Source organism: Cyprinus carpio, chromosome A13 (assembly GCF_018340385.1).
Source record: "Cyprinus carpio isolate SPL01 chromosome A13, ASM1834038v1, whole genome shotgun sequence".
Classification (NCBI taxonomy): Eukaryota; Metazoa; Chordata; class Actinopteri; order Cypriniformes; family Cyprinidae; genus Cyprinus; species Cyprinus carpio.
In genome coordinates, this window is record NC_056584.1 from 9,059,844 (window position 1) to 9,328,565 (window position 268,722).

Sequence of the window (268,722 nt, forward strand, 5' to 3'; positions counted from 1 at the left end):
GAGACAAATCTGTGCTTCAAACCAAATCTGAAGCTTTTCGGTGAAGAAAAAGTTAAATTTACCCTGTGTTTGGTGAGAAGGTTGTGTCAAAGGTCAACTTCAGTCCCTTTGTAATCTGAAAAAGTGATAAAGAGCATTTTTATTCATGCTCAAACACCTGCACTTTGATTCATCATCATTAAGTGATAGAAAACACATTCAGACCTGGTCTTCAATGGTGATCTCTGTGCCCAGGGTGTTGTCAGTATTCCACTTCTCTGTGAAGGTCAGCCCATACTCAGACCTCTTGTATTTGGTTTCCAGGCTGCCCACCACTTTGCTGGTGTCCGTGTTGGAGGAACCAGAAGTCTTGAATTCCTATAGCGATATTAAAAAGAAATATTTCAGATCATAGTGACATATTCATGGAGCAGGTGTATTGTTTTAAGCATTTAGTACCAAAATAAGAAACAGGTTAGAGGTATACTTTTTTCCTCTCTTCTAGCTTGCTTCCTAATCTAGCTTTGTACATTACAAATATTTTTGGCTCTTTGACAAATTGCTTTTTGTCGCTTCAGATAAAACCATCTAAAAAAAATGCATAAATATAAATGTATTTGCACTGTACATGGAACTGGCTTATGCATTTTCAATCACAAACACATTTAATGAAAAGTCTCACCACTCCACTGGCTGATTTTGTCTTGACATCGAGCTTCACCATACCGAATCCTTTCAGAAAACAAAACAAAGGAAACTATTATAACCTTAACTGACAACTAATGGTGATTTTTCACATGATGTAGTGGATTATTAGATACATTACCATATCCTTTGTTGAAGATGTCCTTGGCAGACTTGCCAAGATCAGCATATGTTGGGGGAATTGCCATTTTATCTATTTAAAAAATAATAATCATTAGTGGGTCAGACTCAGAAGAACATCATAACTAATAGAGCTGTGCAGAAGCAGACCAACACATTCACACAGTTACAACTGATCTGAGCCATTTGAAATAAAGTGGTGGGACGTTTTGGGTGGTCTATGGTATCTCTAGCTTTCCATGGTTATTAATCGTAGTGAGCCAGTGTCATATCAGTTTGATAAATGACCTAGCCTGAATGCAGCTGCTCTGCTCCAGCTAATCTGAATTGACAGCAGGCCACTCCTAACTGAGTCACCCAGTTAGGAAGTGACGCACTGACTCACTCCACACTAATCTACAAGTGTGGAGCATGCGCACAAGTCAGCATGAAAAGAAATTATAGGAATAAAACTGAAAAAGCCTGGGGAAGGTGTGGAGGCAAGGGGCGGAGATGCTTAAAAGAAAAAATATCTATGGCATCTTTAGGGTAAGGTCTGCATAATGTGTTTGCAGTTAATTGTGTACAACATCCAGGAACTGTACAGTGTCAAGGCTGATTTCATCATGGAATTTCCAATCACAATAAGAGACCAATCACAATGCATTATACAATAATGGAAAAAAGTCAACCAATCAGAACGCAAAATTATGAAGATATCATGTTACATGAATTCTGAATATTCTACCCCCAGTAAAAAGGTGGACACACTAGACTTTAAGCACTCAATTATTTGGACACAGCAAAGGTTGTGATATGACATCATGCTCGGTGGCGTCTTTTAAAAAATTAAAAATAATAAATCCAAAATGTAAAAATTTACAAAATCCCCACTCTGTTCTCCAAAGTTCAAGTTTGTTTGTCGTGCTTGTGTTTCCAGTCTTGTGCATTTGCATGCATATGGAAATGAAGTACAGTAAATGGAATGAAAAGTGTAATGTGACATGCGAGATTTCCACATTTTAATATTACATTTCTCAAATGAATTAATTTATAAATAAATAAATAACATAGACCATACCCTTAGTGTTAGACTTTTGAATGGTTCTTAAAGAGATAGTTCTCCTTCAGTTGCTGGTCCCCACTGACATCCATACTATAGTATGGGAGAAAAAATAAATAAAAAATCCTATTCAAGTCAGTGGGGACCAGCAACTGAAGGTGAACTATCCCTTTAAAAAGAACAGGGGGAAAAGTAAAACCAGCCTAAGACTGTTTGCTGGTCTTAACTGGTTTAGCCTGGTCTAGCTGGTCTCCTAGCGAGTCCGAGCTTAAGAAAGAAGCCATCAACCAACCTGAGCAGACTGGAAGACCAGCAAACCAGACTGATTTAAACCAGTCAGCAGGGGAATAAAAATAAATAAATCTAACCAGAATGTTGGAGGAATATCAATATAATAATGCCCTGCAAACACTGTAAATAATGCTCAGACAACAAATATTAGGAAATATACTAAAACTACATTTCCAAAAAGAGGGAATAGGCTATAACTTACTCTAAATACAATATAAAGCTCACTGTGACCTTTATCATACAGGGCAGTAAAAGAAATGTCTGGACCTGTAGGCATGACAGGCGTTTCCATGTCTCTCTTCTCAAGAAGAACTACATCAGCGCTGCTTATGAAATACTCCTACACCATAGAAACAACTCCTTACTAGTTCTTTATTTCTATGAAAGAAAAATGTATCCTCTTGTGCAAGAACCTTACAGATTTACAGTAAAATCAGCTCAATTAATAGACGGGTCTGAGAACTGATTTGTTATAAAGGGCAAAGTAAGGACAAGGCTAATTGCGGATCTCCTTCCTCATTTTCAGTAGCCACAGGAAACCCGCATGGCGCTGGCGCACACGCCGATGACTTGAGACGAAACCAGAAAGAAGTAAAGCACGAACTGTGGTTAAAACACAGAAATAAGAGCACTAAAATGATCAGCGCGGCACGGGTCAGGCGGCTCCAGCACTCGTGTCAGCTTGCGGGGAGCCCAGCACGGAGCCGGGGATCTGTCAAATAAAGCCACGCGACAGAGGAGGCTGGAGAGCCGCTGACTCGTGCTCATGTCGCGCTGTGACTGTGACCTCAGGCCGCGGGCTGCTGCGTCTCTCTGGCTGTGACATTACAGCAGGCCGAGAGTCCCAGCTCTGGGTGATTCAGCTAACGCGCTAGCACTAGATAGAAACCATGCGATTTGACAGCTCCAAAGCTGAAATGCCCGCGGTATGTGATTTCTGCGTCGCTCACTGACTTACCTGTTAAAAGGAGGAGCGTGAGGTTATTCAGAAGCGACTGCTGAACTTATTCCCAGCGCTGAGCCAATGTGCAGGGTCCGGCCAGTTGGAGGGCGAACTGAAGGAGACAGTAATGTTACACACCCGTGCCGACAACCTCCTGCTCAAGGACCCCAGGCTGCCCCATCGGTGCCTGATGGAAAATGCTTACAGCCAAGTGCTTCGAGCTTTATCTCACATTCTTTCCTCCATTGACGTTGCCAATTGGATGGATTTTATTAGAGATGAAATGGTATAAAAATATCTTATAACGATTAAAGTGACCAAAATGATCACGTAGAACAGTCTTTTTAGGGTATTGTTAAAATGTGCTGGCTGGAAATGTTCAAAAAGTACTGACACATAAATCGTTTCACTAAGTTTTATATTTAAAAACAACAAACACAAATTTTAAATTATTAATATAATATAATAAATATAATTCAATATAAATGAATAATAATATTACATAATAATAACCATGTTTATTATTATTTTTATTATTATTATTATTATCATTATTATACATTATCATTATATTATTATTATTATTATTATTATTATTAGTGCACAACATTAAGGGAAGACTCACGCTTTTATCAAAGGAATTAATATTTTGATTGAGCTTTTATTATATATTTTCGATTTTCATTTTAATTTTAGCTCTGAATAATTGTGTTGTGATTTTTCATGTTTTTATATATATATTTTTTTACTTATCTTTTATTTATTTCTGTTTTAGTAATTATAGATCTTCGACTTTAACTTATATTTATAATTTTTTTGTTTTTCTTTAAACATAAAATTCATAAATTTAATTTTAAAATAATTAACATTTTTATTTAATAAAATCGAATTTAAATTTATTTTTATTTCAGCTTTATTTCAATTAGCAAAAAAAAAAAGGTTTATGTTTTAGTCAGCACTGCTTCCTGTTTTTCATTTCAATGTAAGCGAAAAATAAAGTGTGCTTTGTTTAAAATTAAACGATTGTTGAACTTCATGGAGTTATATTTCTGAAGCTATTAACATCTAATCAAAATAAAGAACAAGTGGTTATTTATCTGCAGAAATCACAGAGCGTTCTTTGTGTGTCCAGAGAGTTTGAGCGCCTTTCATGTCACTTCCAGCTGAAGTTGGAGTGCAGTCCTCGGTGACTCGTGAGCGTGAGCGATGCATTAATGCCTCTCGGGGCTGATAAAGCACCTCTGAAGTTGTTCATGTAAAAAAAAGCAGATTGTTCCATTCCTTACGCTGTGATGTTTCAAAAGTTTTGCTAAATCTAGCGATTTAAAACCTTTTAGGGGTCCAAGCACAATAGTGAAATCTATTGTTTTTTCCAGTTATGCAATTTTGCTCTAAAAGTGTCTGGAGTCAGAGACCATAGGCCTCTAGATCTCCCCCTTGAATATTTGCGTTCTAACTCTGTAACCATAAGGCCAAATTATGTTTCTCAGCTGTATCCTTGAATCACGCCCTCTACAAGAATGCATACATTCCATTCAATAACCCTAGGACATTTTTATGCTATTTTCAACTTTTGTACAATTTTTCATTGGCTTTTGGTTTGCAATTGTTTTGCAAAGATCATCATGACCAAAGGTTATCAAAGATTGGTTCATCAAACAAGTGTTGTGAAGATGTCAGTCACTGTGTTCCCAATTTTGACTATCTGACCAATATCTGCTCCATGCAGTGTCCAAAAATATATCAGTGTTTGACAGATATATCAGTAACTGGCATATAATGAATTCAAATGTTCATATCATGATAATTGTTTACTCTTTTTTTTTTAGTTTATATAAAGTATAAAACTTAAGTGTTTCATTTTGTATGTGTTAATCTTTTAATATTATAAAAAAATAACCTAAAATACAATACACAATAAAAATTATAAACATGTAATGTTTCAAACAGAAACTGTGTTTAGCATTAGGGCCCCACAGGGGACCTAGTGAAACTGGAAGTAGAGCTAGCCTGCAGGGTGAGGGAAGTAGGGGGCGCTCTAGATCATCACTACAATTTTATTTATTTATTTATTGCTCCCCTAATGTTCCTTCAGGTTTGACCTTCAGCAATGTACCTTATTTAAAAAGGAAAGTTTTGAGTGCTGCTTCTTCTTCTCCTGCCTTAAATTGGTGCAAAAGACCGTAAATCATGGAGACCACACTTGTCAGGATGGTCCCATATGTCCCAAAGAAAGGTGAAAATATCTTTATTTCAGAGGTGAAAATATCTTTACCATAATATATTGGTGTTCATTTAAAATACAGATGCACTTTTACAGTATTTTAAGTTAATATATAGTACAATATCTCATAAACATGCATGTATTTAGTGTTGTAATCACTGCAGATGATTTGGGAAGACACATTAAAAAAAATCCTCAGCAGGAAGGACAGACACATCTCTGCAATGACCTTGAGAGCTGAGGTCAGACCCATCAATCATGCCAGCATGTGCTTCTGGGAAAGGCTTCCTCCACATAGGTTTTCTATATAAATAACCATTTTTACTAGTACACCTTCATAAAGCACTAATCGGTTTGTTGGCTTCATATATTGGTAACATTCAATCAAATGCTTAGAAAAGTCTCTTCAGTCGTTGTACACATTTTGGCCAGGTCTTTCTCGGAAAAGAGATCTTAATCTCTAGAGAGTAACCTGGTAAAACAAGGGTATAATAACAATATCAGAGTCAAGCTGCTTTTAGGTCAGTGCAGTGGAGGTTGACTGTAAGTCAGTTCTCAGGGGCCATTTTATTCTGTGTAATGACCTTCCTCTCTTCTCTTCTTGTGTTGAGGGACCATTTGAGAGTTTGACAGTGTGACGCATGTTTGTGTAGATATTTCACAATAAGATTTATTTGAAAATATTTGAGTCATCATGTATGTGGGTCTTAAATTCATTGGTTTCTGTGTCCTACCAAGGGGGGAGCGCAAGCTAAAGGCAAAGACATGGAGCTAATGGGATTACATATGGAAGCCGCTTGACCCCTATGACCCCATTTTTCTCCCTCTCGCTCTATGGCTCATGCACAGTGCATGAGGATTTAATGCTTTACATTTGTCCAGTTTCTTAAATGGCTGGTAATAAAATAGCATTTGACACTGTGATGATAATCAACTTAAATTAGCATAAGTTAATTAAATTATAAAATGTGTCACCCTGGAAGGTTCACATGAGAAGCTGAAACTCATAAATAAACGGCGTAGTTCGACTCTGGATAATTTAAGATTTCTTTTATTGCTCCACTCAGACTCCCCTTAAAAACACAGCACAAATGTAGTCACTCATATCTCAGAGAAGAAACTAAAATCAACCAGATAAAGGTGGTAATACTGAGAGGGGGAACGTGAGACAGAGATAAAATACAAACATGTAGATTACAGCCTTTTCAGTTTCACAGAACCAGCATTTATCCACTGAGAAAGCCACAATGTGAAATGCTTGATCAACTCCACTGATGTCATCTGTTTGACACAGTGTTTATTAAAGGCCTTGATACACATAAATGACCAAATGAGAATATCATTTAACTTTCCTATGGGAAATAATTCGTTCAACATATCCAGGCAGTTTTAATCACCCATTAATCACCCGTTATTACAGTAATTTCTAAAAACAAACATCTGATACAACACAGGCTGCTGAAAATAACTTCTACGTTTCCTTTATTTGGTTGTTTTTTTGTGCTCAAAAATGCTAAGAGAAACTATTTACTACTAGAGAAAAAGTACAAGAAACAAGAGGGAGATGCAAGAAACAGTCATGTTATCCATGTTCAAGCCAATTCAGTAGTAATGCACTGCAGTTTGATGAATGGAACACATCTATGACAAACACTATTACTGCACTTTAAAACACATCCATCAAAATATGATGAAGTGCAGTGCTAAAACAGAGATTCTGGAAAATGTGTATGTGTTTAAGTGTTTCCACCACTAGATAGTAAAAGGAGCCAGCTCCCATTGTTTTACAAATATGCAATCAAAGAAACCAAACTTGGGAAATGTATATATTGAATCTTAATTACTGCTATAAAACTGATCAAATGTATCATATCATTAGGCAATGGGAATTTAAACTGAGCTGGTAAGGATTTACATGCATATGAGGCCTGGCAAACCACATAACCAGTGGAGTAGTTTTATTCCATGTACCTCCAACAAAACATGGCTTCATTTGGATGATCTCAGAGCTGACAGGGTTGCATTAATGCATTGTTGTAGTGCATACATTGTGGCGTTATCCAAATAATTAGTTTGGTCGCACATAGACAGAGTCAACGTTAGAACTCAAGTTGAGTTTCAAAAAGAAACAGACTTGATAAGGAATACAAAAGCTACTCAATTAGCAAACTGAACATTTAGCATATTTTATTGGTCAAATGGCACAAAGCCAGTCAGAAGAGGTTAAAAAATGATGAATGTGCATTGTCTGTGCAGAAGCTCTAGATGGCAGAAGCATCCTGTACCTTTTGGAAATATCAGAGCATGAAAAATATTCATTAACAATAGAGTTTATATAAGAAGCACATCACTGCTGGGGATGTTAATCAAAGTCGAATGAAGGCCAAAACTAACATGGCTATTTTACATCATTTAAAGCCATTGAAATGCTGAACAATATTCCCAAATAATAACAAACCTGAAATTACAACCCATGGGAAATTTGCTATGATTGTTTTCAAAATCGAAGCAAACAAACAGAACGGGGTCCTGCTAACTAGTTCAAGTCATCAATTCATCGTTGCTAAAACCTTATTTAAGCCTTTTCTGTTATTCAAGTGGTTTAAAATCAACTCCGAAGAAATGCCAGATCTTTGATAATCCATTTGATAAAAGAACAGGAAAAGGAGATGAACCAGAAAACTTGGATTTAGGATAGAACTTGCACGTTTTCTGCAGGGTAAAATTCATAATAGGGTAAGATAAATCTCTTTCACACACAGAAGTCATGACTGATTCGTTGCAAAGCTTGCATGATGCTACACTGAAGTTAATTTCACTCAGGGAGAAATTTGAATTCTTTACATTCATAACATACACTTTAAGGCCTGATTTACTAAAGACTTTCACTAATGCACTGAAGCCTTCAGCAAATGCAAAAATCAGCAGCATAGCCGGTGACTAGTCACCGTATGGGATCACTTTTGCACATGCTAAGAACTGTAGCATCACACTTTAGTAAATCTAGCCCTTTATAGGATAAATATTGTAATTAGATGATCCAGATTATTTAGTAATCAGCTGATATAAAATAAAGCCTAGGTCATGTCAGTTACACAAAGAATAAATTCAGAATTTACTCAGTCATAATAGATTTCTAAAAGAAGTGGAATGAAACATGACAGTACATAAATGTTCCCTCGTCGCTCCTTTCAGATTCCTTTTTTGTTCCTTCTGAGGGGGTCTGTGGAGATACAAATGCACCTATAAAATGTGAGATCAAGTTTGTTTTAATGTCTTATCCATGTAGAAAGGGAATGAATATATTAAAACAGGGCTCTTTAGAACAGGGAAATAAAAAGTGCTTATATGCATCGCCTCCATCAGAACCAGCGCAGACACGTCCACACAGACACAGCTCGAACGGTGGATTTCAATTATTGTACGACAGCAGTACAATGGCAGTAGTTAGATGTCGGTAGGTTGATTTAAATTTTTGTGCGACATTTTTACAGTCAACAACTCACAGGAACAGTTTGGACAAACGAACAAAGAAAAAATAACATCTAAACAACAAAACGAGTCTCAGTCTCAGACAGTCCTCGTGCTCAGTGCTGTGTGGCATCGCCATTTGTCCCGGAGCATGCGACGCCCCAGCCGGTCCTCTAGAGTTGGGGTATATGTGGACCAAGCGATTACACGTGCAAGATCTCCATACTGTAGTCCTCTGTCTCTGTGTACTGGGAAGAGTTTGTGTCCGACTGCGCCGGCCCGAGTGCCTCTGGCAGGTGACCTGAATCAGGTGTGTTGGGAATTACGGAGACATGCAAAGTATGCAAAGTGATGCGGGTATGACCACTGAGTTAAAATACATAATCCAAGTTTGGCTCCAGAAGTGAAGGCTTATCAAAAACGTTCTTTTTACAGGTCTCTGGGCGGTTCTGCACATATATTACTCTGTTGTAGGCCTTGAGTCTCCTCCACAACTGCATGTAGACCTTGCATTGCACGTACATGAACACCAGTCCGCCAGTGAAGCCTATGGCCACCACCACCAGTTTGGTCCAAAAAGGCCATTCCAGTATCCCTGTATGATAAACGAAAAGGAGAAAGTACATCGCTGTAAGTATCACACACATTAGAAGTTCTTATTTCCCATTGTAACAGGAGCATCTATTTACAATCCAGGATCAAATATAGGGGTCAATGACAAACCAAATGTTCATAGTAAATAAAAGTACAAAATTCTTAGAAGTTCTTAGAAATGGGCTCTTTGTATTCATGCTGGTTTTATATGACTTCAAAAAAACTTTAAAAATGCCTCATATGTCATTGACCCATATGCAGTAATCCTAAAGCAAGACTGCAGTAATACACTGCCTTGCAGCAATATTACATAAACTCTATATGCATACAAAGTGATTCTGAAATACAACAAGATCTAAAATATACATCAAGCACAACACAGGAGCAGGGATGCAAAGACAGGCGACTGGAGTCCTGATATCCCACGCAAGCTTCTAAAGAGTCAGTAATGGACACAGGGCTATGCTTCAGAATGCAAATACAGCATTTTCACCCTTGACCATTTGACTAAAATCATTTGAAACGGCTGAGAAAGCGAGGCCAGCAGCAAAGAAATTTCAGGTGTGTCTCTGTCCATCTTCATTGGAAATAAATTCAGCCAACCTTTGCATTGCTTACAGATGCTTTTCTATTTGGAACAGAGCATTTTGAAATGTCAGAAAAGATCAAGAGTGAGGGAATTGCCATGTGCTATGTCTCTAAATGCTACTGTCTGTTCAAGCACAAGGCCTTGGACATGGAATACTCTACTGCTTTCGGAGGCTCCGTAAGTCAGGCCGGGGTGCAGCTTTAGTCCACCTGACATCATTATCAAAGGCACAGGGCAGAGAATGAGGTTAGTGCTGCACATACAGGACAGTCTTTTGCAAGCCTATTTTATACTCTTTTTAAAATCTTTCTTATGATAGAAGTGGCCTTTTCAATCAATATCTTGCTTATTACAATCAACCTAATTATATACAAAGGAAGAAGTGGCCTTTTCAATCAATATCTTGCTTATTACAATCAACCTAATTATATACAATCTTATTACAATCAACCTAATTATATACAAAGGACCGGTCAGGAGAGCAGTTCGATACAGATTTATGTCAGTTGTGATTTCGATAAAAACACGCCACAGTCCATAAATATTTAAAATGCAGCGCTTGCCTCTTTGTTCCACACGTCACCTTCACAGTTGCTTTCTCTTTAATCTTTTGAGCCTGAATATATCCAGAGCATAGATTTAAGAAAAAAGTCAGGCTATGATAAGTGGCCATCAAGCCTGAAATTGCCTTTGTCCAGCACATTCACAATCAACAATAAGGGGCAGCTGGGCACACTGCATTCAGAGCGCGTTCTGGCTGTGAAGCATTATTGCCTTTATTCACGTTGCAACAGTCATGCTAGAGACAGCTGATGCAGCCAGGGGAGGAAGAGAGGGACCTTCAAAAAATTCATTACAGTTAGGAGAAAGAGTTAGGAGGAAAGAATGGTAAATGTAAAAGCGTTTACCTGGTATTCTCCCCGCTGCATGGTTAAAAAGAGTTTGTTACTATTTAACTATTGGCAAAAGATGAAGCCACTGAAGGGGTGGGGGTGGGGGGGTGTGCAGGGGTGCAGCAGGGTGGAAACCATATCTTAAGATGTAAGATATAAGCTGCTGGAACGATCTGATGCTTATGAATGGTGAGATATGAGGAATGGACACATGAAGACATTCAGGTATGTGTACATGCATTGCGCTTGACAGGCCTCTGACTCCGCTCAAGCCTTACCATGTAAGATGAAGAAAAGTCAATGGTGTAACCATGGTAACAGTGATCAAAGATCTCCTTCAAAGCTACTGTTCTTGTACAATGAGGTCAGTGTGAATGGGCCCTTAATGTTAGGAGCAAATCAGTAAAGTGCCTGCTGTCAGACGCCCATCAGCTTACGGGTAGAGGTCAGTGTTAAAACTCATCTAGAGTGCGGTAAAAGGAACAGTGTGTTTTACTCAAGCACACACACACTTGCACCCCAGCTCAAATCCTTTAAATAAAATCCATTGCTGTCATATTCTCCGAAACATATCCGGTTCTCTGTGCTCCACAGCTCCCTAATGGTATCGATTAGATGGAGTTTGAGAGATGATCTGTGAGTAAAATCAACTCTACCATTAGCGTACTAGTACCGCATAGTTTAAGACCCATTTACACCAAGGACGATAAAGTTGTAACAATCATTTGAATATATATTGTGACGTCCAGGGTTGCCAGGTCTGTGAAGCAAAACCAGCCAACTGCTATTCAAAACTAGCCCAAAATTAGCCTAATTGTGTTTTTTCCCAAAGGGTCCCCTTTGTCGAAATTGTGTTGACAACACTGCTCCATTACTTTCAGAATTATTTTTTTTCCAGCTGATGAACATTAAAAACACTGAGCTTGATCATTTAAAGTCGCAGATGACAAAACTGCAGCACACTCTTATAGTAAACAGATGTGGATGGTAATATTGTTATTGTTACAATTATCTTTCATGGTGTGAACAGCCTTTATTCTGGCTAAGAACCACTAACTTGGTATGCTGTTATATTTACCTTTGTACAAACGGCGAAAGGCAGTCATCTCAATAGGAGTTGGTATGATTAAGAATTTTGTGCAAGGGATGTATGGGGTGAAAAATGTGCCTAAGAGGAAATGAATTCAGTTTTGTTGAATTTTTAACATGCTTTTCACTTTGTTGACCAATATAGAGCTGACTGGTTTAGAAGTGAGAAAGCAGTGCCTTTATAAATCACTATATTATTGACAATAGCCAATGGACCTTCTTTACCTGTGAAACATTGCTAATGTGACCACACCTTTAGACAGGACAAGACCATCTGACTGACATGTAAAGCGACTAGCTGCTGCTAAGGATGTTACACACAAATGTTGGGCTGTCAATGAAAGTCTGTCAGCATAGCTTTTGCTGTGTTTTCCTAGTCTGACCCCCATTAGCAGGTTGTTAAAAACAGCAGAATAGCCCACTGGTAAGAGAGATCACTTTAATTGACAGTTCAGCTTGGTGAACCAGTGCACGAGAAGAAAAACAAAGTGACTAAATCAAGCAAACAACAAAGTTAAAAAAGACTTTATATAACGCAGTTCTAGCGTTTCTGGTTTCCCTTTTTGAGTGGCGAATAATGACCAATGCCATCTGCTGGTATAGAGAGTTATTTCCTCTCATGCAGACGCACATGTATGTACGAGTTGGCTCTAGTTTCTGCATTGTGCTCAAGCGCAACTTTTTGGTCTAGATAAGGAGATGCGAGAAGACACCACAGTCGGGTGTTTTATTGCCACAAGTTCCTTGAAGTCATTCTGGTGTGTCTGGGCCTTTAGGAGTCATTAAATCTGAGACTGTATCACAAAGGACGAACACAGAAAATCAGAAATCTAGTTAACCTGCTACTAAGTGCATATTATTTCATGCCCAAATGCACTTTATTTTCAGAGTATATACCAAAGAAGTGTGCTTGATGGTGCTGATGTATAGTATAAAAATTATATCCTAACATAATACATCTGCCATCTTGACATTGTCTTGTGACCCATGTTATTTGAACAATGACATACAATAAGTAATTTAGCTACTTTAAACTTCAGTAGATCTGTACAATACCCATAATTTTTAACATTATTAACACATTTAATGTGTTGCTCTTTGCAGTTCTATACAGTGGGGAAGTACACATCAGAAGTTGCGTAATGTCAGCCAATTAAATTATAGCTTTCCAGTTGTGTGTGTAATATGTATCTGTGAAAGAACTGTGGTCGGACTGAGCATGTCGTCTGAAGATGAGACTATGAACGTTCCAACTCTCACATCTTAAAATGAGACACCCATATTCATTTACCTATATCTCCAAAGAAAAGTTCCAGAAAGAATCCATCTGTGTGGAGGTAATGAATACATCAAGATATGCATCGCTGAGTACAACAAACAGCTGTCAGTCAGAGGAATGTGATCGTTCCATAAGCAACATTAAAATCCAGGGGGAATGTGAGGATTGCTGGATGGTACGGAGGGGGATGGGGCTGGAGGGAAGCAGGCAGCCGGTGCTGGATGAGGAAGAGCTGGAGGTAGTGCTGAACTGGCTGGGGAAGGAAAGGGAAGGAAAGGGCAGGGCTAACCTTGTTTGATCTCCTCTGCTGTGCGGTCAATGAGGACGTAGAGGGACCAGACGACACATGTGATGGCGATGACGTGAAAAGTGACCGAGCACATGATCTTCCTCCTCTCGCTGGCGGTCATCTGAAGCTTCTCCCACTGCACACACAGATATTAGAAAGACATACAGAAATTATTCCCAACATATCTGATCGTTAATTGTTGTTGTAAAAGACTTTGATGACTACAATCAATATAATAGTCAACATACTTCAGAGTGCAGTACAAACAAAATCGGTGACCTGGCCTTTCTGCTTAGTAAATATTTCATGTGTCTAATCTCTTTTAGCCGTTCAGTACAGGTCTCTCTATCGAGCTATGACTCAGAATTCACATCAAGCTACCTTTTTTCCCAGAATAACATTATATTGACAAAGAATAATCCATTAATCTGTGTTTATTTACACTATGTACACATTTAATCCAATAAAAAAGCCATACTGCCTGATTAAAAGCCTGTTTAAATGCATAGTTCAACCAAAAATGAATATCCTGTCATCATTTATTCACCCTTATGTCATTTCAAACCCAACTTTCTTTCTTCTATGAAGATAGGTTGAAGAATGTTGGTAACTAAACAGTTTTGGTGACCATTGACTTTTATTTTATGGGAAAATAACCTATGTTCTACAGAAAAAGAAAAAAACCCTCTATGTTCTACGGGAAAAAAAGTAAGTCATACAGGTTTAGAATAAAGAGAGGGTGAATGAATTAGGAAAAAAAATTCTTGAACTATCCCTCATTACTGTATTCAGTTTTCTTAGACAAACAACTTTTTTTCTTTAAAGATATTTTGAAGAACATTGGTAAACACAATTACGGTGACCATTAACTTTCATTTAATTTTCATTGTATGGAGAGAAAAAAAAAAGAAAAACTATTACTATGTTCTACAAAAGAATGAAAGTCATACAGATTTGGAACATCATGAGGGTTGACTATTTGACTATTTCAGCAACATATATGCTAATAGTTGTATAAAATCAAAAAGATTAGCATTCATTATTTTTAGATAAACATTTTCAGCAGATTAGGATGTACCAAAAAGCTCAGTGTCTGTCAAAATGGCACCCGTGGTTTACTCTTTTACTGAGTCTGATGTGGAAGAACTTGATTGGCCATTTGGCCTACACAAACTCAGACCTGAACACCACCGACTGTGAGCCTCCCTGATACTCTTGCATCTAAATGTGAATAAACAATTGCACACATGTTCCAAAATCCAGCAGAATATCTTACCAGAAGACTGCAATCTATTATAATAGCAAAGGGAGGGAAAAACTCTCGGAATGCCTATGGTTTGGAAATGAAATGCTGAAGCCCATATGGGTGTGGTGTACGGGTGTACATATACTTTTGGCCTAGTAACGAAAAATTCAATGGAAGTCAATGAAAAATTATTATATAATCCTGTCAGTTGGATGAATAGATTATATTACCATTTTTCTCTGTCTACACAAAGACATACAATCTCTCTCAAAAAAAAAATGATACAAAACATAAGAGAGAGACACTTTTAAAAGAACAGACAGCATGTTGACAAAGGACATGCCTTTAAAGTCAAAACTTTCAAAACAGAAAATAGCTGAAATGTTCAACATTCCTTATTTCTGTAGACATGAAACCTCAGCTATTTTGGTTTTGAATAATTTATCAGATGGCGGCTCAATAATATGTTCTGAGACAAAAAGAAAACACTTCACCTGATGCACAAACCCAGGGAAAACTAAATGGGACACGAGGAACACTTTACATGTACATGGTGTTTTGAGGATTAAGGGAGGACAAATGTAGTTATTTAACAATCACCAATTGAAAAAAAAAAACCCACATCAGTCAAATACTAATCCGAATTTTTTGTTCCCCTTCAGTGTCTATGGGTGTCATTCAAATTTAATTTTAGATGAGATTTGATCTGCACTCTTTTTTTGGAAGGATGCTGACGTTGACATGCTGTGCTCATTTGTTAACACGAGTTACACCTGGCAACACAATCAAATTCATAACCTATTCAACAGAACAATTACTCAATTATCAATTTACAGCCAGTGATAAAACACAAACTGCGAATGAATCCAACCAGCAGAGTGTACTTGTTAACAGTCAGTCTGTCATGTCACACCGACCGGTTTTGCATCTCAGTTCATCTGAAGTATCTTGCAGACACCTGGAAATTTCTCTCTCTCTCTCTCTGAGGAAGTCTGCTCAAGCACAGTCTCTTTGGTGACATAAAGGCTGTCCTAGATATGCCCTATTTTAAACCCCATTTGAGACACACAGTAACAGAAATTTAATTAAAAGAGGAAGCAGTGGACAAAGACTAAACACTGAAGTGGCTGGACTTTCATCTTTATGTCACTCAAAAATTATTCATTATAACAATTAATTATCAAAACCTCCTGCAGGCTTTATGGACTAACTTGTTTTGAATGATCTCAAAAGGACAGGTTGCTCCCCATCTACACTGATCAACTATTGTATCTGCATATAAAATAACATGAAGGACAGTGCCCTTAAAAACCCTCACCTGTGGTAAAATGAATGTCACTCACAGCCTCTTGTGGCTTATAACGTCATTATACATTCCCATGAGTGCCGTTACTAAACAGTAATATGATTAATAATATTCTAATATTCTATTATTAACTTTTTAATAATAACCAGAATAAACAATTCTTCCATCAAGTATCCTAATACAGTTCCTGTTTACGGTTGCCAAACATCAACAGCTGTTCATTTTTGCAATAGGAATTTAATAGTATTCTTCAAGATTTCCAGCCTTGAGACAAATCTGCTACAAACTGAACTTTAGTGTCAAAACCGAAAGAGTATTTTAAGATGAAACATAACTTATTAAGGTCATATAATAAGTTAATTAAAAAAGAGTTATATATATATAAATATATATATATAGCATATATATATATATATATATATATATATATATATATATATATATATATATATATATATATATATATATATATATATATATATATATATATATATATATACACACACACACACACACACACACACACTATTTAATATATACATGCCTATTTTTTAATTTTTTTTTTATTAAAAGCTTACTGACTTGTATCTCATCCATGCTAGACATGTCTTGAAAGGTTTATATACACTATATATATATATATACACTATATTTCAATCCAATATGAATTCACAGTCATAAATGTCTGTTTTATAAGGGCAGGTTTTAACACTTTACTGAAGGCTTTTTCTTGTGTGGTTTTTAAAGATGTGCAGTATGAGCAGGTAAACCTCAACATTTTTCCATCTGAATGTGTGTACATGTTTGTAACGTTACCTTACGAAGTGGCTTGAGCTTGGTCTCCATGATGAAGTCGTACTTGCAGAGCTCGCAGCAGCGTGTGTCTGAACTCTTGATCCACTGCTGCAGGCAGGCCTGATGGACAAACCGCAAACTCCCAGTGCAGTGACAGGGTGTTATCAGCAGACTCTCATCATCCCCCTCACAGTGACAAATCCTAACGTTTATTTACAGAGAGAGAGAGAAAGGGAGAAACACTCGGTCATCCTCCTAAAACCACTGCAAAGCAACACGAACAACCACACACTTATATTACTGCAATCCTATAATACTGTTCATCTCATAATGCAGCTGTAACCACAACTGATTCTTAATATTTGCTGTAAGGTTTTTCAAGTTTTGAATAAGCCATGATTTAAAAAAAAAAAAAAAAAAAAATAGAAAATAAAGTGGACACTATAAACATAAACAGGCTAAAACAAGCCAATAGTTGGGACAGAAACATGCAGTTTCTTGGAAAGTATTTCAGTGCAGAAACATCAACAGAACCTACAGAAGCGTTAAACTTTAAATCACACAAGCGGGAGGAAACGGAAAAGCTGTTTGTTAGTGGAAGGCTGGCTGGATTTGTGAAGAGTGTCCAGAGGGAGATAAGAGACAGAGACAGAGACAGAGCAGGCTCTAAGATGAAGGCTCAATTTATTTTCCATGTAATCTCATTGCTAAGAAACAAATGAGATGTTTTTAAGATCTGAGTTGCATTTTTTCTTCACTTCTCTCTCTACCACTCGTGGGTATTTATGCATATGAATTTAATTTCTGACTCAGCCAGTGTTTTATGAGCTTAGAGGTCATCTGGGAAAGCAACACGTACAAACAACTGTGTGACAAATGTCAACATTCATATTATGAAGATGTCAGCGCCATTGTTCCGCTGAAGCAAGCGGCGGTTCAAAGTGAATCACAGATGAGGTCACATCTTCAGAGAACACCACACATGACTGGTAATCTGGGAGAGACATTATTTCAAAATAGAGATCAACTGACTTTTAATGGCCAAGGCCAAATATAATATTAATATAATAACTCAAAAACAAAACATACTGTAGGACAACCGGTTTGGAGAAAATATGGATGGATAAATTGAAAACAAAACAGGTTCCTGCATCCCCTATATAGGTCAAGTGGTTTGGAGAAAAGATGGATAGATAAATAAAAAAAATTAATTGTAAAGAAAAATTTCACCTGAATTAACACTAATACATTTTTTATGACAGCAGCCAATAAGATGCAATTAGACACAAACAAAACTGTGGAAAATAAATAATCTTTTACAGAATGCAAATTATTGAGTATATAATGCACATTTTTCTGTTTTCAAAATAATTGTTGCATTATTCATTAACATGGCTGCTGGTGGATTTGAAACAAATACAAAGGGGAACTGCATTTCTGTGCTTGCAGAACTCAAAGTGCAGTGTAACTGTCATGGGTTGATTCCCAGGAAACATAATATGATAAAATGCACACTTTGAATGCTGCAAGTCGCTCGAAATAAAACCATCTGCCAAATGTGTAAAATTTAAAGTCTTCAGAGACAAGAGATTTGACTGTGACTTCATTAAAGATTCCAAGCATTTCAAACAGCAGCACTTTCCAGAGGAATAGTACGAGGAAAAAACTATAGTTAGACAACCATAAATGTAATCCTTGATGTTTATACTTACTGGCAGAACAACATCATATGACAAATGGCATTATGGTCACAGCACATGGTTTAGCCACTGTAATGGATGTACCAATCATATTCTCCACGATATAGGCCCTTTAAATGTTAACTAGCTGCCGGGGCACAAATGAGAGGGAAGATTGCTTCCGTGTCAGTGTCCAGAGGAGGCTTTTCAGACTGAATGACCAGGATAATGACTATTTTCAGACACGCATGATCCAGTCAGGGCTCTACAAGATCAGAGCAAGAAACAACACAGAGAAAGAGAAAAACAAAGCCTGTCACATCTCCATCATCTTACACATGGCTTTACAGCCCGTCTGAGCAGAGTGTGTAATAACGTCCATGAGAGCTTTATGGGACATCGCTTTAATGGACTCTTTTTGTTTATGATCACTCATATTTTTCTTGACAAAGGCAAGATTAATTTCCTTCTCTCACTTCCTTTCTATTTTAATCAGAATACATTAAGACAATCACATAATGCTACATTATATTAAATTAAAATAGAAACACTCAATCCAACTGCCACATTTAAGACTTTCTATCCAGCCTTTCCACAAGGTTTCACAACTGCTGTTCTAGAACAGTCAGATGATTTCATTAGACAAGCATTCACTCTTTATAGCACTGTATTAAAGTAAATCCACTGGCAGATATCATAATTTTGGTTTTATTAGACAAGCATTCACTCTTTATAGCACTTTTTTTAATTTATATGCACCATTCATGTATTTTCACAAAAATTTAAATACATGAAAAAATGGCGCATCATTGCTTCATTGAAAATTTTGGGTACAAATGATGAATTGTATTAGATTTCTAAATTAACTTAAGACATTAACAAATAAAACATACCAATTAGCACAGGTAGCATAGTTAATCTCTGATTATCATCCAGACCTACTGGAATTTAAAGGTCTTAATACGTTTAATAAGTTTTCACTGTTGCTTGAGAATGTTCTCTTTTAAATATAACTGCGGATGTGACTGAGCACATAATAATGAGCAGACAGAAACATATGAATAATTCCTATAGTATTCCATGAATAGATCCCTCATAAACTAAATATTCAGATGCAGTTAAAACATTAAATGGACCAGTACATCTAATGGTCCCCCCACATAGAAATGTGTCCTTGCCATGGGTCACACCTCAAGACACCTGAGCATGCTTTGTGACAGATCTCCAAGCCTCGGTTTTTCAGCTCTGGTTTAAACCAATAAGTCTTGCTGGCTGATCTCTAAATGTCAGCTATTTTAAGAGCACATGTATTTTCACAGCACTGCGTGAGAGTGGCAATACATGTGGGAAGAAACCTCCTCTCACCCTTAAGACATAAACAAATAACAAAACAGAAATCTAGTGAAGCTCAGGTAAAGTGTTAGTGTTAAGCACTGACTTTAGCTTACAGATAAGCAGATCTTCTCAAAAAGCTTGTTGGATGTAGTCACTTTCCAAACAAACATAAGCTGCATCCGAATATGAATGCTTCCCTACTATACAGTTGGCAAAAAACAGTATGAAAAAAAGAAGAAAAAAAAGAATAGTATCTCTGAATTCATTGTATTCATACTACAGTAGGCAAAAAGTACCCAGATGGATTACTACTTCCAGCAAGATTCTGAATTGTGCATCCAAAGGACACTTTATCACCCCACGAGGCCACATGAGATAATTTGTGAATGGCAGTGAAGTGACACAACTGATGCTGGTAGGTCACATGACAATGACAACATGACGAGTACATCTGGATTACATTCATACTACACATATTCACATTATATAGAACACAATTTTTTAGCTGTCCCCCTGGATTACATTCATACTACACATATTATGTCCGACAAGCCATTGCATTCTCAAGCCACACATCATGTTCTCACGCAGTGAAAAATACATCGCGAAGCAAAAAGGACACTGACAACGTGCTGACAGACAAGACAGAGGAGGTTACTTTTGGTATGAAACAAAGTCTCAGCTTTCTAATTTCATCTTTTTTTTTTTAAGAAATTCAAACAATAAATACCACTTTGTTGCTCTTTAATGTGTTGTGACAGATCGCTGTTGCACCTCAGCTCAAGTGGCACGTTAAAACTTAGAAGCTACCTCAAGTATCGACTGGATCTCTCCAAGGAAATCTGCTTGGACTGTCCATGACAGTGCTGCAATACAATACGCATCACATCCCACACAGAAGGTTGAACACTTTCTCTTCCACACCGTGGATCTTTAACATTCATAACTCCACTCATATACGAACCTCATTATCAACCACCATTAGAAGAGAACTAGAAACCATTGCCGCACTAGCAGGCCTCTAACAGGAAGGATAAACAGGGACTGATAGGAAATGAATATCCAGGTGTGTGCTGTGGTGGGACTATGAGGATGAATCACTCTAGAGGTGGAGCCCATGGGTGAGCAGGAGTGAGTAAGTCCCACCAACCTGCAGCAGTCCCCCGATAGGGAGAAGGGTGACAGTGGCACGTTTTTCTCTGACAGTGGAGAGCGGCATTGATCCAGGTCGCTGTCCTCCTCAAGGGAGCAAAGAGGAGCCCGCAAGCCCTTCAGCTTCCAGCGGGACGAGACCTCCTCGAACACCTCGTCATCTCCCATCTCCTCCATACAGCAAGACTCACTGACGTCCAGCATGGTGCTGGATGACTTGGCGATGTGGAGCCTTGAAGCGTAGCTTCCCATTTCAGATGCCTGCAGACTTCCTGCAGTGGACGAACGGGTGAACGGGAAGATGAGGCGCAGGAAGTTGGAGCTTCTTTGAAGGTCTGACTGGGGAGGAGCAGGGGGAGCCAGGCAGTGCTCAGGCCCTGGGTTAGAGATGTATTTATAGTTGTTAAGGAAGGATGGAGGCTGGAAAGCAAACGGAGGATGAGAGTTGGCTTTAACATTGAGGGCTTTGATGTGGCCGTCTTGCAGGAGTTCTTCCTTCTCCGCTCCCAGCTCCCCATCCGAACACGTGCGGTCTATAAAGTGAAGACCGTTGCATAGGCTGTCCATCTTTTCTCCCACGTCATTCAGTGACTTTGAGAACTTGAGACTGCCTCCGTCTGGTTTCAATTTGACTGACGGTTTGAGTAGGGAGAGCCATTCTGTGCCAAACAAGGTCCTATTTTTGGGTTTGGTGGGGGAGTCCAGGCAGAGCGTGGTCATGGTGACACCCTGAGACACTGAACTTTTACCATTAGAGTTCAACAGCACTACAGTGGCCTGTAAGGGCCTTTGTGAGCCCAGGTCCTGAGCGAGGTCATTAGAACTGTATATGAGAGTAAAGGAGAGGAATGGGACAGAAAGACAGGTACAGAAAGAGAGATGGGAAGAGAGAAAACAGACATAAAGAGACATGCAACATGCATTAGAGAACAAATGGAGAAAGATTACAAAAGACAGGTGGGAGGAACCGAGAGGAAGGTTGGAAAACAAAATGCCAGAATCAAGATGGATGGCAGTGTTGGCCCATTGATGTTTCGACAGTTCTGGCTCTCTCTGGATCTTTTGCTCTCTTTCAGGACATGACCATACTGGAGGAGCACACAGAGGCTTCAGGCTTGAGGTGGGGCAAACCTACCTGCATATATCCTGGTTCGAGGGTGTCACTGAAGTCCTGTGGAAACTGCAGGGTGCGTTCACAGAGGTCGGACTTCCAGCCTGTATGCAAAACAGAGACCATAGCAGCAAATTAGAAACATTAACTGAATGAGTATTTCTTGATGGAAATCCCAGTCCTTGCAAGGCATCAAAATGATTTACATAAATGTAGCTTATTGTTTTGGGTTCTACATGAATTAAATGCATTACAGCCACTTAGCCATTGTCACGACACTCAGCACATCTTTTTATATATGTGACTATACAGGACTGTTCAAAAGTTTTGAGTCAGTTAGACTCAAAGTTAGTGTTGTGAGTTGGTGGGAATTTTTAAAAAAATAAATCAATACTTTTATTTAGAAAGTATGCATTCAGTTGATCAAAGGTGACAGTAAAGGTATTTATAATGTTACAAAGATTTCTATTTCAAATAAATGCTGTCTACTCATTAAAGAATCCTAAAAAATATATCATGGTTTTATACAAAAATAATGTACTGAAAGATCATGTGACGCTAAAGATTGGGTTAGAGTGATTTCTGAAGGATCGTGTGACTCTGAAGTAATGGTTTGTGTTTTTTAATATTTTATATTGGAAAACAGTTATTTCTGGGGGATGGAGTGGAGGGGGGGGGGGTTCTCAAATAAATGCAGTCTTGTTAAGCATGAGTGACTTTAAAAACATTTTTTAAAAATCTTGCAGACCCCAAATGTTTGAATGGTATATGTGGTGTATGGTCAAATTTACTGTATGCAAGACCAGTTATGACCAATTATGAAAACACATCTCAGAAAGAAGACACATCACTGCTGTCAGTTAATATAATATTTTAAAAACTTTAATCTTAAAATGTAAATTTTAAACACACAAATTTTAATTTTAATTTAAATACACACACACAAACACTATTACCTGGGCTTTTGAATCAAAGCAGCATGGATCACATGCACAATATTTGATTCCAACATTTATGTCCCAGACTAATTTCCTATCGATTCTATCTGTAACAAACAGAGAATTTATAGCCCAGGGCCTGACAGGGATCAATATAGGATAGAGTGTCCAGAACTGCCCTCTACAAAAACATACACACTAACACACAAGCTGACACGCACAGTCAAACAAATTCACATCTTTGATGAATATTGTTCCAAGAAACTATTAGGAAATAATAGCGTTTTCAGGCATGAGAAGTGTGGAAGTAATATGCCTTACATTAGCACATCAATTCAGACTCAGCCATAACTTCATATGATTCACACTCACATTTATGCACACACTTTTCTGTTTATGTTACTTGGGAACTGAAGATGTGAACATTTTCAAACATTTAATGACACTTTGCACAAATGGGGAAACATTTTGATTGTCTATCTCAGGAGATCAAAACGTTTTTATTTTGTATTCATTATTTATGCATATTTTGTAACCCCATTACCAAATGATTTTACTTCTTAGGTGTTACTTCATATTTATACATTCTATATACATAAATACTAGGTAAATGTATATAGTATCTAATAGTAATTTAAATCACATACACTCAGGATTTGTGCTTCACATGCTTTACCGATAGTGTAAAGTGTTTGTGTGTGTGTTGTGCAGTCGAGTTGTGACAACAGTAAAAACACGATTAACTGTGAGTCACTCCGGCTCCTTGCAGACCCAGTCAGCAAGATAAGGTATATATATTCAAGTCTGACAGGGTGCATGTTTGTGAAGACTCCCTCTGAGATGTGATATACACACACAGCCATGTGTGAGTAAACAAAAACCATTCAAACCCTTGACAAAACCACATACCGACTGCTGAAAATTGGACAGAGATGAGGCACAGAGTCTTACACGTGTCAACACATGAGCAAAAATGCTAGTAATGGAAAAACAATCCTGTGGTTATGGAATTTGCCTCTAATACATTGCAGTGTGTAAATTCAATTTATCTGTTGGTAAATTTGTGCACATTCAAAAAAAATAAAAAAAAAGGAAAAACTTGTTTGTGGAGGCAAGCAGTTCGTCTCTCAGACAAACTATGGGAGTTATTTAGAGATAACAGAAAATCATTTATTCTCTATCACGAACCTGGCACTGACATTAACTCTAACCTGTGAAACAAGTGCTTCTGAAACCAGAACAGAAATTTATAAACACAGCTGTCACTGTATGTGGTTCTAGTGAAGATGTTGACAGCATGGTTTAAAGCCCAGTTCACACTGACAGCAATTTTGTCACATGAGGTTGCCAGATTGGACTCAACTTTGAGTTTCTAGACATGCCCACACAGGGTCGGCAATAGTTGCTGTCACTCATTTCAATGGGTGTGTAAAGTTGAATCAGAGCTAAATTGAATGGGCAGCAATTCAAGAAATCTCTAGCTTCTTTCCCACATAATTTTGAGATTTCAAATGTTTTTTGTGGTCAGCACAGGAGAAACATCAGAAGTGCATGCATGCGGTTTAGAGGGAAAATTATTGGCATATAACACATGGTGCTAACTTCCACTAGACTCAAATCAAACCGATAGACAGTCCCAACCTAAACTCACACTACTGGTTGAGCCATTGTTAGTACGTTGGACTGGTTGGGATGCACAAAACAAATAAGCAATGAGCAATGTTTTGATAGCACCAGCCATGCACAATGTTTACATACGAATAGCTTACTATGAATTTGTAAAAGTCACTGCACAGTGAACTGAGAAAATACAATAGCAATCAAAAAAAAATTTTTTTGAAGACAATTTTTTTCAGGAAAGATACATTCAAATTATCAAAACTGACAGTAAAGACAAAAAAAAAAAAGTTTAATAAACGTTTCTATTTCAAATACATGCTTTTGAACTTTCAAGTAATCAAAAGATAATAAGCAGCACAACTGTTTTCAACATAACAATAATAAATGTTTCTTGAGCAATTCAGCATATTAGAATGATTTCTGAAGGATCATGTGACACTGAAGACTGGAGTAATGATACTGAAAATACAGCTTTGCCATCAAAGGAATAAATGACATTTAAAAAAAATAAATAAATGTTATATTTCTCAATATTAGTGTTTTTACTGTATTTTTGATCAAATTAATGCAGTCTTGCGTGTTGACAATAAGAGATATCTTAAAAAAAAAATCCCATAATCTCAAACCTTTGAACAGTAGTGTATTTTGACATTATATATAAAAAAAAATAACATGAATCACCTTTAAGTCCTTCTGAAAGAGCCATCACCTGAGACTGCCAAACCTCAAAGTAAATGTTTGTGACTTGAGTTCTGTTATCAGAGAACAGACTCTAAATCTACTCAGCAAGCCTTCATAAGCCCTTCCTGTCCCTTCTTTCTCCACAAAGCTACTGTATAGTCTGTGTGTGTGCCATCTGCCTCCAGAGGGCTAAATTGCTCCCAGTGATGGGTGTTATTCTGGGAGACCCTCCTCTCTTCATGGTTCCATTCATCACACACACACACAGAGTACAGTGACCTAGCATCTTGGGCCAAGATTACATGCTCTAAAACCTTCACTCAGCACCCAACACAAGCACAAGTGCGCAAAAGGCCAGAAAATTGTGGTTAATACACAAACTAAATAGTTTTAAGTCATCACCCGGCACCCTGGTCGAGAACCGCTAGTGTAAAATGTAGTGAACTAACTTGAAGTCATTTATAAAACATGGTACTGCTGCATGTATTGTGAATTAGAACATTACAGTATATCAGTAACTTGCTAACAAACAGGCCTAATGAAAACCTAATGGCAATAAAGGTTAATTCAGGTTAATGTGTATGAGGAAATAAATTATTACACATTTTGGGTTTTATTTTAATGGCATTATTGCTTAAGTGATAAAACCCCAGTGTGACGCAGTCAGTAAGAATATATGTTTCATAATGAGGTGGATTTGACTGGCGTGTGATCTTTTGGACTGAGTCTAAAAAGCAATCAAAAGGAAAGTAGGAAGAAGTTGTATACAGAAACAGAATGAAAGGCAGCACTAAATACAAAAGCATTTAAACAGACTGTTCAACCTGAACCAATTTTATGGAAGCATATTAACTCCGCAGCTAATTGTTTGTACATTATCATTTGCACAATTTGAGGCGTCTACTGAATGATTATGGAAATTAATGCAAATGCTGCCATATGAAAGGTCTGTCAATCACATGTGACATTTGATGTGATGAGGCAGAGGGGCTCAAAACAGATGTTCTCCAATGAACCAAAGACAGTCTACCCTCTTCAAGATCATACTTTTGATTTTCCTCTTTAAGACCATACTTTAACTGAGTACAATTGATCTGCAAGTCACACAGTCCCCATCTGCTATTGGTCAGGCAACAGATTAAGCCAATGTTGCATAATTGGACATGAACTACACTGGTTTTCATTATATGGACAAAAAAGAAAAAAATATATATATAAAAATATTTTTTTCCCCCTTGATTTAACTATTCCTTTAAAGGTGCAGATATGAGCCCCACCAGGAGGTTTCTGGGTAATAACAACACTGACATGGATCAGTTGAGTGTGTTGTTTTGTTTGATTGCTTAATGTGAGGCTGAAATGACAGAGCTGACAGGAACACCCCATGGACCTCTATTAGGACCCTTAGGGTTTCTCAGCAGTCAAAACCTCGTCATGCAGCAGGAGTGCGTGTCGGACACTGAACTGATAACAACTGTAATGGGACCTCTCATGTTATTTATCCTGTCTGAGACAAATGAGCTCTGGAATGTTGAGACGTTTCTTTCGGCTGGGGATGAACAACGATCATCCTGATGCTCCCTGGTGCATGCAAACAGTCAGTTGAACGTGCTACAGTACATGAGGCTCTGACAATAAATGAAGACAAACTTTAGACTCCTAAAAGCACTAAAGCTCTAAATTATGAGGGAAAAAAGTCATTTGTTTTTCTTAATTTTTAAATTATAAAACTTTTAAATTATAAAAGTTCTGTACAAACTCCATCTAACCTCATATAAACTTCAAAAGGTGATCTAAGGTAAGCATCATTTGAACTCTGCCACTGTTTGCAGATGGCATTATGTTATCTACCATATTTACAGTGTGCAAAATAAGGACTCAAACTAGACCACACATTCAAACCAAATGTGAAAACAGCCTTAAAGTGCTCAAGGCTCTAACATGAACCCAAAGTCTTCAATAGCTGAATGTCTTGAACTAAACCGGTGAAGCGTTTCTCAGAGCAGGTGACCCTGACATCTATTAATTCATGTAAAGAGTTTATCTGTTAAGAGGCTCAATGTTACGCAGAAGTGCAGCAAATCTCCACTAAGAGGAAGAGATCCATGTTAAAGTGAAAGTGCCTGACAGACCTGATCCCAACATGAACTCAATGGCTAACATAGTGCTATGTGTCTTTAAATAGTCAAATCAATATGAATGTTGGTTAGGAGTTATTTGAATAGGGTGAGAACAAATCTGTTTGCTTGGAATAGTCCAATAGTTAGTTGGAATCCAAGTTCAAAGGGGGTTTTATTTCATATAAAAAGAAATAAATCAACAAAAAGGAAGAGCATTTACATCAAGGCCAAAACATACATAAATACACTATGTGAATATACAAAGCTATTGAAGCTCGATTACATTCATCAATGCATTTTATAAAAAGCGTCTAATTATGAAACAAATAAAGTTTCAGCTGTAAAGTAAAAATACAACATTATTCAGCTCAATTTAGTTCAATGTTAATTAGGGCTGCCCTCAACTAAAGATTTTTCTGATCGACTAGTAGTCATTCATATTAAGCATTAGTCGACTAATCGCACGTTTATTAATAAACCATTTCAATCATGCTAATGAGCCTTTAATTGCCTACATAGCCTAATAATCTCAAAAGTACATGCATAAAGCTTGCCACATCGCACCAGCAGAAGTATTGATGAGCCTGCATGCATGTTTCATACGGATGACATCATCTGAGAATATTCGTTTTTTCAGATTTGAATTGTTTCATTTGAAAGTAGACATTTCACTCTCTATAGATATATTTTACATTTCTGTAAGGCAAGAATACGCAGAGTTTCTCTGTCAAGTTCACAGAGGACGAGACGGCAGAAAGCGAATCCTGTTTGCTTTCATTATTTTACAAAAGCGCAATGTTTTGTTGCTATTGTGAGTGCACACAAATAAACGTAAAGGCTATACAGATTCAAAAGATGTATTACTCCTATCTATATGACCAAAATGATGGCGTATTTTAAGATCCATCTGTCATGCAGTGAGTGCGCTACTGTTCAGCTTCCACACTCACAAACACTTGAATGGCGCACATTTTTCTATGTAAACATTGGATTGAGTGCCCATGTAAAGTTGCTAGTACTTACATATTTCAGATGATAAGCCATTTGAGGTCAATGAATGATAGGCGAGCGTTTGAATGTGCTGTATTACCACAAAATACAGTCATTAACAATCTGTCCTTCAATGACTGCGTGACCTCACCACTTCCTGTGGATTTTTTTTTCTAAGCGACTAATAAAATTTTGGCCGATCAATCCTCTTCTCGTCGACTAAAGGTTAGTCCACCACAAACTGATAATATTACTAAATATTAAGTGTCTTGTATTATCTTTGATTACCAACTTTATTAGTTAAGCTAGTTTTTGCAGTTGTATAGAAGTACTTAAAGTAAGCTTTCAGTAATTTTCTACTTATTTTATTAATTTATTTTTTGCTGATCCAAAAAATTATCTGATCCATGATTTAAAATTCGGAATATGATCGAATTGTGAGTTTTGTGATCCATTGCACCATTAAAGTGCAGATGCATCTAGCTACCTAATGACGCTTTAGCATAGACATTTAAGGGTAACCATCAGCCCATTTACCACAGAGGTTTGTTACAGCAACAGAATATTAATGCAAGAACTCATTAAGTATACAGCAGATGAGCACTTGCGAGCATTTATGTCTCATTTGGGTAAGTGCATACAATATGTTTCAAGCCCATGGCACATGGTGTTCATTAAATGTCAGACAGATAAATTGATATAAACAGATAAACTAAATAACTAAATAAACAGGTGTCCTTTAAACATGGACATGAGAGTTCAAGATTGGATAATAAACAGACAAAGTACAAAGCTTCCTTGACCTGAAAAATAAATAACTAGTGGAAAAGAGTCTACATAAGCATAAAATGAGCCCTGCTGCATTTTTTCTTGCTTCTAGGTCAGACAAAATGTCCTTCCCATCTCCTTTGCATCACGCAAATAAATATATTTCAGTCTAAAAAAAAAAAGTCTTGCTTAGAAATCCTGATGGAATAAATTCAGGAGAGAATGAAAGTATTTGCAGACAGCAGGTGCAGACCCCCTAGAAAGCTAAGCCACTCTCTCACTCTCAGTAGAAGAGAAAAAGGAAAAGGATTTTCATACCTTTGAAATGTTGCTGGACCTGCTTGCAGAATGACCAAGCGGTTTCTCATTCTGTGGAAGAGAGAAAAAGGCAGAACAAGTTTTAGAACAGTGCTTAGCATTCATTTCAATAGAAACTAAGAGAACAAGTAAAGTCGCATGGAACTGAATGCTTTTTAATAACTCTGTGAACTTCAGAATCCTTCAAAGGAAATACAGCTACACAGAAAGGAAATTATACATTTTTTGTCATTTAACCACATGACTAAGTTAATTAATGGCCTTTATGCTCAATACTTCTTGGCTGCTTAATTCCACCCTTAAGCATCTTAAGGGTCTTTTTTTCTACTGTGATAATATTTATAGGTCAGTTGTGACTGGAATGTAAGAGGGCTGCTATATTTCACAGCTGGTTCTATTCTGAGACACCAATTTATTCAACTCCAATATAAAAAAAAAAAAAGTAATGTAGTGTAAAGCAAAGGTAATGTAAAGTGAAGCAAATTAAAATACTTGAAGAAGGGCAGTGAAAGGCTTGTAATAGTGACAGACTGATTAAATGGTCGATTAACAGAAGATGTAGGCCTAGTTCTTCTGCAAGAGATCCTCAACAGCTTTGTCAATGGATAGTAAGCAATTTTGGTTTTCAGATTGTGTTAATATTAAATAAAATACTGATCAATCAATGAACAATTTTTGCTGCTAATGAACTGTACAGTATATACTACTTATATCAGGAAACCCTTCTCTCTAGATATCAGCATTTGCTATTCAAAAATCATCAGTTGGGCTCTTGTATTTCCCTGGTACATCCCTTCTTCAGGTGGCTAAATTGTGGTTAGACTCACATAATGACTGAAAAACCCTTCTTTCTTCAGGACACTTAACAATGGCTATTCAAGTACATATGGTCATCATTTTCCATCTTTGGTGTATTTACTCTTTTCTTGGTGGAAGACATCAGTTAAAAGTAGATTGAAAGTTCAAAATGGTAAGACTGTCTAGAAAAAGAGGCTCATTGAAACAGACTGGCTGACTGAATACATGCAAACACAAAAATCAAACAAACCTGAAATCTGGATATATATAAAATCAGGAATAAGAAGTTTTTATACTTTTAACATTGTTACGTTGTTTTATAACAAATATCTATCTTTTATAACACACACACACACACACACACACTCTCTTTTTCTCTATGTAAGGACAAATCAAATATATATAATAATTAATGCAATTAATGCATCAAATTAATGCATCCTTGCTTCATGAAAGTTGAAAATTAAAAAAATACTTTTCCAAAAAAAAATATATATATATGATTCCAAACTTTTGAATGGTAGTGTACATATGCATTTTATTCTATATGCAGTTTTGATAATTTAAAAAAGCATACCATAAAGTAAAAAAATGTAAATTAAAATAAAAAATTGCTTATTTTTTAATGCAAAATATAATTTCTTATTTTTCAAAAAAAATGTGTTGTTTTTTTGAGGCCCAATATGATTCTATTGTGTTCTTGAGAGGCTTCAAGAGAGTCACCCTAACAACCTTGCATCATTTATAATGCAAAAAAAAGCACAACCTCAAAACAACCAGCAGCATTACATGTAGAACAGAAGAAAACTAGCACACGCTCATTTAGCATTTGCAGTCCTGTGTGAATTATGAGGCAGAAACGGTACTAATATCAGTGCTTGCCAGAGAAAAGCTCTGCAACAAAGAGCCCTTTGGCACAATGTGCCATGATTAGCAAGTGGGTGAGTGTGTGAGAGCTCATTGTTTTTCCTCTGAACTGAACTGTAATGGTGAGGACCCAATATGTGTGAGAGCATGTGCAGCAACAGAAGGACATACTCTGTATCTTTAATCACTCCTGTGCTTTTTACTCATTTCTCTAGCCCTGCGCTGTTACCATGGAGATGGCAGTGAAGGGGACCGAGTGCTCATTACCGTCTTTCTGTTATTAAAGGATTAGTTCACTTCCAGAATAAAAAAATTCCTGATAATTTACTCACCCCCATGTCATCCAAGATGTTCATGTCTTTCTTTCTTCAGTCGAAAGGAAAACATTCCATGATTTTTCTCCATATTGTGAGAAGTGAGAAGATCCAAATTGCAGTTTCAGTGCAGCTTTAGGTAATGTGAAGTCGAGTTAGTGCAAGACAAGCATTGTGGTTAAAAAGTATATAAATAATTTTTTTTAGAAAATGACTGATTGTTTGGCTAGATGAGACCCTTATTCCTCAGCTGGGATCGTGTAGAGCCCTTCGAAGCCTCATTGAAACAGGTTTCAATTTGGACCCGTCGAGTTCCATTGAAGTCCACTATATGGAGAAAAACCCTGGAATGCTTTCCTCAAAAAGCTTCTTTTCTTTTTAACTAAAGAAAGACATGAACATCTTGGATGACATAGGGTTAAGAAAATTATCAGGAAATTTTTATTCTGGAAGGGAATTTCATACATGCTACACATCAAAACAGTTCATCTAGTCATCTTTCCATATTACTGCACACACTCAAGGTGATGGGTCATTTTCAGCCAAGTAAAAAGTTAAAATGAGTCACTCTATAGAGCACACATGATTAGCTGGTCATTTAAAATTAAGCAACATCATAAATAACAAAAGATTTTAATGCAATTTCTATTTGGTCATTGAGTTTTCAAAAGTCTCATGAAATTAGTTTCATGATCCTTCCTTGTCTTATGAAAACAAAAATTCTATAGAAAAACATATATATATATATATATATATATATCACCGATAACTATATATATAATATATATATATATATAGATATATGTAAGAGAGAGAGAGAGAGAGAGAGAGATGAGAGCAGGAGAGAGAGAGAGGGAGAGCGGAGAGAGGAGAGAGAGAGAGAGAGAGAAAATGAAATATATCACCGAACTGGTGAACCATCCTAGCTATGACAATGTAAGCAGTCTATTTCTTTATTAATCATTTTAAAGGCTATATTCATGGCAAACTCAAAAAAAGAAGAAAACAAAAAGATTTAAAATAGTATTAATAGCAATACTTCAATAAATTGTATACAATAATTTATCAAAAATTATTTTATATATTTTTTAAAACTCTTATTTGGTAAAAATTCTAATATTTTCTCAAGGAGAACAAAATACAAAAAAAAAAAAAAATGTCAATTAATGTACTTTGAGTAAACTGTTTCCTTTACAATCAAGGAAGACTTATGTAAGTGTTATGAGTAAGGTCAAAGTTCATCAAGGAGACATCAACTTATCTCTCCTCCTGCAGGCCACACGTGTTTGTCTCTTATCGCTCACTGTGACATCATGCTGTCAAACCTCACACTAGGTGACCTGGTTCTGCCCACAGTACATCACTCTTAAATCATGCTCTGGAATATGACTGTTGTTCACATACATGCCAGGCATTTAAAAATGAAGATGCTTCAAAGGAAAAAGCGGTTTCAAAATGTTCATCATGATTACATTTAAAGGGTGCAGGGTTTCATGCGCCATACACAAGAAAAACATTTGAAGAACATATAACCTCACTCTACAGATACAGTTTATGAGAAATGACACAATGTGAGATTCATTTTAAAGTAATAGTTTGACGCCAGTGATGACTGATAATTTGAGAACTAATGATGTTTGATGTCACTGACGTCAAACCTGATGAGGTGCATCTAACGACATCATATTTGATTTAGATTTTTTTGTATTTTAAATAAGTCTCTTGCTCACCAAGGCAGCAGTTATTTGATAACAGATAAAATGTGTTAAATAGTTGTTTATTTTAATATATTTAAAAATGTAATTTTTCCCGTGATGCAAAGTTGAATTTTCAGCAGTCGTCAGTGTCATATGATGGTCAACTGTCCGTTCCTTATTATTCAACTAATTAGTGCTGTTTTGTTCTGTTTTTGTTGTTTCCCTGTACAAGACAGAACATGGCAGCACATGATAAAAAAAAAAAAAAAAAAAAAAACTTTTTGTTGATCTGGCAAAAAATGGTCAGCTTAAAGTGTACGTGGCTGAATGATTACAAGTACTCCAGGTGTGTGAAACGGCAAACGGCAACAGCAGAAATGACGTGCTAATACATTGTTGTTATGAATCTACAGGCTTCATCAAGTGTGTGGGCAGATCCAGAATAATGAGCCAGACTCCTAGGTTGCCATGAGTGCACAGAGAATATAATGAGATGACAAATGCATGCCTGGTGCCTAAATTTAATATGACAGGGACGATTAGAGGAGAAAACAGCATCGTGAAGTTTGAGGTTTATACTAATCACTCATTGTGGTCAAATAATGTGCCCCCCTCTATCTCAATGAGTGCAAAAAAAAAAAAAGAGTGTGTGGGAACAGAGAACATGGTAGCAGTCTTTGTGGCTTCTGTCTGCTTCGAACAGGCTGTAAACTTCCTGAATAAATGGTTCCTCTTTCAGGTCTCAGACTACACTGAATCAATTCAGTTTGGAACCTTCCTTTTCCATTTAGTCTCATGCTTGTATCATATGAGCTGTAGAAACCAGTCATTCACGGTCTCTTCCTCTCGGGAAAGATTTTTAGTCTTTTACCTGGGAATGCAGGATGTTTCTGCCTCAGTTGATACAACCAAGCATTTTTTTCCTTTTTTAGTTTGTCTTTTTGGTATTTTATAATTACTTTGTTTAGCGAACTTTTGACAAAGTCTGGTCCATTTGATTAATCTTTTAAACTGTCCAGGGTTTGGAAGATGCGCCATGACCCACATGTAAAGCAATAAAACTTGAAGTTATAGGAGTCAGCAGTACACATAATTTTTATTGCCAATAAATCTCTCACAATGTGAGAATCATTTAAAGGAAAGTTTGACGCCAGTGATGACTTATAATTTGAGGACTAATGAAATGATGAAACTGTGTGCATCTAACGACACCATATTTGATTTAGATTTTTTTTGTAGTTCTTGCTCACCAAGGCAGCAGTTATTTGATAACATGTGTTAAATATAATGTTTATGTTAATATATTTTAAAATGTAATTTTTGTGTTGGAATTTTCAGACAGTCATCACTGTCATATGATGGTACAGAGTCCTTATTATTCAACTAAATTAGTGCTGAATTTTGTTGTTTTTTGTTTGTTTCCCTGTACAAGACAAGAACATGGCAGCACAGACACAAAAAAAAAAAAAAAAACCTTTTGTTGATCTGGCAAAAAATGGTCAGCTTAAAGTGTATTTGGCTGAATGATTACAAGTACTCCAGGTGTGTGAAACGGCAAAACGACAACAGCAGAAATGACGTGTTTGTTGTTTATGAATCTACAGGCTTTCATCAAGTGTGTGGGCAGATCCAGAATAATGGTCCGGACTCCTAGGGTGCCTATGAGTGCACAGAATAATGAATGACAAAATGCATGCTATGCCTTGTGCCCCTAAATTTATATGACAGGGACGATTAGAGGAGAAAACAGCATCTGAAGTTTGAGGTTTATACTAATCACTCCTTGTGGTCAAATAATGTGCCCCCCTCTATCACAATGAGTGCAAAAAAAAAAAAAAAAAAAAAGTGTGTGGGAACAGAGACATGGTAGCAGTTTCTGTCGCTTCGAACAGGCTGGGTTCTTCCTCTCAGGTAATACTGATCAAAATTTCTATTTAGTCCTCATGCTTGTATCATATGAGCTGTAAACCATCATCAGTCTTTTACCTGGGAATGCAGGATGTTTCTGCCTCAGTTGATACAACCAAGCATTTACTTTAGTATCTCTTTGCCATATTGGACACTTCTCAAATTCTTGTTTAGCGAGACTTTTGACAAAGTCTGGTCCATTTCGCAGCTTAATCTTGCCCTCAAATTCTTGTTTAGCGAGACTTTTCCACTTAGACTGGAAGAGACAGAAGAAAGAGACTGACCCACATGTAAAGCAATAAACTGTTACATGAGGGAGCAGTTACATAATTTTATTTGCCATTTTTCTCTGCCATAAACTACTTAAAAATTCTTGAAAGCTTAAATGGAAACTTTGGCAAATCTAGAGAATAGTTCTGCTTGGTTCAATGTAAGTATAGAAACTTGTAAACAAAAAGTGTTACAATACTTCTTCTTAAGACTGGTCAGGAATCACAATATTAATAACAAATCTTTTATTTCATGCACGGTTTTAATAGTTTATTTTGGTTTTAGTACAACTTTTGTACTATTTTTGGGGTTAGCCAAATATGTAATATATATATATGTGTGGTCAGGTTTTATATTTTTTTTAGTTTTTTATTTTATTTTTTTTTTTTGTATTTTTTTTTTTTTTATGTTTGTTAGAATTAATGAATAGAATTAAATAAAAAATTGTTTAAAATACTAATAAAAACTACACTGGCATCTCAATGATACTAAAATAACATTTCTTGGCATCAACAAATCTGAAAACCCTAATCACAGCCAATATACTGGAATAGGTGACGTCAGGCCGCTCTTGTCGATTTTGAGTGCAGTCAGCATCAGATGGTCTGTGAACGGTCTGTGGGTGTTTTGTGGGCGTACTGTCCGAGGCCACGCTGCTCATAATGATCCTGAACCCATTTAATTTGGAAACTTTCCTGAATCTGAGATACATGTCTATCACTATATCCTAATCAGACAAGATTCCACAAATTAAGATATTTTTGATGAAATCCAAGAGCTTTCTTGCTCTTTATTTTAAGACAGGAAGGGAACTACCAGAAAGACAGTTGCATTGCTGTCTATGCAGGGTCAGAAATCTCTCTGATTTCATCAAAAATATCTTAATTTGTGTTCCTAAGATGAATGAAGGTCTTATGGGTTTGGAATGACATGAGGGTGAGTAATTAATGATAGAATTTTCCTTTTTGGTGAACTAACCCTTTAACATGGAAGAAGAGAGCATGCATGGTTAGGTGAAAAAAAAAATTCAGCGATGTGACATCATGATTTGCACAAAGTCACACTTTGGTAAAGCCTTGTTGAGTGCATCCAGTATCTGGGCAGTCTCTGAGGAGAGGGTGAGTCTATGACTGGTGCATGGAGAAGATTGAATTATACTTCTGGGTGAGCAGAGGTTGTTATCAGAGCTGAGTGAGAGGAGACCTGTGACAGATGGCCATCTACACTGCCTCAGCTGACTGCTCTCTTCCTCCATCTCCCAGATTCACTATCTGCATGTCTCACTGCAACGCAACGACCACAGTCAGGAGAAACAGGAGGAAAATAGGATGAATGTTAGATCATTGCTATAACCTCACCATCATTTTCTTTTCTATTTTTATCTCTTTTTCTCCCTCTTCATTTCCTGTCAGTTCATGTTTGACTGGCCTTAATGACACAAAACAATTATCAGGACATGAACTTACTTCCCATAAGCAAAACAAGAAATGGCACTGTTCCTCAAAGCATTACAGTCAAAGGATGTGAACATGGTTTAGCTATGTATTTACGGAGCAAAAATAGATAGCATCTGTAGCAGCATCACAAATTAACCAGTAGAAAAGCTTTTTACTGAAAGTGAAATACATACATAAAAACATTATGTACCGACTATAAGTCAATCAATTACATTTTATATATTATTTATATATTATATATATTTTTTTTATAAAAATAAATCCAAAAATTTTAAATACATTTTAAAATATATTCAAATAGAAAAAAATTATACTACTTCACAATATTACTGTTTTTATAGAATTTTTGATAATTTTACTGTTTTAATTTAAATAAATGGTGAGCATAAGCGGTGTCTTACAAAAATATAACAAAATCTTAATTATTCGAAACTATTGACTGCCAGTGTATGTTTATACACACAGAGTCACAGTCAGTAAAGTATATTTTTTTATTTATATGTAAAATTCTAGTTATAAAAACAAAGGAAATATTATATAACTTAAAATTTAGTGACTATATATACAAAACAGAAAGACAAAGATAATACAGAGATAATTAAAGATAATACAACAGGCAGGTAATAAGCAAAATTCAGACCTAAGTTAACAATTGCAACCCATAAATGACCCTTTTAAATTATTTTTTAAAAAGCTTCAACTTTGGCAATTAAGCCATCAGGTGCAAAAGTGATAACACTGTCTGACAGGATGAAGCATCATAAAAACTAGATTACATTTGTTGAAGAAAATATGAGTGGATCTTGCCTGTGCAAAACTTGGCACCACATTGCTTTTGGGTGTTTGCCAGAGAATTGAAATGAGGTTGCTAGGGTGTTTGGAACGGTTGCTAGTTTAGTGGTCACTTCAAAAAAGTAACAATAGACCTCTTCTCAAAAATAAGTATACAAACTGTGCAGGTATTCACCAAGGGAAATAAGTGCAAAATAATAATGAACTCTGGCCGATCTTGAAGACCTTACACCTTCCCATCTTGCTCTACTCTGAAAATGTAACAGTTTGCACAGCATAAGTATTCATATTGTTGATGTGACAGATGTTTTGTGTCTGCCCACTTCTAAAAGGGACATTGCTGTTAATGCATTTAAGGTAGCTACTCGTTTCTTAAGAGCAAAACAGCTCGGAATTTACAGAAATGATCTGCGCTAAGATTATTGGCTCTTATTACTAAGGGTGTTATATGAGTGTAAACAGAGAGAGAAGCAAATTAAAAAGAAGACAGTGAAAAGCAAGCAACAGAATTAAATCAGCAGAACAAACATCACGATCTGAAGAAAGGGTGAAATGTAGTCTGAATATCGGGCTGATGAAATTGCACCTTTCACATTTAGTTATAGATATTTCCTTTCAGGAGAAAATAATCAAGCGACCAACACGTCATATTTCATATCATTGCTTCCTGCAAGGCAGCAACATCCTCCAGCACAACAAAATTAAGCCATGCACAGTAACCAGATACAAGAGAGATAGATGCTCTTATCATGAAGGCAACAATGAGTCCAGAAAGAAGGGCAGAGAGCAAAACCGCATTAAAGACCATGAAATAGTTTAACACAATTTTCTTTCCTGTGTTGACGTAAATCCCACTGAAACAGGAAGTTGAAATGGGACATTCATGTACATCACAGCAGGGTCGTAACCATCATACATACATCCTATATTATAATTAGTTAAGGCCAAATGTCCTCCCAATACTTGATATCACTTCATTATGCACTGCTCTGCTCATAGTTGGATGACAGAAAGATACGTTTAAAAAAAGACGACCAATTATGTAAAAAGGCAGGCTTTACTGTTTGCAAGAGACTAACATGAAATACAGCAAAACACTTCAGTTTTCATGGTGAAAAAGTGCAAAGATGGACAATAGCTAAACATTTAATCACAGTTTTTAATCACAGAAATATTAAACAATCACCACCAAAAACCACTCATGCAAACTACTCAACTTTTTGTTTAATTTAGCTGTTTTGAATTGAAAATATAATCTTGTTTGCTAATTATGTGATTAATACGGGCTAATTAACTGAATGTGACGATGAAAGAATCCAAGAGCTGTTTTAAGCATATTAAGCATGCGATTAAGAGTGAATGTGTTTTTTCTGTTTTTATTCTCTATAATATAATTAAATTCTTTATTTATTATTATTATACATAATAAAAGCCAATTGAAAGAAAACTGTATATGCAGATCAAATGAGTCATGGACATTTTTGGTCAATTTTACTTGAAAATTTAGAATATGTACAGTATATCATATACAAGTTTATTTTGTCAACATTCAGGAGAACACAGCATAAAAATAGCTTTAAAGCTAAAATGCACAAAATTCTTGTTTTCATGAGGCAGCTGGGACAGTCCAGTTTAGAGTCCCCAAACCCACAGGCCTTATTTGATAACCCTCAGCACAAACTAAAAGACCCTCAAGCCCCAAGTTACAAAATCTGCGTGAAAGCTCTAGTAGAAAGACTCTATCAAGGTTGTGTAGTGCACTGGATTTCATCATTTGAATCAGAATACACAGTGCACATCGAAACTGCTTGTTTATCCAACAGATCAGAGCGATTGCGAAAAATAGCAGTAGTGAGAGTCAAACAAGAAATTTTCAAATCCTGTCATGTCACGCGGAAGTAAAGCATGCTGGGATCATCCACTTCTGCAATGAATTTCATGCAATAATTAACTTGACATCAACAAGTGATTAGCTTTGCGGATCTCACCCCATTCAAACGTATAATTTACACTAATCAAAAGCTTTAATCTCAAACAAGTTACACAGTATAATCTATGCTCTCTGAAATGGCACACGTGTGAGCACAAATAGGATTCATTTACAACTTAAATAACATGAAAATGTGTAATAGTGAGTAATGTGATTAGGAAAGACTGAAATAGCCTGCAATGATTTTCATGGTAAGAGAAACTGGGAATGTAAGCCTATCTTGCAGGAAATGTCCATAGAAGCATTTTCCTGTTTGAGCTCATGATTTTTAAACAGTGGTGGCTTGAATGCGAAAATCAAAAAAGCTGCACACAGGCAGAGAGCGATTCATACTCTAGGTAATGGCAACAATTATGGGTCTCTTTACAGTTGAGAGCTGCAGTTTACCCATCTGACCTGTCAAACAAACCCCCAGCTCTCTGAGGCCCATGAACTGGAGATCACATGATCACATCAGCCCAGCTGACCGAAGGCCAAGCACCGGAGCACTATCTCTACTGAATCACAGGAAACTGACCTTTCTCAACAACTGAAATGGGGAACAGGGTTGTACTTTATGTCCACTTATTTGTTTCACTTAATCAAGTTCAACCACATGCTATACACACATATATTTTGTGTGTGTGTGTCCACTTATGTGTGTGTGGTGTGCAAGGATGCATTAAACTGATTAAAAAGGATTATATATATATATATATATATATATATATATATATATATATATATATATATATATATATATATATATATATATATATATATATATATACACACATACTACACACACACACACACACACACACATTTTCTGCAACAAACAAATTATATATAAATATATACACACTCTAATAAACATTTTTGTAAAAAAAAAAGAATAAAATATATTTTTTTTAATTTCTATTAATTTCATGAGTATCATTATCATTAAGAATAAGATTTTTTTTTTTTATTTGAAAATGTACTGAAACTTGCCCTTCCCCAACTGCAGGTATCACAATGTTTGCTTTAAATGCTATACACTCTTCAAAAATAAGAGTATGGTTCTTTATTGGCATTGATGTTTCCAATAAGACCCTCCATGGAATCTTTCAAATGCACAAAAGAAACTTTATAGTGGAAAAAGGTTCTTCACATTTTTAAAATGTTTTTCACATGAAGAAATCTTTATTTTTAAGAGTGTAGAATGATCAGTCAAATTGGTTATAGTAATACTGAAAGCAATAGGAATTCTGAACATTACATTTCCAAGAGACTGAGCAAGTGAGGACAAAGTGAAGGTAAGACAGCACAAGTGAGTAAAATCGAAAATCCATACATGATACATCCAAACATAACAGACCACAACTCCTCCAGCATTTTGCACATCCGCAATAAAGTCACCTGCACATTAACTGACATCCGGTCATTGTTCTAATCTCAAAACGACACTACATTCCTATAGCAAAACAGTTTTAGTTGGTGTGTTTCAGATTTTTTTTATTTATTTATTTTTTGGTCTGATGCAGGATTCAAAGCCACTCCTAATTAACTCAGGCCAGTCAAGACTAATTAGTTTGCTGACACTGGGACCTCTGTGTTCCCCAGTGACCCTCCGGACTGTTCCCTCATGTCTAAATGCAAATGAGAGGTCATTCATAGATGATAAACAATCCGTTACAGCCTCTGAAACCCCATGAAGATGTAGTGCATAATTATATACACCAGAATGACACTGGAAATGCACAAAGCATAATCAGACATACAAGCAAACAAGCTACTGTGCAAATATTTATGATGATGATGATAATGATATGTGTGGTTTGTGTGCATAAATGCCATCACTGTGCATTTGCTGCATCTCAGCTCAACTGAAGGAGAGAGTTCACCTAAAAGTCAAAAAGCTGTCATTATTTATTTACTCTTATGCCATTCTAAATCTGTAAGCTATACTACTGATCACAAAACAAGATTTATTGAAGAATCTTAACTTTTATCAATTCAAAGTTCATAATTTCCACACCTATCAAGCTCCAAACATGACAAAAACAACATAAAAAGAGATAATAAACTGTAAACTGTGTGCTATATTACATAATTTAAGCCTTATTAACTCATAATATCTCCGATTAGAACCATAATACACACTTATGACCACTATAAAAGCATGGGGTAAGTAATATACAGTATATTTAAAAATTAATAGTTTTATTCAGGATGCATTAAATTGATTAAACATGACAGTAAAGACATTTCTAATGTTGCTAAAGATGTCTATTTCAAATAAATGCTGTTCTTTTGAACTTTTATTTATCAAAGAACCCCGAGAAAAAAATATATACAATGGTTTCCACAAAAATATTAAGGAGCACACCTGTTTTCAACACTGACAATAAGAATTAGAAAAATTAGAATGATTTCTCAAGGATCATGTGATACTGATAATTTTGCCATTACAGGAATAAATTACATTTAAAAAAAAATATCACCATGTCTGAACTGTTGAATAGTAGTTTGAACACAGTTATACAATATTCCAAGTCATACAAGCAAAATATGAGCAAAATTTAAGCCATTATTCACTGATAATATTCCCCTCCAGAGATGTATATTTAGATTAAAACTCACCAGTCATTTAATGCTAAATGTACACATGAAAAATTTCTTATATGCTTATACTGTATTTTTTAAATGCTTGTATTATCATCAAACTCAAACCCCTTTTGAACCCTGCACAATGATGTTGACATTTGAAGACATTGCAGGTCATCCCAAACTAACATATTTTGCTAAGTGAAGTGATCCACAGATCTACCTGCTCTGTGTGTAGGAAGCAGTGAGCACGACATATGGCCCGTGTGAATCGGACGGCAGATTGCTAAAGAAGAGAAACAGCATGGCAGTAATGGGGATAATCTGTAACATACAGCAGATCCCTCAGGCCTTTCAGTCACTTCTCCCTAAATCACTGAGTCATCCCTAATCAGACTCTATCTGCCTGTCTGTCTCTCTGGTCTGGAGAAAAGACGACCGTATCGTTTTGTTTGACACAGGCACACTTCATGTGTTCGCTAATGACTTCCTCTCTCCAACAGGTTATATCAAACAAGTGGATTTCACACAAAGCTTTCGATTTTGTGTGTCTGTCAATGATGTGATTTGCTCGTGCACCACCGCAGTCACTGGGATGTTTTGGTCCGAGCAACCGAGACGTCTAATGCAGAGTAAACGGTGTAATGATGAACTAAGTCTCATGATGTGGCAGTATATTAACAGACAGTATTTAACAGCCCATTATTGAGATTTAATGACACATAATGGCTTTGAGAGACAGTATAATCACTGAACTAATGTAGCCGTCACTGCAAACAGACATAAAGCAGTGGGACACAAGTGGGTCGCAGGTCTGTTAGTAGATAGCATTGCTGAACGCAAATCATAAATTACAAAATCGGCAAAAAAGAGGAAAATGTATTTCCATATCTTTTGTTGTTAATATCCAAACACTATAGTATTTTGTTGCAAATTCTTCTTGAAGCCAAATTAAGCAGATGTCATTACAGACAGGCTGGGTGATATTCTTGAAAAACATACAAACATAGAATAAAACTATAATATAACCCAGAAATTAGGTTTAACTTGCAACAGGAACAAACATGGTCTGTTTCGACCACAATGTGTTTTATACAGAGAGTTATTGACTGTCGAAAGCATGAAACTAGGGTGCACAATATTGGTTAAGTGGACAATATTCTATATATATATTGGATATATGTTGTCTGATTTTGGATATTTGAATGTTTATGCTCATTTCACCCATTTTAGATTACCATTGCCATCATCTAATGTTTACTTAATGATAATCTTTAAAACACTAATAATTTAATAACACCATCAAATCTCCACTGAATATCCATTTTTTTATACTGTACATTATAATGCTGTGATGCCTAAATACACTTGTAACATTTAAAACGACTGAATGTTTTATTTTTAATTCAGACAAAACGGTGTAGAATTTAAAATTTATCATTTATTGGCCATTAGACGAAAACAAATATCGGCTTATCGGTCAGAATAATATATATGAAAACATCAAAATTCAGGAGATGTCTAGAAAAATTGTCAAATTCAGCATATGACATGTTAGTATTTTTGCATACTGTTAGGTTCATAGCAATATTAATACATTCTGATTCAAAATTTAAGGATAATTTTGTATGATAAATAATTTTGGCACTGTATTTCGTCACCACTTAAGGCCCAATATAAAATACAGGTCAAATCTAGATGCCTGGTTTGTAAGCTTGTAAAAACAACAAAACTACACACCAGTTCACATCAGAAACTACATTATTGGAGTATTTACTAGCACATTGTGAGTGAAAACTGATTCAAAGTAAACTTTTCACAATTTTTTTTCAGTGTACATAACTGTTGAGTTTGTTAGAATGTCTGCTACCCCAAAAAATAGTGTAAATGCAATTACAGTCCTTATATTATGGCACAAAACTAAAAATAATATATTTGTGTGATCACTCCATCCGGTCAGTCAGTATAACTTGACACAGGCAAAAAAATTCTACAGTAATCCTGTCTCGCTCCAAATATAAAAGCCCTCACCTGAGCACACATCCACAGTGAGAAACAGACAGCAGAAAGGGGGGTCATTCAGGAAACACAACCAGGGAACAGAAAGCACATAAAAGCACAATAAATATCGGCATTGTTGGTTTAAGAAAAAAAGCTCTCTGCTCACAGCTGATGCTGAAACTGTCGCACTAGAGCACAGAAACTGCCTCATCTCCATAACACAACAACAGGCCTCACAATAGCAACCATGGAGACGGCAATCTCACAGCTCTCCTTTCACATGAGCACAATGACACACGCAAACACACAGAGCCTCAGCCGTAGCAGTCTGACAAACAGCAACCCTCTACATTGCGAGTAAATCACTCCCATATGCGACTAAATGTCTAATATTAGCTAATGGCTAATAAATTCTCAGATTTTACTCGCCAGTGTGTGATTTGGAGGATAAGTATTAGTTTAGCACAGATATATTTTCACTCGCCGAACACTTTGACTGAGCGCTTCAGAGTTTCACTCTCCGTCAAGCGACCTGAGATTAGTGATGGGTCGTTCTTGAATGATTCGTTCATTTTGAATGAATCTTTAATGTGACTCAGGACGAACGAATCGTTTTAGGGAGTGATTCGTTCAGTCGTGCATGCGCAACTTCCTATGGGCTCTGTACTGAAATTAGTTCACCTGTTTCGAGTCTTCGGGTTTTTCCGAGTCATTCGTTCATCACGTGACAGCACCATAAGCTTTCCCTATGCAGTCTGAGCCGGAAAGAGACTTAATAATAATAATAACCAACTCTTAATTACCTTTGTTACCAAATTCAGTGTTATGGAAAAGAACCATTGTGACAGAAATTCACACATTTACAGTATATACTGTAAGAAATAAAAAGCTACAATTTGAGACCAGAAACGCATTACGTAACTGTAAAAGTAAATAATAATTATAATAACTATGCACCCGTTTGAAAGGAAATTAATTTCTCTATCCAGTGCTGTCACATCACGTGACAAAAGATCGAACGACTCGAAAGACTCTATAGATGAACTAATCAATTCTCTTTCCAGCTCAGATTGCATTGGTTAAGTTTATGGAGCCGTCACGTGATGAATAAACGACTCAAACCCGAAGACTTCTCAGATAAGGGGTGAGGTGAGCTAATCATAGGCTAAAGACAAAGGTAAATAATGAATTAATCTTTTCTGTTTTATAGCATTATAGTTTTGTATTGTTTGTAGTGTGATCAACGTTTGCGTAAGTAGTAGATGTGTTAGGGAAGTAACACGTAACATTTTAATTACATTTTGCTAAAATTAATGAAATGACTAAAATGAATGAAATGACTTTAAAAAAAAGATTTGTTAATTTTGCTGAATGAGACTCAAAGGTCAAAGTCTGTAAAATGATCCGAACTTCCCATCACTACCTGTGACATTCTTCAGTTCATCTCAATGGATGTGCAGCACACCCGTATTTCGCGTACCGTAAACTCTAGTGTGAAGGCGCACGACTCTTCGTCGCTTTGGTGAGAGCGAGAGAGTCTTACATACATGCAGAATTGACGCTCTACATGTAAAAGATATTCTTTGTTGTATTTTTCTGTCAAAATTCCTTTGGATTTTTTCAGCTTTTAAGAACTGACGGATTTTCTGGTAGTGGGCGGAACTAATGCGCAAACGCCAATCTCATTGGCTGGTGCTCACCTTTTATCATCCCTGTTTTGATTTCATCGATTCAGTTTGAGCGAACGCACACAACCTTATTAATATTCATGCATCCAGCAGCTCATTAATCCTTAGTGCATTTTATACTGTTCTTATTAGTAGAATTAGTATTATTATTATTATCATCATCATCTTATCAGTATAATTGTTCGGTTTTACATTGTTTTTTTTTTTTTGTTTTTTTTACATAAACACTGAATGACCAAAAAAGCACCACCACCAGCCCTAAATTCAGTTAAAACGTCTATGCATTCATACATGGTTACCAAATTTTAATTCTAATTACTAAAGTTCTACCATTAAATAATACTTGATTATCATAATATCATATTATAATGCTGATGTTAAGCGTGTACTTTCAGATATTTAAAAAGCTGTGCCATTTTACAAACATATACAGTATTATAAAGTGTGTGTGTGTGTGTGTGTGTATATATATATATATATATATATATATATATATATATATATATATATATATTTATATATTATATATATATATATTAGTACATCAGTCTGGCGAGTAAACTAAAAAATTTACTAGCTAATGCCGATTCAATTGCCAAGGTGTCCGTAGAGGTTTGCAGAGAAAAGACAACACCAAAACATCACAGCATTTGTACCTGAATCTTCATTTTCCAACAGGAATGCATTGGTGAATCCTTTAGGAGAAGGTTGTCCCCTCTGTTACACACACATACAAACAAAGCCTTGCTGAAGAGGTTACATTTCCCTTGTGTAAATCCTGTGGGAGAGGTAAGGCTGATAAACACGGAAGTGGTGCGGAGCAGGATGCAACAGAGGAAGATCCAACTGTCCTACATCCACATTTCTTTTACAACAGACAGAGGCAGATGCACGGAGAGAATGAGAGGTACTAGCCCGGGCTTGCTCTCTCAGCCGGTAAGCCCCAAAACCAGCTACTTCCTCCAGCTGACTCCAATCAGCAGGAACAACCCAATGCCTCATGCATTATTCATGAGGGGGTGGAGTCGAGTGTGCTCTTTGGCCGTCTGTGTTTCACATCCCCACCCCCATGCTCCTAAACCACAGTCCCTCCCCCTCCAAACTGTAATTTGTCCCTGCGCTCAGTTAATGTGCACCCTGCCTTCCTTTCTCATTCTTTGGTGGATTCAGTTCATTGGCTATAATGTATTTAAGACTGAACGCTCCCACAGAATAGGTCAAGAACGTCAGATGCTCAGTCACAGCATTTATTCAAATTTATCCAAAAACACTGATTAAAGAGGCTTGCTTACAACAAAGCACCAGAGAGCTAGACAGAGAAAAACAAAGTCAAAGACAGACTGTAGAGCGGCTGGGGTCATAAGGGCGGCACGTCAGGGAGTACAAATTGCAGAATCAAAAGTGTAGCTGAAATATTGCTGAAACCAAGGACATTTAGGATTTACATCACATTAGGACATATAATTTTTCTTTGATTTACAGGTGCATCTCAATAAATTAGAATGTCGTGGAAAAGTTCATTTATTTCAGTAATTCAACTCAAATTGTGAAAACTCGTGTGGTCAATGCACACAGACTGAATTAGTTTTCTCTGGTTTTTTTTTAATTGTGATGATTTTGGCTCACAATTTATCAAAAACCCACCAATTCAAGCAATTAGAATACTTCATAAAATAATTGTTGCCTTTCTGGAAAGTATGTTTATTACTATACATGTACTCAATACTTGGTAGGGACTCCTTTTGCTTTAATTACTGCCTCAATTCGGCGTGGCATGGAGGTGATCAGTTTGGTGGCACTGCTGAGGTGTTGAACCCCTTTTCTTTGACAGTGGCTTCAGCTCATTTTTTGTCTCTTGTTTCTCATTTTCCTCTTGTACCCCATACCCTCCTATTGGGTCAGGTCTGGTGGTTTGCTGGCCAGTCAAGCACATCAACACCATGGTCATTTAACCAACTTTTGGTGCTTTTGGCAGTGTGGGCTGGTGCCAAATCCTGCTGGAAAATTAAATCAGCATTCTTCAAAAAGCTGGTCATGCAGAAGGAAGCATGAAGTGCCTCCAAAATTTCCTGGTAAACGGGTGCAGTGACTGTTTTCAAGGAACCAACAAAAGCAGATGACATTGCACACCAAATAATCACAGAATGTGGAAACTTAACACCTTCATGATTTGGCTATGAGCTTCTCTCCACCCTTCCTCCAGCTCTAGACTTTGGAACAAAAACTTGCTCTCATCTGAAAAGAGGATTTGGACCACTGGCAAGTCCAGTTCCTCTTTCTCCTTCAGGTAAAACGCCTCTGACCTGTCTGTGGTTCAGGATGTGGGTTTAACAAGAGGAATGACAACTGTTGATTCCTTGCTGTGTGTGGTGGCTCTTGATGCCTTGACCCCAGCCTCACCATTTCCTTGTGAATTTCAAATTCTTGAAGATTTTGCTAACAATCCTCATAAAGTTCTCTCGGTTGGTTGTTGATTTCTTCCACACTTTTTCCTTGAACTAAATGTTAACATGCTTGGATACAGCACTCAGCCAGCTTCGACTGTTCTGGCTTTACTTGTGAAGGGTGTCAAGAAGTCTTCTGGACAACTGTCAGATATTGTCTTATGATTGTGTAGCCTAGTGAACCAAACTGAGAAATTTTGAAGGCTCAAAATCTCAAGTTGATTAGCTGAGCATGTCATTCATATTCTAATTGTTGATTTCACAATTTGTTGAATTTGAAATAAATTTTTTTAATTTATTTTATTTATTGAGATTTCATAAAATAAAATATAAAATTAAAAGATCATTCAAATTTGCATTAAGTTTTTTTTTTTTTATTTAGCACTAAAACTAACAAAAAAAATAATAATAAAGTTTCAATACTACATTTCAATAATTATTTTATCTTTTGAAATATACTTGGATATCTGTGATGCAGCTTGCTTTGGGTACTTAATAAAAAGACTAACTCAATTTTAACTCTTATATACTGTATATACAGATTCCGAAATGGGTTTGTAGAGCCGTGTACAACTTTTATGGTCAGAAAAATCTTGCAGAGGAGGAAATATATGACTGAAATAAGGAAATAAGGAAATTGTGGTCACAGCTAACAATGACTAAGCACTTTCCAGTGAAACAGTTATAAAGTACAATACTAAAGAGCTGTAGATAGAAAATTCCTGCTTAAAATACCTACATAGGGAGACTGTAAGTGTGAAAGTGGGCGTAAGAGAGCTGCAGCTCTTGCCTGGGTCTCGTGTGTTCACCTGAGGTCTAGTATTTAAGAGCATGTCAAGCCCTTAAGCTGGATAATGAACTAAGTGTGGCCTGTACCTTTCACTTTCATTAGCCTGCCGTGCTAAATGCCTCACGCTCTTAAAAACCTCTGCTGGCTGCTATTTAAGTCCTTTATGGACTTTGCTCTGTCAACACAGTATAGATTACTCATTAAAGCAGCTGAATGAAAAACAGCCAATGTTCTTTAAGTACTGTGAGGTTGGTAAATACTTTTTCTAGTGCAGCTATTGAGATTTTTGCAGTGACTGAGAGGACAACATCCACTGTGAATGCAATGATATTTAAATGCTGTGAAATGTTTAATAGAAATAATTACAATCAGATGAGTCACAGTTCACTACAAAATACTTCATCCTTTGTTGTTCAGGTTTCATGCAGTGCTGTGCAAATCTGCATATCGTGTGACAACCCATAATCAAACAAATCAAACAAAGTAAATGAGACTCCCTGTGATGACCTGTGCTAAAAATATACAAAATCAGTTTTATCATCACAATGACCACTGAAAGTATGAATAAATTTCAGGAAGATTATCTACGAGCAAGATTATTTATTGTATGATGGCTTTTTTGCTCCTGAGCTACAAGTGGTGGGAAGTATTCCTCGCATAAATCTCCTAAAACTGAAATATGAGGAACAAAATCACAATGTATCTTGATGTTTTTTTTTGCGGTTTCACAGAGAGCTGGTTCATCATTCATGTGACACAGAGTGATATAATAGCTTTACTGTTTGTCACAAGGAGGAAACAGGTAAAGAATCAATTTTCAAAGGAATGAAAACATTTTTTAATTAATAAAATGCAAAATGTCACTTCAAAGCTGTTAAGAAACATTTAATGCAAGTACATTTTCTCAATTGGTGTGTTATTTTCTAAAAAATATTACTATAAAAATATATATTTCTAGTAAGTTTAAAAATAACAGTAGTTTTTGGGCATCTGTATTTATTATAACTAACAATATAAAGAATAAAAAACTGTTGCATGGTCAGAAAGAAACATTCATTAACATAATTGCTGTGGTATTATTTTATAAATATATTTTTTTCTAGTGAGTTAAAAATAACAAATAGTTTGAGCATCAATATTGAGCATATTTACTGAAGTAAATAACATTTGTGCTGTTTGCGGTTTCTTGGTTAGTAAGAAATATTTTAAGCTGGGAAATTTTCTCAACTGGTGTGCTATATTTCCTAAATAATATTAATATTATTATTTATTATTATAAATTTTATTTATTTATTTATTTAGTCTAGTCAGTTCAAAAAATAGCAAATAGTTTTTGAACATCAATTACATTTTTCATAAATATTAAAAATGAATGAAATGTTGTGATATAATATTTTAATTTTTTTTTTTTTTGTGTGTTTTTGTTGTCAGAAATCATAATAGAGACGGTGCTAAAAGCATTGAGACAAGTCATTCAGTAGACTGGCGAAAAATAAAGGGTGGTGGCATAGAGAAACAGAGAGAGAAGAGACGAGTGAAATGAGGCACTGAGTGAATCACGGAGGGGTAGGTGAGGAGACTGTGAGACACTTTGAGCTAAATGTAGAGAAGAGGATATCAGATAACCCCTGGAGCATGAAATTGCAATGTAATAGTCCTTTCAGTTCATATTCAAAAAGAAAGTCAAACCTTCTCACAGGGGTCAGGGGGTTGCCAATCCACACACAAACTCTGAGGGAGACAGAAGATGAGGTTGTGCATGGCAGCCATCAACAAAATGGTCATATAAGCTTCCTACATCAGCAGCTTTCAAATCTATATATTCATCTCTCAGCTCTCATTTACATGTGTGTTGTTAGCATAGGGCTGGAAACGTGTGTGTGTGTTTTTTTGTTTGTATATTGATCTCTCAGCTCTCATTTACATGTGTGTTAACGTGTTCAGCAGCTTTCAAATCTATATATTCATCTCTCAGCTCTCATTTACATGTGTGTTGTTAGCATAGGGCTGGATGGAAACTTTGAAGTGACCCCTTTTGAAAACAGAAGCTCTGCTTTTGGGATGTTATTTTTGCAGGCCTGGACAGAGCGGAAAGCACATCTGAAGCAGGTCACCCACTTACACCCCAGTGATGACTGCTTTACTGAGAGCCGCAGATATGAATCAAAGCCAGTCACTCAATTCCCATCAATCAGTTCTCATCAAAAGCAACAACATCAGAGAGATTAGCCACTTCAACTAGAAAATTAACACTAATACTCAGTGAGCAACAATTCGTGAACTTAATACAATTATGTATTAGGAAATTATGATATTACATTTTTACCAAATTATACATTTTTAAATATTAATAACAAAATGTAAAAAAAAATATTAAAATACTAAACAAGTATTCTGTTTCAAAGACTATAGAATACCCAAGACGTGTCACTCTTATATATTTGAATGGCGGAAAATGCAATGCTCAATATTCAAGTTGTTGTCAGAATTCATTGGTGATTTCAAATATGAAATTTAATCTTAAGCTTGGCGAACAGTTTTGGAGAATTTGATGTTATCGTAGGAGCTGCACTTGCATGCCTGAGAGGCTTTTCAAAGATGGTCACCGAATGAAATGACTTTTCTTAAAGGGACTTTGTTCTGTTTGCACCTACATCTTTATTGGTGCAACTATGAAGTACATGATTGTTAGTTGATAAGCAGGGATGTTGTGTTTACGTCACTTCAACAACATATTTGCAATGTGCATCTTTGCACTTATATTTGATCTTTATTGTTAATCATTGATGTATATTGATAAGAAATGTGATTTATATAATTAAAAATGCGCATAGGCTAATTTAATAAAGTGATGTTCTACAGTGTTTTAATCATATTTTTTAATCGCATTTGTTTTAAAAAAATCAAACAATCATTGTAAAAATAAAAACATCAAGAGAAAATTAAAGTCGCGATTACAAGAAAACAACTTTCAATATGTAGAGATCAAGCAAAAATTGAAGTCACGATCACATGAAAACTTTCGTTATGTCGAGATCACGAGAAAATTAAAGTCGCGATCACGGGAAAACAACTTTCAATATGTAGAGATCAAGCAAAAATTGAAGTCACGATCACATGAAAACTTTCGTTATGTCGAGATCACGAGAAAATTAAAGTCGCGATCACGGGAAAACAACTTTCGTTATGTGGAGATCACGAGAAAATTAAAGTCACGATCACGAGAAAACAATCTCGATATGTCGAGATCAAGCAAAAATTAAAGTCGCGATCAAGAGAAAACAAGAAAGAAAAATAATCGTAATCCATGGCCTCCTAGGACTTCCTTATTAAACTGCTATTTTTCTAATGGTATTATAATATAATCATATAAAAATAATATAGAATAAATAATATTAAAATATATAAAAGAGCACTTTAAGGATGTATAAGGATGTATAAGATGTCTCTGCTGATACACTAATTTCAAGGCCTTGTAGACATTAAAGGGGTCATACGTTGCTTTTTAAAGATCATTATTTTGTGTATTTGGTGTAACAGAATATGTTGACATGCTTTAATGTTCAAAAAACACATTATTTTTCAAATACTGTACATATTGCAGGTCCTCTCTGCCCCGCCTCTCACATCGTTTTCTACAAAGTCCCTCCTTCTGACAAGCGCAGTCTGCTCTGATTGGCCGACTAAGCCAGTGCATTGTGATTGGCCGAACACCACAAGCACTCTTCGGAAATGTAACGCCCCTTTCTATAATCGTGAGCTTCATCTTTCAAAATAAATGTAAAGACAGTTAATAATGTCCTTAGTTTAACCATCAGTTCAAGCCCGAAAGTGGAACAGAGTCGCGTGACAGACACAGTGATGAAGCTAGTATGTGTTTGCAGTACACAAGCCATGGACGGTTAAGACAGCTGACTCCACCGTCTGACCCTGTCTCTCTCTCTCTCACACACACACACTTGCGCTCGCACGCACACACGACGCGCAAAACTCCGCATTTGAACAGTCAATAGCAAATACTTAAACTAATAACAAAACATACTTACAGTAGCTGATTCAGAAGCGCCAGATTGTCGTAGCAAAGTCAGAATTACCTCCTCTCCTAGGTTCACGAAACGGTTGTCCATAAAATGCGTTGCTGTTCTGTTGTAAGTAATCTTAAAGATTCCTAAATGCATCTACTTTCAGAAGACCGAATAAAGTGATTTTGCTTTCACCTAGATACACACAGCATCTCCCTGACATGGCTGCTTCAACACTAACTGCGGTTACTGAAACCATGCCTTCTTTCTTTCCCTAAACATTTGAGCGGCATTATGCAAACATTTCCACACAGTGACGTAGAGATGTGGGGACGTGTTTGAATGAGCCATTTTAGGGGAGCATGGCAGAGTCTTAACTTTGATAAATAATATCTCTTTGGATTTAAGACTTTAGTCTTTGCAACTTTACAGATCTCCTTCATGCACCAAGAGCTTGTAACACTCCAAAGAGAAAGGAAAAATTGAAATCGCATCATATGATCCCTTTAACTCAGCAGGGCAGGATCCACGAGGGCTCATTTCTATCCAGAAAGCTTGATTTTACACTGCATATTAAAATGAAACTGATGTTATAGGAAGTGATGCAAAACAAGGCATTTCCAATCATACTAAATAGAGAAGTGATTCCCATCAGGACAGGAACATGAACACTTACGTTTGTTTTCTTTTATATGCCACAGTGATAATACATTTATGACATTTAGTATCATGACATGTAACATTCAGTTATTGTCTTCCTTCTGCCATTTTAAAGCTTATCTTATGAAAAAGCCTAAAACATAAATATATACAGAGATTATCTGTAACAACAGCTGAAAAGAACAGGGATGACTGACACTGACATGACCAATATGATATGGTTATATTGTTAATCAATCAGTAGTTTGTATCAGTAGTATGTATTAGCAGAGTATGGAATTTAAAGAAGTTCCTAAACCTCTTTCTGCTGGGTTTTTGAGTTGAACATCAAAATGCTTATGCGTACCCTGGGTATATTTTGAAAATAAAATAAAATTAAATGATATACAATAAAGTAAGACACTACAGCTCTGCTATCTTTTAAGATACTTTCTTTTTCATGCATCCTTCATGGAAAAATCCCAGAATTTACCTCAAATGACACTGGCAGATGAAGCAAAACACAAATATTTATGTGAAGTGTAAACAGAATGAATTACTTTTTTTTTTCTCCTCAATTTTATAATTATTATTTTACACAATATTTGTGTGTGCAATGTATTTTTATGCTTTTGCATTTTAGAGCATCATACTGTTAGCTTAGCAACATGCTAACATCAAACATCAAAATTTTCTGTACGCTTTGCATGAGGAGTGCTACTTGAATGATGCACATGAGTTAGAAAGTTCCAAACCACTCACTTAGAAGAATACATTTCCATTTTTGTTTTTGTTGAGAACAGCAAATTATTCAGGCATGCTTGAAGAGAAGTGGTCTATGCTGAATCACAAAGAACAGATAACATCTTTGAAGGGCCTTTGACAGCTGATTGTGGAGACACAAATGGGCCTGACTGCATGAAACATATCTCATTTAAAGTGAAACCAATAAAGGGCTTTGACAGTCCTGTCTGCATGTGTAACCATGGCAGTCTATAAGTGTAATTAAGGGAGATTAGACACTATTAAATGGCTTACTTCCGTGAGATAAGCATAAACAAAGTTTAAAGAGCAGCTCCATCTCTATTCCCAGGGTAGGCTGTAGTTATCAAAAAGCCTTTATTGCAGAGAGAAGGGGAGCTTTCAAAGTCCCGCTGATGTGAATGGTTTGTAGTCTGGGTTCACAGACTTGAGTTATTCTAAAGAGGAGAGCAGAGAGTAGTTGATGGGAGTGTCAGTTCAGGAAACTGCACAGCCGAGGCTGCGATTGGGTTCAGGATGGAATTCCCCTTCAGTTCCTGTTGCCGTCATTCAATACAGATGATGACGATTCCTGCAGTAACGCAGACTACAGCTGCAACTGTATAACAAACTCTTTGTATTTAGCCTTAAGGCATTACTTGTCTTACTCCACTGAGGCTTGTGGCACTGGTCTTGCTGTGAGCTGGCCCACTAGTTTCCAGACTGTGTCCATTCACTGAACCCACACAGATGGATATCTCCGCTAGAGTCGATTTAATGAACTTTCGATTGTGGGTATGTCTGTTTGAAAATTAGGCCACGACTTCCCCTGTGGTCAGGCATTGTTATTCATGCAGTCCATTAACATACAGAGCATGAATCTCTTCTGAATGTGAAATGCTTGCCTCTGTTTGTGACTCATTCTGAGATATTTCATTGTTATGTTTCATTTTTGAAAATAAACTCAACTAAAAATTAACTTTAAACAAAAGTCTGACAAGTTACCAAAAATAGGTGCTTGAATAACAAGGCCTTAAATTAACATAGAATTTACCTAATTCTTCTAACTTGAACAGATAACAGACTTTTAGCACTCAGTAAATGGTTTGAAAGGCTCAATTTTCTTTAAACAAGACAAAACAAAGGGAACATCTGTGCTAAAAAAAGACAGTGGACCGATAGCTAATAGCTTCATCACTACTGAAACACTAATGGTTTTATTATTTTGATTTTATTGTCATATTTTATTGTCACATAATACAGTGGGTTTAGAAAAGAATCACCCTCCTTTAAATAAAATTTTTTTGTTGCTTTGCATCCTAAAATGAAGACGGAAAGTTTTTGTTTGAACCAGCTGTCAAAGATATAACATCAACATATCCAAAAAAAAAAACCATAAATAAATAAATAAAACAGAATGAATTAATTGGAAAAAGGATCACCCACCTCCTAAAAATGACTTGTAAACTCAATCAGGTGTAGCAAATCATCTTCTCAATGGAACACAAATACATTTGTCTTTCAACTGTGATCAGATGTGGTCATTTTGATTAGCTTCAGAGCTTTCCTGGAGCATTTCAGTCCTTGGTAGTGCAACTGAAGCAAACAGGCAACTATGGGAGGCAAGGCACTGTCAAAAGCTCTCCGGGATAAAGTTGTGGACAGGCACAAGTCAGGAGATGGATACAAAAAAAATTCAAAGACTTTATCAATGCCTAGAAGCACAGTGAAGTCTAGCATTAAGAATTGGAAGGTATTTGGTTCAACACAGACCCTCCCTGGATCAGGACGTCACTACAAACTGGATGAAAGAGGCAAGAGGAAACTGTTCGGAGAGGTGACCAAGAGGTCTACAGCAACTCTGAAGCAGTTGCAGGAATTTATGATAAAGAGTGGTCATTGTGTGCATATGACAACAAAAAAAATCACAAATTCTCCACAAATGTGGCTTGTATGAGAGGGTTCCAAGAAAAAGCCACTCCTCAAGAAGGCCACATGCAGTCACAACTGAGATTTGCCAAAACGCACCTTGATGATTCTGAGGCAGATAAAACTAAAATTGAATTATTTGGCCACAGCACCAAACCATATGTCTGGCAGAAATCCAATATAACTCACCATCCAAATAACACCATAAAGTAAAGCATGGAGGTGGTAATATCTTGTTATGGTGTTGTTTCTCTGCAGCAGGGACTGGAACACTTGACAGGATAGAAGGAAAAATTGAAAATCTGCTGCCCTCTGCCATAAAGTTATCAAAGGGAAGAAGGTTTACCTTCTAACATGACAACGACCCAAAGCATGCAGCACAACTGACCTCACAGTCATTGAAGGAGAAAAAGGTGAATGTCCTTGCTTGAGAGCCCTGATTTAAACCCCACTGAAAATCTGTGGAATGACTTGACGACTGCAGTCCACAAAAACTCACCATCAAATTGAACTGAGCTTGAGCAGTTCTGCAAAGAAGAGTGAGCAAATGTTGCAAAGTCTAGATGTACAAAGTTAGTAGAGACATATCCCAACAGACTAAAGGCTATTGATATTAGCAGGAGGTGCAGAGCATTTTATTGAAAAGACAGAAAAACTGTATATTCCTCTGCAGACAAGTTGGGCAGATGTGTAACTTTGGTCTATTTAGAGGAGAATGTGAGTAAAGTTTAATGCATATGTCCTTTTTTAGTTAGCCTATAGATATGGATTGAAACCCACAGTTTAATTAAAGATTAAGGGTCAGAATGTTCTTTACATGTTTTCAATTATATGATTTTGTTGTCTGAAATGTTGTAATTGAGCCATGCCAGTAATGTTTTCTAGTCTAACATTCCAACAGGAAGTGAAAGAGCACGTAATGCAAGCTCATCTATCAGACTGATCCAAACTGTATGAACGTGAAACCACTTGCATTAGCAAACACTACAAAAACTGAGGTTGTCTGGATGAAATGTATGCCATCATAACTAAATGTTCTAACTCACTAGTTGATGTCTCATTACTGTACTAGAATTGGAGACAGAAATAGGACAGAACGATACCTGGTAACAGCCACAATGACTAAACTAGAAAGCTGGGCAGGGACTGTGTGACCTTCAGTAGAATCTGCAGGCTGCATTTAAGGATCCGGCTTGGGTCATTAATTAAGATCAGTCATGAGTGGGAGAATCGACAAGGAACTGCTTTGATTACATGCGACAGAATTGGTTCATAGGCCACACAAATAAACGGGCTCAAAAGAGTATTGTCTCTAGAGCGGAAATAGCTAGACTCGCTTCCCATCAGCCAAACAGTCATTTAATGTAAAAACTCAGTGACTTTCAGTTCCTATATTAATCTCTACCATTTTTTATGATAAGAACCGAAATAAAATGTGCAATGTTCACATCATCAAATGAGACCTGAGGCCTTTTCTACTAGGAGGCAAGGGAGGTGGTGACTTTTCAAAAACATTCGGACAGGAAAACAACTGAAAATACAGGAATACAAAAGTATCAACATTTCCACCAGCAACAGTTTGAGAGGCAATCAGTGTCTCTTTTGCTTCCCTTGGGTGTTTTGTATTCTCACTGAGCTCCTTAAAAGCAGCAAAATACAGGCTAAAAGTCACATGAGAGTAGGTAGTGCCTCCATATCACTGTGATTGGCTGATTAGCTGGTCAGTGGGTAGATGCCCACACATGTTCGTATTTATAACTGGTCCAGAAATTGGCCTGAATGGGTCAAACTGGTGGAAATGGAAGTAATAATTACAGAGTATCACACCTTTCAGTAGGGATGCTCCAATCGATCAGCTACAGATCAGTATTGGCTTATTGGCTGATAATCACATTTTACGCCTTAATCTGTAGTCACTCAATTTGGCCGATCTCACGAACCGATCACAATGTGATGACGTAAAACATGTGGAGGAACAAGTGCAGGAACATTGGTCAAAGGATTTAATACTAATAACCCGATTCGCTGCCTCTGTCATGTCGTCTCCTCTCTGTATGGGAGGCGGAGGTGGGCCTCAGGCAGCAAACAACGACGGGGAACAGAGTGTATAAGATGACCTGCGTATGTCCTTCTTCAGGTCAAGTCATATATTTGTGAAAAAATATCAGTTTTCCATTAGCTGCCAGAAGATGAATGCGATATCTTTGTCATAGTGTCCTTTCAGTGTTTAAGGGAATTTTGATCTCTATGAATTGAAACATCAGCTTCAGTGTTAGCCATGTGACACATTGTTGGTCAATTTAGCCTTGTAAGTTAATTTCAACACATTGTTTCATACATGAATGAATCAGTGTTTAAGTGTATTCTTTCCATGAACTGTTTCATGATGGCTTATTTATAAAGACAGTCCCTTGCCTCCACCTACTGGTGTAACAGTGAAACTGCACTGACAGCCTGGGTTGCAGTTTGAGAAAGAAACTGCAACTTATGGGTTGCAGTTATGTTCAGTTTGACATTAAGTTTTAAATGCTCTTTAGTAAACCAAAGTATACTAATATGGAGGGTGTTTTGTGTAAAAGGGCTATTAAAATGTGCATTGTAAAATTAATATTTGTTGTGCTTATTTGATTCTCAATTAAAACAACAATATACTGTAAATAATATAACAATGGCGAGTGACAGTAACAGTGACAGTCAACAAAAAGCTTACATATCACTTATATTAAGCTTAAATAATAAGAATTGGTAATTATTATTGGCTGCAATGCTGATCAGAGCATCCCTACCTTTCAGTCACATCAAAATTAACCTGAAATGACTTGAAAACACAAAATGTTCAAACTGTTTTTAACGAGAGCTCAATGTTTCAGTATATTTTGATGCAATGAAAACTTGATGCCTTTGATGTGACTTTAAGGAAAAGAATGATAATATAAAGAAGTAAAAATATTATAGAACTGGTGGCTTATTGACAGTCCCAAGTAGAGGGTGAATGGGGTTGGATATGCTTATAATCATAAAACCATGTCAAACGCAGCTGAAACTAACAAACTAACATGAATGATCTCAAAGGCAAAAATGACTTTCTCAAGTCCCCTGAATGCAAGTCATTTCAAGCCCCATAATCCTTTGTGAAAGGCTTCAGAGAGCCGTGACCCTTGATAGAGTGACTTATCTGCAATTGTCTGCTCCACACAATGCTAAAGAATGCCAGCATCCTGTACACCAGTACTGCTGCCTGCATCTATTTATGGCTTTAAATACCATGCTATTAACACTGGGTGACTTCTACCAGTCAGTGAATTCCCATCCAGTTTACTTGCCATATACTACCATCCAAACCTTTGGACACACCTTTTCATTCAATAAATATTTTCTACTTGACTATGAAAATACGAAATAACACAAATGGACCAGTGGGAATTACGTAGAGACCACTATATTTCAGCTCAGCTGTAAAGGCAAACAGAACAAAACAAAGGTGAAACATAACACAACACAATAGCCACCCTGCCCCAAGACTTTACATATGCAGTTTGGGAAATAAAATAAAATAAAATAAAAATAAAAGACATTTGTTGTGCATAAACTGCTCTTTACAAATGGGAAAGACAAAGACACCATTCCTCTTTTAATTTTCACAAATTAGTGAAACATACTAAATATCTGGTGAGTGAGGAGAAGCAAAAATTATTGAAAAAAGGTCATGCTCCTCATTTGCTACAATTAATGAAAATAATGAGTTAATCTGTGAAGTACCATAAGCTACCAGTGATTGGAACAATGAGGCTAACTAAGACATTTTTGTGTAAATGATTGCAGTGCACAATGTGGAATTATCAAGGAAAAAGTCTAATTAGGATAAATTCTGTCTTTTGCACAGTTAAACAGAGAGAAAAAACCTAGAGAGCGAGACAACTGGACTTGTGCAGGTATACTGTACTCAAGCCCTTCATTCATTCCATACCCATGCCTACATAAATTAACTAAGTGGTAATGAAAATGTCATCTCTCTCCTAAAGTAGTTCACTCTCATTTACTATTCCTCAAATACATAATCTGCAGCACATACATTTGCATTAAAACCTTGCATATTAAAATATATTGCTGAGAAACACACACATTAGCATTCTGGATATTGGTATAAACAAATCTCACAAAAAAAAACCCTGCTTATCAAACCATAACCTCCCTCAGCTGAAGAAACAACATTTCAATGAATGACAATCTTGGCAAAGCAACTTCTCAGGAGATGAATGAACATCATATTCTCTAGAACCCATTTTTTTAATGGTGCAACCCTGTGCACGTCTTCTATACTGATCTTGGCACTGATGCCAAATGTGGGCTTGCTGCTTGACATATGACTGCAGAATGTGTGATGCTGCAATAGTTTGCATAACTCAATTTTTTTTTTGTATGAGTAATTAGCTTTTCTTTATTTAAAAAGCTTGTTGAATTACAATAATTGAAAAAATATGCATTGCATTAACCGTACTTGCATATTAATGCATTGAATTTTAAGTCTTGCATTATTATGGGCTGATATCCAACATGGTTGTAAATTTTAAGCCATGAATATTTCAATTAAAAACATTTCAAACAGATTTTTATAATCAAAAATTCAAGAATCCATATTCACCTTTCAGATTTCACTTCCAAAATATTCGATCTGGTTAAAAAATACAACCTATAATATTCAACAAACAAGTTTCAGTCCATTTTATTTCGCTTTACAAATTCGCTTCCACAAATTCAGTGGTTCAAATTCGACAGTAAATTCAACGTTTCACATCCGGGAACAGCAGGAAAATCAGTAGATTACCGAGCATAATCTCTTCAGTGGTAAATCGTCTTCACCAGCAGAAGGTGTAAGCGCGTCTTGACAAGCATCAAAGTAATAGAGACGAGAGGCCTTCATAAAACGTCATTTGTCGAAATGGACCGACCGGTGAGTACAATTTATGATTTTATTGATCAGTATACTGTATTTATATGCGGAATATTAAGATTAAGACCCAAATCATTGTTTACTCAAGTGTCTAAGTGATTCATCTTTACCCCCGAGTACACAAGCTGTGTTTTTTTTTTACTGCAAAGGTGATGTGATCAATATAAATCCAGAAATCTCTTGCCTTTGGTGAATTGTGGGGTTTTTTTTTTTTTTTTTTTTTTTTTAGTAAAACCACTATAATACGCTGAAATAGAGAGTGCATTGTTTGATTATGCCACTAATGACAAGATACTAAAATAGCACCATTTTTTATATAGCACCAGTAAATACAACCCAATCGCAATTCTAAAGTAAATCTGTCACTTGTAAATTAAAAAGTTACATTTCTACCACTATATCAGTTTATCTCCGTCTTTATAAATATCTTTATAGGACTTGTCTCTGCTATGTCCAGGTAAGGGCTTCGTTTCTCAAAATCAAACCAGAGCGGGTGTTTTTCATCACTGTATATTCAGAAGGAAAACCGACTATGTTTAGAAAATGTTCGATTTCATTTTTATTTCATTTTGCATGTAATGCTTCATAATAAGGCAGCGGTTTGTGAGCTCAGCACCGGAGAAACCGCTACCTCTCCCGCTATTAAAGTGCGTCCTGCCGCCACGAATAGAGTGTAAGGCTGCGGGAAACACTGTGACCTTGGTTCTACGATCTACTTAGACCTACGATGCTTTTGAGAAACGAAGCCCTTACCTGGACATAGCAGAGACAAGTCCTATTAATTAAAAGACGGAGAATAACTGATATAGTGGTAGAAATGTAACTTTTTTAATTTACAAGTGGCAGATTTACTTTAGAATTGCGATTGGGTTGTATTTAATGGTGCTATATAAAAATGGTGCTATTTAGTATCTTGTCATTAGTGGCATAATCAAACAATACACTCTCTATTTCAGCGTATTATAGTGGTTTACTAAACTAATAAAAAAAAAAAAAAAAAAAAAAAAAAAGGCAAGAGATTTCTGGATTTATATTGATCACATCACCTTTGCAGTAAAAAAACACAGCTTCTGTACTCGGGGTAAAGATGAATCACTTAGACACTTGAGTAAACAATGATTTGGGTCTAATCTTAATATTCCGCATATAAATACAGTATACTGATCAATAAAATCATAACTTGTACTCACCGCTCGGTCCATTTCGACAAATGACGTTTTATGAAGGCCTCTCGTCTCTATTACTTTGATGCTTGTCAAGACGCGCTTACACCTTCTGCTGGTGAAGACGATTTACAGCAGATGAGATTATGCTCTGTAATCTACTGATTTTCCTGCTGTTCCCGGATGTGAAAACGTTGAATTTACTGTCGAATTTGAACCACTGAATTTGTGGAAGCGAATTTGTAAAGCGAAATAAAATGGACTGAAACTTGTTTGTTGAATATTATAGGTTGTATTTTTAAACAGATCGAATATTTTGGAAGTGAAATCTGAAAGGTGAATATGGATTCTTGATTTTTTGATATAAAAAATCTGTTTGAAATGTTTTTAATTGAAATATTCATGGCTTAAATTTACAACCATGTTGGATATCAGCCCATAATAATGCAAGACTTAAAAATTCAATGCATTAATATGCAAGTACGGTTAATGCAATGCATATTTTTTCAATTATTGTAATTCAACAAGCTTTTTTAATTCAAAAACATTTGGCATTATTTTGCTTCCATGTTTGCATAACTCAAGCAGCTGTCTTCACCCTTCAACTCCCACTGAAGCGCAGCCAACGGCTGACCTCAGCAATGTGCAGGTGCGTCCCACCTATCTAATGCTGGAAACACTTCCTTAAAATGTGTACATTTTAGAATATGTACAACTATTGAACATTAATGATATTTGCAATACATTTATGTTGGTTCTGTTCTGTTTACCCTAGGGGCATTATCGTTGCTCTCCCTGCTCTTATCCATGCTAGGCTGCAAGGATGCACAGGGAGTTCTTGCCCAGAACAGAACCATACCACCAATCCAAACTTTATGCTAACTGTCAATCATCATAAGTACTATAATTTTACAGTTGTACTATAAAATTTATTTTTATTACCTTTATTACTTTTTATTACTTTTATTAAAAATTTGGTAAAAAAAACCTGGATGAATTTAGGTGTTCACATACACACACACACACACACACACACACACACACACACATATATATATATATATATATATATATATATATATATATATATATATATATATGAACACCTAAATTCATCCAGGTTTTTTTACCAAATCATTCAACACTAAGAGAACAGGTTAAAAAAAAAAGAAAAAAAATCCAGATTATTTTTTCAGCTATGTAAAATAATTATGCAAATATATTATACAAATATTTTTATGCAGATGCACTCACCCAACAAAATCACCCCATTCATTCTAGAATGATTCAATTTTTTCATAATATTTAGAATTTCCAAGTCATAAGAGTCTCTCTAGATATGCCTTGGATCCCTCTTCAATGTATCGAAAAATTGAGGGTTTTTTCCACCAGGTGAAAATCCTAAATTTAATGACATCAAAGTAAAAGCACAACTTTCTCAAACTGCATATTTTGAGGTATGCTTCACATAACACAAACTGTGGAGGATTCACACAAAATATCGAAACTATAAGCAATATTAATCGACCCTTAGCAAGCACAACTTCTTTCCTATTTGCAGTGCTAGCATGACAGTGGCAAAAGGTTGTGATCTTTAAGAGAACTTATAAAGGTGCAGTGCTGATAAGGAGGCCAAGAATTCACTGAAACGCTACTGATTTAGTGCCCCCTGCTGGTGCTAATCCTGAAACTACCACCCCCTGTGTAGTTCCCTTTTATCAAAATGTCTGTTTAAACGGATTTTAATATCATTTTAAAGTTCTAAATTGTCTTACTGAACACAACTGAAACAAATCAGACTTGAGGAAAAATGTGTGTGCGTGCTTAGCCTAGATATAAGCTCTGGGATGTATTGTGTCTGATTATCACTAAAAAGATCCCCTCTAGGAAGATGGTTTCCTTGTTTTAATGAGACATAACTCATGAGATGCTTTTCTCTTGAAAAACAACAGCCAAGGCAAAAACTTAGAAAGTCACTTAACATTAGCTATAAAAGCTCTCTCGCTGAGCTGGGATTGTGTGTGACTTCATGGAACAACACAAATTGTTCTCCGTCGCAGCAGGAGGTTCATTATGGCCCCCCACGGGCCGTCCGTTCTGACAAACACGTGTGCGCACACCCTCTCTTTCAATGACAGGTTGACGCCTCACAGTCATTATAAAACAGCTCTCCTGGTCTGTCTGGTTTGTGCAGTTCTCTCTGCAGCACGTGACTGATGCCATGCACGTCTCAACAATATGGAAGCCCTGATAGCTTGGAGACATTGTGAGTTTTGGGCCAATTGGTGGAAATGTCACATGGCCTATCGTACTGCATTTTACATTAGTCAGTCGTGCGTTTAATGCCTTATAAATGCGATGTGGTGATGTCAATTTGCTCTGCTTACTTAAAGGACATTTCTGGATTTTTGACCAGCTTTGTGATGTTTTTATGTTGGTAGCATATGTAAATGAACAATATGTACTCTTTCTCCATGTTACCTATGCCCTGATCTCTCTGTTTATTTGTCAGCTAAACTAGCTCCAGGGCTTATGTTTAATCTACAGATAGTACTTCCCAATTTTTAATTTTTTTTTGCAAAAGTTTATGCCACAATCCCTTTCCTCTGCTTTCTCTAGTCATGTAGCACCATTAAAAAAACAATTCACCTGCGTAGACAGACGATATATAAAGTTTTATTCTTTCCAACTGTGAAATACCAGTGAATATATATATATATATATATATATATATATTTATATATATTTGCAAATAAGGAAAATATACAGATATAATATAATATAAAAAAGAAATATATTTTATATAATACTTCTATTCAATCAGATTGATCAAAGGTGTAAGTAATGTCATTTCAAATTTCAGTTTCAAAATAAATGCTGAAAAGTATCCTGAAAAAAAATGTATTGCCATTTTAAAAAATATTCTACAGCACTTTTTCAACATTGATAATAATAAGAAATGTTTGAGCTTCAAATCAGTATATTAGAATAATTTCTGAAGGATAGTGTGACACTGAAAACTGGAGTAATTTTTTAATTGTCATAATATTTCACACTACACATGCCGATAAATACAAAAAGTTGTGTATATATATATATATATATATATATATATATATATATATATATATATATATATATATATATATATATATATATATATATATATATATATATATATATACACTGTATATATATATATATATATATAGCTAAAAAAATGATGGTGGGAACAGTAAAAATCTGAGAAAACAGCAGGGGAAAAAAATCCTTATTGTCGAGCCCTGTTAAAAGTGTCAGGAAGCCACATTTTAGAGGTAACCAGGTCTGAGAAAAGAGCTATAACTTGCAATCCATCCTCTCCGACTCCAGACAGCTTGAACAAATAGAACTTCTAATTCAGCATTCAGATTAGATTTCTACACAGAATCTCAACTGAGGGCCAAGAGCAGATTGTGTTATTTTCCTAATGACAAGCACTGGCTTACAGAATAATCCTCTGAGTGGTTAGTAGGGGTGTGCGATATATATCACCTGCAATAATATCGTAATTGTTGTTTTAACGATGTGCGATTTGACATTATCGAGTATATTGCAAAAACCAAACAAAACACACCTACAGAGTGCACACATACGTGACATGAAGAAGTCTAGTAGGTTAGACTTGTGTGCGTGTGCATTTTGGGTGTTTTGTTTGAGTGCGTGATTGAATTGAAGAAGTCTAGTAGGTTAGACATATATAATTCAAGATATGGGGGTAGAAAATGTGTGTGTGTGTGTGTGTTTTATATATATATATATATATATATATATATATATATATATATATATATATATATATATATATATATATATATATATATATATATATATATATATATATATATATATATATATACTGTTACGCATCTCTTAACAGCATGACGGAGTTTCATTCCTGAATGAATCAACCGTTTAAATGATTCGGTTCAATAGCAATGACTCACTTATTAACAGTGACCTGCTGCCACCTATTGGCGGTTTTTATTTCACATTTAAAGCATCTTTTCTTTTCTCAAATTTTCTCAAAAATCACAAAACATTAATTCTGCATTTGTAACTGCAGGTTAAATCATTCCATGTCCCTCTGAGCTGCATTAAACAATGTGTAAATACATCTAAATGCTACTTCAAATGCTTCTGTGTTTCCTCTGCATTGCAAAGATAAATTTTGTTGACACTGATTTCATTTGCCTGGTAAAAGCACAAAAGTCTTATTTTAACTGACTGATTAAATGTAAGAATTTGACTCAAAAGATAATCCACACTTTTAGAAAAAAAATGGCTTTATAAAGCTAAAAATGCCCATAAAAGGTAAAAATCAATTTAAACTCATTGAAAAAGATTAGCTACATTCTATCACTGCTGTGAACCGACCACCATACAGAATATGAAGAATATCAAAAACATTAGGAGTCAGCTGTCCACGGTAGTTCTTAAGATATCAGCACAATAACACACCCAGCAAAATATTGTCTAATTTTAGTTATCAAGAAAATTACAGAAAATATTGAGATATCTTTTTTTGTCAATATCGCACACCCGTAGTGGTTAGTTCTTTTGTTGACCATGTTCCAGCAAGCTGTGAAGCACTTCCATTGTTTGGCCTCGGTTGAATAGCAATTGGTGCAGACACAGAGGACTGTAGCCAGTCTGACAACAGACTAAAATGAAGACGTCTTCCTTTCATAAGTAATAATTCAGGAATGCGTCTCCTCCTTGTACATGTCAAGCGTGGCAAACAACTCATATATGCAGTGATTTGTTTATGTATTAGAATGGTCAGACTGTGAAAATAGGATAAAAAGGCAGTGAAATCAGTTCTCAGGTCAACATTAACCTTGATAAACATCACACAGCTGATTTAGTGGAAAAGTTTAGGTACAGTATAAATCTGAAAGAAATAAATGTCTGGTAATGGATCAGTGTTTAAAATCATTGTTGGGTTTCCAGTATAACTTACAATTTCAAAGGTCAGTTTTTTTCAGCCATAAGCTCAGAAGCCATTCACTAAAATAATTAGTCATCATCGTATACTAAACCTTACGATGTATCTGCTGGCTAATAGGTGTCTAAATGCCACAGAAGCTGCAAAATGGGTCCAAGACCCTGTGACAGATGCCACCTGGCTACATGATTTACTTTAAAGTGCCTTGGAGATTGTAAGGAAAAAATGAAGCATGAAAGTTTTTTCAGGACAGTATTCTCTGAGTGCCTGTTCTTTGAGTATGTGCTTAGTTCTAATACATCCTACTTTATGCACTGGCTCTAACATCTTTCTGAAAGCTCTTCTTTAGTCAGCCTCAGTTTCATTTGTTCCACACTGCTTATCAGAGCTTTCAGACTATGCTGTACTTTTGCATTATGACGTTAACAGAAATCCTTTTAGAAGAATCTGTCTGCATATTCAGAATGGAAATTAGAAAGTAAGAGAGCTCAGAGGCTCAAGCCTAATAGTTCCAGCAGAACCTAATTATGTTCACTTGACAAAACCAACATATTGTTATTGAACAAACGCTTTGAAAATTCCTAAACCCAGACCAATATTTTAAAGTGTAACTCATCTTAGACTTTTTGAACTACAAATTTTCAGCTTGACTTAGTATGCTGTATATTTTCTAACCGATGAAGTTTAGGGTTTTCCTGACCTGTAAAAATTATTTCTCAAAGTACTAAATAAAATAAAGATTATTGGAGTTGATTCACAAAGAATACTACTTCAGTCTTTCTACTTCAAAATTTTAAGTTCAATTCAGTATATTACTTGCTGATTCTTTGTAATTATTTGTGAACTTTGTGTCTACACCAAAGTTTTGGTGTGTAGGGGATGATCAAAATTCTTAGTTTTGTAAAAAACTTAAAAATAATGTAAAATAATAGGTGCCTGGATTACCATCCCCTGCAGCATTCTAGTGAGTATAACATCTTCATATTGTACAGATAAGCTGTCCGTTCACTTCTTCACCTCACTGAGCCGCAGAGATAGAAGGCATGGCAGGTTGGGACAAAAAGTTTAGGTGATGGGCTTGTCACGTGTCAATTCCCGCATCCCCCTAAACCTCCCATGTCTCTTTCAGAATGATCATTCACTGCCTTTCTGCCTGGCTGGCCCCCATGCAGATGCAATGCTGCCCAAAGCTGTATGCCCTCCAGTAAGCAAGGCCTCAAGGACTTCGGTAGCAATCCACTCAGGCCCAGATCCCGCTTTTTCCTCCCCCCTCTCCCCCTAAGCCAGGACCTGAAGTTGGCGGGAAAATAGCCCTGTTACTGACAGTGCTGTCTATGAGAGGAGGTTTACAGGGGTTCACAGAACCTCATTCACATGATTCAAACAGCCCCCTGCCTCAGAGCAGTAGCCTGCCGTGTACCGAGCACGGAGAGGTTCAAGACGCTTGATCGCTCATTGGCATGATACCAGCAGCTGCTTGCCTCAAAACAGTGGCCAGTCATGTGCGGAGCATGGAAAAGTTCCAGGCACTCACTTATTCGCTGGATATCAGAAGCCCCTTGCCTTAGAGCAGTGGGCAGCCGTTTGCAGAAGTTCCAGTTGCTCGATCACTTATTCACCGAAAATTTCTGCATCTGCTGCCCCTTGTCTCAAAGCAGCGGGAAGCTGTATGCAGAGCATGGAGGAGCTCCAATTGCTCACTATTTTACAGGATATTAGTAGTCCCTTGCCGCTGAGCAGTGGCCAACCGTGTAAAGAACACAGAGAAGTCCCAATCGCGTACTCATTCAAACAACAGCAGCAGCCCCTTGCATCAAAGCAACGGTTAGCCGCGTGCAGAGCTCAGGAAATTCCAGTCACTCACTCACTCACATGATATAAGCAGCCCCTGCCTTAGACCACAGAGCAGTTTTTGGGGTGCGTCGGATGGGTGATCAACACTATAAAGTATGGCTATACTCTTCAATTCGCTCACAGACCACCCCATGTCAGCAGCGTGATTATGTCAGAAGTGTCAGAACAGAGCGCTCCACCGTTACCAACAGAAATCTCCGCTCTTTTAGCCAAACAGGCAATAGAGATAGTACCCAAGGAGCGGTGGATTGCAGGCTATATGCTACTTCCTCGTCCCAAAAAAGGATGGGGGCATGCACTCATTATTGGATTTACAACCGCAAAACAAATCGCTGACGAAACACACGATGAACATGAGTGCAGCGCTTCGCAATTTAATTTCGATTAATCGTGCAGCCCTAGCTAGAGCCCCTTCGACTAGGCGCCTATGCACTTTGAAGTGGAAAGTGTTTGCGAACTAGTGTCAGCAGACATGAGGACCTGGCAAGTTGTGATATCCCCACTGAACCCCCCACCCCCCACTCTAACCTGATGCCAGTATATATGGGATGTTAGTGCTCAGTGAGCTGTCTGGCCCACCCTTCGAACCAAAGGTTAATAGAAGGCTGAGGAGCCATTGGACGATTAAGTTGCTTGAAGCCACACCCCTCTCTGGCGTGTGTCTCAACTAGGTCATTTAGGCGGAACGAGAATGTCAAATCACATATCATTTAAACAACAATTAAAATATTATGGTAGACAATATACATCGCACACCCCTATATTAAACTATTAAATATGGAAACTTAAAATATTCAAATAAAAACTAATTCAAAATATTAATAAATGCTTTAATAGTACATAAATCGTCACCTTGGAATTATAAGGTTCTATCTGCCATTTTTGTCAAAATTGAGTTATTCACATATTATTAATCTGTGACTACTTATTTACATTATTTGATGTTTTCTTTAAGTTTTTTGAAATTTGAAACTTCCACATAATTGAATTGTTTTTTTTGTGTCATATCTTTTTTTGTATTGGTTTGTATTTTATGTTATTTTTTTTGAAACTGCTCAGAATGCAAATAGAACCTTATAATTCCAAGGTGAGAAAATAATACCAAAATAACAATGCCAAAAATCTCAGAGACTTACATCGAAATATTTTTAGAATTCCAGCTTTCAAGCTACATCCAACAAACTCAGCACAGATCCTGTTCTGAATCATTATATTTATGATAATGGACTTCAGATTTTTGGTGCACAACTTATCCCGCACCAATTGTTTAATAGACGTGTGATAATTCAAATCATGAAGCTTTTTGAGGGCATGTGTGATATTATTTTTCTTAGGGATCATATATAAACCATCAATTAAACTGCTGAAAAAAACTATATATTTACAGTGAAGAAGCATATTTTAAGGCTCTTTTAGTAAGCATACACATATTAGCAACCACCCAGCTTCACATTGGCATCGACCCAAACACAAGGAAAAGGTGTAGCACAAGTACCACATTTTCTTCATAATAAATTTTAGATGCTTCTATCCACTTGATAGCGTAAGAGAAAGAAAGCAGTTTTTTATTCCGGTGAACCATCTTCAAAAGAATGTATGTGGTCATCTCCAAAATCATCTGACAGATATATCTCCATATGGAACTGGTTGCCATGGCAATTCAGTCCTCCACTGCAATGCATAATTCTAGCTCCTAAATTGATACATTTCCATTTCTAAAATGATATTTTGAAACATTCATACTTCTCAGGCTAGGCAGCAGCTTTGTCCATTACTGCATTTATCTGCAGAGTGGACTATAACATCCTGATTGCTGTCATTTCTCATGTGGAGATCTTGCACCATGAGCATCACAGCCCCATCCACACAATTTACCAGACACACAAACCCTTCATTTTTACAGCTGCTTCTTTCAAAGGTGAAAAGCAGAGAGCATCCCCAGCTCAGAGGAGCAGCTATGAGCATAGGGAAAATTCCCAAAGCGTGTAAAATGAAGGAAAAAGATCAATATTAAATTAAACCAAAACAAATATGACTACAAAAAGTCAAACCCTTTAAAAGACTACTTTAAAGAATATTGTTTTAATTTCCTTACACAGTTTGCACTAATGCTAAGTTCATAGTGGTCAACTCTACTGTCTCTATCACCTTATTTAAAGCGTTCCTGTTTTTGTGTGTATGATCCACTGATGCACATTACTAAAAAAAAATGTTTTGTAATATTTCATCATAATAAAAAAACTTGCTTCATCTCTGCCTCTATTTTCCAACCATATGACTCAACACCCACTTTTCGCCATCCAATCAGTTCCCAATGACTAAAATCAAGTACCATATATTTGGTTAACTATGTCCTGTTTCACTCTGAAGCAATTGTAACTGGGGAAAATATAACACTTTAGATTAGGGAACACTATTCGCTATGAACTAGTTGCTTATTTCATGCATATTATTAGCAAATTGGTTGTTTACTATTCTAGAACTTATGTGCAGTTGTGGTCAGAATTGTTGGTACCCTTGGTAATTATGATAATAATAATAAAAAAAAAAAAGGCTGTGAAAATAAATCTGCATTGTAAATCCTATTGATCTTTTATTTAAAAAATTTACAAAAATCTAAACTTTCATTGAAGAAAAAGAATTTAAAATGGGTGGGGGGGGGGGGTCCTCATTATGAAATATATGTTTTTCTCTAATACACGTTGGCCACAATTAATGGCACCCTTAGAAAGATATGAGCTTTTTAGCAGCAAACACTCAAGACAGGTTTGGTGCACACAGGAGTAAAAAAGGACCCCACGTGTACAATGAAATATACTGCTGTATTTTTAATGGTGGTGTATTTTTCTGCCGGAGGTCCTGGACATCTTGTTCAGATACATGGCATCATGGATTCCATCAAATAACAACAGATTAAAAACAAAAACTGACTGTACTAGAAATCTTATAATGGGCCAAAGTTACAACAACAGGACAATGATCCAAAAACAAACATCAAAATCAAAACAAAAATGGGTCATTGAGCACAAAACAAATATTCTGCCATGTTTAAGATTCTAAGATTTCTCTGTCATTAATCAAAAACATTCTGAAACTCAAGTTTGTTTCATCAACATTTATGCTGGTAACATAATTTGCAATAACAGGATTAATCTTAAATTAGTTCTCAATCCTTTGAACCCTTTTGTCATTTCAAGGGTAGAAAAAGGTTTACGAGTGCCATTTCATGTTGACTTCAAGGGGGAAAATCACACCCTCTTTTACTCTGACCGACCTTGAGAAACGGTTACCCCAGCAACCATCAAAGTCAGTGTAGCTTGTGTCTGAAGCTGTTAATGTCTGTCTACCTTCTACTTTCTTCTCGTTTCTCTTTTTATTTCTCTCACACTGTCATTCAGCCTCCTCCCCATCTCTCTGTCTCTCTCACCCACCTTCTCACTCCCTCTTTCTTCATGACAACAGGCCAGCCTCCCAAAACTAACAGAAGTTTGAAACAAGTTTTTAATCATCCATCCTGATCCAGCAAGAGACACACTCAGGATTAAATGAATTTGGACAATGAATACTACAATATCAGTGAATGACAGAGAAGAATATTGATAAAATGATGGCGACACAGCAAAAGATAAACTGAAACTCCCCCATCACAATATTTTCACAGTAAATATTGACAGTAATACTGTGAAATATTATTACAATTTAAAATAACTGTTTTCTATTTTAATCTATTTTAAAATGTAATTTATTCCTGTGATGCAAAGCTGAATTTTTTCAGTTAGGACATGATCCTTCAGAAATCATTCTAACGTAATTATATGATGCAGAAGAAACATTATTATCTTGAAAACAGTTGTGCTGCCTATAATTTTTGCGAAAACCATGATGGAAACTTTTTTTAAGGATTCTTTGATGAATATAAAGTTCAACAGAACAGCATTTCTTTAAAATAGAAATATTTTGTAATATTGTAAATGTCTATACTTTTGATCAAATTAAGGTATCCTTGCTGAATACAAGTATTAATTTCTTTAAAAAATAAACTTTTGATGGTAGTGTATATGCATACAGAATTGTAACTGGTCTTCCTTCTTACATTTATTTGCATATTAAATTCCGATTGATATAGTTATCCTTATACTCGTGAATATGTGTTGATTCTTATGCACAGCTGACTGAAAAGAAGATGCAATTAAATTAACACACAAGTCAACACTAAAAACCTAAGCTTACAGCACATTATTCTTTTGTTGCCTTGCAAGCAGTGCTATTTCCTTTAGGGAATGCACATTAAGATTTAAAATGACATGAACATAACTACCAAGTTAGAGCAAATAGAAATCTGAAACAAAGACGTTCCCTTCCAGTCCTGCAACAAACCTACGATCAGACCATCTTGAAAGCGCCCTGAGGCACATACTTAGCACAGATTAAAGTTTGACTGCCATCCATAATCTTCCAGCCTGTTTTCTAATCACGTCCGGAGTGCATAAAGATTAAATTTTGACTGCTGTGAATAATTTTCAGGATTGTTTTTTTGTAGAGTTTGGAGTGGATAAGTATGATTTGTTTTACAGAATAAACTGTTTCCTGATAAATCAGGCAGTTCACAGAAACTACTCGCAGTCTAATATGTTGCGATGTTGATGAATGGGTAGCTAATGACAAATAACTGTTCTTTAGGGCTTAGTAGAGAGAATGGACAAGTAGTCATTATCGAAGCATCTTTTTATGGATGTCATATTAAAAGTTGAAGATTAAAATAGGTCTGTCATGCAGTGGGGTTAGATAATTGTTCGGTGGGAGGGCTATCTGTGTCTGTGAACAGTTAACACTGCAACATTTACATTTGCGAAGCTCCTAAAACGACCCTAATCTTCTCAATTAGATAGAATAATCATAGTTATACGCTGGGAAAATGATGGACCTCCGAGGCACACTCTCTAAGAGGCCAGGGTTTGAAGATGGGAGAGAGGCAGGGGGCGTCTAAAAGCGTCTTCTTCTTCCCCTGTCTTGGCAGAGCCCCTCTTAAAAAGCGTTCAGGAACACACCAATTGATTTCAAAGTGAGCAAATCAGCTGGGTCGTGGGAGTCTAAAAAATGGCAATCAACATGTCACTGTTAATTAGGCGCCACTCGGAGATGCCCGTGAAACTCTGCTTCTTTTGCAGGGTGGAAAAGAAAGCACAAAAAGCAGTTTTTTAAGAGCCAGAGCTGGAGGGTTGCCTGAGCTCCTGCATGTGTTTTCTTTCAAGAGAGATAGAGGACAGGGCTAAAGGTCTTATCTCAGCCTCCTGCTAGAACAGGACTGAGTCTCGGCATCAAAAGGCAAACCCAAGGACGGCAAAAAGTTCACTGAAATCTGGCAGACAGACTTTATGCAACTTTAAGGAGTAAAGACACAGGTTTTTTCATCAGTTCGCCTGGCAATGAAGTTTAGGATGCATAATACTGTAAATGGTAGCCAAGTGGTTTGGTGAATGGACAGGTTTTTGATTTAATTGTGTGGTTATAAGTGTGTGTGTAATTCATTTGTGTGTGATTGTGTAATCAAATATTTAAAATAAAATCGAATTTATGATATAATATGCATAATATATATATATATATATATATATATATATATATATATATATACACACACACACACACACACACACACACATACACAATTATTATTAATAATTAACAGATTAATACAATAAAAATATATAATAGTTTATCCTAATTTCTTATTTTACATTTATTATTTGAAAACACTAATAATTTGCTAACACTGTTTATGTGATCTTTAGCAAACCTTAAATTTATTAGATTGTTTATGTGATCTTTAATGTTGAGATGTTAAATGTAATGTTGAAATGCTTCACAGAAATACACAATTTGCATTTTATCACGATTCTTTGACCTGGTGGTTTTACTATTTTGCACTGAGAAAATCACAAACATTATATGTTTTCATATTGTACAATGTAATGTTGAGATGCTTAAATAGGGGTGATATCACAGAAAATCACATCATAATAGTTTTTTGAAGATAGAAATCTTTGTCATTATTTTATCTTTGTTATTAAAAAAATAAGAACAAAGATACACATTACAAATACACATAAAATACATATAAAACAAACACTGCTCTATTTTCCAGATATGGTAAGAGTATTTAGCAAATTTAAAAATAAAACTATATAAACTTCACTGTATAAATTATACTGTTAAAGTAGCTGGAGCTCTTTCTTTAGTCAAGAGCAGTGAGTGTTTTCTCTCTTTGTATTTTGTAGTTTTACAAACATAAAAGGGTTAGTTCACCCAAAAATGAAAATTCTGTCATCATTCACTCACTCTCAAGTTGTTTTAAACCTGAATGAGTTTCTTTCTTCTGTTGAACATAAAAGATTTTGAAGAATGTGGGTATGTACTATTAGTTTGTTGTTTTTTTAGTATGTGGTGTAATTTGGGTGGGTCTAATCCACCGGCCGCACCGTTCTCTAACCCACCGACTGTTCCTCATTCAAGCCCGCAGTGTGTGACGCATTTTATAGAGGACTGTTTCCTGATTCTGCACACTAGCCTACAATGGGTCTGTGCTCAAAGGCTGTTCTATAAAGTGAGGCAGTTCCAACTTTGCAAGGACAGTCTGGCACTTCTGACTCACAGCCTTGTAAGTACATTTTTTATATTTAAAGATGATGATTCAAACACGAGTTTTAAGCAGTGTAGAGTAGCGCTTGTTGTTTGTCGTTTCTCTGATCACAAATGCAGACATGGTTTTATGTTTACGCAGCGCGATACGCAACACAACGCGTAAAAACACAGTATAAGTCATTATAATCAATAATTATGTCCCCACTGGATGCAACAAATGCCTTGTTTGTAATGGGTTTTATTGGTTTTGTCTCATTGAGCCGGGGCACGCATCACAGTATGGTAAGGGGGGTAACATTTCCGTCACACGCTTGAGGTATTCGGCAAATCACAACACACTAGACAGCTGGCCAATCAGAGTACACATCGCTCTTCAGACCGTTGAGCTTTGTAAAAATCGACGTGTTTCAGAAAGGCGGGGCATAGAGGAGAAACGATAATATACATTATGTGGGAAATAATGTGTTTTTTTAATCTTAAACTGCATAAACACATTGCATTACACCAAATACACAACATAATGTTCTTTTTAGCAACGTTCTTTTTGACCCCTTTAAAAAAAAGGTATGCATCAGTTCTTCTCTCAACTGTTTACTTTCACTTTAGACATAACCAACTGTGTTTATATGTAAACCTTCTGTGTTTTTGATAGTATTTAGACATGGTTTTTAGTGTGTGTGCTTCAGGTGTACACGCTCAGAAAAAGAGCATGTCAGAACAGCACTCAAATTAAATGTTTAACCGGCAAGGCTTTAAAGCTCATGCAAATAATGTACTTTTATGATTGCGAATAAGTGCAGTGTTCCGTGAGTGTAACTCTACCGCTGAGTTAACATTTGATGTGACTCTATGTTGCGTTGTACAGTATATTGAGGCAGAGGCAACAGAACTGCAACTGACAGAATGGACGCTGTAGCACGATACTATGATATTTCTCCAAAAGCAGATCATTGAGACATAATACAGACTAAAGACTAAATACAAATCTGAAACAAAACAAAGAACATCACTTGTAGCATTTAAATGTCTAGTTTTTAGCTATTTGTTTTTAATTTAGACAAATAATTTTCATATCAATGCATCCCTAATTTAAGCACAATAAATTCAGATAATCTATTTGGCACATAATATAACTTTGGCACATAACAACAAAACCAACTGTTGTGGGTTGCATAACCTGGACAGTCAACTGGCTGTCTAAGTGGATGGTTCTTGGCCATTATAAGCTGTTATGATGACTTTTTGCCAAATAACTGGCTGTATGAGACTAGGACTGAGAAAGAATCCAACTCCACATCTCACTGGACACGAGTTAAAGCAGGAGACAGAGAAAATTATTCCCTGGGGTTAATTAGGGGATGTAATCTCAGCCCACGTTTTTAACCGGTGCACCACCATGAAAATAAGGGAGGAAAAAGAATAATAATATAAAAGCGAGAAAGAGAGAGACACCAGCAATGTAGCAACTCTCCTACAGTATGATGGACAACACAGACAAGTCATGCTGACAACAATATTGGTATTTTCACAGTTCATTTCTCGAGAATGTCTGGGCAAAATCTAGAGGGTACAATGCACATGTGGTTTATTTCAGAAACCTCTGCTGTCTGACTGCCTCGGTGATGTCATCAACTAGATCGGGCCTGACAACACAGATGAAACGAAAGCTTGTGATTTTATATGACTGGCAGGCTATTTCTCACACATGATGAAAACTATATGGCATCTTCTCACAAAATTCTCACTGTCAGAGTTGCAAGACCTTCACCTAATGCAGAATAAAAGGCAAAACTACCACTTCTGTAATAAACCTTTAAAGGGGTCATATGATGTTGCTAAAAAGAACATTATTTGGTGTATTTGGTGTAATGCAATGTGCTTATGCGGTGCCACAGACGCATTGTAGGCTACTGGTTCAGGAAACAGTACTCGTCCTCCATAAAATGGACAGCACACATCTGAATATTTAGGTTGAACGGTTCTGGAACAGTGTTGTAAATACAACTTAACCACTGATTTCTAGTTGTGTCTTCTTTTGGAAGACCAAACAAAGTAGTTCAGTTCATGACCCCTTTAACACTTATAAGACTTTAAAAAATAACAACTTCAAATTTAAGTGAAACAATCTTCACATAAACCACTGATCTATAATATAGAACTGGATTGCTCATGACGTCATTAAAGTGAAGCCGCCGCGCCGCCATATTGGTAATCCCTAGTGTGCGTAAACATTCTTCTTGAATTAATAGGAAATTGTATGATTTTAATGAGAAAACATCACCTAACAAATCAGCGTTTTTAAAAATCTGAAGTATCCCTGTACATTATTACAATGCAAACACCCTAGGCATGTAAACAGATATTTTTTTAAATGTCGGGAATTTCCCCTACTTATTAAAAAGCTACGTTCATTACAGTAGCGAACATCATGAACATGATAAACATCAGACGGACACAACCTCAGCATATAAAACAAACGACAAAGTGCTCATTCCGAAATCTGAATTTATTCAGAGAAATAACTAACTATATACAGTCCGGATTTAAAGACATAAAGCTTATTTCCAAGATAGTAAGTTAAGCTTTTCATTTCATTATAGAGCAACATTAACAACATAATTGTATTATTCATTGTAATATATTCAAATCCATTTCTGATACTAATACGTTTATGTTTAATAATTGCTGAATAATTATGTTCATAAAGAAATAGTCTAGTATATTTTGTGTTTGGATCGTTACCTGCGTCATCAGTGTGCGGAAGACACACCCACCTAAACGGTTTAAATTTATCGCTTATACTGCCCCAAACGACCTAAAACACTGCAGATAACATCTGAAGTAAACATTAATTTACATACACATAACATAAAAACTAGTCCGTTTTGACTGATTGATTTGCTTCAAATCGGGTGATTTTAGGACAGCGGTTTGAATGTGACTCAATGGTGCTCTCTGCCGGTAGGGATTAGTAAGATGGCGGATCGAACACTTCCGGTGGCTTCACTGCCTGTTGGCAGTTTAGAACGTGATGAGCTATCCAGTCATATGGCTTCACTGCATTATGGAATTTTAGTTTGTGTTGAGCTATCTTGTTATAATAAATGTCACATTTAGCTACATGTGCCCTTCAGCAAGTAGGAAACATATAAAGTTATCAAACACTACATTCTAAATGAAATATAGATGAATCCTTAAAGCTACAAAGGTTATTTATTTCCTCTTTTGTTCTTTGATTAACAGACATCACAGCAGCTGGGTTATTAGGTTATTTTGGCTGCTGCTGCTGCTGAACATGACGCGGATCTGACACGCATTGTATTTTCTCACAACTCTTTACCTTTTCTGACCCACTTCAGGTCTTTATGAGCTGACGAGTTGAATCAGGTCTGTTAGATGAGGGAGACCAGGACAGTTTTGAAAACCCATTTTTTTACTTTTTATGTCCTTGTTCAGTTCTTTATGAGATGTTAACTGACAACATAACTATTAACTTCAATGAAAATCCCCCTTGATGCTCAATGAAAATCCCCTTGAATTTGGTTTTGTTTTTTATTGGTTAAGGTTGATGGTTTTTTGATTTATGTTACAAAAGATTTATATTTTAAATAAATGCTTATGATTAATAAATGTTTCTGAACATTCTGGTCATCAAAGATTTATAAAAATTACTTCCACAAAAATATTAAGCAACACAACTGTTTTCAACACGGATAATAATAAAAATAGAGCAGCGAAACAGCATATTATGTAATATGTGACATGAAGACTACAGTAATGATGCTGAAGATTCAGCTTTACAATCACAGGAATAAATTACATTTTAAAATATATTAAAATAGAAAATTATTTTAAATTGTAATAATGTTTTTATACTTTTGATCAAATAAATACAGGCTTGGTGAGCTCACTAAGCTTTTTTCAAATTCATTAAAAACATCTTACCGACTACAAACCTTTGAGGGGTGCAGTTCACTTTTTAATGATATAAACAGTTTAGTCTATTGAAAAACTGACGATTTTACCCAATATTTCTATTTCATGCTAAGGTCAAACTCTGTTGAAATCAGTTTGAGTCCAGTCTCCAATTCAGTTCATGTGAGCAGCACTATTTATACAATGCAGGAAGATGATGCCTATGTAGGGCCTTCCAAAACGGTCACGTATGAGGTTTCAGTTCGGTTAGCTCACTGGGTTTTGGAATAAAGCCTAATTGTGCACTTACGTCACATTTAGTTCCATGAAGACTAGTTTAATTTTCTAATAAACACAGGGCATCATCTAAATGACTGAATATAATTAGCACACCAAATGTGCTTTCATCCACCCACAGAAGTTTACAGAGTTCAAATGCTCCCTAGGTTAAGAAAATATTCTGTAAGCACTGCCTCCACCTGTTGTCATCTAAGGCAGCATGTGTGTAGCATCTGAAGGTTTCCATGGAGGCTTTACTGAAAGTGGGAGAATTTACTACAGTTTTCTGAAAAATATAAACTGAGGGCCAGGGGCTTCCCCTATGCCAAGATGGAGCCCTGCAGCAGTGTGCGTTCAGCTTGTCAGTTTCTCTCAGAGCCGCTCACAATGAGGACTTCCTTAACATGATGAGAAAGGAGCTCACAATCGGTTGCTGGCAAATGAGAAGTGGGTCATCTTAGATTACAATAATCTTAATCTCTCAAGCCAAATCAAGTGGAGGCTGGACTGGTACAGCAGTATGGGATGTGTGGTAAAAATCAATTAATGTTTTTGATTTTCATTCAAAGTAAATGGTCAAAAATAAACACATTTTTAATTGCAGCCATGGTATTGAGGGTAGTGCACATTGATAATGCATGAAAGAGTCTTTGTCTTATGGACAAACTTTGGAACAGCAGCCTATCAAGTACTAAAATGAGCAAAATCATGATATTCTACCATTTGAATTACAATACATGCAGATAATTTTCCAATACCGATATGCCCAGGAAGTTAGGTTGCCCGTATATTTTCTATATGTCATCAATAAAGTTTAAAAGTCTTAGTTAAGTCTGCTTTGTTATACAGTACTTTGTATTGAAACCTCAAACTAAAATGACATTAGGCAGTTATTTATTATAGAAGAAAATAAGCATTGCCCTCAAGCATGCAGTCTGCTTAATGCAAAAGAAACTTACAGATTTGACAGTTTACTCCGAAGCAGCATTATACACCACACTCTGAGCAATGCTGATATCACGGCAAATGTCAAACACTGACACAAACAAGTTGCTCTGGCAATCACATGGCACCTTGGTCTCTCTCGAGGAGATTAGAGTGTTGACGAAGCTTAAAAGCGTCCTACAAAGATAGTGCTGGCATTAAAATCCTGTTGCTCCTCAGAAAACATTCCCCCCCAAGCATCCTGGTGGCTTCATGTTATTTTACAGAGCTGCGAGGCTCTTATCTTTATTAGCATATTACTAACATCCAAAAAGCCCAAAGCAGGGCATTCTAGGGAAGAGGGCCAGATTTGGACAATATGGCCGTGTTAACGTTTGGCCAGTTTCTTTGCCCTTCGGTTTAAGAATCGTTTTTACAAAATATACAGACTTACGGAACGGCCGAATTAACATTTTTCACAGATAAATACAGTTGTTTGTATTCATGCCAAAGTGGCAGTTCAATTTCTGTCTCCTTCTGTTCACGTCTGTCAGTTCGCACAAGGCTCATTCTCCCTGCATTATTTGAAAGATTATTTCCACACAGCAGCTGCTAATGAAAGCTTCATGCTGTACGACAAACAGCTTCCAAGAAGTTGTTGTGTCCAGAGGTCAGCGTTTGATCACAAAGCTCGAAACAGCTCCTCGCTTTTAGACCGTTTTTCACATATCCCTCCTGCTGCGGCGCTATCATGACACGATGATGGTGTCCAGTGCTAATATCATGGTACTCTGAAATACTATGCTATACAACTGAATGTAATTCACATATGATGGCATTGTACACTGTACTCTGAGGAGATTCAAAGAATACTATGGTATTGGTGTGGTACACAGCCAGTGTACACAACCTTTCAAAAGTTCGGGGTTAGAGAATTGATCAAAAGAGATTTAATAAAGACATTTAAGACATTTTAGATTTTTAATTTCAAATAAATGCTGATCTTTTGAACTTTCTGTTCATCAAAAAATCCCCAAAAATGTATAAGGGTTTCCACAAAAATATTAAGCAGCACAAGTGTTCTTAACATTGATAATAAGAAATATTTCATGAGATCTTTTGACACTGAAGACTGGCGTAATGATGCTGGATATTCAGCTTTGCCATCACAGGAATAAATTACTTATAATTTAATTAAATTATATATAAATTATACATAACTTAAATTATATATATATTTCTGTTTTTTTTTTTTAATCAAATTATTGCAGCCTTGGTGAGCATGAGAGACTTCTTTCAAAAAACTCAAAACTTACTGACCCCAAATTTTTAAATGCCAGTTTTCCTTCATCAGATAAATAAAAATAATATTCTGCAACAATGCACATGCAGTTAATGCACATGCTTTGACATGCTGTGGTGCTGAAAAATATCTTCTCAAAAAAATTAAATAAATAAATAAAAAGTCATCACGCCATATTCTTCTGTTGAATACAAATGGAAATAACTTGATAAATGTCTTTCCCATACAATAAAAGTCACTGTCATGATTTTGGCCTCTATTTACTCTAAAAACAGTTGAAACATCATTCAAAATATATATATTTGTTTACTTTGTTATTGATTATTTGTGGGTGAACTATCCCTTCAAGTGTGGGTAACCAAATTTCGAGTCTGGTTCCCTATTGATAAAGGTGGCAAAGAAATATTTTTGTTTGTTTAATTTCATTCTATCTGGGCCTCTTAACAGTGTATTAGTGGCATTGGGGTATAATGCTTCCTGATGATATTCATTTTAAACAGATGGTGGTAGATTTTGCCAGACACATTTCATTCAAAGGATCAATATGACACCGATATGAGTGTCAGGTTTGTACCAGCAAAACAATACATAGAAATAACAACGTGTCATGTACCTGAGAGTTCTGGACACTTGTTCATTTCAGATCATTCAATAGCACTGCATCCGCAATGGAAGCTGGCGCTGAATCTAAAGCAGTGGGAATGAGGGTTTCTTTCCACTGAGACACAGAGGAGAAGTTGTCTGCTACAGGCAGATGGGCTGTGCTTTCTTTGCCTAATGGTGATACGCCCCCCGGCTGATCTGTATGCGGAGCGAGAGGTAAACGATACTGTCCTCAGTCTGTACCCAACACAAGCTCTAGGTGTTAAGAGTAAAGATTTGTCTCTCTAGACTCCAAGAGATCATCCTCATTCCTCAATCATAGGAAACCACTAATGAAGGAAGGGCATAATCATTTATAGGCAACAAAATTTTAAGAAAAATGTCCTTAAAGCTGATGAAAAACAGAGTTTGTGTTTGAGCATAAAAGGACATACTAAATGCAGCATAATCCACTGATGGAGCTTTGAAGGATTGTGGTGATTAAATTCCTGCAGGGTTTGGTTATAGTGACTCGGTGACTAATATTCATGGCCCATCACCCATCTATGCATCTGACCAATCAACATCAATCAAAAGAGCCTCATTAACTACACTGAGTGCCACCACTGATGTAGGGTGAGTCTCACGGAGCCTGTCAGGAACATGAATGTCAGATTTTAGCACAAAATCAAAAGAAAGAAATAGAAAATGAAACCAGTTTTGCATTGTTACATTACTTTCATGGCAATTAAGCACATTGCCCCAAATTTATATTAACATATATATATATATATATATATATATATATATATATATACACACCACACACACATATATATAATATATATATATATATATATATATATATATATATATATATATTCATATATATATATATATATATATATACACAGTACAGACCAAAAGTTTGGAAACATTACTATTTTTGATGTTTTTGAAATAAGTTTCTTCTGCTCATCAAGCCTGCATTTATTTGATCAAAAATACAGAAAAAACAGTAATATTGTGATATATTATTACAAATTTAAAATAATAGTTTTCTATTTGAATATACTTTAAAAAAATAATTTATTCCTGTGATGCAAAGCTGAATTTTTCAGCATCATTACTCCAGCCTTCAGTGTCACATGTAACATCCAGTCTATCACATGATCATTTAGAAATCATTCTAATATTCTGATTTATTATGAGTGTTGGAAACAGTTCTGCTGTCTAATATATTTGATGAATAAAAGGTTAAAAAGAACTGCATTTATTCAAAATAAAAAAAAATCTAATAATAATGATCCTAAAAATTCAGCTTTGGATAACAGAAATAAATGATAATTTAAAGTATAATAAATTTAAAAACAATTATTTTAAATTGTAATAATATATCACAATATTACATTTTTTTTCTGTATTTTTGATCAAATAAATGCAGGCTTGATGAGCAGAAGAAACTTCTTTCAAAAACATTAAAAATAGTAATGTTTCCAAACTTTTGACCTGTACTGTATATATATATATATATATATATATGAAACATTTAAAATATATATATGTTTATATATTTTTGTGATTTTTTTTATGTATTCAATGTAGTAAAATGACATATTCATTAAAACATTTAGTCTCATTACAAAAATAAGGATTGGATTATTATATATAAGGATAATTATATATAATATTATAATAGTATAATAAAAAAATATAATAAATATTACAAATACTATTTTTTTCTTTCTTTTGATTTTAGGGAGCACTTTGACCAGCACATGTTCTTTGTAAAATTCACCCATAATTGACTTCTCTACATCACCTCCAGTCCACAACACCACAGTTAGAAAAACAGTTTTTTTCACTTCTGTCATTCAGGCAGAAATTGTGAGGGTCCTGTCATGAAAAAGACAGGCAGCAAAAAAAAAACTGCAACAAATCAAAGTGACAGACAGCTAAGCCCAGCTATAATGACCATCAATAACTCCACCATGAGCTTGATACAAAAACCACTATACCTGGATAGACACAGAGTACACAAGAATTTAAAGATTTTATGTTCATCTTGGTCAGACTCCTTTGATTAAGAGTGATTCTTAGAAAATGGTCTGGGAACGATGACTGACATGCCAACATTTAGGATTTAACAAACTTCCTGCTACTTGAGTCACTTGAGGCCATTTAGCCAAAGAACAAAACAAAGGGGGGAAAACAGCTTGTCTCCTGTTTCCTGCCCAGCTCTGACAAACAAACAAACAGCTGATGGAAATACCCAGCCTCAGGCCCACCAATGAAACAACACTCAGTGTCACCATCCAGTCTTCCTCAAACAGAGTGCCGGACTACAAGAGGCCGAAAGAGCCCGGCTAAAGAGCTGCTTGCACAGCTACACAAGCTGAAAACTGATAAGGGTGAATATTAAGATTCCTTTAAGTGTTAATGAATCAGACTTCTCAGAAAAGAATACGCCAGATGATAAATCATGGGTCACAAGGCTAGACAACATCTGACACCACAGCTTCCCCACCTCTGAAACACAGTATCTCACTCGCACGAAACCTTTTCATATCCACAAAATGCATTTTGGGAAGAAACAATCTCTCTTTAAAGGGATCATATCATTAGAAATCAATTTTTTCATTCATCTTCTGTAAATTCAATATACTTCACTATCGTTTAAAAGTTGATGTCAGTATAAGATTTTCTCTTTTTTTCAAAGAAATTAATACTTCTATTCATCACGGACATATTAAATTGATTAGCAGTAAAGACATTTATAATGTTATAATGTTACAAAAATTTCTATTTCAAATAAATGCTGTTCTTTTGGATTTTCCATTCATCTATATTTTTTTTTAGCATATATGAATATATAACTGTTTCCACAAAATTATTAAATGGCACATTTGTTGAACACTGATGAAGATAATAATAATAAATGTTTCTTGAGCATCAAATCAGCATATTAGAATGATTTCTGAAGGATCATGTGACACTGAAGACTGGAGTAATGATGCTGAAAATTAAAAAAGCTTTTCCATTACAAGAATAAATTACATTTTAAAATACTGCACATAAATCAGAAAATTATCATTTTGAATTGTATTATTTTATTGTATTTTTGATCAATTAAATGCAGTCTTTGTAAACATAAGAGACTTAAAAAAAAAAAAATCCAAAAAAAATCTTACTAACTTTTGAATGGTAGCGTATGTAAACCAACTTCATTCCCAGTTCAAAAAGAGCTTTTACTGAAACTAAAACATCCCGTTCTGAAATCATGGGATTACTTCTAAACACCAGAACAACTTATGATAAGAGCATAATGATTTTGGAAAAAATTAAAAAGAAAACTAATAATTTAATAACACTGTGAAATGTAATCTTTAGGAAGTCTCAAAATGAAAATCCATTTGTCATAATGAAGCATTTAAAACAACTGATTTTTAGTTTTTTGTTTTGTGCTTATTTTAATTATATTTAGACAGAATCTTATACAATAAGCGTTGTGTTATACAGAAGCTTTGCATTTCAGGAGCTAATCAATATTTTGTGTCTAATTATTTACTTATGTGGTAAGTAGCGGTGTAATAAGCGGAAACATTTACATCCAGCCGGTTGTTATTGCAGAATGAACCCCTTCTTGGGGGGCGCAAGGCCCCTCCGCTTCACGTCAAGGTCCTGATCACCCTCTCTGAGTTTATTCTACAATAACAACCAGCTGGATGTACATTATCCCTTAATTATCTGCTTATCAGTATCAGCCAGTGCATTCCTAGACGAAAGATTACAAAGAATCGTAATGAAAAACAACACACATTGATGATTCATTCAAAATAAGACCAGGAATGTGCATTAAGAAGAAAATAAAGAGTCATTTATGACCTCATGCTGAGTAAGCGTAAAGAATTCTTAAAGGCACAGTGTCCCAAATAATTCCTAAGTGTGTAAGAAAGCATACAATGTTCATGAAACCTAAATCATGACCGTTTTAGTGCAGAAAACCTTGACTAACATAATAAGAGAAATAATAAGAGACATTTCACACAGTCATTCCTGCCTGCATCACTTACTGGAAACCAGCCCCCCCAAAGCACCCACTCTTGTGTATGTGTGATTTCCTCTGCTTCGCCTACTTCCTTTATTGTAATCTGTGTAGTTTTCATAATTCGGGGTGTTCCATGAAAGCATATAATATAAAAAGTACTTGAGACTGAGTTCACAGAACAACTGAGGAACAAACAAGCTTTTCCAGCCCAGACAGAGGAATATGTGTGTGTACAAGGTTTGTCTCTAAAATCCTTGTCGAGTTCTGAGAAGGCAAACAAATGTCCAGAATTGTAAAAACAGGATACTGTCTTTCAGTAGGAATGAGGATGAAGGTATAACAAGGTTCACAGATTATTGTTTTTCTATGTCTATCAGGTGGAAGACAAACCTGTTTATCCTTTTCCTTTGCCTTCCCGCTGCTGGACACCCAGGAGGAAGTGACATCACGAGGGATGACAGAGATCTGGTGCAATGGCATGTTCATCCCCGCAGTTCAGTGGAGCTCACACTCTCTGAAGCTGAAGCCTGTCCACCAGCACTGGCATGATGGAAAGAACCACTAATCCAAATCTGACAGGGAGACAAAAAGAGATAAAAAATTAATGCTTCAAAAATATGATCATCATTTTATTAATTCCTAATGCCATAATGAACACAAAACACTGTGCGCAACTATGCAGGCTTTTCAATCTACAAATCGCCATCCTTTACAGTAACATGGATTTACTGTAGTAACTAACACTAACACTACTGCACCATCATATTGTGGCATAAATGTGGGATATTCATATTGAATTTTATTATATTATTAATGTAGACATGTGTTAAATATATGAAAGGAGTAATGAAATATAATTATTTTTGTGACTAAGCTATAACATTGTGCATTTATACTAAATGTATTTAGATGGTTTTTCATACAAATACATAGAAACCATATAGTTACATTTTTTACCATGGTATTGAGGTGCTCTATGTGTGGTTTTAACTGTGGTTATCATGATCCAAATATATGCTATTATGGAAGACCAATGGTTAATTTTAATAAAACTCAAACAGTCAGAATAATTAAATTTCACATATAAAAATGAATTTGGTACAATTTTTACAGATGTTACTGTTTGTGATAATGAACATAAATTAACATCTGCATCCTATCTCAAGTTACTACTACTGTCAATTCAAGCTACTGTTTAATGTGTGTTTTTAATTTTTAAGAGAATTGTAATGTTATTTTTATTGTGGGCTGCTATGCAAACTGTGCTGAAGATATGTGTCAAACTCAGGCAACACAAATCTGTTTCATGATTTGATACAATATCACTCATTAGAACATGCAGAAACTAAGAAATTATATATATATATATATATATATATATATATATATATATATATATATATATTTTTTTTTTTTTTTTTATTAAGATACTTATTTTAAGGAAAAATAACTGGAAAAGTGTAAACAATTCAAAAACGTGGAGTGTTCGTCATGTTCTGACCATAAAGAATAGTTTTACCACAATTAATAAAGAAATAAAAAGACATGAAATGTATTGTAATAATTATCGATATCGACTAATATGAAAAAAAATGTATTGTGATCAATTTTGGCCATATCGCCCAGCCCTAGTGTGATTATAACTGAGCCGGGTAAACAGCGTCGGCTTTTGTTTAAAAAAATGACAGTGATCTAATTTAAACTCTCGTTCAACAGCAAGCATATTTCAGCATATTTTTCAACAAATATGTACATAAATTTGCAGCCTTTTGTCACCAACCTAGATGTCACCAACCTGGAATACTCTGACAAATCCAGTGATTATCCAATGAATGAATGAATGAACTAATAAATACATAATAGATACAAACATACATAAAGCTCTTAACTCCTGTTGCCAAATCAGCCAATCATACGAATTTACCAGATCAAGTGCTTTCAGTTTTTTGTGCCATAAGCATCAGATGGCAAATGGAATGAAATAATAGGAAGATAAAAATGTTAAAATCAAGTTTATAAAAATCAGGTTAACAAGAATTTTGTTTTAAGACCAACAAGGATGTTGATCAGGAAAACATCCCACATGGTGAAATCACGGTAAGTTTTCACAAACACTGCTGCATATTAATTGAACTCACGCAGCGAGTGCGGAAATGAGAAGCAGCAGTAAAAGTTAATTCACCAATTACAAACCGACTCCCATATTCTCCGTAATGAAATGCATTATTTGAAGGAGAACAATGAGCCCAAATCATGCTGAGACAATGCAAAGTCTGCTCAAAAACAGGCCGGTCACTATCACCATCTGCTGCAACCATAACGGCAATTATAATTCTCTCCATTTTGTGACCATGCCAACGGCCGTGTTGTGTGTAAGACTTTGCATCTAGAATTGCCACGGTGACCACCAGCATCATGACAAAATTCACCAGTTTGGCACTGCAGGATAAAGACGTACTGTTATGCACTGTCTGCTAGTGCAAATGGCTTGATTAACAGACACACAAAACTGCAGTATGACAAACTGAAGTGAGCTAGTACTGACAATACTGAATATCTCAGCGCTGTTTCAGACCAACAGTACAGTCCAAAATTTTGAGACAACACTTTTTGTAAATATTTGTTTATTTGTAAAAACTGGTTTTGAGGTTTTTTTTTTTTTTTTTTTTTTTTTTTTTATTTTGTTTTTTACTTGATTTTTGTTTTGCTTTGTTATAGTGAACAAATAGAATTTTTGAAAATACTGTTTAAAAATGTAATATAAATATACATATTTGTTTTTTAATTAATGTAAAATGTCAATAAAATACATATAGGTAAATACATTTAAATCAAATAAATATAATATAAACATAAATATTTATATGAATGAATATATTTTTCATTCATTTAAATATATATAAAATATGAATAAAAAGATTTGAAACTATTTCGACATTAATAATCAAATAAGCACATTTGTGACAGTGATCGTGAACTCATCTGCACATGCTCTTTGGAACACAATAATTGTATAATATGTAATGGAAAAATACATAGAAACCGCCAAATAGGAGCTTTTACAATAGTGGAAACTAGTTTGAGATTTTTGGATCCTACTGAAAAGCCCAACAGCTTGAAGTCATTTTCACATTTGGTTGTGTGATTATCATCACTGAATGCATAAGATGATCTAATATTATGATATTGTTATAATGGTAAACACATGGGGTGGAGCGAAAGAAATCCTCCCTTTTTGGCATCAAAAGTGCCATTAATTCATGAGCTGCTCACAGAACAGCTGGTCAGTTCATACGGATCCAGGACTCACAGCAGGACAGTTCTCTGAGCAGAAACTGCTCCACATGACTGATCAACAGCCCGTGCTAATAACACCGCATTAAAGCAGAGGGCATGTGACTGCAATCACTCATGTGCCATCGGATCAATAGGCCGAGGATAATTTTGAGCACTCTAAAACAAAGGCAGCAGCATATGGTTTACTGCCAAACCCATGAGACGTGTGACATGCTGATGAATCTACAGGATCCTGGTCCATGCTGCCATTTTTGTAGGTAGATTTCATGTAATAATCAGTAAAACAGCTTGTTCAGTGTCAACAGAAGAACAAACACACACAAAAAAAACATCAATCTCATGGTTTTCTTTTCACTAAATCATTGATTGGGTGTGAAAGGAAGCTAGTGGTCAAATTCTTAAGGTTTTCATGAAATCAGATGTTATAAAAACAATACTAATCACGGTCTTGAAGCCCGTGGAGTGATGACTAATGCATTCTTGATCTAAATGAGCGGTGCAAAGTGAAAATACCTCAACGCAGTCGATCAGGGTGGAGGAGTTAAAAAGGGCGGCCGTCTGTCAATCTGATGTGCCACGTACAGTATGTACTGTGTAAAGGTCATATTTAACTACTGTTATTACAATTTTTGCTCATATCTAAGGTTATAAGCTAAGGATCTGAACAAACCCGTAAATTTTAGCATTTAAGTTCATTTTTATTTATGAAGCACAATAAAACAACAATGGTTGACTATTGTGCTGAACAATATCATTTAAAAGAAATCGGAAAACAAAGTCAGACCAACAAATAATTAAGTCGGAAAACAAAGTCAGACCAACAAATAATCATTTTGAATAAGTCCATTTTGTGTTTTTGTCTATGTTGTTTTTATAGATATTTGGAGTTTTTTTCTTAGTTTTAGGGGTGAATAAGATTTCCTGATTCGATGACCTTAGACATCTACCTAGGGTGTGTAAACTCAACAGGTCAGAAAGATACGAAGATGCCAGTCCATTTAAAACCTTAAAAACAAAAAGTACAATTTTAAACTCTATTTTAATATGGACTGGCAGCCAGTGCAAAGAGAGTAGGACAGGGGTTATATGTTCGTATTTGCGAGTGCCAGTTAAAAATCTAGCAGCTGCATTTTGTACTGTTTGTAGGCGATTCATATTTGATTGGCTAATAGCGATATACACTGAACTGCAGTAGTCTAGTCAAGATGAGATTAAAGCATGTAAACTCTCTCAAACTCAGCACAAGTTAAAAACTCAAGGAGTCTAAGCTGAAAGAAACTTGATTTAACTACTGCATTTACTTGCTTATCAAAAGTCAAAGCAAAATCAAACACAACACCTACGGAGGGCTTGACATATACAGCCAGATCAGCCAGCACTTGCCTTATGTTGCCAGATACAGCTAAAGGTCCAAACACAATAGCCTCAGTCTTACTCTCATTGAGGTTCACAAAATTAAGAGACACCCAAGCTTTAATATCAGACAGACAGGCAGTTAAAGCACTCCTTATCCTAAATATTTGTGACTTAGAAAGTAAGTGACACCTCAAATCATGTGGCTTGTTGAGCAGAGGCAATACAATAATGACTGATGATTTTTGTCTGTGCAAAAAACCCTACACAGTCTTAAGTTGCAGTCACACTTTGAGCATTTGGACACACATGAGATACGTAGCCTTTATTAAAAAACATAAATTCAGCATATAACAAATGTATCCAAAATGTAGAAACATAATTTCTACTCCACTTTCCTGCAACACTGCAAACCTGCAGCTTTAAAGTTTATTTTATTAATTATTAATTCATTTTTAATTCAGCTGATCACACATCTTTGCAGGTCAGAGTTCACTAAACTTGAACTTTGGAATACAGTAAAATGCAAAACTTCTTTGCATGAGCTTGTGTTTCGGGTCTACCACTTTCTAATACTATGAATGGAAGTCAATGGAAACTAAAAATGTGGTGTGCTGCCCCTTAATGCTTGAAGGAGCAACTAGAGTCATCTAGAAAACAGAAAATGGCAGAGACTTGAGCTGCTTTTCCACCACTGAGCCAAACCTTTTCTGTTGCTTAACTGTTGGCCAGCTAAAGAGAGAAACTGGAAGCCAGGCAACAAACAAGTGACCAATCAGAATGGCGATGTCACTCAGGATGTTTACAGTTTTGTAATCGTGCTTTTCCCGAACCTAGCTCAAGTGGAAATATAACTGCAACCATTCATTACCGCTCTTAGAAACATTCAGCCCAACAAGCTAAAAGCATCCATTAAGTAACCGCTTAACAACGCCCTAGCAACCTAATAGCAATGCACTAAAACCCTAAGAACACTTTAGTAACTGCACAGTAACACTCCAGCAGATTGACAGCGAGTTTTGCAGCAAACACTGTTGATATTTTGTTCAGAAATGTTCAAAACTAGTTGTTATGATTAGCATCTGGGGATTAAGGAAAGAAATGCGTCTCTGCCTAACTGAAATGCCTCAAAGAGAATAAAAAATGTTGGGGGTTTTTCATCCTTTCGGAGTTTCAGAGAGAAATACTGTGATAAATTATTGAAAATAAACAATATATTCAAATATGGTTAAACAGACTGTCTTATATTGCACATAGTATAATAATTGCATTGAACTGCATTACATAGCTCACATACAAAACTGACATAGAGTAACAAATGGATGAGAATATTTGCCTCAGCTCAAATCAGTCACCAACTTCAAGCTCATGACAGAAAGAATGGCCAAGAGGAACAGCAACGGATCCCTGCTGGCTGCATGTGATGAGGTGTACTGTATGCTTTACGACTGCCACAAAAACAACTTTCACAGAGCCTAGAGCAGAGATTCAAGTCTTAAGGTGCATCACATTAGCAATATGAAAGACACAGCTCACACAGAAGTCACAGCTCTCTATTGCAACTGTGTAACCAATTTGAAGCCACTGCAAAATCTGCGTGGGGAAATCTTTCACCCTCATGCAAAATGTCCAATTGCGTGGATTTCTATTGAAATGACTGCATTTTGCCTGTGAAAAATTGCCAAACAATGTTAAATATAACCACACGTTTTTGAGGCTGTACATCTCTTCACACCTCACTGTTACACAAAGTAAAACTAGAAACAAACAATATTAAGCTAACTATAACTATACAGTTTTCATTTCTAAAACATTTTAATTCTATGAGAATAGAGAAGTCCACACAACAACTAAAATGATAAAGACACCATATTGTTGAAATCATTTCCGAAGACGTTCTTTTCCAGGCAATGAACGATAAAAACATTGACAGCCAAACAGAATCCACCCAACTTTAAAGACCCTGAGCATTTAAAGCAACAGACAACAAAACTGCAGTGCGAGCTTATTATAAACAGTGCGTTATCACCCTTGGTGTGGAAGCTAATGCAGTTATCGTTGTAGTTATAATTCTTGGTGTGAACAGGCCTTAACTCTCTGAGAGAGTCGCTGCACTGTTCCCTGAACTGATCAGGCTGGTAAATTCCACTAAGGATGATCCATCAGAGCAGCTGCCGCTAGAAATGACATGAGATCGATACAGCAATGGATCTGTCTAAGAGACGAGCCTGAGCCTGTGTGTTCCCCTCTCTGGAAAATCCTTCTGCTGGTCTCCTGTGAGAGAGATAACACTGAGCGCCAAGACTCTAACCCAAATTTATTCATCCATGCAACTGTAAAGGTGACATAGTTAGACATTCCCTATGGATATTCCTCCAGAATGAAAACACAAAACAGCTAAACTTCTGAATGTATGATCTGTGTTTCCACTTAAGAAGCTGTCAGTGTTGGGGAAGCTTAATACTATACTAAAATATTATTGCAATTTAAAATGTTTTCTTTTTCAAATAGATTTTAAAATGTAATTTATTCCTGTGATGGAAATACTGAATTTTCAGTATCATTACTCCAGTCTTCAGTGTCACATGATCCTTCAAAATCATTCTAATATGCTGATTTGGTGCTCAAGAAATATTCCTTATTATTATCAATGTTATGAAAATGAAAACAGTCGCTTAATATTTGTGTGGTGATTTTTTCAAAATTCTTTGCTGAATAAAGTTCAAATGAACAGCATTTTTTGAAACAGAAATCTTTAGCACCATTATAAATGCATTTACTATCACTTCTGATCAATTTAATGCATCCTATATGAATAAAAGTATTAATTTCTTTCACATTACTGACCCAAACTTTTCAATTGTAGTGTACATATATATATATATATATATATATATATATATATATATATATATATATATATATATATATATATATATATACACACACATGATCAAAAGCAGCATCTGCATAAATATTATACTATTGATTATTCAGTATTTTGAATATTGATAAAAAAAAATGCCATTCAGAGAACAGAAATTAACACCACCACTGAACAAGTAGTAAAGTTACAAGCCTCACTACTTTAATTTAGTTAGTTACTCAGCCTCATTCGATCCTTGAAGATGAATCTGTATTCACACACCTTGGTTGCAGTTTTCTATTCAATTTTCTATTCAGTGTTCTATTTCCTGTAGCAGGCGTCAACAGGATTATCCCTGCTGTTTTTGTCACATGACTTATTATCTAGCAATCTCTAGATTTTAACCAAATGGGTAACATCAGGTAGTGTCATATGTGACCGGAGTGATGATATCAGATAATTATTCAAAGCTTAATAAATGGCTTACTGGCTTAAACCTCATCAGTGTGCAATATTACATGACCTCAAGATCAGAGCAGGACACAAACTCCACCAGTGCTGGAACATCCTCACAGACTGTTAAGAGATTAGAGCGGGATAAACCGGACTTGATGTGCACTGATGAAAGCCTGCTGAAAATATTAAAAGAGAAAAAAAAAAAAAACACATGAATACTGTACTGCACAGCAGTACTTTAATTCATTCATTTCACATTCAGAGGCTAGAACGAGCTCAAGAATAATTTATCCTAATGTTTTGCGCATCAACACATTGTCCATTTGGGATACCGTAATTTATGGAGCAAAGTGTTATGGCGCTGACCAACTCCTTGCTCGATGCTGTCAGACCTGCTGTCGTCTGAATAAGATAAAGTCATTACTATAACATTTGCATGTTAGCTTTGATATGTCTGTCAGTTTGTGGATGAACATGCGTTTCGGTCACGTATCTGCAGTGGAAACATTAACAAGATGTCAGGATGTTCTGCATTATTAAACAGTTTCCTCAATCCTGAATTCAACTGTAAAGCTATTTCTAGTTATTTCTATTTCTATAGACCTGCCCTAACACATCAAATCCAATCAAACCACATCAGAACCAAACCAACTGTGATTGGCTGTTTTCATGTCAATCAGACAGACCTTTCCTGTCTAAGTGGGCAGTTCTTGATCAGAACAAGCTGAAAACTGAATTGGACTTTATGCCAATAGTGAAAAGGTTCATTCGACTTTGTTTGCAGCTGGATTTGTGATCCATTGCGAGATTTGCCACTTGCAGTCAGGGGAGGAACTGAAAACGAAGATGTGAAGTTGGACACTTCTAACCTGCCATCTCGAATTGCTCTTGCTATATTTTGATTGCATACGTCACAGTGACGTGGTGTTGACGTTGTCTCAAGTCACATACTGATTTGTCTGCTAGTGAACAGACCTAAAGTCTGGCCTCGTGAGACTAAGAAACACATGAACTCAGGGCATTTTTGAGCACACACAGACACACACACTTTCTGCTGGCTCAAACGGTCAGAGTCTTCTAAGAAAGTAAACCTTCTTCCACTTTGAAGACAAATCCTGAAAATTTAATGGAGACATCAGACCTTCCCGGATTTTCAGCATTAGTTGTAGTTTCTGTCAAAGCATCTCTCCATCCACACAGATTCAGAGCAGAGCACAGAAGGAAAACGGATGGTGGATGATTTTGCAAGAGGATGAAACGTTATGAAAACTTAGTGAGGAAGGCGAAACTGCAGACTGCATCAAAACATCAAAAACAGTCCCTGAAAAACATCAAAACATCAAAAGCAGTCCCTAAAAAGCATCGAGACAGTGAAAAACTTCAATTCTGTAAAACACGGTGCATGGATGTCATCACTTTATCTTATTACGTGTTTCTGCTGCTTTTATGGGAAGAAAATTCAAATGGCAGCTAGGTTTCAAGTAAATGCTTTTTCATCTATCAAAATGTTAATGGCTGGCTAGTGTGCAAAAGGACATGCTAATTTAGGATGTGTTCTTGTTTCTGAACGCATGAACGCCTAAATGCAAAATTAAAGCATAATGCGTGAATAATTAGGTCATGCAAAGGTTTCTTGGTAAGCTTCCTGCAGTATCCAGTCAAACAACTTAAAACTGTTTATGAGGCATGTCTGCACCATAGAAGAATTCATATAACAACGATAAAATCCACTGATAAATAAAAACATATATACATTACTGTATGTTAAGCATTATGTTTGTTAATAACTAGGCACACATGAAATCTCTATCCACAGCATTTCATTAAAAAAAAAATCATTTTACCATGTTTAAATACATTCCAGTGATGGTTAATAGTCACTTTCAAAACAGGAGTACCAGCATGTCAATTTTATTGTTATAAAAAGAAAGGTAATAGTTTAATGTGTGATTCTATAAAATTGCCCCATACAAATAGAGTTATGGCACTGCTGAATCAATTCACAGGTCCACACTCATTACGGCGCTCTCTAAAAGCAGCAGGCACAGCAGGGAGAAGAGCACTGAGACGAAAGTGCAAAATTCAGGATCATTGATTTTTCATCATACACTGGAACGAAATATCTTTCCTTGAATTTCGTGCTCTCAGACCTTAATAAAACTTAAAGTTAATACCATAAGAGGGAAATGGCATTTGCAGAACAATATCAAAAGAAACACAGCATATGCTATAGACAGTAACATGGTTAATTACTACCTTAAACCAAGAGGATGTAGTTAAAATACTAAGTGGGTGTTTACACTTGGATTTACTTCCTGTGGAACACAGAAGGAGTTATTAAAGAGTTAACATTGTTCTTTTACTAGAATATTAATGATGATGAGCACCTAGTAAAGATACTATAGGGAAGAGTATTATAACCAAAGTGTAGCTGAAGTGGATTCTGGACCTTTAAAAATTTAACCAAATTCAACCAAAAATGACAGATTTACTCACTATCATGCTATCCAAGATGTAGATGATTTAGTTTTTTCATTAGATCAGTTTTGGAGAAATGTAGCATTACATCGCTTGCTCATCAGTGCATCCTCTGCAGTGAATGGGTGCCATCAGAATTATTCCAAACAATCATTCCAAAATAAGAGTCCATAATCTATAATAACACTTCCTCCACGGAAAAAGTCAACTTCCTGTCCTCTCACATCAAAATCCACAGACATATTTGATAAGAATTGTTTTGGACTGTTTGTAAACAGTGTTCAATCTGTGCCCATTTCTCTCCTGATTCCGATGAGATGACTTTTCACTGGAAAAAGCAGTATTATATAGAGGTCCTGCATTTTAGCTAGAAAGGAGAGTTTGAAATTAAAAATGTCTTAAAGATGAATATGTTTATTACAAACATTCAGCTTCTCACAACACAAGACATTTACTGACGGACTGGAGTCGTGGGGATTACTTGTGGGTTATTGTGATGGTTTTATCAGCTATATGGACTCTCATTCTGACGGCACCCATTCACTGCAGAGGATCCATTGGTGAGCAAGTGATGTACAGTAGTGTTAAATTTCTCCAAATCTGTTCTGATGAGAAACAAACTTGTAGCATGAGGGTGAGTAAATTTTCAGCCAATTTTCATTTTTTGGTGAACTATTCCATTATTGTTCAAATGGAAACACTGAGAAGCAGCTGGGCAGAGTTCCTTGGAAAATAACACAAGAACACAAGGAAAAACATTCTGATTCCAACCAGAATCCAAGTCCAGAGCCTTGGGACTCTTTTTCTATATATATGAAATATGACAAATAAAACTGCTCTGAACTGTGAAACATATAACCTCATACATATACTGCTTGCCGGTGTACATAATCAGGTCTAGGCTATCATCATAAGCACACGAGTAAAGTTGACTGAGCAGAACTGCAATTCATCATTTCATAAGTGGATTATAATTGTTCTTTCTCTGAGTGGCCCAAAGAGCTGTACACTCCATCTCTATTAAAACACATTTTCTGTGTCCAAATGGCCTTACTCAGAGCAAAAAAAGCAAATAATCTGTAATGGAAAGTCTGATTCAACTAATACAAATGTACAAAATAGTGACATGGTGTCCAAAAACAGGTCTAATCTGTACCCTTATTTACACTCCCCAAACACTGAACTTGTATATGCACATACTACACAGTGGGCCCCAAAAGACCACTTAAGGTTGAATTTTTTTTTTGAGTACAATTTTTGTTATTATTTAAAAATGTACACGAGATTTAACATTTCTGTTTTGTGTGTTATGCTTTTTCTTGTGCTTCACCACTATGAGCAAGTGCAGTAAACTAAGTTTTGTTTGTTTGTTTTTTGCTCTACAAACAAGTGTGTTTATGATCATCATAATGAATTCAAATATGATAACAAATACCAGTTTGCAATATCAAGCAGCATAACAGACTGTTTTTGTACACCAAAAAGAACTGGAAGCAGATGATGCTGGAAGCCTCACACAGATATAACTGACAAACACCTGCTTAATAACAAGGCAATCGTTTATTTATTTAGTAAATCTGAACTCAAACAAAGCAGTGCAGTTACCAAAATCTCTCTCACATACAGGCGAAGTATACTGTTGCAATTGAGTTTCTCAAAGCTCTCAGATTTGCATTCCCTAATGTCATCTAATTAGCCACTATGACATTTGTGTGTCTTTTTTGTTAGGTCTGTCTGCTTTAAATTCATGCAAAAGCTGATATGACTTCATTCTGGTTCAACAGTCACCTCTGTCACTTGTCTGCAGTAGAAATCTTTGAAGTAAGTGACCTTGACATGACATTTTCAGCAAATCTATCCATGTTTATAGTCAATGTATATCAGTCTTTAAAGTCACCTATATTTGTGTGTGTGTGTATTTGTTCACAACTGTAGCATTTAATTGATCCAAATTAGTCAAAATAATAATATTGTAATTTATTATTGTTTTCTATTTTTATATAATATTACAATTTAGTTTTAACCTGTGATGGTAGAGCTTACTAAAAAGCAGCCACTATTCCAAGCTACTCAGAAAAATATTTTACGTTTATTTTTTAATTATTTATTTTTATTTTTTATTAATTTGTCCTTAGAAGAAAAGCACCATTTTTTTTTTAATGGTAGTGTACACATTTAAAACATATGGTCTTTCTTTTCCAAAAAACGAATTAAAAATACATAGTTTTGTCCAATTATATTCACCTTTTTCCTGAGCAACTGATGAGCACCACCATGATGGATTCTAACTTCCGTTAGGATGCTGTTGTGTTCCGGTCTCCATAGAAATTCATGTTAAAACAGTGTATAAGATTGACTGAATTAAATGAACTGAAACTTTTTCAGTGTAACTAAATATAAAAATGTGTGCAGGGTTAAGTTGTCCTGTTGTCGGCTGCCACAGTACCAGCAATAATCCTGTAAAGTACAGTACTTGTTTTGCACACCAGAAAATCTGTCCAATATGCATTGCATTCTATGTCAAACACTAACAAGAGAAAACGAGCATGGCTTGCAGCACCTAAGTTATAATACTCTGTGTAAAAATAATAAAATAATGTGATAAAATAATGTATGCTGATGCTCTTATCGTTTCGTGGACAAAAATCTCCTAACTTCGCCCCGATCAGAAGCTGTATGAAACTATGGTGGCATGTGCCTTTTAAAACCATTTTTAGGTTTACCATAATTTAATCATAAGTGTATTCTTGATTCCAGTAGCAGTACAATGAGCAGTGATGTCTAGACAATGCCACTTGCTATTCTGTAACGTCTGTCCTTTTTGCCTTTTTTTGCCCTACTTTTGCCCTTGTTGGAAGAGGAGTTTGTTAATATTTAACCATGTTCTGGCAAAATACATGTTAGAGAAACTGCATCTGACTGCCCATCTGACTCTACTTTATCTTCTTTTAACAAGCACAGCAGCATCCAGTTGAATGAGGTATCTCTGATTCACCCCTTAAAGAAGACGGCTTACATGCTTTTGTTGCTGGGTTTTTATAATGGTGAATATAGTGAATAATGAATAAATTAATAAAAAGTACATAAAAAATGATTGTGACTTTAACAGTAAAAGACTGTAAAAATGCTACAGTAAAAACCTGTTAACTGGTTAACAGTAAGTTTCCATACTATGTTCGGTGAACAAATGTAATTACATTCAATGCAATTTTACATTAAAATACTGTTTAAAATACATTTTTTGGAAGTGAAAAAAAAATCATTGTATAATTTACAGTGACAAACCGTAAATTGACACTCACAGAATTCCCTGCATGACACTTCATATTTGATGGGGGTTTTTGTTGTTGTTGAAATAACATGTTTCTTCTTAGTTTTTTTCTTATCAGTTGTGTACATAAGGGTTTAATCTTGCATCTAATGTTGTTAAATTAATGTTTCTTGCATCATTTCAGTATCGTGTGTGTCACCATGATGGGGCTTAGTGTTTGCGTTAATGACACTGTGCACTTTCTATATATAAGTATTGCCCTCCTCAGCTTGTAGAAAAGCTGTTTGTGATGAGCTTTGGTTCATTACGTGACTTTCTCATCACCACCAGTTTTTGGTGGTTATCAGTGCATTTCAATGGCTCAAAACAGATATTAGTACTTCAATATGTTGGTTTATTAACATTACATCAGTTAATGAAATACAGTATTTTATTGTGAATTTAAGTCTGTAAAACTCAAAATGTTGCTACCATATTTTTTAATGGTGAAGTTCTGGCAACCACAGCTGCCAGTATTTTACCGTAAATGTCACAGATTTCTTTTTACAGTGTAAGGATTCCAAAGAAAATATGGTAACTGCCAGTTCAACCCAGCTCTACCTTTAGGAAACGTCATATCACAATTCATGGCTCTGTTTGGAATAAAATACTAGCTTGCTGCTAACTGAATACTGCAAACATAGTATACACTGTATATTGACTACTGTTTTATAAAATTGCTGTCATTTGTCCTTCCGATGTTGTATGCTAGTGGTGGCAGTTTATTGTCTCAGAAATACACTACTTTTTTTGTACAAATAAATTAAAGAATTGAGAGAAATGTCATGTGCCTTGTATTGTGGGAATCAAAGCTTTTTTTTAATTTAAACACAGTAAAATTTGCATACTGTGCACAGTATATTTATTTTATTCTTAAAAAATAAAAACATTATAGAGGTCATATGTGACCCTGGACCACAAAACCAGTCATAAGGGTCAATTTTTCGATATTGAGATTTATACATCATCTGAAAGCTGAATAAATAACTTTTCCATGTATTTGTGAGGATAGGACAATATTTAGCTGAGATACAACTATTTGAAAATCTGGAATCTGAGGGTGCTAAATATTAAGAAAATCGCCTTTAAAGTTGTCCAAATGAAGTTCTTAGCAATGCATATTACTAATCAAAAATTATGTTTTGATGTGATTTAAATTGGGAAATTTACAAAATATCTTCATGGTACATGATCTTTATCCTAATGATTTTTGGCATAAAAAAGAAAAATTATATTATTTTTGATTATTAAATTTTTTTTTTGGTTTTTGTTAAAATTTTCCCCATCGACTTAAGACTGGTTTTGTGGTCCAGGGTCACACATGTTAGTATACATTACATTTACATTACATTTATGCATTTAGCAGACGCTTTTATCAAAGCGACTTACAGTGCATTCAGGCTATACATTTTTTTTACCAGTATGCTATTCTGAACACAGCCCATGAAGCTGAGGGGGCAGTAAAGCAGCCCAATGCACTAATGTAAATAGCAAATCCTAGCAGAATGTGTCCAGATTAGTCATACATGGCAAATGTTTTACCATCTCTAAATAACATACTATTGACTGGTGACTTAACTTGGCTATATTACTGTACCTAAATGAGATCAAAAGTTTATGATGCTATATTAAAACCCCACAGCACTTAAAAATGTCTGTAATAAGAATACTTTTGCATGATGAACAAATGTCACGTCCTGCATCATTACGAAATACCGTCCAAAGTTTATGCTATACATTGTTCATGCTATTTTTAAATCAGACAAAGCACCACTAATCGGGCATTTGATTTCCAAACTGCCACGATATGTGCATGAACCAATGTAATAAAATGTTGGCATAGTCATGTTTATGTGTTTGGAGAAAATGCTTTTTAGCACCACTCATTGGACATTGAAACTGATGCTAACCCTAACCCTAACGTTAAAATGTTGCAAAATAGTCCACTCACAGGCCTCTATGATATTCTGCTCTCTAGATATGGCTTGGTACACTCCTCCAATGTAAACCTACGGGATTGTTCAGTCTCTCCTCAACAAGCCCCACAATTTAAGGTATTATCCACAATGATAATACAAATAGTGTGGGCCAAGTGGTTTGTTCAAATCACTAACCGTATGCATGAGCAACATAATATTGTTGTTTATAGCAAACTCCACTAATTACTTTGTGAAAAACTTGAATTCACCAGAGGGATAAATTAATGGAATTCAAAAAATGTTCTATCTGTAGCTCTAAGTATTAGATCTCATTATGGATTTTCCTACAGCCTTAGAATAAATCGTTAAGTGTCTTGGCTAATGCTGGAGTGGATATGCAAAAGCTCCGTCAAGTGCATCAAGCACATTTGAGCACAAAGGTGAATGTGCTTTATGAATAGACAGTATTAAAAGCAATGCACACAGAGAGAGACTGTCAAATAGCGGCCAATTTTACAGGAATTCATCCTATTAAGAGTTTTCCAATTTATTTGCAATTTAGAAAAACGTTTTTGGTAATTAAATGGCTTTCTGAGGTCAAACCAATTTCAGAGAATCTAATTACTTTCTACTGTAACTACCTACATCAGTTTTTGTTTTTCTGTCAGAAACACAACCAATTTCAAAATATAACACTGCAAGCGGTCCACGACTTAATCACTACGTTTATTTTAATTAAGTAGTGTTACTGACCTATAGCAATTGTGTTATTACACGGCTATATCTGGCTGGACTGCAGACACCAGTGCAACACGAGTTAGCATAAACTCAACACCTTCTACCAAAAGAGAAATTGCACCATTTGATACGGAGATATACAGCTTATCATTGCAGGTCTGTCCTTCAGTCCTTTATGCTAATCATAAACATTTCTTCCAGTGAAGGTCCAGGGGTGGAGTTTGTCTTTTCTGAATGAGGATCCAAATGAGATATCCTGACTTAAAATGTAGGAATCTGGATACAGCTAATACAAAATTATTTGCAAAACCTGTCTGTTTGCTGGCTGTAGGTGTAACCCATTGAAGCTCCATAAAGTCCATCACACAGTATATATGGTAAGATGAGGCAAAATGGACTAAGATGACCCCAACACCCACCTTATTTTTTTTTTTCTTTTGAACACAGTATATGGCACAAAAATCTCATCTCAACACATTTTATGAATAGCTACCCTAGGCCTTTCTTCATTTTGTCATTTTATATGAATATCAACAGTTGTGAGATTTTGCCAGTCAAAACAGATTTGAGATTAACTGATCTAACTTAATCTGCCTTATACTATATATAAAAAAGGGTTTTTGTCTATTTGTTAATGAGGGATTTTTAGATTTGTGAAGGAGTTTTTTTTTTTATTACATATATTATATTTCGCTTTACATTAAAACCTATAGGTTAACTGAGTTCAGTCATACCATTTGAATGCAGTGTCGCTATTATGACATATCTTCATTTAAAATATGCACAGTTAAATATGCATATATTCATATTCCTTTACATAATTCATAGAATAAATGTACCTTTCCAATGAATCTCTCTTAAAGGGATTCTGTGTTGTCTATCATTGATTATTTGATTATTCAATTAAAAAAAATGCTAAATATAATTTTAAATAGAATAGTTGATTTGATAGTTGATTACATTCATAATACTTAAAAAATTATATAATATTAATAAAAATTACATTAAACGTCATTTATACATTCTGTAAAAAAGTTTACCCAGGAGTTTACCCCACCAACAACAGGGTAAGATGGCCTCTTTGAATTATTACCATAAACACACAAGGCATTTCACAACACTGAAGTCAAAGGCAAATCTTGATGCAATGCACAGTCAATAAGGTCTTCCTGGATGAACGACATTAGTGAAATACTTTCCTTTTTTAAAAATTCACTGGAAGGGAGGCCACTCCACCATCCCTGAAGCACATCTCACATAATGTTCTTAAAACCTCGTGCAACTTCAAAAACAAGCAAACAGGACCAGAAAATACCAGCTTGGCGTACAAAGCCATCTATTGTTTTATCTACTGCAACATTCTGTTCTTAAGATAAGAGTGACACTGCAAAACGATAAGAAGGTGTATAAAAAGTCAGGCTGTTCAGCAAGATGTGGCAAGACTAAAGTGACAAATACAACCATGTTATTAAATAATGCTGCATTAAATCATTACTGTCCTTATAGTCAATACGGTATAACAGCTGCATATATTACTACTGTATTTTAAAATTCAGAGTATAAGAATTAATTATTTTAATCAAGGAGAGGAAATTAGGGCTAGTTGTTACATGGGGAAGTTTTGTCACAAGGCCTATTTTTTAGTAACTATGTAAAACAAGTGCTTGTTTAAAACTAGCTCAATACTGTCTTAAATTTGAATAATTTACGTCTTCTGTCGTTACATTTTTCAGTGGCGCAAGTTATTAATATGCATTTTAAATGTTATGTTATTTACGCATTGTTTTAATTTTCGCTGTGTGACAACATGCCCCGTCGACATATGTGCAGTGAATTGTAGCATTAGGTGAAAATGTTAGATAGATTTGTTATATGTCTTTAAAAAACAATCAAAAGAAACTGAGAAAAATATTCACTGGAGTAGCCATATAGAGACAACTATTCACGGACTCTTCTATAAGAGCCTTGCCCTAGCAACAAAAATAAAATATACAGTTAATACAGTAGACAACATAAATATGCGCTTACCGCCATGACCACTCAACAAAACTGGCAGTTCAAAACCATCCTTCAACTGTGAAAGAATAGGCGTGCATGAATGAGTCTGACAGCACACAGTCACTGATCCACTCTTTAAAACTACTCATGCGTAACACAGGAATGCCAGCATAAAGCGAAACAATATGTTTATATTACGCACTTATGAAGCGCTGTAATCCATTCTGCATTGAGCCGATGCATCCATCCAACAGACCTGCTGCAATCCGAGGGCACTGGGTACACTGCCTACTTAGTAGCGACATCCGACTCGTGAATACGCGAATCGTTCTTTGGAGTCGGATCTTTTTGATAAATCAATTGAACTGGTTCGCTGAACTGCCTGGACATTTAAATCATGAATCGGACTCGAGTGAACAAATAAAACGGGAATATGTTTCGTGTTTATGTAGCGTTTTATGTTAACGTACAAAACTGTTTCACCTGAGCGATTTAAGAGAAATGGCACTGTTGTTAAATCTTCATGCAAATTATCTGTTGATTAATTAGAAGCTGAATCATGTTTGCAACAAACGGGACTTAATCAAAAGCGTCTAGAAATCTAAACACCAACAAACAGCAATATTTACTAAGCCTTTTACAACATGTAAATGGCTATGAGAAGTCAAAATTCCCGCGATGACTACATTACGTCACAGTATTAAAAAGAATCATTTCTGAACTGACTCTTTGAAAAGAGTTGTTCAAAAGAACCGATTTGAGAACTATGCGTCCAACAGAGCCACTGCAATCAACTAGCGCTAGTTTCCTCTGGAGTCTGAGGTTACATTCCCAGCAGCCTTCTCTTTTGTACACATCTTTCACTGGCAAAAGTTTAGTCGTACAGCATTATGTCAGTTTCGCTGACGACGTGTGATGAAGAATGACAGCTGCAGACCACCGGACAGTGGTGGTCTTACATTATTTTTCAAGACGGTTTCATTTCGACCAAGTGCAGTATGCTTGCTAAAAACAGACACAGTTGCCTTTTCACGGTTTGTATATCATTAGCCCTGTCAAGGCAAATACAGCACGCATAATAACAGAGCTGTTCAGCAGTGTTTGTGCATGCACTGAAACAACGAAGAGACCCGAGCTGCAGTCATAACACTTTGTTTATACAATAAACCAATGCCTTCTGCAGTGCTAAACGAAATGACACGAGAATGGTACATGTATTATATGTATATAAGACGATATGCAAATCCACCCCTAAAAGATGCAAATGATTTCACGGCGAATTAAAAGACGACCGTGTGTTTTCTCACAGTGACAGCGGTGCAGTGTTTACCCTCTTCACGCGCGTTTACGTGATTCGCTCAAATATTTACTTACCTCGTCTTTCCCCGTCTGTACAAACGTTGTTTTTGTTTTTATTTCACGGCCCCCATCTGATAGCGTGCGTCATGTCCACCGACTTCCGCGTTCGGGGTGGAAAATCGAGCTGAAAAAAAGAAATTAAACCGGAGAGGGCATGCGCGTGCTCGTCTGCTCCAGCGCGAATAATTTTCGTACACAGCTGATCCAGTGCTGTGGGCTCATTAATTACTCGTTACAATTCTATTGAGAAATGAGTGAGAACTTTTTTGCGTGCTAGAGGTGCAGGTGGTGATGATCTCTTTGCTTTTCTTCAATCTAATGGTTTGAGACTCATGTGTCCATACAGTCATTTCATTAGTTACAGTGGTGCGTGTTCACGTTTTGTTTAGTGTTTTTGTTTGTTTTTAAATGATCAGAATTTAAAGATTCTCTTTTCTAATCACTGTCATAGTGGTTAAAGACAATATAAGAGCCAGATTTCGCAGGGATGGGCTTGATGTGCCCTGCTCCTCCTCGTATTATTTGGAGGAACACAACAGATGATGATCTTATGTGTCATGATAGAGAACAGCTAAAGGCTGTGTCATGCTTTGAAAGGGTTTACACGTTTTATCTGCACATTCTGTGCCCAGAGCATTGTCTAAACATGCTTTGATTAATTGTTACATAACACACTTATGAATTACCTGGTTATGAATTCTTCAAGCATGAATAAAGTACAACAGTCTGGACTCTACAATCAATGAGGTTTTTTTTTTGGTGTGTGGATGTGTCATCAAATGTTTAAACAAGTTTTTCTTGATTTTCTTGTCTTAAAAGATACATACACAGAACTAATCTTACATTCAGTGCAGTACATTGAGCGATGCCGGTTTCCTTTCATTTAGCACTGCGTGAACCATTCTTGCACAAACTAGTCTTTTTAATTTAGGACGAATCCTGAAATTGTTAACTATTTCTTTGATATTATTTTAAGAAAAAAGTCTGTACTAATAACACAAAGTTATTCAGCGGTGGACATACTCACTAAATGGGTTCATGCTAGACACAGGATTACAATTTTGTCAAATGAGGGGGGGAAACATGTAAAGACAAGACTATGAATATACTCATTCCAGTACCTGGAATCCCAAACAGCAGTCCATAAAACACCCCAATGCGATGTTAAAAAGGTGTGAAAGATACAGTAAAAACAACAGAATACAGTACAAGACAGTGAAGAAAAAAATCAAAGGAAACAACGATATTTTATTAGGCTCAGCACCTGACAATTAAGCTTTTTAAATACTAAGGTACAAAAAGGATCGTTCGTTATGGCAACCAGTCAGTTGTTCACATCTTATCATGCCAAGCCCTTGTAAAGTTGCTTTAGAATGCTACATGGTCAAACTGCATAGTGTAGTGTGTACGGCTGACAGAGCCTATATACTTCATTCTCAAAGTGAACTAAGGTTAAACAGTCTTGTTACAACACGAGTGTGCAATGCTTGCCATTTTTCATGATGAGAAGTGTTCGGTAGAGTGATACTGGACAGAGAAGAGGAGTATTGTGTGAGAAATATAAGAAAGTTCTAATAGGTAACTTACAAAAGACAAACAGCACATAGTTCAAGCACACCGTCCCCCCCGTCCTCCACCCACCCGTACAGACACCAATCTCCGCAAGAGATATTCAGCATTACTAAAGTGCATCTCTGCAAGACTTGTCATGAAAAGTGATTGTTGGTTCTATTTCAAAAAACAAAACACAGAGAAACATGTTAATAGATATGCGTAGTTGTGTATTTTGCTCATTTAAAAGTGTTTAAAAGCTTATTTGCATTATATAAACGGTTTTAGAAACTATTTACATGCAGGTTTTTTTTTTATGAAGTAATTTATAGACAGCAGACAAAGGTATGTTTTCCAAGGCAACGGCTAATGAGTGAGCACTGTTTTTCCTTTTTTTTTCACTACTATATTTTTAAGCAAACATGGTGATAAAAGCACACGTTGGTGATCAAGGTTTTCTCTCTTTTTAATAGTTGATGGATATCATGCCTTTTTTTCTCTCACCCATGCAGTGCCTTCATATTTTGGGCAGCTTTGGTGCACTTATGATGGGGTTGGCCTCCTGTAGAAAGCGTCGGCCTGCGCTTTTGTAGTCATACGTACAGTCGTGCGTCTCGGAGTAGCGGTGCATGGAACAGAAGATCTTGCCACACCTTACACAAAAATAAACAGATATCTTTATGAGAATGGCAGTAATCGAACAGCAGTCTAACCAATGTTTCCTCTAAGCTATGTGAGTGAAAGTGCACTTCTGATATCGCTTCCTCCGAAATGAATAAATGGATGGTGTTTGGAATTCATCTGGATGTCCATTGATTTTCAGTATGGAACTAAAACTATTAGAAAACTATACAGAAAAAAGCTCACAGCGAGACCAAATGGATGCACAGATGCATTTTGTTTACACCATGGCTTATTTTTCTTGTGAAACTGATATAATAAAAGTGACTGACAAAAATATTTTTTTAAAGTAGTTGTACAATTACAGCCTCCAGAATAACTTAGGAACAATAAATAATCTTCTTGGCACAATTAGCCAAATACATGCTATAATGTTTTTGAAAGGATACTCTTATGTTCACCAAGACTGCATTTATTTGATCAAAAATATATAATATGGTGAAATATTATTACACTTTAAAATATCTGTTTTAAAATCTAATTTATTCTTGTGATGGCAGCATCATTATGCTGATTTGCTATTTAAGAATAATTTCTTAAGGCCCAATCACACCAAAAACGATAATTATAAACATAACTATCTAAGCATCCAAACCAACAGATGATATTATTTATTATAAAAACATGCTGCAGTGTTGTCATCTGCCGCAAATTACTCAAGCACTTTAAATTGTAAATTCCATTGGCTATCTTTGTTTTTATCATTCATAAGCTGAAAAAAAAAATGTTCTGAAAGTGATTCCAATGATATTGTTCCTCTATGTCATTATCACTATAGTTGTGCTGTGGAATTCATAGTTTAGTCATCATAATTGGTGTGAATGAGCCTTTAATATTACTAATGATAAAAATAGATGTGCTATTTAGGCTTTTGCTCAGCAAGAATAAAAATTAACCAAATTAAATTAAATAGATTATATTATATAGACTAACAATCTGCAAAGAGATCAATAATATATAATTTTTGAGACTACTTTTAAATCACAGATATCTGACTAATATTAACCGCAGGAAAAGTAACAAGTCATTCCAAACTCATTTAAAACATTCTAAACAAAACATTCTAAAATCCCTAAAAGGGCTCTCCACCCAACGTTAATACCCTCAGTGTAAGAAAGAAAAATCAAACAAACAATTTAAGCTATGAGCCAAACATATGACTATATATTAGAGGAATCAAATGTAATAATTAAAGAATAAACCATAAAACTCATATTGGCCAATATAAATATTGGGGGATGTGTCCTTATCAGTGTTTATGGTTTGTATCATACTATTGTATACTATCTGGTATCAGTCTAGCTGGAAGGATTATATAAGGCACAGTAGAGAATAATAGGCACAGTGTTCTTTTCAGTCCTTTTCAAAGATGCATCATATAAGCCTTTGCCTTGATCAAAGCTTCAAGACAACATACCGAGAAACTGAAGAAAGTCACAGATGGTGTTATCAGCAATGGCACATGACATATATGAGAACTACTGTCACCCCCAAACAGAAATAGCTCTGTTGGAGCACAAAATGAAGTGCACACTTCCCTTTAAGATTACAGCTATACATTAACTTCCCTTGTTGTAAAATAACGAAAAACTCATACTGAGGGATCCACACTGTACCTGCATTCATAGCTGGTGGCCAACCCGGTCTTCTTCCCACACAGGAAGCAGTGCTTTGAACTCTTTTTCTTTGTTCCAGTGGGAACCTTCACAGGGGGCAAGTGATGTGTTGGAGTGCCTAAACCAACATGTCCACATATACACAGACAATCACAGGAATAAATCAAGAGAGACAATGACAACAACTATAAAATACAGATTCAAAAGAAAAACTACTTGTGTACTTTGAAACCTTCCTGTTTATTTCTACACAAGTCACAGCGATAAGGAGCAAGGAAGAGACACACTTTGTGACAAAAAATGGCAAGCACTGGGGCACGAGATTGGATTTCCAGTCATGTACTTGCTGGTCTATCTATTCTGTTATTTGCCATCACTGTTGCATTTTCAAGCCAGTGACAATCTCAGCTGTGACAGAACATTCAGTCGCTCTGAAACGCTGTCAGGGAACACTTCCCAAATGTATCAGGACCACCTGTTGCAAAACCATCATCCAGGCTCTTAAGCGCACAATCATGCAGGAAGTCTCTCTACGCATCAAACTGAGTCTGAGTGAAGATCTGCTTCTATTTTGTGTGTTATTTTGCATGCATGTTTTTGTGAACATGTGATCATGTAAATATTTGTCTGAGATGCGATGCGGATCATTTCCCTTTTCTTGGTTTCAGTCAGCAGTTATTCTCTGTATGACAGTGAATATCTTAAATTTGAATTTCATTTAAATTTCATTTAAAATGCAACTCTTTCTGTAAGACAGTGCAGAGCAGCCCTGCAGTCCTCAACCCTCAAACTGACCTCCTGGAAAATATTTTGTAAACTTATATGCAGTATTGGTCATACAAATTACTCGACCAGTGTTTGGCAAACCTGTATTTGTACTGAAGTGGCATAAATGGTGGCATAAAAGGAACCATCATTTTGGCACCATTACTCAGTTGGATTCAAAATGTTTAATGTAAAAAATAAAATATGCAGTACTTGTTTTGCATATAGCTGTTCACTACAGAATCAAAATTGGAAAAAAGTAATATTTTCATTTATATGCACCAATATAGCAATACACATTAGTAAAGGCATAGAGAGACGTCTCTGTGAACCTTTCTGATTGATGAAGCAAATTAACTGGGAATCAATTAAATGAAAATGGACAGTTCTTTACCAACCCTAATGCCATTGGTGCTACAGATGTTTAAATCAGCAATGATACTAAAACCTCTCTATTTCACTGCTCTCATACAGTCTCAAATATCATAAAATTATTCTAATGACCTGCTCTTTAATAAACTTGAAGAACAAAGTAAAATCACAATGTTGCTTAATTTTATATTAAAAGCAGAATCAACACAAATACATTTGGGATTTTTTCATGCTTTTGAAAAAAAGTCTCTTACAGTCACAAAACTGCATTTATTTGATCAAAAATACAGTAAAATAGTAATATTGTGAAATAGCCACTTCTATTTTAATTTAGTAAAATATTGTAAAATGTAATTTATTTCTGTGATGCAAAGATTAATTTTTAACAGGAGCTTTAATGTCACATGATCCTTCAGAAATCATTCTAATATGATTATTTGGTGCTCCAGAAACATCTGTTTATTATCAATGTTGAAAACAGTTGCTTAATATCTTGTGGAATCTGTGATACCACTCTCAATAACAAAAAAGTTTCTCTGTGATATGGGCCAGCACTGTGAGATGGTGTTTTTAATGGTTAATTTCACGCTGTTTATGTCAAGCCACTCACCTAATCTCTTTATTGAACTGGAGAGGCCGCTTGATGAGCTTGATGGCTGCAACGACAAGATTTTGCATGATAAAGCATTCATGAGATTGCCACAACACTATTCTCATTAGCTGAAATGCCAAATCTAATGAATCGCACTTGTAATCTGTCTTGTACAGTGTATAATGTGCAGCAAGCATCGTTTTGTGACAGGAAATACACTCTAGTAGTAGCACTAATTTGCACGACAGTATCCGCATTTCATATTGAGTTAAAGCAAATACGGTTTCTCCTTGTAGCCCGCTGAGATCAAATGAACATCCGGTTTTTGAAGCTGTACAAACGGTGAGATATGAAAAAGCAGCAGCATAAGTCAAGGTTACAAACTCACTGTGTGGCCAGCTGTCCTCTGTAGGGGGGACATCCTCCTCAGCAGGTCTTCCTGCAACAGATGGATGTTGGTTGGTAGGGGGGCGGCTGTAGCACATAACCTGCCCAGCGCAAAGGGCCCGGCAAGGGCCTCTTGACCACCACCGCCTGCAAGGGAGGCCAGGAGCTTTGCGTTGCTCACCGAACCCAATGGCTCTTTAGCCGCTTTATTAGCCATCTTCGTAATGTCTCGGGCCTCGCTTTTGGAAATCACCTCTGAATGCTTGTCCACTTTGAGCCCACATACAGATGTGGTCCGTGACGGGGAGCTGGCTGGAAGCGATGGGCTGTTGCTAGTTCTGAGGAGCGCTTGAGCTGGACTGGAGGAACCCGTGAACTCAAAGTGCTGCGGTATGTGAGGAGGTGCGAGAGGGTCAGATTGGGACGCCAGCCAGTTCGTGCTGATGGCTTGGGAAAGAAGAGGAGCTGTGGTGTTGGGTTCCGGGAGAGTTATAGAGCTCAAACCTCGCTCTCGCTGAGTGGATACGTCCAGACTCAGGGGCTCAGGAAGACTGAAGTGTACAGATTTGGACGGCTCCATCACTGCTGAGTTCTCGGCTATTGTTAATCTGTCACTCTGGAGATCAACCTCATCTTGAACTCCAGAACTGGACAGAAGTGATACAGGTGGGTACACACAGTCTCGCACAACTTTAGGCCTTCTCATATCCAGCCTGGACACTTTAGGAGGGAGTCTGATCTTCCTTGGCACTGGATTATCCCATGGTTCCTCAGCCTGGAGCATATATACACCAGAAGCTCCAGAGGAAGGATGAGCGTGGCTTGAGGAAGAGGGACTCGAGAGAGATGTGAATGCTTGGTGGGAGGAGCCAGCAGCAGGGGATGAAACTGCAGGTTGCTGCTGATCACCGATTGGAGGTAGATGTGTTGGAGAAGCGTGGCCAATCTGAGGAAGGACACGAAACATTCGATGGTGTCGGGCAGAGCCAAGCGAACCGCTGCAGGGCCGCGGACCCACTGGAGGTCTGACTTTTAATTTAGCAGTCTTCTTGGGCTGACAAAGACACAAGAAAAAACAAATCGCATGCATATCTTACACAATAAACAGAGAAGATCCTTTGTGATCAGGAATGGGCGATATGACCAAATCTTATATAGCGGTACGAGTCACAGAAAAATATAACTCATTTAAAGACATTATTTCCAAGCAATTTAACTGTTTTAGAGATGCAACAACATTAAAGTTTTGGCCAATACAGAAAATTGATCATATTTATACTTTCATAAAAATAAATAAAAAATAAAACACTAAAAACTAAAATCAATTGTATGAATTGATATCAGTGAATTATTATTAATATGGATAGCTCAGGATTCATATTGTACACACATTTAGTCACATTTGAAAAAGCTATTGTAAAATAAAATATGGTACATCCGTTGTATAATGTGTCAAGTTGCGATGATGCTCGTAAACTGTGCTTCACGTTACACCTCCTAACAGGTTTAAGCATAAGCATGCAAACTTCTTAAATAAGATAGTAGTGTAAGCAATAACAGCAATGGCTTCCTAGATCCAATAAGTCCAATAAGACATGTCTACTGACAACTATGCATAGTTGAGTGTGAATAATTAGAGTGTGAATAATTAACTTCATGTGCTAATCTGCTGAGCTTGTAGTTATTACTGTGCCAGTTAATCGTTAATTGGGGATATTGGTGTGGGAGTTAATCAGTCAGAGTGGGTGGAGAACTGTGCGCACTTCCATACCGCTCCACTGTCAAATTTAATCAGATGTGTTTGACAGTAAGGACGTTCATGCACTTCAGATGATTTTGTTAGAATATGTGGAGGAGGAACAAAAAAAGATTAAAGAGCATGTCTAATCCACCTATTCTGTTGTACCTTTTTGTTAAGGTTCATATTCTCCATCTTGGCCTTGAGCAGCTTCATCTTGCTCATTGTGATGGAGTTCTCCAGCGTCTGCTGTTCTGAAGATCCACTCTCTGTTTCCTCCTCCTCCTCCGTGTACACATTGTGTAAAGAGGTGCCACTGAAACACATGCATGGATGAACTCTTCGATTATTTGTGCTTAATAGTGCTGTTCAATTTCCTCATGCACTGAATAAATGGCATTTAGGATATTTAAATTCAATGAGTAGAGTTTTATGAAACATCTCTCAGCTGTTGGAAAGGCTCAGGGGTTTATTATTAGGTTTTACCCAACCATGCACTGTGGTTAAAGAAGCAAAACCAGCTGATTACAGCACTGCAGGTTCCCCAAATGATAAAAAAAAGAAGCTCTTATTAGTTCCATTTTCTATGTAAAGCATTCTGATGATGGCTCACAGAGATTGCATTCCTATGAAAAGCTGAATGTGTCACAGTGACAGCTAACAACACATCAGGAAATCTAAATATTAGAAAGGTGAGGTGTGTCATTTCTGTGTCAAAATGGATTTGCAAACATACTTAGATTTAACAATTTATGGAAAAACTGTCAGTAGAGTGTTGTTGGTGGGTGCAATGATGTTACTATATGGTTGCTAAGGTGTTCTGAATGTTTTCAGTCTGTTGCTATGTGGTTTCTATGGTGTTCTGGGTGAATGCTGACTGTCAGAAGAAGAATCGCTTTATGTATCCCCCAATTGTAAGTCTCTTTGGATAAAAGTATCTGCAAAATGATTAAATGTAAATGTAAATGACACAAGTATCTGATATTCTGCTTCTGAGATATGGATCAGATCACTCCTTCAACGTCTTTGGGTTTTTTGCTGCCCGTGTGATCAACTTGGTGACAATTTTACATCCAATTTCTTTAAAAAAATATTTTTTTTTATTTCAAAACATTGGTCTGTTTGTTTTAGCAGATTGTTTTTGCAGAAACATTAATGAAAATTAATTTTTTGGAATTCTGTTCGCTGATAGTAATGATTAAAGTTTTAAAATATACTATATTTATACTTTTGTCTAAATAAATTAAAAATGAAAAACTAAAATCACTTGTTTTAAATTCTACAAGTGGATTTATGCAGCACAACACCGTAATGTACAATACGACAAATGCATATTTGTTTTAAGATTTCCTAAAATTTACATTTAACAGTGTTATTAAATTATTGGTGATTCTTATGGTTAGATCTCAGATATTCTGGTGCTTAGATATGTCTTTGGGAATTTCTTTTGCCTATTTTATCAACTAGCTGAAAATGATACGTATATTTCTCAATAAATATTTACTTAATTAAAAATATTGGTCTATTTGTTTAAGCAGAAACTTCTGTTACAATTATTTTACAATTATCTTTGGAATTCCATTTAAATGCATATTCATTTTGAGATTTAAGATTACATTTAACAGTGTTATTAAAGTATTAGTGTTTTTATGGTTATATCATGTCAAAGGCAAATGATTTGTGATTTACATAACTTATGGAAATCATTTTTTTTTTCTGACTTGGTGATGCTAATGATGCAGATGTTACAGACTGTCAAGTTTGCCAGTAAATGCTGATGCATATCTTCATTAGTAAAACAACATGACACATGAAAACTGTAGTTCTGAAACATCTGCTTCTGTCTAAAAAAGGGAACCAGAGTGCAGTGTGAACGGAACTGTTCCTCTTGGCAAGTATTTTCTCTTCTTTGAACTGACCTCAATGATTCAGACACAGGTGTGAGAGTTCCATCTCCTCTATCCACCACTCGGAAGAAATTGAGCTGATCTCCCTCACGGTACACCAGGAAGGTGACCTGTTTATTAGGTAGAGATTTTTCCCACATCTCCTCTCTCCCTGCATCAAGGCAGTCAGCGATATCCCTCACAGAGTCATCCGTCACTGTCACTGCAGGTAACGAGAAGAAACAGGATGCAGGTCATACTAATCAATATCAGACTGGTAACTAACTGTGTGCCTGCGCACTTCCTGGAATGGTAATGAGCAACTTTTTTTTTTCTTGACCTTAAAACCTTTGACAATGGCACATAGGAAGGATAAGAAAGCTGCAACAAATTCAGTTTGTACTGAACTGCTGCAACTCAGTACTGCAGTAGCACTAGTCAAGAATTTCCACAGCCAATCATAAACTCTCTAATTAAATATTTACATGGTTTGTACAGTAGAAGCAACTTTTAAGTGCTGCATTTCATTGCGGCATTTCGTTCAGTGCTGAAGAGTGATGGCAAGCACATTAACTGGAGTGTTGAACAGACTGTATTATATTTGTAATAGATTTCCAAAATGTAACTCTTTAAAGACTGACAAGAAATATAGTCATTAGAAAAACAATAGAAAATCAGAAAAAATTTATTTATGAACATATTTATTACATTAAACATACTAAATATATTTGGCATATGTGTTTTGATGTACCACATTAGACATATCAGGCTTTGTGGTCTTTTTTGTTAAAAAATGTATTGTCCCATACATTTACAATCTTTGAATCAACGCATTCATTATTTATTAAAATCTTTTTTTGTTATTGTTGTTGACAAAGGAAACTTTTAATTTTTCTTTGAGGCAGAGTTTCAATGCCAACAAAGGGTGAAACAAGCTAAATTTATAAATAAATAATTTAAACATATTAAAATATGTTACAAATATAAATAAATATTGTAACATGGAGACAGACATTTTGGAAATTATACTGCCTTCAACATGAAGTGAAAATTCTATTGGAAATGTCTATTTTAATATTTATTATCAAAATATTGTGAACAGTGTATCCATGCATGTATATACAGGTCCTTCTCAAAAAATTAGCATATTGTGAAAAAGTTCATTATTTTCCATAATGTAATGATAAAAATTAAACTTTCATATATTTTAGATTCATTGCACCCCAACTGAAATATTTCAGGTCTTTTATTGTTTTAATACTGATGATTTTGGCATACAGCTCATGAAAACCCAAAATTCCTATCTCAAAAAATTAGCATATCATGAAAAGGTTCTCTAAACGAGCTATTAACCTAATCATCTGAATCAACTAATTAACTCTAAACACCTGCAAAAGATTCCTGAGGCTTTTTAAAATCTCCCAGCCTGGTTCATTACTCAAAACCGCAATCATGGGTAAGAGGTTAACCCAGAAGGCCATCATTGACACCCTCAAGCGAGAGGGTAAGACAGAAAGAAATTTCTGAACGAATAGGCTGTTCCCAGAGTGCTGTATCAAGGCACCTCAGTGGGAAGTCTGTGGGAAGGAAAAAGTGTGGCAAAAAAAACGCTGCACAACGAGAAGAGGTGACCGGACCCTGAGGAAGATTGTGGAGAAGGACCGATTCCAGACCTTGGGGGACCTGCGGAAGCAGTGGACTGAGTCTGGAGTAGAAACATCCAGAGCCACCGTGCACAGGCGTGTGCTTTTGAACCAGAAACAGCGGCAGAAGCGCCTGACCTGGGCTACAGAGAAGCAGCACTGGCCTGTTGCTCAGTGGTCCAAAGTACTTTTTTCGGATGAAAGCAAATTTTGCATGTCATTCGGAAATCAAGGTGCCAGAGTCTGGAGGAAGACTGGGGAGAAGGAAAATGCCAAAATGCCTGAAGTCCAGTGTCAAGTACCCACAGTCAGTGATGGTCTTGGGTGCCATGTCAGCTGCTGGTGTTGGTCCACTGTGTTTTTATCAAGGGCAGGGTCAATGCAGCTAGCTATCAGGAGATTTTGGAGCACTTCATGCTTCCATCTGCTGAAAAGCTTTATGGAGATGAAGATTTCGTTTTTCAGCACGACCTGGCACCTGCTCACAGTGCCAAAACCACTGGTAAATGGTTTACTGACCATGGTATTACTGTGCTCAATTGGCCTGCCAAGTCTCCTCACCTGAACCCCATAGAGAATCTGTGGGATATTGTGAAGAGAAAGTTGAGAGACGCAAGACCCAACACTCTGGATGAGCTTAAGGCCGCTATCGAAGCATCCTGGGCCTCCATAACACCTCAGCAGTGCCACAGGCTGATTGCCTCCATGCCACGCCGCATTGAAGCAAAAGGATTCCCGACCAAGTATTGAGTGCATAACTGAACATAATTATTTGAAGGTTGACTTTTTTTGTATTAAAAACCCTTTTCTTTTATTGGTCGGATGAAATATGCTAATTTTTTGAGATAGGAATTTTGGGTTTTCATGAGCTGTATGCCAAAATCATCAGTATTAAAACAATAAAAGACCTGAAATATTTCAGTTGGTGTGCAATGAATCTAAAATATATGAAAGTTTAATTTTTATGATTACATTATGGAAAATAATGAACTTTTTCACAATATGCTAATTTCTTGAGAAGGACCTGTATAAATATATATATATATATATATATATATATATATTTTTTTTTTTTTTTTTTGAATCACCAACATTTTTTTCATTTTGCATAATTTAATTAAAATTGATCCTCCAACAAACTTGTCTCTGGTGACATATGCCAGACTTTAGTTCACCTAAACCCCACCGCATTCAGATCTGCCTCCATCAAACCAACAACTGATGCACTGAACCAAGTCCTGCACCTACGATTATTTTTTTTCCATAATCATTTCACTATGAAATAAATTATCTGTCGGTACTTCCATCACAATTTTTTTTTTACTTTTAAAGTCCTACTTCCTGAGAAGCATAAATAACACACCAGGTGGTAGAGAGTTTTTTGGCAAAAGTATCAATCATGTTAATGATGCAGATGCCTTAGAAAACCATGTATCCAATATAATACCTATAGCTTTATAGAGTTAAAGCACCCCTATTATTTTTTTTTTTAATGACCTTTCATGCAGTGTGTAACACAGCTCTAAGTGAATGAATTCATCCTGGCAAGTTTTAAATCTGAAAGTGCACCGTGTATAAAGTTATTGTCTCTCAAAAGAAAGATTGGACACTGAATCATTGAAATGAGTGTTTTTTTAAACGAATCCCAGGCCGTTTCATCATGTTGAAGTCAACATGAAACATTAGCATATTGCCCATTCACGTTGGTCTTGAGCAGTGTAAAATAAGGGCCGAGATAAGCCAGGATTACATTAACCTGGGGTTCAGAATGAAAGGGTTAACACTTTAAACTGAAAATCCCAGTCGCTGGTGGAAACGCACCTCGTCTGGTGTTTACAGGCCCTCCTCTCATGGCGAGCACCAGCTTTAGAGTGCAGCCCTCTGTGATGCTGAAAACACAACCATAGGAAAACTCAAAACCACTACAGTCTATACAGTTCTGCCTTCATAAATATTTGCTTCTCTTAACATGTGAAGCACAATAAGTGCCATCCAGCCCCACAATATCTTCCCAGAAAGCCTCCATGTGGAATATAATAACTGACAAGAATTTATGACAAATCCACCATCTGTGACCTCCAGACTGAGCCAGCCTGCTCTTGAGAGAAGTGGTTGCATTTAAAGTAATAGCTCACCCAAAATGCAAACGCTGTCATTATTTACTCTAGCCATAGCTATCGTATGGCTTCAGAAGATGTCCAATTTAGAGCACAAGTCATATAGACTACTTTTATGATACTTTTATGCTGCTGATGAGCCCCTGGTCAAAACATGCTTTTATTTTATTGAAGAAAAAATACAGCTTGGACATAGAGCAAAACATCTCAGTTTCTGTTCCACAAAAGAAAGAAAGCTTTTAGACTAGAGCAACATAATGTGGTAGTTGAGCATACTTCCTGTAATATAACTTGCTGGATCCTGTTTTGTAAAGCTGAAAAACAGACTGAAAACTCACCTGTAATCATGTAAGCAGTACTCATCTTCAAGCTCCATCCCATTCCATATCAAATGCTGCTGAGAGACCGGGATGCCTGTGAATGAATATATCATGAAATTAGTATATACAACAATCTTTTTATAATGTAAACTATAATAAACATTCAGCTACATGCGCAGGGTGAGTCAAAGCAATAATGGCATTTAAAAGCATTTCAGACAAAAGAACAAACAAAAGAGTAACTGTAGAATAACCGGAGCGTGAGACCAACATCTGACCGCAGTTAATGGTTGACCAAATGGAATGTTTCTGAACTGCAATCATTGAAGGGAAATAGAAAGAGTACAGAAAACACAGAGAAAATAACACCTGGCCGTTGACATCTTATGAGCAGTAAAAATCAATGCCCAGTGACATTCATAACTTTCACACACAGTAAAAACATTTATATTAATTTCTTTCTCTCAAAAATATATATAAAAACTCTTATAGGAATGATGAATGTTGATGTTCTTCAACCAAAGGTTCATTACATCTGACCAATTAGAAAGAATCCCGTTTAGATGACCATGCTCCCTGCCGGACAGAAATATTTAATTCCAAACACAAATAATCAGGTTATTTAACCACAAACTTCAAGGAACATTTAACCATGAATAAACTTAAAAGAATCAAATCTGTAAAAATGCATAGGAGCAGATCAGGACAAACATGACTCAGATATGCCCCCCTGTGTACACCAAATAAACCAACAATCATTTCAACTTCAACTGTTCATCTAGCAGTGAGCAACACAAGAAACACCTAAAATGTTTGAAATTGCTAGATGACAACCTTTTTTATGGTTATTATAGTTGTTCGTTCTTAGGACCATTAATGCAAACATTCCACTTGGACATAAAGATAAGTCTACGGCTTAAATTTTTCAAGTGTTTGCTCTGGCGAATAGATGTACCTTTATCAGGTGTAAAGTGCAATAAGACACCAGAACGCACCCATGCAACACAAAACTGGTGTCCGTTCCCAGAAGGGGTAGTTTTCCAGAAAGGATCAGCGAGGAGTGTGACAACAGTGTGAGGTGGTCAGACCTAGTCTTGATTTTTAAACTATAAAGCCTCCATGTGCGTAAATTCAGTCAATACTGAAATGTGGAATTCCTCTACATATCCACCTCGTATTTCTTTCGGCTACAGATGCGAAGTGTATCTGAGAATCTAAGATTAACCCCAATAGATCAACCGAAACTAGCTCATTCCTCACCTGTAATCCACAGGGTGAATGAACTCATCTTTAATAAAGCTAACTCCTGGTGAAACTGGTGCTGTCTAACACATCAAAATGTTCCTGGGGGGAAACCGTCTGCACTTGAGACTGGCACATTTAAAGACCCCAGTGATGTATGCAACAGCCGTCTGGACTGACAACATCCCATCTGTGTTTTCAGCTAATGCTTTTCCTGTCTCATTCATTTCACACTTATCAATGGAGTGCGCTGCATCAATCAGACTCACAAATGAAGCGCCCTCAGTCCTAATTTTCAGCCCGATGTTTGCTCATGTGCAAGTCACGATAGACACACTACATATAGGTGTGCCCCCAAAACAAATAAAAACCTGTTCATTCAAAGAATACTAACATTTCTCTTCCTAACAAAGCTGTTTTCAGTCTTTCAACCATGCCACATGATGGTTGCTTTAAAGGAGCAGCGATTTTAGCTGCTGAGTAATAACAATGGCAGCTTTCAGAGTGAGGAAGAGAAGCAATTTATTCTCTTCTCCTATTTAGATTGCTCATGTGTTAAACTGGTAAGCACATGTTTTATCTGTAACTGTAGACAGAGCAGATCTGTTACACAAGTCCAATTACTGAGCGTGCCAGTTGTTAATAAATGACTCAATTTCTTTTAACGCTCTAAATCAGAATGAAAACATCAGACCTGGACTTCTGGGAATAAAGCCATCTACAAAACTAATGATGGATATTTATGGTCTCATTAGAATTGTTCTAAATCACTATCCAATCTGCACAGAGTAATTAAGGTGCATTTATTATTACAATGCATCATTGTTAACTTTTAGCCTAACATAGATGAGGACTGTAATGGTTAGATTGTTTGAGATAAATGGAATTTGTGTTTATAATGTAATGCATGACAACCAATAACCACCACCATTAGAATAAGTCATAATAATTAGAAAGACAATAATATGAAATGTCTGTATATGTATAAGGGAATGCATATATTTTAGATGTTCTACATGTTCACCATTTTTTATCAAATTATCCACATAATCCCTCACTAAATATGAGCTTTTAAAAAAATAGCATGAATAATAGTTCTAATTATTTAAGAAAAATGCAGTTTAAAATAAATGAGACCTAACGAGTGTAAAGTCATCTATTGCATCAGAGAATTCACTGTGTGCTGTCTAATGAGTCAAGAGAGGACACATACCCTCCAATCTCAGGATCTTGGCCTTGACTGAGACGACCTGTTCAAACGGAGAGACGCGCAGCTGGAAGCAGGTCCCTGTCAAAGTCTCAATGAACAGCTCCATGGTCTCGCTGAAGGGCAGCTTGTAGTGCACCACGCCTACATTGTCATCATTGAAAAACGGTGGGTTCCTCTTGTCAGTCATTTTTGCAAAGGACAGGGCTCAGGATAAGACAACAATGAACCCTGCCAATGTGGAGGAGTGAGGGCTGAGATGTCACCTCCGTCACAGTACGAACACATCATACATGGAGCTTTGGGCTGTGGAGAATAAGAACAGTTGTATTAAAAAAATAGTCTGATGAGTATATATGTTTTGTATATATACTTACTAAATTTTTTGAGATCAGTTTTATTGCATTGTGAAGTTTTTTTGATCGTTTTTTCACCCTCCACTTGTTCCAAACCTGTATGAGTTTCTTTCTTCTGTTGAACACAAAAGAAGATACTATGGAAGTCAATGGTGCCCATCAGCTGTTCGGATGGCAACATTTTTCAGAATATCTTCTTTTGTGTTCAGCAGAAGATGGAAACTCATACAGGTTTGGAATAAGTGGAGGGTGAGAAAATGATGACAAAATTTTCATTCTGGTAGTGGTTTTGTATTTTTGTGGTGTGTGATAATGTTGTTAATATATAAATGTGTGTTAGTTTATTTTTCTATAGTTTATTTATATATAAATGTGTTAGTTTATAAATATATATATATAAAAGTTAAGGTCAAAAGTTTACATACACCTTACAGAATCTGCAAAATGTTAATTATTTAACCAAAATAAGAAGAATCATACAAAATGTGGGGGTTTTTTTTATTTAGTACTGAGCTGAGTAAGATATTTCACATAAAATACATTTACATATAGTCCACAAAATAAATTAATAGATAAATTTATAAAATGACCCCATTTAAAAGTTTACATACACTTGATTCTAAATACTGTGTTGTTACCTGAATGATCCACAGCTGTGTTTTTTTTTTTTTTTTTTTGAGTGTTTTTCATGAGTCCCTTGTTTGTCCTGAACAGTTAAACTGCCTGCCGTTCTTCAGAAAAATCCTTCAGGTTCCACAAATTCTTCGGGTTTCCAACAATGAATGTATGATTTTGAGATCCATCTTTTCACACTGAGGACAACTGAGGGACTCATATGCAACTATTACAGAAGGTCCAAACACTCACTGATGCTCCAGAAGAAAACACGATGCATTAAGAGCCAGGGGTGTAAACTTTTGAACAGAATGAAGATGTGTACATTTTTCTTATGTTCCCAAAATATCATATTTTTTTTCATTTAGTACTGCCCGTCAGAAGCTACACAAGACACTTACATGTTTCCCAGAAGACAAAAACAAATGACATTTACCCTGATCAAATTAACTGAAATTCTGAAGCTAAATAAGACACTTTAATGTTTTTGTGAGACCTGATTCCTGAAAGATTTTTCTGAAGAACAGCGGGCAGTTTAACTGTTCAGGACAAACAAGGGACTCATGAACAATTACCACAAAAAAAAAAATAAATACAGCTGTGTATCATCCAGGTGACAACAGAGTATTAAGAATCAAGTGTATGTAAACTTTTAAATGGGGTCATTTTATAAATTCAGCTGTTACTTTCTCTTGTGGACTATATGTAAATGTATTTTATGTGAAATATCTTATTCAGTTCAGTACTAAATAAAAAATAACACGCACTTTGCATGATCCCTCATATTTTGGTAAAATAATTAACATTTTGCAGATTCTGCAAGGTGCATGATAGGCCTGTCACGATAACAACTTTTTGTTGTGCGATATATTGCCCCAGATATATTGTCATTTTAAGACCATTTTATGCCACTGAATATATAATCATAATATAAAAGCATAATAATGCAAGAAGGCCAACAGACTTTCAAATGACAACAAACTTTTAATTCTTAAGAATATCTAGATCATGGAAATTAAGTATCAAAATATAAGATACCTTTAAAAAACTTGAATAAATAGCAAATAAACATTTTCTAAGAAAAAGTGCATAGTAACAAGTGGAAAAAAGAAAAATTCACTAATAACTTGTATGGAGATTTTTCTGTCCACAAATTTTTCCCGGACTTTCTTTTCCCTGTAATTTAAGGGTGTACATTATTGCTGAAAAATTCAATCACTACTTAGCAGTCAGATGACTGTACGCAAGAAGGCACAGATCCCTAAACAAGCCATATCTACAGATTAAACTTTTTTGTAGGAGCATTTTTTAAATTTTAATTAGCACCAACTACACCACGTTATGAACGAGAAGCTGCAAAAGACACGGGCACAAGTGGACTGCAAAAAATATGGTGACATTAATTTTTATGTAAGTATATTGGGCAATATACTGCGTCACCAAAAATTATTCAGGTCATGTACATATATTGTGCGTTAAGTCGATATATTGATTATTGCGACAGGCCTAGGTGTATGTAAACATTTAACCTCTATATATATATATATATATATATATATATATATATATATATATATATATTTTTTTTTTTTTTTTTTTTTTTTTTTTACATGCTTATTTATATATATAGTTTTTTTTTTTTTTTTAGAGTAAAAGGTGAGAGTAAAACACCTTACTTAAAACTACATATTAAAAAATGATTATTAAATAATACTACTGGATACCTATCTGCCTGTCTATCTACCTATGTCGGTCCATCTATATCTATCCATCACTTCTGTTGTTTATTTATGATTGTTTATTTACAATTAGACTAAACAACACAAAAGTGCCTTTAAAGAAAACAAAGGATGTTTTTCAAAGGAACTTATTCTCGCCAAAAGTCGACTACTAAGTGCAGCATCCAAAAGTCCAGTGGACTCGGTGCTTTGACTTTTAAAACAGTTCACCTTTTTGTCGTCTTACCTTGACAGCATCAGCAGAGATCTGCAGGGAGGGACAGCTGGATCAGAGAGTCCTGGCTGATGTCCCTGCCACAAGCTAGGAAGATGCTCCTAGAGGTAAAAGCGACCGATTCCCCAGTCTCTTCACTGTTACCCGACAGAAACTATCAATACAATGAGCTTTAACTCTAGTTTAGTGGCTAGCTGGTTTAGCAAAACCGGTACAGGCAGCACGACGAACTAACTTACTCGCAAATGCCGTTGATGCCTGCAAATTTCTATACCACCTTTGCGGTTTCCGCAGGCCAGTACGTTACCTTATTTTTTCGAGCCACGGACAACCGCTTTTGTTTCGATGTTATGCGGCTCAAAGGCCCCATTATAACAGAACAGAAAAAAAACTGAAAGGGAGGCCGCCTATTGTGATGTTCTTGATTGACAGTGAGGAGAACGAATGACGTTAGACGTTGAAGAAAAAGAGGCCCGCTCGTCCAATGGCAATGCAGAGTGGGCGGGACCATTCTCTAGACTCCCTTTCCATCTCCCGGATGTTACCCCGGTCACCCTGGCAGCGTCAAACAACAATTTGTGGCTGTATCCGGTTGCATTTCAGCGCATAACACTGAAAGCTTTAAAGATTTAAAATCTTCCACACTGGGATTAGCTTAGCAATGCTTTGGTCCTCTGCAAAAAGCACTCAGACTCAAATCAGTACGTTTCATAAAATATATTTTCTTTAGTTTCCAAAAATCATTTCACATGCAACACGAGAAAACTTCAGCTCAAGTTATAAAAACATCAACAACAAAAGCACTTGTTTGCGCACACGTTAAGAGATATGGCACAACACTGGAAAATGAAACCTTACAGTTGACAATGTCAGAGGAATGTCTCCAGTCTTAATCCACTCCTCTTTTACACATTACCAGACAACCCAATGTTTAAAGTGCTAATAAAAGACACATAAAACATTTCAAATGGCAATGCCATTTGATGACCGCTACATCATTTACCAATCAGATGACTTCACAGATAGCAGTAGATGTACATAGATTTACAATCTTCTTAATTTTTTGTAAAAGTTACCTATTAAGAGTTTAAATTAGTAAGAAACAGTGTTAGATACATCTAACTACATTTAGGCCATGAATATCGCTACAGAGTTAAACAAACAGCTGTTATGTAGGAGGCTCAGTTTCCCCCAAACGCGTTCAGGGGATCATCGAAAATGTTGCTGCCCGTTTCCACAGTTGAGATGGGATCCTGGGCAGGCTGGTTCTTCTTAGACTTAGAGGACGGCTTCACCGTTGGTTTCGTGGTCCCAGTCGAAAAGATATCATCTGTGAGGTGAAAGCAGATACCAATAATCAAGCATTTCCGAGTGTCTCAATTGTTTAAAGTTGAGCAGATTTACCTTCAAAACCAATGTTGAATATGCATATGGGAATTCTATGCATCTGAGGTTATGCTTAGTAAAACAAGGCATAGTAGGCTCCATGCAGTATATGGTTATTTTGGGAAAAAAGGCATGTACGCAATGCATACACAATGCATGCATGTTTTTACAAATCTGAACACTTTTGTGCATAAGCAAAATCTGTATTTTGTGCATGCACGCACTCAATCAGAGTGAAGAGTGTTTTGCAAAGATAACTAACCCATGTCATCATCGAATATAGATTTTGCCTCCAATTTCTTCTTAGCTTTCTTCTCCTTTGGCTTTGTGGTGCTAGTCAAATCAGCAAAAATATCAACATCATCATCAAACAAACTTGCATCCAAAGACACTTCCTTGGGCTTCTTCTGGGCCTTGGGAGGTTCTTTCACTTCATCCTGTAACGATTAATTGTATGGTCAATAGGGAAATAACAATCAGTCATACCACTCCATAATTCTACCCAATTAAATTGCAATACTAAACTAAATGTGTGATATTTACCTTGAAAACATCTGGTTTTGCAGAGCTGGCCTGTGCTTTGGAGTTTTTACGATCTGCACTTTTACTACTTCCTGCTCCAAAAATATCATCATCATCATCTTCTAGGAAGGACATTTGTTTAGCTTTCTGGACAGGCTTCGGTTTCACTTTGGCAAAAAGATCATCCTCATGGCTGTCAAAAATAGAAGATGCCTGATCTTTCTTTGAGGGTATGGTGGCCTCTGTTTTGGAGGCTTTCTTACGGCCTTCCTCAGGGGTTTTTACTTTGTGTTTTGAGGAGGGAACAGGCTTAGTGGCAAAGAGATCATCTGAATCAAACAGATCATCTCCAGGATCGAGAAATCTCTTTGGCCTGACTGCTTCATCGGGGCTCTTGGCAGGAGCAGGGGTGCTGACAGGTATAGTGAGCGCTGAGGGTCGCACTGAAACAGGGTTCAAGGTAGAGAGAGAAGCAGCCATAACTGCTTCATCAGCTTGTATAGAGGTGCTTTCCCCAACAGCTTCCTCAGATTCCTGTGCTGCAATATGTCTTGCTGCCCTTGTCTGTGGCCGCCGTCGCACTGCGCCTTTAGCCCGTCCCTGCAGTCGAAAAAAGCCAGTGATTCGGACATTCTACTAGTGTTCGTTTTGTTAGAAAGAAATTCTAAAGAATAATATTCACTGACAACATCGACATCATTAAACACTAGCTATGACTAAATCATCATAAAATACCGTTGACAAGACTAAAGTGTAGTAATGTAGTAAAAACTGTAGAAATTTAGTAAATGTAGTAAAAAAAAAAAAAAATCTCTATATCCAAAATCGGTCTATATTTTCTTTAACAAATATAAGAGGAGAAAAAGGGTGGAAAATAGTAATGTAGACTGCTAAACATTCCCAAACTGTAATAAATCTGTAATAACCTGTAAAAGATCATGGGTTTTGACTATATTGTTTGTGATTGTGATTTCTGAATAAATGCACTTATACAACCTCTCTGACATAATAAAGTCTTTTATGTTTGTTTTGATATAAAAACATGAATATGATTTAGAATATATTAATAATAAAAAAATTCACTTTTTTTAAAGCTTTTGAGAGAAGGTTTTACCTGTTTTCATAATGTGGAGCAAGGGTCGGCAACCTATGGCACGTGAGCAAGTTTCTGTGCTCCGGGCAATCAACGATGTGTGTGTGTGTGTGTGTGTGTGTGTGTGTGTGTGTGTGTGTGTGTGTGTGTGTGCGCGCGCGTCTATTGATCCAGCACATTAATATAGAACAGTGATTAAACTGAACGTTTTAATGCACAGTTGTCACACACATACAGTGGTGTTCAATAGGGTCACGCTGTAAATCTGTTATTCAAAGTCTAATTTAAACATTAAGATAAAGAAACTTTTAGGATTTTGAAAAGTTTAAAAAAAATATATGAAAAAATGCTTCAGAAATATTTAAGATTCTGTAATATTTGTATGATAATCAAACGTATCATTTATGTGACTAATAAATCAGAAAACTAGATGAAAATAAACCATGTGTTTGATTTGATATTGTCTTGATTTGTTTCTACAGACAACAATCATGATCAGTAATACAAAATGATTGTGATTATAAGTTTAAACATTATGCATCGCGACTAAAATTTGAATTAAGTTTTCATTTACTAAACCTACACTAAATTCCCAAACTTTTAGTAAACTAAAACTTAAAGTGATGGTTACATTAGCACCACACTATACCAACAGCAGCATTTTTCACTCCAATGGCACACGACCGATATTTTGATAAACATACTGCAGTCTGACCTACCTTGTTAGCATTCTGTAGCGTGGTGACCTGAGCGGGCGAGTCAAAGCTCACCCCTCCCTCACTGGAGGGCCGAGGACCAGGGATGGTATCTCTGGCTGGCAGCGGCTTGGCAGCTGCAGGGAGGGAGGCAGGTGCCAGGCCAGGGATTACGCTGACAGCTCCTGGAATCCGTGGCACCGCGCCTGGCAGAAGGCTGGCAGGGTTGACAGCTAAGCTAGCCTGAAAGAAACAAACAGGTCTTTAAATCGGTGACAAAACTTAAAATCAATACACACTGTGCCCTTTGCTCACATGCCAAGATCAGAGAGGAAATGTTTTTTCAGAGAGGAAGGTTTGTACTATTTTAGAAGTACACCAGATTTGCATTTCCTTATAACATGCCTGTGCATGCAAGGCAGCAACAGAATAGTGAATAGAGTAAAATCTAGGTTTTAGGTCTGTGTCAATAAGTCATATGGCTTTATGGTTTAAACTGAAGCAAGAAAGAAATCAGAATTTAGTATGCAAATATTAAGTCAGTCAATGTCATAATTGTTGGTTATGTGGTAAATATCAATACACTGCTGCCTTGCAAACACTGTCAACAGCACATTGCCAGATGCAGAGCACTGCATCAAGCGGTTTCCTTTTGATGCAGTAATGGTTTACAGCATTGGCATAGAGATATACAATGTTATGGCAACACTACAGATGTTCTGGTATACCAGAAACAGTGAAAATGTTAACAGACATTTATAAATATATATATATATGGTTTGCAGACATAGATTGTTGACAGGCATTGGTGAGTCATAAAGCAAGATTGTAGCTTTTCTTTGACTTCTGAGAAAGATCATGCCAGGAGGACAAAGTAAAAACATATAGAAAAAGAGAAAACACTGTTTTCACAATGAGAGAAATGGAGCATAGAAAGTATAGAGATTTAATTCTTTTAAAACGTTACTTGAAGATCTCCAATCCTTGAGGAGGTTTTTTTAGATTTTGGAAGACTTGTAGGCTCCTGTGCGATTAAATAATATCAATTACATACAAGTCAACCAATAACCACTTTTACAGGTTCTGGAAATGTCTCAAATAATGTTTTATATGTGGTAAATTAATAAAATTAAAATAATAAATTAAAAAGTTTTCAGTTACTTCATAACATAATTATAATTCATAGTTACATCTTTAATAAAATGTAAATACATGGATATAAATACATTTTTACGTCTCTATTCTCTACGTGGTTTTCACAAAAATATTCTGTTGTTGAATAAAGATGAATTCAATTAGCAAAGCAGATTTATTTCTGAGTATACCTTGCTTGAAGTCAGTGTTGATTTGTCCATTTCGTTTGTTTTAGGCTTGCTGGGCTTCTCAGGTACTTTCTGTATGTGGATAATAAAGTACAAGAATTTATAAAGTATTAAAAAAAATCAAAAAACTTATTAATGTACGAGTTTGGGAAACAAACGGTACCGGAGGAGCTTTAGGCTTTGCTGAAGTGAAGAGGTCATCGTCATCATCATCCCTGAACAGTGTGGGGACAACTGGTTTTACAGAGCTCTGAGACGCAACCTGTAAAATAAAATACCTTCATCAGTAAGTAACCTCTGTGTCACCATGACGTGCAAAAGTCTAAAAGCTGTGTAGATAGAATTACATCATAGCAAAGACTTACAGCTGGTTTAGGAGATGTGCCAAAAAGGTCTACATCAGGATCGTTGTCTCTCTGTTGGGTGTGACTGAAAAGCAGTTCCTCGTCTTGGAACACGCCTGTGCTTTCATCAGGGGCCCATGATCCTGAGATCGCAAGCAAAATCAAAAAATAACATTCCTAAAGTCTTTCAATTTCATACACTTACAGCACTAAATATCTGAAACAACTAACCTTTAGTGCATTCTTTTCTGTTGATTTGGATGTTTTAGGCGCAGGAATTATTTCATCACTGTTCATATCTTCAAAGTCGTCATCATCATCTTCATCATCAAAAAGACTCAGTGCTGTTTTCTTGGCCTTGGTCCCCTTACTCTCCATGGGTGGAGGGCCCTCCTTCTGCAGCTCGTCACCATCAGCAATCTCTTCTTGATTATTAGTCTGTTTCTGTGGAATAGACCCCAGTTCTCTAACCCTTTTTTGTGAGCATATGTTTAGGTGTAAACCATAAGTGTCAATATTTACTGCTTTTTATGATATACAATAGCAGTCAAAAGATAATGATTTTTAAATGTTTTTGAACATGTTCTAGGTTTGTGACACTCAAGACTGCTATAAAATCAGCTTTGTTATCACAGGATTAAATTACATTTTAAACTATATTAAAATTATTTTAAATTGTAATATTTCACAATATTACTGATTTTACTGTTTTTTATCAGATGGATGCAGCCTTGGTGAGCATAAAAAAAACTTCTTTCAAAAAAATTATCATTTATTTATTATTTTGTAAACATTTTACTCACTTTACTTGTGTCTTGCCTGTCTGCTAATACATCGATCCCACCAAAAAGGCTCACTGCTCCTACTGGCTTCTTCTTAATCTCGGTGCTGTCGTCAGAGGATGGAGTGGATTCCACAGGCTTCTTCTCCACAGACTTCTTCTCCTCTGCTGTCTTGTCTTTTGCTACATTAGGCACATTCTCCTCCTCCGTAGATTCAAACTGAGGGGGAGCACCAGAAACCTGAAACACAAAGTTATTTTTAGCTACTAATATAAACATAGTAGATAGAACTTGGCTGACATTAATGATGTAGATGCTAAGTAAAAAAAAAAAAATAAAGTATGTGTCAAATAATGCATAATGAATGATTGGGAATATACACTATCACTCAAAAGTTTTGTTTTTGTGAATGAATACTTTTATATAGCAAAAATAAATTAAATTGATTAAAAGTGTCAGTAAAGACATGTTTAAAGTTATAAGATTTCAAATTAAATGCTGTTCTTTTGAACTTTTTATTTTCATCAAAGAATCGAAGGAAAAAAAAAAAAAAAAAAAAAACACAAGTTCCACCAAAATAATAAGCAGCACAACTATTTTTGAACTGATAAAATAATAATTTGTTTGATATTATATGATAATAATGTTTCTTGAGCAGCAAATCAGCATTTTAAAATGATTTCTGAAGGATCATGTGACACTGACGAAAAACTGGAGTAATGATGCTGAAAATACAGCTTTGCATCACAGGAATAAATTACATTGTAAAATATATTACATGTAGTTTTATACACACATATATACATATATATACACACATATATATATACTGTATATAGACTGTAGAACATATACATACACATACAATACACATACATATGTATATATATATATATACATACACATACATACATATATATACATATATATATATATATATATATATGTATGTATGTGTATATATATATATATATATGTGTATATATGTATATGTATGTGTGTATGTGTATATGTATATGTATATGTATGTGTATTTTTTTTTTTTTTTTTGTATGTGTATAATAGACATGTATATGTATATGTATATGTGTATAACATATATATACATATATATATATATATATATATATATATATACATATATACATATATACATATATACGTATATACGTATATATATGTATATATATGTATGTATATATATATATATATGTATGTATATGTGTATATGTATGTATGTATATGTGTGTATATATATATATATATATATATATATATATATATATATATATATATATATATATATATATATATATATATATATATATATATATATATATATGTATGTATGTAGTATGTATGTATGTATGTAAATATATGTATATATATATATATATATATATATATATATATATATATATAGATATATATATATATATATATATATATATATATATATATATATATATATACATATATATATATATATATATATACACACACCCACACACGTTCAATTGTAATAATATTTCACAATATACCTCTGGAATGCAGCCTTTGTTAAGCATATGAGACTTCTTTCAAAAACATTAAAAAATCTTACAGACCGAATTTTGAAAGGTAGCCCAAAAAGTCTAAGGACACTTGTAAGCCACACTTACCTTCGCTTCAGAAGGAGTTTTATTTGCAGGTGTTTTGAAACCAAAAAGTGGTTCTTTGTCATCATCATCTTCATCTTCAAACAGCAGAGATACTCTCTGAGATGACTTCTTACTGCAAGGACAGACAAAAAAAAAAAAAAAAAACTTTACAGCATAATGATTTATTGTTTCTCTCACTACTTTAGTACATTAACTGATCACAGATCCACACACCTTGACTCATTTGTGGCTGAAAACAAATCATCATCATCAAACAGGCCATCCTTTTGTGGTGTTTTGACACTGGGTAGCCTGGAGGGGGCGCTAACACTCGACTTCATTCCGCTGGGCTTCACCTCCGGGCTCTCTTTGCTGGGCTTAGAGCTCATCCACTGATCCTGATATACAGACAAGCAAATGTTGTGCCATGTCATGTGATATCATCGACTGAACAGACAGAAATGTCATCAAAATAAAATGACAATTTTGTATAAAGGTTTTGTACAGGAACATATTGTATCGACTGTATTGTAATTGTTTTACTCTGGATTGAACACACAAATACCTCATCATCGCTGAAGAGTGAACTGGATACAGGTTTCTTGGGTTGTAGAGATGTTTTTTTGACCTGAACTGACTTGGGCTTTGGTGTTGATGAAAAAAGGTCCTTAAAAAAAAATTCAAAACAGACTTGTTGAAAACCACTGCATAGCATAAAATATATCTACATTACTATCGCTTTACATTAAGCCTGCTTAACGTCACCTCTTCTTCTTCATCATCAAATATTGAGAGCGGAGCTTTACTGGGTTTGTTCTGAGTTGTAGGCTTTGATTTACTTGTAGTTTCACTTGCGAATAGCTTTAAAACAAGAACCGGAACAGCAAATACATCAATGACAAGTATCAGGAGTCAGCTTGTAATTAAGGTTGAGTGATATAACGAAAACAAATATTTTGAACATGATCAAGATATGAATTTTAATATTTCTCACACATTAGTTCCCTAAAACATCTGTTATCAATTTGATCAATTTTCTGATAATTAAATCAATTTTTTGATAATTAAATAAATAATGATTCACAGAAATGAATCAAACCTTTTTTCCCTGCAAAGTACCTTTATCCTAAAAATTAATACTTGTAATTCATGACTGGCTACAAATCTTTAGAAGATTTACTAATATACTATATGAAGTTAAGCAAAATTGCATATATATAATAGTATGTAATCACTGCAATATTCACAGTGTTGCTTAATTTTATATCACCAGCGAAATCATTTCAAAAATACTTGAATATTAAATATATGGGCCATTACTAATTTAAATACACTGGAAAACTGAGAATAGGCTCTCTGTATCATGATTATAAAACAAGTGTCGTACTTGTGAGTCTTCATCATCTGAGAACAGACTCTTGTTATGCGTTTTCTCAGACGCTCCCAGAGCAGGTGAAGATTTGACTGCTTCAGGCGGAGGTGCACTCTGCAGAAACAATGCAAAAATAATAAATAACAATTAACACAGCAGATATTAATACAACAGAGAGACTGAAATTCTTCTACCTCTTCAGACTTGGCAGACTCTTCACTGGTGGAAGGCCGGCGTTTCTTCAGACCCTCCAGTATATTTTTAGTGCCGGGCCCAAACATTGAAATGGCACCAACAGGAGGCTGCAAGCAAACTCATTCAGTACTGTATACAACCAATTACAATGAACATAATGAAATAATGGTGATTAAAAAGCAGACCTTTTTCTCCGGAGGACGTGTCTCCTCCTCTCCCTCGGCTCTTTGGTCCTGTTGGGAAAGAGCTGAACTGAACATAGTTCCGCCTTCATCATCATCATCATCCTCCTCATCAGCTTCTCCAAACAGGTCTACAGTCTTCTTTGGCATTTGCTTCACTTGTCCTGATCACAAAGACACACATTTAAGTTTTCCCAAAAAGACAGTCAGTTGTCATACTGCAGTGCAAATGTCAGAGATTTACCAGGGGTGGATTTGTTAGGCGCCTTCCCACTGAAGAAATCGTCCTCGTCCTCTTCATCATCAAACAGCCCACCTCCCACCGAGGCACGTTTTGGAGCTGCCTGCACTTTGGGCTTCACTGGACTCTTGCTGTTTTTGCTCTCTAGTGAACCTGAATCATTTGGTAAGCCAAAAAGTTTGTTTTCTGTGGGTAAGGGGCATGAAAATATCTTACTTGTTAGTTACTACAGAAAACTTTTATGCAAAATAGCGTGCGAGTATGCAAATTTATTGCAGTTCATGCATACCAGGAAAGATGGAGACAGCGCCAGGGGGTATTTTCTTAATTTTAAGAGGCTCTACAAAAGCAAATGCAAAAGATACGATTAGTAATTAAATGAGTTATATATGTTAACACATGGTGGGTTTCAGAATGCACAAAGAGAAAAGTGAGTAGAAAATGATTATGAGCAGCCATCAAGTCATTATAATAGAAAAAAAAAAAAGATCCTGACACAACATTTGTTAAATGGCTACTTATAAAACACATAAATACACTGATTTTTTTTGTTGTTGGTGTTTGTTTTTTTAGTCAGTTATTATTTTAATGCCCATTTAAAGAAATACATAAATAAGTAAAAATTTAATAATTATAAATAGCCATTTACAAAATCCATAAGTAGAAATTAAATCATTATTACATTTTTCTCAGTCAACCAGGAATTATAAATGGCTATTTACAAAATACATAAATAAATAGAAATACATTAAAATTCAAATTATTATTATTTTTTTTGTGAGAAGAAAGAGATTGTGGAGTAAAAGCAGGAAATCAGTTGGCTGGAACAATGGATCATATTTAACTACAGTATTGCGCAAATGACAAAATCAGTATAAAAGCTGTAATGTAATGGAAGTACTGTGATGTACATCAATGTGAAATGGATTATTGAAAAATTAAAAAATGTTGGCCGGGACTTGATTCTATGCATCTGAATGTGAGCTTGCATCCTAAGTTTGAAATATCAAGTAGGACTGGCCTACATCTGACATGACATGGGCAACAGAATAAGAGCTGAGAGGAGTTACCTGTTGCCTGGGTTACAGTCTTTTCCATCGGCTCGGTTTTGGGTGCATCAGAAAACAGATCTCCCTGAGGAACAAATATAATGAAATGACTTTTCAAAGATTACTACCATGTCTTTTTCTAGTTGTACTTGTACGCTTTTGTATGATTACGACATTATTATTTACCAACCTCATCATCATCATCAAACAGGCCTTTGCCTCCACTAAAAAGTCCACCCTTTCCACCAAATGGAGAATATTCCTCATCTTCCATTTTTGGTGGTTTGAACATCTCATCCTGATCATCCTCCACTGTAATTACATAAACATAAAATATATGGCATTATTTTACAAGCTACAGTATATCCTACACTGTCCTAAAAGAAATTATGGTACAACTATACCAGAAGCTTCAAAAACTCTAAATAACAGTGCAGTTGTTTACAATAAAATTAAAACAATAAAACAATTTAAAAAAAAAAAAACATTTATAGTCATCTGCTGATTCTTACATGTACATTTACTACTATACAAAAGTTTAGGGTCAGTATAATTATTATTATTTAGAATTTATTATTTCTAAAAAGAAAGAATGCATCCAATTTGTGCATTAAAGCTTTGCTATGACAAGAAAAAAATTAAATATATTAAAATAGTAAAATAAATAGTAAAATGTTTTCACTGTATTTTTGATCAAATAAGCATAAGAGACTTCTTTCAAAATCCCCGAAAAAAAAAAAAAATACCGACCCCGTACTTTCGACAATAGTGTGCATTTTGCACAATATGGCAGCATGATCTGATAAGCACATGCTATATGAAGTGAACACACAGTTGCTCATACCCTGAGGTTTTGGCTCTTTCTTTGTTTTACTCTTCTTCTGGGTGACGGATGGGCCTGATGACAACGCTTTAGAACAAACAAGTGCATGCACACAGATGAACTTGAGAAAGAAAACTGACCGGAAGGATGAAAATGTGTTAAACAATAAAACAATTAAATCCATGTGTTGTTTGTGACCATACATGTGCGATCTGCTTCTGGCTTATTTGGAGTCTCTCCCTTGATTCTAGCTGCTAGTTCATCAGCAAAGGATGGCAGACCAGTGTCCTGAAAGACATGGGATGCAGGAAATTCAATGCTTTTTGTTTACACATTTTAATATGATAATATCTCATAATACTAATTTTCTAAGTATGTCAGAGGTGCTAAGAAAATGCAAAGCTATTAACCTTTCTGAGCTCATCTTCATCCTTATCAGACCCTCCAAATATGTCAGAATCTTCATCTTCGTTCTCTTCATCAGCATCATCATAACAAGCAACAGACGGCTTCTATGGGATGAATAAATGAACCTAAATAAGGCTTTAAAATATTCCAGTTATATAATGTCTAATTAGCTACATCTCAAATGTAAGAAATTAGCCTATTTAAGAAATAAGTATAAAACACATATACATATACATATATATATATACTATATATATACTATATAATATATATATATATATATATATATATATATATATATATAATATGTATGTATGTATATATGTATAATATATATATATTATATATATATACATATATATATATATATATATATACACACATACATACATACATACATATATACATATACATATATATATATATATATATATATATATAGTCAACATTTAACATTCAGATTTTTTCTTAAACTTTTAATGCAGTGTGAATTTGTCACCCATAAATAAAACATCATAATAGCAAAATAGAGTTTTTAAATCTTACTTTCTTAAAGTTGCCATGGACTTCCTCATCCTGGTCAGAGTATTCATCCGACTGTTTTGGAATTTAATCCAAATGGAGGATTATACGTATATAAATATAATAGAAATATATTTAATTTTGAAATGTTTTAAAAAAAAAATGCATTCAATAAATAAAATATTGCATAGTTCTTAAAATGTTATTGACGCAATTCATAAAAACGCAAAAGTGCATATCATCATCTCTTACCTCATCGCCTTCTTCAACATCACTCTCAAGCACGCTGTCTCTGTCGCTCCCGATAGACATTTCTATAAAACACACACGAGTTAAAAGCAACTTAAAACAGGAGGAAGAAAATCATAAAGATTATGAATCGGAAATCTCACCATCACTGGATAAATCGCCCAGGCCAACATCATCCTCATCCATAAATGCTTGGGAACCAATCAAGTATGGCAAAGGCCTGTCCACATACAGGTCCTACCAATAAAAATACATTTAGGCAGAAAAAGTGGTGAAGATATTCCCATAGGCATAGCTCAGGTGCCTCTTTCAGTGTGAATTTTTTTGCTCATTTTAACAGCACTAACCCAAAAACCACTAATTACATGTATATAATAACTGTCTGATAATCAAATAAGTGCTTAAAGGAAACATTTACCTTTGCTTCCAAAATGGGCTCGACTTTTTCCAGAGTCTCCTCATCCTCAGAGTCTGAGTTTCCTGCTTTAATGTCCAGCTGTTCAAAAGCAGATTCCAGGACCTTCAGACCATAGTTGACGGCCTCTTGGACTTTGGGAATAAGTTCTGCTTCCTTCTGTTCCCTTGTCTTCTCCTTCACACACAGTATGCATGAAAGGAAAGGAATGCTTGAAACCATTATCAGGCATTAACATTTTCATTATAACGTACTATATGAAATCACGGGAATGACCCACAGCAGAGAAACATTCCCAATCACTACCTGCTCAGGCTGTTTCTCCATGGTTTCTGGCTTTGGTGCAGAGTCTTCCACCTCTTCGTCATAAACCCTCTAATAAAAAAATACATCTGATTTCACAATAAACAGTGTCTGTTTGTGTTTACACCTTTACTTTTTTTCTTGTAATTTATCAGATCTCACAATCTTCTCAATATGAAGTGAGAAAAATGCTTAATAAAGAATTTAAAGCTTTAATCTGAAGGGAGTTACATTAAACATGACATATATAAATAATATAAATATCAAAAGCTGATGAACTCTCCACAATATTAAGTGATATAAAGTGAATTCTCATTTAGCTAAAATCGTGAAAAAAATACATACGTTTTCAATGAACTGTGTGTTGGACAGCATGAGAAAGTCGTTAAACACTGTGTGCAGGCGACTGTCTGTGGCTTTAGTGTCCCGGATAAGACTGTCCAACTGTTTCTCAATCTCATGTGTCTTCGACAACATCCTTTGAGAGAAGTCTTGCAGGAAAAGAAATAACTGCAGAGATACAAATAAAGATCCATCTGTATAACGCAGTGGCAAGTGCTTACGGTATGAATATATGAAATATGAATGTATTCCACCCCATACCCCTGAATCGGCTGCCAGTGACCAGTTTGTGCTGGATTTCTGCATCTCCTCCAGCGTCCAGGGTCTCTCCCACACCTGCTCAGCCTCCCCATTATGATTACTGGGGCCATTCTCCATAAAATTAGACATGCTGGTTTAATAGAGAGACATCATAACTCAAGATTAAATAAATAGATAAAGATTATATCTCAAAATTTGTGTAGGACTGCTCCTGGTGAAAAAGAAATGTGCTTAATAGTATTGAATGTGCGGTGTACTTCAAATCTTAAAAGCATACATTTAAAAACTGTACTTGCACATGATGTAATTTTAATCAAATAAAAGGCCACTTAATTGTACTTAAAAAGGTACACATTCAAGTACTTAACACACTTAAGTACACATTTAAAAGGTACACTTTTGTAATAATGTCAAATTAAAAGCTGCACTTTAAAGTACATTTTAAACCATTATGTTTTAATAATATTTTTTATCATGCTTTAAAGAAGTACACTTATTTTGATGTGGTGACTATAACATACTAGAGCACATGTACAGTAATTGACTGTAATTTTAACTGTAGTGTGTTATTTGACAGAAGATTTAAGTTCATATATTTTAAAAGCATTAAATTTCAACTTCATCATTACATATGTGTAATTACAAATATATGTACAAATATGACATAAATGTTTAAAATAAAAATTGCATTAATATTTATTACTGTCAGTACGTTCGCCAGTACACTTAACCATATTTCAAAGACAATAAAAGAAATTACGAAATTACATATAAAGATGATTCAAAAAGAACTCTAATTAATTTAATTTTGCATAAATTAAAATTTGCATACATTTTAATTTTGATGTAAATAACATGCAATTAAGTATCTGAAAGCATTGCATGCAGTTCGAACCTAATTATATATTTTTAAAGTATATTATTTCCATAGTAAGAACTTTTGAAACGCATGCTAATGTGTTCATCTTCTTCAAAATCCTCTGATCAAAAATGAATCCTTATTTATTTAAAGCCAGACATTTAAATATTTAAATATATCTAACAGGTGCTACTTCTATACATAATACAAAGTGTAAACAAAACTACTAACTTAATCATTTGCTGGAGAAATGAGATGAAACTTTTCAGAGTTAAAACGTTGTGCCAATGAAACATCAGCACATGCGATAACATCGACCTTCCTCAAATCCTAAACGATTACAAATATAGGTACATACACCTGAATGCACTTTTGATCCGTCATTAGATGTTATTTTACCGTTTTATGCATTTGTATGTGACTGCTCAACCAGCTGCCATGCAAGGCTAGCTGCTGTGCTAGCAACTTACAGTCTGAATCTCTGCTAATGCCATTTACAGTATTGATTTACCTTAAATGTGTCCTGTTATCAAATACCCTCGGAAATGTTTTCCTTCACCTCAAAATCTCACGAATCCAGCAGTGAGAGACTTCAAGGACAGCTTTTGGCTGTCAGTCGCCCCATCATCATCTCAGTATTTTGAGAGCTCGGCCATGTTCCGTCTGCAGAGCATCAGCTGATTCTGGTCACCTGACTGACTGAGGCGCGCGGCGCGTCCCCGCTGATCTGAGAACAGCTTCTCATGCGCGTGAACGACGCTGTTCGCAAACGGAGCGGATTTAAACCATAGACAGTAAAAGAAATGGACACAGCGACCCCATTGGAACTCAATTGAGACAAGTGAAGCCCGTTTTTAGCGATTTTTAGAATCCGAGGAGCGCAGAAAAGCTTGATGACGTCAGCAACCTGTCTGACAGATGTAAACCTTCTAGTAGCTGTTTTGCAAACTGCCATCGTTAATCTTGCAGAGACGGCGAGTTTGAGGCGGGGAGTTCTTTGGCGTGAGTGATGCAGGAGTAAGTATTCTGATTAATTATTTTGTATAGTATTTTAAAATGTAGTGCCAGTACGCCATATCTCTTGACGTCTCCCCGATTGCCTGCGAGCTTCTCCTCCTGTCTGTACGGTAATTTCTCTACTGTGCGACAGAGAGTCGAGTGGTTATGACGCAATCGTTAGCCTATTTTTACAAAAACTGTTTCTACTACGGGGCCATAATGTAACATAGGAAGGTAATGGAGCCCTTTATACATTGTCGTGTATCTTTAGAAATAAATAATGGACAAATGGAGTCTTTAAACGCCTCAGATGTAAAGTTATTCGCTGTCAAAGTGTGAATGGGAGTCAATGGGATGCTAACGCAAGTGAAGTTCTGCTACAAGATGGCGGCACGCGGCCGACTTCAACTTCCGGTCGACTTCCTTGCCCCCTGATTTAAACCAACTGATCTCAAAGCAGCGCCGCCTAACGTCTATGATGAGGAGAAAAAACATGCATTTTTTTTTAAAGGTTTTTTTATATTTTTTTTTTTTATGATTGTTGTATATTGTTAAAATGAATAAAAGATGCAGTGTGGATGTATTTTGTAAATCAGAAAATGTCCACATTTTTCATGAGAGAGGCTAAATCAGAATCAGTAAAATCTTTATTTTGCACATGATCGTTAGTTGGTTTACTAATTATGGTGTGGATTTTCTAGTAGGGAACGTCCATCCAATATCTTATTTATGCATGCATGAGCAGATGTTTTAAACTACTTGTTAGGGTTAGGGTTATACTGTATATATATAAACAAGGTGCTGTCTTCTATATATTTAATATGTAAAATACAGAACCAGTATTTCTGCACTGCAACCGTCTCCTGTTTATAATAAATGCTAAAACTGTTTAGATTACTCTGGAGGTAAAAGGTCAAATTTGCAGTAACCCAACTTAAGTAAATAATTTCAGGCAAAAATAAAAAAGGAAACCACTAGGCTATGCATTGAAGTGACCTGATATAGTTTGTCTCTGATCCATAAACAGTGGCAACATGACACTACTGTGTTGTAAACAGCTGCCCATTTATTCACAAAAAACAATTTTTCCAGTAACTGCAAAGCTTACGTGTTTCTTAATTTACTGCTCATGATTCATCCAATATTAATTAGTATTAATCAGTAATCGTTCATGACTTTAAACGTAAATAATCAATCTTAAAAATAAAAAAAAGATTGTAAATATTCTAACAATTCATTTGTTTCGTGCCATTTTCAAACAAACAAGTTGTTTAAGTAACCCTTGTAATCAAGAATGAAGATAATGTTGCTGAAAAATGAAAAAATAATAATAATAATAATAAAAAATAGTAACACTTGTTTGATGTGTGTTAAAAGTAAAAAGGGTAAAAATAGCAAAATGTTGACATTAGGATAATAAAAAAGCATGAAATAATTTCTGGCTACAACATCTTTCTTCTTACTCACAAAAAAGTAAATCATACATAACTATAAACTTCTCTTACATCACATATGCTCTCTTAACAATAAAAATTCAAAATGGGTGGTTTCACAGTGAAGCCATAGAAGAACGATTTAGAAGCCTTTCAGTAAACAGATCTTAATTAGGAACCTTATTTTTCTTTTTCCACTATAAAGGACCTTTTGTGCAACGGAAGGTTCTTCGTGGTACCACTGATGCCAATAAAGAACCTTTATTTTCAAGAGTGTGGCAAGCTTTATATATATAAAATGATTTCTTTTTCCAATTTTGAACACATAAAACACTCTGATAAAACGCTTCCTACTACTAGCATAGCACTTCTGATCCCGTGCGACTGGTGACTCAGACAGCCACACTGTTTGGGATTCTGTCTGGAGACAGATAGTAGTAAGGCAGCTTCTTTCCTTCATTTCGGTTCTTGATGACTTTAGTCACTTCTGAAAGGTTCTTGCAGAATTTCACCATGGCGTCCTTCACAGGTTTCTCAATGAAGTGTTCATCTGGATACATACCTAGGAACAACTGCAAAAATCCTACTTTTCAGTACTTGTCATCGCTCACATGGTTTTTATATATTCATAGATGCGCACTTATTTCAGACCTCATTTTCTTGAAACTGACTGAGGGCCCACACGGCTCCCAGATGCCAGCAGGACCGTCCTCGATCAGGCAGACTCTCCACTATGTATTTCATATCCACTTCGCCCTTCTTTGTGGGAGGAGGCTTCCGCATGGTTGGAGGGGAATTTGGGATCCATGAACACCAGTCAAACTGGAGTAAAGTGTCAGAACAATGATATTAGACTTAGACTTTAGCTGTTCATTTTACTCTACAACAAAATATTCCAGAAACATTATAGTGTGTTACCTGGCCAAAGTTTACTCCAGCATGTTGTGCAGAAGCAGTGAAGATGACGATAGTTAGATACTCCACCAGCTGCTCTTTGGTTCGTAAAGTCTTGGGAAACTCTGCACACAATGATAATGTGTCATCACATTTACATTCATGAGAACACAAAGTGGCCTGTAATTAAAGGCTAGTAGCCCTAAAATGAATTAGTAGTTGAGGATTTGCTAACAGTAAGATTTGAGGTTCAGTCCACCTGCTGAAAAGTAAATTGATGAAAGGAACTGGAAAGTTGCTGATGTCATAAATCTATTCTGTCACCTTGAGCAAACTATTTAATTTAAAACAACCATACTCATCCTTGTGGAAAAAGTGCACTTAATCGTACTAAATGTGCAATTTGAATGCTCTTCAAGTCTTAAAATTTTATTTTTAAAAACTTTACTTGCAGAAAATGTATTATTGAAATAAAAGGCCACTTAAGTGTAACCACTTTCATGACTATGTTTCTTAACACACTTTTAAAAAGTGCACTTTGTAATAATGTCAAATGAAACACTTTAATTCTCACTATTAATCGTTGTTTATTAGCATGCATATTACTAGCATATTGGCTGTTTATTAGTACTTATAAACCACATATTAATGGCATTATTGCCTTAATGCCTACCTCATACCTACTGTACCTTACTAACTATTAATAAGCAGCAAATATGAGTTTGTTCAGGGAAAACTCTTAGATAATAGTGAATGTGTTCCCTGTTCTAAAGGTTTTTTAAAGTACATTTTAAATTGTTATTTTAATTTTGATGTGATGTCTAACATCCTAAAGCACATATAAAGCACTTGATCATAATTTTTACTGTAGTTTGTTATTCAATATTACACTCAAAGTTAATATATATTTAAATGTACAAAATTGCAACACCATCATTACAAAATACAAATGTGTAATGATAACAAATATATTTAAATACAAGACATACAAGTTTCAATAGAAATTACATTAAATAGTTTACCGTAAATGCTTGTCAGTACATTTGGGTGTACACTTTAACCATATTTTAAAAAAAAAACAATAGAAGTAATTTTGAAATTTACATTAATAGTAATCCTGAAATCTCCTACTAACCAAAAAGCACTCTAAAGATCAGCTAATTGCATTAAAACTATAATACATTTTCATTTAATTGAAATTAACATGCAATTAAGTGTCTGAACACTTATAATATAAGTACTCTTTTTGAAGGTATGCTAAAGTGTGCTCCTTTGTGTTACACAATTTTGTGATTTATTTTAAGCATATATTTACCACAGTAGTCAAAATCCTGCATTCCAAAGCTGCAAACATCTTTCACAAATGCCTGGATCTCTACGTCTTCCTGGACTGTCTTATCATTGTCATAGTAGATGTTCACTACATCTGTCACAAAACTTGGAAGAGATCAAATCAATGCCAAATTATTGAACAAAAAAGGTAAAATTGCAATTTTTGTCCTTTTAATTCCTTTACAAATTGAATGTCCATGCTTCATTTTGTAACACGCACCTTGTCACTGCCTGCCAGACTCTGCAGCCATCATCTCTGTAGAAGTAATAGGGCAGTTCCTCCTGGCTGTCCATGCCTCGTGCTTTTATGGCCTCTGGGAAACACAGGGACCTGTATGTGAAGTTTTTCATGGACTTCTGGACCAGTTCTACATGGCCACCTCCACCTGTCCCATTAGCCTGTGAAACAATAAACACTGCTATAATACTCAAGACTTTAGTAAAATGTTACTGTAACTGAACAGTTAGCGCCAATCTAAGTTTGCATCACTGTGTCTGCACATATCCAGACTGTCAGTCTGTAAATTAGTGGTGGGGTTTTTTCAGTGACCTTTTTTTGCATCAGTACACCAGTAGGTGCAGACAAGTTATGAATGAATCAGTGCATCATTCACTCAGCTGATTCATTCAACACACACAGATTCATTCAGAAACAAGACAAGGCACTGTCTTTATAAGTGTCACAGAATTTTTTATTTAACTGATTTGTTTAAAAACTGGCTGTAATTGCTTAATCTTGGTTAACTTCTTCTTGCTTTATTATAATGTATACATGCAGTATTACTTTTTACACAATAATGATTTAACACTAAAGTAATCCTATTCAATATTTTAAAAAAATCAGACAGACAGGAAGTTCGGACAATTATGGCATTATTGGTGTAATAAAAATAATCAAAAGCTATTAGTATTTTGACCAATGTGGGAAAAAGAGACCAGTCTTTTGGGCCAAACTGTTTAGAAGTTATAAGTAATAATAGCCATTTTTCTCCTGATTACTAGATGCCAAAACTGTGCAGGTACCCTCAGGTCATGGTTGTCATAACACATACCAAGTTTGGTCTTAATACAGTTGAGCGTTCCTGAGATATAACCTCATTTCCACTTTAGTGTGCTCTCATAGAAATAGTTTGAGAATGGTTTGACTAATCAACTTTAATTTTTATTTATTTATTTATTTATTTATTTGCATGGTTAGAAGATAATTTGGTTACGAAATGAAATTTTGGACAGTTGGTGGTGCTAGAGGGATCGAGTTAGAGACTCTGTCTGTAGTTAATGTTCAGACTGGCCTCTATGCTGTCACATTTCACAGCTTTTCACCACAAGGTTCTATGGGTTTCCTTAGACTTCTAGAGAGGAAGAAGAAGAAAAAAAGAAGAAGGAAACTAACAGTTACAGTAGTTGCATATGGAGGAAGTGAACTATCAGAGGAAGAGGAAAGCTGACCTTGTCAAAGAGTCCACACTCACAGATGAGCTGCTCACGAGCCTTGGTGTTAATGGCAATGGTGAAACGGATGTGAGGTAACAGCAACTGAAAGAGCAGAGGATGTCTCTTAGAATGCATAACCATACACAGGACATGGACATTATTTACTCTACATGAAAATCATACAGAGAACTAGGAAATTACCTTAAAAACAGGATGAACTGCAGGCAGCTGTCTGAACATGGCTATGCCAAAGACCTCAGATATCAGATGTGTCCTGAGAAGATGTGTGACAGTCTGGTGTACGTGGAAGTCTGAAGATCTTACCCAGATCTTGGCCAGCAACCAGTCGTGCTCATCATCAGTTGGGAGGAAGATGGGATTATCCTCTCCTGGGGTCTGACCCAGCTATGTCAATAATATAGAGGTTATTTTTATAGACAGTCATATAAGCTATGGTTCTCAAAGGGTGTAAGGGTTCACAAAAACAAAAATCATTTTGAATTATAATAATATTTCACAGTATTGCTGATTTTATTTTATTTTTGCAAATAAATGCAGCCTTGGTGAGCATAAGAGACTTCTTTCAAAAACATTTTATCGGTAGTGTATATATGTTTTTATTTATTCATTTGTTTTGTGTTATTTTCAAAGGCATTTTCTATTATCGACAGTATTTCTGCACAAAACGTATGCTGAAAATTAGCAGAACAATGTATGCTTACTGATGAAAAGTCCAGCAAATTTTTAATCAAGAGTGTGTCACTGTTTAACTAAACAGTCAATATTGAAAGATAAAGGATGGTGTTCACTGTGTTTCTCTCTTCACTAATTTTTAGATAGAAAACGTGAAGTAGTGAAAAAGTTTTTCAATAAAACATTTAAATAGCTTGTATCCTCAGTTTTAAAGTTTTTCTAATTTCACACGCCAGTGTGATAAAAGAAATGGAGAAGCAGAAAAGATCTTATCACATACTGTGCTGTATCTGATATTGAAGTTTCCAGCACATGAGCTTGTTTTGTGTGTAGTTCAGATACCTGGATGGCGATTGGCATGATTTTATTCTGACTGTTCTTATAAAGCAGGCAGATGGGTGCAGCCAAGTACTGAATGGTGCATGGGTCCGTGGCATTGGGAGTAACACCATCTAATAACTCATAATCAGCTATAAAGATGTTTCCTTCCTGAAAAACAAGATATTAAATTTGTACTAAAACCATGTTGCATGCCGAATAGACACAGATAAACGTGTTGCGAGTGAATCATACTGCACATGCCAATATGCTCATGGGTTTTGGGTTGCATACCTTGAGCTCTTCTTCCAGCGTGAGACCCCTCTCCAGACTCGCCTCAAGAATCTTTTGTGTGACTGGAAATTTGTCAGGGATTTCTGTGCATTTCCTGATAACCACTGGATTACAGCCGTTCAAGAACTGGTACCCAAACATGAAGTCTTCCTTCCAGTGCTCCATCACATACTCTAAAGGACACAAGCAATAAAATAATGCCCAATGTTAACATACACCTAAAGAAATGTTAACATTAATTACACACATTCATACTTCATACAACAAATTTTGAAGCAGCCATGTGCTTTAAAAATGTAAATAACTCAGAACAACATGGCATGTTTTTTTTTTTTAATTATAAAGAGTGTGGTATAAAACCTAAATACATCTAAATACAGTCGGTACAATTTTTTTTTTTATAAATATAAATAACATTTTGTATTGTTGCTAATTACATGTAGGTAATTTATGTTTTGTGTGTTTTTGGGACGAATAATTATGTGGAATGTGTGGTTCTTGAATGTTGATAAAGATGTTGTAAAGATTAAGTATGCTGGCAGTGCAAACCTGATATTGTATTCTTAATTCTCATGAATATACGCTCAAAGTCTTCAAAATCTCCCCATGAGGACTGGAACATGTGCATGAACTGGTTTATGTAGAGATTTTCGATCCTAAGGAATGAAACACAGTCATTTAAATAATGGTGCATATGACCTATGATCTTTATATTGAATAATATATCAAAATAATAAATAAAAAGAGAGACATTTACTTGGATAGTCTACCCTTGTGAAAAAGATGTATACTTGAGCATACTTTTTTTTTTTTTTTTTAAAAAGAGTAGTTTTTCCAGAACTAATGTACTTCAAAGGAATATATTCAATGTACTGAATGTAATGTTTTTGGACACTTAATCACATGTTATTAGCAAATGAATGAAATGTATTTGATTGAAATATTATTTTTCAAATTATTTTTAAATATTAAATCCAATTAGTTGAACTTAAAAGTGTTTTTGAGCCCTTTTAAGTAGGACTTAAGTACATCATCATATACATAATTTCATAATTGCTTCTATTGTCTTTGAAATGGCTAGTGTACTGCCATGGTAAAATAAAACAATGTAATTTAATGTAATTTCTTTACATAATTAATTAATATTTTAGTTAAGGTCATCTGCAAGCCTAGTTTTCAAAAAAAAAATAATAATAATAATAATTTGAAGTATACTACAAGTGCACTTTTAATAAAACTAAGCACACTTGTTTTTCACAATGGTAATCCAGGCTTTCTCACAATCTTAAACTCAACCTCTGGACCTCATGCACTAAAAAAGAGTTGTTGTGATAATCTTACTGTCACTGTGCCTGCAGATATGGGTGGTAAACACATGTATGTGTGCAACTGAGAACGACACTTCTCAAAACTATTTATATCAACAATACAATCAGTTTCCTCCTTTTAGCCATCACACTTTTACATGAGCACAGGCCAGCACAGTTCTTTAAGGCGTGTGCTAATGTACAACACCACAAAAAACAGTGCATGTTTGTATTCAGACCCTGCTGATAGAGATACATGCAAAAACAAACAGATTCTGAAAGAAGCATGAATACAAACATATGGTGACTTTATGGAAATAACAGTCAACAGTATTCAAGAACGAGATATGATCAGTCATCAAACTAAATTAATCTTACGCTTTGCTGTAGTTCAGCACAAAGTCCACTCCTTTCTCGCTGTCAAACTGAATTTCTCGTGGAAGCTCACTATGGGCTTTGGCATCTATACTCATGGGGAAGCCAGGGTGCCACTCCTTCCATCTTTAACATCAAGCATAGCATCATGTTTTATTATGCAATAAATAAAAGGTTCTGCATTTAAAAACAGGATTTCCGGGGTAGTGCGGTCAGATGTGGTAGTGGTGGTATCACTGGCAGAGGTCCCACATTCATGAGTTATCAGTCAAATGCAGTTTCATATTCCTATGATTTGTGTTCCCTAAAGGATAATTCACCCAAAAAAAAATTTATTATGTCACCATTTACTCACCCTCATGTCACTCCAAACCTGTATGAGTTTCTTTCTTGTGTTGAGCACAAAAGATAGAATGTAGGTAACCAAACAGTTGAGTTCAGTAAGCCATAGTATGGAACAAAAATACTAAGTTATCTGTTTGGTTGACAACATTCTTCAAAATATCTTCATTTGTGTTCAGAAAAGAAACTCATACAGAAACAACCTTTTACAGGCTTGGAACAACATGATGTTGAGTAAATGATGAGAGAATTTTCATTTTTGGGTTAACTATCCCTTACTGCCTTTTTAGATTAGCTTAACCCCAGGTAATTGTTTTTTTAAACTCTTCTTTTAAAGAGATAGTTCACCCAAACAATAAAATTCACATCATTCTTTAAAATACCTAGGCAGCCAATCATAAACTGAACAGCTCTTGCCTTATTAAATATTCATGAGCTTGGCATAGTCACAGAAACTTTGACGTGCTGTATGTTGTTTCAGAGTTTGGCGGAGAATAAAAACGTCAACCAATGGCGGAAAAAACGTTAATTGTTGCAATAAGAGTGTTTTACTCTTACAGTTATGGACAGAACTATGGATAAAGAAATGTAGAAATAAATAAATGTGGAAATAAATATAGAAATAAATACATAAAGTATTGCGTAAATGTGGAAATAAATGTATAAATACATTTAAGAAAAAATAAATGTGGAAAAGAAATCAAATATACATAAATAAGGGGAAAAAGTATTAATAATAATTATTTATTTATTTGTACTTTTCTTTGTATATTATCTTTGTATATATATATTTATATATATATTTTTTTTTTTTTTTTTTTTTTTTTTTGCTTTATACATTTCTTTGTTTTACATTTCTTTATGCACAGAATTTGCTTTTTACATTTCTTTACATTTTCTCACAGTGGTTAACCTCTTTCTGAAAGTTGTGTCTATGTTGTATTTCTTTTGTCTTTTTTTTTTTTGTTTGTGCGTTTGCTGCTTTTTACATTTCTGTCTTGTCATGCTGTGGCAATCGAGCTGAAACACAGCAAGCATTAAAACTTTATGTTATGGTAAAGTTTAGGCCTTTATTACAGGAAGAAATTTGCAAGCCAATCAGAAAGTACCTCTGCCATCTCTGAGGATCACCTCTTTGTCATCAACTAACCAGCGAAAGCAGGGGAACTCAATGTAATCCCCATACGGCGTCTTCACCGTGATGTATTTGCAGTACCAGTCATCGTGCACCCAGTATTTCTTCTTTTCAATTTTCACCAGCTCGATCTCGCCCAGGTCTTCTCCCACACTGATGTCATATGAGTCCACCGAATTGGATTGAATGCAGTGGTTCAAAAAAAAAAAAAAAAAAGGGAAAGTAACACACATGTAGGTTTAACACTCTTCCTGCGAGTGATCATTGTTTTCATCTTTCTCTTATCTTTTGTCTGAATTTAATGATTAGACTCCCTTAGAGATACACTGTATGACTAGTTCAAAGATACTGAGCAACTTTCATGTAAGGACTGTGGTTTGACTTAAATGATCAGAGAGATTGGCTATAAAGTGTTTTATCATATCACAGCTGAAGTGCGCCACACTGAAAACAAAAATGGTGAAATGTTTTCAGGAAATTGCTTTCACCAATGATAGAACCAGCAAGTAACACATTGAATTAAACATGAATTTTGAAGTAAAAAGACTGAAATGGTATTTTCTTTTAAAACATGCTAAAATAAATTTTTATTTTTTACAGTTTATAAGTGTACTGCATGTGTCACAAAGACATATAACTCACAAGACTTTCTATGACATGTGCAATACACTTATGATGCACTTCAAATCTGACAGTATGTTATGTTGTTGTGAAGAGATTATTTGATTTTTGAGCTATAAGCCATAAAGCCCTGATCATTGAATTTGGGACAAAACATGCCCAAAATGTGATCTGCCATTTTTAAAACAGCATCCTTTTTCCCCATCACTTAAGATTTAGAAAACTCATACTTGTGGTTTATAAAGCCCAAGCTTTGAGTCAAATTAATCAAAAGCCATAAAAGAAAGAATACCAGAGCATTAAAAAAAATTGCAATTCACAAAGAAAAAGGCAATTAATTTATGCAATATAATTCTTTACATAATTTTCACAATATGGTCAATACTGTATATGAATCAAACTCTTCAAAAGAAGCTCAAAGGTTTAATACAGTATAAGTTGCATTCATAGGGCAAAAACTGTTAGTATCTTACCGCTCCTCTCTCAAAGTCGTTATAGAGGGGTTTATCCAGGAGAGTTCTCTCACTGCAGCTCTCTGATCCCACCAGGGTCAGATAAATGTAGTCATCAGTTCCAGCAAACCACTGAGAGCCTGTGGCCACAGTCACTGTGTAGTTAGGCATTTTTGTCAAGCTGGAGATCAGCTCTGCAACTTAAATCAAATGGACTTTTCAAGAGTCACACTTAGACTGCATTTCCTCTTCTCTCTCCCCCTCTCCCGTTCTCTCTCTAACTGACTCACTCAAGCGACCGACTTCACACATACTACACGGAAATTCAGATGTGCTCTTGATTAGCACTGCAGTAGGCTTTACACAAGTTACTTGTATCAATAAGTGTGTGTGATCTGCATAATGCAGTTTATTTATGAATTTGATTTCTGTCAATAAATTACAGTAAAACACTCTCTACACTTCACAATACAGGAACCAGATTTTAAGATGCTCTGCCTGGCGTGCTTATCAGATATTTTAGTTCTCGTTTATCTTTAAGGCTTGTCAAGTGTTTTGCTTAGAGTGAACGGTTACTTGGCTATTTTTGAATATTAGTTGTTATTATTATCTTGATAGTTTGCAAGGTTTTGTGGTATTTGCCTTGTGGTGTACCAGCTCACATTCTGTTGATAAATACAACCTAATTTGCAATTTGCAAAGGATTTTTTTACATGATTCTCACGAATGCTATATGCTGTTTTGCTGTTCAACAAGCATTTCTTATTATTAGCAATATTGAAAACAGTCGAGCTGCTTTAGCGGAAACTGTGATATATTCTTTGATAAAGTATAATTTATTTATATATTTTTTTAATTTAACCTGTACTGACCCTAAACCTTTGAATGGGAGTGTATATGAGTATCAAGTGCTTTAATGGCCCTAGATTTATTCAAAGTACAGAAGGAAAAAAATCCACACTGGCCAGTGAGCTCTACTATTTTTCTATGACTCACATAGTAACATGATAAGTAAGCCATACATACTATAACCAGTGTTTTGTTTGTAACATATTTTCCAGTCAAATAAGATGTCATCAAACAACAGTACCTTACAATCATGGGAGGAAATAAATGCAAATGAAATAGTAAATGCATTTCCAAACAAAAATGAGGGAACTTTACGGAAATCACACTGAATAACAAATGGTGTAGAATGGGATCATGCAAATACTTACTAGCATATGTATTTTAAGCATCTGAAAGCAATCAAGATCAACTACAGCACAAGACAAAAGCCTTTATTTTTTTACTCCAAAGAGTTTAACATTATTTTAACATTTACATTTCTTTAACGATCATCTAAGCATTCATACAAATTAATAAACACAAGTACAGAACAGGCATTCTCATTGTCAATTTGTTCAATGCCTATTAACCATTTAAATCTGACATAATATCCATTCATTTTGCAAATAGAAAACAAATAAATAATGACGATTTATCCACAGCAGCACAACGAACTTTCTCCACAGTTCTCAAGAATCAGAAAAGATAAGCTTAAGACAGACCTCATATTCAGCTCGACAGCATTTAGTGCAAATAAACTTGAAATGTGTTCAATGAATCATGACCTTGACTAGTCACACATGCATCTGCTCAGTAATAAAACTGTATCAGCCACTGTTTAATGTACTCATACGCACATATATTCATAAATGTTCCCATTCATCTTTGGAAACAGGTGCAGATCAACTTGTACATGAACCCAAAAGTCACATTTAAAGAAGTTTAATGACTCTATTCACTGCAATTCTGCCATCAAAAAAAAAAAAAAAAAAAGAGCAGTTAAAACAGAAAGGAAATGAGGCAACCATATAAGGGGGTTAATTTCCATACAAAACAAAACAAGGCAATTACTCAACTTTATATTTTAAAAAATAATTAATTTTCATTTTCATCTGGCCGGGTAAAAGTGTAATGACAGTGCACTACTCCAACATGAGATTCATAACCCAGGCAAGACAGAACTATTTGTTTTATGACATGTCTTTTGACAAATCCTTTGTATGTGGAAAGGTAAGTCATTATTTTATTTTATTTAAACATTATTGTATTTGAGGGACTCTTTGAGTTCCCATCACAAAACAGTGAATAATATTTTAAGATTCATATGCATATCAGCTGTGATATGTTCATCACCACACACATGCTCTCTGTGAACTAACCTGCACTGTAAGGCATCAATCAGATATTAAACTGGAGCCACAGTAACGTCGGCATGCGAACACGACTGAATACTGAGATTAATTTGATTTCTTATTATATTTTATTTTAGAGGAGAGTCATCTTTATCACTAAAAGAGACAAATATCAGTCAATTAGACTTGAGGTGACTCAGATTTGCTGAAATATAACGCTACATATGAATGAAATTTAGCAAAGAAAATGTAAACTTCCATATTTGACATAAAAAGTAACATCATCATTCATAGTTAAAAGCACTGTGATGTACTGAAACTGTCATCATAAGTAAAATCTCCTGTGATGTAGTGTTTCGCTAATATGAGTGAAAGATTAAGGCATATTTTTCAATCTGAGATGGGATGGCTTCTTACAGGCAAGTTTCAGACGCAGGTTTCCATGGCATTTCCAGTGTCGGTTGTTTCTGATCCACACAAAACGGAAAAGCAAGCTTTTGTCTCTGTATCCATAGTGACTGTTGCTGGGCTGTGCAAAGCCACAGGTCTGCCATTTGTGAGGGTGTTTTGTAAGAACTGGAGTTCAGATGACTGGTCACTGGAATGGCAGACGGGGCTGCTGTGATGTTGCCGGGGTCGTTACAACTCGTTCCTGTAAGGCTTAGTGACTGCTTGTTCTAGTTTAGGTGAAGAACTTGCTTCATGAACTCATAAGTGGTGAAGGCAACGGCTTGTGACGGTATACAGCGGATGTAGTTGAGGGACAGGCCACGATACAGTCCTTTCTTAACACCATACTGGGTGTACACATGCTTGAGAGTTTTTGTCAGGCTGCTGCTTAAAAGAAGTCAAGTAAAAACATATTAGTGATCACCGACAAGATTTGATGGAAATTTTGATTGTAACATGCAGAGATCTAATTGCTATTCATTATATATATTATGATACTTATTAGTATCAATGTTAAAAAATGTGTTACCAATTATTTTACTGTTTAATATTTTTAACTCATTTTTTCTGCATTCTTTAATGAAAATTCAAAAGAACAGTACTGATTTTAAAAAATCCTTTATATGATTTTAGCGTTACTTAGCAATTTAATGAATCCTTGCAGAAGTATTTTTTTTTACTTATCTTAAACTTCTAAATGGTAGTGTACCACAGTTTCCTCAAACATATTGAGTAGCACAACTGATTTCAACATGAAAATGTTTCGAAATGTTTCTTGAGCAGCAAAGTAACTGGTCGAAATGTAACTGCTCAACCAAATACAGAAATGTGCAAGTATACAGACCACAACAAGCAGGATTCTACATTCTACATGTGCGAACTGTTTTTGTTTGTATTGTGAGAATTTGCAGCGCATTTCTTTTTTTTGTATTGTGAGAATTTGCAGCGTGTTTCTGTTTTTTTTGTTTTGTGAGAATTTTGCAGCGCATTTCTTTTTTTTGTATTGTGAGAATTTGCAGCGTTCCTGTTTTTTTTGTATTGAGAAAATTTGCAGCACATTTCTTTTTTTTGTATTGTGAGAATTTGCAGCGTGTTTCTGTTTTTGTTTGTATTGAGAAAATTTTCAGCGCATTTTTTTTTTTTTTTTGTGGTGATTTTGCAGCGTTCCTGTTTTTGTTTGTATTGAGAAAATTTTCAGCGCATTTCTTTTTTTTGTATTGTGAGAATTTGCAGCGCGTTTCTGTTTTTGTTTGTATTGAGAAAATTTGCAGCACATTTCTTTTTTTTGTATTGTGAGAATATGCAGCGCGCGTTTCTGTTTTTGTTTGTATTGAGAAAATTTTGCAGCATGTTTCTTTCTTTTTTTGTATTGTGAGAATTTGGCAGCGTGTTTCTGTTTTTGTTTGTTTTGTGAGAATTTGCAGCGCATTTCTTTTTTTGTTTGTATTGTGAGAATTTGCAGCGCGTTTCTGTTTTTGTTTGTATTGAGAAAATTTGCAGCATGTTTCTTTATTTTTTTGTATTGTGAGAATTTGCTGCTTGTATCTGTTTTTGTTTGTATTGTGAGAATTTGCAGCGCATTTCTTTTTTTTGTATTGTGAGAATTTGCAGCGCATTTCTTTTTTTTTGTATTGTGAGAATTTGCAGTGCGTTTCTGTTTTTGTATTGTGAGAATTTGTAGCGCATTTCTTTTTTTTGTATTGTGAGAATTTGCAGTGTGTTTCTGTTTTTGTTTGTATTGAGAAAATTTGCAGCGCATTTCTTTTTTTGTATTGAGAAAATTTGCAGCGCATTTCTTTTTTTTGTATTGTGAGAATTTGCAGCGTGTTTCTGTTTTTGTTTGTATTGAGAAAATTTGCAGCGAATTTCTTTTTTTTGTATTGAGAAAATTTGCAGCGCATTTCTTTTTTTTTGTATTGTGAGAATTTGCAGCGCGTTTCTGTTTTTGTTTGTATTGAGAAGATTTGCAGCATGTTTCTTTATTTTTTTGTATTGTGAGAATTTGCTGCTTGTATCTGTTTTTGTTTGTATTGTGAGAATTTGCAGCGCATTTCTTTTTTTTGTATTGTGAGAATTTGCTGCGCAGTTCTTTTTTTTGTATTGTGAGAATTTGCAGCGTGTTTCTGTTTTTGTTTGTTTTGTGAGAATTTGCAGCGCATTTCTTTTTTTTTGTATTGTGAGAATTTGCAGCGTTCCTGTTTTTTTTGTATTGAGAAAATTTGCAGCACATTTCTTTATTTTGTATTGTGAGAATTTGCAGCGCGTTTCTGTTTTTGTTTGTATTGAGAAAATTTGCAGCACATTTCTTTTTTTTTGTATTGTGAGAATTTTGCAGCGTTCCTGTTTTGTTTGTATTGAGAAAATTTGCAGCACATTTCTTTTTTTTGTATTGTGAGAATATGCAGCGCGTTTCTGTTTTTGTTTGTATTGAGAAAATTTGCAGCATGTTTCTTTATTTTTTTGTATTGTGAGAATTTGCAGCGTGTTTCTGTTTTTGTTTGTTTTGTGAGAATTTGCAGCGCATTTCTTTTTTTGTTTGTATTGTGAGAATTTGCAGCGCGTTTCTGTTTTTGTTTGTATTGTGAGAATTTGCAGCATGTTTCTTTATTTTTTTGTATTGTGAGAATTTGCTGCTTGTATCTGTTTTTGTTTGTATTGTGAGAATTTGCAGCGCATTTCTTTTTTTTGTATTGTGAGAATTTGCAGCGCATTTCTTTTTTTTGTATTGTGAGAATTTGCAGCGTGTTTCTGTTTTTGTTTGTTTTGTGAGAATTTGCAGCGCATTTCTTTTTTTTGTATTGTGAGAATTTGTAGCGCATTTCTTTTTTTTGTATTGTGAGAATTTGCAGCGTGTTTCTGTTTTTGTTTGTATTGAGAAAATTTGCAGCGCATTTCTTTTTTTTTGTATTGAGAAAATTTGCAGCGCATTTCTTTTTTTTTTGTATTGTGAGATTTGCAGCGCATTTTCTTCTTTTTTTTGTATTGTGAGAAATTTGCAGCGTGTTTCTGTTTTTTGTTTGTATTGGAAAATTTTCAGCGCATTTTTTTTTTTTTTTGCATTGTTAGAATTTGCAGCGTGTTTCTGTTTTTGTTTGTATTGAGAAAATTTGCAGCATGTTTCTTTATTTTTTTGTATTGTGAGAATTTGCAGCGCTTTTCTGTTTTTGATTGTATTGAAAAAATTTTTAGCGCGTTTCTTTATTTTTTTGTGTTGTGAGAATTTGCAGCACATGTGTTGTCAAACTGATGAAGATGTTTTCTTAATTTTCAAATGTTTTTAATTTGAAGTGCGTTGAGCTCACTCGGCCACCGTAAGCATCGCCATTCAAGTCAGCAGGAAGAGTCAAAGCTACTTCACAGTTTACTAAATGGTGGCAACCTCTTTAAGTTATTCTTGGCTGTGTTGTATTGACTGCTCCGGGTGTGTGTTCACAGTATGTTTGTGTTCACTGCTGTGTGTGTGCACTTTGGACGGGTTAAATGCAGAGCACGAATTTTTAGTATGGGTCACCATACTTGGCTGTATGTCACGTCACACTCACACTTTGATGCGTTGCAATACCGTAGGGAATTGTTTTGATACTTACATCTGGAAAAAAGTTATTTTGGTTCTATTTAATTTAATTTATTTTATTATTTTATTTTTCTTGCACACATACTCACACACATATTTAGCAGTTATCTGCCATCACCTACCTCTCTTCTAATGCCATACCTCTCTTATAATTTACTTACCGTTTTCACCAGTGTAAATCACTGAGAAAACAAAGACTTAAAATCATCCAAATTATATAATACTCACCAACATTTGTCAAAATCAGGCAGTGATGCACCTAACTGCATTCTCCTCCGGGCAACATCTAGTGGATATCTGTGCAGAAATATCAGAAAGAATGTTTTATACAGAATGTAAAATGTATGTGCAGTAACTAAAATGCATATATGTAGCATACCTTTTATTATTTACTTCAATTTAAAACTAAATAATGGTTGTAAAACAGAAAACTACAAACAATAACTTACAAACAAGGGATTTAAAAACAAAATTAACATACGAAATAGTCTGAGCAATTGCTCCAGCAACTCCACCACACATCAGATTGACGTGAGTCTTCAGCACTAGAACATCAGGGTTGTCCAGCGACGGCTTGCCTAAGAGCTCTGGAAAGTGAGAAAGTCCCAGAGTCTTCAATGTACCAAACGTGAAAAAAGAAAAGCCTGGAACATAGAGAAAGCAGTGACATGATGAAGTAAACTAAAGTAAAAGTGTTTTTCAGTTATGCGCATTGTACTGTATAATTTAAATAAAATAAACATGAAAATAACCTGCATATGGAGCCATGCCAATGATTGTGGGGGTCAGACCACGGTAGAATCCAGAGATTCCTCCTTCCTTTAAAGATAAAACACTGTCATGCAAAAGAGAAGCACAGAAAGGTTCTCAATTAAACATCTTCCCTGTCTTCATACCTTAAGGTAAATAGTCTGAAAGGCATTTCGTATGCCAGTGTAGCGATGCTCTCCTGTCACTTGAAACGCCAAGCGAGCTCGGATAACATCGAGTGGATAGGTGAAAATAACTGCAGTCATCCCTGCAAGAAAGAACATAATGCACATAAATACATAACACTTGTCATGAAGTAACAAGGATCTTGGAAAAGAGTCGTGGAAAACAATCACAAACCTGCCATAGATCCTGCCATGAGCCGATGAATATGCCCAGATATTCCAAGTTGTGTGTTAAAGAACTGAAAGTACATCAGAAATACCTTAGTGCAAGCATTACATTATATATACCGAGTGTGCACTTGGCATTAGTACAAAACTTTGTATTGTTAACATCTACTGTAAGTTGGGGAAGCTACACTGATTGAAATTGCTACAAGGTACTGAGAAAAAGAGGTTAACTAAGGAAGCTGAAGCTGTAAGGTGGCCATATACAGTAATTTCAAATATACAACCATCAGATAAAATAATTGATTTTACTCAGTATAACTGAGTAGTATTTATCTCATTTGTAGAGATGCATTTACAATGAATACAACTAATAAAAAAAGTGGAAAACTGTGTTATTGATACCAGAATAAAACATTAAATGCCCCACATAAACTACCTTCTCAAATAAATCTGCGAATCCTTTTTTGGACTGGATCGCTGAAATAAATCACAAATTAACCAAATCCTTAAAATGAATCAGACTAGTGCTTCACTTGAGAAGACAGTTTAGGAGATTCTTTTTGATTATTGCCTATTTTTATGCCTGCATGTGCAATACAATGTGACACAAACTGCAGAAGAAGCACTGTAAAAGCGATGGTATTCTGAACAACTGTCACAATACTAAAAATATAGCTATGTTAGGAACGTCACTATGTTTAGTTGGTTATCCCCATAGACTAAGAAACAAAAGTAACCTTTCTGTAGTGATCAAAAGCCATAAACTGAATGGCTCCATATGGGAAAATCCTGATCATCATGGCTCCATTTCCTTTGTATAGTCCAAGGAAACCCTCTTTTTTTGGCACTGCCTTCAGTGTGGCAAACACTCCTGAAAAAAAGAAAAACACACACACACACACACACGATAAAACCTCATTCAGCCTTTTGGTGTATTCTAATGCTTAGTTATTTTACAAATCAAGTTGCACAAAAATATCTGTCCATCAGAAACATTCTGGGGTTAACTTACCAAGGTGTTTGTAATGAGGATTTTGAGCTTGTAGTAAAATTTTCACTCTATCGAGAGGCGCTATGGTGGACTTGGCACAGCATCCTGCAACACCTAAAAATAAAAAATATAAAAGGATTAATGTTTACTCCAAAAGTAATTCATTTTAAAGTAAAAACAATCATTATAACACACTCACTAGGAAAGATTAAATATTTGATTTGTTTACCTGCATGTTATGTGACTATTAAAGGAATAGTTCTCCCAAAAATGAAAATTTGCTGAACATTTACTCACCCCCAGGCCATTCAAGATGTAGATTTATAGTTTGTTTCTTCATCAGAACAGATTTGGCTAAATTTAGCATTGCATCACTTGCTCACCAGTGGATCCTCTGCAGTGAATGGGTGCCGTCAGAATGAGTCCCAACAGCTTTTATAAACAACACAATAATCCACAAGTAATTCAAAAAGAACTCCAGTCCATCAATTAATGTCTTGTGCAGTGAAAAGCTTTTGCAAGAAACAAATCCATCATTAATTTAGTTTTTAACTTTTTAACTTAAAACCATTGCTTCTAGCTAAAACACTAATATTTCTATCCATAAGATTGCTTTCTCCAGTCCTCTCATCTGAATCAGGAGAGAAATATGCACAGATCAAGCAGTGTTTACAGTTGTTAACAAATGTTGGTGAATATTGAAGTGAGAGGACAACAGGGGATGGACTTTTTCACCACAGGAAGAATTATTATGGTTTATGTACTTGTATTTTGGCCAGAAGTGATGGTTTAAAGTTAAAATGCCATTTAATGCTTAAAACTAATTTGTTTCTTACAAACACTCAGCTTTTCACTGCACAAGACTTTAATTGATGGACTGGAGTTCTGTGGATTATTGTGATGTTTTTATTAGCTGTTTGGAGTCTCAATCTGACGGCACCCATTCACTGCAGAGGATCCACTGGTGAGCAAGTGATGTACTGTAATGCCTAATTCCTCCAAATCCGTTCTGATAAAAAAACAAACTCATCGGCATCTTGGATGTACTTCAAAAATTAATTCTTGCATATAAGAGCACCTGAATATACACGCTTTAGTACATAAACATTTTGTGATTAAACTTTACCTCCAGCTGCGAAAGAGCGTAACCAGTAGTAGTAGTCTTTCTGGACCGGAGCTGGGATCGGAGCCCGAGTCCCTGAGGACACAGCCTCTGTCGTCATGATGGCTGCTGTTAGGACCGCAGTGCATTCATGTCTTCAGCACACTCTGGAATGGAGTAAACAAACATGTGCATTGGTATTATTAAGCCTCAACTGTTCTGTGCCACAGGAAAGTCATATCAGTCATAAACAGCTGGACAGCGTTGTAAATGCATTACTCTACGAGTCATTGGTTTGGGGAAATGTTTAACAGATTTAGTTCACTAGAACTAGAAAGACAAACCTAATCATACGCAGGTGCCATAACTGAGATACAGGTAGGGGAAGAAGGTGACCATACAATTAAATTAATTTTACTTTAGTGTAATAACGACTTTCCAGTTCTTTAACATTAATATTGGATTCTGTATCAATGCTTATGTAAAGACAAATTACTCAATAATTAATCAGACATAATTTATTCTGGCTCCTAAATGCCTTTAAAAAGACAGATTTCACTCCTCGTGCAATTTAGACCGGACTGTCTGCATCATTCACAAACATAAGTTTTCAGTAGCTCTGACCTGAATGCTTGGAAACAGATGAAATAAATCCTGGCTGAAATCAAGGTCACTGGTTGCACAGCTGTATGTGGACCTGTGTGATACTGAAGCTGTCAGCTCCTCCTGTTATAAACTATGCGTCTGAACTGCGTAAATACTAAACGTCAGCGACGACAAAACTATTCGCTCTACATTAGATCCACACGCATGTAGTTCTTTGTATTTAAACGATGTGCTTACATAAAACACAAATCAAAGAATCGGAATACATTTTTTTCACGTGTTTGTCGGCAGTATCGTGCATATCGTGTCCTTCACTCTTTCTTTTTCTGTCGCAGGATTACTACGTAACCGCGTGTCAACACACCGCACCACAACATTTCATTTCGTGTTATTTTCATCATTCATCTTCTTCTTCTTCTTCTTCTTCTTTTGTTTTTTATGGCGGTTGGCAGTCATTCATCTACATTACATTCATCAGATTTAGTATGATCAAATATTACATATTATTCTTGGCAATACTGTGTATTGTAAGTTTTTTTATTGTTATGTGAATTAAAATGAATTAATGTTAATCATGATGATGATGATTTTGATTGTTTTTGTTGATTGCATTCATCTGATTCTTTTAAGGAATTATTGACTACATATGAAAACTGCATAATATATAAATATAATAAATAAGTATAATAATAAAATAAGAATGCATTGTAATAATGTATTATTATTATTATTATTATAACGCACAATAGTTGCCTCATCATAATAATAATAATAATAACCTTACTGATGATATTAATTGTTAATTGTTTGTTTTATATTCATTTGATTTGGATTATACTCTATATATGAACATTTTGTAACAGAATAATACTAATGTTTATCATTATTATTACTATTATTATTATGTTGTTGTTTTTGTACATTCATAATTACAAATATAATATAATATGTAATAGTAGTAGGAGTAATGACAATGATAGTAATCATTATATTCTGTTCATCTTTTTTTGTGGAATGGTTGTCTGTATATTAAAATTGCATAATAATATAATAACAATACAGATATACTTGTCATATTTTTATGCTTCATGAGAACAGATTCTCAAGCTCATTCACAGACAAAGGTTCTGTTGGATTGGTAAATTCAGAAGTGATGATAGTCATAGTGAATTTACATCATCTCACACACGTCATATGTGTGTTTACAGTTACTCAAAGCACGGTGAGTAGCAGCCTAAAAACTGATATGATAGATAGACTGATTTAGAGATATTCTGAGAACAGAAATCCACTCCAGGTTTTCCCGCCCCCTCACGCCGATGTCCATTAAATATCCTGAAGTTGACTGGAGAGTGTAGGTCACAGTCCTACTGTCCCTTATCCAATCACACCACCTGGGTTGTAGATGTATGATGTGTAAATGTAAATCTTAAAAAGACTCAAGGGGAAAGGTAACTGGGCAGAAATAATAGATGACAGATTAAGTTCTATATATAAATCTTTTATAGTAGTATTCACTGGTGGATCAAAGGAATCTAACAGTGGTCTTACTGGTTTAATGTTCACTATTCCAGAGTTGAAGATAAGTATTAAAGAAGGAACTTCTGATCATCTAACAGTGTTTACTGTTGAGATGGTAGCTGTCTTAATGGTATTACAGTGGGCAGAACAAAATAAAATATGTTCAGATAGCTTATCAACATTGATGTCTCTACAGTCTTTATCATCTTATAACAGACCTGATATTGTTTCTGAAATATATGAAACTTTGTTCAGACTTCAGCATATAGGCTAAAAACAGAAATCGGACTCTTATGTGGATTCCAGCTCATAGGGGGATTGAGGGGAAGGAAGCTGCAGATGGGTTGGCTAAGCAAGCTTGGAAACATGACAGAATTATGGAAGTAGCATTTAGTAAAGCTGAAAGTAAAGCAATAAAAAGGAATAATATTATTTAGACCTGGCAGAAACAATGGGATGAAGGGAAGAAAGGATGTCATTTATACAATATTAAACAAGAAGCAGAGAGAATGAAATCAACAGGAAGGTATACAATTCAATTAAATTCAATTCAAGTTTATTTGTATAGCGCTTTTTACGATACAAATCAATGCAAAGCAGCTTTACAGAAAATTAAATTTCTACAATATTTAGTAGTATCTTATCAGTGGTGACTGTCAGTTTATGTGCATACGGCAGAAATGTTCAGAAAAATCAATAAAAGACATAAACAAACGATTATCAGACGATTAACACTATTAACAGCAATTATGCAATCAAGCTTATAGCAAAATGTGGTATATTGTATGTTGTCTCTGGGTTTTCATCATCTGAGGTCCACAAGGTATACAAGAGAACATATCATTATTTTGAGGTTGAGAACGGGGCACAGTGGGTTAAATAAAACAATGCATTTATTGAAAAAGCATCCATCAGGTATGTGTGAGTGTGGTCTGTGGAATGGAAGAAGAATCAGCAGAACATGTGATTTGTCAATGTGTCAAATACGAAAAATCAAAGGAGAAAATTAAAAGATGAATTGAAATATGGAGTGAACAAATTAAATATTAAAAATCGATTTAAAGTTCGAGATCAGATAAATTTTTTTTTATTTTTTTTAAGAAACTGGTTTAATGAAAAAAAAAATAACTGCTTTGGTGTATTTTTTATTTTTATGTTTGTTTGTTTTTGTTTTTTGGTTCTACGTTTCCGGTCCACACTCCAGCACAGTAGGTGGCGGATATGCACCTTAAATCTTAATTGCCACGCGCCATTATAAAAACACGAAGAAGACGAGCGTGTACTAGGTCGAGTCTGGCAGAGGGCTACCGTCAATGGATTGACATAAGAAGGATTTGCCTTTTATCCGGTGCTTTGGTCTCTGTGCCAGCATGCCAGTGCTACAGTTCAGAGATACGTTATGAAGACTGTATTCACTCGAGCCTAAGGAAGATCCATCGAAGAGAAATGCTGAAGGATCGCTCGTGTCGCACAGGCGGGGAATATTATTAGCCCTCAGACACTGCATCTGTCTCTCCGGTATGTAAAGTATTTCAACTCCCTTCAAAGTGTTCATAACAATACAGCAACCCACGGATAAAGCCCCCTTGTTTGATTATTTGCTTCGTATCACGTGTGAAAGTTTGTAGAGCGGTTTATAGAAACCGAGACGAACTGTTGTTAGAGATAAGCGTGTGAGAACGTTACGCGATTAGTCATCCACAACGGCTGTCACAAAACCTAGTTAGTTCCCTTCTTAGCTGTTTTGGCCATCGTAGGCGCGTGACTCAAAATTTTGCACGCGCCTATGACGCACTAAAATGCTGTGTAGGTAGCTCACTGGATTTGAAACACAGCCGGTGTATAAACTTGTGTGAGTGTCTTTAGATCCACTTGTCAGAACAAACATACCTCACACTTGCCTGATTCGTATTTACGTTACATTTTGCTCCTGACAAGTGCCAGACACTTGCTTCACTTGAGGCACATATACACAGTTTACACTTAAACAAACAGCTAAACCACATAAACATGTAACTGTAGGAACTTTGAGTATCCCTTATAAAAGGAAGCATGATACTTAATTATTGCCGTAGTCATAAACCATGGTATTTAACATGGTGTCCAAAAGCTATGGTAAGAATACTAAATGAAAACTGTGCAATATCATGATACTTTTTGGTAGGCATGAGGATTTGTCTAATTAGAAGTACCATTCCTCATGTGTTTGAATACATTGTACCTAAAGGTAGCATAACATTTCCTTTAGTGTACCAACATTTCACAGAAGCATTAATGTGCATTTTTCCTGACTGAAATGTATTCACTTATGTTTTTTTATTTACTTGGGGAGCTGGTTAATGGTAGAAACTGTACAGAGTTTGGAATAGTGAGGGGTATACCTTGCACCTGCACACAGTCATCAAACTATGTGATATGTCAGACATCATTATTATCTGTTAGTTGATTAGTTTACTGTATGGTTCATTACACTTCATTAGCTTGAAATTAATGACCCAATTTAATGGCTTGGTGAGCACAAATTCTTTTTTTAATCATTGATAGACTCCTTCTTCTTTTTAAAATAGCCAGAGGCCTTAAGTTTTCATTACAGCCATGAATCACCATTTCCTGCTTGCTGGTCTGAGCAGGGAGAGGGACATTCTCATTGTAGAGAGCATTTGATTGGACAAAAATCTGTGTAGTGTAGGATGAGTCATTGGATGCGTCTCAATCATCTCCCTAGGTGGTGAATCGGTGTGTTGTGTACATGACATACACTTGGCACTAGTAGGGAGGGACCGTGACTTACTACACATTGGGACACTGATAAATCTATTTCCAATAATGTGATAACATACTTGTCTTGTAAAACATCACCATTGTTATCAACAACAGCAGCAGGACTAATCTTTTTTGACAATATTTTTTAATACGGTTTAAAGTACATTATCCAAAATAATTTGAATGTACAGTATATCCCTGCAACATTTCAGCCTTAAATTATTTACAAATGGTTATGTCAGATTATGGTCACTTCTGTGACTGTCTAGCAATATGTTTATGCTGAAATATAATTAAATAAATAAATGGCTTGACTTTTCAAAACAACTATCACATGCCATGTTTTGCGTTATGATATCTTGTATAATTTACTTTTCACACTTTCTTAATGTGATACGATTTATGTTAAGTGAACTACTGTGGTACGACTCCCTGACCATGACACCTGAAGTAGGAAGCTGATTGTGACACAAATAGTTTTAAAGTGAATTTTGTCCAGTTTTAGGAGTACACTAACGTATAGTTGTCTTCAAAGCCTACAGATATGGACCACAAGCCACAAACCCCAATATTGATTTAAGGGGTCTTTAAAAAAAAAAAACGTAATAAGATGCTACATCATGCTACATAATTCGATAATGAATTGTCCTTTCCACAGGTAGCCATACATCTATATGTCATCGGTGGAAAAATGTCAATGTGATCTTACTTGAAACAGGGAACACTACATGAAAGATCTTAAAAGTTCTGTTGCCCAGAGTCATCCTCACTGTTTCCCATGCCGGCTATCCTGAACTCCTCCTCCCTCATCCTCACTGGCTTCAGCTATGCCTCACACTCCCAAAGCACCCAAGAAGTCATCTCGTGTATCAAAAAAGCAAAATGTTAGTAGGGTGAAAGCTTCCAAGACTAGGAGGCAAAGAGTCAACTTGCTCAAAGCAAATGGCAAGATCAGGAAGGCCACAGACAAGAAACAGGCAGCCAAAGCGACCCAGAGGACTGTTGACAGCAGGCCCAGTAAGAGGACTGTCAAGAATGTCCTCGTTGCTAAAGGATCCAGGCACACGCGTGGTTCTTTGAACAAAAATGGCTTGTTGTCAAAACTTAATGGGAAAGGGAAGTCACCACGCAATAGTGTCTCATGTCCGAGGGAAGTTGAGTCCTACAGGAGAGTGGTTACAAAGAAAAAGGGAGGTCTGGAGATCAGGGAACAGGATACTGATACTAAAAGGTCAGAAGTTCATGATGCTAATGGTGATGGACAACAAAAGGGTGCTGTAATTCCCACTGGAGAACTGGAGGGTGTTAACATAAGCTCAGAGGAAACTGCGGAGGATCACAGAGAAACTGTTGTTCACAACACTGACGACACAGAGGAAGAGACGGTAAAAGCAGGCACAGAAACTGTGCAAAACGAAAGCTGCTCTGCTCCTACAGAGCAGACGAAAACAGCGTTTGTTGAGCAGCATGACATTCACGACCCCGTCAATAATGTGGGCTTTGTCTACAACAATAATACCTCAGGCCCAACAACTCCCTCCCCTTCACAGTCAGATAAGTATGATTCAGGTCAGATTGAAGAGGTTCCACACATGAACTTTCCCGACAATTCTTTTCAAACCACTCCAGAAAACTCTACAGAAGCAGATGAGACTGTGGCCTCCAAAGTCTGTCAGTCCTCCAATGAATCACCAGCACTTGAAAAAATTGCAGATGCTCCCCAGAAGGAAAAGGAGTTTGTAAGCACTGTAGACGTGGACCGAAAAGACGAAAATGATGATGATGAAATGTCGATGAAGAAAGAGGGGGCGCTTTCTCTCCTCTCGCTGAGCATGACCATTTACAACAGCACTCTTTGTGAAATGGGCCGTGGGCCTCAGGCGACGTCTTCGCTCTCCAGTAGCACAGAAAGCACCCAGTCCTCGTTTGACAGTGACTCCGAGTTGGTTCTGGAGCAGGGGGTGTCTGGAAACCCTTCTCTCCAAGTTGAGGATATTCAGCTGCGTTTACTTCAAGTTCAAGAGAGGGGGTACAGGAAAAAGAGAATTCACTGCGGTGTTTGCACACCTTGCCTGCGCAAGATCAACTGTGGGGAGTGCAGGAGTTGCCTGAACCGAAAAACGGGCCATCAGATCTGTAAGCTCAGGAAGTGTGTTGAGCTGAGGAAGAAGCCCCTCATGATCTATACGGGAGAGGTAAGGCCACTTTTTGATGTGTCGCTTGCTCTAACTTTAACATTTTGAATTAAAGTCAAGTCAAAGATGTTCAGTACGACATTTAGCCTACTTGCTTTTCAGTTAAAGGGGTTGTATCATAAGCAGCCAACCTTTTTCTTGATCTTTAAAATCCAAGTCCAAAAAAGCATTTATTTTATAGAATTTTTGTATTTTTTTTTTTTTGTGAGGTTACACTGATAATTGCATCAGTTTACACATCAGTAATGTCTGTTGGGTGATGCAAAACTTCCACCTAGTCACAGAGGTAATAAGGAAATGCCTTAATAGTTGTGGAACTTTACACTCTGCATATTTTTCCCAAAGATCCAGGAGTTAAACTAAAGACTATAGTTCATTTTGAAGGTCCATGATCATTTAAGTCTCGCCAATAACTTTCAATGAAGATTGTCTGGTGATTCTGTCACAGCTATCACACAGCAGCAGAATTACAGTTGTCAGTGTGTGTTTTTTTTTTTTTTTTTTTTGGGAGTGATTAACATGGTCCTGTTCATACATGGTTTGGTTAAGACAGAGATTGACAGCTGCATTCTTTAACTAACTAAATGGCTCCCTTAAATTTTCAGGAATTGCAATTAGATTTTGAGAGTGTGTGCTGATGCAGAAATGCATTTCTTATGAATGCAACTGCAAAAAAATAATAAATTTTTTACAATTGTTGTTCATTTTTTGTTTGGATGCTATTTTTTTTTTATGTTAAGAGTTTTAATTAAGATGAATTAGGTAAATAACGTCCAACTTATTTTTGGATGCAAGCTATTTTCTGTGAATGTACAAGACTTCAAATTCAGCTGCATTAGGTAATGCAATATCAACCAGCATGGCAAACTGTTTTTTTACAGCAGCAAAAATAATAAGTGGCTCATAGCAGAAAGACTTGCATATTCAAAATTATAATGTCTGCTCCTGCTCTTAAGCCACTTTTTCCACTTTGTCGAAGACCTGAAGTCATTCTTTTCCAATGGAGAGTAGTGCGGGAGCTGCTTGGAGCTCCCATCATATGCTTATGTGGAAAATTCTGATCTGATTTGAGCTTCGGTTGCATTAAAATATTTGAACTTCTGCTGTTCGACCTTATCAGAGTATTGAGTGGAGCGGAGTTGGACCGTGAGTTTTTTGACTGGAGCGAGGACCGGATTTTTTAAAAGTCGGAGCATTGTGGTTTTCACTCGCTCCAAGAGTGCTCCATCACGAGTACAATTGATGCCAACGACCCGTAATATAACTGCATATTTAGCAAGAATTCACATGTTAAACATATTTAGCTATAGCTTGATGCAGATGGATCTCTCAAATCAGAAGGTTATAATGACGGCAATAGCCGAGCGGGAAGTTACAGGCTAGTTCTCAAGGAGTTTGTCTGTTCCTTTTACTGAATTTTTTCGGGTTAAAGCATGATTTAAATAGGTACAGCACATTCACACGCAATCACTTTTGCAATAATGCATTCAAACAAATGTAATCTTACAGTAGGCTACTTCATCTGTATCTGATTTTGAATGAGCAGAAATCTGTAAGAAATGCATCGATCTGTAGATGAAATAACTGACGAAAATGTACTGTTATTTTCATCACAAACAAAATTTGCACCGCAGAAAGCAGCAATTATACCTTTTTAATGCTGACAACCATGTTATTAGTTTGGCATGTAGTAGGAAAAAAAAGTTTGCACGCAATAGCCTAAGCCAATTTGAAATGCTCCTGTTATTTTATTTAATTTTTTTATTTTAATATAGGCTACATTATGAACATAACATTTCAAACATACTGAAATACTTTAGCCACGGAGTGAAGGCAGAGCGGGGTTTCTGGTATCAGTGAGTGCGGAGTGGAGCAGGAGCGGGAAATGGTAAACCCGGAGCGGAGCTGGAGTGTGCTTTATTAAATGCTCGGAGCGCGGCTGGGAAATTGTTGTCGCTCCACTCTGCTCACATACTCTGGACCTTATGTGACCCTCGACAAGATGTGGTGTATTCTAATCAAAACTGAGTGTGAGGTCAGAATTACCAATATTTTTCCACTTTAACATTATTCTGTAAACGCTCTTTCTGTAAAATTGCTCTTTAGAATAATTATGGCAGAAATATTTATTTTATGATAAATCATTATGTAAGTTGATTTGCCCCATAAAACCTACTATGTTTTTATTTTTGGGATCACTTTATTTTGTGTGTGTATATTTAGACATTCATTATATTCAATAAAATCATTCATTTTACCATGCTGAATAAGCTGAGGGTAATGGTTGCTTCACGACCAGTTTGAAAGTTCTGTGTGACTTCCATTATAGCCATGTTTCCACTGCTGGAACTTTACCCAGGAACTAGGGACTTTGGCCTGGTACTCTGTGTGTTTCCACCGCAGGAACCAGGAACTAAATAAAGTTCCGGGTAAAAAAATGCCCCTCAGAAAGTCCCTGCTCGCGAGGTAGTACTTTTTCAAAGTTCCGGAACTTTTGGGGGCGGGACTTGGTCACTAAACATGCTGATTGGTTGAGTTCACGCAGCATTGTGATTTCAACCACCATTTATTTAGATCATTTTCAAAATATTACTGTTATTGTGTCATGAAATGTAATTTTAAAAGTATTTCAGGCGAGAATGTAGTTGTTTAAAACTCAAATCTGTGGTTTATTTATAAAGACAGCGCCTAATTAAAAATGTGTTTCGCCGATTTCGGAGACGGTCAGCTCCACGTGATCAGCGGGAGCTCAGTGATCATGTATCCGCGGAGAGCAGCCTCACCTCGGCTAGTCCTTCTGACATTTGCCACTGGCTCTGATGTCTCCTTGGTGGTTAAACATAAAATATAATTCGTTTTGGGTAAATCTAACAGGTAATCTTTGGTCTGTATTCAATTTATCTATATGTGATAATGAAAATAAAAAGAAGCAATTGATATATTTTGTTTCATTGTAATGGCTGTATATATACACATTTCCCTGAACTAAGTACATTTCTGCTGCTATTATTATTTTTAAATGGAAAACGAAAGGAGGCTGTGGTATTTTATATCCTATTTTGTTTTATTGTAAATATACAGTGAGGGAAAAATGCAGTAGCCAAGGTGAGCTGACTGATGTTATCAAGTACAATGCTGTTTGCAGTATTACCGGACTTGCGTTGTCGCGGTCATCACACTCCTGAGTCGAATGTGCAAAGTCTGAACTACCGAGGATGCAAGTCCAAAATTTGCATACTTTTTATTGAGAAACGCACGCAGACCTACGTCACCAGATTATTTGCCTAATCTTCCCGGTACTTTAGACCGCGGTGGAAATGCAGAAAGCAACAGGTCTGGGGGGAGAATAGTTCCTGGGGAAAAAAGTTCCTGGTACAATTGTTCCTTGTAATTTCGGTGGAAACGCGGCATATGTGGAAAAATGCTACAAGCATATCCAAATGTTAGAGACTGTGGAAAGGGGGGTTTATGTTAAAAATATGGTGCATAAGTGGACTGGAATGGTTTAATGGTGTTAAGACAGATTTGGACATTTTGTTGGTTTCTGAACTGTACTTACTGATCATACTTGTACTTATCCTCATTATTTTGTTCTGACTGCATTAGCTCAAGAAAATATGAAAAATAGCACTGTTTTCAGGCATAACCCATCACATGATTTACCATGAGTGCTGCACGTGGCTTATGTGTGTGCAAGTTTGTGAGTGAGAGAGAATGAATGGCACTCTACATATGTTAAGTCTCCATGTTACAGCATGTCCTCCCTTTATTTGTGTGTGTGTCTGACTGTTTAATTCAGGCAATGAGAAGTGTTGTCACTATGTCATTGTGCTGGTTAAGACTGAATTCCTGGCACTTTTGAGTCTAGCTGTTTATTTAGTGTCTGTTGGAAACAGGATTGGTGTTTGTGACTAAGCACTGATTTCTTTTTTCCTAAGACCCTTTGTCAAATTTGCCAGTAAGGAGCTGAGAATATAAAACCACTGATGTCACAGTTAGGATACATGTAGCTCAGACAGTTGAGCATGGTGCTAAGAACATCAAGTTCATGAGTTCATTTCTCTGGGAATCTACAATATGATGAAATGTATAGCTTGAATGCAATGTATGTTTTTGATAAAACTGTCTGCCAAATGCTAAATTACATTGTAAGCAATCACAACTTTTTTTGATGTTTATGCATATAGTTTTTGATCGTCTACTTGGATGAAAGTTAAGCAACACAATTATTTCACTCTCACCCAATTATTTAATCGTTGCTGTAACTTTATGAGTGTTTGAGACTGTCCTCTAACGTCTGTCTGTTAGTAGTTGTTTGTCAGAAACAGGGATGTTGACAGGATTACACCAGAATGTCTGTTGCACTTGGATTTCTTGGATTTGTTTTATCCGATGATCTTTAAAGGGGTCATCAGATGCAAAATGCACTTTTACAAGCTGTTTGAACTGAAATGTGTGTTGGCAGTGTGAACACAACCACCCTATAATGATAAAGTTCCACCCAGTGTTTTTTTTTTTTTTTTATCTCGTTAAATCATTTCCCCTTTCTTAAATCAAGCCGATCTCAGATGCCTGTCTGTGTGATGTCATACAGACAGGCCCCTCCCACGATAGTTTGATTGACAGTGGTGTTTCAGCACATACTGGACTTACCTTAGACCTGCCCTGAGTGAGCTGTCATCAGTCCGTCATTGTTTCACCACCAGAGCACATGTAGACAAGAATGACTCCTAAATGATCAAGGTGTTCTGTTGTTGGATGTAATAATGAACATAGCAGTTGTCATTTACTCCCGACATCTGAGCCGCTGAAGACGCAGTGGATTACGATTGTTTCTGAAGGGAATGCGCCCCGATCTACCTAAATGCGTCTGTTCGTGTGAATAATTTGTGATACAGCCTAAACCTACAGAAGTGAGTGTAAGGTTTTTTTTTTTAATGAATCTTTGCAAATTGCCTTTCCTAATAATGTGCTAGTAAGTGAGTTTTGTGATGGATGCGGCTAAAGTAAACCGTCCCCAGAGAGTGGCTCGGAAGAGAGGGCGGGGTCAGCAGAGCTCATTAACATTTAAAGCAGAATGCAATAAAACAGCATGCTGTGTTTGTGTGTCCATCTGCCCATAATGGGTGTCACATGAATGGAAATAAGTGCAAGAGGAAATGTAGATGCTTATGAAATATTAATTTCAGTGATATGATTCACCCTCTGTTTGATGTGCTTAGTGCTAAAAAATATGTCAGGGCTTGACGTTTACCTTTTTCCCATGGAGCACATGTGCTCCTAAGTGGAAAAATTTAGGAGCACATTAAAAAAATGTAAAGGCACAATGCAAATTTTTCAAATTTATGTGTTTTAGCTTAAGGGTATATAAGGAGACGTTTACGAACACAATTGTTTAATTTATCAGAATACAGAAAGTAGACAAGGTTTTTAAATAATTTTGCTTCAGACTCTATTTAAATGCCCTTATTATGCCATTTTTAAGGTTGCTAATATTGTTTTATGAGTCTCCTAAAACAGGTTTACAACATGTATGCAAGGTCAAAAAACAAGTTAGTTTTCTCAAATTTATTTAATTTTACCTCATATCTAAATGATTCATAAAGGACTCGTACGAAGCAATTCAAAGAATCAGTCTCTCTAAACCCCTCCTTTCCGTGAGCACTCACTGCTGTGATTGGTCAGATGGCGCAGTTCTTTGTGATTGGTCCAGAGCCACAGAGATTGGCTCTGGATTGGTCTACTACGTACAGCGCGTGTCAGAAACGAAATGCCCATTGCCATAATGGAATGATAGCCCTGGAGACTTGTCAATATATAGAAAAGATGGTATGGATTCTACCTTACCAACTCGAGCCGGAGTCTGATGATGAAACGGTTGAACTGGCTGATCGACAAGAGACTGATTCACATGCACGACTGGAGCAGGACGTTTCTCAGTGGTAAGTGTCAACAAGTTTGTGGCAATTATAAAATTTACTCTCACAGCGTAGGATACAGCGTCTTCTCGACATGATGTTAAATACACGCAAATTTGAATGTTTGTGGGCGGGCAAGTTGGCGAAGTAGAACATGGGCAGACAGTATGCAAATGTGTTACTTTGTGATGTAGAGCCGTAACACAATAAGATTTGAATTCCTGACAACTCAATTAGGTGTTTGCGAGCCGACTTTTTTTTTTTTTTTTTTTTTTTTTTTTTTTTTTTAATATAATAGACTAGCTTTATTTATCGTGCACTGTCGGCTTCACAACTTTGCAGATAGTTTATGTTCACATACAGCTACATTACACACTGCATGAAAGGTAATGTTCAAAAAGGCATAATAGGGGAACTTTAATAGGCTAATTATGTAATTATTTATAATCCTATTAAATTGTATGTACATTAGGTATGTGATGGTATCAAATTTTCACAATAGTTGTTGAAGCTTTTATCACAGTACAGTGAACCAGCAATTGTAAACAAAACAACATGTGTGTTTGAGGTCATCCATTCATTGGTTCGTCCATTCAACCGTACCAGAGTTCGTTTGGAAAGTGGACCGAGACCACCTCTTCAGCCGGGTCTCAGTACGGTTGTTTGGTCCGCACCCAAATGCGATTTGTTATATTCACACCTACCCAAAAGATCCGCAGCAAGAGGGGAGATTAACTTAAATTTGATTCAGTCTTACCAAACAAGACAGGTGTGAATACACCCTTAGTTAAAGCAGGTTAACATTAACTAACAGTGTGGAATTGCTAATTGGTGCAGTAGTTAATATTATTTGTTAATGTTTGTTAATACAAAGACAACTATTTATTGTTAGTTCATGTTAGCTCCATTAAATAATATATTAGCAGACACAACTGTTGATTTTATAAAGGATTATTAAAAGTTGAAATTAACATGAACTAAGATTAATAAATCCAGACACTATTATTTCATGTTAACTTACGTAACCTGTTAAATGTTACCGAAAAATAATATTGAATCAGTTAATATATAGGTAGGCCATGTTTTAGGTTAGATTAAAATAAATAACTTAAGTCTTTAAGTATGAATTATTTGGTGACATGGTGGAGACTAAAGCGAAAATAAATATGTAAATGACTGTTTAAACAAAGTAGCAGCTGCTTTGTTTACAGGGTCACCGGGGTAATGGCTTGTAAATGACTGTTTAAACAAAGTAGCTTCTTTTTTTTTTAAGCGCCCTCTAGTGCTGAATGTGCGCTTTCATTCAGCGCGTCTCCTTCCCTTGCTCTGCCTTCTCATCTGTGCTATTTAAATTAAATCGCCGCCATTTTAAAGTTTAGTAATCATATAAGGCTGTATCGCTGTTTTTCTATTAAAAAAAATGCAAGAAATGAATACATTATAGGCTACCGTGTAAGTTAGGTTGTTTAATTCACACTCGTGCTCCTAAATACATTTTCTAGTTCGCACACATTTATTTTTAGTCGCAAATGCGAGTGAAATGCTCACACTGTCGAGCCCTGTATGTAATTTTTTGTTTTATGATTTAGCTTTTGAGGTGTGGTAAATTTTGTAGACTAATGCTACTAATGTAATTTATCATTGGTTTTTTAATAACAGCGCTATTTAGAGACGCACAGAGGTACGTTAGCCTAATTCACTCAGTTTCGCTCTCTCTCTGTCGCTCTCGCTCTAATAACTTAATAACTGCATTCGAATTCTATCAACATCTCAAGCCTCTGTTACCAGTTTAAAACAATGTTTTGGTACTAGCAAAAGAGGCACTGGATGAGATGCGGAAGAAATAGTCCTACTCACAATGGATTTGATTAGGAAGAAATGATGATTCTCTTTATATAGATTTTTGTATAGATGTTTTGAGTTGTGGTGTGGTTAGTGTTGTCGGAATAATTGATGACGGGCCGTTGAATTATTAGAAAAATAATGCACACCCAAGGTGGTGATGCGGCCACGACGCGAAGCCGAGTTAATATACATATAGCTGTTACTTAATATACGCTACTTTTCAAACATATGAATAACAGAAGAGATGCACTAAGTTGTTCAAAAGTGACAGTAAAGACATTTATATTTTTACAAAAGATTTCTATTTTAAATCAATGCTGTTCTTTTTAACTTCATGACTCAGAGTCCCATTTAAAATATAATAAAATAGAAAACGGTTATTTTAATTTAATTGTATTAAATAATTTGTAACTAGAATCGTCATCAATAAGGGAATTTTTTTTTGTCAAAAATGACTGTTCTTTTTCTAAAATCAGTCATATTTTGTGGACTACAAAAGAGATTTCAAAATGGTTTTAAGTTTGAACAGTTAGAACCGTTTTATATTGTTACACCCCCTACTGAACAGGTTAAATCAAGTCCCTTTGGGTGTATTTGGAAGAATGAGGCTGTCCTGACAAGAAGATCAGGATCAGCCTGCGTCCACACCTACTATATCAGGTCAAAAGTTAACAAACATGAAACACTGGTGCTTCCAAACTGGATCAGATAATCCTGATGGTGTGTATGGGTAAGACTTGCATGTGCTCTGACTTGAAAACAAGATGTTTATCTACCATACTGAAAATTTCTTGACGATATCAACATGCTGGGTGATTTGTGAGCCAGTATGAGAGATCAGTTTTATGTAATTTTCTTTGTTTTTGCGACGTCTTTCTTTAATTAGTGTTATTGAACAACATGACCCCTGGGCTAGAAGTGAACACATACCACATCTCGCAGCCTGTGCCGCAACATGTCTCTTTCATCACTGTAGAATAGTCATAACAATTATAAGTAATGTGTGTTTGTTTATTTTTCAGAGCATAGCTTTTGTTGGGTTTGTGTTTTAGATTAAATCTCTAACTTTGTCTGTTCGTTTTACATCACGGGGCCTTTGTGATCATGTTTGTTCCTTTCCTAATTATAAGGTATATTCATACAAAAACAAAACTAATTTAGCTGGGTGTGCACATCTGACATCCAGCTGTGAAACTCCAAACTACACCAACACCCTATGAGATTTCAGTTCAAAGAGTTTAATCTGTGATTGCTTGCCCTTTTTGCCATGCCTCAGTTACCGTGGTGTGCTTGTGAATGGCGCAGGGGGCTGCTTGGCTTGGCACAGTCGAGGAAGAGGGAAATCAGGGGAAAATTAAGGGTAAGAGGGCTGTTGGTTCTGTCTGGACTGTTTTTAATCACAACTGACAGTGTGCTGAAGCCAGGCAGGATGCTGAGGTAACACTTCGGAATACAGTGGCTCCAGTTTATGTCACACATGTCTTGATTTACTCTCAAGAAGTGTTTGGACAACATCATGAGTTCGGGTATTAGTAAACGCCGATCAAAGGTTTTAAGTCATGGGTTTTTCTGTAGCTGGTGGGGTTTGTCAACGGTCCCAAAGGTTGATACAGCAGCCCATCCTCCCCATGGCTCTGCTTTGTGTTACCGGTAAACAATATATATTATCCTGACTGGGAAAACACTTTCTCAGAAAAACCATGGTGACTTTCTTTTCTCCAGGAAGTGTTTATTTGGCTTGAGTATGCTTATCAAGATGGTAACCTTAAGTTCTCAATTTTTTTTTAAGCTGTGGCATACAACAAATATTTTATGTTACTGGTTTAGTTCACAGATGATCTGCATTGGACATCAGATGTTTTTTTTTACTACTTCCATGTGCTAATGTCCTAATTTAATCGACTATGCAGAGAATAAATTACTAGGACTGCCATTTTTTTTTTTTTTTGGCTTGTTGTCGAATCCTCCAAACATTGAAAAGCAAGGATGAAGCAGTTATAACTGACCCCCACCCTCACATCATAACATGCCGTCATTTTTAGAAATGATTAAATTTGTCTCTCTCATTTTTTTGAGACCTAATCTTTCTATTTTAAGAGCTTCGTTATTCTTGGCTGCAGTGCGAAGGAAAAGAAATGGCTTGAAATGATGGCTTTCAAATCTAAGCAGTAGACTCTGCCAATCGGTTTCTTTGGCTGTGAGGGTGGAAAAGAAATGGCTTGAAATGATGGCTTTCAAATCTAAGGAGTAGCAAACCGCAGAGGAAATATAGCAACCGCAGAAACCGCGCCAACCGCAGTGTTCAGGTTTTTTTTTTTTTTTTTTTTTTTTATAAATTAATGATACAATATGGTTACGACTGTAATTTTCTCGCGAGCCGTTGTAGGTTTGTGGTGTGTTTCGTTTGTTTTGATAATAGGCCGGCTGAAACTATGTCACGTCGCCAGTTTGGGAATATTTCGGCTTTCAACCCAATGAAAAGGGCGAGCCAGCGAATTTAGATGAGCCGATATGCAAAATTTGCGGCAAAAATAAGGTTCCTGTGACACGCGGCAATACATCTAATTTGAGGTGTCATCTCGCTAACTGTCATCCAGCTATTGAATCGCAGCTGCCCCCTCAAGCATCAGGTCGCTGAGCAACATCAAAAAGAACAGCTGAGACCGGTACCGGCCGACAGTTAGGAGTCGCTGAAGCCTTCGTGAAATCTGTAAAATACTGTAAAATCCTCGATATAGGGGCGATCATATCAATATCACGGAGACAAAATCCGCACTCATCGAAGAGATGGTGGGAGTGGAGGACGAAGAGACCGCTGCCAGTGCGTCAGTGGTTGGAGATGATGGGCAAGCGGTGGTGCCACCTGCAGCAAAGAAAAAGACTGTTGGAGACCCGCTGAAGTCACGGACAACCTCCGCGTCAGCGCCCATACCCAAGAGAGCGCGAGCAGGTAACGAGCTCACACGCTATCTGCATGAGGAGTGCATCGACTCCAACGCGAATCCACTGTCCTGGTGGCGCGATAATCAGTCTAGATTTCCGTTGCTGTCCAAAGTTGCGCGCAAATACATGTGTATTTGTGCAAAGAGCACACCGTCAGAAAGGGTTTTCAGTGCCGCGGGGAATATTGTTACCCCCGTGCGATCCTCCCTGAAACCACATAAGGTTAATTTGTTGGTTTTCCAAGCACGCAACAAGGACATGGTAACCCAGGTCTAAATCACATTGCCTACGTTACCGATTAAGTAATATTTAGTTTTATTCTCTGTATTTTCACTTATGTTGTTCATGTGATAGCCTACTTAAGAATTCTTTCGTTTTTCAAATTAGAAAAAGCCATTTTCTTATTGCTTGTTTTCATGTGACACTTTAGAACTCTTTGATTTCTTTTAATTTTTTTTAATTGGAAAAGGCATGTTCTTGTTGCTGTTTGGCATTTAACAATAAACAAAAATGTTTTAAAATGTGTCTCTTTGTCGGTTAAAAAGCAACAATATATGCTACATAACTCAACGATAGAGCTTTGTATGCAGTAAAATCAGGATAAATAAGGTTTGTAAAAAAAAAAATTTGTAAAAAAAAAAAACCGGCGGTAATACCGCATATCGAGCTGTTGTTGAGCCAAAAATAATAGCAGGGGGGGTTTTTTATTAGCAGCGGCAGTGGTTTTGAGCTAAAAAACATGCAAGCGATTAAGTAATGACACTCATCCACCTTACAGCAAAACCAACCTCTTCTTTTACTGTTATGGTATTATTTTTAACAAATACAGAAAATAAAAACATACTCTATGAATGAAAAAGAAAGTGGATACTACAAATACAGATGAGGTTGCATGTGACTGAACCTCTTTCATAATCAGCACATATCATATTTGAGAATAAAAGGAACTTGACTCTTACAACTTCCATTCCCTCTCTTATACATTAAGTAATGATTTGGCTGTAGAATAAAAGGAACTTGACTCTTTACAACTTACTTCTACATGATGGAGCTCAGGATAGAGCTCAGATCCTCTGCGAAGATCTCATCATCTCAACGACCATCGGCACAAGACCATGGGAACCAGACACATCCTCTGCACCTGTGTTGCAGCCTGGAATTAAACCACACCATGCTGGTTTCGTCTGGCCAGAGGAGAAATGCCCCCCACCCCTACTGAGCCTGGTTACTCCCAAGGCTTTTTTCTCCATTTCTGTCACCGATAGAGTTTTGGTTCCTTGCTGCTGTGACCTTTGGCTTGCTTCGTTGGGGACGCTTGACTGATTGCACAGACATTATTGAAAGAGAGCTGAACTGGATGATGACATCACTTATTCATCAATGAACAGACTTCAGCTGGAAAAAACTGGATGATGACATCACTTATTCATCAATGTGCGTTATTGACAAACTATTTTTCCTGTTTGACACTGTAAAGCTGCTTTGACGCAAATGTTTGACATAATCATGCTATACAAATAAGGGTGACTTGACTTGACATACCATATGACCATTTGAGTTCATCTGCACACCTGTGAGATCACACACACAATCAAAAAAGAACAAAGAAAATGACTGGGCCGCTGGCAGTGGGCTGAATATATCCAGACTATCCAGTGCGAGTCAAGTTAACGAAAGGTAAAACAGGTGTCTGATATTTGCTCTGAAGCTACCACACTGCACAAGGAAACCAAGCTAGTAATATATTGTTTAGGTAGTTTATAAACAATGTTAATTTAAGTTTTTGAACCAAATTTTTGAAATATTTTTTAAGACTTTTCAGAGTGTAAAAGTACAAAATACTGTTATTATGAATACATTTAGCCTGTGTCCAAATCCGTGGCTTTCCTCAGTGCGATTTATTTCAGAATCAGAAATAGGGAGACATTATCTTTTATATTTTACATTTATATTTTATATTTTACTTCACACCAAAATCATTCTACAAGTAATATTACCCACCACTATGGTTAGGATAAATGTTTTCACACAGAGTCATACATGATTATTTTATGACGTCTAAGTAAATCATAAAAGGTACCCTTTTACAACTGAAAATAATTTAAATGTTTAAAAATAATTTTTAGAATGACGACCATTGAGGGTACAATATTCCACGAAGGATGTGTAGGTACTTGGTCAGCATGTGTGATTGCAAACAAGAAAATATATATATATATATATATATTATTATTTTTTTTAAACAATCTCACATCATCAGAACCTCTAATTAGGGAGTTCTGTCTCAATCAGTGCCTCTGTCATTGATATTTCGGGTACAAGAATGAGAGTTGAAGATGTTAGGAATTTTCAGTTTAGAGATCTCTATGTAATTAGTTTGGCAATTTGATTTTCAGTCTTTTTTGAGACCTGTCATTATTCATACTAGTGCATCTTTTGTTTTTCCATTTCATTGCTTTTCCAGAGCCGTTGCCAAACAGTACTTGATTAACTGCAGAACTGAGCTGATATGGTTGCCATGATATCATCATGTATCACCTTGACATCTAAGTCAAGAGCACCTGCCCATTTGGCCTCTGATATTTTCACTGAGCATCTGGTTCACGATGCATCACGAATGGTCACTGTCAAAATTGAATCTTAAATCCTCCAAATTTCCAGCCATATCTATAAAGACGTGGACTATTAAAACATAATCAGAGGTGCACACATATTTTATGTGTTTACAGCCTTTTAAATGTTCAGATATAAGTACTGGGTGTGTTTTTAGGTCAGCTTGGGTTTGACACAGTTTTTCATGAAAACTAACCCAAACATGTCAAATAGACTAGCACACTGATTATCAAAAAAGCTGTTATCCTTTTATTAATTTTCTGTTTTATCACTAGAGATTCTCTAAACCATGTATGACTGGCACTTAATCGTTTAATAAAGTACATCAGAAGAAAATACCCAGCAATCACACTCATGCCTGAGAACATTATTACAGCGTGGATTGTTATTCAGTTAATAAGATGAATAGGCTTTTTAAAGCAATAAGCCATGAGAGATCACATGTTAAAGTGAGTTTACTACAGATGAGTGGAGTAAATGGACGTAACAGCCTCACCCATGGTGAAAATGGTAAAGCAGTCCTTGAGTATTGCCTTCATTAAAATGTAGCAACAGCAATAAAAGTAGCCAATGCTCATTTAATAATTAAATAATTCTGTAGTATTCTCCATTAGAAAATGCATTATATGTGAAGAGAAATGTCTGGCATTGTGAAGGAGTATGAAGAGGTATTGCACAAATAATTTTCTCTCATGTTTTGGAGGCTTTAATGAATTCAACTTGCTGAACTTGCTTCCATTGTGGTCGTCACAAACATTTTTTTGTCCAAAAAATCCTCTATTGTGTGGTGTCATGATTATTTAACTGCTCCTGATCTATACAGAGTGTCCCAGACTCTTGATCGGCCTGCCTCTGACGTGATACTTGCGATAGCCAATGAGAGTAAGCAAGCATAAGCTACCGGATGTTGCGTGCTTCTATAGCTGAAACTTGGCAACCACAAACATGCCACCAAAGTAGAGTACTGAGAAAGAACATCACCCATTTTCTTTTTTTTTTTATTTCACTGTACAATGGAACGTGCACCAGGACAACATCGATTGTCCTCCATGTGTTTTTCTTCTTTAGTCATGTTTTATCTCGCGAGTCTCCGTGAGATCTTGTATCACTGTATCAATCGTTCCTGGAATCAACATGCGTGTGGTCTCGTGGTCTGGTCGAATCATCTAGTGTGTGCATTCAGAGGATTATAAGGCTAAAAATCATTTGAAATTATGATTCTTCATGTCTGTGGTCTCCCATGATTTTAAAATCAGTTACGATTTGAAAATCATCTTATTTCCCAGGCCTAACATAAACAACATACTCTCAGATAAAAAGGTACAAAAGCTGACACTGAGGCAGCTTTCTAAAGGTACACATTTTTACCTTATTTACCTCTAAAACAGTGGTTCTCAATTCTAGTCCTCCGATTGACATGGTTTCTTCACAGTGTTCATTTCTCCCTACTCTCTAAGCAGGGGAAGTTCATTGAAGTTTATTTCACTTCGGAACATTCATTCACAGATTTGCACTAAGCCACGGCCTGCAGCGCCTTCACACACACACGAAACTTACTAGAGAAGTGTGAATATATCTCTGTAAATTAATACAATTTAAATTCACGTCTCGGACACTTTAATGCCCTTTGAATGGAACATTTATACTCCCTTCGAACTGGAATCATGGTGTAATATTCTGTGATGTCCACTTTGCAGGGCACTTACAGTCAAATAGAACAAATGTCTGAAGTGATAAGAGATGCATACAAAATGTGCAGAGCAGCGGTACATAAGGACTGCAATTGAGAACCACTGCCCTAAAAGCTGCATATTAGTGCCTTAAAAGTACATACAATATGAGTACCTAAAATATACACATTAGTACCTTAATTGTACATATTTGTAGCTTTTGAAAAGGTGCTGTCCCACTGACAGCTTTCGTACCTTCTTTTCTGAGAGTGTACTGAATCCATTTAGCTCTCCTTTTTTTGTTTAGCTCTGTTTTGGTGACTTTTTTGGAAATCAAGAGCTATATTTTTCTCATTGTTCCATGTTTGAAAACAGAAAATGGCATATGTATATAGTTTTTATAATAATTTATTTCCATATTGTTCATTTCAGCAAGTAAATTGGTCTCCTTCCACCAGTCATCAACTGTTAATTCACCAAATGAATTAAAACTCTATGAAGTCTATTCAGTATACTCATAACAGCAAATTAATTTTAATAATATGTCATTTAATTTTTTTGTAGCCCTTTTATTGACTGTGCACTTACTTGATGTGTATGGAATTCAACTGTGCAGTTACAAATGTGTTTTGAAACCTGGCTCATGCAGTGAGATTTTAGATCTAGAACTGTTTAGAATAAGGTCGGATGTAGTTAAATCTCCAGCAAAATAGTTTTTTCCTGGAGCCTGTGGGCAGGGGCTGTAATGCTGTGCCCGTGTAGGATCATTGGCAAAAGCTGGTGTGAGTATTGGTGAGCCAGGCAAGCAAGTACAGCTGGTAGGAGGCTGAAGTGTAAGAAAGTGAGCAAACAAATCGTGAAATGTCAGTATGAGTGAATGCCTCTGCATCAGCTCTCTCTCTCTGACCAGTGTGATATGATCGCAGGTCTTGCTCAACACCTTGTAATGCATCCATCACACCTTCAAACAACAGAAATCCAAGCCCAGAACATCATCTGACAACTATAGCCACCTCTAATGCATCATGGCACAGTCAAAAGGCATTTTAATTAGTTATTTTATTAGGGCTATATACACTCACCTAAAGGATTATTAGAAACACCTTACTAATACTGTGTTTGACCCCCTTTCGCCTTCAGAACTGCCTTAATTCTACGTGGCATTGATTCAACAAGGTGCTGAAAGCATTCTTTAGAAATGTTGGCCCATATTGATAGGATAGCATCTTGCAGTTGATGGATATTTGTGGGATTCACATCCAGGGCACGAAGCTCACGTTCCACCACATCCCAAAGATGCTCTATTGGGTTGAGATCTGGTGACTGTGTGGGCCATTTTAGTACAGTGAACTCATTGTCATGTTCAAGAAACCAATTTGAAATGATTCGAGCTTTGTGACATGGTGCATTATCCTGCTGGAAGTAGCCATCAGAGGATGGGTACATGGTGGTCATAAAGGGATGGACATGGTCAGAAACAATGCTCTGGTAGGCCGTGGCATTTAAACGATGCCTAATTGGCACTAAGGGGCCTAAAGTGTGCCAAGAAAACATCCCCCACACCATTAAACCACCACCACCAGCCTGCACAGTGGTAACAAGGCATGATGGATCCATGTTCTCATTCTGTGTTTACGCCAAATTCTGACTCTACCATCTGAATGTCTCAACAGAAATCGAGACTCATCAGACCAGGCAACATTTTTCCAGTCTTCAACTGTCCAATTTTTGGTGAGCTCGTGCAAAATTGTAGCCTCTTTTTCCTATTTGTAATGCAGTGGAGTGGTACCCGGTGGGGGTCTTCTGCTGTTGTAGCCCATCCACCTCAAGGTTGTGCGTCTTGTGGCTTCACAAATGCTTTGCTGCATACCTCGGTTGTAACGAGTGGTTATTTCAGTCAAAGTTGCTCTTCTATCAGCTTGAATCAGTCGGCCCATTCTCCTCTGAGAATGGGCATTTTCGCCCACAGGACTGCTGCATACTGGATGTTTTTCCCTTTTCACACCATTCTTTGTAAACCTTAGAAATGGTTGTGCGTGAAAATCCCAGTAACTGAGCAGATTGTGAAATACTCAGACCGGCCCGTCTGGGACCAACAACCATGCCACGCTCAAAATTGCTTAAATCACCTTTCTTTCCCATTCTGACATTCAGTTTGGAGTTCAGGAGACTGTCTTGACCAGGACCACACCCCTAAATGCATTGAAGCAACTGCCATGTGGTTGGTTGATTAGATAATTGCATTAATGAGAAATTGAACAGGTGTTCCTAATAATCCTTTAGGTGAGTGTACATCTGAGTAGAAATCGGTTTACAAAAGATTAAAAAAAGATAAGTGCAAGATAAAGTCAGATTGTGATACATACAGTTGCAATTATTAGATATAATGCCATATTGGAAAATACAAAGTCGCATTGTGAGATATGAATTACAATTACAATAAAAAAATTATAGTGGTAAGATATAAAGTCATGGTACAAGACATGTAAATTTATATCTTGCATGTTTGTTTCTAATGGGGCAATTTCTTGTAATTGAGCTTTTATGTCTCAAGAATTTATTGCAATATATGAAGTATCAGTTGACAGATATAAGGTCACCTTGCGAAACATAAATGAGTGAAAATTGGCTTCCATTGTAACTAGTCTACTTTATGAAGTAGACCAAACATGGAGAAACTTGTTCCAGAGTAACACTCAGTCAAGACTGTACAGCATTCAGCATGTATCACCTCGAAATATCTCATCACATCCAAGCAAACCTAAGATTAATGTCTGTCAGTAGTGAAATAGGAAGTCTTGAAGCATTTTACACTACCACAGTAGTTGCCATGGAGGAGTTTGGTTGTACTGGAAAATTTCTTCACAGTCCTCACGACTTTACAGTTGAATAGTGATTTAAATTTCAATGTCAACCCTCTGAGCAAGCCAATGGATTGAATCGTTCAGTTTCTTTTGACGAGTCCCAGGTGTTCCTACACTATTCACTCGAGCTAATCCTTCCCCAAGAGCTGAACAGGTTTTTGTTTGTGATATGAATCATCATAGTTTAAAATAAAGTCATGACATAAGCACAATGACGGGGATCAGGGCTTTTTTTTTGTATTTGTAATTACAGGAGCCAGGTCTATCCGTTGAATTGTCCTTGCTGGACTTCGTCGACTCTCCCTCTGTTTTTTCCTTGTTATCCGAGTGGAGAGCAAACCACCAGTTAGTCTTCCTGTGTTCACGCACACTTCCCTCCTGACTGAGGAAATCTTGTGGAGCAAAACTGTCCCCTTTGACATGTTTTAATGTGGGCAGCATAGGAAACAAGTTTAGTGATTTAATGGACAGATTTAAGCTTTTACTTGACCATTGTGTGAATTTAAGAGAAAACACTGTCCAAGGCTTTCCCACACTGCTTATTAACCGTGTATATTAACAGGCTCCAGTGGGTTGTTGATTTGAGAACGGTATTCACTCAATAAATACATTGTTTTATTGCTTCTCGGTGACTTTTAGAGGAAATTAAGATTCTCGCCTCTTGCTTAGCCTGACTTTTTTTGCCGTCTGGGGTTAATTTAGTGTGTGTGTGTGACTTTAGGGATATATCCAAGCATAGAGTCATGCTTTCCTGAAAGAGAGGATATTTCCGCCATTTATGGGTTATTCTTTGATTGGGGAAACTTTGGGCCCTGTATTTGTTTGAATGAAAAAATGATTTAAAAAAAACGAACAAACCAAAACAACAGTTTTGGTTCATTTAAAACTTTTTATTGTGTGTGTGCGCATGCATATTTTGAGTACATTTTGGCATTTAAGTAGGGTGACCATATGCGTCGTTCATAAGGGACACGTCCCGGCCAGGATTTTAATATTGCCTAAAATATCCAGGTTTTGGCTGTTTGCAGGTTGATCGTTGTGCGACATTCATGAGAGCTAGAGAGCAGAGCAAACGGCTCTTATGCTTTCGGATCGCTCTCTACTTTGCTGTCTTTTTTTTGAGCCGCGACGCTTCAAGTCAAACGAACGAACAAACACGTGCGCATATTTGCATGCTTTGATTGTTCCCTGTAGATCTCACCTTCTCACGCGCAGCCCCACGATTGGTCGATTATGTATAATACCTGCATGTTATTGGTCAAACTGCTTTGGATGTTTTAGGCAATATTAAAATCCTGGCCGGGACGTGTCCCGTATGAACGGCGCATATGGTCACCCTACATTTAAGAATACAAATTATTTTTTAAATAACAAAGAATTGTTGACCCCAATGACCATCAAAGCAGCATTAATTTTTTCTCCAAAGAAGTTTTTGATTATGATGAAAATATGAAGTGACAGGGTAGTACATCCAGTGGAGTGACCATTTCAAAATCATAAATACTATTAAATTTAAGGTTTTTACATGAACTTGTAGTAGGTGTCATTACCAAACTAGTCAGTATTTAAACATTTTAAATTCAGAAATCATTTCACTAAACCATTTTTCTATAAATTCAAAGGTAATTGACTTCTAACAATCTATTTTAGCAAGTTTACAGCTTGTTCAGCTTTTTCTCGAAAAGATAAAAAAATATCATTACCATCACACTTTGTGAATACTCGTCAAAATGGACAATTCGATGATTTTGTGTGTATTTCTCCATTCATGTGACGCGAAGGAGAACTGAATTCAGTACTCATGTGCTGTTTGAGAAGCGCTTTTCTGTGTGTGTGCTTCGGGTGCGTGCACTCAGAAAATCGGACCGAATTGAGTTCTCTTTTGCATCGTCATGCTTTTCAAATTTATCCATATGTCTGCTCTTCTCTTACTCCCAGATATTTACATTTTTTAAGTTTTATGAGGCGTGCAGCAAGTTTATCCTAGCTTATGTCCCACCGGATAGAGTCACAGTTTTTGTCATTCAAAAACAAGTTTTTATTTCGTTATCAGCTTGTATTTGCTTGTGAAAAATGTTGTTGATGAAAATAATAGGAAAAAAAAATGATTCATCAACTAAATTAATGTTGATTATTATGTTTATTATTTTATATCAAAATTTATTTCGTGTTTGTGATCAGATTGATGTTTTAACATAAAGGTTTTTTTTTTTTTCCCGAATTGTGGATTCACCCATATCCATTCATCTGCCACACACTGTTTATTCCTTCCTCAGTTACAGTTATAAAAGGAGCTGAAGTTCTCATTTAATCTCCTGTTGTGCCTGCTGTTTTATTGGTTCGAGCCATTGGTGAGCAGGTGACACCTCACATTTGCCAGTACTTCATGAGGACATTTATACATGGGCTGCTTGTGGACTAATGAAGGCTGGGCAGCTTTTTAAAGCTCACCATATGGACATGTTTCTTCAATTGGCAAAGAAGCACATGTGAGGAAATACAAAGAACGGAGGAGTTCTGGGTGGTGTTGGAAAAGGTTTCTATAGATTTCTATAGAGTGGATAGAGCAAATAAATGAATCTTCATTTTTGGGTGAGCTATACCTTTAAAAAATATAACAGACTTTTTTTTAAGCCAAATGATTTGTCAAAGAGAAGGACATGTTGAAACATGTTGGGACTAATATTTGTAATAGTCCCACAAAGACTACTGGTTTCACTCGTGAAATGCATTGTCACTTGTACCACTACGTAGCTTTCAGCAGTCTTCAGAATAATAACTAGATTCAGCCTTTATGTCCATTGTCAAAGAGAATACCACAACTCCATTGTCCGTTGATGCGAGCGTGAAGAAAACTGTCTCAAGGTAGCTGACTCACTGCACGACTCAAACCGATTTCCATCAGCTACCTCACATGTTATCACACAAAGCACACCAACAATACTCAGCCATCACTGGACACAGCAGACAGGCTTATTATGGATGGCTGCTTTAGACAAATGCTCACAGAGAGATGGTCAGTCTGTTATGCATGTTATGCTTTGGAGTAAAGTTTCATCTAGAGTGAGGATTAGTTGAAATGTCTCAGTTTAGACCCACATGGACTTTCATTTAGGCAAGATTCCTTTAGAAAAGGAATGATAAATAAATCAGTGTTGTTCATGAAAAAGTGTAGTGATCAATGTAGATTCATTGCTATATTAATTGGCAAGAAGGAATGGATCACATTCATAGAAACTAAATAATCCAGACAGACCAGTTTAACATACAACGGCCATTCAGTCGAAATATAACCTGTTTTACGACCTCGAGTTACTACACACAATCATTTCATATTGACTCAACAAATACCGTCTTTTTCAGTGAAACAATGTGGTATCTACAATATTAAATTTTTTATTGAGGCATTTTTTTAGGGACGGTTAATCTTGTTGTTTTTATTAATAAGATTAATAATTATTTTCTAAAATATGTAAGTAATTAATTATAATAATGCATGGACAAACACAGACATGTATATACAGTTAATATATTAAAGATATATTATGTAAAATAATACAGTTGCATACAAAAGATATGTAAAATAATAAAGTTGCATTTGAATCCACCAGCTCCCTGGTCTTTGTATTCAATAGCTTTGCTAGTGCTAAAAGTAGCTGTTGCATTCCCTTGTCCTCATCTGACCTCCTCAGCCATATGTTTGTGTGTGGAGGTTGTTGTGTGTCTGCAGACTGGGCTGAACAGTACATCATGTGACAGCTACAGTACAGCGGTGGAGGGTCTGCGGCTGCGCTGTCACATTCACTCTAAACGCGTCTCCATGGAGAGACCGAGAGCACGACTGCCTGCCCTGAAGCGTTTGACATCCTCCCAGAAAAAGGAGAGAGTGACGCGCCTTGCTGTGATGTCATTTATGAAAACAGCTGTGTGGCAGCACGCTTAGTCATACTCATGCTCTTTTTTTTAAATTTAAGATAAGATATTAATGCAGTGTTTGCAGCCCTGCATTTGTCATGGGAATAACTTTTCACATAATGCACCATTTATATATTAAGACAAATGAATGCTAATGTGCTTGGAAACTTTTCTGTGCTTCTAAAAATTGAGAGTTTGCTTATAATAATAAGAGTAATTATCATTTATAAATGATAATTATTATTAAATGATTATCATTTGTGTCACTATATAAGATTATTAGAATATAAAAATATATACAATTTTAATTATTTTAATAATATTAATAATATTAATTATTATTTTAATATTAATCTATTTATAAATTATATTATTTAGGAATAAATTATAATTAGTTATTTCATGTAATGCACTGTTAATGTGTTGTGTGCTTCGAAAGATAGCAAGCTTGCTCGCAAAGACCACTTTCTCTATAATTATTATATAAAAAGAAATAATATATATATTAAATATAATTACTGCATCTATAATTTCTCAATATATACAATTATTAAAGAGAACATAAACAATTAAAATATAAATAAAGATACAAAATATGGAATATATAGAATATAATTATTTTAATTATATAATTACTTTTTAATTAGCTTATTATAATTAATTATATTTATCATTGTTTAATTATTAAAATCACAATTTCTGTCAATATATAAGATTATTAGAGATAAAATATACAATTTTAATTAAAAATAAACATAAAATACAGAATATATAGTATACAATTTTCATTTGGTCTAATTATATTTTTTACTATTTCTAATTATTATTAAAATTCTATCATATTTAGAAATAAATGATAATTAGTTATTTCACATAGTGCACTGTTAATGTAATAAGACCAAAATGGCTTGTAATGTGATTTGAAACTTTTGTGTGCTTCTAAAAATAGTGTGCTGGCTTGCCAAGACCACTTTTCCTGTTCACTCCCCCTCCATCCCCCCCTGGCTTTAAACTCCAGTCCAGTCATGAGTGTCCGGACCACAGCTTAACGCTCTCCCTCGTGCGTACTTGTAGAGTAAGAAACCACACAGGGGATCCTTTGTTTAGGAGGGTCTAGGCATGGCTGATACTTTTACAAGCCGCTAGAGTCCCTTCGCGATTGGCTGACAGGGTGCTGTCTGTGTGTGCGAAAGGCATGCGTCGGCTGTCTGCTGCAGCGGCGATCCAAAGCCTCTCTCCTCTGCACTGATCATGCAAACCTGTGCTGCTCGCCCTGCATCTGCCACTACGGCCACTTATTCTTCTGAAGCCGAGGGAGGCAAGATGGCTACCTTTTAGGATTATGCTGCCCAAAATTGAGGGTCTGCCTCTGAGGAATGAGAAGGTACAGCACCAGACTGGATTTTAATGGCTATTGTCTCAAGCAGATGCTCCTGGGAGAGTGTGTGTGCACTGCGAGCTTTGTGCGCCCGTATGTGTGTGTTTATGCTCTTGTTGTCATTGCTGCATCATCAGTAATGTGCCATTCGCTAATGTTTTGCTTCTTCCTTCAGGTAGGGTGCAAGGATATTTCCAAACCACAAAAAAAAAAGCAAGGTTTTAAGGTAACAGACTCCTATGTTTTTCTCAAGTTTTTAGGCACAGGGCATTTTGTGCTCTCTGGTTCTTTTGATGTAGCATCTCAAATCAGTGTCTTAAGAGTTTAGCTTGGCTGAAAGAGCAATCGCGAGTGTGTTCACCTGCACCGTGAGTTTTTTTTCTCTGTACCGAAGTTCAGAAACAGGAAAGCAGCAGCGTATGAATGAAAAAAACTCACACCTTCAGAGAAATTACACACGCTCTCCAGGAAGGAAGCGTGCATTTTTAGAATTAGCGTAACAGCGAGGGCTTGGCGCTGTGAAAGTTTGCACGCAAAGCAGTTTGTTCAAAGCTACTGGCTTTGATGTGTTCAGAAGAGGGTTCGTAACCTAGTAACTTGGCATAAGATGCACATTCAAGTTTTAGGGATGATGGTTAACTTCTCAGAGTACCTACTAATGCTAAGTAGTATTTTTTTATGAAGTGTGTTATTTTTGTGCTTTTTGTGTTTTTATTCTCTTTGTGTTTTTTTGTATTAGTTTTTTTTTTGGATGAGTTTGTGTTGTGTAAGCATTTTGTTGGGTTTATCATGCTCTCCCTCTGTTTGGGTTGGATACTCCCCTTCTGCTCTAACTTTCCCTGGTAATGCTTCCTAAGGGAGGCTTCTTAGGATTCTGGCAGTATGTGCGCTGTTGCTAGGGGTGTGTGTGTGTGTGTGTGTCTGGGGGAGCTTTTACTACAATGAAAAGAAGACAAAGTCAAGTGTGGCTTTTTTGAGTTTTAAAGGCTTCAGACACAACAAATCAAGATCAAAGCTGTGGAGGCACTGCTGTGAGAGACTAACGTTTGACGGGCTGAGAATGAGCAAACCGTCCCTTCTTAACCTCTAGTGATGTTTCCAATAAAAAGCACATTTTCTTCTGTGTGTTTCGGGACGTTGTAGTGTACAGTTGTTTTTGAACCATATGAATTCAAGAAAAGTATGTAGTCATCTCAGGAGATTTGCTAACTTTCCTGGTACACTTTCTTCGTTTATTTATAAACATGAAAGTTTTGGACACTGTTACCATGATGCTGTAATTTGAGCAGCTGGTTGTTGTAGGTCTGCTTATAATCAGGCCCAGACACAATCTGGCATTTTTTAAATCCTCAATTCTGTGGATTTTAGTAGATTTTAACATGATTAGTAGTGCACACTTATATTTAATACCAAAATATTTAATAAACTTTTTTTATTTTATTAATTTATTTTTTTAAATATCTCAGATTGGATATTTTTTTAAATATCTACTATTGGATTCAGCTGAAAGAAGAAAGTCATATACACCTAGGATGCATTAAGGGTGAGTAAATCATGGGGTAATTTTCATTTTTGGGTGAAAACTATCCCCTTAAACTAGGTAAATTACCTAACTAACTATTAATAAGCAGCAAATTAGGAGAATACAACTTTAGTAGTAAAAACAAGTAACAAAGTTTGATTCATTACAGTGAATGAGTTCAAAGTGTTTATTCATGCAAATTGACTCAAAACTCTTATTCACTGGCATCATCACTTAAACAACTGTTCAACAAGATGTTAATATTTAATATAAATTCAATCAATTATACAGTATATATATTCTGGGAAAAATGTGTATAGATATGACACTATGTTATTTATTGCGTGCTAATGATTGTTCTTATTATTCAGTATTTTCATGGTATACGATTGATATGGAGTAACAATTTGACGATTTCATGTTAAAATAGTAAATAAAAGATTGCTCTGATTGCCAATTTACACATCAAGCAATTTTAAACCACAGGAATTAGAAATGAAAGAAAGTTCAATTCGATACTCACGGGCTGTTCTCGCACACAATCAAAGTGTGCACAAGCACATAAAGACCTGTTTCAGACAGTGCGGAAATACCAAGTTGTGTATATTTGCACACAAAATTATTTTGTCAAAAACACATCACTGCATAGTCATTGTGCAGTAAATGTTTTTTTTATTCTTGCTTATCCATAAAAAGTTATCTGATCTGTGACTCTAAAAAAAAAAACATAGCACTACACTACCACACTGGTCAAACTCCGTTATTGCAGGCTCTTACATGCGGTCATCTGAGATAAAACAACTACTCGACAACAAAAATATTTGTTGACAATTTTTTTTTGTCGACGTTGTCGATAATGTCGACTTATCGTTTCAGCACTAATGTACAAGCATTTTACCATGGTTAAGGGGTTTTAACCTCTGTACCCATGATACAGATCACTGTGATACATGACCATGATACACACAGCCTCGAATGGCTTATTGATTTAATAAACCAATATTACATTTCGCCAAGTTTATTACAAGTACTGATAGCTCTCCATGGCACATTTTCATTTTTTATATTACATTGTCCAGTCAATAAGGGGAACATCTGTCACAGTATTGAATTTGACCTGTAAATATCTGGTCTTCTGATTTTTATGTTTAATTAGATGTAATAAGTGCTCCAACACTTTAGACACTCAGGTAAAGTGTCCATGTATGAAACATGTAATTGTGTGTTGTAAGCACTTTGGGCTTCTGTATTGCAGTGAGCAGAAGATCCAAACAGTTACAAAGGACTTTAGACACTCAGGTAAAGTGTCCATGTATGAAACATCAACAACTTGAGTTTTCTTTACAGTTTACCCAGGCATTTGGTCAAACAAACTCACTTCTAGCCTGGAGGGCCACAGCTCTGCATTGAGTCTTTAGCTTCCAACCAGCTCTCAAATCATCACCAGGCATAAAGCTTGCTAGTAATCGCAAAGAATTTGGGCTTCTGGATTGCAGGTGAGTGTTTGATTAGGGTTGGAGCTAAAGGCCTTGCATTCAGAGCTGAAAAGAGCCCCTGAAAACATTGTGGCCCTCCAGGAATTGAGTTTGAGACCAATGCTTTAAGGCCTTTTCACACTGAGCGCGAAAAAGAAAAACAAATATCAGACACGATGACATGCTGAAATAAAACAATAGATTTCACTGGATGCTTTCTTATAGACCGTGAACATTTGTGCACCAAAAAAGCGAATTCTCTTTTTTTCTAAGTAGTCCGACTTATCTTTTCAGTTTCGCAAAGCGAAAACACGGGCCGTCCAGTAAGATTTGAGCTAGGATCACGTGACTGGGGCAGCTGCTGTTGCACAAAAATGGTCGAGTGGTAGCGCTGTTTCGAAAACCAGTGTCCACAAACACAGAAGAAGAGTATCTCAGATAAGAGAAGAGAGTGGATGCTGAGTTCTTGTTATCGTTGGTATTTGAGAACAGATCCAATAGAGCACCATCCGTTTTCTTCCACGAGCGCGAGTGTTATGAGTCAGAGCGCATTCTCTTTTTCTACACATGAAATATGAAAGCAAATAGACATGATTGTGACGATATATTTTCTGTATGTGTTTTGTATGCTGCTCATGGTATTTTTATAGCAATAAAGGATGTTTATGACAAATATTAGCAGTGTAGCAGTATTAAACATACAAGGAGTGCACGTGTCTGCTTATTATTGTTCGTCTGTGATTCGCCTCGCTTTTTTGCATTGCGCTTAGTGCGGAAAGGCCTTTACAGTGAAAATTACTCCATTACAAGTCACAAGTCACCATTTCCAAAACAACTTAATTAAAAGTCTTAGAGTATCTGATTTTAACAGTACTTAAGTAATTTACTTAATACTAAATATACGCTCAAAGATGCACTAGTCAAAGAGACATGCCAGTGAAAAACAAGGAAGAGTTGATATGTGAGGAGAACAATCAAGTTTATTTTCTAAAATAAATATAAATTTTACGATTTAGTTTTAATCCAAATGCGTGTGCTAAGTGAGTGAACATCAAAGATCGCTCTCGCTCTCTCTCTCTCTCTACCGTTAAGTAACTTGTGCATTGTTTTACTTACTTGTTTTTGACATATCCGACCGAACTACAAACTTTCTAGTGATGAACTGTATATTCACTCGACAAGCTCGCGCATCTCCGCCGTTGCACGCTCAATCCACTCAGCGTGCTTTATCAGCTTGCGCACGTCAGCTATACAGGCGTTAATACTGAATGTTTAACATAATATTCATTGTATAAATATCCTATGTAGAAAACCTTAATCTCTAATAACTTTTTTCTGCTGTCTGTTGTTCTGTTGTCGGTGTTTCTTTGTCTGAATATGGCATTTATCACATGCTGTGTGGTATCGGGGCATTTTAATGAGTACGAGTACAAGTACAAGAGCTCAGTATCGGCCCGATACCAGTATCGGTATCGGTGCATCCCTAGTAAAACTGCAGAGTATCCAAAAAGATACTCAAGTACAGTAATTAATTACATTTACTCAAATACTTTACTCCTCTGCTCCCATTAGATCCCTATTCAGACTACTTTGTTATTGAAAGTAGTTTCACTCAGCATCTGGCTGACCGCTTTTGTTTCACTACTGAATAGGAATATCAGAGGAACCGATTACTATTCTCTTCCTATTCCCCCCAGTAATAACAGTTGCAGTGGCTGCCAAGTTATTGCCTCACTCTTGTTTCGACCCCTCTGTTGCATCAGCCCTCTCCTGGCATAACTGTTAATGATACATGAAGGAGTTTTCCTCAGTACTACATTGTTGGTGCTGCTGAATTTATTTACACACTGCACTAAAAGAAACATTTAACTTGCTTATGAATACGAAAAACATGAAACCACAGTTTCTCACAAAATGACTGACTGAATCCTGCAAGTGTTTAATTTTCTCTTGCACACTGCTTTACATGGGTTGTAAAAATTGTGTTTTATGAGAGGTACTTAGGTTACAGTACAGCAGGCATGCTGCGAAGGCTCTCACATGCACTTTTTTCTTTTTTGGTATGGAAAAACAATTAAGATGCTATAATGAGCATTACTAATAATGTTCACATTGTGGTATATTTAAATTAGGGCTAATTTTACAGTGTAGTATGATTAATTGTTTCTTAATTAAATGTGCAACTTGGTTTTTATTTGGTTTAAATACATGCATGTTTAATTGCATGTACTGCATTGCTGTAGCTCAAACAGCACAAATAGTGCTAACAACACAAAGGTCATAGGTTCAGTTCTCAGGAAAATCCATGAAGTGTCAAAATTCTTTGGATGGAAGCTTCTGTCAAATGCGTTATTGTACATACAGTACACAAACATTCACAAAAGGCATACCAATAGAGTTTAGGATAAAAAACAACAACATTGTTTTCTTTCCTTCCTTAAACCTATACTGTAAATTTTTGTCTCTTTAGCAGTAAAAAATAAAACAGCATTTTCTATTCGATCTACATACATTGCTATTTCTTTTCGCTCCAGACCACCAGAGGCAGTACTGAAAGCACTAGTGGAAAATCCCTCATGCTCATGCTTGACCGAGAACAGAATAACAAAGTTGTCACCTCATGACTCATGACATGTCTTGAGCTATATTAACCCCCCTAACACATCATCTTGACCTCTTTCTTTTTTTCACTTAACTAATCAATTGTTTGAATCTGTTGTGACAATATTTTGTTTAGCTTGCTGCTGAAGAGTTCTTCAGGATATCAGCAAACTATTTTGTCATTGCCTGCATTGCTATCAGTTACAGATTTTTTGTTAGCCTGGACTGCAGTGTTCAGAGATATATTTCGGAAACATAAAATTTTGTGGAAGCTTAGATATTCTGGGTGAATGCTTCAGGGGAGATACGTACTCGTACGTACAAATAAGCCCTGGTTGCCTTGGCTTGAGAGTTTATATGCGTTATATCTCTGAGTGAACTCCACTAGTGGGTGCTGGATTTACAGACATTTTGGATTTAAGGTGAGTATTGATTCAACATGGATACACTTAAGTTGTTCTACATGCCCTTATATAATGAATATCATAGATGGACATTGTCAGTGTCCACGTGTCTTGGTGTGGATCATCTTAAAGAGGCGATGTCTGACCCATGCCCAGAATGTGCCATAATGCTTCTCGCTGTGCATCAATCACGTCTGGTGGGTCTGCTTTCAGGATTGGAAGGTTTATTACTTTCCTCCAGTGTCTCTGCAGTTGATCGTAAGCATAAACAAACTTTTCAAAGTAAAAAAAGAAGAAGACTAAATCTTCTGATTTAGAATGCAAAGTTGACCAGCTCTCTTCTGCAGTAGAGATGTTACTGCCTCTCCTTGATAAAGCTCAGCCTAATATGGAGGTACAAGAGAAGGCTCAAATTGAATCGTGCATCACACGATTAGATGTGATGTCAGTGGCTACCTGTGACTTCAGTAATGTTACTTGTAACTTTACTGGAGCTGAAGAAAATTTGTTTGCAGATAAATCACTTCATTCTGGAAGTGAGACCGTGTCTGAGAAGTCAGGTGGGTCATCTTCAGTTGTTGCATCACTGGATGCTTGTAAGTTCTGAGAATTTTTTTTCACGTCGTGCACAGAGAACATCCTTTACCAAGCCTCAGTGCCAAGACTTCACATCTGCGTTGGTGTCAGCATTACAAAACTCATTAAAAGGCCACACGCCCTTATCAGTTGGCTCACACTCTGGCTGCGATTCAGGACCCAGACGTAGTGGGACTTGGTAGCATGCCACTTATAGAATCTAGCGTGGTAGCATCTTCATGAAAATGTGCACTGTCCCAATGTAGAGTGCAGACGCACTGATGAGCTAATGTCCCGTGCATACAATTCTACAGCAAGCCTTGGCTGTGTTTCCAATTCCTTAGCGCACATGCTTGTAGCTTCACATTCCTCTCTGAGCAAAGTTTCATCTTACCCATTAGTAACGGAACTAACAGAACTCTGTGTTATTCCCAGTCTTTCAAGGTTTCCTGAAATGTCTTGGAGGTATTGCCACAGTTCTTCTGGATTTAGTCTGCCTTGGTTTTTTCTGTTTTTTCATGTAATCCCAGATGGACTGGATGATGGTGAGATCAGATCTCTGTGTGGAGCACTGGCTGCTGTCAGACTCCTTGTTCATACGAAAATCTCACTGGATTATTACAATTAATGGCAAAAGGAATGTTTGGAAATGTAAACTGTTATTTCCTACTGACACACTACAGAAAAAGATATTAAGATATTATTTTTGTTGGTAAAAATACTATTGACCTAAGACTTTTGCACAGTACTGTATGAGTCTCATGAGAAAGCTCACAGCAGCAACGACAGTAGTAACACTGGGATTGCTTTGGCTCAGGCCATTCCAATGATGGCTTTTTCAAAAGCATCTGCGTCCAGTATGAGACAATTACACAAAGATCAGAGTCATACATCGTTGCATGCAAACTCTAGCACCTTTGTCGCAGAAGCAATTTCTCTTCAGAGGAGTTCCATTGGGACCTCCACCTGCTCAGTGGGAGGTCATCAGGACAGATGCCTGTCTTCTTTGATGGGGTGGAGTCTGGCACAGAAGAGGAGTGAATGGCACTTGGAAGGGGGCCCTACACACAGTGCACATACATTTTCTAGAGTTGACAGCAGTGTTTCTTACCGTTCTTCATTTTCAGTCTGTTCTCAGGGGAAAACGTGTTCTGGTGCACACAGACAACAGGGTGACCTTTTTTTATAACAATCATCAGGGAGGCACAAGATCACAGAGTGCACTTCAGGTGGCTTGCAACTGCTTGTCTGGGTCAGACCAACCTACTTTCATTCCAGACAGTGTATTTACCAGGCCGACTTAATCAGGCCACGTATGCTCTTTCACGTGGCAGTCACAGGGAGACTGGACTCTACACCCGGAAAAGTTGCAGATGATATGGAGGACTGCAGTAGTAGATGTGTTCGCGGACAGTCAAATGTCTTACTGCTCTCATTGGTTCTTCCTGAGGGACAAACCAGGTTCTCTGAGTCTGGATGCACTAGTCCATGATTGGCCAGACATGATACTTTGTGCTTTCTCGCCGTTACCACTGACTTGGAGGACTCAGTGTTGAGAGTGCGAATGTGGCCATTGTCTGCTTTTAGTGGCTCCACATTGGCCTGAAAGGCCATTGTTTCAGACACTTCTCTCACTGACAGTAGGACAGCCTTGTCAGAGGGAAAGTGTTGCATCCACATTCAGACCGATTTAAACTGTGGGTGTGGCCTCTAGGACCGCCAGGTCATTCTTGGAGTGTTCACAGAGGGACAGGAAAATGCTTGTGCTGAATCCACACAAAAGTTGTACGCTTGTAAGTGGAAAGTGTTTTATGACTGGTGTTCTAGTTGCAGTGTTGTTCCATTACACTGTTCAGTGGGATGCATTTTAGATTTTTTGCAGCATCTTTTAAACTTGGTCATTCAACTTTCACATTAAAGGTGTATGTGGCAGCGTCAGCGGCTCATCGATCCGAGTTTAGTAATTCTTCGCTTGGGTCTGACAGGCTAATTTTTTTCCTTCCTGAAAGGAGCTTATCATTTGTGTCCTCCACATGGTGTGCGGAGTCCAACGTGAGATTTGAATATTTTTCTTGATTCCTTGTGTCAGCCCCCATTTAGGGCAGTCATGGCCTAATGGTTAGAGAATCAGACTTGTAACCCAAAGGTCACGGGTTCAAGTATCGTTACTAGCAGGGATTGTAGGTGGGGGTAGTGAATGTACAGCGCGCCAGTGGTGTGTGTTGCAGTGCTATCTCCCTGTACAGATGCTTCGCAAGGGGATTCCTCGTGACTGCATAGATATTCGTCTTCCACTAGAGCTTTCAGCCCTGCCTCTGGTGGTCTGGAGTGAAAGGAAATAGAAAGCTGGTTACACACTGGTTTTAAATGTTTAAATGTTTCTGGTCACTCGGTATCATGAAAATGATCTAGAAGTCGAGATGACGTGTTATTATAGTTCAAGATGCGACACGAGTTACAAGGTGACGACTTTGTTATTCTGTTCTCGGTCAAATGCGAGCATGAGGGATTTTCCACTAGTGCTTTCAGCACTTCCACCGGCGGTCTTCCACTTAGTCGTAAAACCACAGTTACGTTTGTAACTAGCATTTTGAATCATCCATGGACAAAAAACTTTCAGCTCCACTCTATATATATATAGATATGATGTGACAGGTCTAAAATATAAATCATTATTATAGGTTTATCAAAGTATATTTGGGTAAAGTAATGGCAGAATTTGAAAGTTGGAAAGATTAATTAATAACTCATTAATAACACACAGTGTAACTTAAAATTGTTAAAAAATAAGATTTAATCATTCTGATCCATTTATAAATTCCTTTAGAAAATGTTATTATTGTGAATTAATTAGTTGTCATATTGTGAATATTGAAGAATAGAACTAGATAATTAGAAATGATGGGAGGGTGCTGATCAGTTATAAGATGCTAATTTGCTAATGTAAGCTATAGACTAGTGTGTAATTCAGGTTTTAGGTTACCTGAGAAATGTATTAAGATTAAAACAGTGATTACATTTGTGAACTTTCAAGTAGGCATTTTGCATTAATTTCATTTTAATATAATGAATTAAAGATTACTTTTGTGTTTGTTTGTTTTTTGTTTTGTGTGTTTGTGCATTTGTGGCCTAATGGTAAGAGAGTCATATTTGTAACTTGAAGGTCGTGGGTTCGAGTCTCAGTACCAGCAGGAAATGTAGGTGGTGCCCAACTGAGGTGCCCTTGAGCAAGGCACCCCCAGTTGCTCCCTGGGCGCCGCAGCAAAAAAGGCTGGCCAATGCTCAGCGTTCACTGTGCATGTGGGTGTTCATTATTCACTGTTGTGTGTGTGCACTTGGATGGGTGAAATGCAGAGCACAAATTCGGAGTATGGACACCATAGTTTTTCAAGTTAAACTTGGCAAGTTTTTCAAGTTGGCACAAAACTTTTAACAAAGTACACATTTTGTGTATAGATATTATGTACAATAATGTTTAAATATATTAGTACATAACAAAGAATAAGAAAATTAAGAAAATATTTTTAATGTATTGCTTAATCACCCCAAGTGCCATGGTCCACTGAGGCACCAGCTGTCATTAGTTGTGATGACCAATTGCAGTATGTCTTGCTTCACACCACAGCCAAAACATGCTGAAGCATCTCTATATTTTTCCACTGCAGGTTGAGTCAGAGGCAAACTCAGTAAATGGCACAAGCTCAGAGCAGATGGAGGAGACCTGTGCGGCACCAGAGGAAGAGGCACATTACGTATCCTTAACACACAATGTTCCACCTGATGTTCCCACGCCTCTCCAGCATGGCTTGTTACCAGCACCTCCTGGAAAGGAGCCCAGGGCCACTGATGTACTTCTCCCTCACAACAGTTCTCTGACCTCTCATAATGGTGCTAAATACATGACACCAAACACTGAGAGGCATGTGGATCCCACTGAGCCACATGCCACATTCCATAGATCCACATTTAAGAAAAGTTGTGAATCTGAGTCCGTTCAAGAACAGACAGTTCCTCTGAAGAAGATAAAACTGGAGGAGCAATGGGTTGAGATTGATGACCCACACTCAAAGCACTTAGAGACTAGCGGGTGCTACGAGGATGCTTTATCTACGCTTGCAGCTGTGGTCTGCTTCTCCAGTACAGAGAGGAAAAGTCTAGAGGAGAGGCTTTTTGGGCCTCAGGCCTCAGACATGTGTTTAAAAACTGAGCCGAAAGAAGAACCATATCAGTGTCAGTTAAATAAAGAAGAAAGTCCAGAAGAACCTCCTCAGAATGAAAACATTGCACTATCTTTACTCAGTGTCCAGTCTCTGGTCCAGCATAGGAATATAAGCGTTGATCAGGCTATAGCTATTGAGGCCTTGACCCAACTGGCAGCTACCCCACAAACAGTGCCCTTTGAAACAGAAAACCAGAGTCAGGACGCTCAACGAGAAACGTCTACATGCTCCACTTCAAGCAACCACATACCTCTTCGAGAGGCTAAACCAGTTTCAGATGTTTTCTCTAACAAGGTCTCGGTAATCAGTTCATCATTGCAACAGACTTCTGTCATCCGCAACCCTCTGAACAGGCCGGCCAACTTCACCCAAAGTCAGCATTGTGCATCTACCTCCAGAAAACTTTCCTTTAAAGATCTTCTGGCGGCCAGCTCAGAATGTGAAAAGCTGTCGTATACCACGGAGAACCACAGAAATGGCCAAACACTTTGTAAAGCTGACAGGTTAGAAGGCACTTTCAAGAAGTATAAGCATGGAGAAGCGACTCAAATCTCGAGAAAGAGGGACGAGGAGGAAGTTGCAGCTCAATTGGTGCAGCTTGCGTTCATGATTGAATCCAGGCAGACGCAAGTCTCGGAAAACAATCCCCCGAAAGGTATGCCGACTCAGACCATGAAATACAATCATAATTATTTGGGGCAGCACTTAAAAAAGCAAAGTAAACCTAAAATGACACCATCAAAACCCAGGGTGTCCAAGAAGAAAGCTGTTGAGATCGAGGGCAACCATTGTAGGATTCCATTGGCCAAGAGGACGCCCAACAGGAAAACCCCACTCAAGGCCACCATTCAGAAAGCCATTTCACAACAAAAGATGAGGTTCCAGCACAAGAGGAGTCCGTTTCTTCCACAAGCGCAGATAGACCTGAAAAAGTACATAGCAGAGGCTCATCACGAGAACAGGCAGCTCTTATACTACAGCAACTCTCTGAAGAAAGAGCACTTTGAAACGATCTTAGGTTCTGGTAAGCAGAATGGCTTTCACTTTAAATACGAGCATGGAGCTCAAAGTCATTCTTTACCACCACCAAACGGGCTCTTTCACAATCATACAAATGACCATCTAGGTGCTAGCCAGTGGCCAAAGCATGAATGTGAACAACAAATGATTTCTCAGGTATCGAAATCCTACGATGTGCTAAATCATGGTGCTAAACAACAACCTCAGCAGACCATGGCCAGTGAACCCTGTAAAGACTCGCCGCAAAGCCCAGTGATGTACCATAAAGCCAATGGCTTTAATGATCATCAACACTTGCACACAAATCAAAATGGATTTTACAAAGTGGAGAAGTCTGGAGGTGTTACAGTGTTGTCCTCATCCAATGTACATTTGGAGAATGGTGATGTGGCATACACTGGAGAACAGACTCCTACCAAGCACACGATCAACAGCTTTTTGGAGTCTCCAATGAGGTTCTTGAGCACACCGACCAAGAATCTCCTCAACACCCCCTCCAAACAAACCACAGAGCTGCCCTCCTGTGACTGTGTGGGTAAGTCATATTAGCCAAATCATAACTTGAAATAAAAGTTTGCTAGAATTACTTTGTTCATCTGAACACAATTTCCCTCTGTAGAACAAATAACTAAGAAAGAGGAGGGTCCGTACTACACTCACCTTGGATCTGGCCCGAATGTAGCAGCAGTGAGAGAGATGATGGAGAACAGGTAAAGTGGATCTCAGTTGTTTACATGCAATAATGTTTTCACTGGATCCAACACAAAAAAATACACATCTTTATTCATTTTATATGTATACATTTAATTTCCTTTTTTTAAATTTCTTATTTTTTTAAAAATTATTGTTTCATATTTATTAAAAATATAAAAAAAAATTTGTTGTAAAATATTAATTAATATTTAATAAAAAAGAATACATCTATTTAATAAAATAAGAATAAAATAAAAATGTTTATTATTATTATTATTATTATTATTTAATAATAATTATAATGTTTAATATTTATAAGCAATTCAACATGTAGCATGGCTGCACTTTGAATCCCAGCTTGGGGACCTTTCCCAATCCCTTACCCCCCATCCCACCTTCTGGTTAGAGTTTGTTTCAAACTAACTCTAAATATTACACATCTGCAATTAATCAAATTCAAACCACTTAATATACATTTGTTTTGTAGATAATTTCAGTCTGTTTTTAGATGTAAGATTAAAGTTTGAAAATCTCTGTTTTGGTTATATTGTTGAAATGCCCACCATTCAGAATGCACCTGATGATGATGATGTCGTCATAATATTTGAATACTGAATTCTGATTGGTGTTCTTTTTTTGCATATATTTGCATATTGAATCTAGATGGATCTGTTCTTCATTGCATATATTTTTAACAGTAAGAAACACAAATCTTAATATAGTTACATGAAAAAAATCTGAATTTAAGGTTTTTTATTTAACATTTGTGTAATGGTGGGAACAATTAACTCGTTTGGCTTATACAGTGACAATTTAAAAATCATTTATTTAATTTTAGAAACAACATGTTTTTGTACCATCACAATTACATTTTTTCTTACACACTATAAATGAGTCTTTTTACATAAAAATATCTGTACCTTTATATTTATGTACCTTTATAGGTCTGTTGCAAAGGGATAATCATATTTGGGGGCTTCAAAAAAATGTTGAACCACTGTTATAGTGCTTAACAAGCACAACTCACTGCACTGTTTTCATCACAGATATGGTGAGAAAGGCAACGCAGTCCGTGTGGAGGTTGTTGTGTATACAGGCAAAGAGGGGCGGAGCTCACAGGGTTGCCCAATCGCCAAGTGGGTGAGTGACCCGCTTGAAATAACTAGCAGTCTGCGAAGACCTTAGTAGAATGACTGTTCCTTCATTTACTGTGTGCACATGTGTTCAATTCTGCAGATCATACGTCGAGGAAGTGAGGAAGAGAAGTTGCTGTGTCTTGTGCGGCAGCGTGCTGGTCACTGCTGTCAGAACGCAGTTGTAGTCATTCTCATCCTGGCCTGGGAGGGGATCCCACGCAGTGTGGCTGACAGGCTGTACCAGGAGCTCACACAGACTCTCTGCAAATATGGCTCACCCACTAACCGCCGCTGTGCCCTCAATGAGGAGTGAGTCACAAGTAACATACGGACAGAGTGTGTGGAAATGATCCACGTGCACGCTCCCTCATACAAATACAAAAGAACATTTGGAGGTTGTTCTTGAGGAAGTGTTTGTGAAGTGTTTTCTTCAAGCTTTTACACCAACTCCTTCACTCCATAATTTTATAAGTGTACATTCACTGCTGAAAAGACCAGGCTAGATTAGTAGAAAGCAAGGTCTGAAATTATCTTAGGGCAAAAATTCCACCAAAATGAACAAACAATTCAAGATATGAGGACAAAAAATTACTGCACAATTAAAACAAAGCAATTGCGATTAAAGTGAAACGTATATATATATATATATATATATATATATATATATATATATATATATATATATATATATATATATATATATATATATATATATATATATATATTATATTATATTTTATTTTATTTTATTTTATTTATTTATTTATTTTTGGTAACACGTTCTGATAGATTTAATTATATCATTAAATTTATATATTTTATTTAAAATGTATATTTAATAAGGTCATTGTTACAAAAACTGCCCATGCAAAGGTAAGAAAATGCACCAGGAAATCACTTTCAGGGCACAAATATAGCTCCTTAATGGAAAACCTAATTTCTGTCATAAAAGTTAATTAATTTGTGAAAAAAATTAGGCCAAGAAATTACCACCCAAATGATCATTTAAAGTCATTATTGCATTAGATAAGAAAATCACTGAATAAATGTTACCTTGATGATTTAATATATATATATATATATATATATATATATATATATATATATATATATATATATATATATATATATACTCTCAGTATGAAAGTAGAACTGCCAGTAGATGTCAAAAATTCTGTCATAATGAGTGAGCCATTCAGTCAGTCGTTCAACTTATTCATTCAAACAGCTGATTCATTCAAGAATGAAGCAAGTTCTGCTGCAGCTTTGTTTGAAACTATTTTCGGTGACTAAAATTAAACACAATTTTAACTGATAGTTAATTTAATTTTTGAATAAAATCAATTTCACATTTTCAATCGTGAAGATATTCTGGAAGAAAAAAAACTTGCTTGTGTAATATTGCTGAACTATATCATATAAATGTAAGACAAAAACCCATACAGGGGCATTTTTTGCCCACTTATCCTTGAATTTTAGGGGCATATAACTATATTCTTACATTTATGCATTTAGCAGACGCTTTCATCCAAAGCGACTTACAGTGCATTTATACCATAAATTTTTTACCAGTATGTGTTCCCTGGGAATCGAACCCACAACCTTTTGCGCTGCTAATGTAATGGTCTACCACTGAGCCACAGGAACAATGTAATGCAATATAAGATGCAATACAGGTGTGGGCCCCTTTCGGGATGCTTTAAATGAATTAATTATATAATGTGTACATATTCCACATTTCCATGCATATAATAGCACCCACAGCAAGTTCTGTATTATACAGTATTATTTTATATTATAGTGTATTATTGCACTGTAACTTACCTTACCTTCTTCATCTCTCCTGTTAGTCGTACATGTGCGTGTCAGGGTCTGGACCCAGAGACCTGCGGTGCCTCTTTCTCGTTTGGTTGCTCCTGGAGTATGTACTACAATGGCTGCAAGTTTGCACGCAGCAAAATGCCCCGGAAGTTCAGACTGCAGGGAGACTATCCTGAGGAGGTGAGCACTATACTCATGGAAAATACATTCTCAGTCCAAATGTGTAAAGAAATGCTTTTTTATGGAAGAATCATGCTGGTCTTCGAAATCCTTCCATAGTGGCTTTAAATGAGAGTGCAACTCTGGTGAGAGTTTCCTGTGTGAGCATACCTGAATGACCTTGTTTACCTGAACCAGTTCAACCTGTTGCCCTCTAGTGGAACTAAGTAAAACACTTAAGAGAAAATCGCTCACATGGTGGACTTAAATCAATGGGTGAATCCATAAAAGGGTTGCATGCCTTATGTTTTTCATTGTAAAAACTCCTTGTTTGACCAGGTGCAAAATATGCATTAAAATAGCACTGTGCCACTGTGTATTATCATCATTCATTCAATCATTCATTCATTTCAATGCAAACACGCCTTCTTTTTAAGTAAATTATCCTCATTATAGATTATACACTTTCAGACGATTTGGGTGCCTGAATTTGGAATGATGGAGCGATGTTGTGTAAAGTACGGGAGATTGTAGTACTCTGCTGCATCTTCTACAACCAAGTTTTAGAACCACCCTGCAATATTACAAATGTACTGTGAAAACCTAATATAAACAATGATAACAGCGGTCGCAATGCACAGGTTATTTTTTGTAGTCCCTGTCAAATAAAAATGTAAATAATAATAATAAAAACATACATTTTAGTGAATTAACATCTAAAACTACTTGGTGTCAGTAAGAGTTTTTAAAGAAGATTAATATTTTCTTTAGCAAAGATGCATTAAATTGATGAAAAGTGCAAGTAAATGCACTTGTAATGGTAAAAAAAGTTTATATTTCAAATAAATATTATTATTTTGAACTTTCTATCCATCAAATAATCCTGAAGAAAAGGTCTCTACAAAAATATTAAGCAGCACAACTGTTTTCAACATTGATAGTAATAAGAAATGTCATGAGAACCAAATCAGCACATTAGAATGATTTCTGAAGGATCATGTGACACTGAAGACTGGAGTTATGCCTGCTGAAAATTCATCTTTTATATCACAAGAAAAAATGTATTAAAAAACTAAATAGTTACTTTAAATGTACTGTATTACTGTATTTTTGAATCAAGTAAATCCTTGCAGCATCCTTGCCAAACCAAATTTTTTGAAAGGTAGTGTATTTATGATTTATGGTCATTTTAATTTATCCTTGAAACTGCAATAATGTTTGATTTTGTGGTTAGGAGGAGAAGTTGGAGAAAAACTTGCAGAATCTGGCATCAGATTTGGCCCCTGTGTACAAGAAACTTGCTCCTGATGCATTTCAGAACCAGGTAGGAATTACATAATCAATCTCTCACAGTGTTAAAACTGCTCTGAAGCAGAGCTCAACGGTAAAAAAAAATGTTAGCATATTTAGTTGATTATGTGATTATGTTGATATTTCTATAGCATCCAAGACTGAGTCCTGTGTACATTTGTAAGGAAAGCATCATAATGATCTGTAACCCATCAGGTGCAGCAGGAGCAGCAGGGGCAGGACTGTCGGCTGGGCAGGAGTGAAGGTCGACCGTTCTCCGGTGTGACTGCATGTGTGGACTTCTGCGCTCATGCCCACAAAGACACACAGAACATGACCAATGGAAGCACTGTGGTGAGTCTCACTTCCACTATTCATGTCAGTGTCCTTTAATACTTTCTTTTTCAATTTTCTGACACCACTGAGTTAAATGAGATACATGCATTTGCCTCATGTGGACCACAGGTATGCACTTTAACCAAGGAGGATAACCGTGCAGTGCGGAACATTCCAGAGGATGAGCAGCTGCATGTCCTGCCGCTCTACAAGATCTCTGACACGGATGAGTTTGGCAGTGCTGAGGGCCAGTGGGCCAAGATAAAGTCTGGGGCAATGCAGGTCCTCTCTGCTTTCCCAAGAGAAGTGAGGATGTTGGCTGAGCCTGTCAAATCAGCACGCAAGAGGAGGATGGAGGCTAAAAAAACCCATGCTGAGAAAATAAGTGGCCTGGACAGTAAGCAGGGCACCCCTGTAAAAGTGAAGAACGAGCCTCTTAAAGGTATACCTTGTTCAGCCCTCCTTCTTAAGAGGCATACCATCTTCTTGATGCATATATTTTGGTTTAACGCAGGGGTTTTCCAGCCGTCCGTGGAGCCTCACCAGCACTACATGTGTGCCTAACATTCAAAATGTGTAGTGCTGGGGAGGTTTGAAAACCCCTGGTTTAAGAGGCATTTACATGACACCATTTTCAACAAAAAACGTAAGCGTTTTGGCCTGGGTTTGTAAGAAAATTCTTGATTTTTTTGGCATTTTTTTTACATCATTTTTAATTAAGAAGGTTTTGAATTTGTGAAAATGGTCATGTCATGCTCATACTTATTACGTGTTCAGTCTATAGGAATGCGTATGTGCACAGTGTTTCTTTGCAAAGTGACATCACCAACTACTGGCCGCGAAACCTTTCTAAAATGCAAAGAAAAACTTTTCCGTTTCTTGTACATCATTGTCGTGTTAACGTACACTTAAGGGGTAAGTTCACCAAAACATTTAAATTCTGTCATTAATTACTCACCCTCATGTCATTCCAAACCCATAAGACCTTTGTTCATCTTCAGAACTCAAATTAAGATATTTTTGATGAAATCCAAGAGCTTTCTGACCCTGCATAGATCACAACGCTGCTGAAATGTTTTATGGCAAAGAAAGGTAGTAAGCACATCGTTAAAACAGTCCATGTGACATCAGTGGTTCAGTCATGATGTTATGAAGCTAAGAGAATACTTTTTGTTCACAAAGCTAACAAAAATAACGACTTGAGGGTGAGTAATTAATGACAGAATTTTCATTTTTGGGTGTACTATCCCTATAGCATGAAAATATTTATTAGTTTATTGGCATTGGATGGAATTTTCAGTTTTTACTGTTTTCTGAACTAAATATAAACCTAAACTAAAACCAAATCTCAAGAACAGGTTGCTTTTTATTCCTAAAAGTAGTCACAGAATAGCCAGATAACCACCGGTATTATGAAGTGTGCATACAATGGACACTTCCACGTGTTTTATAGGGATATGCAGTGAGATTAATTTCAGTCCATTATGTAAATTAAATGCTGCTTTTGATAAATGAACATTATTTTGTAAAATGGTATAAATTTCTCTTGAGAATTGATCATAAAATAGGGGCTGGTGGTGGGCTGCTGATTTAATCCAGGAAATATTGATGATTGTAGGATTCTAAAGTGGAGGTGTACTTATATCTAATATATATTAAGTTCTTCTTATTGTTATTCTTGTTTTGTCCACAGGTTTCAAACACAACTCTGTTGAACATTCACCATGTTCAGAAAAGGATACTCGTAATTTAAGTTCCACAATGCGATTGTCTGGGGTTCCAGACATTGGAGACCGATTCTCAGACTTCAGCTCTACTGTCCCGTACAACCAGAGTAACACATGCCGCACACCTCCTGTGGCCTCCGGCTTTGGCTTGTCCACACACCCAGAGTTCCCTCAACCGCAGGATCCCTCAAGAGAAACCGGCCACAGCAGTGGTTCTCCTCCTCTTAGACACGGACTCGAGAACATCAGGCAGATGTCTGAACCGTTCAGAAACTCGTATCCGAACGATCCTCTAAGAACGAATTCGAAATACTCTCCCTCATTCAAATCGGAGCCTGAGGAGATACGGTGCTTCCAGGGCGGCGCAGCTCCCACCCCGCTCTCCCCGCCAATGGCTGAGGGTCTCCACAGTCGCTTGATTCTGGAGGACCACCACAACCCACCGGTTACAGCACGACCCCTGACCCCAGAGGTGGGTAAAGCAGAGGAATTTTGGTCGGACAGCGAGCACAATTTCTTCGATGGGGATATCGGTGGGGTCGCGGTGGCTCCTTCCCATGGCTCCATCCTGATCGAATGTGCTCGACGGGAACTGCATGCCACCACTCCCATCCTGCGGCCCAACCGCACGCATCCCACCCGCATCTCCCTGGTCTTCTACCAGCACAAGAGCCTGAACGCCCCGGGCCACGGCCTGCAACAATGGGAGGCTAAAATGGCCGAGAAGGCCAGGGAGAAAGAGGAAGCCGAGCGTCTGGGACTCAACAATAGGTCAAAGGAGATGGATTCGGATACGGAGAGCGAAAACGAGACCTATCCAGAAGAGAGACACAAGCTTCAGGTCCCTACTCATCAATCGCTAACAGTTACGAGTGACGGTGTCGTCATGTCAGCGCCCTACGCCCTCACGCACGTCACTGGGCCTTACAACCGCTGGACGTGAAATTCTGTGTGCTTGTCTAGCTAATGCCTTACCTCAGCTAGTTCTCATCCTTTCATGGCCGTTTTTATTTGTGCCCTTCTTCTGTTGTGCTCTTCATCTCAGCTTTTACGAAGAACTAGACTACCGTTCCTGAGTTTTTAACTGTGAGTTTTGGTGTGTATGTCAGTGGGGGTTTTTTTTATTGTAAAGAGATGGTGCTCAGAACAGATATTATAAAACTGGTTTTATACATATAGATGAAATTAGTGCATAGAAGATGTGATTATTTATTCTGATCATTTTCAAGACTATTTTGTAATTTAATTTCTGGTCCAAGCCTGTTTACTGCAATAGGAGTATGTCATCCTTTAAATGATGTGTGTAGTAAACACTCCGATTTGACATCGTCAAATGTGAATTCTGTATTCTCGTCTCAACCTTGGGTGCTGTCTTGTCCAACACATGGTAGTTGCTTTTTTATGATGGCATTGTAGCAGTAAGGTTAAATGACAAATATGAACCACACGTGGGTCATTACAGGAACTTCATGTCAGTACATTGTTTCGGCATTGTGAGACAGTGTTGGGGGGAATGCATTAAATCATAATCAGATTAGTTTTTTCAAGTGATTAGTAAAGTAGCGCATTACTTTTTTCAATTTAGAACAAAATATCTGTTACTTTTTTTAAATGAATAACAAGTTGTTTTTTCGTTTATTCACTGACACCTCTCCTCTTCCCATGTTGAGAGAAACTAGGAGTGAGGTGCAGATGCTTTTTAATTTAACTTAGGGTGTTACAGTTGCCAAAAATATAACTTTTGCGGGTTTTGTTATTAAAAAACAAATAAGCAAGCCTAGCCCAAATGACAAAAAGTAATGCAGAAGAAACACAATTAGATACTTTCTATGGAGTAACACAATATTGTAATACATTACTTTTAAAAGTAACTTTCCCCAACACTGTTGTGAGACATAGTACGTGGCATCCTTTAAAAAGCACTTTGTATCTTCTGACCAACCTGACCTTTGAAGTTTCTAAGATGCACGTTTGGTTTATTCATCATTAAGTATCTACAATCACGTGTTTAGTGTGGACTCCGTCATGATTATGAAACTTTGCATATTTAAGCAATAATCATGAAAGGTTTTATGCTGCATTTTGACAAGGTGTCCAAACTGGTTAATTTCTGGCACTAATGTAAAAGTTAACATTATTTGGTCCCAATTTTTGAGTTTCTTTTCTTTTTTTTTAACTCCCAAAGAGGTTGAAACATGACTTGAAAACAGCTTAATCATTTTATACAATTCAAGCATGTTAAGTTATGTTCAAACGAGTTTACTGTATGTTTTTCACTGGTGCTTTTAAAGAGATCCCATGACACCTCCTGAGATGTCATTTCATCTGTTTTTATTGCTACATTTTGCATTTTAATAAAAAAAAAAACCAGTCATCTTTTGGTGCAAGGGATGGGGTATATCAGTATCTGTGCATTTTTATACGCATGTTTGGTTTTATTTAGGTGCATTGAATGAAAAGATCGATTTTAAAACTAATGACTTCATAATTGCATATGAATCCAGAGGCCTAGTCAAGATATTGGCTCAAACGAAAGGTTTACATTACTCTTACATGAGGTTTAAAATGAACATACGGCTAAGATATGTCTTTTTAATTTCATCTTTAAGGTGCTAAAAAGTGTACGTCAGTGTTCAAAACCATTGTACACTCAAAATGCTGTGCTTCAGCACTTGAAACAACATCTTTTCATGTAGGTTGTGAGGAAATGTACACATTATCTCTGAAAATGTGTTTTAACTAGTACTCTAGCAATGAAAAATATAGAAAAGCTCAAAAGTAACCCAATGTGAACCTATGTTTTGGGGAACTTGAAGTCACAGAGTGGCATGGGTGCGTTCACGCTACTGTCTCTTCAATTAAACATACTTTTGCTGAACAGAGAAACTTTCTTTTGTGTAAAACCATCATGTGTAACAAAAAGAAAATGATATTGTAATCCTGAGTTTGTATGTAGCTCAGGGAAGGTGCTCATCATTGGTGCTTATTCATAGTACCAGAGTCCCCTGGCATTGACAAATCACATAAGTGACTCACTAGTTCTGGATCTTTCTTTTTGGCCGGTGCTTAATGTTTTACTCAGCTTGAACATCTTTAGATCATGCTGTATTATTGAGTGTTTTTCCTCTTGACTTGATGTGGCACAAATAATACTATGACCTCACAATCCCCTGATGGTAATTGACGGATACTGAAATGCAAGTACTATGAACATCCAGTAGCCTAAGGGATTTACCAATGCAATTCGATTCAATGCTCACTGATTTTATGCATTTTTCTAAGCTATTGTTTTCCAAGCTCTTTTTTTATGTGAATTATGGGTTGGTTTTTATGTTGCTGTTCAAAACCTCCATTTCTGTGTGAATTAGATTTATAATTATATATGTATAAGTACCATAAAACTTTTTTTTTAGATTTGGCTCATGTGATCTTATTTGAGTTCAGATGATTAAACGTGGCTCTCATTGCAACAGTCCTACTAATGCAACATGTTCCTAATGAAAGAAATGTTGTTACATTCCTTTTCAAGTTAATATATTCACATTAGGCATCTCTCGCATGATTTTCCTCCTTTTTTTGTTGTATTTTCCCCTCTTTTCTCAGATCTCTCTGCCCATGTAACTTTGGATTCACGCTTCTACGGTTCTTGCATTGTCTTCCAATTGAATTCTCCAAAATTTGAATTTATTTCTGGTTATGTTTTGTAAAATGGAAAAGTGGTTCCCCTTACAACATCTTCATGTATATTATCAGTTTGACAGCTGTCTTCTGTATATGTTGAATGAAAGCTGTAGTGTGTAATTTCTGCGCCACTAGCATCACCAAACAAAATTCCATTAATAATAATGACTGTTTTCAGGCAGTTATCCCAACACTCTCACAGATAGTCAGGCAAAATGATTGGTTAGTCAATGTTATTGTGTTGGGCTGATCACAAGCAAGTTTTGATTGCTGTTCAGAGATGCACATATGACATTTTTGGGGAATTCAACCATTGGCTTGTTTACCTTTTTTTTTTTGTAATATTGAAAGTTAAAAAAATTACACACTTCAGCTTTAAGTATGAATGTAAGCCATTACAGGCACTGTTGTAGTATAATGTGGAATTTTAAACCTCCTGTTACCTTCAAAACAACAACAACAACAAAAGAACATATGACTTGAAGACTTGTTCATTTTGTGACTTGAAATGATCTGTCAAAGAAAGAAAACACCAGCTTTTGAGATTTTTCTTTTAGAAAATAAAATGCACAGTAGTTGTACAGTACATTTGAAGTGTGAGGCTTTTCCATTTGCATATTTTCTGGATAATTTTTCAGTTTTTACACGCATAACTTGTAAACAGCAGTTTTCACAGCCCAAACTCATTGCAATCTATCTAATACATTCTACACAGGACATAATAACAAAGAGATGTTATTGTAGTAGTAATTCATCAAGCATATGAGCATTTATTATTCTGCAATTCAACAGTATTTCCATCCCACATATATTTTATATTGTGTATTTTCAAGAACAGCAGATGTTTTGAATAGATTTTTAAAGATATCCTGAATGCCCATGATCAAATATGTATTTGGCTTATATCTGCCAAATGTGTTCAGGAATAACAATTCCCGAACTATGTTATCATAAAGAGGGATTTTTCTGGCAGAAAAATCAAATGACCTGGAATCTGGGGAATTCAGTAATCAGTTTGAAAAGTGCACAGGTACACCATAACTCCAACAAGAATAGTGCATTTAAACATCAACAAATAGTTTCTAGTGCCCTCTATGGGCAAAATTTGATGAAAGTCCTCAGATGACCTTAATGTGATGTTTTGTTAAAGGGATACTCCACCCAAAACTTTTTGTCATTATTCACTTACCTCCATGTCGTTCCAAACCTGTAAAAGCTTTGTTCGTCTTCGGAACACAATTTAAGATATTTTGGATGAAAACAGGGAGGCTTGAGACTGTCCCATAGACTGCCAAATAAATAACAGTGTCAAGGTCCAGGAAAGTATGAAAAGCATCATCAGAGTACTCCATCTGCCATCAGTGAATCAACTGTAATGTTATGAAGCGACTAGAACACTTTTTGTAAGCGAAGAAAATAATGACTTTATTCAACAATTCCTCTCCTCTGTGTCTCTCCATATCACCTTATGCTGCATATGATCTTCTGTATCATCCGCGCCACAAGGATGCACTGTTTCTACATGTATTTAGCTTTGATTTGAAAGAAAACAGCGCTTCCTTGTGGTACAGAAGAGCGTATGCAGCATACGGTGATTTGGAGAGATACAGAGGAGAGGAATTGTTGAATAAAGTCATTTTTGTTTTCTTCATGCAAAAAGTATTCTTGTTGCTTCATAACATTACGGTTGAACCACTGATGGGAGATGGACTGTTCTGACCATGCTTTTCATACTTTTCTGGACCTTGACAGTGTAACTTACTTGGCAGTCTATGGGACAGTCACAGGCCTCCAGGTTTTCATCCGAAATATCTTAAATTGTGCTCTGAAGACGAACGAAACTTTTACGGGTTTGGAACGACATGGGGGTAAGTGATTAATGACAAAATTTTCATTTTGGGTGGAGTATCCCTATAAGTTTATATTACACAGATCAATGTCCAAACTTTCCATTGCTTATATCTGCAAAACTCAAGAATCAAACTTCCCTGGATATCTTGTCAGGATTGTCTTCACATAATATAGTGTATATTTTATAAACATCTTGCAAATAAGTAGTTATTCCAATGCTATTAGTATACTTCTTTAAAATTAAAAATAGAGTGTACATATAATTTCAGTCCAATTTTTATATATTAATGAGAGATTTACATACATTTATACTTAAGTATACTTGATACAGAACAGTCTGAATTGGGAAACAGCATACCACTCTTACTATTTCTAAGATTTGGTAAAAGTAGTAGTATGCTTGTATGCAGTTCTGAAATTCAGTGTCAGTACACTTAGCCTATATTTAATCTTTTGATCAAGATATACTTACAGCATTTTTTAGATCAGGTAGCCTATTAAATACTTTTTTTCATACAGAATGTAGTAGTCTAGCCAATGTTTTACCTTATGAATTTGCATGTTCATGTTTATAGTAAAAAGTCAGCTTTGATGTTGATAACTTCCCTTAAAACATTCATTTTAATATAAGTAACTTAAGTAAAGTATATTTTCCAAATATGTGGTGAGTATACTCATATTAATGCACTAGTGGTATACTTATACATGTACTTGTATATTTATGTAATTTTGTTTATTATGTAATGACCCAGTTAGTTTCTAAAAGTATTCTTTCATGTGTACTTGGTATGCTTTCAGTGTAACAATAGCAAACTTTAAAAACAAAACTATAGTTTAACTTATAGCAACTACACTAAAAGTCAATGTATAGGTGTACAGTTAGTTAAGAAGTTATTTACTTATCCTTTTTATTTTTTAGTGTATGAAAGTGCATTTTGAAGTATACTCTCAGCTAATTTGCACCAAGTATGCACTAAAAAGAATGGAGTGCAAGTATATAGCTAGTATTGCTGCAAAAGCCTACTAAAGAAACACTTGCAGTAGATGCAAAGTAATTAGTGAAAAAGTACTACTGTGAGCACATAAAGTACGCTTAAAAATATAATTTTATGAAGTCAAAAGTGTGACAATTTAGTACCACGCAGTAAACATACAAGTACACTAGTATACTGATATTAGTATACTTACAGTTACTACATAAAATATACTTGGAAATATACTTTAAGTTAACTTAATATATGAATGAAGTATGCTGAAGAATATACAGGCGCTGGTCATATAATTAGAATATCATCAAAAAGTTGATTTATTTCACTAATTCCATTCAAAAAGTGAAACTTGTATATTATATTCATTCATTACACACAGACTGATATATTTCAAATGTTTATTTCTTTTAATTTTGATGATTATAACTGACAACTAAGGAAAATCCCAAATTCAGTATCTCAGAAAATTAGAATATTACTTAAGACCAATACTAAGAAATGATTTTTAGAAATCTTGGCCAACTGAAAAGTATGAAGATGAAAAGTATGAGCATGTACAGCACTCAATACTTAGTTGGGACTCCTTTTGCCTGAATTACTGCAGTAATGCGGCGTGGCATGGAGTCGATCAGTCTGTGGCACTGCTCAGGTGTTATGAGAGTCCAGGTTGCTCTGATAGTGGCCTTCAGCTCTTCTGCATTCTTGGGTCTGGAATATCGCATCTTCCTCTTCCCAATACCCCATAGATTTTCTATGAGGTTAAGGTCAGGCGAGTTTGCTGGCCAATTAAGAACAGGGATACCATGGTCCTTAAACCAGGTACTGGTAGCTTTGGCACTGTGTGCAGGTGCCAAGTCCTGTTGGAAAATGAAATCTGCATCTCCATAAGTTGGTCAGCAGCAGGAAGGCAGGAAGCATGAAGTGCTCTAAAACTTCCTGGTATATGGCTGTGTTGACCTTGGACCTCAGAAAACACAGTGGACCAACACCAGCAGATGACATGGCACCCCAAACCAGCGCTGACTGTGTAAACTTTACACTGGACCTCAAGCAATGTGGATTGTGTGCCTCTCCTCTCTTCCTCCAGACTCTGGGACCCTGATTTCCAAAAGGAAATGCAAAATTTACTTTCATCAGAGAACATAACTTTTGACCACTCAGCAGGAGTCCAGTCATTTTTGAAGCGAGATGCTTCTGATGCTGTCTGTTGTTCAAGAGTGGCTTGACACAAGGAATGCGACAGCTGAAACCCATGTCTGGCATACGTCTGTGCGTAGTGGTTCTTGAAGCACTGACTCCAGCTGCAGTCCACTCTTTGTGAATCTCCCCCACATTTTTGAATGGGTTTTGTTTCACAATCCTCTCCAGGGTGCAGTTATCCCTATTGCTTGTACACTTTTTTCTACCACATCTTTTTATTCCCTTCGCCTCTCTATTAATGTGCTTGGACACAGAGCTCTGTGAACAGCCAGCCTCTTTTGCAATGACCTTTTGTGTCTTGCCCTCCTTGTGCAAGGTGTCAATGGTCGCCTTTTGGACAACTGTCAAGTCAGCAGTCTTCCCTATGATTGTGTAGCCTACAGAACTAGACTGAGAGACCATTTAAATGCCTTTGCAGGTGTTTTGAGATAATTAGCTGATTAGAGTGTGGCACCAGGTGCCTTCAATATTGAACCTTTTCACAATATTCAAATTTTCTGAGATACTGAATTTGGGATTTTCCTTATTTGTCAGTTATAAACATCAAAATTAAAAGAAATAAACATTTGAAATATATCAGTCTGTGTGTAATGAATAAATGTAATATACAAGTTTCACTTTTTGAATGGAATTAGTGAAATAAATCAACTTTTTGATTATATTCTAATTATATGACCAACACCTGTACTTCTTCCACGACACATTTCTCATCACTTTTCATTCTCGAGTCATCAATAAATTCATTTAAAGCAGCAACTAATGTCAAGCACATTTGAAGTGGTGGATGTCTCTTTTACAGTTTCTGACACAAGACATTTTAGGGCCAAAATATAAGGGGGAAGAATAAAATCGAAACAAACCAGCTTCTCTGGTTCCTCCCAAGGTTTTTCTCTCTTCACTACCTAAACATCTTGTGAACTTTGTTTCTCCAATTCCAGTAAACCTGGAAACCTTGTCCTGGAAATGTCATAGAGGTTATGAGAATGTTTGAGGTGAATAGTGACAAGTACCATATAAACAGATCTGTAAAAATGATAATGGAAACAAAGATAATAGACAGAGAATATAAAGGAAAGTAGCCTTCTAAAGGCTTTCTAAAGAGCCCTTTAAGCCTTCTAAAGAGTGGCTGTGTGATTTCTGTTGTACAGGGTCAGCAGGAGAGTCAGGCAGACACAAGTGAGGGAGGTTAGGGTGTGCACATCTCTTGAAGAATGCAAGTGAACCTTGTATGTAGGAGGACTGTAGTATTTTAGGCTGAAGTCACAAACCCAAGCCTCTTTTTGCAGTCTGGATGGGAATAGACACTCTAAAGCAGACATGATAGGTCTACAGAACAAAACAAGCTCAAGCTCAGGAATGTGAAGATCCCACACCACTCATCTTTCAGCAGCATTTATGTTAAATTACTTCAGTGAGACATAATAAGAAAGTTATGGGCTGTTTTATTAGGAGTTTTAGTTAGTTATTTGGAGATTTTCTTAGCTAAACTAACAAGCTACCAAAATGCACCATGTTACTACCAGCTAATTTGGATATGTACCATGGTTTAAAGCACATTTGAATACAATGTGAGTGCTACAGTACATGGATGAGTCACACAAAAACATATCCAGGTCATTTTACCACAAATTATGTAAAAATACAAATGATATTTTGCTTAAAGATTCATTGCATTGTTGTGACATTATTGGCATTAGTTATGCTTTCCATTAGGCCTACTGTAATGCAATTATAAATTAGAGCAAGTATACATTACAATTCAAATATTAGCATTTGTTTGCATTGCAATAAGATTATTTAGACATTACTGTTCGTAGGCTATTTAGTTGATCGTTATCATTAATTAATAAATGCGTTATTATTAAACTGTTATTAGTATTGTTGCATTAACCATCCTGACACTCGACTTGTCTCGTTGCGGTTACATAATAAGATTCTTTTGAATTCTTTTAAATGTGAGTTTCAAAATAGCGTTTCTGTCTCCCGCGTCCAGCGCGCAAGCCCTGCCAGCTTCCGTAGATTCTCGAGCGCGTGCGTGACGCAGCAGCGTCCAACGGTCAGAAGAATTTTCACAGGCAAGATGGCGACTTCGGAGCCGGTAAGAGGGAGCGGGGTTCTTTCATTTAGGGCTTCCCAGCGACCAGAAATGGTAAAGCGGCGTCTGTCGTGTTGTCTGCGGGGCGTGTTTAACCCGTGAGCAGCACTGTTAAAAGTCGGAGGTGTCCTTCAGGCGCTGAGTGGGGTTTCGGGGCGCCACTGCTGCTGGTGACTTTAGAGACAGGGAGGGTCCGGACAACGACAATTCATCAGTCCTCGCTCGCGTTAACGGGTCATTTCGGATCGGCGTAATGGTACCGTAACGCTTCCAGTGTGGATGGTGACGGGTTTTCTCTCGTCTCGGCTCGCCGGGATCAGCTCTCCAGACATCTGGACACGTGTGATCATGGCTAGCAGTGATCGGCTAGCGCGCTCCGTCGTGGCTGCTTAAACCGCTCATCATTCACGATTTCAATCAAATGTGACGTTTCAGTGTGCGCGACTGCATTACCGTTAGTTTGATTCCTTTAAATAGCATGGAAGTCATTGATCGCTGCAATAAGTGAGCATGTGTTTGGAGAAGCTTATACCGAAGCCGACAGTAGAGGGTGTATGACTCCAGACTGAGTAGTGTGTGATCAGTGGGCTACTACACTGTAAGAAGTACAGGCTGTGATAGAGGTAGTTGTCTTGGTAACAGGCCTGAAGGTCCAGTCAGTCTGATCAGATGTCCTGGGGTTTAGGGGCCAGTAGTTAGCTACTGCAACAGCTGTTGCCATTTAGTATCTTTGCTATTTATCCAATGAAGGATGTCAGATTGTTCAAGAGCACCTTTAGCAGGGAACTGACAGGTGCACAGAATGTGCTGTAGGTCAGTTTAATATTGAGAGGATCACGACTTTTGCGTTGAGGTGATTGTCAGGATATTCTGTTTCTGTTATCAGTTTTCCCACCGTCATGGAAATATCTTTAAAATAGTTGTGGAAGTTTTTTTCTGCTCTGCCGCTTTTTTGTGAATTAAAGCTTACTGAAGTTACTGGGAAGAGGTCAGGGAAACTCAATTGTTTTACTGTTTTGCGTCTATGCAGCGGGGAACTGAAAATGAAGAAGGCCGGGCTGATAGTCCTGCGACTGCTGCTGTGACAAGTCCTGAACAGTACATCAAACACCCTTTGCAAAACAGGTAAACTAATTTCACTTCTGTGTAATTTTATTTGATGTTGCCAATCTGTTGAGCACAGATGACTTTGTGCAGTCCTAGTGCGTTAGGGGTCACAGCCTTTGGGGGACCATGGGGACATGACTTTGATTAAAGGGAGATCTTTACCAGTATCTAGAGAGCAGCACTGATGTGACACTTACAAATCTAGTTTTGCGTGACATGGTGTGGAGAGAGTCACAGTTTAGGTGGCAGTAGTGTTGAGCTCAGAAGTCATATGAGCGATGCGCTGGCCGTCCGCCAGCATGCTGCAGGAAGTGCTGAGCTCACATGTTGAGCTGTCTCATTCCAGCCTTTTCACTGCCCTTGGCTTATTCCTGTCATATTTAGATCTGCGAGGACCTTCATTTGTTATGAAAGCTATCACTGAAAGCTGTCTCTCGGTCTCCCGAAAGATAGAGTGCAACATTCACATTTCAGCTTGTATTGCAAGGCAGTCATTTTTAGAATTTTTCATTCTGCTTCTTTTTTTCTTTTTCTTTTTCTTTTAGTTCATAGATAGATAACCAAAAGTTCAAAGTTTACCACAGGTCAAGGCTGCAGTACAGATATCCCTCTGTGATGGGGTGCATCTGTCAGACCCCCGGCTCTCTCTGCTGGTTTCATCATCCTCTTATTATCACTGATAACAATAGCAGTTTTTGTTTAGTGGCGCTGCATTGTTTCTCTGCCCTTTTTCTTTTATACTTCTGGATAGAATGAAACATTGTTGAAGGTAAAAATTCACTTTTGTTCTTTTATGCACTAGATGTTTTTGGAAGAAGTCTCTTATGCACACCAAGGCTGCATTTATTTTACTGCAAAAAAGTGAAAACTGTAATAATGTGAAATATTGTTACAGTTTAAAATAATTGTTTTATTTTAATGTATTTAAAAATGTTTTTCATTCCTGTGATGGAAAGCTGAGTTTTCAGTTTCATTACAATCCAGTCTTCAGAGTCACATGATCCTTCAGAAATCATTCTAATGTGCTGATACGCTTCTCAAGAAACATTTCTTATTATTACCAATGTTGTATTATCAGTAGTTGGTTTTATCAGTAGAACAATTTGATTGAAAAGTTTAGAAAGATGAATTTGAGCAGGACAGAGTATTAGCTTGAGTGAGAGCAGCGCTCAAGCTGCATGAACTCCACAAGTTTGTGTGAAAACTGATCATGTTCTCCAACATGATTCAAGATGATCTAAAGAACAATCTGAGCTTCAGCAGCAGTAGAACTTCTTACCATCTATTCAGAGAGTCACATGATCAATTTATACTATACTATATGATAATACCGTAACCTGTAATATTTCTAAATTTGTAGTGCAGTCATGGATTGACAGTATGAGTGATCTCTTTGAAAGCTTCTGCATAAATATTAAAAGTGTGACCCAAAGAGACCTGTGCTCACTGTCCTTATGTGCGTCCCTGTAGATGGGCTCTCTGGTATTTCAAAAATGACAAGAGCAAAAGTTGGACAGAAAATCTGCGTCTCATCTCCAAGTTTGACACAGTGGAAGATTTCTGGGCGTAAGTGTTTTTTTCTTGTCCTGTATTGAAGTCACATTATCAGCCCTTTTTTTTCTTATAACAAAGCTTGAAAATCTGAGTGGCAAATCATGATGGATTTGACTTGACACCCATTTAATTTCACTCCTCAGATTATACAACCACATACAGCAGCCCAGTAAACTTGGATTTGGCTGTGACTACTCTTTATTTAAGGTAAGCTGAGGAAGTGTGTGAAGTATATGTCCAAACTGAAATGTGTGGTTGGTTGATTATTAGTTACCAAACATTTTATTGCAAAGCAGGTGCATTTCTGAATTCCTGTGGGCATCAGTTTGGCCGTCACTGCTGATTTCATTATCTGCATGCTGATAAAGAGATGAATGTCAGTAAAAATAACAAAACACTGATATCCAGATTATTTTGTATGTCTCAGGATGGTATTAAACCCATGTGGGAGGATGACAGGAATAAACTCGGAGGAAGATGGTTAATGACCCTCAGCAAACAGCAACGACACAATGACCTTGACCGCTACTGGATGGAGACCGTAAGAGTTTAGCTTTTTTCATATGGATTAGTGGACAGCTCAGTTTGCGATGTCAACCTCATACTGACTGTCCGTGTTGTTTACAGCTGTTGTGTTTAATCGGAGAGTCCTTTGATGAGGCCAGTGAAGACGTGTGTGGAGCTGTGGTCAATGTCAGGCCAAAGGGGGATAAAATATCCATCTGGACGGGCAACTGCCAAAACAGGGACGCTATCATGACGATAGGGTATGTGGCTTACTTTGTATAGTTCACACCTAGGACACAACATATTGTTGAAAAATGTAAAATACAAATTGAAACTACTGTTCAAAAATTGGGTTACAATATTGTGACATTTTGAAAGAACATGCTCCCCAAGGCTGCAATTATTTGATCAAAAATACAGTAAAAAAGTAATATTGTGAAAAATTTAGAATAAGTGTTCATTTTTAATATATTTTTTAAATGTAATTTATTCCTGTGATTTCAAAGCTGAATTTTCATGATACTTCAAAAATCATTGATACGGTGCTCAAGAAATGTTTCTTATTATCATCATAATTGAAAACAGTTGTGATGCTTAATATTTTTGTGGTAACTGTGATACATTTTTCAGAATTCATTTATGAATAGAATATAAATCTTTTGAAACATTATAAATGTGAATTTTGAATAAAAAGTGTAAATTTCTTAAAAAATAACGAAATAAATCAATCAATTCCAACCTGAGATGTGTTCAGCTGATGTTTGATGTAAATATGCTGACATCTAGCAGTTTCTGTACTGATGCCTTCACTGTGACAGCGAAATCTGTTGTTCTTCCCCTTTAGACAACAATACAAAGAGCGCTTGAGTCTCCCAATCAAAACCCTCATCGGATACCAGTCACATGACGACACCTCTAGCAAAAGTGGCTCTACAACAAAGAACATGTACTCAGTTTGAAGAAAACTCATTTCAACTCATTGTAGGTTTATAAAATTTCAAATTTGCATCACATTAATACTTTTGAGTTGTCAACTACTGTAGTGTCCTTCCTTTTTAAGAAAAAAACAAAAAGTCAAATATGTAAATGTAGTGCTCTCCAGCCTGAAATGATCAGCACTGTTGCTGTGTGGATCAGGGACGTCTGCTTGTTTAGACCTCGGAGAGGACCGCATCAGATAACGCTATACGAGTTGAGCTAGATGTTACGGATATCATTTTAGTCATTTGGGAGAGTTTAAAGGACTAATCGAGACTTACCTAGCTGAAGAGGTTCTAAGGCTTAGATAAGAGACATGCCGTTCTTTGCTTTATCCTTTCTTTCTCACCATCAGATGAACAAATAAACCCACAACTTAATCCACATGGACATTTAAAGGGCCCAAACTGTTTTAGCATGCTTTGTTTGGAGGTGTTTGGCATGAGAAGTGATTGCAGAGGCTCCTGCAGACTGACTTATCTTAAAGGTTTGTAAAGGATTACTTTCGGTCGCACTCCGAATTTGAAGGAGTGGTCATTTATTGTTTCAGCTATGCTGGAATTGTGGCATCTTGCTTGTAGACCTATCTAACAGTTGTGTTTCTCCCCTTCATCTATTTATGATATGCATTACAGTTGAACTATGTAGTGAGAGGAACACCGTGAAAATCAAGCTCCTGTTTTCTTGCAGTTATTTTTTGAAGTTCTTAGCAATGTGGACTACTGCTTGCTGTTTTTCTTTTTTCTTTTTGTTTGTTTGAACTACTACTTTTCTTTTCTTTTTTCCAGTGTATTCAGTGAATGCCTGGACATGCATACTTTTAGGTTTGCTACCACCTTTCCCCTCATTGATACTGTAGACATTTTCTAGTTTGCCCCACTCTTTGGATCAGAGAAAGAAGAAAGGATGTTCATTGTGAATTTATTTTGCTCATAATGTATCTTTATTATCTGTGATTCCAGGATGTATATTACCTTATTTCAAAGTAAAGGTTATGTGCTTTGCATTAACATTTGCATTTTTTCCTGAATCTTTATTCTCTTGACTCAAACCTATCTGAAAGTTAAACAGTTCTGTTATGGGTTGTCATCTGCACAAATACATTTCCCAATGTCTTTCTTTACAGGCACTTGACGAGACACCACTCCTGTAAACTAATAGAGTTCTGCAGGTACGATCACCCAGGTTCTCTTGATTAAAAAGCCACTAGGATTTTGGATTATTGCAGAAAATAAACTCTGAGGCCAATAAAAATTTACAAATCTTAAATTAATAAAGAGTCAGTTTATTTAATAAAAATACATTTTGATTATCAAGGTAATCTTCACAAATGAACACAGCTTTTATAAATTCCAAAGCCTAAATACAGTCACCAGGAGTGAAAAGCTGACGATATGCTATAAATAAACTACACCCTGGTTACACAATATTAACATGACCATCTCTTAAAGTTTTCAGTCTTTAAATAATAAAAAAAAAGTTAAAGTCGTTTACAGGAGCGCCAAATGCACCGAATGTGAAAGCCGACTAATGAGTAGATGAATTTCTGTTCAGAGTGATGAGTCCCCGACAACCCCTTTTTGTCTTATTTAGCCCTGATCTTAGCAACCCCCTACAAAACACACACACAAAATCACAAACTGTGTTTTTCTGATATATTTTATGTTGTAGAATAAAAAGTGAAAATACCTTGAGCCTGTGTTCACCACACACCTTAGACTTTGGCACAACAGTATTTTAAGTGCAAAAATGCTAACACGTGTCCAGGTTTTAGGACATATTTCCTTTCAGAACTCCATTCAACTCTACTTCATTCTTTAGCATAGGTGCAAAGTCCTCAGCTGCAGCAGTATGTGTACATAAACCTTTCCAAACAAATTAACTCCTCCACCTTAACTTTGTTAGAACGAGCTGTCCTCCCCTCCCTGCTCTGGAAGTCTTTGAGATTGTATAATTACCAGAAAGTAGACTGCAAGTTAATGTCATATTATTTGGTTGTGAAAACAGTTTTGAGTCTTAATGGCCAATACATAGTTGCAGACTGCATTATTTAATAATAAAAATGTCAATAAGGGAACTATGTTTTAGATGATTAAACCCGACCTGTTAAATAAAGTGTTAACAGAAAAACAACGATAAGAGTTGGCGCTTCGCCGCCCAAGTGAATTACTGCATACAAGAGTGGTTTTCTTAGTTAAACACAATGGGTGTGTCAGAATTACACAGAACAGGTGTTTCAAGTGCTAGACCTTCTATTGAATTATTGTACAGTACTCCTGAGTTTAATACCTGTGTGTGTGTGTGTTTGGTAAGATCCAGCTGGCTATTATGCTGTGAAACCATTCAGATTCCAGGGAATCTTTCTATTATAGGTATTTGTCAACCAGAGGTTTATCTCTAGATTCTTTTAAGCAGCATTACAACATTAAACACAACTGAATTTAAGCAGTCAAATGAATTCATGCTAATTTACCCTGTAAAGTCTGTTTGTAGGCTTGTCATAACTGCATCTCAACATCGAAAACTCATAATGCTGAGTACTTATTCACAACTATAAATCGCAACAAACTATGATACAGAGGCAAAATACACTGCCTTTTTGTTGCTGGACCACTTAGCTATGGTCCTCCTAATTTCACCCTAGAGTCTCTGAATTGAAGTTCTGACACAATAATAAGGGATAATGGAAAATAATTGAATTTGAGATACACCTGTGACTACCAATGGGTAATTCTTTTTCTTCATAGATTTTTAATTTCTGACAAATACACATTTCCTGCCAGCAGTTGATTTCCACATCATCAAGGGACTGAGTGATTCGATTAAAAGTGTGAGGTAAACTGAACAATAATTTAAGCAGCATGCACCAACCGAGTTACTCTTGCTCACAGGAAATCTAGATCTGAAGTCAAATATCGCATTTGTAAGTTATTTTTGTTGTTAAATGATATCATATTTTGTAAAGTAAAGATGATTAGGAAGAAACTAAGACGTTCAAAGTGCCTGTTGTGTATCCTGCTCCAAAGTAAATCCAGTGCTTGCATTCTCAAGAGGAAGTATGTACATTACAACTTCAAAAGTATGTGCAATCTCTTTACAAGTCTCCAAATGTCTCCTGAGTAGATCTTCTGTTTGAATGAGGTTACATTTAAAATGTCTTATATTATGAATCCATAACAGGAAAACTATAGAGTTCTTAAGGATTTTCCATGTTAAGATAAAATGAGTGGTTTCTCTTCTTCTCTCTTTGCTAAAAGCACTGAAAGCATTGATGAGGAGAAAAAGTAGAACTCCACAGAGTAGCTGAGTTCATAGAGCTCCAGATTTACACACAGAAACCATTCAAACACAGCAGAGATGTGCTTATAGAAGTAATCCTCCTGGATGAAGAAGATGCCATCTGATGAAAGAAGAGTTAAGGAGCAAAACATCTGTGATTTCAATTGCTTTTTAATAATGTCAAAGAGATAGTGCATCATTGACTCACCCTCATGTAAATCCAAACCTGTATGACTGTGGAACATAAAAGAAGGTATTTTTAAGAATGTTGGTAACAATAACAGGTAGGGGCAAAAAATGCAATAGGTTTCAATGGGAAACTGGTTATCAACATTCTTCAAAATATGCTCTTTAGTTTTTCACAGAAGAATGGAATGCATACAGGTTTGGGCAGACATGAGAGTGGGTTAATGATGACAGTTGACCCAAAAAGATTTTTCATCAGAGAATCCTAAATAAGAGATATTTCTTCAGCAGCATAGACTGTTTTCTGAAGGATCATGTGACACTGAAGACTGCAGTAATGATGCTGAAAATTCACAAGAATAAATGAAATTATATTCACGTATTTAAAAATATATTAAATTAAAATACATTAAATTGTAATAATTTTTGCTAATAGTTTTTACTCTATTTTTAAGACTTCGAAGGAGACATATTATGGCCTTTTTACATTATGTAATATAAGTCTGGTGTCCCCAGAATGTGTCTGTGAAGTTTCAGCTCAAAATACCCCACAGATCATTTATTATATCATATCATTTTGAAAATGCCTATTTTGAGTGGAACCAGAAACACGCTGTTTTTCGGGCCTGTTTCTTTAAATGCAAATCAGCTGCTGCTCCCCGCCCCCTTTTCCAGAATAGAGCTGCAGCATTAGAGCGCAGACCTGCTAAAAACATCTGTTTTGGTTCTGATTATCATGTTTATTGCGCTGAAATCATGCGTTTTAAACCATATTAGTTTAAACGTCTGATATACGGTTTTGTGAGTGCACACATCTGAAGCACACGGACAGAAAGCGGCTGTCACAGCATGTGAGTACTAAACTAAACTAAGTTCTCTTTCACACACAAGTTAAAACACACACATGCGTTACAAAAACAGTCGGTTATGTCTGTGAAGGTAAACAGCTGGGAAATAAATCGCATGTTTATTTTAGATCTGTGTGGCAGCAGTAATATAGAGTAAATGAATCAATAAATCCCCTGCTGTCTTGAACAGTGTTCTGTGCTCGTCTGTGCAGCTGAAGACAGAACATGAGCAGAGCTGCTACACACTTGTCGCGTCCAAAACCAAAATGACGGCGCCGTGGGTGGAAATTTACAGATTAAGGGGAGGTAATATTATATTGGGATTCCTTTGCAATGTCACTAGGGGAGCAAAATCTGTCGCGCTAGTGCTTGCAGAAAAAGGCTTACCAAAACAAAGTTACTGGGTTAATCTTTTCCACGTTTCCTCGGTTGGTAGATGCACCGGGGACCTGATTATTGCACTTAAAACCAGGAAAAGTCAGATCTTCATGATGTCACTTTTAAGCAACTTCTTTTGAAAACATTTTAAAATGGTAGTGTACTTTTTTGAACCTTTTAACCCTATTTTTATATGTTGTCTCTACTTTTTTCTATAAAATAATTGCTGCTTGATTTGATGTTTTGATATATAATGCAATGACATACATTTTTAAGGGGTCATATGACGTCGCTAAAAGAACATTATTTTGTGTATTTGGTGTAATGGAATGTAATGTGTTTATGCAGTCTAAGGTTAAAAAAAATCACTATTGTTGCTCCTCTATGCCCCACCTTTCTGAAACACTTAGATTTTTACAAAGCTCATTGTTCTGAAAAGCGAGGTGTACGCTGATTGGCCAGTTATCCAGTGCTTTGTGATTGGCCGAATACCTCAAGCGTGTGACGGAAATGTTACGCCCCTCACCATACTGTGATGCTGTGTCCCGGCACTGTGAGACAAAACCAATAAAACCCATTACAAACGAGGCATTTGTTGCATCCACTGGGGACATAATTACGCATCATATTGACTTATACTGTCTTTTTACAGTACAAGTCAACCATGTCTGCATTTGTGTTTGGAGAAACGACAAACAACAAGCGCTACTCTACACTGCTTAAAACTCGCTTTTGAATCATCAGTGGCAAATTCTTTAAATATGAAAAAGTACTTACAGACTATGAGTCAGAAATGCCAGACTGTCCTTGCAAAGTTGGAACTGCCTCACTTTATAGAAACAGGCTTTGTGCACAGACGGCATAGTAGGCTACTCTCCCAGATTCAAGAAACAGTCCTCGGTAAAATGTGCAGCACACATCTGAATATTTGGGTTGAACTGTTCTGGAACAGTGTTGTAAATACAACTTAACCACTGATTTCTAGTCATGTCCTCTTTTGGAAGGTCAAATAATGTAGTTTCGCTTTCACAACGAAACACATAGCGTCTCCACAACATGGGCTCTTTAGGGATCTCATCTATTCACGAACAGCTTGTAACACTCCAAAGAGAAAGAAAAACTTGAAATCACATCATATGACTCCTTTAAAGTGTTTTTTAAGTGTTCAAATACTTGTGAGGGCCGGTGTATATCTGAAAAGACACCTGTAAGTTCTCTTTCTTTTCAGCTCTTGCTTACCTTAGGATTTTTCTTAGTATTGACATACTAAACCATAATTAATAATAATAAAAAAAAAAACATTACCATGCATAAAGCTAAATATTTTGAACATAAAAGGATACAGAGAATGGTGGCAGATATCTGGATGAATGAGGAGATGAAGCGTAGTGGATAGAGAACCTGTTCACATCCCGTCAGCATACATTTACTAGTGAGGGAGGTCAGGATGGTCATGTACAGACACACAAACACAAAGCTCACAGCAGCACCCAGGTAATGCAGCAACACCAGCTCTGCTGGCTGCAAGAAAACACAGGAAACAATATCTATTCATATCTGTTTGGTTATTTCATTACACATTCTTAAAAGCATAGATTCCAAAAGGTGAGTTTCACAGTGATGCCATAGAGGAAACATTTTGGGTTACCCAAAAACCTTTCAGTGGACAGTTCTTAAAAGAGACATTTTTTAAAATAATATGTGAAAAACATTTAAAAAATCTAAAGAATGTTTTTCACTGTAAAGAATCTGGAAAGTTTCCAGGAATGTTAAATGTTCTTCATGGAGTTATAGATGTCAGAATAGAAAGTAAAAGAGATTGTGTCAGTTAATTATAATAATTAATAATTTTAGCTAAGGAAACATGACTATGGAATTACAAGTTTGTGATGTGGTGGTATAATAAAAATATAACTAAATATATTGTAACGTAAAAAAAAAAAAAATTGTCATTGTCAGTCATCCATGTTCGTCACATGTACACAAAGTATGCTTACAAGAAACAGTCAACAAAGCATGCAAAGAGTTTGTTTTATGACTCCACCTATCACTGACTTGTCATACATCCTGTTATCTTATAAAATACATAGTTAAAGACCTTTATTTTTGTCTGTTTTTTTCAGAGTAAGGTAGTGTTAGACGGTTTTGTTAAAGGGATAGTTTAAATTACCCCATGATTTACTCAGCCTCAAGCCATCCTAGGTGTATATATGACATTCTGCTTCCAGACGAATACAATCTGAGTTATATTAAATAATGTCCAGGCTAATCCATGCTTTATAATGGGAGTGGGTGGGTGGTGGGGGTGTTTGAAAAATATCCATATTTAAAACTTTATAAACCTTAATCTCTAGCTTCTGCTAACTGTCGCACGCACATTTATAAGAGAGTGGCGTCCAGTGGATGACGTAGGCGTAGCATAAGCTCTGGTGAGAATATGCTAGTCTCGCGAGAACCAAGTTCTGTTTACAGCGAAGGAAAACCAGTGTCCTCTTGGCTTATATTGAAATCCTCTGATATTTTTCTTTACAAATCCTCATTTTGTACAACTAATTTGTGACTGGTGTTTTGTTTTGCTCTCTCCTCTGTGCTTCCGCGTTCGTCACCGCATTTGCCCACGTCCTACGTCATCCGCTGGACGCCACTCTCTCGTGATTGTGCGTACAAGTCTGACAGTTAGTGGAAGCTAGAGATTAAGATTTATAAAGTTGTAAATATGGATATTTTTCTTACACTCCAGCAGGCCTTTTTTAACCCCTTGGAGCCATATGGACGTCTATTGTAATGGATGTGTGCAATTTTTTGAACTTCAAATTTAGGGCTACCATCCACTCCCATTATAAAGCATGGATTAGCCTGGACATTATTTAATAAAAATCAGATTGCAGTGTTTCCCACAGACTTACACTCTATGTGTGGTGGCACTTCCCCAGGGGAAATATAGGCTATATATAAAACAGCAAATGTGGTTATTGTAAATGCACATTTATTCACTGCCAGCAGGAGGCGCTTCAGGAGCAGCAGAAACAGCGGTTTCCACACTAACGGCTGTAATCATAGCAGCGCTCCACTCATAAACTCTGCTTTATCAGGCATTATAGGAAAGATTAAATGAAAATGACATCAAAACTTTTCTAAAGACAGTCAGTTCCCTCCAATATAAAAACACCCGTGCCACGTTTTGACTTTGAAACGTCAAAGCATTTTGGAAAATCTATTTGTGGCGGTCAGTGTTGATATTGTGGCGAGCCGCCACAAATAAATCATGTTTGGGAAACCCTGGATTGTATTCGTCTGAAAAAAGAATGTCATATACACCTAGGATGGCTTGAGAATGAGTAAATCATGGGGTAATTTTCATTTTGGGTGAACTATCCCTTTAAGTACCAGAGTTTCCTTCATTAAAGTATTCTTTCACCCAAATATGAAAATTTGCTGAAAATGTACTCACTCAGCCATTTAAGATATAGATCAGTTTATTTCTTCATTGGAACAGATTTGAAGAAGTTTAGCATTACATCACTTTCTTACCAATGGATCCTCTGCAGTGAATGGGTGCCGTCAGAATGAGTGTCCAAACAGCTGATAAAACCATCAATACAATCAATCAATAATCCAGTCAGTTAACATCCTGTGAAGTGAAGTGTGTGTTTGTATTAAACAGATCCATTATTAAGGTGTTTTAACTTTAAACTCTCATTTCTGGCCAAAATTAGATTGTAGACATAATCCAAAATAACACATCCTCCAGTGAAAAAGTTCATTAACTTTTGTCCTCTTACATCAAAATCCACCAACAAATTTATGTACAACTGTTTTCACTTGTAAACGGTGCTGATCTGTGCATGTTTCTCTTCTGATTCAGATGGGATGTCTTTTTCTCTGGTGAAAACAGTATTATGGAGAGAGGACTCTAGTAGTTTAGAAGCAAAGGATTGAAGTTGATGGATTTGTTTCTTACAAACATGCAGCTTTTTGCTTCACAAAACAATAATTGATGGACTGGAGTCGTGTGGATTATTATTATGTTTTTATCTGCTGTTTGGACTCTTGTTCTGACGGCACCCATTCAGTGCAGAGGATCCACAGGTGAGCAAGTGATGTAATGCAAAATTTCTCCAAATCTGTTCTGATGAAGAAACAAACTCCTCTTTATCTTCAATGGCCCGGGTGTGAGGAAAATTTCAGCAAATTTTAATTTCTGGGTGACCTATTCCTTTAAGAATTTTTGTAGTGATTTGTCAGCACTTATACTATCCATAAACAAAAGTGAAATTAGTCAATGATATCATCTGTACTTACATTGCAGTTCCCTGCCACGAATGCGCTCACAGACACCACACAGCCTAAAATCATTGCAATCTTACTGAGAAGAGAATGAACACTGTTCCTGTCCAGGACGTGTGCATGATGGAAAACGCAAAAAATCAGAACTGTGGGGATAAAGATAAAATGTATCACAGATCTTTTCAGCAAACCACAATACAATTCTCTACCATGAGTGATACAAATGTAATTTTGTCTTTTGTCAAGACACAGATGTAAAAATAATATGAAAGTAATATATATATACCCACACAAAAAAGAACCAGCATTGATTGTTGCTGTGAAAAGGGAGTTTTCTGGAAAGTTTGCTCCACTTGTGCTGCAAAATAAGCAGAAAATGCCTGTTATTCCTTTGGATTATGAAGTGGAAAATAACAGGTGTTTCAGGGGTTAATGAGTTACACAGACCTTACGGTGGGGACATTTTCCAGGGTACAGCAATTCCCAGTTTCATTTGGGTGACATGAGTTTCTGTATTCCCTGTTAAAACAATGTTATAATGAAACATGCATAACAGAATGAAAACATTAACCAATGCCGGCTGGACTTATGACTTTACCAGTTAGTAAGTGAGCAGACATGGTTGAAACTCAATGCAAGTCCGTATCTGTAAAGACAAGAGAACACTTTACAACAAAAATTATTTAAAAAAAATAGTCACTTTTAGTTGTTTACAGTGGCTATATTACACTGGTCTGCATCATTTGCTGAATGAAATCCAATACTTGATACTTACTTAATTTGCAGTGCTGATTCCAAAATAGTGCTCTAGCACTTTACGCTTTCTCACAAAATATGATGTGGATTTCAGAAACTAAATATCTGACATTTGATGGCTTTTGTTATTTTGATAAGTGCATTGAAGCTGATACATACAGTATAAATGAAAAATCTTCATTATTTTGTGGGGGAAAAAAAAAACTGTACATGACGGAAAGTTTTATTGATATTTTAACTCAGTTTAGTTGTGTCTGTACTCCTTCTGCTCAGTGTTCTTGCTCTAGTAGAGATGCTTCAGGATTGTTTAATAAGTAACCCAGAACCTGTTTACAGAGCATGACTCAGAAATTGATTAGCGTCTAACAATGTATGTGAGAACTTGTCTTAGATCAGACTCCCCGTCCAGATAACAGAAAAGCCCAGCCTTGACTTGTGTTTGAGTTTGATCCTGACTCTGGTTACTGCGTTTAAAGTATGTGCCTTGACACTTATGACATCAGCACTGAATTTACTTCCCTCCTGTTTTTGTTTTGTTGTTAAGCTGGTTATGCAACAATCATTTACACGTCAGCACCAATGTCATAATGTAGATATTAATACATTTTGATTGAAACATTGTAAATAACGATTAAAAATCTATCTATCTATCTATCTATCTATCTAATATTCTCAGCAATGGTGAGAAGATACTGAATAAGAAGTAATAATAGTGATGCACAAATTTTAATAGCAATAAAAGACTTCAACAAACATTTCTATCAGAGTTTTAGTTGACTTTAAGAACCATAAATGTGTAATATGTAACCCAAATTGAGAGAAATGGCAAAGAATCTTGTCAACTCACACTGTCCAGCACCCGATGAATGAGACGGCACACAGAACAACTGGTAAGATCAACCAGACAGCCATGTTTCTTCGAGAGAGTCGGTCCAAGAATAAAGTAAAGTGCTGATAATCTCAGAAGTGATCCTTCCACGGAGGTCTTGAAAAGTGGACTGACATATTAGCCCCTCAAAAAACACGTAAACACGTCCTTTAGCATCTTTCACTTTTCTGCTGGCCTTACCGGTTCACTGTCTCTTCTTCCAGATGAGCAACATTCTTACTTAAATACGCAAAGGAAGCTTTGAGACATGCCACCACATCTAGCCACTCCTCGATGGTAATCACCTTCTTTAAGACAAGAAAATAGAACAGCCACAAGGCAACTTCGGTTGAGTCAACTCAGTTGTGTCCTGTTGTTTACTTATGGTCTTACTCATAGTTGTCCTGGGAGCATGTTGGTTTAAAGCAGTGGTTCTCAAGACCTTCCAGGCCAAATCAGAACATCTAAGTGTCACAGAGTCGAGGCAGTGTTCCCTCTCAGTTTTTAAGCATTAGACAAATATACTTTGAATGAAATGGGACTGTGAACAACACACACATATTACAAAACTGGATTGATATCAGTATATAACTCATACTGCTGTAAGTCCTTTGATTGGCCCTTTGGCAGGTCTGTGAAAAGACCCAGGAGTAGCATCTAAAACACGTGCATATGCTTTTGTCACAAAAAGCCTTGTTCTACTATATACGCGACTTTTATGAACACAAAAGGGAAATGTAAAGCAGAATGTGAGCGACTGACAGACTCGTTACATTGCATCTGAGTTTGTTTTGTTTTTCATAGACTTATGAGGTGAATGCTGGAACTGTCTAACAGCTCTCTAACATCTCCATTTGTGTTATGCAAAAGAGAAATTAGACATAGTTTAATTATACATGGGTGTGAGTAAAATTTCACTTTAGGGTAATGGTAATCTTGTCGTTTTAATTTTGAGGTAACGTTTGGGAAACTATCCCTTTAAGAAGGGCGCTGCGCCTCTCTCTATAATGACATGTCAGGTGCAATGCAGTTGTTTTGACGTAGTTAACTCTAAGTTTGTACGCTTTTCGCCACATATTTGTATAAACACTATATATTTTTTAATTACACACAATATTCATTTAACGTACGCACAGGCGTATTTTTCAGCAGGAGAATTATTGTCCGCTTCGGGGTCCTAAATTTCAAAACAATCGAAATGGCGGCGTCTGTAAGATGGAGTCTGTCGCGTTTCATGCGGTCATGTCATTTGAGGTTGGAAATTACATACTGCATCTTCTAAAGTATTCAGATCTAAGATTTGAAGTGTATTGTTGCATTATATAATGTCAAGTGACGATTGTGCTGGTTTACCATAGTAACCATAGTTTCCTCCAAAATACTACAGTGAAACGATTACCTTGGTATTAACTTCAGCTGTCATATATATATATATATATATATATATATATGTGTGTGTGTGTGTGTGTGTGTGTGTGTGTGTGTGTGTGTGTGTGTGTGTGTGTGTTTTGATGTCTCTTTTTTGCCTTTACAGTGTGTGTAGAGACTCTAATCGCGTGTGTTCTCTCTTAGTTTGACTGTAAATGACAGAAATCGGTGCTGTTCAATGTGGGCTGCTCACATAAGAATACAGTCTAAACCGTATGAATGCAAACCATTCTCAGGTCAGGCATTTTATTTGTACGTTATATCCTCTTTATTCCATAACAGATCGCTTTTGATGAATTCAAGTTTGTATTGAATGCTGTTGAATTGAATATTTCAAAGCCCTGTAATCTTACTGAGGTTTTGTTTTGTTGTTTTTTTGCAGTGAGAAACCTATCAGTTTCAACTCAAGACACACCAAACCCCAGAAGCCTAAAGTTTCTTCCTGGTAAACCTGTGCTGGGGATGGGCACCCGAGATTTCCCAACATCAGACTCAGCAGAGAGTTTCCCTTTAGCCAGGTGAGCTTCATCGTAAAAGCATAGTGTCCTTTTGCAAGTAGTGATTTGAATGTGATCTTGCTGTGTGTTAAATACATTTGTTTTAATCATCCAACAGGGATCTTTTCCAAATTGAAGGCATAAAAAGTGTCTTTTATGGCCCGGATTTTATCACATTGACTAAGGTAGCGTTCGGCTGTAAGGTTTGTTTGATTGCTAGCCTGTTTGAATGCTGCATTTAACTTCATGAATTTGCTGTAACTTGTTAAAGACAGACGATGACGTCGAATGGACAGACATTAAGCGACATGCGATCGAGGTCATCACTAAGTTCTTTGAGAGCGGAGAGGCCATCACAACGGGAGCAACTCACGCTGAGAACAGTGAGCGGAACGCCGCCTAAACATTAACACAGATCGACTAAATACATTTTGATGCATTGTATTTCAAATGTATATCTTCGTTTTTTTATTCTTCAGGTGTTACAGAAGATGATGATGAAATTGTCTTAATGATAAAGGAACTTTTAGACACACGGATCAGGTATGTTTATATCGTTTCCATTCAATATATACAACGATTTAACAGTTTGTGGTCGATAAGTTTTATTTTTTTGAATACTTATTAAGCAAGGATTCATTAAATTGATCCAAAGTGATATTAAAGACATGCATTTTAAAATAAACACTGTTTACACATCATGTGAGACTGAAGAATAGAGCAGTGATGCTGAAAATTCAGCTTTGCCATCACAGGAATAAATTACATTATAAAATAGTTCTAGTTAAAATGGTTCAATTTTCATTCCAAAACTGTATTTAAATCATGCTTTAATTTAGAATTTTAGCATGTCAGTACTAGCTACTTTAAATGAATAGCTCGTTATGCATTGAAGGTTTTTAGTTGGCCAGCAGAACTCAATGCTGTGTCTGCTTTCCTTAAGACCCACGGTTCAGGAGGATGGTGGGGATGTCATATTCAAAGGCTTCGAGGATGGCACAGTGAAGCTGAAGCTGGTCGGCTCCTGTACAGGCTGTCCCAGCTCCACAGTTACCCTAAAAAATGGCATCCAGAACATGCTGCAGTTTTATATTCCTGAGGTGGACATGGTAGAACAGGTAAGCAACTCATAAGAACATCTTTTGCATATTTTAACTACAGTGATCATGACATTCATTATTCATTATTGTGTGTTTTTTTTATTTTTTATTAAATAAGTCGAGGATGAAGTGGATGACATCAACAAGAAAGTGTTTACAGAGCTGGACAAGAAACTGCAAGACTCATAGCATGAGATCCAGCTCTGCTGTACACATAATCCAGTTGGCTGTCGTTGTGTCATAATTCTAGTGGGATTCACACACTCCATTGGGATGCTGTACATTTAAAATGCAGAATCTAGAATATAGTGTAATATTTAACCAAGCTCAAAGTTGTTCTGTTTCTAATATAATAGTGCAATATTGTGATTGCAAGTGCACTCACTAAGTTACAAGGATTCTTGACTGGTTTATTACTTATTAAAAGGTTAAATTGAAGACGGTTATGCTTTTAATTACAATGTTTACTGAACACCTGGATGTCTGGTGAGTGCAGTAATTAAGTGGGAGTTCTTTTATAGCATGAATACAATGCTATGATCCTGATACATTCTTAAACCTGAAACGACATCTTGAAGGAATGCAGATCTTCCACAGCTCTAAGAGGCTTTGAGAATGCGGTCAGTTGTGAAAGTCTGTATTCGTGATCATCTGCAGCTGCCATCCAGCAGTTCTGGAGGACCTATAATGAAATAAAACAGTTGTGTATAAATTAGTCATTGTCTTGGTGTAGATATTTGTCCTACTGTTTACCACTCTTCTTTAAATGTATATTTTTCTGCATTTTTTTAAAGCTTCTGTTTTTTGTTTTTTTTTACTCTGTTTTCCATTTCAGCATTTGAAAAGTCAGCATGTTTATAAACCAGCTTTTTTTTTTTTTTTTTTTTAGTATGTTTACTGATCTAATATAAAAATGCCCCGAAAATCTAATATAAAAATGCCCCGAAAGGGAAGTCTAATATCTAATATCCCAAAAAGTCTGCCCAGAAACAGTCTTTAGAAGCCGCAGCATAAAAACTTACGGCATTAAATCATGGGTTTGGATATGGACCATACTTGGCTGAATGTCACGTCACTTCACTTTTTTTTTTAGCATTACACGTGGGTTTTGTTGTAAGCAATATTTATTTAGTGTGTGTTTTACTTTACAAGAACAACTGGGAAATTTAATTTAGTGTCAAAAACAGTCAGAATGTTGTGCTGTTTCCTCATAGAAATAATTTTAGAAACTTCAAACCTAAGAATGAAACAGACTTGCTTGTTTACTACATAGTTGGAAAATCCTATTTATTATTATTATTATAATTTTTATTTAACTTTGCAACACAGGATAATGAGAAATAAATAATAAAAAAGAGTGTTAATTTATGATAGCAATGGGCATAAACAGTCTACAGTTCCAGTTTGTCTAAAAACTGACAATTCTCTCGGATTTCATTAAGGGGTCTTATGAATTTTGATCGAAGAAAACATGATTTTTTTTTAATCAAATGATTGAGTAATAATAATATGACTACTACTACTAATAATAATAATAACGATTCAGTTATATATGTAGGATTGTTTGGATACACTTTCAGTTTTTTCTTCTTCGTTGTCTTATGTCATGCGATCCTGGATCAGCGTTGCACTAATGCGCCTCAAGCGAACTGCGCATGCGCCGCATCCAGGCTTCAGTGTTTCTCTACCGGTGAATGGAAGCGGACGGACGGTAAGCAGCGACGATAACAGCTAGCTTGCATGTTTACATATTGACTGAAGTTTTGTTATATTATTAATGCTTCGTCATGAACTTGATTGTGTGTTATTCTGCGCACGTTGTATACACTTTTGAGGGGTAAAGGAGACTAGTAAGTGCACGGCCAGAACACTAGACAGTGTGCTCATGCGAGGGCCCGTATCACACTGATGAAAAACAAAACACTGCAGTCAGCACAGCTGTGCTGTACACACTACCACTGAGGCTGCTGTTAGTTTAAGTAATTACGCTTTATAGTGGTTGAGAGACCTAATACAAAGGTTTTAAATGGTTCGGTCAGTGTTGTGTTGCTGCGTTAGCTGCTTAGCTTGCTGCATTGAGAATACATTGGTGTGCTAAGCTAGTGCAGATAAAAGATTGCATGGTAAAAGTAATTATTTGGGTCTTCAAACAGAGCTCACGAAGACGTTAATGTTGCGTAGTCGCTGTTGATCTGGACTTAAACTGAGTTTTAAAGCGGGAAGTGGGTCTAAAAAGTGTCTGCTGGTGTTCTGGAGCTGACAGATGGCGTTGGCTGTGTTTCAAAATCGAGTGAGCTCCCTACATAGACAGCATGTCCGAGTTGAAATTTTTTAAATTAGGTTAACAATCTTGCAAACTTGACTGTTAATTATCAGTAAACTACATAGCTACTGTATTTATGTATGAATATTTACAATAAACAAAAGTCGTGGCTTTCATTTTATGAAATAATTAGATTTCATCAATCAAAGTCTAGAGAGATCCCTAACTAGGCAGCAGGTCCGAGTGCATTCAGAGTCACTGGCTCTTGAGATGAGGAGGAGTTATTTAAATTAACAAGCTTGCAAAACACAGCTCTCAGTTATCTGTAAATGAAACAAATCTTCTTCACAGATTTGTAATTTAGTTTAAGTTAGGCTTTATAATAACCTAAATGTGTTAAAAAACATTAGAATAATTGGAAGCTTGATTATTTTAAGCTATTACCAGCCCCACTTTCTGTTTCAGAAAGTTTTAAAACAAGCATCTTACTGCAGCAGGAGGAATAAAATATCATATAGCTGATATATGACTGAGGGCCTTTTGATTGTTGTCTTGGGCGATAGGGGCCTTAAAGTTACAAAGATCAAAAGCATTGACTTTGTGTGTCCTATGATTATCAGTAGTGTTGTCTTGGCAAGCCGCCACTGAAACAGACACTATATTTCAGTTCCTGTCCATCCAGTTTTCTGCTTGTAATGTTTAGAGCTTGCAGTTTTAGTAAGTAAGTGATTATTGTCCCCGCAGGAAATAATCTGCCACCTGATCCAAAAACGGAAACCGTGAGCAGGTCTCCATGGCCCAGTTCGGGGGTCAGAAGAACCCTCCATGGGCGGCCCAGTTTGCCGCAACAGCAGTTTCACAGCCCGGCCACTCAGGACAGTCGCTGGACCTGAACAGTTTACACTGTAAGTCATCATAAATGAGCAAATACTTGAATTATTGGCACTGTTCTACTTCTCTTTAACTTAGTCTAAACATGCATTCATAATCTCTAGCTTTATCTTATTTGTGAAGGTCAAAGTTCAAGAGGTTTTTTGTTTGGGTTTCACTGAGTGGTCAAAGTTTGCTTGTGTTTATCACACATTTCTCCCGTAGCTTTAGGAGTACAGCAGCCGTCCCTCTTGGGAGCGTCTCCTATGTACACTCAGCAGTCGGCTTTAGCCTCCCTCAACACACAGTCAGCTGCCAACTACCAGCTCTCACAGCAGACCGCCGCGCTCCAGCAACAGGCCGCAGCAGCCGCTGCCGCTGCATTACAGCAGGTGAGATCCTGGCTGTGATCCATCACCGTAATGCAGCTGGAGTAAATGCACAATAAAGCCTTTGGCTATGTTTGGAATAGCATACTAACATGCAGGAAGTATCATTTATGCAGTATTCTGCAGTATATAGTATGTATACTGTAAATAGCATGCAATTATCCCTAATTCCTAGCGAATAACAATCAGCATTTTCATTTCTAGTGTCATGAAAGCATTTATTTGGGAAAAGTATAGTAAAGGGCTGCATGATTTTGGGAAAATCTTTTTTTTGACGAAAACCTAATTGCGATTTTTTTTTTTTTTTTTTTTTTTTTTTTTTTTTTCTGATAAAATTTGTGTTTGCAATTTAAAATGCGATAAAAAAAAATAGCCAAACTTTTTTGATTTATATATCAATAAGGATAAATAATAAGTATTATTATTATTATTATTATTATTATTATTAAATAAAATACACTATATGTTTATTATATAAGCATACTAAATAACAACAAAGTATATTACTATTCTAATTTCACTGTAAAATAAAAAAAGAGTATTTAGGAAAATAATACAGTCATAATAATACATTAATTTTATATTACAACCTTAAAATTACAATAATAATATTTATGGCTGTTGTAATTTCTTTATTTTCAAACGTTAAACCATCAAACTTCTATTTTGGTGGAAAAACTGCAGGAAGACCTTATTGGTTCTCTTAGATTGTTGAGCACTTCTCATTACAAGTGTGGGAAGATGGTTGCCACATGCTGCATTCCCAAATGCACGTTAAACCCAGACTCATTGCAGATGCAGAGTTAGAGTTTGTGCGGAGCAGCATTTACTGTGAACCAAGCCACTTACAATACCATGCTTCACTGTTAAAAGATGCAGCACATACATTGATTTAATTAAATCTCAGCCTTTGATATCTGACAATCGCAATAAGCCATATCGCAATTTCAGTTTTATTTCAATGAATGGTGCAGCCCTAGTACAGAACCTATTATTTTCCAAAAATAGTAGTAGTTATACAGTGTGTGTTCTGCACTAACCTAATCTCATTCTGTTCACTGCAGTGCACAAAGTGCTTCCTCCATCAGTCTGAATTGTACTCGTATGCATTTCTAGCATGCTCAGTGTTGGAGTGCTGTAACCTGAGCCCTTCCCCCAGCCTGCAGTGAGCAGTCTTGAGTCACTGGTGTGTTTTATTTTAGTCGCAGATCAATTCAGCCCTGCAGCAGTATCAGCAGCAGCAGCAGCAGCAACAACAACAACAGCAGCCACCTCAAGCCCCCCCACAACACCCTCCACCTCAACAAACTCTGTACAATGTCCCACATCAGGTACATATGTTGGCTCTCATCCACACCTCCTCTTTTACTTTGCCTCATAGCTTTTCCGAAGCCCAAGTTTTATCGTGAAGGTTGTCCGTATTGTTTGTTGTGATTCCTTGTGCGTTCCACAAGGTCTTGGGTCTCTTTAGATAAAAGCGCCTGTCAGGTTCATAAATGTATACATCAAGACAGATGAACTGAAAGTGCAGCAGTCAGCACAGTGGTTACTTTAAAGAGGGCAAGTGCTGCAGTGCCTGTCTGCATTATTTAACTATCAGGACTCACTTCCAGTCTTAGTAGATGTGGTTGGTTCTGAATGAGAATTCAAGCATGTATTATTTTTTAAGTTCATACTTTTTAAATCTGTGGTGTCATCATTTAATTGTAGTTTTAAAAAAAGCTGCTGGGGTCAGTAAGATTGACCAAAAGTGACAGTAAAGACATTGATAATGTCACTGAAGATTTCTATTTGAAATAAAAGCTGTCCTTTTGAACTTTTTATTAATCAAATAATTATTTTCTGTTATTCTTTATTTCTCACAGCTTCCACAACCCCAACAAGCCCTGCTATCACAGGTACACTGAGATTCCAAACTCTGCATATGCATCACATATTTTTCTTGCAAAGCGCTTCTTAAATGTGTAAAACGAAGCAAGAGATCTCGTAACATTGGCAGATATGAAGTGTTTATGTTCTAACAGTGGTGCTGTGTGTATTTTGCAGCCCCCTGTTGCCTTGCCCACCAGCCTGAGTCTGTCAAACCCACAGCAGACGGCACAGATAACCGTATCCTACCCGACCCCGCGCTCCAGCCACCAACAGCAGACTCAACCCCAAAAGCAGCGTGTTTTCACCGGGGTCGTCAGCAAGCTACACGATACTTTCGGCTTTGTTGATGAGGATGTCTTCTTCCAGCTCAGGTGCATTATGTTGTAAATGTGCAATTGTACTTAAGAGCTTTCAAGCTCAGGTGTGTAACTTCTGGGTGTGTGGTTTTTTTTTTTTTTCTTTGTAGTGCGGTTAAGGGGAAAACACCCCAAGTCGGCGATCGTGTTCTGGTGGTGTCTGTATTCATTATGCCTTTCAAGTGGAATGCCCAGCGCATCCAGACGTTACCTCAGCTGCCCAACCAAACGGTAAGCAAACCCACGTGGTCTGAAAGGATCCCTGGCAGATACAGTCTGACATGTTTCTGCCTTCACAGTGTGTGATGATGCTGCTGTTGATTCCTGTGTTCTTAATCTCCATGTAGCACCAGCCGCCTCAGCCCTTACCTCAGGTTTCCCCACAGCTGTCCAGCTTTTACTCTGAAGCAGGAATGCAGCGCTACTCTGACATACACTCTGCGGTGGATTCAAGACAAAATGTAACCCACACCACTTGACCCCCAAATCCCCATTCTCTCCTCCTCCTCCTCGCCTTTGTCTTCTGCTTGATCTGCTCCTCCACTCTCCTGTTTCACAAACAGGCTTTAGTCACATGTCCTTGGGTTTCTTTCCTTCCACCCAAGACAAGCCTCTGAAGCTTTTTCACCCTTCCCTGTATTACAGCTCACAGCTTGCATGTTGGATTTGTAATTAAACATATTTTTTTTGCAATCCATAGATTCCATCTTTAGCTAATCAGGCACCTGCTGTGTTATTAATGCACTTTGTCTTGGGAGGGATGCTGTAGTTATATTTGTTTTGTTTTTTTGTTTTATTTTAGTCTTGTTTTTGTAATTACCCAAACTAATTATTTAATTAATTTAGTAATTTTTTTAAGAGTTTTATTTAAAAATTTCAGTAGTCCAAATACCAGTGAAGTTTTACCTTTTATAATAATTATTAATGCTAATTACAAATTAATTAACCTAATTACAGAATTTAAGTTTAAAAATTAAAGGGGTCATATGATGCGATTTCTTGTTTTCCTTTGTCTTTGGAGTGTTAAAAACTGTTCGTGCATACAGAAGATCCATAAAGTCTCAAACCCAAAGAGATATTCTTTATAAAAGTGAACGCTCATCCACGCCCTCCTAAAACACCTCATTCAAACACCCCCCACTCATCTATGTCACTGTGTGGGAAGATTTGCACAACACCGCCCAAATGTATACTCAAAGAAAGAAGGTGTAACTTTTATTCTCGCTGTAGTATTGTTGCTGCCACCGCCATGTCGTTGAGATGCTGTGTGTTTCGTTGCAAAAGTCAAATTACTTTGTTTGGCCTTCCAAAAGAGGACACAACTAGAAATCAGTGGTTAAGTTATTTTTAGCAACGTCATATGACCCCTTTAATGTGAATATCTAAAAATGCTATTTATTTCTGTGAGTTTTTATAAAATAAAGAACGAAGACTGGTATTGTTACTACTGCTGTTTTTTTTTTAAACCTGATAAAGAATTACCTGTACTTTTGACATCTGTACACAAATGTCACACTGAGCAGGTGCATGATGAAAAAGCAAATGCATACTGTGGTTTGTTTTGATTTATGTAACAAACAATACTTGTGAGACATTGTCTCCTTTGGAAATACTCAAAATACTTGGCTTGTTGCATTTTTTTTTTTTTTTTTTAAAGAAAGTGCCTTTTGTGCTTTTTTTTCCCCCCAAAGCAAGACTTGAAAATCTATTGTGTCTTTTAACAGGGGCCAAAACCAGCAAATGGTAATAGCAGTGCTTCTACTTCCTCTGTCTCCAGCTATTTCTAACCATTTCTTTTCTTTTCACTGGCTTTAGTGCTCCTTGATCACTCATTTAGGCACATTGTCCTCCCATCCTATAAAACAGGTTCCCTAAACATTATGTACTGGATTAATGTTATTTATTGAAAGGCTTGCTTTATAGCTCCTAGTTGAAAGCGGTCACAATCATTTTGATGCGTTGAATCAATGTGCAGTAATATGTTTGTTTTTTCTTTTAATAGACGTTGACATGAAGTACAGCTAGGTGATGTTAATTGAATATATAAATTTTATTGTGTATTTGGTATATTTTCCTATTTAAATATATATATATATATATATATATATATATATATATATATATATATATATATATATTTATAATATATATTATATATTAATATATATATATATATATACACACACACTATCGTTCAAAGGTTTGTGGTTGGTAAGATTTTTTTTAATGGTTTTGAAAAACGTCTCTTATGCTCACCATTTATTTGATTAAAATTACAGTAAAAACAATAATATTGTGAAATATTATTACAATTATAGATAACTTTTGTACTTTAATTTTAAAATGTTATTCCATGGGAAAGCTGAATTTTCAGGATTCTTTGATGAATAGAAAGTTCAAATAAATTCTTTTAAAAGTTAGAAAAAGTTTAAAAATTTTTGGAACATTATAAATGTACTATTTGATCAATTAAATGCATGCTTGCTGAAAATAAGAATTAATTTCTTTCATAAACAGTAGTATAAATTCAATTAATTTTCAAAAACATGTCAGTGTGGTTGAAATTTACTATTTTACTATATACTACTTTATGTGGGGGGCAGGGGATATTATGTTGTAATTTTGCACTATAAAATTTGCAGCAGTACAAACTTTCAAACCCAACACTTTAGTTCTATCTCTTCTTTTTCAGAACCAGCCGCCAGGCCCAAACATGATGAAACCAGGTCCCACCATGCTGCAGTCTCTTCCCCCGCCCACCTCATTCAGCGTCCAGGCCCAGGGACCTCCTCCGTCTCTTCTGCAGGCCCAGCTCTCAGCTGCCTCTCTGGCCCCACTGCTGCAGAACCCCCCACAGCCCCTGCTTCCCCAGCCTCCCCCTAAAGGTACATCAACCCCTCCACCTTTCAAAGAGTCACTTTTACAGAATCAGATCTGATCTCCCATCTCTCTCTCTCTCTGCCATGTGTAGACTCTGTGTTCTCAGGGGGTTTGCTGCAGCCGCCAGTACGGATGATGCCTCAGCCGCAACAGGTGAGGCGTGTGGACCCCTCGCCCCGCTTCCCCAGCCGCAGTGACCGACCAGAACTCATCCTGAGGAAGGATGACCGCAGGTCAGCGCTCATGCATACACCTGAGTAATTGAGTAGAATTGCTTCAGTAGTTTGGTCTGAGGTGCAACCAAAAATGGATATTGTGAGTCTTTATTTGCTGTACGTGCTCATGCTTTATTTTGCCTGTGTTTATTTAGTCGGGAAAGAGATAGAGAGCGAAGGAGATCAAGAGAACGTTCACCCACACGGAAGCGTTCTAGAGACCGGTCTCCTCGCAGAGAACGTTCTCCAAGACGGCCACGCAGAGTCGTCCCAAGATATACAGTGCAGTTCTCCAAATTCTCTCTCGATAGGTAAGTTACTTGTCATAAAGGAAGAATCTTGAGATGTCTTGTTGCAAATTATTATTTTTTTCAGTCGATTCACGATGAACCAATTTAAATACCTCACTACATGTTTTTTTCTTGTTTGACAAGCCGTTTCACTCGGATGTGTCACAATACGAAGGAATGTATGAACACAACTTCTGTTTCATGAAAAATTTAAGCATTACTGAATTGGATCTATCAGTTGGATATATATAACCATCTGAAAATGACAACTCAATTTGACCTTCACAGACCATAAACTTGCATTAAGAGCTCAAAAGAATCAAAAAAGCACAGATATCTTGAGATAAGTTTATACAGCGATCTGTAACGCCACATCAAAGAGAGTCAAAATGGCATTTATTGTTTGAACTTCCTGAAAAAAAGGACATAATCTGAAAGATGAGACTTTACTTTTATCAAAAGTAACAATCTATAAAACTGGAAGTTTCCAGTGAAGTTCCACTCATGCAGTGGTAAAAACAATGCTGTATTTGTTCAGTATAAATGCGTACCGAGCCGAAAGACCTGTACCCTAAATTTCTAGTATGATTACGTGTACCGTTACACCCCTAATGACTGTCTCTCTCTGCTCTCAGTAGTTACAACTGTGACGTGATGGAGTTGCGGCGGAGGTATCAGAGCCTCTACATCCCCAGTGACTTCTTTGACGCTGTGTTTACCTGGGTAGATGCCTTTCCCTTAACACGACCTTTCACCTTTGGAAACTACTGTAACTTTCACATCATGCATAAAGAGGTGGACTCTCTGGTGAAGAACACGGCTGTGCTGGACCCACATGATGCCAATCACACGTACAGTGCAAAGGTACCACACCCCCAGTTTTGTTCATCTTTTGTGTGTGTGTGTGTGTGTGTGTGTGTGTGTGTAATTCACTGTCAAATTCATTTTCAGAATAATACTTCTTACCAGATTTCATTCAGTGGTTTTTGGCAGTCATGCTTAATATTGATGATTGTTATAGGTAATGCTGCTGGCCAACCCTAGTCTAGATGAGCTGTACCATAAGTCCTGTGCTCTGGCAGAAGATCCACAAGAGCTGAGAGACTCCTTCCAGCACCCTGCCCGCCTCATCAAGGTACAGCCCTCCGAATGACACTATTACCTGCAACAAACGGGCTGGGTTTGTGTAATCAGCTTGTTATTAATCACTAATTTATGTGCTATTTTATGACAATTGTTTTGCACCTATGCTGTAGTATTTCTCAGGAATGGACAATATTACAGTGTCAGGGACTGTAGATATTATTACTGTGGACCCTTTTCAAAGACTGTGATGATGCATTTCCACAGTTAATAACATCGTAAATCTGTAGTTTTTATATATTTAATTTTTTTAAATGTAATGTACATTTATAAGACTGTATTTTTATCTAGGTATTACATTTCAGAAAACAAGTTAACGCTGCTGTGTGAGTGTTTTTAACATCGATTGAGGGTGTGACTACAGATTTGACACATTTCTCTTGAACAAAAGAGAAGGGAAACTATGTCTGCAAAAAGGCCTGCTGGTACATACGTTTTAAGACCTCTTCTGCATTTTTTGCTAACAGTAAACCTTCCTGGCTCGCCAGGAACTCAAAAAGAAAGAAATACTAAATAATTTCACACATCCAGTTTATTCTGACCACGATGACGCACATGTCAGAAAAATGTTGTCTCAATAACACAATATTTGTAGTTTCATTCCCTTTTTTTAATAACACAGCAAAAACTAACTTGCTTTTTAACACACTCCTTTTACCAGTTTTATGTAACAGTTATTTGAAAACATTTATTATATATTATTATTATTATATTATTAATGAAGCTAATAATTATAAATAATAGAATAATAGAACAATGTAATATAAAATTAAATAATTTTAAACATTGAAAGTTTTCTTAAAGAAATTGAGTTTTTCTTCAGCATCAAAACTTGCACTACTGTTCAAAAGTTTGGAGTTATTAATTTTTTTGAAAGTGATTTTTCAGCAGCCATTATTTCAGTCTTCAGTGTCACATGATCCTCCAGCAGTCACTCTAATATTCTGATTTTATGCTCAAGAAACACTTATTATTGTCAATGTATTATAAATGCATTATCAATGAAAGCAGTTGTCCTGCTTAATATTTCTGTGGAAACTGATATTTTTTTTAGGATTATTTGAGTCAGAAGGTTGAAAAGAACAGCATTTATTTGAAATAGAAATCTTTTGTAACATGATAAATATCTTAAATACCAATCTTGCTGTTAAAGGTTTTTTTTTTAGGTAGTGCAGTGTTTACCATAATTTACCAACTATTTAACATAATTTATCTCTGACTGCAATGTTATTACCTATTACATAGTACATATTATTTATTTGCTAAAATTCAAACGTTTAATTGGATTTAACTTTAAGGACCCTGCTATTGCAATCTATTATTTATAATGTACACCAAAACATTTCTTGTTCCCTTGGACACTGAAAGATGTTTGTCCACTCCTGTTTTTGATGTGGGGAGTTTCTGTCTCTGTGTTATTCCATTGCTGAATGCTTTGCTGTGTAGAATAAGCTCCTCTGATGTTGTCGCTCCCTGTGTCCGCCACATACGCCTCCTTCAGAGCGCTCGGCGGCTTCCCAGCGTTTTGTAACTCATTTGAACTCTGTTTTCAGTTCCTGGTGGGGATGCGGGGCAAGGACGAGGCTATGGCCATCGGGGGTCACTGGTCTCCCTCTTTGGATGGGGCCGACCCGGAAAACGATGCCTCGGTTCTTATAAAGACAGCCATACGTTGTTGTAAGGCTCTGACAGGCATTGATCTGAGTTTATGTACGCAGTGGTAAGTACAGCTCCTTTCTCGGTTTGTGCCGATGCATCTCCTTGTAATCTCCATGTGTGCAAAAAAAAAAAAAAAGGCAGATAGGCAGACAACATCTCAAAGTCTGTGACCCGCTGCATGGTTTTGACACAGCAGTGTGTCTCCTGACATGTTCGATGCTTTTGTGTGTATAATTTTGATTTCTCAAATTTTGTTTTGCAATGTTTACGCTACTGTGTGTGGCAGTCCTGCCGCTATATCTATGTGGTGAATGCATTGATTCTTTTGCTCCGAGAGCAGAGCCAGAGGAGTCGCCGCCATCGTTACTTTCTGTTCTCTCTGACCTTTGCCTTGTGTTAAATATCTTACATATTTAACTTGCTTTCACTGTGTCTGAATCTGTCCTTCTCTCACACCCCGGGGTTTGTAAGCTATCTTTCACGAGCGACGGGTTCAGATTGACGGGCGCAGGGGGCGGGGTCTTCGTCGTTTTTGTTTAGCTGTCGATACTGTCTGTTGACCTCCCTGATGCGTGGCTGCCGTTCATCCTGAGAAACCCCCCGTGGAGTTCCACAGACTGTATTTTCTCATATGCGTCTCATTCGGGGGGTCGAAGGGGTCAGAGCTTTTTGTGTATGTGTGTGTGTGTATGTTGGGGGAAATGGGTAATGTCTCACAGAATGTTTCTTTCCAACGCGCTTCTTCCTTTGCGACAGGTATCGTTTTGCAGAGATACGCTATCACCGCCCTGAGGAGACTCACAAAGGGCGGACAGTCCCCGCACATGTGGAGACAGTGGTTTTATTTCTCCCGGATGTTTGGCATTGTCTTCCTACCCGCTCAGAGTGGGAGGGCCTGTCCCGTGGACTCAAGGAGCAGCTGGCAGAGAAACTCATGGCTGAACGGAAGGAGGCTGATGGAGAACAGGCACTGAACGCTAATCTCTCTCTTCTCATTTCCGCTTCTCACAGGCACAGGAATAGACAAACAAAACACTCAAAACACAGAAAGAAACAGACAAGTATCACAGGCATCATACAGAACCCACTTTTACCATCCCTTCCTCTCATCCCTGTCTCATCCCTGACCCTCCACCCCATTTCCTCCTGCTCTCCCTCTGTCACGCAGTCTCACACACAGCGGAAGAGCTTAGGTCCTACTTTATGACACCTGTCAACTGGTAAAACAGCTTCCAGCTCTGTCAAATGCTCGATTGACGGCCCTGATTAATAACTCTAAATTGCCTGTTTAATTTCAACAAATCCTCTCTGAAAATTGAAGCATGAACCAATGAGATCATTTCGGAAATGAATGCTGGAATCTGGAGAGCCAGTTGTGTTTATGATGTTTGTGTGTTTTGTTTTCCTGTTCAATACCTGCCGAACTCTCTCTGAGTTCTGTCTCTTGTCTGTCTCTTTGTTTTATTTTATTTTATTTTTTATTTTATTTACACTGTTCTCTGATTGGACTGTGTCTAGACCCTTTGTGGATGTGGTTTTTCCAGGGAGGTTGTTTATCCGAGGACAGTTCTGGCTAGGTGTTTAAAAAAAACAAGCTAAAGAGAGTATACGTGGGCCAAAAAAAGGCAGCAATAAATGTAGACGTAAGGTTTGGAGACCTTCTCTGAGTGCATCTGTCCCATGTCCATCTCTTGAACCCACTGTCATTGATTATCTTTTTGTATTCCACAGACCTGGCATTTATTGGCTGATGAGTGGGATATGGATCTGTTTCTGAAAGCTAGAGAGCTTCCGTGTATCCTAGCAGTGGATATTTTTTTTTTTTTACCCAATCAAGAGCTCAGTAGGAGGAGACAATGAGAGACAGTTGTGACCTTGCTTCTTGCACGGATCAGCTTTTGTTTCAGAAAACTTCTTTGAGTCTGAGAGTGGTGTGTTAACATGCTGTTGTCTTTTCTCTCTTCCTCTCTTTCACACAACGTGCATAGGAGGAGGAGGATAAGGATGAAGATGATTCAAAGGAAGTCACTACGCCAACCCACTGGGCTAAGCTTGATCCAAAATCCATGAAGGTGAGATTCCCACAAGCAGGTTTTCGGCTACAGACTGAACTATCATTATTTTACATTAATATTCTCTATTTCATGGGGTCTTTATACCCTTTATAGACCCAATGAAATGCTTTTTAGTATGCTGAGGTATAGAAAGACTTGTACTTTTTTAAAATAACCAATAGTTGGGGGCTAAAAGGGCTGCTAAAATGATTTTTGCACACAGGTCAATGACTTGCGTAAGGAGTTGGAGAGCCGTACACTGAGCTCTAAAGGGCTGAAGTCTCAGCTGATTGCTCGCCTCACCAAACAGCTGAAGGTGGAGGAGCAGGTGGAGGAGTCCAAGGAGCCGGAGAAGCCTGAACCTCCGAGTGTGGAGGAGGATGAGTCCTGCAGACCGGAGGATGACCGAGAGGTGAGAGAAGATCAGACGATCCTGCTTTTATAGAGAGCCTTTCTCATCAATCGCATACAAACATGGAAAAAATGTTTCCCTCTAGGAAGAGGAGCGAAAGCGGCAGGAGGAGCAGGAACGTCAGCGCAGAGAGAGACGTTATGTTCTGCCAGATGAGCCCACCATTATCGTCCATCCCAACTGGGCTGCCAAGAACGGCAAATTCGACTGCAGCATCATGTCCTTGAGTGTGCTGCTGGACTACAGACTCGAGGATAATAAAGAGCACTCCTTTGAGGTGAGGATCACTGCAGAGAGCTGAAACAACAAGATTTTTTCTATTAGTAATTCACCTATAAACTAAAAAGTTTAAGGACACTTTTGTTTGACTTCACCTGATATAATTACAATATTCTGGTTTCAGATACACTTTTGCAGTGAAAGGACATAGCACATTTCAAAAATATTCATACACAATTAAAACTAAAACCATAAACATTTTCGTTGCTTGATTATATAATATATTAAAGAAAAACAGTTGCCATGTCAGCATTTCTTATTTTCATTTAGTTTAACTTTATATACTAAACTAACTTAAACTGAAATAGAAAATAAGTAAAAAACAAAATGACTAAACCTTAAAAATATTAAATACAAATAGTATAGCATACTTAATAAAAGCTATAGCAGTTTTCCAGTGATGCTAAATAACACTGGTCTTTTGTTTCAGGTGTCTTTGTTTGCTGAATTATTCAATGAGATGCTTCAGCGAGACTTTGGCTACAGGATCTACAAAGCATTCACTTGTCTTCCGAGCAAGGATGAGAGGAAAGATAAAAAAGTGAAAGCTAAAAAAGAGGCAGACCGGAGGGATGTGAAGAAGGAGAAGGATGAAGAAAACGGAGAGACGGCCACAAAGAGAATGAGAGAGGAGGATGAGAAGAGGAAGGTGGGGGAAATACTTCAAAAGAGTTCTTACGACCGTGAAAAACCTGGAAATATCAGGACATTTTAAAGCAGTGTCCTGAAAGAGTCATGGAAATTATTAAAAGCTTTCCATAGTGAATATGGATTAGTGATCGTAGTTACACCAGGTTTTACGGGAGAATCACACACATAGATTCTTTGATTTATTCAGATGTATGTTAAATGCTTAAGCATTGTGATTTGTTCAAATTAATGCGTTAATATATATATGGATATTTTAATATCTTCTGGATAAAGGATGAGGAGAAGGAGAGAGGTATTAAGAGAGAAGAATCCAAAGATGACGATGATAATGAAGACGGCAGCAGCAACAACAATGCTGATGAATATGACCCACTGGAGGCAGAAGACGCAGACGACTATGATGATGATGGTAGGGGTCACACTGTTTGCACCTGGATCCTCAAACACACTTTTGATCAGTTTTGATCCAGAAACTGATTCTTTGTGCTCCTCAGACAAAGATGATGAAGACTCTAATGGCAGGGACAGAAGAGACGACCGCCGAGATGAACGGAAATCCAAAGAGAGGTCATCTAAAGATAAAGTGAGTTAACAACATCTCCTTTTGCAGCACAAAATCTTTTAATACTGAGAGGAGTGGAGTGCTTTATTATTTCAATCTGTCTGTAGGATGAGAAGAAAAAACAGATGGTGACGTTAAACAAGGATCTGCTGATGGCCTTTGTGTACTTCGACCAGAGTCACAGCGGCTACCTGCTGGAGAAGGACTTGGAGGAGATCATGTACACGCTGGGCTTGCATCTCTCCAGAGCTCAGGTGCTGCTTCTGTGTAGTGAACACTGCTTCTGCATCATATTGATTAATAATAATAATACATACAATATTATAAATGTATTATTAATTGTAATAATAATTAGTAATTGTAATAATTATATATTTTAATAGTAATACTTTATTATCTGATTTAATGTTAATATTAGTTCATAACAATACATTTAAAGTTGTAGGAAAAGTACCATTTCTAGGCATTGGCAAGCTAGGGGGTCACCTAGGGTGCTATCATCAGGAGGGGGCACCAATGAGTGCATGAACTGGGGCTACATTTTAGCAGGGCTGTGATAAAGAGTGGCAGGGCCAACCTGAAATATGATTGCCGCACCGACTGGATCCCCCAACATCATTGGGCTAGAGTACTGTCAATCTGACGAGGCCTGCATGCCACTTGATCAGAGCGCTTTCAATTGCTGCCTGATTGTTGCATGCAAAGTTTGCATTTGGAGCGCTCAACAATACTGTTTGATCACTGGGTTCTGTCAGTGCTTTGGCAAAGTTTTTTTTTGCCATGCAATAAAGCTAAGTTCAAAGGTCAATTTAAAATATTGGTACAGTAAAAAGTGCACAAATGATAGGGATGTAACGATTCACTCAACTCATAATTAGATTCGATTCACGATTTTGATTTCACGATTTCATTCACAATTATTATTATTTTTTTTAAAACAAAATGATATTTAAGACAAATTATTAATTAAATGCGTCCTTTTATTATTGCTTGGACAAAATGCTGTACATTTCTTTGTGAAATGATATTATTATAATAAAAACTAAATTGAAATTTTAAAACAAGCCCCAAATCAAATAAATAAGTAACAAAAATAAAATTAATCTCTTCATATAAATAAACTAAGGCTTTGCCTGTGATCTTTCCATTTAAAATTAGAGGCGACCACTGCATTTATTCATGGTCCAAACAAAGATGCTGCATACAGTACTTTACATGCAACATGAGCAGTTTTCAATCTAAATTAGATTGTATAATTTAGAAATTTTGAAGCAAAAACAGAATGGTTTGACATCAGTTTTGTGAAACTATACATGAAAATATCTGCATGAAACAGGACAAACTGAATGAGACGCAGATTCACTCTCTGCCAGTAGGTGGTGCTTAAAGCCTTTCCTTGGTTTCTGCTGTAAACAAAGCAGAGCTGCACTTATGAACTTTAATATGCATTGTACAGAGGCAAGATGAGAAGAAAAAAATACCATCTAAACTTTTCTAAAGACAGTTCCACTCAGTTCCACTGAGTTCCACTAAGACATACATTCATATAAACTCCTACACCTAAATGAATCGTGATTTGTTTAGTATCTCAACCGATTTGAATCGTCACATATTTGAATCGATTTTCAACCGGCTCGTGGTTAATCGTTACATCTCTACAAAATGAGTATTTTGTCAGGGCAGTATTTGTGGCAGTCGAGAAATCACACTGCGGAATTGGTCCAAAAGGTGTGTGTTTTTGCACCAAAGCATTGTTAAAGGGGGTGCTATTATGCTTTTTCACTTTTTCAACTTTACTTAGTCTGTAATGTTGCTGTTTGAGCATAAAAAAAGATCTGCAAAGTTACAAAGCTCAAAGTCCAATTCAAAAGGAGATATTTTATTTAACAGAAATCACTTTTCAAAAACTACAAGGAACGACTCGTTTGGACTACAAAGCATATCTTCCGGGATTTGTGACGTCACACATATGGACGAATGGGACGAGATCTGGTTGAGCTGCACTAGAGAAGGCAACGAGTTTTATATCTCTATGTCTGAGACACGCTAGCTTTCCCAAGGCAGACAAACTTATAGAGTGGTTACAATCATCTGGGTTTAAATCACGCTCAAATTGATTTGATTTCAAGGCAATATTTACACTGAAGCTCGCAGGCGGCAATTGTAAGAGGCATGACATTTCCCCACCAGGCGCCGAGTGGAGAGATTAACAAGATAAACTGCCCCAGCTAACCAATCACAGCACATTTCGTATTTCAGAAGGCGGGCCTTCATTTGATACAGGAACTATTCCAGCCGTTCGTGCCAGATTTGGGAGAGAGGTGTGGTAATAATGTAAAATATGTGAAAAATAAAGTGTTTTTCGAAAAACCTAGTATGAGAGCCTGTTCTAGTACACCCTTAAAACAAAATCAAGACTTTGTAGAAGAGCACAATAGGACCCCTTTAAAGTTTGTGTTATATTCCCATATAAAACTTTAACGGCCAATTTAAAAATATTAGTATAGTAAAATTCGCTAATTCACAAGATCAATACACCCTTTATTAATCCGCTTTGGTGAATTTAACGCATCCTTACGGAAGTGTTGAAATGCGGAATCAGTTCATTCATTTCTAACAGCACTTAATGAGAGCACCGACATACATATAGGACAGAGGACAGAGCGTCGCATCATTTAAAGGGGAAGTTCACGCGTCAATGAGTAACAAAAGAAAGTAGCTGGATTCTGATTACTTTTATGTGACTGATCAAGCTTTTTTATGTAGTTTGGGGTAACAAAGTGTTTTATAGGTTTGACTGAAATAATAATGAAAAAGACAAAAAGTAGTCATTAATAATATCTAAACATGTATATCCAAATCCAATTGTAATAAAGTTTATTCCGATGGGGGTGGGGCACCAATTTGGTTTTCGCTTAGGGTGCCAAAATGGCTAGAAACGGCCCTGTGTGTGTGTGTGTGTGTGTGTGTGCGTGCGTGCATGCGTGCGTGCGTGTGTATATATACACACTATGTAACAGTCATACTGCTTAATAATAATTATATTTGTAAAAAAAAAAACAATAATATGATTATGTTTTTCGTAATAATTGTTGATGATGATGATATTATTTCTTATTATTTGTTTGCTATTATTGTTTTAAAACTAATATTTGTAATTATATGTATTGTTATTTTTTATTATTATATATTAAAACTATTATTATTACAATAAGAATATATTATTTGAAGTTTATTATCATTATTATATTATTAGTTTCTTTATTAAATTTAACAATTGAATTTGATTTGTCAATACTAATACTAATAATAATAATGATAATATGGGATAATGTAAGCAATGATGTTTGTCACTTGACATTTTAGTTGCATCAAGCTTGAATTTCTTAGTTGCAAGCTATATAGCATATATATAACAGACTAATGTATTTTGTTTTTGTTTTTTTTCAGGTGAAGAAATTGTTAAACAAACCACTGGTTAGAGAGTCTTGCCATTATCGAAAGTTAACGGACAGACCTAAGGACGAGCCTAGCCCCATACTGACCTCTGATGCTCTGATAGACAACTTTTTAGGTGTGCAAAGAGAGTGATGGCTGGAACTGAGACGTTTATTTGTAACGCTAGAGTACACATCCATGATGCTGCAGTAGACTGAATCCCTCTCTGTGCCCCAACAGGTAACCAAAGCTTGCTGCCCAGCCTGAAGATCAAGCGGGAAGCAGAGGACAGCGGCGAGTCGTCTAGCTTAATCGTCTACAAGGGATCCATGGTGGATGTGGAAAGCATGATGCAGAAGCTGGAGAAGAGTGAGAAAGCCCGAGAGGAAATTGAGCAGAAGCTCATGCAGCAGGACATTAAAATGGGTAACAACCTCATCTATCCTGTTTTCAATTTGTATTTGAACGAGGATGTGTCTGTGTTTTTACAATTCATCTTTAGAGCCATTTACATTTTCCTTTTCTCCCGATTTTTTCTTTCTTTCATTTTGAAAATGTTACCGTTGTAATATTTACCATGAACTGATAAACAAAAAAATGTTCTACCCCTCAAAACAATTACATTTGCTAATCAAATCTTTTGGTTTTGTAGAGGAGGACTCAAAGCATGTAAAAGAGCTAGAAGCAGCAAACCGCAGCCTTCAGATGGAGTTGGAGGAGGTGAAGAACAATCTCAGTGAGACCGAGAACAACCTGAGAGCCTCAGACCAGCAGAAGGGCAGCTATGAACAACAGCTCCACAGCACAGTGTCCAGCCTCGACACCATCATGAAGGAGATACAGGGCGTTCTGTCACAAGTATGAACCTTTATTTGTTTTAGCACTGTGTGAAATGTAGTAAAAGAAATCATATGTATAAGTGTTTTGTTTTTGATGCAGGGTGACCCTTCAGATGACAGTGACCAAAAAACTCAAGCTAATGGCTCAGACGAGTGAACGTCCCTCTTCAGCTCGTCTACATCTAATCTCCCTTCAGTTGTGGAAATAAGCTTAAAAGTGACACAATTCTGAAGCTAATTGTGTTTGATCTTTTCTGTATCTGTGTACAAAGTTTTAACGACTGGAGATAAACTCTAATTTTCCCTCATAATTCTGTATTCTTTGGTTTTGAAAAATAATTCTCTGAATTCTTCAGAATCAAATTATTACGCTTGTCAAGTTGAAGTTTAGATGATTTGTTTGAATTATGTTTTTGGTTGTTAATGCATTTAAGCTTTTTTTTGGCCGCCTTTAATTTCAGAAGTTGCTAGTCATTTTAACATGTGTTGTTATATCAGCATATTTCATTGATGAAATAATACATGACTTGTGCCAGTACGTGAGTTATTAGCAAAGTTTATTTAGCAATAAAAGAGTTATTTATGTTTAAATCAAACGTTAGAAACAGCCATTAGGATTTTATTAGGACCTGCGAGAAGCTGCTTTCTGATGTCTTTCATTGTTCCATGACAGTGATTGAAAAACACGTTTTATTCTAAGGCTTTTGTTTGTTTTGGTCACATCTGCGCATGCATCTTAATTAGCGCATGCATATCAGCTTAATTCCTGAATAATATTCTTGCAGACTTCTTTTTTTTTATTTTTTTTTTTATTTGATCTTGATGCTTTGTTCTGTGATCTCTGTGTAATCCTACCAGGGTAGCTTTGTGTGAATGGGGCCATGTTCGTTGTCATTTCAATCAAAACCAAGGCAGTTACCCTGTTAAAGATGCACAGGCTTGATCTGACTGAGCTGGTCATGTCCATTCTGAGTCCTGGGTACTTCATATCAGAGTGATTGTAATGTGTCAGAATAGTGTGTGTCAGATACTGTGTGTTTTCCAGTAGTTTGTTACGCAGGAATTGTTGGCAGGCATTGAATTCTTTTTTTTTTTTTTATGTATTTCCTGTTGTTGGCCCACTAATTAAGATGAGAATGATTAGTGGGTGGTTTCTGCTGAGTTGAAAAGAGCCAAACCTGGTAAAGTGCATATTATTTTTCTATTCTGGATGTACTGTATGGTTGTCCTGGTGAAAGAGAAGAAATAAAAGTGCTTCATTTTAAAACTGCATTCAGCTGAATTTTGAATGTTCTCTATTTGTTAGGAATTTACTTGGGTTTTGGGAATTTTGCAATGACATTTTTCCCCAGGAGATGGCAACATTTGTTTGAGCTAGAGGAATTATGCATGCACTTTTTATGAGGAAAAACAAGCAATGGGTTTAATAAACAAATATTCTTCTCACAGTCTTTGTTGAATTTATTCTAACAGTGTGTAAAGTGTTTCCATGATTTTAGTTTGCAGGATAAATTTACCTGAAAAGGATGAAATGCATTGCATTTGGTGTATTTCTATCAGCACTGTAGTAGCAGTGGTTTTCCTTAACCTTAAAAGACAGTGACAATCTGCGTATCTTGTTGGATAGAAAGGAAAAGATTATTTTGTCGCTGCATTGCCCATGCCAAAAAAGTGAACTGAAAAGGTGTTGCGGTTTTGCTGATAAGTCGTAATAGACGAATAATAATAATAATAAAAAGATGTACTCTAAGAAAAAGATGTATTCGAAAGATGTACTTACTCAGAGAGTATGTGATTTTGGGTGCAGCCATGGTTTATTCTTATTTATTCTTCTTCTTATTATTATTATTATATAGACCTAAAGCATAGAAAGTGTTTTTGTACTTACACAAGGTGCAGTGTAATGGAAGAAAAAAGAAGCAGACATATTCAAAAGACCTAAGCGCAACAGTCAAACAACTTCAATGGACTTCAACTACAAGAGTCTATGTGGCATCACATCACCAGAGTGTAGGCCACAATGGCCAGGAATCAGTGTTGTCAGAATGTCATTTTCCTGCAGCTCCAAAGTGTTTAGTCATATTCTCCTGAGCCCCAGTTATGGAGTTTTTGTCTCTGTAGAGGACATTATATTTTAGTGAATTTTTCTGAGACCTCATATGTCACAGTTTTAATTCTGGATGTCCTGTACAGTACAGAGCACATTCAGGGCTTTTCAGAGAAACCAAATGTTTGGAAGTTTCTCCATGGCCACGCCCTCTGCTTGGTCTTAAAAGCATGTTTATTATGCATTTTGGGAGACACAACAAATGAATAGGAAAATAAATAATGCATCAATATTTTTATGAAATATTAGATATTATTATGAAGATCTGGCCAATTATTACTCCCATTACTACACTTCTTCTTTCAATATGCTGTCCCAACAGCACATTAATATGCTAATTAGGTATATTGTATAAATAACATTGTGTTTAATGGAAAAACTTGTTAATTGAAATTTTACACATGTATTGCATAAAGTAAAATCAAAACATTTTATTATATCTTTTATAACAAAGTTGAGAATCATCCATATACAAATTTTGTTATAAGAAATCCTGAAACCTAACAATTGATTGGTGATTTTTTTTTAAATCCCAATGTTTTTGCCTTTTCATGTATAATAAAATATTATTTTTTTTTCAAAAATGTTATTTTTCCTTTTTTTCTTATGCTGTAATGACATAGAAAAAAATACTAAATTCACCAAGCTTTTTTTCTGTATGCAGAACTTAATGCCCACAAATATCTACTGAATGGGAATGATAAGATCCAGCACATCATAACATGTCAATTTAAGTCTAGTCTAAAGGTGTGTCACTTTAGTGACATTTTGTTAAAATTTGTGGGCAAAAAAAGTCCATTGTCTATTATCAATCATGTAGCAATATTTGAAACACTGCTTACACAGAAGTGACTTTCAAACCAAGTATCTTTCTGTTGGTCAGTGCTGCAAATTTGCCTGACCAACTTGATCCTTTTGCAAAATCTGCCCCTTACATGAAATGGCTGGATTTCAAAAATGAAAATTCACAGAACATCAGTAGATGAAATGGGAAGTCGTGGCCTAATGATTAGAGAGTCGGACTCCCAATCGAAGGGTTGTGAGTTCGAGTCTCGGGCCGGCAGGAATTGTGGGTGGGGGGAGTGCATGTACAGTTCTCTCTCCACCTTCAATACCATGACTTGGGTGCCCTTGAGCAAGGCATCGAACCCCCAACTGCTTCCCGGGCGCCGCAGCATAAAATGGCTGCCCACTGCTCTGGGTGTGTGTTCACAGTGTGTGTGTGTGTGTTCACTGCTCTGTGTGTGTGCACTTAGGATGGGTTAAATGCAGAGCACGAATTCTGAGTATGGGTCACCATACTTGGCTGAATGTCACGTCACTTTCACTGTCACGTCACTTTTAGTCACACTTGATGTGACCATATATTAATGGAAAATTTGATTATAAAATATAGCATTACATCCCTTGCTCGCCAGTGGATCCTCTGCAGTGAATGGGTGCCGTCAGAATGAGTGTCCAAACAGCTTATAAAAGCATCACAATAATCCACAAGTAATCCATGCGACTCCAGTCCATCAGTTAACAACAGTGTAAAGTGAAAAGCTGCATGTCTGTAAGAAAGAAATACATTAGGATGTTTTATCTTTAAACAGTTTCATCTGGAAAGAATACCAGTCCACAATCCATAATAACACTTCCTCCGGTGAAAAAAAATCCCCTGTTGTCCTCTCACATCAAAATCTACCAACAAATTTGTTTAGAAACGTTTTGGATTTAGGTTTGTTTTCAATTGTAAATGGTTCTTGATTGATGCATATTTCTCTCCTGATTCAAATAAGACTTCTTCACTGGAGAGAGCAATAATATATGGATAGAGAGTATTTTAGCCAGAACCAATGGTTTGAAGTTCAGAACATCTTAATAGACCATCTGTTTAGACTCTCATTCTGACGGCACCCATTCACTGCAGAGGATCCATTGGTGAGCAAGTGATGTAATGCTGAGTTCCTCCAAATCTGTTCCAGTGAAGAAACAAGCATCTACATCTTGAGGGTGAGTTAAACAGATTACAATAATTACAAACAATATTTTAGTAAATTACTCAGCAGAAGGCCTGTCTACAGACACTTTAACAACAAACCAGATCTTAAATCTCACACTGCATGACATGTGATTTGAACATGAGCACCAGACAGGTTTAGCATCTATCTCTCATATGATTTCCACATTGCAGTGCAACATTGAAAAGACACTGTATCTGGCCCAGTGTCACTCGGCAGGCCAGCTGCAGCAGCAGAAGCGGGCGGTGTTGTGAAATCAGAGCCGGTGCAGGTAAACCCACTCCTTCCCTAAGACAGAGGGCCTTTGTACCCCCACCTTCCCCCTGCAGTCTGGGTAACACTCATACACTAGAGAGCCATGGGACAATCAGCTTCTCTTTCCTTCAGAGGGCTGGCCAACACTCTCACACCGGACCCATGAACAATCAGCTTATTTGAATTCAAGCTGCAGTGCTTTTTCTTTTCTGCGTGGAGAGTTTGGTTACATCTGTTATAGCAGCATTAGAGGAGAGATTATGTTACGACACGCCCCTCATCTAACAATCACCTCTCTAAACAGGGAGGCCTTCTCATTTTCCTGATTTCAGGACAACACAGTGACTTTCTTACAGCTAATGCTGTCCTGTGTATTAAACGATCAGTGGAGGTGTTTCACCATTTCTCCTTTTGTTTCTGGAAGGCTCCTGTTGTCTGCCATTCCTGTGTGGAATATAGAGGCTAATGTTCCCCTTTGTCTGGGGTCAGACCCATTATCCCTTCATCTCTGTCTGAGTTGTGTGTGTCTGCGCTGACATTCACCATCCCCTCCCCATGTTTTCGCACATAGCTTTGTTTCAGAAGACCCCACACTTTTTCCGAGCCACTCTGCTCCTCCTCACACTATCACTCTTTTCATGTCTCCTGCTGCACAGGAGTCTCACCGCCTTCAACAAGTCACCTGTGCTAAGGTGTAATTATCATGACAATGGAATGTGGTCTCTGGAGACTTTGTGATAGCTTTTCATAACATGTCGTGTTTCTCTGTTTTCATTATTATTTGCTTGACTTTTGGAAATAGGATTGACTTTGTGGCCTCAGAAATTCTGAAGTAGGAAGTCTATGAATAGTGTTTGCTGACATGTACAATACTGTTTGGGGTCAGTATGAAATTAGTACTTTTATTCAGCAAGGAGGAATTTACTTGATCAAACGTGACACTAAAGACACTTTTTTTTCAAATGAATGATTTCTGGTGGATCATGTGACACTGAAGACTGGCGTAATGACTGCTGTAAATTCAGCTTTGCATCACAGGAATAAATTATTATTAAATAAAATATATTTTAAAATATATTATAATACAAAACAGTTATTTTGAATTGTAACAATATTTCACAATACAATTGTTTGTACTGTATTTCTTAAATGCAGTTTTAATGAGCATTAGCGACTTTTTTCAAGAACATTTTGAAAATCTTACCAACCCCAAACAAAATATACAGTGTATATTATGTTATGCTTCGATTTCCTTTTCAACCTAACGCCATCCTTGTTTAATTGTTCTGTCTACAACTTTGGGAGCTTTCATAATACAAATGTGAGGTGATTTAGTTAACATTTTCTGCTTATAAATATTATTGGATGTTTTTTTCATAGGGGTAAGCTATAAAAATGGATGGATGACCATGCAGCCTAATGGCTATATTGAAGTAATGATTCAGAGATATGGAAAGTGAGTCATTTTTTGATTCAGTATGCACTCGGTGAGTTCATTCAGTGATGTATTTGGATTACTGGGAAATCTCAAAGTTTGCACGCCTTTTTGAATGATTCATTAAAAAATGACTTGTAAAAGTCATTAATTCATAAATCAGACTACACAGTTTCACTTGTTTGGTTTTTGAGTGAAGCGTGAGGACTGGCACCACTAAAAAGGAGAAATAAAGCACTGCGGGGAACACTGATGCAATCTGTGAATGCAACACCTGTGCTGTGAGAACTATATAAATACAAGTAATAAGATCTTGTATTTTTCATATTTCTGACGTGGTATGAACCATTCTCATGCACCATTCTCATACTTTGCACTACCCACCTTTAAACAGGGATCTGCTTCTCCTTATTCCTTCACTCGATCTTCCACATAACAGTCAAACAAACATGAAAACCACCCTCTTACGTGATGCTTTAAGTCTTTTGACCACTGAAGGGCATCTGTGTCAGTGGCATTATATCAGCTTCCAGGCCCTCCAGTGTTTGAGAGGTGCTTGTATGCAGTTCTTAGTCAGCTGGACAACCCCAGGGACAGGCAAAGTGGAGCAGTTGTTGAGGAAATTATCCTTTTTCCTGGCTCTAAGGCAAGGGAATACTGGGTTACAGTGTGAGAAACCTGTGCGGTTGTGTTTGACTGGCTGTTTGGGAACACCACACCCCTGTCTTGTCTACATGGCTGACATGGGCTTTGAGGTACCTTGATTGCTTGTTCTAATACCCTCTCAGTGTATTAGTTAACAGTGCTTCATTTCATTAGTTTAAGTGTTGTAGGTTTTATATTTAACATTATGGTCTGATGCCATATTATGGTAAGGAGATACAGTATACTGTATAAAACATACTTTGTGGAACCAACCACAAATTATGTGTTATTTACAATAAATTTTCCGGTATGCATGTTTCAGTCTATAAACCAGGCAACAATGGAAACAAACACAGGAAAACACATCTCTTTCCTGCTGGTCGCTAGGCAGATTTTTGAGCGTCACTGACCGTTTCTCAGTCTAAACAGTCCAACGGAAGCCATTCTGTGCAATATAAACCCAATATCAACAATGAAGAATAACCACTAGATATACACTACCAGAAGTCTCTTGTGTTCACCAAGGCTACAGTTATTTGATCAAAATACAGCAAAAACAATAATACTGTGTGTCCCCTTGGAATTATAAGGTTTCTATCTGACATTTTTGTCAAAATTGAGTTATTCACATATTCTTATTCTGTGTCAACGTATTTACATTATGTGATAGATTTTTTTAATGTTGTGTACATTATGGGACTTTTTGTTTGAAAAACAATAAGGTTCTATCTACACAGTCGAATGGAACACAAAAACTTTGAAGCTCAATATCTCAAAACTACTCAGAACGCAGATAGAACCTTATAATTCCAAGGGGACGTGTGGAATATTATTACAACTTAAACTTTTTCTATTTGAATATATTTAAAAATGTAATTTATTCCTGTGAAGGCAAAGCCTCATTTACAGCATCATTACTCCAGTCTTCAGTGTCACATGATCCTTCAGAAATGATCCTAATATGCTGATTTGATGTTCAAGAAACATTTTATTATCATCAATGTTGAAAACATTTGCACTGCTCAATACTTTTGTGGAAACTATGATGCATTTCTTTCAGCATTATTAGATGAAAAGAAACAGATATCTTTATAAACAATATAAATGTCTTCACTGACACTTTTGATCAGTTTAATGAGTTCTCACTGAATGGAATAATCATTTCAATTGGAAAAATTACTGAGCCCAAACTTTTAATGTATGATTGTAAGCTTAAAATGAAGCAAAGATTTGATGCAAAACACATCGTATTGATATTTACCTTGTGTAACCACATTAAAATATGTCTGGATCGCTCTTGTAATATTTAAATTAGACGTCTGTGCATTTTAGTGTAATACTACACTGCACTGACCCGGATATCTCCCTCATTGATGTGAAAAGCATGCACTAACACAGAACAGGAATTCCAAGGGAGGCAGTTCCTGCATGGATGTAGTCACCCTGGTGCAGGGTCACTGGAAGCAGCAGGAGTCTTTTAACATGCCAGCATTCACCGAAGTAACCTCTAATACGTGCTCCCTTTGAAGTTGGTTTTTATAAGGCATTTGAAAGGCTGATTGTTCCTTGCAGCGGTGATTTAAAAAAAAAAAAAAAAAATCTTCATTAAAGCAAATGGAAGTCAATGACCCTAGTTATGAGGTGACAGATGATATGGCACAGAAGTCTTACATGATATGAGATATAACTTTTCGATCATCCCAAGCATTCAATACACTATGTAAACCCCTAATAACAGACATTATAACGAGATATTAAGTGCACCTGCAGTGGAGCCCGTGTGTGTTCCCGTCTTGCTGTACACCCTACAATTATTCTAGCGCTTGGGTTCAAACTCTCACTCTACTGTGAACATCACTGTGTTCAGGCAAACAGTATGTTTGTATAACAGCCCCTCACAGTTGGGAAGAATTTTGTGTAGCACTGGACTGCTGTCTGTATCTGACAATACATACATCTGTGGTGTCTTAGAGCTAAATTTAACTTGACCCATGATAAAATATTGTGATAAAATCCCAATAGAACTGGCATATTGATTTATATATTCCCCAGATTATCATTTTTCAATGTCTTGCATGTCACATAAACATTGACTGACACTGTGATATTCTAAAATAATTGACCTACAGCCATACCAACATACAATTTGAAAAGGCTTATACAACCCCAGATTCTGTCTACTGTCCAGCAAAAACTAAATAAAGCATTCTTAACATAAAACGTCTGAACTGGAGTCACCACCTTATCCATTTTAAAATCACTCACAGAGTTTATGCTACACCATACAGACGATACAGAATGGGTTTAACATCCAATCCTAACTATACTGTATCTTAAAATGCTGGGGTTGTTACAGTGTATCATATGTTTCTGGAATATCCAGTGTTAAATTATTCATGGACTCGGGTTTGTTTTGCTTTAGAAGAACTGACTGGGTTTAATGTCTCTCTGGATCACTGCCCACAGTGCAAGTTTGGTTAAGGGTTGCAAAATCTATTTGTGACATTGCGTGACAAACATATTTCTATAAAACTGTAAAGTGTGTTTTACTTAATTTTTATAGTATTAGTATGTCATATGGATGCTTTCAATATTTATAAGCAGTGTTGTATATCTTCCCTGTTGTTGTTTTTTTCATAACAAAGAAAATCTCACACACAAAATTGCTCAGTCAAAACCTCATTTTGATGAAGCACTCCACATTGATTTTTCTCTGATGTCTAATGGTATTCTTAACTGCCTTTTATACATCAGCTCACACCATAAAGTTTTAACAGGAAGCAGTGAAGGGTGTCTTTGATCCGGTTTACTGCAGGAGGGTCCATGTGCACTCATAATGAAGGACTCACCCGTCCATTAGCTCTAGTGGTAATTTACTCAATTTCATTCCCCAGTGGACACCTAAACTTTACAAAAAACTAAAATCCTTCTGAAAAGATAATGAGAACATCTGTGAAGACAGAAATTGAAAACCTCTGGGTGTTTGGAATATATATTAAATATATACCATTTTGGCTAAAAAACAACGCCTAATGGATTATGGAATCTATGCTTTCTCTAAAAACACCATGTTGATGGTTCTGTTGAATTTTTTGCCAGAGCATAAAAGCTTTGAATCAAACTGACCTTGGAGAAACTGGATATATAGAAAGAAAATGACCAATCCTGATGTGGCTGTGGTCAGAACAGATGCTTTGACTCATGTTAAAACACAGATGTATGAAGACACAAGGTCTTATTCATTGAACATGAGGACTGGCAGGGGTCTTTAGAAGTGCTGTATGGCAATCTTCCAAAGAGTGTGCAGTCATGCACGGCTACCTTTA

The 268,722-nt window shown here is 36.5% G+C and overlaps 11 protein-coding genes and 1 long non-coding RNA gene across 27 annotated transcripts in view; 4 read left to right on the top strand and 8 right to left on the bottom strand.

Annotated features, from left to right (window-relative positions):
- LOC109100970 (voltage-dependent anion-selective channel protein 2-like) overlaps positions 1-3,254 on the bottom strand; it is a 7,279-nt gene extending 4,025 nt beyond the window's left edge. The window contains exons 1-5 of the mRNA XM_019114401.2: positions 3,096-3,254; positions 806-877; positions 662-711; positions 205-357; positions 63-115 (exon numbers count right to left, since the gene is read on the bottom strand). Of these exons, the coding sequence (XP_018969946.1) occupies positions 63-115; positions 205-357; positions 662-711; positions 806-872 (323 nt within the window). The 5' untranslated portion in view covers positions 873-877; positions 3,096-3,254. The remainder of the gene's footprint in view (positions 1-62; positions 116-204; positions 358-661; positions 712-805; positions 878-3,095) is intronic.
- Positions 3,255-9,146: 5,892 nt separating this feature from the next.
- LOC109100971 lies at positions 9,147-87,655 on the bottom strand. Its single transcript, XM_042768301.1, has 8 exons — positions 87,521-87,655; positions 29,568-29,618; positions 22,157-22,236; positions 21,020-21,844; positions 16,877-17,057; positions 13,509-13,644; positions 10,867-10,881; positions 9,147-9,370 (listed from the first exon to the last, which is right to left on the bottom strand). Exons 1-8 carry the CDS (start codon positions 87,614-87,616, stop codon positions 9,147-9,149), a joined length of 1,608 nt encoding a protein of 535 aa, XP_042624235.1. The 5' UTR covers positions 87,617-87,655.
- On the bottom strand, positions 17,533-19,227 carry LOC122147195. Its single transcript, XR_006161474.1, has 2 exons — positions 17,945-19,227; positions 17,533-17,849 (listed from the first exon to the last, which is right to left on the bottom strand). It is a non-coding gene; the product is annotated as an uncharacterized LOC122147195 (long non-coding RNA).
- Positions 87,574-126,374, bottom strand: LOC109049815 (AN1-type zinc finger protein 4-like). 3 transcript variants are annotated; one of them, XM_042768642.1, is made up of 11 exons: positions 125,958-126,374; positions 123,028-123,327; positions 120,591-120,666; positions 119,957-120,024; positions 116,526-116,715; positions 114,775-114,922; positions 112,870-113,922; positions 112,500-112,545; positions 110,753-110,870; positions 108,960-109,108; positions 87,574-87,702 (listed from the first exon to the last, which is right to left on the bottom strand). In XM_042768642.1, exons 2-10 carry the CDS (start codon positions 123,209-123,211, stop codon positions 108,973-108,975), a joined length of 2,019 nt encoding a protein of 672 aa, XP_042624576.1. In that variant the 5' UTR covers positions 123,212-123,327; positions 125,958-126,374; the 3' UTR covers positions 87,574-87,702; positions 108,960-108,972. The 3 variants fall into 3 exon arrangements, with proteins under 3 accessions (XP_042624576.1, XP_042624577.1, XP_042624574.1); XM_042768643.1 differs by lacking the exon at positions 87,574-87,702 and adding an exon at positions 108,133-108,632; XM_042768640.1 differs by lacking the exon at positions 87,574-87,702 and having other exon boundaries at positions 108,133-109,108.
- Positions 126,375-126,647: 273 nt separating this feature from the next.
- LOC109050238 (WASH complex subunit 2-like) lies at positions 126,648-141,702 on the bottom strand. Its single transcript, XM_042768639.1, is given in 33 exon segments — positions 126,648-127,275; positions 127,594-127,768; positions 127,875-128,453; positions 129,666-129,884; positions 130,609-130,665; positions 130,967-131,035; positions 131,127-131,225; positions 131,329-131,429; positions 131,432-131,450; positions 131,539-131,751; positions 132,111-132,329; positions 133,751-133,862; positions 133,964-134,127; positions 134,295-134,396; positions 134,495-134,590; positions 135,117-135,215; positions 135,296-135,403; positions 135,482-135,642; positions 135,723-135,905; positions 136,009-136,059; positions 136,790-136,853; positions 136,959-137,080; positions 137,613-137,678; positions 137,795-137,879; positions 138,002-138,103; positions 138,546-138,599; positions 138,774-138,835; positions 138,914-139,007; positions 139,189-139,362; positions 139,492-139,560; positions 139,834-139,998; positions 140,092-140,221; positions 141,462-141,702. Coding segments are annotated over 32 exon segments (4,161 nt in total). The 5' UTR covers position 140,221; positions 141,462-141,702; the 3' UTR covers positions 126,648-127,126.
- Positions 141,703-142,995: 1,293 nt separating this feature from the next.
- On the bottom strand, positions 142,996-152,777 carry LOC109052610 (polyunsaturated fatty acid 5-lipoxygenase-like). Its single transcript, XM_042768644.1, is given in 14 exon segments — positions 142,996-143,954; positions 144,034-144,204; positions 144,301-144,401; positions 145,592-145,713; positions 145,829-146,007; positions 147,058-147,144; positions 147,244-147,447; positions 148,078-148,224; positions 148,348-148,520; positions 148,897-149,003; positions 150,033-150,164; positions 151,298-151,391; positions 151,481-151,681; positions 152,603-152,777. Coding segments are annotated over 14 exon segments (2,046 nt in total). The 5' UTR covers positions 152,751-152,777; the 3' UTR covers positions 142,996-143,774.
- A 2,101-nt stretch (positions 152,778-154,878) lies between these two features.
- Positions 154,879-162,945, bottom strand: LOC109100984 (graves disease carrier protein homolog). Of its 2 annotated transcripts, none has more exons than XM_042768645.1 (10): positions 162,604-162,945; positions 162,004-162,146; positions 160,899-160,991; positions 160,624-160,757; positions 159,894-159,957; positions 159,680-159,801; positions 159,536-159,602; positions 159,265-159,427; positions 159,012-159,080; positions 154,879-155,596 (listed from the first exon to the last, which is right to left on the bottom strand). In XM_042768645.1, the coding sequence occupies exons 2-10, from the start codon at positions 162,098-162,100 to the stop codon at positions 155,437-155,439; spliced, it is 969 nt and encodes a 322-aa protein (XP_042624579.1). In that variant the 5' UTR covers positions 162,101-162,146; positions 162,604-162,945; the 3' UTR covers positions 154,879-155,436. The 2 variants fall into 2 exon arrangements, with proteins under 2 accessions (XP_042624579.1, XP_018969955.1); XM_019114410.2 differs by having other exon boundaries at positions 154,879-155,593; positions 162,604-162,939.
- A 2,403-nt stretch (positions 162,946-165,348) lies between these two features.
- On the top strand, positions 165,349-215,457 carry LOC109091403 (methylcytosine dioxygenase TET3-like). 3 transcript variants are annotated; one of them, XM_042768646.1, is made up of 11 exons: positions 165,349-165,624; positions 167,528-169,064; positions 202,454-204,563; positions 204,648-204,738; positions 205,768-205,861; positions 205,958-206,166; positions 207,708-207,858; positions 209,072-209,161; positions 209,344-209,481; positions 209,593-209,905; positions 211,157-215,457. In XM_042768646.1, exons 2-11 carry the CDS (start codon positions 167,697-167,699, stop codon positions 212,131-212,133), a joined length of 5,541 nt encoding a protein of 1,846 aa, XP_042624580.1. In that variant the 5' UTR covers positions 165,349-165,624; positions 167,528-167,696; the 3' UTR covers positions 212,134-215,457. The 3 variants fall into 3 exon arrangements, with proteins under 3 accessions (XP_042624580.1, XP_042624581.1, XP_042624582.1); XM_042768647.1 differs by lacking the exons at positions 165,349-165,624; positions 167,528-169,064 and adding exons at positions 191,767-192,216; positions 192,386-192,436; XM_042768648.1 differs by lacking the exons at positions 165,349-165,624; positions 167,528-169,064 and adding an exon at positions 191,768-192,216.
- A 5,423-nt stretch (positions 215,458-220,880) lies between these two features.
- On the top strand, positions 220,881-226,421 carry LOC109100577 (eukaryotic translation initiation factor 4E-like). 4 transcript variants are annotated; one of them, XM_042768654.1, is made up of 8 exons: positions 220,991-221,060; positions 222,037-222,131; positions 223,584-223,679; positions 223,811-223,874; positions 224,095-224,208; positions 224,295-224,434; positions 225,019-225,155; positions 226,279-226,421. In XM_042768654.1, the coding sequence occupies exons 1-7, from the start codon at positions 220,992-220,994 to the stop codon at positions 225,131-225,133; spliced, it is 693 nt and encodes a 230-aa protein (XP_042624588.1). In that variant the 5' UTR covers position 220,991; the 3' UTR covers positions 225,134-225,155; positions 226,279-226,421. The 4 variants fall into 4 exon arrangements, with proteins under 4 accessions (XP_018969564.2, XP_042624588.1, XP_042624587.1 ...); XM_019114019.2 differs by lacking the exon at positions 226,279-226,421 and having other exon boundaries at positions 220,881-221,009; positions 225,019-226,162; XM_042768653.1 differs by lacking the exon at positions 226,279-226,421 and having other exon boundaries at positions 225,019-226,162.
- Positions 225,989-236,438, bottom strand: LOC109100576 (transmembrane protein 150A-like). 2 transcript variants are annotated; one of them, XM_019114018.2, is made up of 8 exons: positions 235,956-236,438; positions 235,734-235,871; positions 234,729-234,776; positions 234,578-234,649; positions 234,421-234,488; positions 234,146-234,276; positions 231,187-231,364; positions 225,989-228,552 (listed from the first exon to the last, which is right to left on the bottom strand). In XM_019114018.2, exons 2-8 carry the CDS (start codon positions 235,796-235,798, stop codon positions 228,365-228,367), a joined length of 750 nt encoding a protein of 249 aa, XP_018969563.1. In that variant the 5' UTR covers positions 235,799-235,871; positions 235,956-236,438; the 3' UTR covers positions 225,989-228,364. The 2 variants fall into 2 exon arrangements, with proteins under 2 accessions (XP_018969563.1, XP_018969561.1); XM_019114016.2 differs by having other exon boundaries at positions 235,734-236,438.
- A 109-nt stretch (positions 236,439-236,547) lies between these two features.
- On the top strand, positions 236,548-239,494 carry LOC122147196 (NFU1 iron-sulfur cluster scaffold homolog, mitochondrial-like). Of its 3 annotated transcripts, none has more exons than XM_042768650.1 (8): positions 236,548-236,567; positions 237,327-237,418; positions 237,565-237,700; positions 237,798-237,864; positions 237,951-238,062; positions 238,159-238,222; positions 238,623-238,797; positions 238,897-239,494. In XM_042768650.1, exons 1-8 carry the CDS (start codon positions 236,563-236,565, stop codon positions 238,966-238,968), a joined length of 723 nt encoding a protein of 240 aa, XP_042624584.1. In that variant the 5' UTR covers positions 236,548-236,562; the 3' UTR covers positions 238,969-239,494. The 3 variants fall into 3 exon arrangements, with proteins under 3 accessions (XP_042624584.1, XP_042624583.1, XP_042624585.1); XM_042768649.1 differs by lacking the exon at positions 236,548-236,567 and adding an exon at positions 236,792-237,008; XM_042768651.1 differs by lacking the exon at positions 236,548-236,567 and adding an exon at positions 237,021-237,157.
- Positions 239,495-240,334: 840 nt separating this feature from the next.
- Positions 240,335-260,399, top strand: LOC109101150 (cell division cycle and apoptosis regulator protein 1-like). 5 transcript variants are annotated; one of them, XM_042768656.1, is made up of 26 exons: positions 240,335-240,490; positions 241,787-241,947; positions 242,138-242,304; positions 243,504-243,632; positions 244,167-244,199; positions 244,348-244,544; positions 244,640-244,760; positions 244,877-244,990; positions 247,222-247,414; positions 247,501-247,642; positions 247,780-247,935; positions 248,550-248,778; positions 248,936-249,049; positions 250,611-250,777; positions 251,473-251,683; positions 252,705-252,788; positions 252,994-253,182; positions 253,268-253,459; positions 253,892-254,110; positions 254,386-254,521; positions 254,607-254,695; positions 254,782-254,928; positions 258,125-258,248; positions 258,353-258,538; positions 258,765-258,970; positions 259,052-260,399. In XM_042768656.1, exons 2-26 carry the CDS (start codon positions 241,836-241,838, stop codon positions 259,106-259,108), a joined length of 3,714 nt encoding a protein of 1,237 aa, XP_042624590.1. In that variant the 5' UTR covers positions 240,335-240,490; positions 241,787-241,835; the 3' UTR covers positions 259,109-260,399. The 5 variants fall into 5 exon arrangements, with proteins under 5 accessions (XP_042624590.1, XP_042624592.1, XP_042624593.1 ...); XM_042768658.1 differs by having other exon boundaries at positions 248,553-248,778; XM_042768657.1 differs by lacking the exon at positions 240,335-240,490 and adding an exon at positions 240,605-240,629.
- The last annotated feature ends 8,323 nt before the right edge of the window (positions 260,400-268,722 follow it).

Coding starts and splice junctions, on each gene's coding strand:
- LOC122147196 (XM_042768649.1), top strand. CDS start 236,953: ATGGCGGCGTCTGTAAGATGGAGTCTGTCGCGTTTCATGCGGTCATGT. Junction 238,063..238,158: donor AGCAACTCACGCTGAGAACA/GTGAGCGGAACG, acceptor TTTATTCTTCAG/GTGTTACAGAAGATGATGAT. Junction 238,798..238,896: donor AGGTGGACATGGTAGAACAG/GTAAGCAACTCA, acceptor TTTATTAAATAA/GTCGAGGATGAAGTGGATGA.
- LOC109101150 (XM_042768656.1), top strand. CDS start 241,836: ATGGCCCAGTTCGGGGGTCAGAAGAACCCTCCATGGGCGGCCCAGTTT. Junction 242,305..243,503: donor CTGCCGCTGCATTACAGCAG/GTGAGATCCTGG, acceptor GTTTTATTTTAG/TCGCAGATCAATTCAGCCCT. Junction 248,779..248,935: donor ATCACACGTACAGTGCAAAG/GTACCACACCCC, acceptor TGATTGTTATAG/GTAATGCTGCTGGCCAACCC.
- LOC109100577 (XM_042768654.1), top strand. CDS start 220,992: ATGGCGACTTCGGAGCCGGTAAGAGGGAGCGGGGTTCTTTCATTTAGG. Junction 222,132..223,583: donor AAACACCCTTTGCAAAACAG/GTAAACTAATTT, acceptor GCGTCCCTGTAG/ATGGGCTCTCTGGTATTTCA. Junction 223,680..223,810: donor ACAGTGGAAGATTTCTGGGC/GTAAGTGTTTTT, acceptor TTCACTCCTCAG/ATTATACAACCACATACAGC.
- LOC109100984 (XM_042768645.1), bottom strand. CDS start 162,100: ATGACGACAGAGGCTGTGTCCTCAGGGACTCGGGCTCCGATCCCAGCT. Junction 159,603..159,679: donor TTCAGACTATTTACCTTAAG/GTATGAAGACAG, acceptor TTATCTTTAAAG/GAAGGAGGAATCTCTGGATT. Junction 159,428..159,535: donor TGGCATGGCTCCATATGCAG/GTTATTTTCATG, acceptor TCTATGTTCCAG/GCTTTTCTTTTTTCACGTTT.
- LOC109049815 (XM_042768642.1), bottom strand. CDS start 123,211: ATGACTGACAAGAGGAACCCACCGTTTTTCAATGATGACAATGTAGGC. Junction 120,667..123,027: donor CAAGATCCTGAGATTGGAGG/GTATGTGTCCTC, acceptor ATTCATTCACAG/GCATCCCGGTCTCTCAGCAG. Junction 116,716..119,956: donor GCCTGTAAACACCAGACGAG/GTGCGTTTCCAC, acceptor CGTTACCTGCAG/TGACAGTGACGGATGACTCT.
- LOC109091403 (XM_042768646.1), top strand. CDS start 167,697: ATGCCTCACACTCCCAAAGCACCCAAGAAGTCATCTCGTGTATCAAAA. Junction 204,739..205,767: donor AGAGAGATGATGGAGAACAG/GTAAAGTGGATC, acceptor TTTTCATCACAG/ATATGGTGAGAAAGGCAACG. Junction 206,167..207,707: donor CGCTGTGCCCTCAATGAGGA/GTGAGTCACAAG, acceptor CTCTCCTGTTAG/TCGTACATGTGCGTGTCAGG.
- LOC109100576 (XM_019114018.2), bottom strand. CDS start 235,798: ATGGCTGTCTGGTTGATCTTACCAGTTGTTCTGTGTGCCGTCTCATTC. Junction 234,650..234,728: donor GTCTGCTCACTTACTAACTG/GTAAAGTCATAA, acceptor TTGTTTTAACAG/GGAATACAGAAACTCATGTC. Junction 234,489..234,577: donor GAAAATGTCCCCACCGTAAG/GTCTGTGTAACT, acceptor CTTATTTTGCAG/CACAAGTGGAGCAAACTTTC.
- LOC109100971 (XM_042768301.1), bottom strand. CDS start 87,616: ATGAACATGCCATTGCACCAGATCTCTGTCATCCCTCGTGATGTCACT. Junction 29,619..87,520: donor CAAAGGAAAAGGATAAACAG/GTTTGTCTTCCA, acceptor TCTCTTCCACAG/AATGAGAAACCGCTTGGTCA. Junction 22,237..29,567: donor GGTCCAGCAACATTTCAAAG/GTATGAAAATCC, acceptor TTTTGCATACAG/GCTGGAAGTCCGACCTCTGT.